Source organism: Geotrypetes seraphini, chromosome 4 (assembly GCF_902459505.1).
Source record: "Geotrypetes seraphini chromosome 4, aGeoSer1.1, whole genome shotgun sequence".
Lineage (NCBI taxonomy): Eukaryota > Metazoa > Chordata > Amphibia > Gymnophiona > Dermophiidae > Geotrypetes > Geotrypetes seraphini.
The window spans coordinates 9014756-9275215 of record NC_047087.1 but is presented as its reverse complement, the minus strand read 5'-3'; the positions used below and the strand labels follow the sequence as shown (position 1 = coordinate 9275215).

The 260460-nt window shown below is 45.4% G+C and overlaps 1 protein-coding gene across 6 annotated transcripts; it reads right to left on the bottom strand.

The window, feature by feature from the left end:
- Positions 1-20188: 20188 nt before the first annotated feature.
- Positions 20189-198208, bottom strand: CBFA2T3 (CBFA2/RUNX1 partner transcriptional co-repressor 3). Of its 6 annotated transcripts, none has more exons than XM_033940939.1 (12): positions 197869-198208; positions 113276-113428; positions 80719-80862; positions 64626-64867; positions 61263-61352; positions 56713-56894; positions 56248-56498; positions 49359-49444; positions 46624-46825; positions 44904-44972; positions 24331-24521; positions 22770-23015 (listed from the first exon to the last, which is right to left on the bottom strand). In XM_033940939.1, exons 3-12 carry the CDS (start codon positions 80837-80839, stop codon positions 22770-22772), a joined length of 1680 nt encoding a protein of 559 aa, XP_033796830.1. In that variant the 5' UTR covers positions 80840-80862; positions 113276-113428; positions 197869-198208. The 6 variants fall into 6 exon arrangements, with proteins under 6 accessions (XP_033796828.1, XP_033796832.1, XP_033796830.1 ...); XM_033940938.1 differs by lacking the exon at positions 197869-198208 and adding an exon at positions 161160-161546; XM_033940937.1 differs by lacking the exons at positions 113276-113428; positions 197869-198208 and adding an exon at positions 161160-161545 and having other exon boundaries at positions 20189-23015.
- Positions 198209-260460: the final 62252 nt, after the last annotated feature.

The window sequence follows — 260460 nt, the reverse complement described above, 5'->3', positions numbered from 1 at the left end:
CTGGAAAATCAGACTCAGTGAAATCTGGCCTAACATACTGATGCCTACCTCCAGGATGCCTAAGCATGCTTAGGCACCACTTGGCGAGATTCTATAAACGGTGCCTAGAGATTGATTGACAACTATACCAAGCAGTGCCTACAATGTAGGTGCCAAATCCGGCCCTTATACCTCATATACCTCATGAGTTCAATATGGCTTACACAAGTATCAAGATAAAAAGATAAAATGACTGTTTCGAACAATGACATTAACCTCCTCCTTTACTAACGCGTAGTGTGGGTTTGAGCAGCGGCAGTAACTGCTCCGACACTCCTACAATTCATATGAGCATCGGAGCAGTTTCTGCCACTGCCGGCGCTAAAACCCACGCTATGCGTTAGTAAAGGAGGGGGTAAGTTTAAATCATCAAACTCCATAGATGATAAAAATATTTTAAAAGGTTTTAGCATTTTACGGAAATTGAAAATTTCTTTGGACTCATCCCTACTGGCAAGGAATTCCACCAATAAAACCAGATGAATAAATGGACTTCTTACAGGACGGATAATATAACATTAAAGGTTCTCTAGCAGTAATGGAAATGTTCTGTGCCAAGAGATTAATCAAACCTAACCTACAGAGGTCTTTTTGGCAATTCTCCTGCAGCAAATGCATCGAGACTCATCGATAGAAACTGAATGAACCTCAGTGCGTTCACCATGTGCAAATTACTAACGCAGCTTTGTAAAAGGAGATCATAGATTGGAGAAATGCCATATACATAGTAACATAGTAGATGACGGCAGATAAAGACCCGAATGGTCCATCCAGTCTGCCCAACCTGATTCAATTTAAATTTTTTTTTTTTTTTTCTTCTTAGCTATTTCTGGGCAAGAATCCAAAGCTTTACCCGGTACTATGCTTGGGTTCCAACTGCCGAAATCTCTATTAAGACTTACTCCAGCCCATCTATACCCTCCCAGCCATTGAAGCCCTCCCCTGCCCATCCTCCACCAAACGGCCATATACAGACACAGACCGTGCAAGTCTGCCCAGTAACTGGCCTTAGTTCAATATTTAATATTATTTTCTGATTCTAAATCTTCTGTGTTCATCCCACGCTTCTTTGAATTCAGTCACAGTTTTACTCTCCACCACCTCTCTCGGGAGCGCATTCCAGGCATCCACCACCCTCTCTGTAAAATAGAATTTCCTAACATTGCCCCTGAATCTACCACCCCTCAACCTCAAATTATGTCCTCTGGTTTTACCATTTTCCTTTCTCTGGAAAAGATTTTGTTCTACGTTAATACCCTTTAAGTATTTGAACGTCTGAATCATATCTCCCCTGTCTCTCCTTTCCTCTAGGGTATACATATTCAGGGCTTCCAGTCTCTCCTCATACGTCTTCTGGCGCAAGCCTCCTATCATTTTCGTCGCCCTCCTCTGGACCGCCTCAAGTCTTCTTACGTCTTTCGACAGATATGGTCTCCAAAACTGAACACAATACTCCAAGTGGGGCCTCACCAATGACCTGTACAGGGGCATCAGCACCTTCTTCCTTCTACTGACTATGCCTCTCTTTATACAGCCCAGAATCCTTCTGGCAGCAGCCACTGCCTTGTCACACTGTTTTTTCGCCTTTAGATCTTCGGACACTATCACCCCAAGTTCCCTCTCCCCGTCCGTGCATATCAGCTTCTCTCCTCCCAGCATATACGGTTCCTTCCTATTATTAATCCCCAAATGCATTACTCTGCATTTCTTTGCATTGAATTTTAGTTGCCAGGCATTAGACCATTCCTCTAACTTTTGCAGATCCTTTTTCATATTCTCCACTCCCTCTTCGGTGTCTACTCTGTTACAAATCTTGGTATCATCTGCAAAAAGGCACACTTTTCCTTCTAACCCTTCAGCAATGTCACTTACATACATATTGAACAGGATTGGCCCCAGCACCGAACCCTGAGGGACTCCACTAGTCACCTTTCCTTCCTTCGAGCGACTTCCATTAATCACCACCCTCTGGCGTCTGTCCGACAGCCAGTTTCTGACCCAGTTCACCACTTTGGGTCCTAACTTCAGCCCTTCAAGTTTGTTCAACAGCCTCCTATGAGGAACTGTATCAAAGGCTTTGCTGAAATCCAAGTAAATTACATCTAGCATATGTCCTCGATCCAGCTCTCTGGTTACCCAATCAAAAAATTCAATCAGGTTCGTTTGGCACGATTTACCTTTTGTAAAGCCATGTTGCCTCGGATCCTGTAACCCATTAGATTCAAGGAAATACACTATCCTTTCTTTCAGCAACACTTCCATTATTTTTCCATACCTTGTTGGACAGGCTGAATGAACCATCAGGGTCTTTTGCTGCCATCACTTACTTTATTAGTATATGATACACTAAAACACACATTTTATAAACAGAATGAGCTGATAACCAATGTAGCTTTACCATAATTCACTCATATTTAGATGTACCAAAGATTAATTTAGCTACTGTATTTTGGGTCAATTGAGGTTTTGTAATGTCCAACATAGACAATATTATAATAGTCTATATAAGATAAAATCAATGTTGAGCAAGCAAATGAAAGATTTTAACAGAAAAATAAGCTCTAATAAGATGCTAAAGGTTCCATACAGAATTTTAAATTCAAGCAACAGTAATTTAAATATGATCCTTGCCCTTAATGGTAACCAATTGAATCAGTTGGGGGAGGGAGGGAGAAAACAACTAATTTGGCTGCCACATTTTATAAAACCTGAAGTCGGTGTATTTGTTTTTCTGAAACTACGAAGCGATGAGAGTAATGGTAAGAAAGAAACTTAGGAACAGCTCAAAGAAATCACAGACTGTAGAGCAAGCCTGGTCATTATTCAAGGACATGGTGAGGGAAGCACAAAATCTTTATATCCCCAGATTTAGAAAAGGATGCAAAAAGAACCGAACTAAAGACGTGGCGTGGATAACTAAAGAAGTGAGGAAAGCGATAGGAGACAAGAAATATTCATTCCGGAAATGGAAAAAGGACAAAACCGGGGAGAACTGGAAAGAGCGCAGGAAGCATCAAAAGGAATGTCACCTCATAGTCAGATGAGCAAAAAGAGAATATGAAGAGAAGCTAGCCAGGGAAGTGCGAAATTTCAAACCGTTCTTCAGATATGTTAAAGGGAAGCAGACGGCAAGGGAGGAAGTGGGACCGCTGGATGACGGAGATAGGAAAGGAGTGGTGAAGGAGGAGAAAGAAGTGGCGGATAGACTAAACATGTTCTTTTCGTCAGTATTTACAAAACGTGCCGGAACCTGAAAAAATCTTCACAGGAGATCAAGCAGAAAAATTAACATCAATGGAGGTAAGCCTCGAGGACATACATAAGCAGATAGATAGGATTAAAAGTGACAAATCTCCGGGCCCACACAGAATCCACCCTAGGGTTTTGAAGGAACTAAAGGAGGAAATAGCGGAACTACTACAGCAGGTTTGTAACCTATCCCTGAAAACAGGCGCGATCCCAGAGGACTGGAGGATAGCTAATGTTACGCCCATCTTTTAAAAAGGATCGAGAGGTGACCTGGGGAACTACAGACCGGTAAGTCTGACTTCGGTTCCGGGGAAGATGGTGGAAGCGCTGATAAAAGGCAGCATCGATGAGCATCTAGAAAGAAACAAACTGATGAAAACAAGCCAGCATGGCTTCTGCAAGGGAAGATCGTGCCAACCAAACTTATTGCACTTCTTCGAAGGAATTAACAAACAAATGGATAAAGGGGACCCCCAAAGACATCGTATACTTGGATTTCCAAAAAGTCTTTGACAAGATACCACATGTACACCTACTACGGAAACTGAAGAACCATGGGGTGGAAGGAGACGTACATAGATGGATCAAAAATTGGTTGGCGGGTAGGAAGCAAAGGGTAGGAGTGAAGGGCTACTACTCTGACTGGAGGAGGGTCACAAGCGGTGTTCCGCAGGGGTCGGTACTCAGGCCGCTGCTGTTCAATGTATTTATAAACAATCTAGAAACAGGGACGAAGTGCGAAGTAATAAAATCCACAGATGACACCAAACTATTTAGTGGAGTTGGGACTAAAGAGGACTGCAAGGAATTACAAAGGGACCTGAACAAACTAGAAAAGTGGGCGATGAGATGGCAGATGAAGTTTAATGTAGAGAAATGTAAAGTCTTGCATGTAGGGAACAGAAACCCGAAGTACAGCTATACGATGGGAGGGCTGGTAATGGGTGAAAGTACCCAAGAAAAGGACTTGGGGGTAATAGTGGACAACACAATGAAGCCGTCGGCACAGTGCACAGCGGCCTCTTAAAAGGCGAATAGAATGCTAGGTATTATCAAGAAAGGCATTACAACCAGATCGAAAGAGGTCATCCTGCCGTTGTATCAGACAATGGTGCGCCCACACCTGGAGTACTGTGTCCAATATTGGTCGCCGTACCTTAAGAAGGATATGACGATACTCGAGAGGGTTCAGAAAAGAGTGACGTGATTGATGAAAGGTATGGAAAACCTTTCATATGCTGAGAGAAACTGGGGCTCTTTTCCCTGGAAAAGCGGAGGCTTAGAGGGGATATGATAGAGACTTACAAGATCATGAAGGGCATAGAGAAAGTGGAGAGGGACAGATTCTTCAAACTTTCAGAAACTACAAGAACGAGAGGGCATACGGAAAAATTAAGAGGGGACAGATTCAGAACCAATGCTAGGAAGTTCTTCTTCACCCAAAGGGTGGTGGATGCCTGGAATGGGCTTCCAGAGGGTGTGATAGGACAGGGTACGGTGTCGGGGTTCAAGAAGGGATTAGATGAATTCCTGAAGAGAAAAGGGATAGAAGGGTATAGATAGAGGATCACTATACAGGTTCTGGACCTGATGGGCCGCCGCGTGAGCGGACTGCTGGGCAAGATGGACCTCTGGTCTGACCCAGCAGAGGCACTGCTTATGTTCTTATGATTGTACCACAGAAAAGCTGTATATCAAATCAATAGCCCTTAACCTCTATCTACAAATGTACGAGGGTGTGAAGAGTTTTGCAAGGCAGTGTACCTAGCAGGGTATCTTTATCCTTACTGAAACCATGAAAGTTGCAGGAGACCTCTTCTCTGTAAGCAACATAATCATTCATAGTACTGCCCAATAAGATAAACACATAGCACGAGGTATGATGTGATGCTATATATGCCTTCATGACCATGATTTATCTTTGCCATTTTCAGGGCACAGGCTGTACAAGTCTGCCTGGCACTGGTTTCATTTTCCAACTACTGAAGCTGCCATTGAAGCCCCACTCCAGCCCATCCAAATCTATGCAGCCATGATCAGGACACATACCCGAAGATGCAGGCAGCTAGTAAGCAAAGTGTTTCGTGGGACTTCGCTTTTCAGGCTTTGAATCTGCAAGGTTCCTGTAACCCTTAGGAGTCATCAGCTATCTTGTATTTCCTCCTCTTCCCCATCCCGGGCCTGCCATCAATGTGATTGGTTCTCACTCTGTCACTGTGCTAACCTCAGAGGCTCATGAAGCTTTTGGTGTGGTACTTAAGTTGTCGTCATTCCTCTCTCTTGGTTTGGCTCCCTGTTCCCCATGGGAAAGTCTGACATCTCTGAAAACTGCATTAAGAAATTTCCCCTTGGGAAGCTTACTGTCTACCACTTGAGAGCTCCTGGGTTTTATAATGATGATGATGACGTTAAACTGAAACCCAAGTGAGCTCATTTCTAAATGCCACAATGTTTGTTAAAACATTTCCAGACTTTCAGCAGTGGTGGATCAGCTGAACGTGCCTATGAAAGTGATAAAGCCAGAAGTGGGGCAAAGGTTTTTCTGCTTAGATTAGCCCTTCCCTTTTGAGATACCCAGAGGATTTATCACCCACAGTCACTGATTTGAGATTCCAGTGCTTTTCCTCCACCTGAAAAGCAGCATGTGTGAGTAAAGAAAACCCAGAGCAGAGTCGTTAGGAGGGGCCTTAAGAAGGGTCCAAAATCTCCAGCAATGGGAAGAAAGGGCTTAACCTGTGTAGCACAGGTACTTAAACCCACATTGTGACCTTCTCATTAGGGCCCTGTCTTAGCATCTCACATCTGATGGTCTTTACATTGAGGTTAAGGGTTTAGTTTGTAAAGGACAGGTATATCTGAATCCACCATCTGTACTTCTCTTGAGCCCCTGTCTCAGCATCCCACATCTGATGATCTTTACACTGAGATGAGGGACATCCAGAAACTCAGCATAGGTTTGACATTTAGGGAGTAAGGTTTGCCTTCCCATGCACTGAGTGTTCCTCAGGATCACCAATACCTGTGAAGGGCAGGGCTTCTAATATTTCCTCATTTCCATCTCAGACCCAGTCAGATTTAACACTGGACCTCATGTGTGCTTCTCCCCTTCAGGGTCCTAGAAGGAGTTCCAGCAAACTGGACTTGTAAACCAGAAGCTACTCCCTCTGCTTGTACCTCAAACCAGACAGTCCTGATCTGCTCCTACTTTCTCTGTAGCTATCACAAGGGGAAAGGCATCTGTAGGCAGAAAACAGCAAATAAATGACACCATGCTAGCTTGTAAAACCAGTGTACAGCACACACTTCAATTTCTTGGTACCACTGCGTGAATAACTCTTTTCAGAGAACTAGGATATTATAGAAATGCAATTCATAGTTCATCCAGCAGTCATGAAGCTTCAGAGCATGTTTTCCAACAAAATCCTTGAGCCTTGCCCATAAAGGGGGGGGGGGGAGGGGGGAAAGGGCCGTCTGCCTCCTCTATTCACTCTCATGGGATCTCTCCTGAGCAGAAGCAGATTAAAGACCCTCTCATCTATCTGGCATTTGTGTTGTGGGCTCTGGTCCATGAATTAAAGACCCAGGACTCCACAAACTAATTTCAGGCCAGTCACAGATCCTGTGGTCTGCTCTGTGTATGAAACCTCCTCTCATGTTCCTACAAAGCTGTCGCATTCCAAGCAATTATTACTGTGGGCTGCCTTATTGGCCCCCACCATGCCCGTCAGCTGCCCCCTGACATTTTGGGGGGGGCACAGCCATAATTGAGAGGTGGTGCCCCCAAGCGAGTTCAGAGCTTGGTAAAACTCTTCATGACCTTGTACATTTTTTCATATTTTGCTGTTTAAAATGTTAAATTCAAAACATTCATTTTGGAGCTGAAAGCATGGTCTCCACAATGTGCTGTATGCTTTCAGATAAATAAGGAAATCCGAAATTGCAGAAGTCCTCTTCCGACTTATCATTTCTTTAGCGCCTATGTCGCTCCTTGGTGTGACCTCATCTGGAGTATTGTGTTCAGTTCTGGTCTCCTTATCTCAAGAAAGATATAGCAGCTCTAGAAAAGGTTCAAAGAAGAGCGACCAAGATGATAAAGGGAATGGAATTCTCCTTGTATGAGGAAAGACAAAAAAAATTAGGACTGTTCAGCTTGCAAAAGAGATGGCTGAGAGGAGATATGATTGAAGTCTACAAAACCATGAGTGAAGTAGAATGGGTACAAGTGAATCGATTTTTCACTCCGTCAAAAATTACAAAGACTAGGGGACACTTGATGAAGTTACAGGGAAATACTTTTAAAATCAATAGGAGGAAATTTTTTTCCACTCATAGAAGCTCTGGAACTCATTGCCAGAGGTTGTGGTAAGAGCAGATAGCGTAGCTGGTTTTAAGAAAGGTTTGGACAATTTCCTGGAGGAAAAGTCCATAGTTTGTTATGGAGAGAGACATAGGAGAAGCCACCGCTTGCTCTGGATCGGTAGCATGGAATGTTGCTACTCCTTGAGTTTTGGCCAGGTACTAGTGACTTGGATTGGCCACTGTGAGAACAGGCTACTGGGCTTGATAGACCATTGGTCTGACCCTGTAAGGCTATTCTTAGGTTCCAATTTCCTAAGGTCTGCCTACAATTTTTCAGTCTGCATGCGCTTTAACAACTTTGAACAGCAATAGGCATGCACTGTCAGCACTATAGATGAGATGAAGAGTGTTCATATGCCCCTCCTCCATCTGCAGACTCAGGCATGTCTGTGTAGCTTGGTGGTGAGAGACACGCTAAAGTGTGTCTTAGTAGACTGCCAGGGATCAGGCGGGTCTTTGTTGTGACTGGAGGAGTACATGAATTGTGGATGTCTGAGAGTGGTATGGTCATAAGCCTGTGTTTTGGGTGAAAATGTAGGTATGTTCCTGTAGGGAGGTATCTGGTAGGGTGAGATATTGGGTTCTGTAGGGTGGGATATTTATTTAATTAAAGTATTTATATACCACTTATAGCCTAAGTGGTTTACATTCAGGTATTTTTTCCCTATCTGTCTTGGTGGGCTCACATTCTGCCTAATTGTACCTGGGGCAATGGGTGATTAATGACTTGACCAGGGTCACAGTGAGCAGTCTGGGTTTGAACCCACAACCTCAGGGTGCTGAGGCTGTAGCTTTAACCACTGCACCACTATAGAAATCATAATGTAGTAAAAGTGAGCCAAGTAAAGGACAATCAAGCCATTGTGACATCACTGATGAGGTTGGCTCTCAGGCAATGGTGGAATGAGGCATTATGATGTCACAATACCAGCTTTGGTTATCAGAGGCTGAAACTTTTCACACTATTTATTCATTCAGTTTTCTATACCATTCTCCCAGGGAAGCTCAGAACGGTTCACATGAATTTATTCAGGCACTCAAACATTTTTCTCTGTCAGTCCTGGGGGGGGGGGGGGAAGGGGGGTTCACAATCTAATGTACCTGGGGCAATATCCCTCTTTATCATGGCACTGACAGGCCAGTCTTTCTTGTGCTGTGGGATCTGGGCTCTCCTTTATCATATGTTTTGTCTTCTCCAAGATAAATCGGTGCTTTCTGTATTGTCAGGCTTAGGCTTCCCATGGTGTACCGCAGTCTGCTGCCTCACTCACATTAGCCCTCTCCTCAAGTCACTTTTCATTGGCTCCCTATCTGCTTCCGAATACAGTTCAGACTCCTCTTATTGACTTACAAGTGCATTGACTCTGCTTATCTCTCCCTACACTCCTCCCCAGGAACTTAGTAAATTTCCCTTATCTGTACCTTTCCACTGCCAACTGGTTCCTTTTATCTTGCTGCACATATGCCTGAAATAGACTTCCGAGTACTTCTCTGTCATTGGTCATATTCGAATCTAGGCTAAAAGCCCACATTTTGAGGCTGCTTTTAATGGCTAACTCTGTTTTAATGAGTCCCACCATAAGTAATTCCGTAATCCTTCACTTGTTCCGTTTGTAAGCTCTGTCGAGCAGGGACTGTCTCTTATGTGCTTTGTGTACAGTGTTGTGAATGTCTAATAGCGCTATAGAAATGCTAAGCAGTAGTAGTAGTGGTCCACGGCAAGCCTCCCTTTCTCAATGGAAACCCCACTCAGGTTGCCTGGAATGTGCTCCCAAGAGAGGTGGTGGAGAGGAAAACGGTGACTGAGTTCAAAGAAGCGTGGGATGAACACAGAGGATTTAGAATCAGAAAATAATATTAAATATTGAACTAAGGCCAGTACTGGGCAGACTTGCATGGTCTGTGTCTGTATATGGCCATTTGGTGGAGGATGGGCTGGGGAGGGCTTCAATGGCTGGGAGGGTGTAGATGGGCTGGAGTATGTCTGAACAGAGATTTCAGCAGTTGGAACCCAAGCACAGTACCGGGTAGAGCTCTGGATTCTTGCCCAGAAATAGCTAAGAAAAAAAAATTAAAAAATTTTAATTGAATCAGGTTGGGCAGACTGGATGGACCATTCAGGTCTTTATCTGCCGACATCTACTATATTACTATGGTCTGCTGGTACAGCTTAACCTCCCTGCCACCATCCTGCTTCCAGATGTGTCCTGCTGTATTTTTCGCATAGGTTTCTTTACACATGTGCAAACCTCATTGACAATTGTTTAGAAATAATACCTTATTAAAAATCCAGAGGCCTGTTCTTTTTAACATTTTTATAAATGGTATTGCTAAAGGGCTGTCAGGTAAGATATGCCTCTTTGCAGATGATGCCAAAATCTGCAAAAGAGCAGGCACCTTGGATAGGGTGAATAACATGAGAAAAGACCTAGTGAAGCTTGAAGAATGGTCTGAAATTTGGCAGCTAAAATGTAATTCTAAGAAATGCAAGGTCATGCATTTGGGCTGCAGAAACCCAAGGGAACAGTACAGTTTGGGGGGTGAAGAACTTAAGTGCATGACAGAAGAGCAGGACTTGGGTGTGATTCATTATGATAATCTTAAGGTGGCTAAACAGGTTGAAAGGGTGACAGCGAAAACTAGAAGGATGCTAGGTTGCATTGGAAAAGGTATGGCCAGTAAGAAAAAGGAGGTATTGATGCCCCTGTATAAGACTCTGGTGAGACCTAATTTAGAATATTGTGTACAATTCTGAAAACTACACCTTCAAAAAGATATAAAAAAGATGGAGTCAGTCCAGAGGAAGGCTACTAAAATGGTGCGTGGTCTTCATTATAAGGCATATGGGGACAGACTTAAAGATCTCAATATGTATATTTTGGAGGATATGATAGAGATGTTTAAATATCTATATGGCATAAATGCACATGAGTCGAGTCTCTTTCACTTGAAAAGAAGCTCTGGAATGAGAGGGCATAGGTTGAAGTGAAGAGGTGATAGGCTCAGGAGTAATCTAAGGAAATACATTTTTACAGAAAGGATGGTAAATGTGTGGAAGAGTCTCCCGGAAGAGGTGGTGGAGACAGAGACTGTGTCTGAATTCAAGAAAGCCTGCGATAGTCACGTGGGATCTCTTAGAGAGAGGAAGAGATAATGGTTACTGCGGATGGCCAGACTGGATGGGCCATTTGGCCTTTATCTGCCATCATGTTTCTAAATAGCCAGTGGCAGCATTTTTTTTTTTTTTTTGTTACTGCTGGCGTTATGCACAAATATTCAATGCCAGCTCATGTCAATGTCTGGGTTTGCACAGCCAGTTATCCCTTATCTGGTTAAGTGAAACCGGGAACTCCACTCATCAGGCAAGTCTCTCTTATCTGTACCCTTCTCCTCTACTGCCAATGCCAGGCTCCGTCTCTCCTATCTTGCTGCATCACCTGCCTGGAACAAACTGCTTGAGTTTGTACGTCAAGCTCCATCTCTGGCAGAGTTCAAATCCAAACTAAAAGACAACTTTTTCAAGTCTCTTTAGTCACTCCCTCTGTGGTTTCCTACCCCTAATGTCCTGTTTGTCTGTCTGATTAGATTGTAAGCTCAGCTGAGCAGGAATTGTCTCTTCATGGTTAATGTAATGTACAGTGCAGTGTTCGTCTGGCAGCGCTATAGAAATGATAAGTAGGAGTAGTAGTAACGCGCCCATGCCTGAGAAACTCCCGGACTCTCTACGTGTCCTGTTTAGTGAATTATCAAACTCAGTTCCCTAACCCCAAAGATGAAGAAACTGTTCAGTGCAGCAGACATCACAGTTTTAAGAAGAAGAGTCCATCCATGCCACATGGTCCCTAGATCTCTCTTTCTCTCTCTCAAATCGCTCTTTAGCTTAATGTGTTCTCTGGATCTGGCAATGTCAGAGCAGATCAAGGCACAAGACTGACCTCTCTCCTAAATTCATGCATTAGAGTTGGGTGGGAGGAGTAAAGGCAATCGCTTTGGAGATCCTGGTAAGGTTCATAAGAACATAAGAAATGCCTTCACCGGATCAGACCTTAGGTCCATCTTGTCCGGCGACCCGCACACACGGAGGCTAAGCTAGGTGTTCCCTAATGGACACCTTATTCACCCGTATCCCTCAATGTGATTTGCAAGAAGGTGTGCATCCAACTTGCCCTTGAATCCCAGAATGGTGGTCTCCGTCACAACCTCCTCCGGGAGAGCACTCCAAGCGTCCACCACTCGCTGTGTGAAGCAGAACTTCCTGACTTTAGTCCTGAGTCTGCCGCCCCTCAGTTTCAGTCCATGACCTCTTGTTCGAGTCACTTTTGACAATGTGAATAACGAAGTTTCTTGCTCTATTTTGTCAAAACCTTTTAGTATTTTAAAAGTCTCTATCATATCCCCTCGCAGCCTTCTCTTCTGGAGGGTGAACAATCCTGATGTTACTGTGGATCTGTTTCCGTATCATATAGTGTGAAACTATTAGCAGAGGGGTGGACCAACTGAAAGAAAGACTTGAAGCACTGGAAAACTCTGCAAGGCATCAAAATCTTTGCTTATTAATCTTTTCCAGAATAGGTTCTTGTAAACTGTTTAAGAGGGACCATGCAGCAGCCTGAGTCTGCTCTACCAGGGCTCCAAGCTGAATGTCACTCTTATATTAGAGGACTCTGTCTTGTCAGTGGCATAGTAAAAGGGGGGACGGGACCGTCTTGGTGAGGGCACTGGCACCTGTCCTCCTCTCTGCCCCCCTTCCCTTCCCACGTACCTCTTTAATGTTCCTGACATGATCCCCTAACCTGCTGCTCATGCCAGCGTCGGCTCTTCTTCTGACTTCACTTCCTGGACCCGCGCCTAGGAAGGGACGTTAGTTGAAGAGCCGACGCTGGTGCCAGCAGCAGGTTGGGTTTGCTGCTCGCACCGGAAACATTGAAGAGGTACGGGGAAGGGAAGGGGGCGTGAGCATGTGCAGGAGGGGATGGGGAAGGAGCAAATTGGGGTGGGGGGCGCCAGTGCCCCAGGCGCCTCTCACCCTTGCTACGCCACTGGTCTTGGTGGTGCCTGGGCCCCATTTCTTATTTAACTGGTGCTTCAGCAAGATCTGAAAATGATTTTGTGCCAGTATTTTCATCATAATCTTATTTTGTTTAGGTCTAGGTTAATTAACACAGGAAATATAAACCCCCAGATTCTATATTTGGTATCCAAAATTGAATGCATGCCCATTTTAATTGAGCAATGAGCTGATAACTACCTAGCAATAATAAATACAGTTGATTGGCTTTAATTAATTAGGATATGCACACTCATTTTGCTAAGTGCTATTCTATAAAGTGCAAATCTCTTAGTTCACGGCTGAAAAGTGGGTGTGGCCGTGGGAGGGGCATGGGTGGGTCAAGTGCATTCACTACAGATGTGCGCAGTAGTGTTCAATTTAGGGGTTCTGCATCTAACTTCTGCACCAGGATTTACAGCAGGTTTCAGTGGGTGTAAATCCTCATACCCAAAGCTGGGGGCAGATCTCGTCACTGGGCGCTGTTCTATCGATGGCACGTAGCTCGGGGCACTGGTTGTAGAATAACGATCCAAGCAAATTATTTTTTTGGTACCCACATTGTGGGAGTGTGTGGTGCAGTGGTTAGAGCTACAGCCTTGGCACCCTGAGGTTGTGGGTTCAAATCCTGCACTGCTCCTTGTGATCCTGAGCAAGTCACTTAATCCCCATTGCCCCAGGTACATTCGATAGAGTGGGAGCCCACTGGGACAGTTAGGGGAAAATGCTTGAGTACTTGAATAATTGGTAATCCACATAGAGTTGTAGGATATGCAGAATTTAAATAATAAAAAAAAAAATCTAGTCTGAAACATTCCTGGCCCAAGCACTGGAAGCTGGGGGGAGAGCTGCCTCATTCTCCCTCAGATATCTGTGGATTTCCTGGAGTTAGTCACATTTTCCTCTAGTCCAAGTTTGAATGTTACTAGGTAATAGGTAATAACAGATTTGTTTAGGATCACAGCCAAGCTTTCCCCCTTATTTCCAATAGTTCCCTATTTCTCTTTCTTTGTTCATTCCTTTCCCTCTCTTTTGGGGGTCTATTGAGGGGATTTGTGATGTAATATTTTACATTTTTCTTCTTTGTGATTTTTTTTGTTTTACCTGTATTATTTCTTGGTACTTGTGACTTATTTCTTTGTCTGATGTGGCAGCTTCATACCTGCTTATACCTCATCCTCCAGCAAAGAGTTCCATAGTAACAAAGTAAATGATGGCAGAAAAAGACCTGCCCAACAGTCACACTCATTATTGATTCATGATTAAACTGTCTTTGTTTGGCATTTCTGAAACATGAACTCAGTCTGCCCGGCACTGACACAGGGATGGGTACCCGTGGTGAACTGTGGGACAAGGATGGGAACAGAACCCGCGGGGTGGGGATGGGGACTGAGCCGACGGGGACAGAGCCTGTGGCCACAGGGACAGACTGTGTTCCCGTGTCATTCCCTAAAAGCTTGAGACTAGTCTTAAACAGACTGTTTCAACTAGATAGAACAGCATCTATAAAATACAACTTAATGCTTCTTAGACAACTTGCAACTGAATTCAATGACTGAAAAAACTGCAGAAACTGCTTTGGATTTCAATGAAACCCTGTTAAATGACCTCAATTGCATCTTGTTTGCCTTTGATGTGACAACAAGAGTCTTGTCTGCTGATCATCCTTCCTTCGTGTGCCCAGTTGCTCGAGCATCTTACTGTTACTGCAACAGATTGATCCATCGTTTCAACATTTAACAGACACTTTTTTTCTGCCCATCCACTACACAGTTTAGGTTCTCTTCTACACCCATGTCTGAAAGACAGTCCAGTTACCTTCCTTTGGGAAGGTTGTGCCAAAACCAGATCAAAATGGAAATGAGAGCTTTGATTCTTGCCCAAACTAGGGGTCAGAGTGTGAATGGTATTCAGCAAAGGTGATCAAGAGGGCAAGGCAAGGGGAAAGGCAGGTGGCAGGATTTTCTACTTCAGAACTTTGGCAACCCTAATCATTCATGTAGCTACAGGGATCCCCAATCCCTGCCAGCTGAAGACTCAGCAGCCTGCTGACCCCCTTCAGAAATGCACAAGGAATGAGTCTAGGCGGGGTGCTGGTATTAGTGGGTCAGAGCGCTGCCATTGATGGCTGCAGTTTTCTGAAAAGGGTCAACAGTTGACAGGGCTTGGGGATCTCTGCCAGCTAAGACATTTAGGGGGCTCCTGTTAAGATATTTTATTTTACCGTTAACCCCAGTTATTTGTAACTAGATCTCATTGTATGAAATAGGAGCAATGAGTGATAAAATAACACGTTAGCAGTATCCCACAGTTTCAGTCTCCCGTAACCAAAGCTGATCAGTGATGCCACAATGGCTTCATTGTCCTCTACTTGGCTCACTTTGCATTTAGGCACCCACACTTACATTGGAAACACAAGAGCCTTAAGTGAAGCAAGGAGCCATGGAAGCTTCTCCTGTACGTGGCAGCCCCGCCTTTGTCCCACCTATGCTCCGCCCCTGTGTAAGTTCCTCTTGCACTATGCAGACTAGTGCTTTGGTTCCCCAGCACTGATGCAGGTATCTGTGCCACACCCACTTGGGTGCTAATATCCTAAACACTGAGGCATGTAGATGAGGGTTATATGCTTGTAAAATTGAATAGATACTGCTGAGAGATACAGGATGAAAGGGGAGACGGGCATCGCTCTTCGTGATATTAAATTGCCTTTATTACACGAATACAATTAAGAACAGACAGAGAACCTGAATCATAATGTTTACAGCTTTCACAGATCAAACATACAGTACATAGAGAGGGAGAAAACAGCATGCCACGATCCTCCCAGCACAGCCCCATTGCTCACAAATGGCCACAGCGCACTCCCACCCATCTTTCTTAACTACCCCCCCTCCTCCCACCACATTCCCCACCAAAGAGGGTTTAGTTTGTAGTCTTCTCTATAATCAGGGACCTTTCCCCTCCATGTCCAAGTAGTGCACAGGTGTGAGTTAATGCATCGGCTTCCACTGCCTGCCTGGCTGTACTCCTCTTAATACAGAGGCCATAGTGTGGAGCAAGTGCCTCCCCCAGGGTGCAGGGTCCATAATCCTGATTGGCCATTACTCACTGCAAGAGTTAATTCATCCATTACAAGTAGGAAGCTTGAGAAATACGGTAAGTGCTCTCACATTCCAGGTAACGCCTGTGTGTGGTTGCAAGAGGGTCATCTTTCCTTTTCTGTATATTTTCTTTTAGCTTACATCCTAAAAGCTATTGATATTTCCTGTCCCATAACCAGCCCTGTCAGGAACACAAGAGGGGAGAGGACAGACCATCTCCACTATTTCCCCTCGGCAAAGATCAGTATCCTTGAATTTCTTTGAGCAAGGCCTTGCCAAGTTTCCATGGCCTTGGGCAGAAAATGCCCATACAGTATAAATAAATAAAATAAATAATGACACCACAGAAATACTGAGCAAGGAAGAGGAACAGATAGCGACATCAGGGGAGCTGCTTGTGATGCTGTTGGGATACAGAAATATCTCTTAAAGCTTCCCTGAAACACACTTAAGTTCTTTGAAGAACAAGCTAGAACACTTTTTGATTCTTTCAGCACAGAAATGTGGCAGACCCCATGCTCCAGAGACAAAGCATGGGAGAATAAGAAGTCAGTGACTTGTTTGGTGCATTGAATTTGGTTCAGTGCCATGAGGCTGGGATGGCCCACAAGATGAGAGGTTTGGTTTCATTGCAGAACCTTACACACATTCTGTTGCTGTATGTTTTTCAAGTCTGAGTGGAGGGAAATTTGAACCAGGTGCCGCTGTAAGAAGGGAAAGGGACTGAGACTTGTAGTTACACATTCAAAGCAGTTTACATATATACAGGTACTTATGACTTGCCCAGGGTCACAAGGAGCAGCACTGGGATTTGATCCCACAACCTCAGGGTGCTGAGGCAGCAGCACTACCACTAGGCCAGTCAGAGCCTGGTATGAGCTGGAAAGGCTTTACCAATTATTGCCGCCCACTGCTCTCCTCCCTCAATTCCCAACAGAAGCATTTTCACACTTTAAAACATCAGAGATGACAGGTGGGAACCTTACAGACCCTTTGGCAACCCAGAAACATTCCAAAGTAGCCTGGAATGGGAATATGGAATAGATCTTAAATGGAACTGGATGGCAGGGAAGAGAAATAGCAAGGGACTCTTTGGTATGAGTTTCTTTTCACACAAAAAATAATCAGTATAATCAAAGGAAGCCTCAGCGTTTTCTTTCACTGTTCTGAAGTTGTTTATCAAAGTGGAAGATATCACCCTCTAGACAAAGTCCTGCCTTAATGAGATGGCTGGAAGATGACATCATAAAATAGGAAAGGTAGAAAGAGGTGCCAGGAGAGATGTAAAGGGAAGGAAAGAGTTGGACATCTGGGTAAACAGAGAAGAGAAGTGGAATGAAATGGGCACAGTGGGGAGAATTTGGGAGCTGAAGTGGGGCAGGAGCAGTTGAGTCACGTCAAGACAGATGTTCTTCTGCAGATGTAGAATGTTGCTCCCCATCTTTCCTGACAATCACTGTGGGACAGTGTGGCTCTCCCTAAAATTTCACTAAGAGCCAGTCACTGCACTGTTGCAGCACAGCGAGCATTTTCCAGTCGCTACTGTGTAGCTTCCCGCTGAAGCCAAAACCAGATCTTAGGAGTGGCAGTCGGTGCATAGCATGTGTTCAGAATGGGGAGTTGCTTCCCATTCATTTCTGTCCAGGCCTTGCACTGAATCCCGAGTCCTTACAGAGATGCTATATTCTCTGATCTTTCAGGAGTATCAATGCAGAAAAATCTGCAAGTTGGGAAAAGAGGGTCATCATGTGGGAAAGATTGAAAGGGACTTCCGGAAAGCCACAAGAAGGCAGGGAGGCAGTGATCTCTTAAACCCAATCATTTCCTTAACAGCAGTATTCCCTCTATTAAACATTTCCTATTTTGATAATTCAGAGGTCTTATGCTAAAAGTTCCTGCTCTGCCTTCTATAGGGGCTGGTTTGGATGCACTGGCGGTGTTAACCCTACATGTACCCCATCAGTATTGAAACAGCTGGCTGTTTCTTTCTAATAGCTGGGGGATGGTGGGGTTGAGTCCCTCGCCTGAGGGGTCCTGTTGATGCTGTGTCACTTGGCTGGTTAGATTATACATGCTTATCACTTCCAACGATGGGGAAATCTTCAAGCAGTGGGGCAACAGCAGCTAGGTCAGTGGCCTAAATTTAAATTGGGGCCACTTTGGATCCAAATGAACTGAAGGAGAGCCACCAAATATCGTTCCATGTAAGGTCTCAAATTGCTGATCAGTCTGTGCCAACGAAATCCACCCACCAGCCTGCTTTCAAATTATCTCTAATTAGAAAATTAATGTTACAAATTGAAGAATTAGGGCTGGTACTGAGCAAACTTGCAAGGTTTGTGCCCCGTATATGGCAACTTGGTTTAGGAAGGGCTGGGAGGGCTTTGATGGGAACTCCAGTAATTTGGAACATGAAGATGGTACTGGGCAGACTTTTACAGTCTGTATCCAGTAAATGATGAGCTGGATTGGAAAGGCTGGAGTAACTCCAATAGTTGGAACCTTTGGACTTCTACGGTCTATGACCTAATAATATCAAAGATAAAAGACAATTCAATTTAATCATGAATTTATAATGAGTGTAACTATTGGACAGACTGGATGGACCATTCAACCCTTTATCTGCCATCATTTACTATGTGTATCCTCAAGGAGATGGGCATTTCCAAAGACATTATCTTCATCTGTTGAGAAATGCCCTGACCTTCAAGCATGCAGCTTTTTCTCCCATCCTCATTTCTGTTGCAACCTTGGGTAAAGAGGCAGAGAATAGCAGAAAAAAAGCCAGAACAATGATAAGGGCCACCCTAGAGGACTCCAGGGGCCACCACTGGCTCCCAGGCCTTGCATTGAAGAACACTGATCTAGGTAGTTGCCTTTACTGTGTTTTGGGAAATCCACCCCATAAAGAATCAGAACTTCTTTTCTGTTTTACAACATTGCAGTATCTTCTCTCTGTGGACTTGAATAAGGGGGAGAAGTGATGATACAAAAAAATGTTTAGGATAGTCCAGAGACAGCTGTATAGCAGAAGGTTGAACTGTTAATGCAAAAACCCAAAGAACAGATTAGACATCATGAGAGGAGGGAATATAATGACATCTCCTGCATACAAAGCCCTACCAGAGCCAAGAGACTATTCTCCACCCCCCCCCCACCCCCACCCCCTTATCTGCCTTTTTTCTATCCAACCCACGCTGTCCATGGGAGTTCTGCCATTTTGGAGAGTAAAAAAACAAAACAAAACCTATGAGATTTTCCACTAGGATTTTTGGCCTCTGAACATTATTCTTAAAGCTGTCTTTCAGGTTTGGAATTCTGCTAGAGGCTCCCATTCCCCTCCCTCCCCAGAGCTAGCCCCTGCGTTTTGGTTTGAGTATCCACATGGTCGGTGAGATAGTCTCTACTTTCTGCGCACCTCAGAGGTAGTGTGGCACTGATGGGCAGCCGTAGACGTGGCCTACCTTGGTACTTGCAAAGGAGAAATGCCTGACACAACGCAAGCCACAGAGAAAAGAACCTTCACCTTTTCAAAGAACAAGGGTAATTACATCAGAAACACTTTTATATATTACCTCTTTCCATAAAATATAAGAAAAATAGACAATGTACATATATCACAATGATAAATAAATGTAACAGTCCTTTCCAGCTCTACGGATTCATCGTGGATCTCTGCGTTCTGTCTCTCCTTTTACCCATTTTCTAAACAGAATGCAAGTGTTCAGTTGAATCAAGTGGTATGAAGAAGTTATAAGGAAAAATTGATCCCCAAGTCCTGCAGTTTAGTCCAGTTGTGAATTCTCTGGCTGGATTTATTTGGTAGCAAGAAACATCTGGAGCAGAAATTGAGGTGTTCCTTCTGTCTTTTCAGAAGCAATTTGGTCTGGGGTCCTCACATGCCCAAGCCCTTTATGACAACAGTATTCAGGGTTCCTCTGAACGGGTTGCTTTCTTTTGTGCTGTGCTATGTGAGGCTTTTACAGAACTAGGGGCCCTAGACCGGTTTTATTTCCAAGAGGCAGAATGCAGGGCAGGATTCCCAGTGGTGAGATGTTAGGGGTTGGGGCAGAGAATGAAGGTGAGTGCTTCCACAGGCACTGTCCCTCTAACCAGCAGGCCAGAGGGACTTCCCTGGGAAGTTCTATAGTTCCAGAGCTGGGCTGGTTCTAAGAACATGAAACCACATTGCTCTGCTTTCTGTTAACAGAGTCAAGAACATCTGAAAGGTCATCTGGGGGAACAGGGCACAGCATTCATCTTTTATGGACTCTCGTTTGGAGTTTAGCTTAAGGATTTCTTTCTCTGCTTGAGAGCTAAAGATCAGAAACCCAGTATTAGGTGAGAGGTGGAACTCCTTATGTGGTACAGAAACATTTTATTCATATTCATAGATGCTTTTTAATTCTTGAACATTAAAAATGGGGAACAAAGCATGTCATGGTATTGCCCTAATGGGACACTAGAGCCATCAGGACTTGGAACCTGGAAGGGTGTTAGTCCCAGGAGGAACCTTCACCCCCTTGTTCTCCCTCCTACCACTGGCTTTAGAGGAACGTTTGTTACCTGAATAGGGGAGCTGAAGCCTGGGGCAAGTGCAATCAATCACCCCACACTGTCCTGCCTTCCTATATTACACCACTTTTGATCACCCTCCTGTGTTCTTCTCTGGAAACATTTAGCAGGATCAATTTTGCAGGGACCAGCTCGACTGTGGGAAGAAAGGTTGGTAAGGAACATAACAGCCAGAGAAGTCCCAAACCAAAGTTTTGCAGCCTGAACCAGGAGCCTAGCGAAGTCTAGACTAGAATCCATGTGGAAGTGTTGGGAGTACGGTGGACTCACTGACACCCAGACCCTGCCCTTCTTCAGCCTTTCAGTACTGCGCCCATTCGAGCACTGGCTTGTGCTGCTTTTCACAGAATTATTTGGAAACAGAAGCAGCACAAACAAGAAAGAAAACCTGTAATACATCAATCAGGAAGTATTTTTCAGACAACTATTTGCAGTGACCAATGTCACTAGTCTTGTCCTCTTTAATTCCAAAATGCCTTTTTCCCCGGAGAGGGCTCTTGGGTCCAATTAAATTCATACCAGACTACACCTGAGCCCCACCCCCACCCCTCGACTGTAGGACTGTTAGATATATTACCAGTGCCCAGTAGCATGTCTGACCCTGCATCTGGCAATAACGAAAAGATGTCTACAATTCAATCCCATTGCAAGCTTTAGGAAGACATGGGCATGCCGTAGAGAGCATGAAGGGAGAGTACTGAACCCCACTTTCATACTGGTAAACCTGGTTTATGATCAAAGAAGGGGAAGAAGGCATTTTGGGGTCATATTTGCACCCACTCCTTTCCCCTCCATACACCACAAATCTAGAACCACAAAGATCCCAAGCCAAAGTGCCTGATGCTCCCTAGAAACTTCCTGAACTTCAACAGTTTATGGTTGGTTTTTTGGCAAATGTCTCTTCTTTGAATGGGTGCTATTTCCCTTGGCGTTCTGGAAATACTGCTTTGTTAACATCACATGAGCAGCTGTGACCATGTCCCTCTATTGCACTCATGTCCGCCACATGGTCTCTGCTTTTCGTGGGATTTGGATCTATGGTTTCATTTCATACAAGACATACAAAATATTCTACAATGTCTTTTTTTTTTCCTACTGTGTTTACTTTATCCTTTTAACCCCAGAAAAGGATACAAAATTCAGAGACCCCTGTCCAATTTTCCCCAAAACAAGCCCTATTCTCCCACCCCCAGAAAAGCTAGGCAAAAGGGGAAAACTCCCACTGATGCGTAACTGGACACAGAGAAAAGTCAGAACAATATCTACAAGTCATCTAAGTCCTTTTTTCCCCAAGAAGATATTTTGTAAAAATCTGCCTTTTTTCGGTGATTTGTCTCCCAGGAAACATTTGGAAGAAAGGATAGCAGAAATGAGGAAATTGAAAAGATTAAGTTATAAAAAAAAGCAGAAACCTTGAAAAGAGGTAGAGGAGGAGGAGACTCCAGAGCAGAGCAGTGTCTGTTACTCCTTCTGCAGGGAGAGAGTCCGGACCTTCCTTTCTCTGGTCTCTCTTCTGTATTCTTCTGCTGCTATTGCTGGAGGAGCATGAAACGAGTGGATCACAACCTGGGAGGGGGACCTGGAGTTCTCTATGCCTCTCCCCAACAGGCTTCCACCAGAGACTGAGTCGGAGGTCCTTCTATAGAGTAACGTGGCTCCTTGGGGAGCTGAGGAGGAAAGGGAGGGGGGTTCTTTTATCCTCTATCCAAGTCTACAAACCTTTCCCACCCTCCCCAGTGCCAATAAAGCAGCGTTTGGTTTTAAAAGAAAGTGAAGTGCTGTGTCCTGGGTTTCACACACACAAACAAAGAAACACAATTGAAACTTTGGCAGTGGAGAAAAGTTTGGATTTTTTTTTTTTAATTTTGGGTTGTTTTTGGATTCCCTTTGGAGCAGAGGTGTGTGTGGTAATGTTCTTGGCTAGCTAGCAAGGTAGTTAACAGGTAAGCTTTCCTTAGCTTGACTCTTATCTGTTTTTTTTTTTCTTTTCAATATTTTTGGAATTTCACTTAAAGCCAAAGAGTGTAAGCACTGTTCCCGAACCAGTTTTGGCAGTCTGAAGGTGGTATCCTCTGTGTAATTGCCTTCACTTTCAGGAATATATTTGTTTCATTCAGTGTAGCTCAGTTTCCTCTTTCTCCAGGTGAAAACTGGAACAAAAACTGGTCAACAGCTTTTTTTGTTTGACTGAGCTGCATTTCAAGTTTGCCAGGCAGCCCTCAAAGCAGTAGGAAGTACAGGGTGCCACTTCTCTTTGTCTGCTGAAGGTAAAGCAGAGATTCAAGAGGCAAGTTGAGGAGATCAGCCGATGGGCTAGAGGTCGGTTGGAGGTTATGGTCTCCGGACATCTGCAGGTAGACGAGGAAGTTGCATCGGATGCTCAGGGAGCGAGAATGACGTTAGCGGGAGGCAGTCTCTAGCGGGCCGGGAGTGGCTGGGGTGCCAGATCGGGAGCTGGGCTCGCTGGGGCTTCCGGGGTCTGGCTGAGCTGTGCTGGGAGTTCCCGCTGGGAGCCCCTGTAGGCCCTGGCCGCACACGTGGTGATGCTTTTCCCAGTCCTTGTGCTGGCAGAAGGAGCCGCAGTATCGCGCCGTGTTACAGCCGCTGCACGTCTCGCTCGCCTTCCGCCCGCAGTTCCAGCAGCTCTGTACAGACAGACAGAAAGACACAGGGTCAGGCGGGGGGGCTTAAGAGTCTGGGCTTTATTCATTCCCAGCAGCAGGGGCTGAAAGAGGATGATGGCACCTGAGCCCTCAGTCTCCGGGACGGATGGAAGTCTTGTCCTTTGCATTTTGCTTTAGTTTAGCGCTCAGTGAACATTGTTACCCAAAAGAACAGAGAGAGCCCAGCTGCATCTGCCCCAAGAGGAGGTGACAGACGGACTTTGGCAACACATGTAAAATTGTTAAGCCAATAAAGTTATCTGAGTCTGATATTGCTTCCCAGAGAACATGATGCAGCTTTTTAGATGAAGGGATTTTTGGATTTCTCAGTGGTATTTCCCTGCCTCTGGAGGGCTCACAATCTGAGTTTGTACCTGAGGCAGTGGAAGGCTAACTAACTTGCCCAAAATCACAAGGAGCCATGGGGGTGATTTGAAGCCTGGATTTCCTGGTTCTCAGCCTGCAGCTTTAACCATTAAGTTCCTCCTCCAGGAAATAGAGATAACATGAATGGGAAGGAGGAGACTCACAGTGTCTAAGAACAATAAAGGGTGAATTCTACCAATGTGCCTGTGGGCCAAAAGAGAACCCTGGCTGGGTGGGAGTGGGATGTCACAGGGAGTGGGGTTGGGGGTCTTAGTGTGGGGTATCATAGCCAGTGCTGGATGACACTGTGGAAGTGGGGGGGGGGGGGGGGGGGGTCTCAGTATGGCAGTTTCATAGAGAGTGTTGGGTGGCAGTGTGTATGTGTACGGGGGTGAGGGTAAGATTTTATTTTTCCCACAGGGGCATACACAAAACATTGTGGTTGTTTCCCCAGTGATGCTCTTTCCTGTGTTAGTTATGCATTTTGCTTGAAGTTCTCTCTTTTCCTGAAGCGCTGGTCACTTTTATGTTGACTTGACTGACAGCACCCAACAGAAAGTGGCTAAAATCTCAAACTCAGGACTAGGTTTTAATCGTAGGTTTTTACTATATTGATTTACCTGATCTTTCTGTCTCAGAGATTTTGCATTTTCACTTCTCAGGGCAGTGGGTTCCTGTTCTTTTGATGAAGCGTTACCCCTGCATCGTTAGCAGAACACAAGTCCATCCCTCCATTCCCCCAGTTTTGAGCAGGACCTGGTATGTCCCTAGAATCCCAGTGTCCTGCATCTGTGCACCAGGGTGGACTGTGAAGTGTTTTCCCTAACACCAGATCCCCCTTTTTCCCCTCTAGTCTGGGTTAGTGGTGGATGGCAGTTTTCTCGGCCCTCTTTCCTGAGGTATTACGTGGCAGAGAGAGAGAAAGGTTCACCTCACTGGATTCCTCCTGCTGGCTGATGACAGTCTGTGCATCCTCTGATGCCTGCCTCTTCGCTTCGGCCAGGGCCCGCTCCATCTTTGCCCGCTCTGAGGTGATGAGATCGTGAGCCTTGCGCTCTGCTTCAGATACGGCCTTCTGCAGCTCCAGCATGGCCTGTCGCTTCACTTCATTCACGGCTTCCTCTGCAAGAGTGAGCAGCAATGAGAATAAGGAAGATACTGTTAGAGAAAGTGCAGTCCTAGGCATATGGCAAGAAAACGCCCAAGCCAGAAAGTCAGGATTTAGAATAGAGAGTTGCACGGGGACAGAAATCCCATCCATCCCCGCCCTTCCCTGCCAGGATCCTCTCCGACCCCACCCATCCCCGCCAGGATCCTCTCCATCCCCACCAGGATCCTCTCCATCCCCACCAGGATCCTCTCCATCCCCACCCGTCACCGTCAGGATCCTCTCCGTCCCCACCCATCCCCGGAAGGAATTACCTCCATCCCCACCCGTCCCCATAAAAAGCAGCAATTACTTCTGACAGGATCATCAATTCCACAGTTTCTTTTGTGCTTGCGCTGCTGTTTTCCTTGTGGAATCTCTTTGGTGGAATCCTTTTTTTGTTTTCTGTTCAGGTAATTAACTTATAAACCCCCTCTTTTACTAAGGCCATTATATTATATGGACAAACCCTGCTTCCAAAGCCTTCCATCCCCATGGGAGCCCCGTTGGCTAGAAGGGGGTCTCCGTGGGAGTCCCGTGGGTTGGGGGGATTTCCGCGGGGACCCACGGGATTCCCGTGATCCCCGTTCCCGTGCAGACCTCTAATTTAGAGCAGTCAAATCTCAGACACATACAAATGCACATTCCACCACACCCTCTCCACACATGCACATACTTGGGGTTTTCTGAGTTCCGGATTTCCCCGGACATGGCTTTTTAAAACCTGTCACTTTGTCCAGATTTTAAAAAGCTTTCCATCAAAATTGTGTTGGGAAGGGGCATCCACTCCTGCACGGACGCAACGCGGTGACATAATTGTGTTGTGTCCGCGCATGCGTGGATGCCATGTGGGGATGGGGGAAGAAAGGGCGTGACACAGGCAGAACATGGCGGGCCTGAGGGGGCGTGGCCATGGGTCTGGATTTTCTTTTGGGGAAATCTGGTAACCCCCCACCCCCACCCTCTACTCTTCAGGATCCCAGATGGAGGAGAGCATGGCGCAGTGGTTAGAGCTACAACCTCAGTACCATGAGCTTGTGGGTTCAAACCCTGTGCTGCTCCTTGTGATCCTGGGCAAGTCATATATTAAATCGTCTGTGAGCTTAAGTGCCTGATTGTAAACCATTTAATACACCTTATCCAAGCAGTATATAAAATCCCAATGGAGTGTTGCTACTATTTGGGTTTCTGCTAGGCACTTGTGACCTGGATTGGTCCCCATGAATGTGGAATACTGGGCTAGATGGACCACTGGTCTGACCCAGTAAGACTATTCTTATGTTCACACAGACACACAAGCAAAACACATACAGTGGTGCCTCACACAACGAACTTAATTCGTTCCAGGAGCAAGTTTGTTATGCGAAAAGTTCGTTATGTGAAACGCGTTTTCCCATAACAATACATGTTAAAAAAAATAATTCGTTCTGCAGCATAAAATATGCTAAGATGACATAAAAAAAGATAAATTTGTCAAAATGGTGAAAATGGTGGTCTTGCTGAGGCCAAACTCTTTGACGAGGTCACACTCTTTTACCCCACATTCACTCCTTCTAATTATTTCCCGTTTCATTTCAACAGAAATCACCTTCCTGCTTTTTTTAGAAGCCATGATATATAAAAAATATTGAGTTTATCTTAAAAGGACGACTGTATACAGTGAGAGAGGGCAGAGTCTCAGCGGCAAAAACTGGGACTTAACTTTTCTTTTTTTTTTTTTTTTTCTAGCATCGGGGAAGCGGCGAGAGTAGCTCCGCCCCCCCCCCCCAACGCATCAGCAGTAGGTGCTGGGCCCCTCCATAAAAGGAGGCGAGCCGACGGTCCGCCACTGCACAGGGAGCCAGGTGAAGGGCTGTGAGAGAGGGCAGTTAAGCGCATTGACTAACGACTGCCTGCAGTGCCTGCGCGGAAGGATGCAATACATCGGCAGCTTGGGCGACTTCGTTGTGTGAAACGAAGTTCGTTGTGTGAAGTTCGTTGTGTGAAACGAAGTTCGTTGTGTGAATCAAGACATGAAGTTCGTTCGATGTGCGAGGCGTTCGTTATGCGAGGCACCACTGTATATGTACATTCACACACACACAGGCTAAAAGCACTGTAACCCCACCCCCTAATGTGTTTTTTTTCTGTCCTTTCAATCCAGATTCTAGAAGTGAATTATGCCTTTCTTATCTCTTTCAGGTCATGCCATCTAATGCCAGCTTAGGCTTTTCTTCACCTTAAGCTCCTGCCAGTGCTACAGTCTCCGAGGAGAAAGCAGCCTGTGAGATGTTGGAATTTGAGGAGCTGCCGAGAGCAACAATTTGGTTCTCATCAAATTTGTTAAAAGTACAACATTGTTGAAGTTGAAAATAGAGAATGACACAGTGGCTGTTACCCGTGGCTAGCTGCGGGTAACCCGCTGGAACAATGGGGGTGGGGGGAAGTGCTCACTGCGGGGCACGGGGACAAAGCCATCTACCGCCTCGTGGAGTGATGAATAGCCTTGTCCCTGCAGTTAAGGGAGGGAACGCACGCGGCCCCCTCCCTCCTTCCTAACTTCAGAATCTATCTCCCTCCCCCTTACCACATCTCCCAAGAAAATGGACGGCTCAGCTGCTCGAGAGCTAATACTCAGAATGTACTGCGTGGTGTGTGTGTGTGTGTGCACAGAATGAATCTGTGTGATTTGCAATGTGCATGTATTATGAAATGTGTAGGTTTTGTGCAATTTCTGTGATTATACAGTGTTATCTTATTGTAAATATCTTCCACTATCTTACTCACATTGTAATATCCTGTATCTTACTCTTATTGTAATTATCTTCCTGTAAGCAGTTTTGATCTCTTGTACCTTGGTCTGAACCCTTCGTTCTGTAACTTGACCCAAATCACCTCGCCTCATATTGCTAACTCCTGTATTCTAATCGCCTGTATATTCTTGCAAGCTACCCCATTCAGATTTACCCTGTTTCAATCCAATGTATCTTAGATATCCTGTTCCAAAGCTAATGTATCTCAGATTCCTGGTCCCAAAACTTGTATCTTATATCTTGTTCTAAACATATGTACCTTGTTGTAAACACCTGTCTTCTGCTGTAAACTCTGCACTCTCTCTCGGCACGACTCTCATTGTAAACCGCTTTGAACTTAGGGTATAGCGGTATATAAGAAATAAAATTATTATTATTATAATTATTATTATTATGGACAGCAGAGTGTATACTGCACATGTGGTATGCAATGTGTTTGACTTGCTGTGAGCCTGAGTTTTGTGCAGTGTGCAATGTGCATATCTGATGTGCTGACCTGGAAGCCTTCCCTCTGGTGTCAGCAGGAAGGCTTCTAGGTCAGTTGCAGGCCGTGGCTTTGTGAAGACAAGTGCAGTGGGAGGAGGGAGCCGGCCGGACGAGATAAACACCAACAGGAGGCACAGAGGGAGGGAACACAACACAGAGGGAGGGAAAGACGATGAAGGGCATGGAAGGGAGGCTCTCGTTGGGATAGGAAGGGAGAAGCAGGGTTATTTTGGGACACAGAAGGAAGGGAGGGAACACAAACTTCAGACAAAGGATGGAAAGAAGGGAGAAAGAAAGGAGGGAGCATGAACTTGGGACACAGAATGGAGGGAGGGAGGGGAGCGTGAACTTGAGATATACGTAGGACGGCAGAATGGAGGGAGTGAGGGAAAAAGATGCTGAGTTGGAGAAAGGAATAGAAAGGAAGAATTGTTGGGCAGGGTGTCTGAGAGGAAAAGAGAGATGGTGAACATGGAGAAATGAAGAAAGAGGAGAATTGTTGGGCATAGGTAGGGAGAGAGAAATATTGGACATGGTGTTAAGAGAGGTGTGAGGTACAGATGCATGGGGAAGAGAGAGATGAGACCAAGAAATGTTGGATGTGGTGGAGAGGGAACAGTGGGACGGATGAAGAGCAAAAGTAAGTGTAAGCTTCCTATCTTTTCTTTCTATTTAAACTACACTTCCCTCTCAATATTCGTGGGGGTTAGGGGCAGAGCTGGCCTGCAAATATTGAAAAAACGCAAATAACTTGTAGGGTCAAGAGGAGACCGGTCAACTACAGGCCAGTGAGTCTTACGTCTGTCCCTGGAAAGATGGTTGAAGCATTGATTAAAGATAGCATAGTTCGGCACTTGGATACACACGACCTGATGAGAGCCAGTCAACATGGCTTCAGGAAAGGGAAGTCATGTTTGACGAATTTACTGCAATTCTTTGAAACAGTAAACAAATCTATCGATAACGGGGAACCAGTGGACATAATATACCTGGACTTCCAGAAAGCGTTCAATAAAGTTCCACACGAAAGACTTCTCAGGAAATTACAAAGCCACGGAATAGAGGGAGACATACTAAGGTGGATAGGTAAATGGATGGAAAACAGAATGCAGAGGGTAGGCATAAATGGGAAGCTCTCAGACTGGGAGAAAGTGACTAGCGGCGTACCCCAGGGCTCGGTTCTTGGGCCCATCTTATTTAATATTTTCATCAACGATCTAGATGAAGGAACGTCCAGTGATATCAAGTTTGCAGACGATACAAAGCTATGTCGGACAATCAGATCACAATAGGACAGCGAGGAACTACAGAGAGACTTGAGCCAGTTAGAGAGATGGGCAGAGAAGTGGCAGATGAAGTTTAATGTGGAAAAGTGCAAAGTAATGCATTTGGGCAGAAAGAATAAGGAGCATGAGTACAGCATATCAGGTGCAACTCTGAGTAAGAGTGAACGAGAAAAAGACCTGGGGGTACTGATAGATAGGACCCTGAAGCCGTCAGCTCAATGTGCGGCGGCGGCAAAGAAAGCAAATAAAATGTTGGGCATGAAATAGAAGGGAATCACGAGTAGATCGGGGTGTGTCATAATGCTGCTTTATAGAGCTATGGTCAGACCACACTTGGAATACTGTGTCCAACATTGGTCTCCCTATCTAAAGAAGGATATAAAACTGCTCGAGAGGGTGCAGAGACAAGCAACGAAGCTGGTAAAAGGTATGGAGAACTTGAACTACGAAGAACGGCTTAGAAAACTGGGACTGTTCTCCCTTGAGAAGAGGAGACTGTGAGGGGATATGATTGAGACTTTTAAAATAATAAAAGGAATCGACAAGATAGAGCAGGACAAAAAGTTATTTGCGATGTTAAATGTGATTAGGACAAGAGGTCATGGACTGAAGCTGAGGGGGGACAAGCCCAGGACAAATGGCAGGAAGTTCTGCTTCACACAGCAAGTGGTGGACACCTGGAACGCTCTCCCGGTGGAGATTGCTGCAGAACCCACTGTTCTAGGATTTAAGGGCAAGTTAGATGCATATCTCCTCGGAAGGCGCATAGAGGGTTACAGGTGACTAAGTTTTTCGCCAGGTTGCATCTGGCTGGACCTCCGCGTGAGCGGATCACCGGTCTTGATGGACCCAAGGTCTGATCCGGTGATGGCAGTTCTTATGTTCTTATGACTGACTCTGACCCACACCCGCTACTCTCCTGCCTCCCAGACATCTCCACACCTTACCTGGTGGTCAAGCGGTGAAGCGGGGCAGGAGTGATCATCCTACACTCCTGCCCCATGCAGAGCCGTCCACAAAAATGGCTGCCGTGAGTTGCTGCTGTAGTCTCATGAGACCACGAGAACTCACAGCAGTCATTTTTGTGGACGGCTCTGCATAGGGCAGGAGCGTAGGACGATCGATCCTGTCCCTCTTCACCACCAGGCAAGGTGTGGAGAGATCCGGGAGGCGGGGGTGGTTCCGGGTTTAGAAACTCATGAATAAACGAAGTTGCGAGTCCTAAACCCATGAATCAAGAGGGAGAAGTGTACAGTACTTTATTTTGAGGACTGTTTCTTCAGTGTTTATTGTTTTTATAGACTGTGTACTATGCAGGATCCGAGTTACATACAAATTCATCTTACTATGCCACTGGACTCAGTCACTGGTTCCTGCTAATATCGCATTTGGAGCTGGTGCACCTTGGCCCATGGAGTGGGCACTAGAGTGTAGATTGGGGGCATATGGAATGGCACAGCAATCTCTAAGGGTGTCAAACTTGTCACCATGTGCAATATATGTGTTGATTAGCGCTGCACAATTCAGGAAATAATCTTTCGATTCGATTCGCTTTTCCCACCCATTTGGGTGTTTTTTTTTCAAATGTCCCCTCCTCCCTTTGCCCTCTCCAATCCCATGCCAGTGTGCTGTGATATAAACAGAATAAATAAACAAAAAAAAAAAAAGACTTTTCCTCTCTCTGTTAGGTCCCAGCTCACGCTCGCTGTCTACTACCAGCTCTGGCAGGAGACACATTTCAAATCTGACATATTGTAATCACAAAACAGAAAATCAAATTATTTTTGTCCACCTTTCACTACCAAATCCAACATTTGTCTACCATTTTCTCTCTCTCTCTCTCTCTCCCTGCCTTGCGCCCTGGGCCAAACCTCTCTATTCCCCTCCATGCAGCATCTTTATCTTCCTTTCTAGGAGTCAAAACTTGGAATGGCCTTACAGAAAGGACCAGAACGAAGAACACTGAAAATCCATCTGTTTGATACTTAATCTCCTTTATCCTCCCCTCTCTTCTCTCCCTTTCTCCTTCCTCCACTCTCCCCTTCCTCTCCCTCCTACCTATCCACCTCCCCTCTTTCCCTCCTATTTCTCTCCCCTCTTGCCTCTCTTTACAGTCGCCTTGAGCCTGTATAGGTATGAGCGACGCACAAATAGAAGATTAGATTAGATTATCATGTGCAACATTTCTTTCTCTCTCCCCATGCACCATCTCTCCCTGCCCTCCACCTTTTGTCCAACATTTCTCCCTCTTTCTTCTCCAGGCATGTCACCCTCCCCTCCACCAAATGCATAATTTCTCCCTCTCACCCCTTTCTACCTTTTTGTTTCATCTCTCCCTTCCTCTCCTTCACCCCAACAATTCTTCCTCTCTCCTTTCTCCCTCCATGTGCAGCAGCTGTCTTCTCCTCCCCCCCCATCCCACTGTACAGCAGCACCCCACCGACCCTCCCACCGTGAGACCTGACATACCTCTGGGCAGCAGTATGGCGGTGGCCAACCTTGAAGACGCAGCACTGAGAACAGGTTGATTGTGGGTTGCCCTGCCAGGGCTTCCCTCTGCTGCATCATCAGTGAAGCAGCAGAGGGAAAGCCCAGCTGGGACAGGCCAGGAGCAGCCCGTTCAGGGTGTAGCCTCTGCTGACTGGCCACTGCCGCTGCTGATTAGGAAGTCCAGAGGTATGTTGGGGGGGTTGCTGAATTGGTGAGTCCGCTTTTTTCAGACAATGAATCGATTCACCGAAGTAAATTGGTGAATTGATTCAAATTGGGCAGCACTAGTGTTTATCAGTATCAGTGTAATGTGCAGTCTGTGTGTATTGTACAGTGCAGTGAAACCAAAAAGCAGAAAATATGTAGGTTCAAAAAGGTCTTTTCATAAAACAGAACATCAGGTGGTCCCAGGTAGACATAAACAGACTTCCAAAAAGATTTCCAAAAATGCTCAACATATTTCGGCGCCTTAGCGCCTGTGTCAGGGGCATCAATTACAAATTAGGGGCTCCTTTTACTAAGGTGCGCTAGCGGTTTTCAGCGCGCACGCTAAACCACACGGTACACTTCTAGAATAACGCCAGCTCAATGCTGGCAATTTAGCCCTAACGCACCTTAGTAAAAGGAGCCCTATGTCTTGAGTCTGATAGCGAAACTGCAGACGAGGGTACAACATGCCGGCTATGTTTATTATATCCGTGATTAATCGCGGTTAACGTTATCACCTTTTTACGAACCAAGGGACCGAGATCCCCCGGTCAGCGATTACTTTCAAACTCACAGGCTTATGTTTATTTTTAGTTGCGGTTTAATTTGATCCCTTGTCCCTTGATGAAGGCGTGTTAACCACAACACGGACCGTGTCGGGCCTCTTGGTTTGTAAAACCATCTGAAAACCTTGAAATACTAACCTGCAAAATTACCAACGCACAGTTAGAAGAATCTCTAATTACAACTTTATTCTATATCCCACCCAAAAAATGGGCAAACGCTAAAGAGGAATTCGCCGAATTCCTTACCTTATCCACCCTAAAAGGATCATACAACCTGCTTCTGGGAGACATAAACACACATCTAGAACAACAGACAAAACCGGAAATATCCGAAATCGCCAACCTCCTAACATCACTAGACTTTCCAAACCCTGACACAGAAATAACCCACGAAAAAGGACACAAACTAGACTTAATCACCTTCTCCCACAAAGAAACAACAGATCCCAAAATACAATACTACCCAGGACCCTGGGAAAAATGCGTCTGGTCAGACCACTTCATTGGCAAGTTCAATCTACACTGGCTAAAACAGAACACACAACAAAAACGCAAAAACGTCAATACGAACACAATAACCAGCCGGGGTATTATTAACCCAACAGAATTCTGGACCCACTATGAATTACATCCCATAACTAATGATAATCAGGATTTCCCTACAAGATGGGAAACTTACAGCAAAGAACTCCTAGACCAAATAGCACCATATAAAACATACAAAAAGAAAAATAGACCACCAAACGAATGGTTTGACTGTGAACTATTAACCACCAAACAGGAACTAAGAAAATTGGAGAGAATCTGGCAAAAAACAAACAATGAGTTAGACAAGACAAACTGGAAACAAAAAATGAAAACATACAAAAATCTGATCAAAGAAAAACGCACTAAGCATTATGCAAAAAAAATTGGTACTTCAAAAATAAACAGCAAGGAATTGTTCAAACTAGTAAAAACAATAACCGATACAACACAAATACTGAAAAAGGACAATGAACCCACTCCATCGGCACAAACCCTAGCCAACTTCTTTCAAAATAAAACCGCTAACTTAAGAGCAACTCTACCCACTACCATAACAAATGCTCTTCAATACCTCGAACCTCACGACCAAGACACCAGAGTAGACATGATATGGGACCACCTCGAATATCCAAATTGGCATCAATTCCTAAATCTCTTCAACAAATACACCAAATCTAACTGTCTACTTGATGCATGTCCCCCTAAAATCATGACAGTTGCCCCTCTAGAATTTAAAAAGGAACTATTCGAATGGCTAACATCCGCCTTCACAAGCGGAACACTAAACAAAAAACTGGGACACATACTAATCACTCCAATCCCCAAAGATCAGAAAACCTCTTCTGCTCTGACATCCAATTTCAGACCCATAGCAAACATTCCCCTTTTCACAAAGTTACAAGAAGGATTGGTCAACCTTCAACTAGTAAACTACCTGGACAAATTTAACATCCTTAGTGAACACCAATCAGGATTCAGAAAAGGATACAACACAGAAACTGTCTTAGCCTCCCTACTAAACCACCTTTATGATCTCTTTAGCAAAGGCAAAAGCGCACTAATTCTACAATTAGACCTCAGCAGCGCGTTCGACCTGGTAGACCATGAAATCATGCTACTGTGCCTTGAAATAATGGGAATTTCTGGAAAGGCAAAGAAATGGTTCCAAGAATTTCTATCAAACAGATCCTACCGAGTAATCAGCAATGGAAATTATTCCAAACCATGGAAAAACCCATCAGGCGTGCCTCAAGGTTCCCCCCTATCGCCCACACTTTTCAACATCTATATCGCCTCCTTAGGCCACCTCCTACAAAAACTAAACTTAATACACTACATTTACCCAGACGACATATCCATCCTAATCCCCTTAAATGACATCACAAAAGAAATTGTAGACAATCTCTCAAACGTAATGACCGAAATCGATAAATGGACCACCAATTTCAAACTAAAATTAAACGCAGAAAAAACAAAAGTCTTTCTGGCTAGTCCTAATGACAAAATTACGAGAACATCGATAAAAATAAACAATCACGAATACCCAATTTCTAATAACATAAAAATACTTGGTATCACCCTAGACACACACCTAACTATGACTGACCACACAAACTCACTAGTGAAAAAATGTTTTTACACGCTATGGAAACTAAGGACCATAAAAAAATACTTTGACCCAACATCATTCAGGTTGCTGGTACAGGCATTGATCTTATCCATTCTTGACTACTGCAACATCATCTACTTGGGCATCCCACAAAAAACAATAAAAAAACTGAGATTAATACAAAACACCGCCGTTCGACTAATCTTCGGACTAAGAAAAAACGACCACATCAGCCCCTACTATAAAAAGCTGCACTGGCTTCCAATAGAAGCGCGAATACTATTCAAATTTGCTTGCACCTGTTTCAAGCAAGTCTGGGGACTAGCACCTGAACGGACACGTATCAGAACTTTAGTAAGTGTCCTTAGGCATATGTTGTTTAAAGATGCAAAGGTAGGCCCTGTTTATCTTTCCCTTCTTTGAAGATGGTATAAGGACATCTATGTTTGTCTTTCTTTCTTTGACATGAATGTTTAAACAGAGTTGTAGTGAAGTGAATTCAATTGTTTTGTTAAGCCGTATTTACAGACAGATTTAGTTAAGAAGCTCTGCTGGTCAAGGCTTTTTCTTACCTTTTGGACTTCAATCTCTAGATAGGAAAAATGCTGATGTGTTTAAAGTTTCATGTGACCTTACGTCACATGCCATCACATGCTGGCAAACCTGATTCGTATAAATATGTGAAACTCATAATAAAAGACGGACATATTTGAAAGATGGTTTCTGGTCTTTAAGATGTGTCCCCAGGTACCTGACTTACAAATGACAGAGACAGAGAAAGTATGGGGCAGGAATTGGGACCTGAATCCTTTTCAGTTGGGGGCTTGTCCGGGATGGGCAGATGATATCACCGGTATTTTGTGAGTATTTCTGAATTTTTTCTGTTCTTTAATACTCACTGGGTAGTGGTGACCTGTACCCAACCCCTTTATTTTAAGTTCAAGCTTTGGGTTCTATTATGGAGTTTTTTTGGGAAAAATCTCGGGGTACTTTCGGTAAGCGCCCCTCATGAATATATAAGCAGCTGCCATTCTTTCGGAAAGAATGAAATTATTTATAGAACCCCCCTGCCCACTCTGTCATTTGTAAGGTTAAAAACTTTTATAGAGTATAAGATTTTATTGTCTCTTATTACTGTACCTCGCTTATAAGGTAAGATAAGCGAATATTTTTGCATTGTTATATGGGTTTTGTAATGAGTCATAAAGGCACTTACTCCTAGACAAATGAGACTTGTACGGCTGTGTGTATGTATGACATTTTTCCTTCAGCTCCCATCTTTCTGTGTCACCAATGTTTACTACTGAGGTAGGACATGCTGTTATGTGGAATGAATTGAATGCGCTGTTTGAATCAGTCTAAGATCTTTCCCTTGTAGTTAAAAAAAAAGAAAAAAAGAAAAAGAAAAAATTCCGTTTTAAAGGTTTTCTTTCTTGTGCAGAGCAAAGCTAATCTGTTCTTTGCTTTCATTATCAGGGTCTGTGCATGAATGTTTTTGTCCCTTCCCCCAGACTTCTCTGTTTGGGCTTCCACTGACCCCCTATAGTGCTTCTTTGAAATTACTCATTCTTGGTTTTATAAAGCAGTAAGGTGAGATTCCACTGCTTGTCTCTTGACTTTTCTCCGGCATTATCAAAACCACCATCTCTTCTTATAATATGCCCATCGCTCTTGTTGCCAAAGCTGATGGCATTCCCTGTTTCGTCCTAGATTTAGGGCTGTTAATGTTTTGGTAATTCTCATTGCCCTTATGTTTCTTCCACCATTCCACCGGCAGCCAATGATTTTTTTTCTGTCATTATCCTAAAGTATGTTTTATTTTAGTCCCTTTGGTGAGGTTGCCTTCACCTTTAAGCAACAGTATACCTAGTGTGGAATGTCCTTCGGGCTATTCTACAAGTCATGCACTGCCCCTCATGGTCCTATTCTTATTTTGTACAACTTTTTGTGTTCCATAATTCAGGAGACCTATCCGATTGATAGTTTGTACCTTTTATAATGGTTGTCTGTGTGTGGTCACAAGGTGTCATGAAATAAACTGCACTGGTGTACATCTGAAGTGAAATACCTGGGTTTTGTCCTGTCTCATGGTCAGAGGAAAATCTGCACTTTCTGCATTGCTGCTATTCTGGGTCTGCCCCTCCCAGTTACCAAGAAAGACATGCTTACTTTTCTTGCTATGATTGGTCACTGCCGCCAATGGATCTCTGCTTGTTCCTTCTATGACCAGATTTTGAGACAGACCCTGGTTTCTGAAATGACTGCTCTTATCAGATGGACTTATGAAATGTTGGACATTTAAGATGTGCTTTGGTTTCTAGCTCAAGTTTGGGTTTTCCTGCTTATGCCCACATGTTTTATCTCTTTGTTTGGGACTATTGTAACACCATGAAGGGAGAACATGGCGGTAAATTACGCTCTGTTGCCTTTTTTTTATAGTCACTCCTGTTCAAGAAAGCCCTGGCTGCTTGTGCTATTGTGGTAGAGATGGTTACTTCTCTGATCCTAGGTCACCCCATTACCCTTCACACTCTTCACGATGTTCAAGCCCTTCTTTTAAATGGGCTTTCGGGTCTCACGGGTGAACAGGATTCTCTTCCTCTCTTTTTTCACAGCTTCCTCTGAATTTGATGCCTGGCGTTTGGCAGGTGCCCAAAGCCGCCCTTTTAGACGGACTTTGGTGCAAAGAGGGGAAACCCTGGATACCAGCTGCTAGCTCTCCCTTATTCATTGCCCAATATCATGGTATTGGTTATCGTAGTGCTCGCTCGACATTTTAACTTCTTGCTAGTGATATTTTCATTCTTGACCTTTTGCTCCTTGATACAGAGATATATATAGCTCAATAATTACAGCTGGCACGGTTGTGAATTGAAAATAAATTGGAAAATACAATTCCTTTCTAGTGTTTTAGCTGAAATTAGGATGTTGCTAATTTAAAATGGGTTTTTCCGGATTTATACATAGCCATCCCAGATCCGTTTTGGCACAGATATTTCTAATGTTTTCCACGGGTCCTCTTTATCACTGCAGAGATAGAGACGCTCCAAAGAGACATTAGCTTTATGCCTTTTTTCATATATGAGATGGTTATGATATACATTATTTGTTGTTTTGGTTTTTTTATATCAATGTGTTTATTTGCAGAGTTAAATTCAGCCCTGCACACTTGACAGATGAAGAAATAGCTCCACGCTTAAAACTTTATGTTTTGTCTGTGTCATGTCTACTTGTCTTAGTTTAGTGGGTACCCCAGGATACATAATATTGGCCATTTTTAGAGCTCTTTTTCCACTTCTTACTAGCCTAACTGCGCAATGTTCTTTTACTTTTAGCTTTTATATTCTGAATATAGTTTAGTTAGGGGTTATAAGAAAAAGTTTTACTTTATACAGCGTTTATTTCGTGGTGTTCCCTACATATGATCCATTCAATATACATTTCTGAATACATTCAGTACATCAGTATGGTCTCTCTGAAGTGCATAATAGTTATATGCAGCACGATAAAAACATATCCTTTTGGATTGTTCAATTAAGAACCTTAAGCAAGTGAGTATTGTCTCTCTTTTGCCATGGCTATGCTAAGTGAATGAATTGGTATTGTGCATGTTGCCACATTCAGTACAGGCAACATGGTTTCTCTTGTTTTCTATCTCTTATTTGGATCACATTGGAGTACAGCTGCTGAATGATATTTGGAATGCTTTTCAAGCATTTCTTTTCAAGTATCTCTTTCTGTATGCACAGACATCTGGCTGCTCTCCCTTTGAGATTCTCACGGGATGACCTTTCCCTGCCCCATGGGTAGATTTTCCCTTGATACAGGAGGAATACGTCTAAAAGCTAATTGAAATATTAGGGCTTGTTCAAAGAAACGTGTCTTGCACTTCTCCTTTCTCTCCACAGATTCCTACCCTTTTTTTCCAGCCTGGTGATTGTCCAGAAGCTTTCCAAGGATCGGAAGCAGACGGATTTCCCCTTTGGCCTTCCCACTACTGTGATCGCTGTGCCCAGGCCCGCTGCACTCACTGAGGAGTTTCCTGTTTGGATCCACGCAAGTCGCTTGAAGAGGGTTAACCTAAAACCCCAGAAGCAAGTCTTCCCTGCGCAGATTTCACCTCCTCCAGTAGAACAACATAATGATCTCATTGCAGCATTCTACCAACTTTATCATTCTCTTACTGGCACCGCTGCTGCTAGTTTTTCTCCCTGTATGGATCATTTCTAACTGGGTCTACAGGGATGATGTGTTCTGGGTCCACGACACTTTCTGCCCATACCCATCTGTAAATGACACTCCTGCTGTAAACAGCACCCCCGACACCTCTTTGCGAACACGACGTCAAGCTGGACTACTCCCTCGCAAAGGCTGTCCTTCAATTGGAATCCAGAAAAGACCGATAGTATGCTACCCTTTGGTATAATTCCAGCAGTGTGCAAGTTGCCACCTTCTCCTTTGAGTATTGTGACATTGTGGACTGTTCATCAATTGATATCCCAAGGCTGTGCCATTGGTCCTCAGAGATTCCTAAAACTAAGGACATATATGTATATGTTACTGACTCACGTTGAGGGGTTAAGTGTGCATTCTGGGGAGTGGTAGGGTGGAATATTAATACTGACTGGGCTTATAAACTAGAAAATACCCTGAAAAAGAGTGGACCAAAATGGTAAATCACTGCTTACTTGTATGACCCTTCATAAGGTTGGACACTGTTATAGGAAAAGTGTTCCTGCACAAATTATTAAGCTTTCTCTTACTATTGACAACCCTAGACCTACTGATGAAGGTATGTACATTATGGACATGTGGTTTAAGGGTGGGTCTAGCTATCCGACTAATCAGTTTTCTTACGGGATCTATCTACCTCCACTCATCCTCTCCCGCCATCTTGTGGGGGCCTCAAAAAATACTAACCCACTGGCCCCTACATTCAATAAACTTACTGACATGATGGCTATTGCCAATCCCACTTTTGAAGATATTGTGGCTGTTGAGGTAGGGTTTTCAGAACGTAACCTTTGGTTAGAATGGATGAAATTCACTGCTGATCAACATAATAAGAGTAATTGTTACATATGTGCTCAAGCTAGACCCCATCTAGGAACCGTACCTCTGGACCTCCCTCCTGGTATCCAACCATGCCTTTTTGGGTTATTTACCAGTATCTCCTCTAATTTTACCTATCCCCTTTGTGTACTGCAGTGTTCTAAATACCCTTTGTTGCCAGGACAGCAAAAGCTTGATATTGCCGTTACCATCTATAAGGGCAATTACACATGTCATGTTTCTAATCTGACACAGGATAGTTTTGTAGGTAATTTACCCCCAGGTTATTGTTCTGTCTTGGCTCATAGGTATGCCCCATTGTTGCTGCATTAGATTTGATATTTACTGGCTTTATGGAGACTTTTGGCTCCCTGTTAAGCTACCCAGCCAGTGGATAGGCCAGTGCACTTTAGTTAAGGTTACTATGCTTCTGCATATTCTTTCTGAAAGGCATCCTTCCTATTCACATGGTTTTTCCTTTTATTTGTCTTGATATAAATCTGATCACATGTATACATAGATGCTATAGGGGTCCCAAGAGGGGTCCCAGATGAATTTAAGGCCCGAGCTCAGGTTAAGGCTGGGTTTGAGTTCCTTATTCCCTTTATTACTATTAATAAGAATGTTGATCGGATTAGTTAAAATTATTATAATCAGCAACGCTTTGTGAACTATTCTAGGAACGCCTTGCAAGGTATTACTGATCAATTAGGCTCCACTTCTCAGATGGTTCTCAAAATCATATGGCCCTAGATATGATTCTAGCTGAGAATTCTGAAAAATTCTCCTCAGTATTTTATGCTGTTGTACTTTTCTTTCTGACAATATAGGTCCTCCTATGGACATTCAGAAATTAGCAGACCTCTTTGCTGAGTTCAAATGTAACTCTGATTTATCTAATTCTTGGGATCAGCACTTTAGTTGAATGCATAATCTCTTATTATTTGCACTCTTGTCTTGACTGCTCATGTACTGTGTTATTCGTACTACAGCTCCTAAAAAGACCCCTCCTTGAGAGACATACCTAGAGTATCACTCCCTTCCAGCTCATGCTGTGTATTTGTGACGTCATTTACATGACGTAAGAGGGGAATTGAACGGACACGTATCAGAACTTTAGTAAGTGTCCTTAGGCATATGTTGTTTAAAGATGCAAAGGTAGGCCCTGTTTATCTTTCCCTTCTTTGAAGATGGTATAAGGACATCTATGTTTGTCTTTCTTTCTTTGACATGAATGTTTAAACAGAGTTGTAGTGAAGTGAATTCAATTGTTTTGTTAAGCCGTATTTACAGACAGATTTAGTTAAGAAGCTCTGCTGGTCAAGGCTTTTTCTTACCTTTTGGACTTCAATCTCTAGATAGGAAAAATGCTGATGTGTTTAAAGTTTCATGTGACCTTACGTCACATGCCATCACATGCTGGCAAACCTGATTCGTATAAATATGTGAAACTCATAATAAAAGACGGACATATTTGAAAGATGGTTTCTGGTCTTTAAGATGTGTCCCCAGGTACCTGACTTACAAATGACAGAGACAGAGAAAGTATGGGGCAGGAATTGGGACCTGAATCCTTTTCAGCACCTTCATACCTACAAACTCACTTCATCCTACACAACCCCACACGAGCGACCAGAAACAAAAACATATTTGCATACCCAAAGATTACGGGCTGCAGATACAAATCATTCCTGGATAGAACCTTTAAGTTCCAAGCGAACAGACAGCAAGTTTGGCTGAAAAACTACATAAACGAACCCAACCTGTCTTACAGTGCATTCCGCAAATCGATCAAAACCGCCCTATTCGAAAAATTCACGGACTAAAATCGTCCCCTCCCGCACTAGGACTCCCCTCCCTTTAAACGCCTTTCTTTCTTTCTCAAGATGCCCCTCATGTACTCAGATATTCGCTATCCATAGTACTCCAATTCAAATGGAAGTTCTAAAGAAATACTCAGTTACTCATTACCCATTGAACCCCAATCTGTCACTTTCCCCTCTTCACTATTGTATTATATTTAGACTCATTGTACGATACTGTATTAGACTTATGTGTGGTGTTGTCTTTAGACTTATTGTATTGTATTATATTTAGACTCGTTGTATTATATTGTACTGTGTGGTATACACTCATTGTATTGTATTGTATTGTATTGTTTTGTCTTGTATTGTATGTTGACTTATTGTATTGTATTGTGACCTTGTTATTCGCTGAATGTCCAGCCTTCTTACAGTGTGAACCGCCTAGAAGTCACCTGACTATGGCGGTATAGAAAAATAAAGTTATTATTATTATTATTATTATAAAAAGGTGGTAACGTTAACCGCAGTTTGCAGTTTCTTTTTGTTCTTGGTTTGCGCTGTCTCTTTCTCACTGCAGATTGTGTTGGATCGTCTTTTTTGGTTTTAGTTTTAAGTCTGAAAGAAAACATATATACATCAACTGATGTGGGACCTGTTTCATGCCAAAATCTCTAATTTATTAGGATTTTATATACCGCCTATCAAGGTTATCTAAGCGGTTTTTACAATCAGGTACTCAAGCATTTTCCCTATCTGTCCCGGTGGGCTCACAATCTATCTAACGTACCTGGAGCTATGGAGGATTAAGTGACTTGCCCAGGGTCACAAGGAGCAGTGCGGGGTTTGAACCCACAACCCTAGGGTGCTGAAGCTGTAGATCCAACCACTGCGCCACACACTCCTCCTGCTTGAAAAGGTTCTGCTATTATATAAAGTGGTGAAATGTGAAAGCTGGATGTATATACGAGGGTTCTTCAAAAGTTTCCGCACTTTCATATTTTTGTGGGAAATGGTTGGGGCAGGAGAAGTGGGAAGAGGGCGTGTCTTAGAATGTCATGTGACTAGTCAGTCAGGCAAAACAGGGTGATGATGGGGAAAAGTGATGCAATTTGCTTTTGAGATATTTAATAAATAATGTTTACAAAAAAAGAAAAGTGCAGAAACTTTTTGAACATCCCTCGTAGGTTGTTGTCCATCAGACTCAAGACATAGTCTGTGATTGATGCCCTTGACGCAGACCCTAGGGCGTCTTTTGAAATCTTTTTTGAAGTCCTGGGACCACCTGGGGCAATAAATGCTCTGGCGCTGCTCCGACGCTCATAGAAACCTCCACCTACAATCGTAATCATTTATGCACGCTGGAGGTGTTCATCACCTATTAAGATAAGTGTTGCTAATCATTCACATGTGTTTATTAAGTATTCTTTTTGAGTTTTTAGGATTACAGCTTTCTCTTCAGGATGGAGACCTGAAATAACATCCGGGTTATAAGAGGTCTTATGATATGACTTTATCCAGCTTAATGATATGCACGCTTCCTAGTCTTATTTATCATTGATTTATTTTTTGATCTATATATTTACACACTGAGATATCTATAGATAAAGATGAGAAACTTGCATCGAAGGGTTGAATAAGCGAAAAGCGTATGACAGTTGTAGGGTATGAGCACTATCAGGTCCTGGACCTGAGGGGCCGACGCGTGAGCGGACGGCAAGGCACGATGGACCTCCGGTCTGACCCGACAGGGGCAATTCTTATGTTCTTAATTGTGGTGAATGTTTTCCATGCCTAATTTTGCAATTTTGTTGCTTTAATACATTTTTACTTTATTTAGTTTAATCCTGTGCTTGCCCATTTGTTCTATATTTTTGATTCTTTGTGATGGGTAGGATTTTTGGATATTGTTTCTCGCTTTATCCATGACATTGACTTATAGTTGAGTCTATAGGGAAGGGAAACAGGGAATAGGACATGTATACTACCTTTTTGCGCTTACACCTTCAAAGTGTTGGAATTTGATCCCACAACCTCAGGGTGCTGAGGCAGCATCTCTGTCACTAGGCCATTCCTCACCTTCTCTTTTTGCTTCATGTATTTCAAACTGTTTCTGAGCTGAAGTGGAGGAATGACCTTGTGGTTAGAACAAGGGTTACCATATGGCTCCAGAAAAAGGAAAACAGATTGAGACATCCACGGAAGTAAAACCCAGATGTCTCAATCCATCCTCCTTTTTCTGCAGTCCTATGGTAACACTAGTTAGAGCAGCTGTCTCAGCACCCTGAGGTTGTGAGTTCGATTCCCACTGCGGCTCCTTGTGACTCGGGACAAGCCACTTAACCCTTCATTGCTCTGCTACAAAATAAGTACCTGTCTAAAATATGTAAACCCCTTTGATTGTAAACCACACAGAAAAAGGGTTCATAGACAACGGCGCGAAAGACAAAGGCGCGCGCTGACAACTGAGCGCAAGACGGAGGCGTGCGCCAAAGAAAATTACAGTTTTTAGGGGCTCCGACGGGGGTTTTTGTTGGGGAACCCCCCCACTTTACTTAATAGACATCGTGCTAGCGTTATGGGGGGTTTGTGGGGTTGTAACCCTCGACATTTTACTGTAAACTTAACTTTTTCCATAAATACAGGGAAAAAGTGAAGTTTTCAGTAAAATGTGAGGGGTTACAACCCCCCACAATGCCCCCCACAACGCGGCGCGATGTCTATTAAGTAAAGTGGGGGGGTTCCCCCCCACACCTCCCCGTCAGATCCCTAAAAACAGTAATTTAGAGCGGCACGCGCCTCCGCGCTGTGCTCAATTGTCTGGGCGCGCCTTTGTCCCAGTGCGCTTTTGACCTGACACCCAGAAAAAGTGGTATATCAAGTCCCATCTCTTTACCCTTCTAAACCCTGATTGTTTATTCTGTCCCCACTGTATGTGAGCATTTACTCAGTTTCTTATATAAGAACAAGTTTAAGTGTATAGGTAAGATGTATAGTTAAGGTGTGCTCTGTGGACTTAAATCCCCAGAGGGTTTTTGTTCTCCCAGAGAGCTAGGCTGCAACCACAGAGCTTAAGCTCGTCCCCCCCTTCTTGTTCAGCCTGAGAGAGAACAGTTGCTATATTTTGTCAGACCACATGGCTGTTAGAACTTGAGTCTAACATTGTTCTCCCACCGAGTTTTTACCTTTTATTTCTAATCATCTAACACAGCTTGGATTCTCTATCTAAGTCTGAAGAACAGTGTTATTTCCACAAGATGTGGACACACTCCCAGCTTGAATAGGATGGGCTGGTAGAATGAGAAGATTCTATGAAAGTTGAACTGCCTTGAAGTTATCAATTGTGAGTGTTTATTCTTTATTTCGTATCATTAAAGAAAGTGGCTGGTAACACTAATATTACAGAATTAAGGGTTGGCCTCTTACAATTGCCAATAGCTCAGAGTGAGTTCAATAGTGCTTGGCCATTCAGAGGAGTCCTAGTTATTCCGTCTAAAACCAAAGTCGTGTGTTTATTGTGCAGTTCCTCTAATACTTACCAGCTTTCCTCCAGATTTCCTCTGGCATGTAACCAGACTGAGGTCGGTGCATAAACTCCCGATGAGACTCTGCCATGAAAAACAACCACATAGTAAAATGCCGAGGCGACAATTGCAGTTTTCAAAGAGCTCCATTTTCACTGCTCAGAACCAGGGTATTGAGGGAGGTGAGCCTGGCTTATTTTAATGTATGTTTTTATGATTTTGTTCACCACCTAGAAGTCTGATTAGGCGGTATAAGAAATTTTAAATAAACTTGAAACTAATTAGGGTTGCAGGATTTTAAGCACACAACACACACGTGGACTTTCCCCTACCGAACCCACTCACAGCTGGAGCATGCATAGATACGTTTGCCCTTGAATAATTGTTAAACAAATCTTCAAAGAGGAAACATCCAAGTGTTCGTCTCCAGCTGCTCATTCCAAGAAGCAGAGTAGAGAGAGAAGCAGCAGGTGAGAAGACTGTGATGACCACTAGAGGGAGCTGTGACCCTTCTCATTTTGGAGGCAAGAGCAGCCAGAAACCTGCCATCAGCCTGTGTTCTTGGAGACCGCCTCACATTACTTTTTTAGGCTTTAAGAGGGGGGAGATTTAGGCCCCCTTTTTTCAAGCAGCATTAGGGTTTTCTATCACTGGCTACTTTGGTAAAAGCTCTAATGCTCGTAAGAATTCTAAGAGTGTCGGAGCTTTTACCGCAGCGGCCGGTGATTTAAAAAAAAAACCCTAACACGGCTTGATAAAAGGGGGCCTTAGTGATGGTAAAAATAAAAGAGTGCATGCAAGGAGCATAATTACTAACAATGTACGACTCACCTACAGAACGCAGTACACCTCCCTTCTTCCCTCCCTGGCCCGCAAAACACTGGCAACTCTCCTCACTCCTGTGCTTCAGAACCCCCCCATTCTGCATTTGAATGGAGGTATAGCCTCATGGTTAATGCAGCAGCCTAAGAACCTGAGGAACTAGGTCTGATTCCCCACTGCAGCACCTTGTGGCTCTGGGCAAGTCACTTCACCCTCCAAGTAACCCTCTATTGCCCCAGGTGCAAAATAAGTACCTGTATATAATACATAAACTGCTTTGATTGTCCCCTCCCCTCCCCACAACTCTAACAAAGCCTGGCATTACCCCTCTCCTCCCTCCACAGCTCTTGCATTACCCTTTCCTCCCCCACCTTACAATGTTGATGTTTCTCACTCCTGCCCTGCCTTACCCCTCCTTCCTCCCCCCCCTACCCCCCACAGCTCTACCAACATTCCTCATTCCTAGGGTTACCATTTATCAGGCCGCAAAAATCTGGACACAAGGCCTTGCCCTGTTCCGCCTCCGTCTCCGTCCCCACCCAGTCCTGCCTTTGGCTCTGCTCCGTTCTGCCCCAGCCCCTCCCAATTCAGCCTCTAGCCCCACCCCCACAAACAAGCTCCGGCCACGTCTGGAGGGCCTGGAGTATGTGCGAATGTGTGTGTCGTCATCCATGCATGCTCAGATGCCCTCCAGATGTGGCTGGAGCTCGTCAGAGCTTTCCAAAACCAAGACAAACTGCCGGGTTTTGGAAAGTCCATCCGGGACCTCAAACAGTCCTCTAAAAAGAGGCCATGTCCGGGTTTCCCCTACTCATTCCTATCCTATTATAGGATACTCATGGTACTGAGTCCCACATGGTCATGCAGTTCTGGGCTACGTGAGCCGAGCAACCTTAAATCCCGCGGGACTCACCTATCTGGGGAGCCTCACAGTTGCTGGAGCTGTTGTGAGCTCTCTGCTGTGGTGGGGTGGTCACGCTCTTCTTCATATCATCGGCATCGCTGTAGCGCCGAACCCAGTGGTTGAGCTCCTCTCGATCTGTTTCCTGGCACCGACGCAGCACCGTGAGGGAACGCCGTGTCTTCTCCACCATATCCATGATACAGTTCAGGAGCTGCAGAAGGGCAGAAAACAGTATCTATTTATTTCTTAATTGCATTTTTGGATTAGAAGATTACGCTAATAATCAAAATCCATATAAACAGCTGATTTCCAAACACCATAACATTCAATTAAAACAACCTATCAATACAACAAAGAAAAGAAGACAAAAAGAATAAAAGAGCCAGTTCCTTTGCCCCAATATTAGAGGGTCATTTTGGAGCTGGCAAAGTCCTGGAAATACTCCAATAGAAGCAGGCTGAATTTTGTTTCAGATTTAGCACTAAGACTGGACTGAAATCCAAGTTTGGGATTCAGCTGAAAATGCCTTCCCAGTGATCACTCCCAAACTCATCCCACCTGGGAACCCATGGCCACGCCCACAGGCCCCTCCCTGTGATCACTCCCACACTAATCCCACCTGGGAACCCATGGCTCCGCCCCCAGGCCCCTCCCTGTGATCACTCCCAAACTCATCCCACCTGGGAACCCATGGCCATGCCCCCAGGCCCCTCCCTGTGATCACTCCCACACTCATCCCACCTGGGAACCCATGGCCACACCCACAGGCCCCTCCCTGTGATCACTCCCAAACTCATCCCACCTGGGAACCCATGGCCATGCCCCCAGGCCCTTCCCTGTGATCACTCCCACACTAATCCCACATGGGAACCCATGGCCACGCCCCCAGGCCCCTCCCTGTGATCACTCCCACACTCATCCCACCTGGGAACCCATGGCCACGCCCACAGGCCCCTCCCTGTGATCACTCCCAAACTCATCCCACCTGGGAACCCATGGCCATGCCCCCAGGCCCTCCCTGTGATCACTCCCAAACTCATCCCACCTGGGAACCCATGGCCACGCCCACAGGCCCCTCCCTGTGATCACTCCCACACTAATCCCACCTGGGAACCCATGGCTCCGCCCCCAGGCCCCTCCCTGTGATCACTCCCAAACTCATCCCACCTGGGAACCCATGGCCATGCCCCCAGGCCCCTCCCTGTGATCACTCCCACACTCATCCCACCTGGGAACCCATGGCCACACCCACAGGCCCCTCCCTGTGATCACTCCCAAACTCATCCCACCTGGGAACCCATGGCCACATCCCCAGGCCCCCCCTGTGATCACTCCCACACTCATCCCACCTGGGAACCCATGGCCACGCCTCCAGGCCTGTCCAGTTCTGCCCCGTTCCGCCTGTGTCACACCCTGTTCCTCCCTCCTCCCCCCAAGATGGCATCACCGCATTGCGTCTGCACATGTGCGGATGCCCCTTCCTGATGCGATTTTGACGGAAAGCTTTTCAAAGCCCGGACAAACTCCTGGGTTTTGAAAAACCGTTTGGACCCCCGGACATGTCCTTGAAAAGGAGGACATTTCCAGGGAAATCTTGACGTCTGGTAATCCTAATCCCAGTGTAGGTTCTCCCTAGGCCTACCTTAGGAAGATCAGGTGGCCTAGTGGCATCTTCAAGAGCTGAAATGAAAGCTGCTTGCTGGTTCCAATCGCAAAATGGATGCCAGGACCTCCCACTAGACCACCAGGCCTGGTGAGGGAAGTGATCATGGAGAAGGGGACGTGGAGAGAGAGGGGAGCCACTGGCAAGGTGGGGAGTCTGCTCAGGAGGGAGACTTTCAGTCGCAGATTCAGTTTGAGCAGCAACTGAAGATCCTGGCCTTGGTCGACCTCAATGCTGAGGCACCTGCACAGTCCTCTAAGAAGAGGATATGTCTGGGTTTCCCTGGACTCAGCCTCGGTGGCGAGCGCTGCCATCTCCAAATCCATAAAGGTGGAGGATTGAGGTCGACCAAACCCAGGCTCTTCAGTTGCTGCTCAAACTGAATCTGCGACTGAAAGTCCTGAACAGATTCCCCACCTTCTGTGACGTGATCATGTGCGTCATCGTTATATCGCATCTGCGCATGCTTGAGGGACTCCAGATGTGGCCCAGAGGCATAACTGAGGGCAGAATGGGGCAGGGCTAAGATGGGGGCAGAACAGGGCATGACTGGGGGTAGAATGAGGAGGGGTTAAAATGTTAAACCGAGAACTGCAATGACTGTATTTGGAAGATCCCCCCAGTATGGAGCAAACTCTTTCACTGTGTTGGGGGGAGGGAGGGGGCAGAGATATCTGCATTGTGGGCAGAGTCACATCCCCCATGGCTAGGATTACCAGATGTCCAGGGCGGGGATGGGTAGAACTGGGCAGGCCTGGGGGTGTGTCTAGGGGGGTCTGGATTTTACTAAAGCAAAATCTGGAAACCCTAAGATGACTGGGTGCTTGGACGGATTCCCCAAACCTGGCAGTTTGGGTTTGGAAAGCCCCGAGGTCGGGGCCGCATCTGGAGGGCCTCTGAGCATGCACACATGTGACACAATGATGTCACATTGTGGGGCTGGGGCCAGAACAGGGCGTGATTGGGGGGGGAGCACATGTCCTCTTGTTTTAATGAAGATATCGAGTAACCCCCCGTTGTTCTGACCGTAGCCCAGAGTATCAATGGCTGCAGCCAGGTGACTCCACAAGTACCTACGCACATTGTTGAGGTGCTTCCACTCTTCTGCCCACTCACGGTCAGTCAGCCTGTGGTCAATGACTTCCTCTGGCCGGGAACCATGCATGGCTGCAAAATAATCATAGCATCTGAGATCACCAACAAGGCCTCATGCAACTGAAGGGGAGTGCATCGAGAAATCATCAGTAAAGTGGTAGAATAAAAGAAAAAATAAGATGATACCTTTTCATTGGAGCTTTCGAAGGTAACCGATCTTCAGATCACAAATTTCTGAAAGTTCATCTCAAAATGCATTATGTTGGGCCAGTAAAAAAGGTATTCTCTTATTTTCTTTTCCTTGTCTTGTTTTATTTCTATTTATTATCTCTAGGGAATAACTCAAATGAAATCCAGCCATCAAAGCATCTGTTCTATGCCTCTTTTATCAAGGTGGGGTTTTTCCAGCTTTATGGAATATTGTTACACATGATTCAGTCAAGTTTTTCAGAAAAGTTTTTAAAAATTCTATAAAGTATAAAATTAACTTTTGCACCAATGAGTAATTGGAAAGTGTAAGGAGCTGTACATATGAACATAAGAATAGCCTTATTGGGTCAGACCAATGGCCCATCAAGCCCGTTCTCAAAGTGGCCAATCCAGGTCACTAGTACCTGGCTAAAACCCAAGCCACATTCCATGCTACTGATCCAGGGCAAGCAGTAGGCTTCCCCCTTGTCTTTCTCAATAACAGACTTCCGAGGGTCCTATATGAGAGTCTTTTATTAAGCAGACTTTATTAACTAAATTCACCATTAGCTTAGCAGGGTTTAAAAAAGACAAATAATTTCCTAAAAGAGAAGTCCTTAGGCCATTCTTGAGATGGCTTGGGGAAATCCACTGCTTATTCCTCGGTTAAGCAGCATAGGCATGTGCCTCGGGCCCAGAGAGTTCAGGGGGGCCCAGAATGCTGCCTGCTCTGCTTCTGTGTCCGGCTTCTGGCGTCCAAGTATTGCCTCCTCCTGCCTTCTTTAATATTCAGCGCAGGTGAACTTGCAGTCTTCAAAAGGCCACAGGCAGTGGTTCCTACACGCTGCCCGCAGCTGACCCGGAAGCCATTCCTCTGATGCTGGTATTTTGCATTAGAGGGAAGGCTTCTGGATCAGCTGTGGGCAGCATGTAGGAACCGCTGCAGTGAATAATGAAGAAGGAAGTAGAAGGTGCTACTTGGACTTCTGGAGCTGGGGGGACATAGGAGGGCAGAGACAGGGCCATGGAAGGGCAGGTGCAAGGGCCCAGTGTACTTGGGTGCCTAAGAGCCACTGAAGAATTAATCCTGTACAGCAATTCTTATGTTCTTATCGCACTGCAGTACTGTTGGTACTATAATGTTTTTTGAATGAAGTTTTCCATGTGCTAATTTTGGACAATTTTTTATAAAGGCAATATAGGCGACTATGTATCTTTTATAAAACAGGCTCCTATAATACAAATTTACTCCTGCTATGAAGAAGGTGCATCGTAGGGATGGATATTTTAGGAAATACAGGTGTTCCTGTCAGCTACACCCCCGAGAATGCCTACTTGTTGATTGCATACAGGTAGGAACAAGCACCTAATTTTTTACAAGCCAGTTTTTGCATTTAAGCGATATTGATGAAATTACTCTCATTGAGTTCTACCCTCCCCCTCAGTCGGAACGAATTCCCCCATTACAAGGTATTTTATGGCATTTGAATGCTGCATCGGGCAGCGTCCTTCCGCTTAGGGCCTCCTTTTCAGCTACAGTGCTCTTCCCCATGGCAGACAGACCCAGCTGCGCGGGAGTTCACTTGCAGACTCCAGGCGGTTGCAGTTCCCCTGAGTCCAAGCTGCAGCTGCTGGTTATACGATACAAATGACTGCGTTAATCTACCCAGGGCAGGTGCAATGCTGAGCTGGTGCAGGCAGCAGGATCTAGGTGTCTCTCCTGTCCCTTCTCCCTATCGGAAGAGTTTATGAAGAGGTCAGCTTCACAGGAGTTACGCTATCTGGCTTCTTATTCCTGCTCTGTCACTGCCTCTCTGACGCTGGACAGAAAATTGTGTTATTGTGCTCTGTGTTGCCAGACAGGGACCTGCTCTTACCCTTGAACTGGGAGGGATGGAGATGCCATATTCCTGGTTTTCATTAGGGAGTCATTTTATAAGCCATGTCAGTGTTTATACAATTCCCTGGAACACAGACAGCCTCCTTGTACATTATAGTTAGGGTTATCAGATGTCTGGGAAAACCTGGAGATGCCCTCTCTCTTTTTTAGGTGCCCGGATGCATTTTCAAAGCCTGAGCTCGGGGCCATGTCTGAAGGGCCTCCAAGGTGACGTCATCGCGTCACATCCGTGCATGCTCAGAGGCCCCTCAAGACACAGCCCCTGAGCTTGGGAAAGGGGATGGGAGGGGGGTGTCCAGATTTCCCTATTTTCGTGGAGAAGAAATCTGGTAACCCTAATTACAGTAGACTAAAATTCTATAATCTACATGTTAGTGTGTGCCCTGCCCATTCTGCCTAAACTCTACCCAGCTGAACGCTCACCTGAAAAGTGCATGCCATCGAATCATCAGCCTGAATACTGCCATTTACATGTGTTCTTGTTGCTAAAACTTATAGAATTATTCCCAATGGGGTATTTATAAAGGTTTTTCAGTTGTTCGTATGTATTTGCTTAGGCAGATGACATTCTCTAGACTCCAATAATAAGAAACTCGAACCGATTCAGCAATGGCTCGATGCTAACAGATTAGCTAAATTTTCCAATCACTATCAAGGGTTCCACTTTAAAGTCAATCAGTAGCATTAAGATTCTAGGGGTTATTTTTGATTATAAACGACCACACTCGTAGTATTGTTAAATCAACTTTTTTCAGACTAGGTCAAATTCGTTCAGTTTCAAAATTCTTATGTCCAAAGTCACTTAACACCTTAATTTGTTCTTTGGTAATTTGAAAAAATCGACTATTGTAATGCTCTATTGAAGGGAATAGCCCAAAATGAAATTAGATGTTTACAAATGATACAAAATGCCTCAATTAAACTTATAACGAAAGCTAAGACATTTGATCATGTGACACCTCTCCTTAAGAAAGCGCATTGGCTCCGCATAACAGATAAATTAAGTCTGTTAACTCTCAAATCTCTTTTTTACAAAAATCCCACTTTTATTTATAAATCATTGATCCCATACACCTCAACAAGACCCACATCCATGAACAGTTCCCTCACTCAAAATCATTAATACACGGTGGCAATTCATCTTCTCTGTCACAGCCCCTCCCTATTTATTTAAGGGAAGAACAAAATCTAGACAAATTTAAGAGCAAGTTAAATAGCTTTCTGTTTAAAGACGCTTTTGATAACTAGAAAGCCTGACTAGGAGCCTCAATTGAATCCTATTTCATAACTTTTTTGAAGCACATTGGTTTCTCCATTCCTGTTGTTTTTCCCCCCAAATTTTATTGATTTTGTACATCGCTTAGAATTTTTGAATAAGCGATTAATCAAATTTATAAGAAACTTGAAACTTGAAAAGTCCTTCTATAAAACTCTGCGGACACTCATGAGCACAGATGGTCTGTAGGTGTTCCGGGGAGCATCATTTGGGTAAATGTGGACTGGTCCTGGCTGCTATTTCATACAGTCATAAGTCAGCAAAATGCCTATTTTATACAGACACCCTTTTGCTTCTCATATAAGCTACAGAACGACAAGGGAAAAAATTTGTGTCCGCCCCGTTCCTGTGAGCTCCGCCCTGTCCCATCACCACGAGCTCCATCCCCGTCCCATCACCGCAAGCTCTCTCACTGCAAGCTTGGTCCCTGTCTCCACCCCGTCCCCGTGAGTTTGTCTCCGTCCTGTCACCACGAGCTCCATCCCCGTCCCATCACCGCGAGCTCGGTTCCCGTCCCCGCCCCCACTACAGTGTATAGCATCTGTTCCTCTCCATCCCCTTCACCCGGTCCAGCAGCCCCCTCTCTCCCGTCACGGTCCAGCAGCTCCCTCCTCCCCTTGGCTTTGCTGGCTTACTTTAATTTTCATCTTAACAAGCCACCAGAGCCTTGAAGTCGCTTGCGGCTGCCGGAACGTCCTCCTCTGATGTAACCAGAAACAGGAAGTTGCGTCAGAGGAGGACTTTCCATAATCGCGCAAACCTTTGGAGTCCCTCAGGGCTCAATTCTCTCCCCTCTTCTTTTTAATATTTTCCTGACTCCTTTGCTCACCCTAGTACAATCCATAGGCTTTACTGTGTTCTCATATGCCAACGATATCCAATTACTTCACCCGCTAAATTCTTCATCCTCTGAAGAAATAATTGAGATTAACTACAAACTTGACAAAATCAGTTCATGGCTACAACAACATAGACTCGCTTTCAACATCTCTAAAACTATAGGGGTCCTATTCTCGGCCTCTAAAGGTGAACATCTATGTGCTGCCATCAGTATTGATTCCTCCCCCATTCAAATGCATAGCAAAGTTAAACTTCTTGGTGTTATCCTCGACAGAGACGTTACGTTCCATCAACAAATTAGTGTTATAACACAGAAATGTTTCACAAACTAAGGCTTATCCGTTCTATCTCCTCCCTCCTTGATTCCCCTTCTATCAACATTCTGATTCATTCTCTTGTCATTTCGACATTTGACTACTGTAATGGTCTCAACCAAGCTATAACCCAGAGGGAAACCCGTCAAGTTCAACTATTACAAAACACTGCTGTTAAACTTCTTTACCATGCAAAAAAATACGACCATTTCACTCCCCTCCACCGCGAGGCACACTGGCTACCTATCACACACCGCCTCACTTATAAATATGACTTCTTGTCTTCAAAACTACAAACTCTCATCAACTAGCTATCATTGACAAACTCTTCATTAACATATGCATCCTGTAGGGCTCTCCGATCAAGTAACCAAAACCTGCTCACTATTCCCCCGATATGACACTACTTGCAAATCCATTTTTTCTGTTTCAGCTCCTACTTTATTGAATGCCCTCCCTGCCGATCTCCGATCAGAAAACACATTAGATAAATTTAAAATCAAACTCAAAATTTTTCTCTTTCATTTCTGGCCCCCCTGACAAATCATCCCTAATTTTTGCAGAACCCTTTTGGAAATCAAAACGCTTTTTTCGAAGCAAGCCCGCCCTCCCTAAATGTAATTCCCTTTACGTTTTATTTTTTTCTATTACAATGTATTTAATCAGGTCCCTCCCGTCTCATGTACGTCAGTGCGTCTATGCTTCCCTCCTTTGTAGCTTAGACATGATTTTAATTTTTAACTACATTTGATTGTTAACTGTTTAGCAACCTGTAAGATAAACGGTATCAAAAATAAAGAAACTTAAATCTGTAACCAGTGGCATAGTAAGTGGGGGCAGGGGGGTGATCTCGGTGAGGGCAGAGGCAGCCATTCTCCTCTCCGCCCCCACCTCCACTCCTTCCCCGCCCCTCCACTGCTGCGCCACTTCCCTTCCCCCGAACCTCTGTAACGTTCCTGGTGCGAGCAGCAATCCCCAACCTGTGTTGCACCAGCGTCAGCTCTTCATTTGACATCACTTCCTGGACCCGCGCTTAGGAGGTGACATCAGAGGAAGAGCCGAAGCTGGCGTGACAGCATCTTGGAGTTGCTGCTCATGCCAGGAACATTACAGAGGTACGGGGGAAGGGAAGCAGTGGGCACTTCTCACCCTCGCTACACCACTGTCTCTAATATATGCGCACATTAAGTGCTAGTATTCTATAATAATTTACATTTGCACCTGGTAGATAAATGTAGGCAACAAGGGTGGACTGCCTGGGCACCATCTCCGCAGAGCGCTCCGGCATCTTTCCTCCTCTCCACCCCCCGGTGTACCTCTATAAATGTTCACTGGTGCAAGCAGCATCTTCCACTTGCAGCTGGCGCTGACCTCGGCTCCCTTGTGACGTCACCTTCAAGTCGCGGGTCCAGGACATGATATCAGAAGGGAGCTGAGGCCGGCGCCAGCAGCAGGTGGCACCAACGAATATTTCAAGAGATATGTAGAGGCGCCCAAGTGGTGGGGAAGAGTGGGGGTGGCGTATGGTGTGGCAATACCATGTGCCACTGCCCCGGGCGCCAACCTCCCTTGCAACGGCACTGGCAACAAGGCCCCAATTCTATAAATGGTGCCTACGTACAGAGCATAGCACGAGTCGGGCATCTGTAGGCATCAAAACCTTAGGCACCCCCTGGTTATTCCAAGGCTTTCGTGGCCTAAATTCTGGCTCCTACATGCAAAACACGCCCATGATCTGCCCACAATCCTCTATTAACCATACCCACTTTCTGGTAGGTGCCTTGGACCAGGTGCCCAGCTGAAAGTGGTAGGCACCTATCAAGTTAGGCACCTAGAAAGCAATTCATTTTCATTTAAGCCAATTAAGATTGTTGTCGGTGCCGATTAAGGTTTTTAAATACTTAACCCCCCTTTTTACTATGGTAGAGGTTTCTAAGGAGCAGCACCACAGCATTTATCGTCCCGGGCTGTGGTAGAAACCTCTATTGCGACTTAGTAAAAGAGGGCCTAAGTTAGGTGCCAAGATCAGCTAGGCGCACCCAGCTAGGCGCCTATCCTTAGGCGTTTTTAACAGAATCTGGGCCCAAGTGTACAGAACGAGGGGGATAGTATACATGTTTGGCTGCCAGTCTTGTGTGGGGCGCCCTATCTGCATTTATGTGCTGTGACACATTCTGACGAAGGAGCCACAGGAGATCTTCTCTGTCTACCATCAGCTATGAGACGGCTTCCATGCTAGCGCAGAGGGACCAAGTTAAGCAGTGTGAGACCCCCATCTAGCAACTTCTACAAGGAAAAAAATATATACGGTAGATCCAGTAGCTCTGACGCTAGAGCTGACTGTACCGGTGCTCACCAGCCTGGCGATGTCGTTCCCGTAGCTCTCTGGGGTCAGGATGCCGGTAGGCGTCCCGGAAGTGGTGCGCGACTGCCATGTCTTCCAGGCGGTAATGCTGCGGTAGAGGGGGCGTAGGGTGAGGAAGCCCATTGGGCTGATGGTTCAGCCCGCCGCTGGGGCTGTAGCGCTGGGCCGGACTCAAGGTGCACGGCCGCTTGCTGAGGTGTTCAGGGTGTAGCGGGTCTCGATCCAACCCGTTCTCTTTGGTCCTGTTTTAAGACAGTCGAAAAGTGAGATTTTAGGATCATGCAATTACTGGCTCAGTGCCCTGTTCTGCCCCTGTCCCCTCACCTCCCTCCTTGCCCGTCCCCTTCTGCCACTTCCTGCTAACTCTTTCCAGCAATTCTCTCATGAAGGTCTCTGGCACAGGCGCCAAGTCCCTGCTGTGGGCTAGATCATTGCAAGAACAGCTTTCAGCTCTACCTGTCAGGCGTTCTCCGTTTGCCGTTCTCGTTGCCCTCCATCAGGAGCTCTGACGAGTCGATGGGGGAGGCGGCGTTGGCGTCCAGCAGCAGCTGCTCGTGCTGCGCCAGATACTGCGCAGGCGTCTGCTTCGCCAGGCGGGCACAGTGCAGGAGCTCCCGCTGGAGCAGGGGGAGATTAGCCTGAGAACAGGAACAGAGGAAAGAGTAGACAAACGAGGAAGCCTGCCCCCTCCTCCCTCACAGTTATTACCATTATCTGAGCCCACAGCAGCACCCTGTATAGGATGCCCTGGAGCCCCCAGCTGGGCTCTTTAGATGCTGACGGTTAGAAAAAGGAGTGAGGAAACCTTGTGAGCATCACTAGAGCAATCTGAGGGTAGACTAGATAGTAGGGGCAGATGTTCAGCTAATGGCAGTGGCTAGCGGTGGCTTTATCCCTGGATATTAAATGCTGGGTACAGGTTTTGAATATCCAGGCATATGCGACCAGTTAAAACGAATGCAGTTAAGCATAATATTTCGCACTTAACTGTATAAAGACAGAGCTGTGATTTAACATAGAAACATGATGGCAGATTAAGGCCAAATGGCCCATCCGCACTAACCATTATCTCTTTCACTCTCTGAGAGATCCCAGGCCCTCTTGAATTCACACACAATCTCTTGTTTACGTGGTTAACTTATCCAGACAAGTGTCGAATGCCAACTCCGCCCTCAGAATGCCCCAAAAATGGCCAGTTCCGATTTAGGCAGTAACCATCATTTTCAGCAGCCCTACTGAGTTACCTGTCAATGAATACGACTGGGTAGCCCCAGCAAGTGTTTTAAATTGCCAAGAGCTGTTTGTGGCCTTTTAAATTGCTTTGAAAACCAACCCGTAAAAGTCCCCAGGGTTAAACACTGAGGTGCTGATATTGTGAGGCACATTTCTAATGCACAATGACACAGATCTATGTATATATACATGTGTTGATATTTTTAACATCTTATGTACCGCCAGATCACATGCGGGTAAGAACCTCCCCCCTCCCCCAGTATCACTGAGGCAGAATAAATAACGGCACATAGCTGGCTCATCAATATATTGATTTACTATTTTCATAATTAGATTGTAAATTCTTTTCAGCAGGGACCATCTCTTGTGTGTTTAATATACAGCTTGTGTCTGGTAGCTCTATTGAAATAATAGTACTAGTAGTGATAGCTGGCTCATCCAATCTGCCTAGCAAGTCCTGAAGTGAGGAGGGGGCTTCCTGGGAATCCCCCTCTTAAATCCAAGGAAGAGCTGCTGAGGAGACAGCGAGAGAGGGGAAGCAAAGGCCAGCAAGTGGGGCTCAATTGCCAGAGCGAGAGATCCATCCTGCAGCTCAGACGCTGCAGGCAGCTTCACATTTCCGAAAATGAGCCCAAGCAGGCCTTCTTGCCTTCAGCCCTAATGGAAAACATCTGGACTGCTATGTGGAAACAGCTGGAATCAGGAGGCCAAGGCATAACAGAAATGGGAAAACTGCTGCTGGCCTTCTTTCAAAGAATCCGTGAGATGAGATACTGCACTTCAGTCGAGAGGGAAGGCAGCCCAAAGAGACACCAAAAGCTAGGCCCGCACAACACATAACCTTACCGCACACAGAACTGTACAGTGGAGACAAGCCCTGAAGCCGTCTCCTGCTGTCTTTGCAGGTCACTTATAGAACAGTCCAGGTTCTGGGCAGGAAATATAACTTCCACTTTCTTTTCCCAACTGAATACCTGCCAGAGGAGAGGGCACAAGTGGCATAAAGGGCTCCTGACAGGTAAGTCCAGAGCAGTCAGAGAGAATTTTCACCATCATAAGACTGATCTCAGGGTGGCAAAACAGGTTGAAAAGGTGACGGTCAAACCCAAGAAGATACTTGGGTGCATAAGGAGAGAAAAGGCCAGTAGGAAAAGGGAGGTGATAATGCCATTGCATAAATCTCTGGTGAGGCCCCATTTGGAATACTGTGTGCAATTTTGGAGACCCCACCTTCAAAAAGATATAAATAGGATGGAGTCGGTCCAGAGGGTTGCTACAAAATTGGTTAGTGGTCTTTGTCATACATCGTATGGGGACAGACTTAGAGAACTTAATATGTATACTCTGGAAGAAAGACGGGAGAGAGGGGATATGATAGAGATGTTTAAATATCTCTGTGGCGTTAATGTACAGGAGGTGAGTCTTTTGCAAATGAAAGAAAACTCTGGAATGAGAGGGCATAGGATGAAATTAAGAGGTGAAAGGCTCAGGAGTAATCTAAAGAAATCGTATCTAGCAAAGGACACAAAAAGGCTTGAAGCAGTCCAGAGGAGGGGGCGACAAAAATGATAGGTTTGCGTCAAAAGACGTATGAGGAGAGACTGGAAGCCCTGAATATGTATATCTTAGAGGAAAGGAGGGACAGAGGGGATATGATTCAGACGTTCAAATACTTGAAGGGTATTAACGTGGAACAAAATCTTTTCCAGAGAAAGGAAAATGGTAAAACCGGAGGACATAATTTGAGGTTGAGGAGTGGTAAATTCAAGAATAATGTAAGGAAATTCTTCTTTACAGAGAGGGTGGTGGATGCCTGGAATGCGCTCCCAAGAGAGGTGGTGGAGAGGAAAATGGTGACGGAGTTCAAAAATGCATGGGATGAACACAGAGGATCTAGAATCAGAAAATAATGGTAAATATTGAAGAACTAAGGCCAGTACTGGGCAGACTTGCACGGTATGTGTCTGTATATGGCTATTTGGTGGAGGATGGGCTGGGGAGAGCTTCAATGGCTGGGAGGGTGTAGATGGACTTGAGTGAGCTTTGACGGAGCCTTCAGTAGTTGGAACCCAAGAACAGTACCGGGGCAGAGCTTTGGATTCTTACCCAGAAATAGCTTGGTATGTAACCACTTGTAGCTCTGTTTAACTAATGTGAACCGCCTAGAACTCTTCTGGGTATGGCGGTATACAAAAATAAAGTTATTATTATTATTATTTACACTAAAAAGAGCTGGACAATCAGCGAAATACAATAATACAATAAAAACTACAAATATTTGTAAAATAGAATTTCAATAATCAAACTCACTAAGTAATAAACTTATCGAACAAAGTGGTCTTAATTAATTTCTGATAACATAGCTTGCTGAATACATTTACCTAACCATGATTGTTACCTACCAGCTTGAAATGCCAGGGTCCTATCTACACCCATTAATTTTTGGATAAGCAAATAAGTAGAAGTTTCTAGTTTCTCTTGATGGTCTTTGCAACACAAAATGAGGAAGGGTGCATGGGGGGAAGGGGGGAGAAGAGAGGTGCTGGTATCCCCACTTAGGTGGCACCTGGAGTGGTCCATCACCCTCACTATGCCAGTGGAGCTAATGCATGGTTACTGCCTCTTAAATAGGAGGCACTAAGAGGCTCCGTGCATCGGTTCTGTGCACTCATTGACATTTTACTGCGGGATATGCATAGGAAATGCTGCCCTCCCTTAAAAAGCGACTGCATTATATACGTGTTAATTCTTGCACTAAAGTGTGTTAATTGGAAAATGAGACCTGGATTTAGAGGTGGTCTTGTGGAAACCATGGGGGGAGCCACTGCTTGCCCTGGGATCAGTAGCATGGAATGTGGCGACTATTTGGGTTTTTGCCAGGCACTTGGGACCTGGGTTGGCCACTGCTGGAAAAAGGCTACTGGGCTTCATTGGCAGTTGGTCTGACCCAGTATGGCTGTTCTTATTGAGTCAATCAGTTGTAGCAATCTAACATTCACAAGCAGAATCCACGTGTATAAGATGGGATGGACCCAACACGGTCCATGTTTCGGCTAGACTGCCTACTTCAGAGGTGCAAAGAGTTAAACCAAGGTGGATAATCTCTAGCTCCAGAGCTCAGTCTCAACCCTGTGGGGTCCATCCCAGGCTTTGTGTTACATGCATCAGGAACATCCCTTCTACAGTTGCTTTGGTGTTTCTTGGTTCTACCCTTTTACTGTGGAACCCTTGGGTTTTTCCTTGTTTGCCTATTCTTATGTTCTTACCATCTTTAAAATGTTCTCAGGTATATTCTATTTTGGAAATAATTGGACACTTGTTATTATCCTTGAGTAGCTTATGTTACATATACATATGTTCTGTCCCCGTACAGAACCCCACAATAATTAGATATTACCGGAAAGGCATGGCAAGGGTTTCCCGATGCTGACTTAAAGCATTCGCTGTTCAACGGCTCCCCCTTCTGCTTCTATTCCTTTCTCTCCTCTCTTCTACCTTCCAAAGTATTTAGATCAATGCTGTCTTGTTAAAATGTTTATTTTATTTTTATTTTTCCTCTAACTCTACTTTTCACTTCTCTATTACCCTCCAGGTACTTTAGTTAGATTGTGAGCCTTCGGGACAGTAAGGGAATTTTTCAAGTACCTTTCTTATTTCTAATCTTAATGTATATTTTCTGTAAACCGCTTAGAACCTAACGGATGTAGCGGTATATAAGAAATAAATTACATTACATTACATTACACCAATCCAGATCCACAGAGGAGACCTACCTTGAGGAAAGGGATGACGAACGGCCGGAGAGGGAAGTTTGTGGCTTCTTGAAGCTTGGAGTGAAACTCTTCAATGGTCAATGTAGAATTCTGTAGGTTCAAAGTGTGATGGCGTGAGTCAAAAGGAGCAGAGATACGAAACCAGATAGAGAAGAGCATGAAGCAAACACTTCAACATCATTCAACATGTCTCTGCCCCTGCTCCTGCCTAGGGAACAGTGCTAAAAACCAGCTCTCCTGTAGAAGCACTGGACCTAGGGCCCAACATTTGGCCCCTTCTTTCATGATAATTCTCATTCCAGTATTTACCAGGGCTCAGAGTTCTCTTATCCCAAATAAGAATCAGAAGACTACAAGCCCCAGAATGCTTTCAGAGACAAGTAACCTGGGCCTGCATGTTGATGATAAGTTCTTCACCCCTAAACTGTACCATTCCCTCGTGTTTTTGCAGCCCAAATGCATGACCTTGCATTTCTTCGCATTAAATTTTAGCTGCCAAATTTCAGACCATTCTTCAATCTTCGCCAGGTCTTTCTTCATGTTATTCACACCATCCTGGGTGTCTACTCTATTGCAGATTTTGGAATCATCCGCAAAGAGGCAAATCTTACCCGACAACCCTTCTGCAATTTCGTTTATAAAAGGAGCAGGTCTGTAGACCAAAACGAAAGCCTCCAAGGAACAGTGCCCCCCTTTGGTGGCTGAAGGAGGGACAACAGGGCAGTACTTGACAATATATTTTACTTCCAAAGATTTCTGCATGAATGAGTGTTTATTTTGTAAAACAAAAAACTTTAGAAGCAAAATACCTCATCAGAATGGTTAGAAAAGCTCACCTTCCTTGAAATGTGATGTACTGCTCATACAGCATTCCTGCTTAGCAGGCTAGAATAGGTTTCAAAGGGGCCCTTTCGAATGAGCTGCATTAAATGCTAGTGCGGGCCTCACGCAGGACGTGCTAAAGTGTTCAGCATTAGTTCTGCCATCTATGTGTGCTAACTGCTCAGTAATTTTTTTTTTACAATTTGGGGGGTGAGGGGGCATGTCAGGGATGGAGAATGGACATGGATGCGCTAATCAGTTAACACATTGAAATCATCGCTGGGCTAACTGGTTAACATGTCTGTAACATGGGAGCCCTAAGCACCTCCTAAACAGGAGACAGTTAGGGATAAGAACATAAGAATAGCCTTATTGGGTCACACCAATTGTCCATCAAGCCCAGTAGCCCGTCCTCACGGTGGCCAATCCAGGTCACTAGTACCTGGCCAAAACTCAAGGAGTAGCAACATTCCATGCTACCGATCCAGAGCAAGCAGTGGCTTCCCTCTTGTCTTTCTCAATAAAATACTATGGCCTTTTTCTCCAGGAACTTGCCCAAACCTTTCTTAAAACCAGCTACACTATCTGCTCTTACCACAACCTCTGACAATGCGTTCCAGAGCTTTAACTATTCTCTGAGTGAAAAAAAATTTTCCTCCTATTAGTTTTAAAAGTATTTCCCTGTAACTTCATCGAGTGTCCCCTAGTCTTTGTCATTTTTGACGGAGTGAAAAATCGATCCACTTGTACCCGTTCTACTCCACTCAGGATTTTGTAGACTTCAATCCTATCTCCCCTCAGCCGTCTCTTTTCCAAGCTGTAGAACCCTAACCATTTTAGTCTTTCCTCATACGAGAGGAGCTCCATCCCCTTTACCATCTTGGTTGCTCTTCTTTGAACCTTTTCTAGCGCCACTATATCTTTCTTGAGATTAGGAGACCAGAATTGAACATAATACTTCAAATGAGGTTGCACCATGGAGCGATACAGGGGCATTATGACATTCTTAGTCTTGTTAACCATCCCTTTTTAAATAATTCCCAGCATCCTGTTTGCTTTTTTGGCTGCCGCTGCACATTGGGCAGAAGGTTTCATCGTATTGTCTATAATGATACCCAGTTCCTTTTCTTGGGCGCTAACCCCAAGTTGGATCCTAGCATCTGGTAACCCTGATTCAGGTTATTCTTCCCAATGTGCATCACTTTGCATTTGTCCACATTAAATTTCATCTGCCATTTGGACGCCCAGTCTTCCAATTTCCTAAGGTCCGCCAGCAATTTTTCACAATCCGCATGCATTTTAACAACTTTGAACAGTTTAGTGTCATCTGCAAATTTAATCACCTCACTCGTCGTTCCAATTTCCAGATCATTTCTAAATAAGTTAAATAGCACCAGTCCCAGTACAGACCCCTGCGGCACTCCACTATTTACTCTCCTCCATTGAGATAAATGACCATTTAACCCTACACTCTGTTTTCTATCTGATAACCAATTCCTAGTCCACAACTGAACTTTGCCACCTATCCCATGACAGTTTAATTTTCTCAGGAGCTTCTCGTGAGGAACTTTATCAAAAGTTTTCCGAAAATCTAGATACACTATATCAACCGGATCACCTTTATCCACATGTTTATTTATACCTTCAAAGAAGTCAAGCAAATTCTGTAACCAGCGCCGTTGTCGGGGACCGCCTTAAAAGCGTCCGCCGATCATGTATCAATCATGCAACGGCGCTGAATACAGAATCATGCCTCCAGCAAAGGTAGGCACCGGAAATGTACATTTCTGGTGCCTACCTATGATGTGAATTGCGCCTCCATTGGCGCTTTAGGCTGCCTAATGCCATTTCTGGCTTTAGCCACGCCTACAGTGGCATTAGATGGTTTAAATTGCCTACGGAGATGCGATTCTGGTGCCCGGAGGCACCTTGAAACTCAGTTAAAAACATCATTTCAATGGCATCTTTTAAATGAGTAGGAACGCTTACTAGTATCTAATAAGCTGCCGCTGTTTAGAGAATCCGGGCCTAAGTGCACCTTGGGAGTTTTTTATTAATAGCCGTTTGCTAATACTGACATTAGTGCATGGCCAATAATGAAAGAAATTGAAAAAAAAAAAGCCCTTTTTGATGGCCGTTCTAGAAATAGGCGTGGTCTATGGGAAAGACCTGTGTTCGAGTGCAAAGCTATTTCATGGCGCCGTTTAGTGACATAACCCCAAAGGAAGGAATGGCACATATAGCGTGATGTTAACAGACAAACCAGAGCAAGGATCCAGCCCCAGCGCTGCCACACCCGGTACTTACTCTAGCACCACTTATGCTAATGGCTTGATACTTGGGGTCACAGATGCGTAAGCAGGACGCGTTTATCTCAGTGCTATAGAAGGGGTGGAGGAGTCTCTATTCAAGCTGGGGGTGGCTCTGCACTCTCTGGACTACTCGGTGGGCGAAGCTGTGCTCTGGAATAATGGCGTGGGGGAGGGGGTGAGACAGTGTTAGACTTTGGTTCCCAGATGTAGATTCCATTTGAGGACTCACCACAAGGCCTAGCACCAGTGTGCGCACGCGCTCCCCGATCTCTGGTGAGATATCATTGCCGAACTGCTGCAGAGTGGTGAGGAAACGCTTCAGCTTGCTAAGCTGGCGGGCACCGCAGGCTGGCGGCAGCTGCTGGTTGCACAGTGAAGCCGTGGAGGAGGAGGCAGGGCCGTTGCTGAAGCCGTTGGGTGTAGAAGGAGCTCCATTGATGGCTGTTGGCGAGTGGCTACTTCCATTCATTACTGTAAGAAGGACACAAGGCAGAACTATAATATTCTACATAGCTTGGTTCAAATCCCCCCCCCCGCCCCCAACATGCATTTATTTTCAAAATGGCCAACTCCCTTAATCACTCCCCAAATGTAGCATTCATTCTATACAGTGGAAGCTCCGCTGTGCCTTCTCCTGTCCCACCCCCACCCTCAATCACTCCCCACACTTTTAACTCTAGTAAAGTTCCACAATCTCTACCTCCACACAAACTTTCATTCCATTCAGTCTAGTAAGTTAATTTAACCCCATGTAGCATGGTTTTTAGCACTGGCCTTCGCGGTAACAGCTCCAACGCTCATAGAATTCCACCAGCGCCAGCGCTAAAAGCTGTGCTACAGTTTTGTAAAAGGGGGTTATGTTTGGGGGAGGGGAAGGAGAAGCAAGGACATATATGGAGACCCCCAACCCATTCACATACAGACCTTTACTAGCATTTGATAAACAGAGGTTAAAGAGGGACCTGGACCATCTCAGACTGTGGGGATTACATGTGGAAAATTGAAGCGTCATATCACTGTGGAAAGGAAAGAAGCAACATAAACTGATACTGATGTTGTGAAAAGGTATTAAATGTGGCTGAGAGAAGGTGGAGATTTAGCTGCAGGGAAGAGAGACAGAGGAAGGGGAGGTGGTTTCATTCTAAAATCAAAGTGGAGGAGGTGCCTCTGCATTAGCACAGAAGTCAACCGGGAGCTTCCCAGTCACCAACTCTGGAACGCCCTGCGCAGGCTTGGTTCTTGGGCAAACTGAGCATGTGGGAGGGGTTCCAGCGTTGACGGCTGGAGGTCCCTTGCTAACAATGTGAAGAGGAGGGGAGTGGTATTTCTTTCGTTGGCAGGGCTCTGGCATCCCCACCAGCCATTTAACGGGTGCAGTGCAGGTTTTAGAGGGAACCTGAACCCATAATGAGAGTCCAGGCCTCCGAGCCCTCCCCCCCCCCCCCCCCCCCACACATCTTGGGCAAGTCGTTTAACCCTATACAAAATTAGATTGTGAGGCCTCAGGGCGCAGAAAAGTACCTCCCTGTACCGGAGTACTGAAAGGTGTGGGCTAAATCCCCAAAATAAATAATGATAATAATAATAACAGTTTATATACTGCAGGACCGTGAAGTTCTAAACTAAACTAAACTAAACTAAATCTTGGATTTATATACCGCATCATCTCCGCAGATGGAGCTCGACACGGTTTACAAGGTTAGGGAAGAACGGAACTCCAGTGGAATTATATAAGTAAGAGAGGAGAGAGGTTAGGTGTAAGAGTGCCAGGAACGGGACGGGGTTACGTTTTGGAGAAGAGCCAGGTCTTCAGATGCTTACGGAATGGTAGAAGTGGGCTCAAATTGCGGAGAGGGGAAGGGAGACTGTTCCAGAGCTGAGCGATTCTGAAAGGGAGGGAAGAGCCAAGTTTACCAACAAGGGAGATGCCTTTTAAGGAGGGGTAGGATAGTTTTAATTTTTGCGTGGATCTAGTGGAGGTTGGATTTGAGGAGTTCCAGGATAGAGGGATAAGAGGAGGGAGGATACCATGGAGGATCTTGAAGGTTAGACAGGCACATTTAAAGTGGACCCTGGAAATAACGGGAAGCCAGTGGAGTTTGGATAGGAGCGGTGAGACATGATCAAACTTACTTTTTGAGAAGATAAGTTTGGCCGCGGTGTTCTGTATTAGTTGGAGTCTGTGAAGGCTTTTCTTTGTTACGCTTAGGTAAATGGAATTGCAATAGTCCAATCTGGAAAGGATAATGGATTGTACGAAGACGGCAAAGTGTTTTTGGTGGAAGCAGTTCTATGCCGTTTACAATGATTAGAAAGATGCTACAAATTGAGTGGAACATACATAGTTGGAGATTAGTGGCTAAGAGTTTACGGGATCAGATTTAGGGGAGAGATTGTGATGGGAGCAATTGTACAGATTCGTTACCTAGGGAATTCAAGGACAGGTATGTTTTCAGGTGTTTCCTAAATACAGCCTGCTTGCTTACTTGATTTATATTCCGCATATCCTGCAGAAGAAGAACTTACAATCCAATTATGACAGACACATGCTCTGTCCTGCGTGCTGTGGGAGATCCCTGATTCCAGCCTGGTCCAAACCATGTGCAGGCAATAGATAGACAACAACTGATCCTTCACATCTCACCCATCTATGCTACATCCTAGCACATAGTCCTGAAAACCACCAGCCCCAACGCACCCAACATATATCCAAACAAAATGAGAGAACAGAACTGGCACTCCATGGGGGCGATTCTACTAGACCCCCAAGTAGTAAAACAGATTTTATGCTGCTTATCCTAGGAATAAGCAGTGGATTTCTCCAAGCCGTCTCAAGAATGGCCTATGGACTTCTCTTGTAGGAAATTATGAAGACACAGGGGGATTGCGAAGATCTGCAACGTGACATAATCAGGCTCGAGGAATGGGCATCGACATGGCAGATGAAGTTCAACATGGAAAAGTATAAAGTGATGCATGTCGGCAACAAACATCTCCTGCAAGAATACAGGATGTCCAGGGCGGTACTTGGAGAGACCTTCCAGGAAAGGGACTTGGGAGTTCTGATCGACAAGTCGATGAAGCTGTCCACGCAATGTGTGGCGGCGGTGAAAAGGGCGAACAGAATGCTAGGAATGATAAAGAAGGGGATCTCGAACAGATCAGAGAAGGTTATCATGCTGCTGTACCGGGCCATGGTGCGCTTTCACCTGGAGTACTGCGTCCAGTACTGGTCTCCGTACATGAAGAAGGACACGGTACTACTCGAGAGGGTCCAGAGAAGAGCAACTAAAATAGTTAAGGGATTGGAGGAGCTTCCGTACAGCGTAAGATTAGAGAAACTGGGCCTCTTCTCCCTCGCACAGAGGAGATTGAGAGGGGACATGATCAAAACATTCAAGGTACTGAAGGGGATAGTCTTAGTAGATAAGGACAGGTTGTTCAGCCTCTCCAAGGTAGGGAGAACGAGAGGACACTCTCTAAAGTTAAAAGGGGATAGATTCCGTACAAACGTAAGGAAGTTCTTCTTCACCCAGAGAGTGGTGGAAAACTGGAACGCTCTCCCGGAGGCTGTTATAGGGGAAAACACCCTCCAGGGATTCAAGACAAAGTTGGACAAGTTCCTGCTGAACCAGAACGTACGCAGGTAGGCTAGTCTCAGTTAGGGCGCTGGTCTTAGACCGGAGGGCCGCCGCGTGAGTGGACAGCTGGGCACGATGGACCACTGGTCTGACCCAGCAGCGGCAATTCTTAGGTTCTTATAAACCCTGCAAAGCTAACTGCTTTCACCACATTCTCCGGCAACAAATTCCAGAGTTTAATTACAAATTGTGTGAAGAAATATTTTCTCCAGTTTGTTTTAAATCTCCTACTTGGCAGTTTCATCACATACCCCCTAGTCCTAGTATTTTTGGAAAGAGTAAACAAGCGATTCAGCTCAGAACAGGTTACACGGTAACATTTACCCTTTCTATCTCTTTTCCAAGCCGCTTCAGCCTTTCCTCATAGAGAAGTTGTCCCATCCCTTTTATCGCCCTTCTCTGTACCTTTTCTAATTCTGCTTTATCTTTTTTGAGATATTCACCCAGTATTCGAGGTGTGGACCTCACATTCCTTTACTTGCAGTTAGACCAGCAAGGGAGGGCGTAATTGACAGTATCCCTAAGCTGTGCGTGTAAGTGACAGCCACACTCCTGCCCCCATGCTCTGCCCATGAGAGTGCTCCCTTGCATGCATGTATTACGCTACTCACACTCGCCTTATAGAACAGTGATTAGTCACTTTGCTGCTTCGACACATGTAAGTGGGGAAAAATCCGGTAATCTGAACATTTTTGCCCACAAGAGGTGTGAAAATGCAGTTCTCTCCCTCTTACTTGGCCAGCAGGGAGAGACCCCCGTACTCCGTACACTTTTCCCTTCCCCTGTTGTAGAGGGAAATAGAAAAAGCGGAAGAGGCTACTGACCGAAGGATAACAATTCACCCAGATCTCTGTCATCTGCTTCCCTTCCCAGCCCCCTCCAACCTATCTGCCACCATATGCAGAAGGAAGCTCCACCCTTGAACAATTCCTTTCTGCTCTAAGTTTGTAATTCCTCTTGCCCTGGATAGTTTCCGGACCTAGAAATCTAGTGGAAAAGACAGCATCCTTCCAATCCAGCAGATACCGTACTGCTGCGTAGAAAGACAGACAGACAGATTGACCCAGCTCGAGAGTTTCCTGAGGGTGGAGGCACGGTGTCCTCTACTGCCCTGAACAGCGTAACTACTAACCTTGCTCAGAGCGTTGTTCTACCTCAACGAGGATCGGCAACTCTGTCTCCTGTGTTTTCTCAGGATCTCTCTCGCTCTAAGATGGGATGATCACAGCAAGTGCTCCACAGAGAGGTCAAAAATAACTCCCAGCTACAACTGCTTTTATTCCAGTGACAGGTGCGTTACTAAGTTAAACTCCATACATGCCCAGGCTGAAAAGGCCGCACACACTCCACATCGTCCCCTGCTCCCTGCCCTCCAGCCCCTTCGTTCCCTATCCTGCAGTGAGAAACAAAAATGAAATCAACACTGATTTAATGACATTAAAGTTATACGTGTGCCATAGACCCCTTTCAAGCTCCAGGCATTGTGGATAATACATTGAAATATTCAGCCCAGTCTGCAGTGGCTGCTAAAGAGGACTGTAAAGACTTACAAAGGGACCTGAACAAACTAGAAGAGTGGGCAACGAGATGGCAGATGAAGTTTAATGTAGAGAAATGCATGTAGGAAACAGAAACCCGAAGTTCAGTTATACGATGGGAGGGCTGGTCATGGGTGAAAGTACCCTAGAAAAGGACTTGGGGGTAATAGTGGACAACACAATGAAGCCATCGGCACAGTGCGCTGCAGCCTCAAAGAAAGCGAACAGGATGCTAGGTATTATCAAGAAAGGTATTACAACCAGAACGAAAGAAGCTATCCTGCCGTTGTATCGGGCGATGGTGCGCCCGCACCTGGAGTACTGCGTCCAATATTGGTTGCCGTACCTTAAGAAGGATATGGCGATACTCGAGAAGGTTCAGAAAAGACACGACACAATTGATAAAAGGTATGAATAACCTTTCATATGCTGAAAGGTTAGAGAAACTGGGGCTCTTTTCCCTGGAAAAGTGGAGACTTAGAGGGGACACGATTGAGACTTACAAGATCATGAAGGGCATAGAGAAAGTGGAGAGGGACAGATTCTTCAAACTTTCAAAAACTACAAGAACGAGAGGGCATTCGGAAAAATTAAGAGGGGATAGATTTAGAACCAATGCTAGGAAGTTCTTCTTCACTCAACGGGTGGTGGACCCCTGGAATGCGCTTCCAGAGGGCGTGATAGGACAGAGTACGGTATCGGGGTTCAAGAAGGGATTGGACAATTTCCTGAAGGAAAAGGGGATAGAAGGGTATAGATAGAAGATTAATATATAGGTCCTGGACCTGATGGGCCGCTATGTGAGCTATGTGACCTCTGGTCTGACCCAGCGGAGGCACTGCTTATGTTCTTATGTTCTTAACCCAAAGAGAATGTTAGGAAATCGGTGAAAAGGGATGTCATTAGGCCCTGAGGTGTCCCTATCTTGAGTAACATAGTAAATGATGGCAGATAAAGACCCACTGGGCCATCCAGTCTACCCAACAATCACATTCATTATCAAGGCAATATTGTGTGTGTGCAGTTCTGGTCACCCCATATCCAGAAGTATATCGAGAACTAGAGAAGGTTTCAAAAGGCTGACCAGGTTAGGGTTCTGAGAGAACTGAGGGCTCGATGCACTAAAGTCTCCGATCATCTAACAATCGCCGCTAAACTGGTTTGACTGGTTTAGCAACCGATGCTCTAAACAGCTCACTGCATGGTTTTTCCATGCGGTCTTACATTCTCTGATTCTGGTATGCAAGTGAGATAATTATTATTAAAACCAGGCATCCAATCGATGACCTAATCTCGCATGCCAGAATCAGGTCGGTAGGACCAACCCGGAAAAGCCACTTGTGTTTTTTTTCTTTTTTCTATGGCACAGATGTATCTGGCTCATAAAAAAAATGTCATGATAGCCCCCCCCCCCCCCGATGGACCTCCCTAATGATCCCCCCCCGAACCAGAATGGAGCCAAGAGGAATACCTACTCCCTTCTGCTGCTACGAAGCCACCCCTGCACTCACCCCTACACAAGGACCCCCTGAACCGACCCCTCCCCTTCCCTGCACCCCTTCCTAAAAAACAAAAAAACGGCAGGAGAGGTGCCTACTCCCTCCTGCCACTGAATGTCCCCTGGCCCCCCTGAATCTCCCCCATACCTGGAAATTAGGTGACAGCAGGAGGGATGCCCAGTACCTCCTGTTCCTCAGGCCTGTCACTCCAAAATGGTGGACTTTTCCCTTCCTGGTGCATCCTGGGATGCACAGAGAGGAGCTTTAGGGTACGGGGGAGGTTTGGGGGGGGCTCAGGGGGGACCGGGGAGCATCCGGTGGCAGGAGGGGTCTGTTCGGGGGTTCTTGTGGGGAGGTTAATGGGGGGAGGGTTGTGGCAGCAGAAGGGAGTGAGCCTCCCTCCTGCTGATTTTGGCTGGCAAGGAGGGGGTTTCCCTCCTGCCACCATGACCCCCTCCCAGTTCCAGACAAAATTAGCAGGATGGACGCCCACTCCTTCCTGCCATTGCGAACCCCCCCCTCCATGCCAGCATCTTTCCTGAATCCATTCTGGTTCCAAGGTGGATCATCAAAGAGGGCTGTCATCAGCGGGGGGGGGGGGGGAGGAGCGGGGGAAGTTGGGCGGCATGGCATTTTTAAAAATGGGGCTGATATTATGTGTGTGTAACATATGCACATCTGTGCCATTAAAACAAAAAAAGAAAAAAGCCCCAACAGCTGAGTGACAGGAGGCTGCTTTGGGGCTTCCCCAAAGCCATGTTCCTCGAATCTTGTAATCTGTTGGTTGACAGGAAACTCACTTTGCTTTCCTTAGGAGCTTTCAAAAAATCTCTCTCTTTGGTCTATCCCAGTGTGGCAACTCTTATGTTCTTATGACTGGATGACCAGAGAATTAGATAGTGGACATACACTGGTTGTCCAAGAAAATATTCACAACATTGAAAAAACTGAGACGAATTTGGCATTGTTTCAACACAGCTGGTTCTATCTCAACTAGATTATCGCAATGTCCTTTATGTAGGATGCAAAGAAAATATACAAATAAAACTAAAACCATTCAAAATGTAGCAGCCAGACTTCTTTTCTTAACAACTAAATATAATGAACTACACTGGCTCCCCTTCCAAGCAAGGTGTATTTTTAAACTATGTACATTGGCAAAACCCCAACCTACATGTTGAATTTAATAGAAATACCAGCCAATGACAAATACAACCTGGTCAGCAACCGTATGAGAATAAGATTCCCAAATCCTAGAGGAATCAGATACAAACTTTCCAAACCAGGCAGCAAAATGGTGGAATCCTTTACCAGCACAATTAAGGAACACCTCCTTCCAAAACTTTCCTAAAGGTAAAGAACTTTGGTCCCACATTATACGTTTCAAGTTTTATTCAAATTTGTTATCAAATTTCTAAGCAGCGTACAATAGTAAAATTATAAAATTTGGGGATATACAGACTATATATAATCAATACTAAATATACAATTACATTAATAGACAGTTCAAAACAGAAGGTTAGGGGGGAGAAATACAATAATACATAGGATAGGAGAAGATGGAAGGCAAGGGATGGAAGGCAAGGGATGGAGGGCAAGGGATGGAGGGCAAGGGATGGAAGACAAGGGATGGAAGGCAAGGGATGGAAGGGAAGGGATGGAAGGAAAGGGATGGAAGACAAGGGATGGAAGACAAGGGATGGAAGGCAAGGGATGGAAGGGAAGGGATGGAAGGAAAGGGATGGAAGACAAGGGATGGAAGACAAGGGATGGAAGGCAAGGGATGGAAGACAAGGGATGGAAGGCAAGGGATGGAAGGCAAGGGATGGAAGACAAGGAATGGAAGACAAGGAATGGAAGGCAAGGGATGGAAAGGAAGGGATGGAAGACAAGGGATGGAAGGCAAGGGATGGAAGACAAGGGATGGAGGGCAAGGGATGGAAGGCAAGGGATGGAAGACAAGGGATGGAAGGCAAGGGATGGAAGGCAAGGGATGGAAGGCAAGGGATGGAAGACAAGGGATGGAGGGCAAGGGATGGAAGGCAAGGGATGGAAGACAAGGGATGGAAGGCAAGGGATGGAAGGCAAGGGATGGAAGGCAAGGGATGGAAGACAAGGGATGGAGGGCAAGGGATGGAAGGCAAGAGATGGAAGACAAGGGATGGAAGACAAGGGATGGAAGACAAGGGATGGAAGACAAGGGATGGAAGGCAAGGGATGGAAGGCAAGGGATGGAAGACAAGGAATGGAAGGCAAGGGATGGAAGGCAAGGGATGGAAGACAAGGGATGGAAGACAAGGAATGGAAGGCAAGGGATGGAAGGCAAGGGATGGAAGGCAAGGGATGGAAGGCAAGGGATGGAAGACAAGGGATGGAAGGCAAGGGATGGAAGGCAAGGGATGGAAGACAAGGGATGGAAGACAAGGAATGGAAGGCAAGGGATGGAAGGCAAGGGATGGAAGACAAGGGATGGAAGACAAGGGATGGAAGGCAAGGGATGGAAGGCAAGGGATGGAAGACAAGGGATGGAAGACAAGGGATGGAAGGCAAGGGATGGAAGGCAAGGGATGGAAGACAAGGGATGGAAGACAAGGGATGGAAGGCAAGGGATGGAAGGCAAGGGATGGAAGGCAAGGGATGGAAGGCAAGGGATGGAAGGCAAGGGATCGAAGGCAAGGGATGGAAGGCAAGGGATGGAAGACAAGGGATGGAGGGCAAGGGATGGAAGGCAAGGGATGGAAGACAAGGGATGGAAGACAAGGGATGGAAGGCAAGGGATGGAAGGCAAGGGATGGAAGGCAAGGGATGGAAGACAAGGGATGGAGGGCAAGGGATGGAAGGCAAGGGATGGAAGACAAGGGATGGAAGACAAGGGATGGAAGGCAAGGGATGGAAGACAAGGGATGGAAGACAAGGGATGGAAGGCAAGGGATGGAAGGCAAGGGATGGAAGACAAGGGATGGAAGACAAGGGATGGAAGACAAGGGATGGAAGGCAAGGGATGGAAGACAAGGGATGGAAGGCAAGGGATGGAAGACAAGGGATGGAAGACAAGGGATGGAAGACAAGGGATGGAAGACAAGGGATGGAAGACAAGGGATGGAAGGCAAAGGATGGAATACAAGGGATGGAAGGCAAGGGATGGAAGACAAGGGATGGAGGGCAAGGGATGGAAGGCAAGGGATTGGTTACATCTGTGAAGAGGTTATAGATCAAACATGTCTTTGAACAAAAATGTCTTTCGGTTAGATTTGAATCGATCAAGAGCTAACTCTTCCCGAAGATGAGTCCATTGAGTTCCATAATTGGGGGGGAATGACTGAGAAGATTGGTTGGTTTGGGGATCGAAGTGTTCTGGTAGGAGTCTATTTATGAATTCTTTCATGTGAGAAGTTTTAGGATTCTTTTTATCAAGCCACGCTAGCGGTTTAACATGCGTAATAGCGTGCGTTAAACCGCCGGCCGCGCTAGCCACTAACGCCTGCCTTGAGCAGGCGGTAGTTTTTTGGTCAGTGCGGGGGTTAGTGCATGATTAAAAGTCACGCGCGCTAACCCCGCTAGCGTGGCTTGATAAAAGGAGCCCTTAGTCTTAAAAGTTAGTTGTAATATTTGGTAAGTTATTCTGTAAGAGATTGGTGGGGTTTGTACCCCAAGATATTTTATTGAAAAAAATATGAATAAACAAACAAAAAAAATACAATAACATATTTGAACATTATTAAAAACAGTACGATAAAATATTACGATAAATAATACAAAATATGGAAGCACAGTGCATATGAAGATTGGTGTATCCCACGAGAACTACAAAATTAACTCTGTTATGATGGAGAAAGGTCCCAAAATGTAGATAAAAGGGACCAATATTTGTGAACTGTTCACCTTTTTCTGCTATTGTTATTTCACATCTCTGGTGAAAAAGAATTGAATTCCACCATAGACTAGTATTAAGAAGATGGAAATAATTAACTTCTGAGCTATTGTAATTAAGATATCAAATAATGTCCTGCTCTTGGCAGAAACACTAACGTCTGGAGAATGTGATTTGAAAATAACGATCGATAAAGATATCTGGGACGAAGTATCAAATATCTTTTGTACAATTGTCCAAATTTCTTTCCAAAAGGAATTGATAAGAGAACAGTCATACATCATGTGCATAAGTGAACCAGGACATTTTATGCGGTTCCAACATACATTAGACGACATCTGAGAGTTTATGCAGAGTCCATACTAGCTCATGATATAGAAAAAACAAGGATTGAATAGAATTAGCTGACGTAAGAGGCCTCATTGTTCTAGTCCCAAAAAGGAGCCAACTGGACTCATCAAGAGATTGGTAACAAGTGTGCCTACAGCAGCAGGGGTGTAACACGATCAAATTTTGTGTCTTTCTTAGGAGTTTGATTGCTATATTTTGAATTATTTGTAATCTTCTTAGTTCTTTTTGTGTAATTCTTTTGTAAAGGGGTGTGTATCAAGATATTCAGGGATTACATTACATTAGATTAGCGATTTCTATTCCGCCATTACCTTGCAGTTCAAGTAACAAAAGAGTTAAAGAAGGTGGGTTACAAAGGAGGATCTCTGGTCATTTCTAGAGAAGGTAAAGAGTAGATCAGGTAGTATCGGGGAGATGGGAAGAGGAAGGTATTTGTGGTGTTAAGACTTTTTCAGGGATTTCTTGAAGAGATGATGATTCTAGGAGGTTCGCCAGACAGCGAATCATTCGTAATCTTTGGAAGCAACTTTGTACGACTGAACTGACCTGGTGATGATAGATTAATTCACCACCCAGGAAAAGGATCTAGGCTTCATTGATGATGAAATGTTGAAACCCTCTTCTCAGTGTACAGCGGTAACTAAGAAAGCAAATTCAATTAGTATCCTAGGAATTATTAGGAAAAAAATGAAGAACAAAAATTTGCTCCATGGTGTGACCATACCTCGAATACTGTGGCTAGGGCTCTTCAGCTTGGAGAAGAGATGACTGTGGAGAGATATGATAGAGGTCTATCAAATACTGAGTGGAGTGGAATGGGAAGGCATGAATTGCTTATTTACTCTTTCCAAAAATACTAGAACTAAGGGGCATGCAATGAAGCTACTAAGTTGTAAATTTAAAACAAACCGGAGAACGTGTAATTAAACTCTTGAATTCGTTGTCAGAGAATGTGGTGAAAGCAGTTAGCTTAGCAGGGTTTAAAAAGGGGTTGGATAATTTCATAAAAGTTCATATGGACTTGGGAAGATTCATTCCCTGCTCTTTACTCCCAGAAGAGGTAACATCACCCAAGACTACTTGGCTAATGGTTTTTAATTGACCTGTCCCTAGAGCCTTGTCTAAACCGTCTTATTACCCATCTATGTCGAACGATGTTCCATCCATCTGGGCAGCGCTGGAGTGGAGGGAGAATCATGTTTGCTGTGAAAATGGCAACAACATTGAATTTATACTGCGCAGAAGAAAGACCCGGCAATCTACTTCTGTATTCAGCCGCGAAGATGATTTTCATCAAGTCACTAGGGCTCGAATACGAGTCGATAGCACCTAACATACATCTTCCAGCCACAAATTCTACAGCTGAATTATGCTTTGGCAGAAAAAGTGCTTTCTTAAATTTGTTTGAAATCAGCTCCTGTTTAGTTTCAGGGCAATGCCTGTTTGGTACAGGCTTCAGAATGGCATCTGGGGCACATCACCTGCACCTTTATTTCCTGTAAAAGCTTTGGCTAGGCCTCAGCTCGTCAGTTTACAGTGTCAGACCAAATTACCTAAACCGCACATCTGAAGAACAGAGAAAAAAGGACCAATGGTTAATTATAGAGCTCTAGACTGCCGTGTGTCCTGTGAAAGGCGGCATGCTGCTGCCCGCTGCCAGGTCCTGGCCGCGTAGGCACCACAGCAGACGCTGCCTGTTAAACCTCTCGGCTGGAAAATAAATAGACAGAGCAGCTGAAGGGATGGCACCATGCCAGGAGAGCAGCAGCTGGTCTGATGATATTTACTGGGATGCAGCTTGAAAGGAAGAGCCTCGGTCCGTTCAGATCTGAGAGCAGGAGAAGGGAAACACACACAGACACAAAGCAAGGCACACACATGTCCTTCAGTGTATACACTGCCACGTACATAACATACACTGACACACACGCATGCACACATACACACAGCCAGGCACAAATGCATATACTATCATTTGCATACACAATACCCACACATGTGCATCACTGTGTGAAAAACAATACACACACAGATAAAGAGAAACGCACAGACATAAACACACACGCATACAGAGACAGCCAAGCACACACACCATGCATCAGTGTGTACACTGCCTTGTTCACCCAAAACACACACACAGAATCATGGTTGTCCTCAAGATCAGTTTTAATAACATGAAACCCATCAGCTTAGAGGTGACCACAATCCCATTCCAATTAGGGAACATCTGGAAACAGTTGGCACAGCTGGGAGCCCAGCACACAGGAATGATGGAACCAGTCTGTGCCCTGAGAAAGAGGAGCTGTCTGTCTGCCTGTTTACTCCCTCAAAGAAATGTAGCAAGTTCGTCAAACATGATCTGCCTTTGCTAAAACCGTGCTGACAGGTCCTCATCAGCCCGTGTCCGTCAAGGTGATCAATGATGCGGTCCTTTATCAGCGACTCCACCATCTTTCCCGGTACCGAGGTCAGACTCACCGGTCTGTAGTTTCCCGGATCACCCCTCAAACCTTTCTTGAAGATCAGCGTAACATTCACCACCTTCCAGTCTTCCGGAATCTTTGATTGACAGATTGGCTGTTAGTTGAAGCAGTTTAGCTATGGTCCCTTTCAGTTCCTTGATGACCCTCGGATGGATGCCATCCGGTCCCGGGGATTTATCGCTCTTATGCCTATCAATCTGCCTACACACCTCCTCTAGACTGACCGTCAATCCTGTCAGCTTTCCATCTTCGTTTCCAGCATATAGCCTGATGGGTTCCAGTATGCTGTGTACATCTTCTTCGGTAAACACAGATGGAAAAAATGTGTTCAGTTTGTCAGCGATTGCTTTGTCCTCCTTTAGCGCTCCCTTTATTCCATGGTCATCCAACAGTCCCACCGCTTCCTTCGTGGGTCATTTCCCCTTAATATATCGAAAGAACGGCTTGAAGTTCTTCACCTCTTTGGCTATTTTTTCCTCGTAGTCTCTTTTGGCCCCTTTTACCACCTTATGGCATCTGCGTTGATATTGTTTGTGCTTGTTCCAGTTTTCATCCGTTTTTGACCTTTTCCATTCCTTAAACGAAGTTTTCTTGTCTCTGATCGCTTCCTTCACCTCTACAGTGAGCCATGCCGGTTCTTTGTGTTTTTTTCCTCTTTGATCCCTTGTTGATACGCGGTATGTATAGATTTTGTGCCTCGGTGACTGTGGCCTTAAAAAGGGACCAAGCTTGCTCTAGCGTTTTTATAGTGCTTATCCTCTTCTTAATCTTTATCCCTACCATGAGTCTCATCCCTTCGTAATTCCTTTTTCAGAAGTTCAGTGCTGTGGCTGTCATTTTGGACCGATGTTTCTCCCCTGCCTCCAGATCGAAGTGGATCATGTTGTGATTGCTGTTTCCCAGCATCCCTTCTACTTCTACAGCTTGTGCCGGTCCTCGCGGGCCATTTAGAATTAAATCCAGAATTGCATTTCCTCTCGTATTTTCCTTGACAAGTTGTTCCAGGAAGCAATCACCTACAGCATCCAGGAACTAGGTCTCCCTAGCGCAGCTGGAGGTGCCTAGATTCCAGTCTATCCCCGGATAGTTGAAGTCACCCATGATAACTGCGTTGCCTCCCTTGCAATTGCGTTTAATCTCGTCTGTCATTTCTCCATCAATTTCTTTGGACTGCCCTGAGGGTCGGTAGTAGATGCCAATCTTCGTTTCCAGAAGGAGGGGGTGCTGGGGTGCCACCGCCCTGGGTGCCTCCCACACTCATTCGCAAACACATGTGACAGACCCACACACATGACAGGATATGTACTGCCCCATACACATATCCATAAATACCGTGCGACAAGTTTACACAAAGTTCCTCACATCTATTCACAAGTCAAAGGGCACACATGATAGTACATGAATTTCCTTACACATGTAACAAGTGTATATAAGCACATGTGACAGGTACTCATGCAGGGAACAGGTTCTTCTGCTCACAGATCAGTTCTCACCAGTTACTGCAATGTCTTATGTGATATGAGCAGATACAGACATTTGGACTCGACGCTGTTATCTGCCCGTGGTCTGTGTTGTAACTGTTTCTCTTGTACTACTCGAGTATGTATTTACTTGTAGAAAGACGTCACCCAGTCTTGCTTTCACATGAAACAATAGGTCTACGTAGCTCATATGGGTTACGATATGTCTGGGAAAAACTCAGCCATGTCCTCTTTTTACAGGACTGCCCGGTTGTCCAGATTTTTTTTTATGGGGTAGTCTGCCAGGGTTTAGCTAGCCCGCATGCCCACCCAATTTGGCAGGGCCAACTTACACCCTACCAAACTGAGTGGGGAGTCAATTGGCTCTCCTGATGCCCCCTCCTACCTCCTCAGGGTGCCAACTGAATCTCCGGGCAACCGGCAGTGGCAGCAAGGTGAGCCTTCTGCTGTTGGCCTGCCCCAGAAGCCTTCTCTCTGCAGCGTCCTGTCTACGTGAGAACAGGAAGTTGCTGCAGAGAGGTGGCTTTGGGACAGGCTGACGGCAGAAGGCTCACCTCGTTGCCACTGCCGGCTGCCCGAAAACTGAATTTCAGCAGCTGGGGAGGAGATAGGTGGGGGAGTCAGGAGAGCCATACCTGATTCCGGGGTGGGAGCTAGAAAGAGATGTTGTGCTACCGGATCCTGCTGCAGAAGGGGTTGGCTGGAGAGAGAGAGAGAGACAGAGAAGCACCTGTAGAGGAGTTGGAAGGAGAGACAGACAGACAGAGAAACACTTGCAGGAGGGGGGTGGGGTTGGAAGGAGAGAGAGAGAGAGAGAAGTACCCATGGCTAGGGGGTAGAGAGAGATGCTACCAAGGGGGAAGATTTTGGGGATTAGAGGGTGAAGAGGGAGAGAGAGGCAGATGCTGGAATAGGGAGAGATTGAGAAAGATGGTGGATCCAAGGAGGGGGAGAGAGAAGCAGTACCATGGGGAGGGGACAGGGGGGAAAAGAGAGAGATATTGGTCCTGGGGTAGGGATACAAGAGAAAGGGGGGAAATGGCAGAGAAGCTGAATGGGGTGGAATATGGGGGCAGGGATAGAAGAATGGCCTTGGAGGCAAGGGAAGGATGGAGAGATAGGGATGAAGCTGGAACTGTTAGCGATGAGGTGCAGTGGAGGGTAGATGAGGGCTAAAAGGATGGGAAGTGTGACTAAGGGAATGGGTGAAAGGTAGAGGCGGTGGGCCAGGGCAGAGGCAGGGCATGGTGGGAGGCGTGGTGTGGTATGGGTGAGGCAGGGAGCGGGGTCCTCTTTTTTGTCTTCACAAATATAGTAACCCTATCCCTGCTTCTCCCAGTCTTGCAAAGATCTGTTTCCCCAGGTTTGTTCTGATGTATTGGAGGACATTTCTCATTCTCTGTGCCCTTGCTCCATGAGCCCCTGTGCAGTTTCAGGAAGTGTTTTGAAGTCACTCACCTGTGTTTGGTGTGAAGGAAGGGTTGCGGCTCGCTCCTTGGATGACGGCAGGTGGTGGAGGTGGCATGTTGGGTGGTGTCAATCGGGTTTGAGTTTTCACATCAGCTGGTGAGTCGGGCATTGTTGCTGTTTTCTCTTTCGTATCTGTAGGAGGTGAGAGGAGAAACATAAGGCTCGGGATTCATCAAGACAGTCGGGTAGGGCTAGTAGCTTGGTGCTTCAGCTAATTGGACTAGATAGGAAACAGTCCTGAGATAGTGAAACAGCACCCCCCACTGGCAGGACTGTAGATGGCAGACTCCTGCTCAGCTTTGAGTGAACAGTGGCACCCAGGCTGGCCATATTGACTGTGGCATAAGGACCCTGGTTGTCTTTTTGTACAATGACCTATGTATGAGTTCATGGCAGGCCACAGAAACAGAATCTGATATAAGACAAGAAACCATTACATCCAACCAGTCTGTCCAAATTCATTCCTGGTGCAATGCTGTAGTCTTGGCTAGTTTCGGTCCTTCCTCTGTCTTCTGTGCAACCAAGAATGCTCTAGGCCTACCTCATCCCTTTGTGACTTTTCTTGCCAGTTTTCCTCCATCACATTCACTAGAACAGTGATTCCCAACCCTGTCCTGGAGGAACACCAGGCCAATCGGGTTTTCAGGCTAGCCCTAATGAATATGCATGAGAGAGATTTGCATATGATGGAAGTGATAGGCTTGCAAATTTGCTTCATGCATATTCATTAGGGCTAGCCTGAAAACCCAATTGGCCTGGTGTTCCTCCAGGACAGGGTTAGGAACCACTGCACTAGAAGATCCCTGTTTATGTATGTAACTTTAGGAGTCACCTTATCTCCCTGTACCTCAGTCATGGACTCTCTGTGTAACCCTAGGGGGATATCATTGAATCTTCCTAATTAGGTTGTAGCTTTATTCTCCCTAATTTCTGTAATTTAGGACAGTGGTTCCCAACCCTGTCCTGGAGGACCACCAGGCCAATCAGGTTTTCAGGCTAGCCCTAATGAAGCTGCAGGAGAGAGATTTGCATATAATGGAAGTGACATGCATGCAAATCTGCTCCATGCATATTCATTAGGGCTATCCCGAAAACCCGATTGGCCTGGTGGTCCTCCAGGACAGGGTTGGGAACCACTGATTTAGGATTCTGGGTCACCGGTCGATGGGCATGTGTACATGATTCTCAGGATGTCAACATCCATTTGTAAGGACAGGTGTTTTGAAAAAAGGACTCAGAAGCAGTCATGCTTTTTACATGCATTATAATTATAAAACATATGGAAATGCATTTCACACCGTTTGTATTCACTATAACATTTTGTGGACTGACTCCAAGCTCAGGCGGTTCTTCTTGGCAGGTGACGCCCCGGCTGTGAGATGGAGTTTTCACTTGTCTCAATCGCTCACCCTCTAGAGCCTTAATAAAATTGCACCGCTGTAAACATAAATCTGCAATTTCTCAAAGCAGCCAATATCAAAATTAAGTTACAGATTTAAATTTGTTGAACTCCTACATCCCTGAGAGAAATTAGGAACAATTCCCTGCATGTACTGAGACTGTATCCTCCTGCCCAGCGATGAAGCCAACAGCAAACCCAGGTCTCACCTTATCAGACAAACTCTGCATGCTTGGTCTGACCCTCTCTTAACTACAAATCTAGAGGTGCAGTGGACTAGAATCAGAGCAGGCTTCATATCAGAGAAGGAAGGAGGAAGCCCAAGGGAGATAGAAACATAGAAATAGACGGCAGATAAGGGCCACAGCCCATCTAGTCTGCCCACCCCAATGACCCTCTCCTACCTTTCTCTGTGAATAGATCCCACGTGTCTATCCCATTTGGCCTTACAATCAGGCACGCTGCTGGCCTCAATAACCTGAAGTGGAAGACTATTCCAGCGATCAACCACCCTTTCAGTGAAAAAGAATTTCCTGGTGTCCCCGTGCAGTTTCCCACCCCTGATTTTCCACAGATGCCCCCTTGTTGCTGCGGGACCCTTGAAAAAGAAGATATCTTCTTCCACCTCGATGCGGCCCGTGAGATACTTGAATGTCTCGATCATGTCACCCCTCTCTCTGCGTTCCTCGAGTGAGTACAGCTGCAACTTATCCAGCCGTTCCTCGTACGGGAGATCCTTGAGTCCCGAGACCATCCGGGTGGCCATTCTCTGGACCGACTCCAGTCTCAGCACATCCTTACGGTAATGCGGCCTCTAGAATTGCACACAGTATTCCAGTTGGGGCCTCACCATGGATCTATACAATGGCATAATGACTTCAGGCTTACGGATGACGAAACTCCTGCGTATGCAACCTATGATTTGCCTTGCCTTGGATGAAGCTTGCTCCACTTGATTGGCAGTCTTCATGTTCTCACTGACGATCACCCTTAAGTCTCGTTCTGCTTCAGTTCTTGTTAGGATCTCGCCATTAAGGGTGTAAGTCTTGCATGGATTTTGGCTGCCCAGGTGCATGACTTTGCATTTTTTGGCATTGAAGCTGAGTTGTCAGGACCTAGACCAGCGCTCCAGTAGGAGTAGGTCGTGCATCATGTTGTCGGACATTGAATTTATGTCTGTTGTGCTTTTGCCCACTACATTGCTTAGTTTGGCGTCATCGGCGAATAATGTTATTTTACCTCGCAGCCCTTCTGCCAAGTCTCTTATAAAGATGTTGAATAGGATCGGGCCCAGGACCGAGCCCTACGGCACTCCACTGATTACCTCCGTCATTTCGGAGGGGGTGCCGTTCACCACTACCCTCTGAAGCCTACCTCCAAGCCAGCAAGAAGCCAGGAGGAGAATCAGTAGGATCAATAGGCAACTGAGTTATAAAAGGGGCTCTCATAAGAACATAAGAATAGCCTTACTGGGTCAGACCAATGGTCCATCAAGCCCAGTAGCCTGTTCTCACAGTGGTCAATCCAAGTCATTAATACCTGGCCATAACCCAAGGAGTAGCTTACCCTATGTCTTTCTCAATAACAGACTATGGAATTTTCCTCCAGGAACTTGTCCAAACCTTTCTTAAAACCCAGCTACTCTCAGTGAAGACAAGGCCATAGCGGAGAGATTAAATGAATTCTTTGCTTCATCAAGGAAGATGTGGGGGAGTTACCAGTGCCAGAAATGGTATTCAATTCTGATGAATCAGAGAAACTCAAACAAATCTCTGTAACACTGGAAGGTGTAATAGGTGAGTTTGACAAATTGAGCAGTAGTAAATCACCTGGATCAGATGGTATATATTCTAGAGTGCTGGTAGAATTGAAAAATGAACTTGCAGAGCTATTGTTGGTAATTTGTAATTTTTCTCTAAAAATCCAGCATAGTACTGAAAGACTGGAGGGTGGTCGATGCTACACCAATTTTTTAAAAGGATTCCAGAGGTGATCTGGGAAACTATAGACTGGTGAGTCTGTCTTTGGTGCTGGACAAAATGGTAGAGACTATTATAAAAACAAAATGACAGAATATATACATAAGTATGGCTTAATGAGAGAAAGCCAACGTGGATTTAGTCAAGGGAAATCTTGCCTCACCAATCTCCTGCATTTCTTTGAAGGGCTGAGTTAACATGTGGATAAAGGTTGATAATGTACATTTGGATTTTCAAAAGGCATTTGACAAAATACCTCATAAAAGACATCTGAGGAAATCAGAAAGTCATGGGTTAGGAGGTAATGTGCTTATATGGACTGAGAACTGGTTGAAAGACAGAAAACAGAGGGTGGGTTTAAATGGCCAATATTCTCAATGGAGAAGGGTAAGCAGTGGGGTTCCCCAGGGGTCTGTGCTGGGACCGCTGCTTTTTAACATATTTATCAATGATCTAGAGATAGGAACAACTAGTGAGATAATTAAATTTACTGATGATACAAAGTTGTTCAAAGTTGTTAAATCATAAGAGAATTATGTAAAGTTCCAAGAGGACCTTGTGAGACTGGAAGACGGTGTCAAAATGGCAGATGACGTTTAATGTGAGGAAGTGCATGCCTGTGGGAAAGAGAAACCCGAACTATAGCTACGTGATGCTGGGTTCTGTGTTAGGAGTCACTGCCCAGGAAATGGATCTAGGTGTCATTGTTGAGAATACGTTGAAACCCTCAGCTCAATGTGTGGCGGCAGCTAAGAAAGCAAATAGGATGTTAGGAATGATCAGGAAAGGAATGGAAAACAAAGATGAAAATGTTAGAATGCCCTTGGATCCCTCTGTGGTACGGCTGTACCTCGAATACTGTGTGCAGTTCTGGTTGCCGTATCTCAAAAAAGATATAGCAGAATTAGAAAAGGTATAGAGAAAGGCGACAAAAATGATAAAAGGTTTGGGATGACTTGCCTATGAGGAAAGGCTAAAGTGGCTGGGGCTCTTCAGCTTGGAGTCTACGGCTCAGGGGTGATATGACAGAGGTCTATAAAATACTGAGTGGAGTGGAAAGGGTAGATGTTCACTCTTTCTAAAAATATTAGGACTAGGGGAGCATGCAATGAAGCTACCAAGTAGTAGATTTAAAACAAATCGGAGAAAATATATCTTCACTAAACTAAACTAAACCTTAGGTTTGTATACCGTGCCATCTCCACAAGCGTAGAGCTCGGCACGGTTTACAGGGTTAGGTTGAAAAGGAGCTACAATGAAGGGTTATAGGAAAGGAGCTAGTAAGATAAAGAGGGACAGGGAACCAAAAAGCGGGAAGTGTTGCAATGTGTAATTAAACTCTGGAATTTGTTGCCGGAGAATGTGGTGAAATCAGTTAGCTTAGCGGGGTTTAAAAAAAGGTTTGGCTAATTTCCTAAAAGGGAAGTCCATAGGCCATTCTTGAGATGGTTTGGAGAAATCCACTGCTTCTTCCTAGGATAAGCAGCATAAAATCTGTTTTGCACTTGGGATCTAGCTGGGTACTTGGGACCTGGGTTGGCCACTGGGCTTGATGGACTTTTGGTCTGTCCCAGTATGGCAATTCTTATGAGATATCCAGGCACTGATGATATTCAGTCAAATTGTACCTGCCCAGAGAGATACCCAGGTACCAGTGGTAAATATCAGCTGGATCCATCTAGCTTCCAGAAGTTCAGCACTGAATATCCAGCCCTAATTCTGTCCATTGTGGTCAGTGTTTCCACCGATGGCTGAATATCACCTGGAAAGCTATTAGACTTGATTTTTTTTCTCACAAACATTTTGATCTTCGCTTATGTCATCAATGAGACGTTGATAACGGGTTGAATGGTAGAGAAGTTCACACCAAACTTACAGTTAACATCACAAATTTTCTTAACCTACTTTAGAATCTATACAGAGCTAAACTTTTTTCTTTATAGCTTACCATGCAAAATAAAAATATATTTAAATTTTGGTAGCAACAAATAAGATCTCACTGACATACTTTGTGAAATCACAGAAAACCTGCAACTAAGCTAAGAGGGTGGTTTGAAAAGTTTGCCAAAAAAGCAAGTCTCCAACAAGTTTCCAGGTTTTTTTCATCCCGTCGGAAAAATAGGTTTTGTCAAACTCTGTAAAATACTCATTGACGGTGTCAATGACTTAATGGACTGTGGCACCATCTCATGGAAATTTACCCAACTTTTCAAATCAGCCTAGTACTCAGAGCCTACAGAGGAAGCCATTCTCTCTCCCAGTAAAACTCTTAAAGATCCCACATGCCAGCAGAATCTCTCTCCTCCGTCACACAGAGAGCCGAAATCAGCCCTCGGCAATTGCAGAATAAAGGACCACAAATTAGAAGTGGAAATGCCGAGAAACCACAGTCTCTGAGCAGTCTAAGAGAGGAGAGAGAAAAATACAACACACATTTCCTCCTGTACCAAGCAAAAGGCTGATATTTTAATCATTAAAAACGGAAGAACTGTAGAATCCTTTTGGTTTTACCACGATTGTGTAGGCAATTGATTTTTCTGATTGGGGTGGTCCTTTACAAACCCCCCCCCCCCTCTTCCCTTTTATTAAACTGTGGTTTCTACCGTGGTCCGGAGCACTAAATGCTCCAATGCTCAGAGAACTGCTATAAGCGTTGGAGCGTTTTGCGCCCCAGGCCAAGGTAGAAAACTCTACCACACCTTAGTTAAAGAGGGCCAAAGTCGTTTTCCTCTTTCTCCTTTCTTTCCCTACATTTTCTTTGAAATCAGTCGTTTCTGTTTCTTCCTTTCTTGCCTCTCTCCTCCTTTCATTCATTCTGTCTATTCTCTAGTCTTCAATCTCCCCCTTTTCACTTCTTCCTTATCTACTAACTTTTCATCTTCCACTTTCACTCCTCCCCAGCCGACCCAGTCCCTCCTCGGTCAATCATTTCTTCTGTTCTCGTCTCTGTCTTTCACACAAATTCTGGAACTCTATTTTCATCTCTCTGTACTCAGCCACCACCCCAACTCTCATGTCAAGTCTCGGAAAATAAATAAATACTCCTTCCTTTGCCTCTTGTCTCTTCTCCAGCCCAGCTCCATCTATCACTCATCCATCCAGCATCTCTGCTTCCTCCTTCTATCATCCCTTCCCAGATCCATCCCTTTCCTCTTACCCCTTCCCCAGTGCCTCCACATCCTTCACAGTTCACCCCACCCCAGCATTCCCCCTGCCACCTTTCTATGGCTTGTCTCAAATACTTCAGTAGATCTAAGGCATCCTTTCACATCCCCCCACCTAGGTGTCTTACTCTTTCTGTCATACAATTCCTGAATCCCTAATCAATCTCTCAGTCCCTGCCCCACCATTCCCAAGTTCCCATTTGGACATAAGATCCTTACCCTCCCATCCAGTCCTCTAAGCCCCTGTTTTCCTCCATTACCACATCCATACTTAATCTCAAACCCGAGAGACATTTTTTTCAGGAGGGGATAACATGTCACCTCTAAGGATTGTCCCCTGGCTCCTACCTTCTTTCTCATACACCCAGACTTATCCCCTATTTCTCAATCCCTCATGCTCCATAACCCAATGCCTGTCTTCTCTCCCTTTGCCCTTGCAACACAACTCACCCCACTACCCCTTCTAAAATCCATTCTTTCCACCCAGTGATCAAAGTTAGTAGGAGACGAAATAGGTAGAGGGGATACTTAGCCCTGCATGAACCCTTAAGCAAAATAAGCAGGTACTTAAGGACACCAGTGGAAGCTTTTTTCCCCTATTATGCTCTTAGCTCGTTCACTGCAGTCTGCCACACCCATTATCCAACATGAATTTCAGTGACATAGTAACATAGTAGATGACGGCAGATAAAGACCCGAATGGTCCGTCCAGTCTGCCCAACATGATTCAATTTAAATTATTATTATTTTTTTTTTTTCTTCTTAGCTATTTCTGGGCGAGAATCCAAAGCTTTACCCGGTACTGTGCTTGGGTTCCAACTGCCGAAATCTCTGTTAAGACTTACTCCAGCCCATCTACACCCTCCCAGCCATTGAAGCCCTCCCCTGCCCATCCTCCTCCAAACGGCCATACACAGACGCAGACCGTACAAGTCTGCCCAGTAACTGGCCTAGTTCAATCTTTAATATTATTTTCTGATTCTAAATCTTCTGTGTTCATCCCACGCTTCTTTGAACTCAGTCACAGTTTTACTCTCCACCACCTCTCTCGGGAGCGCATTCCAGGCATCCACCACCCTCTCCGTAAAGTAGAATTTCCTAACATTGCCCCTGAATCTACCACCCCTCAACCTCAAATTATGTCCTCTGGTTTTACCATTTTCCTTTCTCTGGAAAAGATTTTGTTCTAAACATTATAAACATATATGATGTTTTGTTTCATACAATAATGATATATCTCAGCACTTATTGAGGATTAATGTATTTTCAGTAAAGCTAAGGGGCATCAGTTGGTTTTAATCTGGCTATGAGGTTCCTCATAAGAACATAAGAATGTTAGACCAATGGTCCATCTAGCCAGTATCCTGTCAAAAAATTCAAATGGTAGCAACATTCCATGCTACCGATCCCAGGGCCAGCAGTGGCTTTCCCAATGTCGGTCTCAATAGCAGACTATGGACATTTCCTCCAGGAATTTGTCCAAACCTTTTTTAAAACCACCTACATTAACACTCTTACCACATCCTCTGGCAACGCATTTCCTCCTATTGGTTTTAAAAGTATTCCCCTGTAACTTCATCGAGTGTCCCCTAGTCTTTGTCATTTTTGACGGAGTGAAAAATGGATCCATTTGTACCCATTCTACTCCACTCCGGATTTTGTAGACTTCAATCCTATCACTCCTCAGCCGTCTCTTTTCCGAGCTGAAGAGCCCTAACTTCTTTAGTCTTTCCTCATACAAGAGAAGTTATGTTCCCTTTATTATCTTGGTGGCTCTTCTTTGAACCTTTTCTAATTCTGCTATACCTTTTTTGAGATAGGGAAACCAGAACTGAATGCAGAGATAAAGAGGCATTATAACATTCTTAGTCTAATAATGCCTAGCATCTTGTTTGCTTCTTTGGCTACTGCCATACATTGGGCAGAAGTTTTAAGCATATTGTCTATGATGACACCTGGATCTTTCTCTTGGGCGCTGACCCCTAAGGTGGACCCTAGTATCTGGGAACTATGATTTGCACTATTCTTCCCAATGTGCATCACTTGTCACTTTGCATTTGTCCTCATTAAATTTCATCTGCAAATTTCAGAGGAAAGTGTGGTGCAGTGGTTAGAGTTCAAACCCCACACTGGGTTGTGGGTTCAAATCCTAGTGACCCTGGGCAAGTCACTTAATCCCCCAGTGTCCCAGGTACCTTAGATGGGACAGATACCTGAATCATTTGTAATCCACATAGAATTATAGGATATGCAGAATATAAAAAATTAAATTTTTAAGATGAAAAGGTGATGTGAAAGAGGCCAGTAGAGCCCAAAGTACATTATAAGCATAGCTTGGTACTTGATACTATGTACGAAAGCCTCTGTCTGGTGAGGATGGAATCCCAACACTTCATTTATTACACTGTTGAGATACTGAGAATGAAGATATTTGGAAGATAAAGAATTGCTGGATATTTTCCTGACCTATGAAACATAAAGTGTAGTTACTTACCTGTAACGTAGGTTCTCCGTGGACAGCAGGATAGTCAGCCACATATGGGTGTTGTCCCAACAGCTCCCAATTTACGGATAAGCTCTCCAATAGCTCAGAGAGATTTTTTTTTTTCTCTCTCTGAGCACGTGCAGTGCCCGGGCACCACTGGGCATGCCCGAGCCCTACCCATTTCCCCCCTGCTTCCCCTTAATCCCCAGGATGTTCCTAGCTGTGGCCGGGTCGGCCATATGGGGAGGCGGGTGGGTTGTGTGGCTGACTATCCTGCTGTCCACGGAGAACCTACGTTACAGGTAAGTAACTACACTTTCTCCTAGGACAAGCAGGATGAGTCAGCCACATATGGGTGACTCCCTAGCCGAGGGATGTACCGAATGGACCTGCGATTTAGCGCTCTGTGCATCCCTCGCCTGGCTGTGGAGGCCGAGCCGGGCAGGGTAATCAGGCAAAGCAGGCTCAGTTGTGCAAACAGGTTTCTTTAATAAAGTGCTGTGTTAACTGGGCAATAATACTCGCCGAACAGTGCAACTGGTCAATAACCGTCAAGGAACAGTGAGAAAAAGTAACTGGTCAACAGTAACAATTCGTAATAGCATGTAAACGGTAACAATTCGTAATTGCGTGTAACAATTAGTACTTGCATATTGAACCTCTAGTCTAGACATGTAGTACTGGCTGGCACTTAATCAGTATCTGTGCCCCCCTACTTGATCAGTGCTTGTCAAGGCAGTGGTAGTGGTTGGTGTCCCTCCCGGGAGGGGAGGGCCACTTGCAAGACTGTTTGGCCGAATGCATTCGGGGTGTGGAATGCTATGTCGAGGCAGTAGTGCTTGGTAAAGGTGTGCAAGGAGGACCAAGTGGCTGCATTGCAGATGTCCTGGTGTAGATGATCCAGAGTGGTGGCTACGGCTCTGAGCTGGTGGGCGTGGGCTCCCACTGGCGGTTCACGCTGCGCTCTTCTGTAGGTGAAAGAGATGCACTGGGATATCCAGCGCGAGAGAGTGCGTTTGGTGACCGGCCGTCCTGGCCTGTTATGGTCGTAGGAGACGAACAGTTGTGAGGCTTGTCTGGTCTGTTGTGTCCTGTTAATGTAGGTGGTTAGGGTCCGTACACAGTCCAAGGGGTGTCGCTGTAGTGGCTGCGAGCCCCCCTGTGGGTGAATGTAGAGTGCGGGGAGGATGATAGACTGGTTGATGTGGAACGCTGACGCCACCTTCGGCAAGAATCGGGGGTGGGTTCTGAGCACCACCCTATCCTCATGGAGCAGTGTGTAGGGGGGTGATGGACCAGGGCCTGGATCTCGCTGATACGTCTGGCCAATGCAATGGCGATCAGGAAGAGGGTTTTCCAAGCCAGGAATCTGGGGTCTGCCTCCCCCAAGGGTTCGAAGGGATCGAGGGTGAGCAGATGCAGCACCAAGTTCAGGTCCCATCCGGGCGGTGGTGGTCTGACCGGTGGGTGCAGATTGGACAGTCCCTTCATGAATCTTGCGAATACCGGGTGTCCCAACACCGGTGAGTTGTCCAAGCCAGCGTGGTACGCCGCGATCGCGCTTAGGTGGACCTTGATGGAAGTAGGTTTTAGGCCCATCTGAGATAGGCTCAGTAGGTACTGCAGGATGTCCAGTATGGGGCAGTTGTAAGGGTCTCGCTGTGTGTTCGTGCACCAGTGGCAGAACCTTCTCCATTTCAATCCGTAGCATTTTCGGGTTGAAGGTCTTCTGGCTGCCATGAGAATGTGCTCCACGTCTTGTGGTAGGTTCATCCTCTCAACATCCATGCGGTCAGGGCTAGGGAGCGCAGGTTGTGATGGAGGGTGGCGCTCCCGTGTTGTGTTATGAGATCTGCGCTGATCGGGAGGCGGAGAGGTGGGTGAACCGCTATCCGTTGCAGGAACGGGAACCATGGTTGCCGGGGCCAGAACGGGGGAATCATGATCACCGTTGCTCTGTCCTGGAGGATCTTCTGCAGGACTTTGGGTATGAGAGGTGTTGGTGGATAGGCGTATAAGAGTCCGTGGTTCCAACTCAGGGACAGGCCGTCGGGACTGAGACGGCGCTGGGTCTCTTTGAGCAAAAGATCGTGCATTTTGTGTTCAGTTCTGTCGCAAACAGGTCGATGCTCGGTGTGCCCCAGGTGCTGAAGATCTTCTTCGTCACCGCTGGGTTGAGAGACCACTCGTAGGGGCCCAGCTGGCGGCTGAGACTGTCGGCCAGGTCGTTCTGCTCCCCCGGGAGGTAGGTTGCCTGGATGGGGCACTGAATGGCGATGGCGAACTCCCAAATGCGGCAGGCTTCCTTGCAGAGCGAAGCTGACCCTGTGTCCCCCTGCTTGTTGATGTAGTACATGGCCACCTGGTTGTCTGTTTGGATGAGGACTGTCCTGCCTGTCACCCATTGATTGAAGGTTTTGAGGGCATTCCCTATGGCCCTGAGCTCCAGTAGGTTGATATGGAGTGAGGACACCTGGGCAGACCATGTGTCTCCTGTGCGAAGATGGAGAAGGTGTGCCCCCCATCCATGTTTGGAGGCATCCGTGGTGACCACCCGCTGGTGGGGTGGTGGTCTGAATGGTTTCCCCTTCGCTAAATTTTCTCGGGACATCCACCACTGCAGCGTCTTGTGCATGGGTCGGCGAATGGGAATCTTGGTGGTCAGTGGTTGGGTATGCTGGTTCCAGTGACGTCTGAGGTGCCATTGCAGGGGTCTCATGTGTAGTTTGGTGTGTTGGACAACAAAGACTGCGGCCGCCATGTGGCCCAGGAGACGCAGAAAGGAGCATGCTGATGATGAGCTGCTGGCAGAGATGCGCTGGGCCAGGGATGTCAAGGTGTCGATCCGGCCGTCCTGTAGAAAGGCCTTGGTCTGTATGGTATCGATGACTGCCCCGATGAATGATATCCTCTGGGTGGGTATCAGGTGGGATTTTTTGTAGTTGATGAGGAACCCCAGTTCTTGGAGGAGGGTTATGGTGGTTGTCAGGGCTGCATGGACCTCCCCTGGTGAGCGGGCCACTATCAGCCAGTCGTCGAGATAGGGAAGGACGCATATTCCCTGCAGGCGAAGGACCCAATATGCAAACAGTTCTCTTGGAGCCACACAGACTCGGTCAGGAATAGCCTTACAGGGACTCAGCAAACACAAAGTGTGGAGGGCCATGTATGTTAATGCACACAGTTTAGGCAATAAAATTCTAGAACTAGAAACTGAAATAAGGGATGCCAACCTGGACGTGGTGGCAATATCCGAGACTTGGTTCACTGACGCACATGGGTGGGATATGGCTATACCGGGGTACAATCTACTTCGTCAGGACAGAGAGGGCAGGTTAGGTGGAGGGGTAGCACTATACATTAAGGAAGACATCAAAACTACCAGGATCACTGATGTCAAGTATACCGGGGAGTCCCTCTGGGTTAACCTGGCACGAGGTAGTAAAAAATGCCTGTATCTTGGTGTGGTATACAGACCTCCAAGACAACCGGAAAACATGGACGCAGAATTAATTGAAGACATAGAGAATATAACTCTACGGGGTGACACTGTGCTGCTAGGGGACTTCAATATGCCTGACGCAGACTGGAACACATTTTCAGCAGCAACCAGCAGCAGCAGGAGGCTTCTGAACTCCATAAAAGGAGTACATCTCAGACAGATGGTAACGGAGCCCACTAGGGCCCAGACGATCCTAGACCTGGTACTCACAAACGGGGAAAGCATCTCAGAGGTCTCGGTAGGAGATACGCTAGCCTCCAGCGACCATAACATGGTATGGTTCAACATTGGGAAAGGATCCCCTAAATCAATCACAAAAACAAAGGTGCTCAACTTTCGGGGCGCCAACTTCGCACGTATGGGAGATCACGTTCATCAGACGCTACAGGACCAAGCAGAGACCGGCAATGTGGAAACTATGTGGTCGTATCTGAAATCATCCATACACGAAGCAACTAATCGCTACATAAAATCAGTAGATAAACGGCAAAGAAACAACAAACCCCAATGGTTCACTGAAGAGATCTCACTCCTCATTAAGGAGAAGAAAAAAAGCATTTCTTTCCTACAAACGCACCCAGAGAAGAGAAACTAAAGTAGAATATAAGACCAGATCGGCAGCGGTCAAAACAGCAGTTAGGGAGGCCAAACGTCGAGTGGAGGAAGCTCTGGCAAAAAACATTAAAAAAGGGGACAAAGCCTTCTTTAGGTATATCAGCGATAGGAAAAGGAACACAGACGGTATAGTACGCCTTAGACAACCGGACGGAAACTACGCGGTGGCGGATTCAGAAAAAGCAGAACTACTAAATGAATATTTCTGCTCAGTCTTCACCTGCGAAGCACCGGGACACGGACCACAGTTGATGATAATACAAGACGTGGATGACCCGTTTCAGAACGTTGAGTTCACTCCTGGGGACGTCTACAACAAACTGGCAAGGCTAAAGGTAAACAAGGCCATGGGACCGGACAATTTACACCCAAGAGTGCTCAGAGAATTGAGAGATGTCCTGGCAGAACCATTGGCGGTGCTCTTCAATCTCTCACTAAGTACGGGGAAAGTTCCGTTGGACTGGAAAACAGCCAATGTCGTTCCTCTACATAAAAAGGGTTGCAAGGCTGAGGCTGCGAACTATAGACCGGTAAGCCTCACCTCAATAGTGTGCAAACTCATGGAAACACTAATTAAGTATAAATTAGATACGATCCTGAACGAGGGAAATCTCCGGGATCCCAGCCAACATGGATTCACCAAGGGTAGGTCATGCCAGTCCAATCTAATAAGCTTCTTTGACTGGGTAACAAGAAGACTAGACTCAGGAGAGTCCTTGGACGTCGTGTACCTGGACTTCAGCAAAGCGTTTGACAGCGTCCCACACCGCAGGCTGCTGAACAAGATGAATTCTATGGGATTAGGAGAGACTCTAACTGCGTGGGTTAAAGATTGGCTTAGTGGCAGACTTCAGAGGGTGGTGGTCAACGGTACCCTTTCTAAAATGTCAGAGGTGACCAGCGGAGTACCACAGGGTTCGGTCCTGGGCCCTCTCCTCTTCAACATATTCATTAGGGATCTGACTCAAGGGCTCCAAGGCAAGGTAACCTTATTCGCTGATGACGCCAAACTATGCAATGTAGTAAACGGCTATAATCTTCAGGATGCTATGGAGCAAGACCTGCGTACTTTAGAAAGTTGGTCCTTGATCTGGCAGCTGGGCTTCAACGCCAAGAAATGTAAGGTCATGCATCTCGGCAACGGAAATCCTTGCAGAACTTACACCCTGAATGAAGAAACTTTAACTAGGACTACGGCAAAACGAGACTTAGGAGTAATCATCAGTGCTGACATGAAAGCAGCCACTCAAGTGGAGAAGGCTTCATCTAAAGCACGGCAAATGATAGGCTGTATCAAGAGAAGCTTCGTCAACAGGAAACCTGAAGTCATGATGCCACTGTACAGAGCCATGGTGAGACCGCATCTGGAATACTGTGTTCAATTCTGGAGGCCACATTACCGTAAGGATGTGCTCAGAGTTGAATCGGTTCAGCGGATGGCCACCAGGATGGTCTCGGGGCTAAAGGGTCTCCCGTACGAAGAAAGACTGAGCAAATTGCAGCTCTACACTCTCGAGGAGCGTAGGGAGAGGGGAGACATGATTGAGACATTTAAGTACATCACGGGACGGGTAGAGGTGGAAGATGATATCTTTCTTCTCAGGGGACCCTCGACCACAAGAGGACATCCGCTCAAGCTCAGGGGAGGGAAGTTTCGTGGAGACACCAGGAAATACTTCTTCACGGAGAGAGTGATTGAGCATTGGAACGAGCTTCCAGTGCAGGTGGTCGAGGCACGCAGCATCTCAGACTTCAAGAACAAATGGGATACCTATGTGGGATCCCTACGAGGTCATGCCAAGGGTTAGGGTCACTAGGACTGAATGAGCGAGTCAGTAGAGTGACAGTATAATTACAATTATTCTTTAGGGGGTCAGTAGATTTAAGAGGGTGGGTAAATAGTGTGGGCAGACTTGATGGGCTATGGCCCTTATCTGCCGTCATCTTTCTATGTTTCTATGTTTCTATGAAGATGTGCCGCTGCCACGGCCACGCACTTTGTGAACACTCTTGGGGCTGTCGAGAGTCCAAAGGGTAGGGCTTTGTACTGGAAGTGTCTCTCTTTGATCTTGAAGCGAAGATACTTCCTGTGAGCTGGATGGATAGGCACATGAGTGTAGGCGTCGTGTAGGTCCAGCAAGGCTAGCCAGTCGTTGGGCTGTATCAGGGGCAGGACTGTGCCCAGGGAGTGCATCCGGAAGCGTTCTTTGTGTATGCACTTGTTGAGATGACGGAGGTCCAGGATTGGGCGTTTGCCCTTGTCCTTCTTTGGCACGGGAAAATACCTGGAGTAAAACCCCATGTTGATCTCCTCTGGTGGCACCGCCTCTATTGCATCTGCCCGAAGCAGGCCCTCTGCTAGTCGCAGGAGAACAGGCTCGTCTGAAGTTGGGTGCCCCGCCCGCTGCGGTGGTTTTTCTGGAGGGCGGGAGTCGAACCGTATGCGGTATCCCCGTTTGATGATGTCGGTGATGGTCGGTGGTGATTCTGGACCAGGCACTCACAATCTAATCCTGCCCCCCACTGGCCCCTGCTGGTTCGGGGGGTAGTCAAAGATTCTGCTTTTGCTTTGGGGGGGGCAGCCTGCCTTTGATTGCCCCTGTCCCTTGGGCGACGCTTGTCCACGTAGGAGTTTCTATATGGCTGGGAGCGTAGGTTCCCAGACTGCTGCCAGCATGGTGCTGCGGAGTGGCGTCTGTTGGCAGTGAAGGGCTTGTGATTCCTTTGCTGTCTTCGTGGAGGGGCCCAATGTTCTAGGCCGTCAGAAGCGAGGGTTTGAAGGGTGGTGCAGTCGTTTTTAATGCTGTCGACTGTCTCTTTGACCTTGTCGCCAAACAGGTGTTCTCCTGTGCATGGGGCATCCGCCAGGGGCTCGTGGAGGTCCTCGCGGAGCGCCGATGCACGGATCCAGGCCAAGCGCCATGCTAGGATAACCGTTCCCCCGATGCGGCTGGATGTCTCGAAGACGTCAAAAACCGCCTTGAAGAGGTGCTTGTTGCATTCCCCTTGGTCATGGAGGAGGGATGAGAGAGAGTCCTGTACCGGCTGGGAGGCGAGCTGTAGAGCCTGTTTTATCTTTTTTTGTATGGCCTCCTGGTACAGCATCATCTGGAACTGGTGTGCGGCGATTCGTGTGTTAAGCATCGCGCCCTCGAAGGTCTTTCTCCCCATGGAATCTAGGGTTTTCAGGTCCTTCACAGGCGGACCGTTAGAGGCCGATCGCGCCGTCTTGTGTCTCTTGAGCGCTGAGGCTACCACAATGGAGTTGTGTGGCAGCTGCGGTTTGTCAAATCCTGGGACCGGGAGGACCTGGTACTTCGCGCTCAGTTTCTTAGATGTGGGAGGCCCTGAGGAGGGGGTCCGCCAAATCTTGTCTCTGCAGTCAAGGAGGTTCGTATGAACTGGGATCGCTACTGGCTGTTTGGGATAGTCCAGTGATTGCAGGAGGCCGTCATCCTCTGGCGTGGGTTCTGGTGGTCCCCCCACATGGATCCCAAGGAGGGCAGCGAGTTTCTGGATAAACTTGGGATAGGCTAGGTCCTCCGGTGCTTGTGCCAGGGGCTTTGCTGTCGTCTGTGTTTGCGATGGCGCAGGGGATCGGTCCGAGTTATAGGCGCTCAAGAAGCTGTCATCGGATTCGTCCCCCGTGTCGATGTCAGTGGCTCTGTTAACTTGTAGAGCTTGGGCGCTGCTCATCTGGGTGCTGGGCTGCTGCGGTGTCTGGGGGGTCCCCTGCTGAGCGAGAAGCTGGGTCAGAAGCTGGACCAGTTGTTGATGGTCAACCCCCTGGCCGGTCGTCTGACGTTCAACCCCCTGGCCGGTCGTCTGACGCTCCAGGTGGGGCAATCCCTCCGTGCAGTCCTTGCGTCGCTTGGTCGGTGGTGAGGATGCAGAAGGGCTGGAGGGAGATGGTGTGCTGTATGGTCGCCTGCTGCCTCTCCCTCTGGATCTGTGTCCTGCAGAGGAGTGGTGATTGTGCCTTCTGTCACCCCTGCTGCGGCTGCGCTGGTGGTGGTGGCGGCGATAGGACTCCCCCCAGGGAGATCGGGAAGCATCCCGATGCCGAGTGTGCTGGTGGGGGGAGTGCCGATTCCTCTCCCTGCAGCGTGCCTCATTGTGCCCCGTTCTCAGGCTGCTTGTAGCTGAGCCGGCATCCTGAGTTGATCGGGGAGGCGTGCCCCTGCAATCTCCATGCCTGCTGATGTCAGGAGGGGTTCCCCGACGAGTTCTCTCTTCGGGGAGGCGGGTCTGGTTGGCTGATTGGCTGGTTGTGCAGGAGGGGCGGACCTGGGCGGCAATCTTCTGCTGCTAGGAGGCATGGCTGATCGGGGATTGGCTCCTCCCTTGCTAGGGGGCGTGTTAGGCCGGTAGCTGGCTGCAACTCCATTGGTGGGAGGCGTGGCTGCCTGCAGGCTGGTGTCTCCCCGGGCTCCCTTTCCATTTGCTGCTCCCTCGTTGCTGGGGGGCGTGGCTTCACGCTGGATCGGGCTGTGGAGGAGCAGGGAGATGGCTTCTCTTACGGTCCACACGTGGGGGCAAGTGCGAGACCGGGAGGCGCCCCCAGCGATGTGCCCGCTTGGGCAGAGGCCGATGGTGCTCCCGATGACTTTGGGAGGGGGGGCCGGAGGGCGAACCCCGATCGGCTTCCTGCAGGGGCTGGCGGCTAGCGACAGCATGCAGGACCTCCGGGAGAGATTTCTCGACCGGGCAAGTTGCAGTCGGGGGGGTTGACTGAGCCAGGACGTCCTGGAGGCTCCTCACCGGATTCCTATGTGGATCCCCCGCTGCTACGCTCTGATGAGGATGGCTGCTGGAGGAAGATTCTCGGGCCTCACTTCTCTTCAAGAAGTCTCTCTGTGCCCTCTTCCTTAGCTTGCGTGCCCGTGGAGACAGACGGACGCAGTGCATGCAACACTGTTCCTCGTGCGCTGTGCCCAAGCAGCGAACGCACAGGTTGTGAGGGTCCAGTGTGCTCATCCTTTTCCTGCAGCCCAGACATTTCTTTGATGTTTCTGGCATCTTCAAGATGGTAAATATTACAAGTTTTGATTGTAGAAAAATGGAGAGCTGTGGAAAAATCCGACCGATGGGAACAGGCGGAAACTAAAGACTGGGGATTAAGGGGAAGCAGGGGGGAAATGGGTAGGGCTCGGGCATGCCCAGTGGTGCCTGGGCACTGCACGTGCTCAGAGAAAAAAAAAAAAAAAATCTCTCTGAGCTATTGGAGAGCTTATCCGTAAATTGGGAGCTGTTGGGACAACACCCATATGTGGCTGACTCATCCTGCTTGTCCTAGGAGAACTGAGGTCTTTTTCTCCATCATATTTAAGGGTGTGTTATATTTCTAAACTACTGCGATTGAGTTAGAACTCTGGCTTCCTATTTACTGTAGTAATTGAAATCACCCATTATTATACTGATGCCCGTTTTGCCAGCCTTCCTAATCTCCGTAAACGTTTCTTCATCTGTCTGCTCCTCTGTGGTCAGTAAGGGCAGTGATTGTGGCCAGGCATGCAACAGCAAGCATGGACAGGAGAGGGGGCAGGTTACAGTATTTCCAATGATGGCTGGATGACAGCACAGAGAGGCAGGGATTTCGATTATCGAGGGGGGGAAGAGGGAGGAAGCAGACCTGCCACATTGCCAGTAGCTTTTGCTGGTGGAAGTAGTGATGGTTGGGGTATGGGATACAATCTATAATTGGCTAACTCTCTTAATCCCTCGGGGAGAATGTTTGAACTTGGAAAAATGCAAAATTATTCCAGAAATTCTTTAAATAATGGACATCAGTATGAGCCCTTGGCATACAAACGAGGGATTATGGGCTCGGGCAGTAACTCATAGGTGACCAGCACCAGACATAAGTCTAAATGAGAACTGCCCCATACATCATTTAGTCCTATTTAGTGTAATCAATCTAATCAAAATCCCATCTAAATCAAGATCAAACAACATTGCTCTAAGGGTTTCATTTTTTGTGGGGTATGGGATGGCAGAATAAGGGAGCAGCTGTAGCAATTCCAAGTACCTGGCTCTCTACTTTGTCCTCTCCCTAGATTGCAGCAGACACAAGGGATTGCTGAGGAAAGCATGGATTTGCTGTTTATAGCAAACTTTGGGTGACATCTCTCCTGCTCTTGGTGGCACTCTCATTGAGAAACATTCTTCTAGGGTCATCCTAAAAAAGCTGGTTTTGTCCTAATGGAGTTATAAGTCTGATTTTCTTAATGAAAACCACGACTGGCTTGGCCCAGTCTAACATGAAGTGAGCAATCTCTCTTACTTTTTACCACCCCTTCCCACTCCTCTTTCTGTTTCTCCTCTCTCTCCCTTCTCCTTCCTTGCTCTTTTCCCTACTACCGGTTGACAGATGGGCACAAGTGTTCTGCCAGCTGCAGTATCTGGTCCAGTATTTCTCCTCTCTAGCAGCGCTGTGACCAGAACCAAACAAGGCTTCTCAGGCCTGGTTCACTACGAGTGTGTCGCAGGTGTCAAGTCACTGCCTCACAGGATCACAAGTGCTGATAAATCTTATCTGAGGCACATTTTAATCTGCTACAGCTGCTCTGAGATGAACTCAAGCCCTGCCAGAACCTCTGTCAGCTCTAAATAAAGCATTTGTATCCCAGAAGATATTATCTAGAGTTCACAGTAGCTAAAGCTATATTTGGGAGAGGGTGTCTGAAAGGTCCCTGGGTTATTTCACAGTCAGTAGTAGAGACCATCTCTAAAATTCCTGGACTAGCTCATGTTCCATAGGAGAGGATGTCCGTAATATTCCTAGGCTATCCCAAAAGTCTGTAGGAGATAGTTTCCACTGTAGAGGTGTGACCTAGTGGCTAGAGCAGTCAGGGAAACCAGCTCTCCACTGACATTTCTTAAACAAAGCACTTCCCTGCTTCCAGTAGAATGTAAGCTCTCTGGGGAAGGAACCTATCGGCCATACCTGAAATGTGAGAGCCTTAGCATGTATTTGGAAAATGAGCAGTCCACTGTTGTAGACCTGTCCCATTGCACATGGAGGTATTTGTACATGCAGATCAATTCTAATGTCTACTCTGAAAAACAAGCCGAAAAGCAGGGATAGCAAATACTACATAAAAACAAGAATAGCTGCTGCTGGGCCGGCCAGTGGTCCATCGTGCCCAGTAGTCCGCTCCCGTGGCGGCCCTTAGGTCAAAGACCAGTGCCCTAACTGAGACTTGCCTTACCTGCATACGTTCTGGTTCAGCAGGAACTTGTCTAACTTAGTCTTGAATCCCTGGAGGGTGTTTTCCCCTATAACAGACTCCGGAAGAGCGTTCCAGTTTTCTACCACTCTCTGGGTGAAGAAGAACTTCCTTACGTTTGTACGGAATCTATCCCCTTTCAACTTTAGAGAGTGACCTCTCGTTCTCCCTACCTTGGAGAGGGTGAACAACCTGTCTTTATCTGCTAAGTCTGTTCCCTTCATTATCTTGAATGTTTCGATCTTGTCCTCTCTCAGTCTCCTCTTTTCAAGGGAGAAGAGGCCCAGTTTCTCTAATCTCTCACTGTACGGCAACTCCTCCAGCCCCTTAACCATTTTAGTCGCTCTTCTCTGGACCCTTTCAAGTAGTACCATGTCCTTCTTCATGTACGGCGACCAGTGCTGGACGCAGTATTCCAGGTAAGGGCGTACCATGGCCCAGTACAGCCATGATAACCTTCTCTGATCTGTTCGTGATCCCCTTCTTAATCATTCCTAGCATTCTGTTCGCCCTTTTCTCCGCCTCCGCACATTGCACGGATGGCTTCATTGACTTGTCGACCAGAACTCCCATGTCTCTTTCCTGGGGGGGGGGTCTCTCCAAGTACTGCACCAGACATCCTGTATTCGTGTATAAGATTTTTGTTACCGACATGCATCACCTTACACTTATCCACATTAAACCTCATTTGCCATGACGCAGCCCATTTCTCGAGCATGTTTATGTCACGTTACAGGTCTTTGCAATCCTCCTGTGTCTTCACTACTCTGAATAACTTTGTATCAGCTGCAAATTTAATCACCTCACTCGTCGTATCAATTTCCAGGTCGTTTATAAATATGTTGAAGAACACGGGTCCAAGTACCGAGCCCTGTGGCACCCCACTGATGATGCCCTTCCAGTCCGAGTATTGTCCATTTACCCCCACTCTATGTTTCCTATCCGCCAACCAGTTTTTAATCCACGTGAGTACTTCACACTCGATTCCGTGACTCGCAATTTTTCAAAGTAGTTGTTCATGCGGAACCTTGTCGAACACCTTCTGAAAATCCAGATAAACAATGTCGACCGGGTCACCTTTGTCTATCTGCCTGTTTAGTCCCTCAAAGAAGTTCAGGAAGTTCATCAAGCAAGATCTTCCTTTGCTGAATCCGTGCTGGCTGGTCCTCATCAAATCGTGTCCATCAGGTGATCAATGATGTGATCCTTTATCAGCGCCTCTACCATCTTTCCTGATACCAAGGTAAGACTCACCAGTCTGTAGTTTCCCAGATCTCTCCTCGAACCTTTCCTGAAGATCGGCGTAACATTCGCCACTTTCCAGTCTTCCGGAATCCTTCCCGATTTGATCGACAGATTGGCTATTAGTTGAAGCAGTTCAGCTATAGCCCCTTTGCAACTAAATTGTTCAGAATTGCGTTTGACCTGGTAGACTACGACATACTACTAAACTATCTAGATGCCATAGGCATCTCTGGCCACGTGTTAAATTGGTTCAAAGGCTTCCTAAAAAATCGATCCTACCAAGTCATCAATGAACAAGTCTACTCCCAATCTTGGACCAATTCCTGTGGTGTTCCACTATAACCAACCCTGTTCAATCTATACATGTCTTCACTAGGCCATGAACTATCCATACTAAATCTCCAAACATACATATATGCTGATGACATAACAATTATCATCCCCTTCTCTACACTATCGACTGAAACCAAACACTTCATTTCATCTGTCATTGATCACGTAGAACAATGGACAAAAAACTTCAAATGAAAACTTAACCCCGAAATACCAAAATATTCATGGCCACCCCAACAAACAAATACAAATCAATCAGCTTACAAAGGAGAACCTATTAACCCCATCGTAAAAATCCTAGGAGTGACCTTAGACCAACAACTGACATTCGACGCCCACACCGACATTTTAGTAAAAAAAAACAAAAAACTTCTGCCTTTTATAGAAACTACGTACAATAAAACCATATTTCAATTTTGCATCGTTCAAACTGCTAGTACAATCACTAATCCTAAGCTCACTGGACTACTGCAACATCATTTACCTAGGATCCTACAAAAAATACCAACAGATTGAGAACAATCCAAAACACAGCCATACGACTGATTTTTGGACCTGATAAAATTTGACCACATCACTCCATATTTCCAAAAACTGCACTGGCTACCAGTCAAGGCCAGAATAATTTTCTAATCCGGTTGTCTATGTTTCAAAACACTATTTGGTACTGCACCCACCTACCTTCTGAAACACTTTGTTCTTCAAAACAAACTCCGCCTCTCATGCAGAACACTATTATTCACCTTTCCAAATCCCAAAGGATGTCAGTTCAAAAGATTCCTCGACAAGACACTTTCCTTCCAAGCAGGAAGGAGGAACAATACTCTAAGTGACTTACTCCTTAACTCATCGTCATACCAATCATTCAGAAGATCACTGATAACCCATTTATTTGATAAATTCATTGAAACTTCCTCAAACAATTTCCTCTACGTCTACTTCTATGTATACTCTAGAGGAAAGGAGAGACAGGAGAGATATGATTCAGACGTTCAAATACTTGAAAGGTATTAACACTGAAACAAAATCTATTCCAGAGAAAGGAAAATGGTAAAACCAGAGGACATAATTTGAGGTTGAGGGGTGGGAGATTCAGGGGCAATGTTAGGAAATTCTACTTTATGGAGAGGGTGGTGGATGCCTGGAATGCGCTCCCGAGAGAGGTGGTGGACAGGAAAACGGTGACAGAGTTCAAAGAAGCGTGGGATGAACACAGAGGATCTAGAACAGGAGTCTCAAAGTCCCTCCTTGAGGGCTGCAATCCAGTCGGGTTTTCAGGATTTCCCCAATGAATATGCATGAGATCTATTTGCATGCACTGCTTTCAATGCATATTCATTGGGGAAATCCTGAAAACCCGACTGGATTGCGGCCCTCAAGGAGGGACTTTGAGATCCCTGATCTAGAATCAGAAAATAGTAAATATTGAAGAACTAAGGCCAGTACTGGGCAGACTTGCACGGTCTGTGTCTGTATATGGCCTTTTGGTTGAGGATGGGCTGGGGAGGGCTTCAATGGCTGGGAGGGTGTAGATGGACTGGAGTGAGCTTTGACGGAGACTTCAGCAGTTGGAACCCAAGCACAGTACCGGGTAGAGCTTTGGATTCTTGCCCAGAAATAGATAAGAAGAAAAAAAGTTAAATTGAATCAGGTTAGGCAGACTGGATGGACCATTCGGGTCTTTAGATTCAAACAATTTTTATTGATGCAAACAATATCAAAAACAACAATAGAGCATCACATTATGCATAATAAAACAACAATGCATCAAATAATATAAAATAAGAAGCATAAATACCCCCCACCTCCCCACCCATAACCCCCCTCCCCCAATGGTATTCTCTAATTCACCTCACTATGACACATCAATACACTCTAGGACACCCATCTTAAGACCGCACTATGGCTCTTAGGATGCAAGGTTTGTAAGTAAGGCTCCCATATATTCATAAACATCAACTTTCGCTTCTCAGGCCTTCCAGCATCTCTCGCCTCCCAGATGGCCAACTGATGTAACTGGTTTCCCCAATGCCAAAACTTTGTGGGGTCAGGGACCGTCCAATATTGTAAAATACATTTTTTGGCCAATAAACTCATCTTCCTACACAGCACCCGATGACCCCTAGGCAAATGTCTGAAAGCCTCTGGCAACTCTAAAACAAAATGGGTCGGAAAAGTACGTAAAGATCTCCCAATTATTTTTGACATATAGGCTATTATTCTTTTCCAAAAATTTTGAATAATGGGACAAGTCCAAAATGTATGTCCCAAAGTTTGACTCCCAATCCCACATTTATGACACAATGGTATAGGGAGACCTCCACTATAATATAACTGTGTACGAGTATAATAAGCACGTAATGTAACCCTATAATATGTTTCTCTTAACCATGCACACGGGGTCAACCCCGGTGTCGACCTCAGAGTTCGAGCTATATCCCAATGTCCAAAATTAAGCTCTAGTTCTCTTTCCCATTTACCTCTAATGTACCTGTAGTTCTTCTCAGGTAGCAACTTTTGCAATCTAGTATATATACAAGATACCGAAAGAGACACCCCCCTCCTCCCGAGTAAACAACTCTCGTAATTTAGCCCCCATATGCAATCTCAATTGTGCTCTGTCAAGGGATCTCACATAGTGCTCCACTTGAAAACACGCAAACTGTGCCCCCCCAGCATTTCCTACCTTAGCTAACAATTCTTCACGAGTCAATAGCTCTCCTTCATCTCCCAACATATGTTCTAAATATAAAACTCCTCTAGCTCCCCATAATCAGTACTCTCTAGATTCCCTTCCAGAAGGAAAGGCCAGATTACCCTGCAAAGGCAAAAAATCAGAGACCAATGGATCACCTCCCAAAGCATGCACAAGCCAACGCCAAGCCGCTTGTAAGGTATTAAATAATAAACTTGAACAAAACAGAGAGGGCAATGCCCTACGGGAACTATGAAGTAACGCAAATATATTGAAAGGAGCAAAAATCTCCTGTTCCATATGAAGTGGGGTGTAAATGTTGGTCATATTTATCTAATCTCCCAAATGGCGAAGCAGACATGAATAATTATAGATTCGCAAATCAGGTAATCCCAATCCTCCCCTATTCCAAGATCCCAACAATTGTGTCAACTGTAATTTAGGTTTCTTGGCCATTCAACAGAAACGAGAAACTTTTTTTTATAAAAAAATGTGTAAATCCTTCTTTAGCAAGCATACAACCATTTGGGAAAGATAAACCAAGCAGATGCATCCCATCAAGGAAAGGGGTAAAGCCTTCCAGGTGTTCAGCAAGAGATCCATCTTTTGTTGAAGTTTATCCACATTAAGGCGATATAGTCATCACAGTCCCCAAATACACAAACTACCTTTGCGCCCAAATCAAAGGAAACTCTGTCCCCCATAAGGCCTGAACTTCCACAGAGGATGCCAACACCTCCTATTTATCCAAATTTAATCAGAAACCAGAATAATCACCATATTCTTTAATCAATTCCAATAAAGCCTGTAAGGAATGGAAAGGATCCGTAAGATGCACTAAAACAGTGGTTCCCAACCCTGTCCTGGAGGAACACCAGGCCAATCGGGTTTTCAGGCTAGCCCTAATGAATATGCATGAAGCAAATTTGCATGCCTATCACTTCCATCATATGCAAATCTCTCTCATGCATATTCATTAGGGCTAGCCTGAAAACCCGATTAGCCTGGTGTTCCTCCAGGACAGGGTTGGGAATCACTGCACTAAAATATCGTCTGCAAAAGCTGATAACTTAAAAGTAGCATTTCCTATATCAATCCCTCTTATAGATGGCATTGCATATATGTCCCTAATAAGAGGGTCTAAAGTAAGCACAAATAATAATGGCGATAAGGGACATCCTTGTCTCATCTCCCTATAAATCAAGAACTTTTCCGTTTCAAAATCCTTCAACACCAATTTTGCTTGTGGAAAAGAATATAAAGCTCGCACCGCAGAAACAAAAAACCCGTCAAAACCATAATATGTTACTTGCATTCTCCTGCCTTCTGATATATATAATTATGTTACACGCCTAATTGTTTCCTCCTACTTCATGCTCTTGATGTAACTTCGCTGCATTCCTGCAGCCTCTCTTGTTGTAAACCAGGGGTGTCAAAGTCTCTCCTTGAGGGCCGCAATCCAGTCGGGTTTTCAGGATTTCCCCAATGAATATGCATGAGATCTATTAGCATAGAATGAAAGCAGTGCATGCAAATAGATCTCATGCATATTCATTGGAGAAATCCTGAAAACCCGACTTTGACACCCCTGTTGTAAACCGCGTGTCTACTCTATTGGATATTTTCGTATCATCCGCAAAGAGGAAAATCTTACCCGACAACCCTTCAGCAATATCGTATATACAAATGTTCAAAAGAACAGAACCTTGAGGCACACCACAGGTAACATCCCTTTCTTCCGAGTAATCTCCATTGATCATTACCTTCTGCTGCCTTCCACTCAACCATTACATTCTGAAAATTCAGCTTTACTGAAAAGGTACAAATGTGTGCATGTGTTGTGTGCGTGTACTAGAGGTCTGTACGGGAACGGGGATCATGGGAATCCTGCGGGTCCCACAGGAATCTCCTCCTAACCCACGGGACTCCCACGGGGACCCCCCTCTGGCCCACGGGGATGGAAGGCTTTGGAAGCAGGGTTCGTCCATATAATCTAATGGACACGTCAGCCTTAGTAAAAGAGGGGGTTTATAAGTTAATTACCTGAACAGAAAACAAAAAAAGGGTTCACCAAAGAGATTCCACAAGGAAAACAGCAGCGCAAACACAAAAGAATTGATGATCCTGTCAGAAGTAATTGCTGCTTTTTATGGGGATGGGCGGGGATGGAGGTAATTCCTTGCGGGGATGGGTGGGGACGGAGAGGATCCTGGTGGGGACAGAGAGGATCCTGACGGGGACAGGTGGGGACGGAGAGGATCCTGGCGGGGACGGGTGGGGACGGAGAGGATCCTGGTGGGGACAGAGAGGATCCTGACGGGGACAGGTGGGGACGGAGAGGATCCTTGCGGGGATGGGTGGGGACGGAGAGGATCCTGGCGGGGACGGGTGGGGACGGAGAGGATCCTGGTGGGGACGGAGAGGATCCTGGTGGGGACAGAGAGGATCCTGACGGGGACAGGTGGGGACGGAGAGGATCCTTGCGGGGATGGGTGGGGACGGAGAGGATCCTGGTGGGGACGGAGAGGATCCTGGTGGGGACAGAGAGGATCCTGATGGGGACAGGTGGGGACGGAGAGGATCCTGGCGGGGACGGGTGGGGACGGAGAGGATCCTGACGGGGATGGGTGGGGACGGAGAGGATCCTGGTGGGGACGGAGAGGATCCTGGTGGGGACAGAGAGGATCCTGAAGGGGACAGGTGGGGACGGAGAGGAGCCTTGCGGGGATGGGTGGGGACGGAGAGGATCCTGGTGGGGACGGGTGGGGACGGAGAGGATCCTGGTGGGGACAGAAAGGATCCTGACGGGGACAGGTGGGGACGGAGAGGATCCTGGCGGGGACGGAGAGGATCCTGACGGGGACGGGTGGGGACGGAGAGGATCCTGGCGGGGACAGGTGGGGACGGAGAGGATCCTGGGGAGGACAGAGAGGATCCTGATGGGGACAGGTGGGGACGGAGAGGATCCTGGGGAGGACAGAGAGGATCCTGATGGGGATGGGTGGGGACGGAGAGGATCCTGGTGGGGACGGAGAGGATCCTGGTGGGGACAGAGAGGATCCTGATGGGGACAGGTGGGGACGGAGAGGATCCTGGCGGGGACAGGTGGGGACGGAGAGGATCCTTGCGGGGATGGGTGGGGACGGAGAGGATCCTGGTGGGGACGGAGAGGATCCTGGTGGGGACAGAGAGGATCCTGATGGGGACAGGTGGGGACGGAGAGGATCCTGGCGGGGACGGGTGGGGACGGAGAGGATCCTGGCGGGGATGGGTGGGGACGGAGAGGATCCTGGTGGGGACGGAGAGGATCCTGGTGGGGACAGAGAGGATCCTGAAGGGGACAGGTGGGGACGGAGAGGAGCCTTGCGGGGATGGGTGGGGACGGAGAGGATCCTGGTGGGGACGGGTGGGGACGGAGAGGATCCTGGTGGGGACAGAAAGGATCCTGACGGGGACAGGTGGGGACGGAGAGGATCCTGGCGGGGACGGAGAGGATCCTGACGGGGACGGGTGGGGACGGAGAGGATCCTGGCGGGGACAGGTGGGGACGGAGAGGATCCTGGGGAGGACAGAGAGGATCCTGATGGGGACAGGTGGGGACGGAGAGGATCCTGGGGAGGACAGAGAGGATCCTGATGGGGATGGGTGGGGACGGAGAGGATCCTGGTGGGGACGGAGAGGATCCTGGTGGGGACAGAGAGGATCCTGATGGGGACAGGTGGGGACGGAGAGGATCCTGGCGGGGACGGGTGGGGACGGAGAGGATCCTGACGGGGATGGGTGGGGACGGAGAGGATCCTGGTGGGGACGGAGAGGATCCTGGTGGGGACAGAGAGGATCCTGAAGGGGACAGGTGGGGACGGAGAGGATCCTTGCGGGGATGGGTGGGGACGGAGAGGATCCTGGTGGGGACGGGTGGGGACGGAGAGGATCCTGGTGGGGACAGAGAGGATCCTGACGGGGACAGGTGGGGACGGAGAGGATCCTGGCGGGGACGGGTGGGGACGGAGAGGATCCTGACAGGGACGGGTGGAGACGGAGAGGATCCTGGCGGGGACAGGTGGGGACGGAGAGGATCCTGGGGAGGACGGACAGGGATGGGTGGGATTTCTGTCCCCGCGCAACTCTCTAGCGTGTACCCAGCTCCACCCAAACTGCACCTCAGAGAACACCTCTATGCAGAGGAGGCACATTCTTTTTATTCAGACAGGAGCTCTGTAATCTTATAAACCCCCTCTTCTGTATGGAAAGCAAGCTTCACAGAGAGAAAACACCAAGATTTTTAACAAAGTGGACACCTCGGAGGGAGTGAAAAACACAAAGAAAGATCTGCAAAAGCCATTCTTCTAACTTTTGCAGATCCTTTTCCATGATTCTTAGCAGCGAGGACACCCCAGAGGGAGTGGAAAACACAAAAAAGGATCGGTAAAAGATAGAAGAATGGTCTAAGGCTTGGCAACTAAAATTCAAGCAAAGAAGTGCACAGTGATGTACTTGGGGAGTAGAAATCTGAGGGAACCATATGTGCCAGGAGGTGAGAGGCTGATACACACAGACAAGTATCTGAGGATCCAAAGGCAACGGCTGTAGCAGGAAGGATGCTAGGTAGAGAATCACATGGGGTCAAAGTTTGTTCCCATCCCTGCCCTGTCCCCACGAGCTCCGTCCCTGTCCCTGTGAACTTAGTCTGATCCCATATGCACAAGCCCTCATAGCTATCATTTTATTAAAATATAAAAAACCCAATATTCTGTACATCACAATTACAGAACAAGAATCAACAAAACCCGTCTTTCCTCCCAAATATCCCCTCCTGTGAGGCTTCTTACTTATTTCTCAAATTTCTACACTGCCTTTTTCCAAAGACTATAAGGCTGTTTACCATGAATCAATGCTTTCTTTCAGATTAGAAACAAGAGTTTATTTCAAATCACAGAAGCAACAGAAAAAAAAGGTACATTAGTTCTTCCACATGGGGATTGCAAAGTTAAATCCACAGCCCCCATCACGAAGTGTGAGAAGAGCCTGGAGAGGAGAGACGGAGGGGAGAGCTACAGACCTTTAAACAACTGAAAGAAATGACTGAACAAATGAGCCTTTTGCAAATGACCAGAAGCTCTAGAACTAGAGAACATGATATGAATCTTCAGGGAGTTGAATCAAATCGCAGGAAATATATTTTTTTCACAGAAATGAGTGGATGCCAGGCTGCTCTAGAAAAGGTAGTGGCATCAGTGGCATAGCAAAGGGGGTGCCGGTGGGGGGGTTGTCTGCCCTAAGGGGGTGCACAGCTGGCCCACCAGGTCCGGAACCACCTTCCTTACTCTGCTGCTGCTGCTTTCCTGAACCAGCAGCAGTAAACTTTAAACTGAGTCATCGCGGGACCTTTCTGCATCTCCCCGTGGCTGCTGGTCCACCCCCTCTGACGTCACTTCCTTGTTCCGGAGCAGAACTGGCAGCCACGGGGAGGTATAGCAAGGTCCCACGATCACACAGTCTGAGGTTTTAGCCGTCCCCCCTCCGTGGGATTCATCGCTGCAGTTCTTTCATCCTTCGAGCAGCCGGCAGCGTGAGTGAACCCACGTTGCCTTTGGTGGCCCAGAAGCTTTCTCTCTGTTACTGCTTCCTGTCGCCTGTTCCCTCATAGACAGGAAGCAGTAGCAGAGGGAAAGCTTAGGGCTACCGGCTGCCTGAAGGATGAAAGAGAGGCTGCCTTAACAGATCACTTGGAGGGGAGGAATGCAGGGGGGTTGGGTCGCTGGGGGATCGGGGGGGGGGGGGAGGGGCATTAAAGAAATGCTGGACCAAGGGGATGGAGCGGGAAAAAAGAAAGATGCTAGACCTCTGGGGCAGGGAAGGTGAGGACAGAAATGCCAAACCATGGTAGGCAATAGGAGGAGGAGGATATACCAGACCCCAAAAAGGGAGAAAAGGAAGGAGAGAGATGGACAACAAAGGTAGGAAAATGATTTTATTTTCAACTTTGGTTTTGAGAATTTACATCTTGTCCATGCATTTGTTTCTATTTCTCTGGTGTTGTATGACATGCATGCAGAGTCTGGCATGTGCGTGTATATTAGGACTTTTAATTTGTGTTCCTGTATTTGCCTAGGGTTGATCAAGGCCAGATGTTCCAGTAGGAATGAATGACCAGAAACGTTATTGGAGTCATGGCCCAAAGTAGGAACATATTTGTCAGCTCTCCTCCACCCCTTTTGGACTCAAAACGGCCCTTACTTTATGGAAGCGGGGAGGAGAGAGGGGACAGGGGCAAGCTTGCGGCGATATTAGGCTCGACACTCATAGGCATTCTATGAGCTTCAAAGCCATTACGTTGTGGCCAGTGCTAAAAACCGCACTACGATTTTGTAGAAAGGGGGTGAGGAGGGTCAGTTTGTGAAGGTGTTTTCTGCGTTCTGTGTGTACGAAAGACATGGTTCTCTGTTAGCATTGATTGTACAGGATCGATCTGCAGTATGTAAGATGTTGCCTTTTCTTTGGTACACTCTTGTGCGAAGTGTGGACTGTTACTGAAAATCATGTTTTTCATAGAGATGAGGGGGTGTCAAAAAATGATGGGCCCCGGGTGTCACACATGCTAGATATGAGAAAACAAACCAAAACTGCAGACTTGTACACGGTGCAGGCAAATTTTATTTTGACAAATAAATCTTAACTAAAAACCTTTTACCAGACAGGGGACCCAACACGGTCCGTGTTTCGGACAACCTTCATCAGGGGTCCATGGTAATAAAGGTAAAAAGAAATATATCACAAAAAGAAGCCTGGAAAAATAGCGTTTGGTAGCACACAGTGTGTGACGAACTTGTAGTGCATTTCAGAGATTCACTGGTGTGCTACCAAACGCTATTTTTCCAGGCTTCTTTTTGTGATATATTTCTTTTTACCTTTATTACCATGGACCCCTGATGAAGGTTGTCCGAAACACGGACCGTGTTGGGTCCCCTGTCTGGTAAAAGGTTTTTAGTTAAGATTTATTTGTCAAAATAAAATTTGCCTGCACCGTGTACAAGTCTGCAGTTTTGGTTTGTTTTCTCTGGTCTGTTTTTTCACTGCAGACGAAGTTGGACCTTTGGTTCTTTTGTTGTTTTGTACACATGCTAGATATGCCACAAGGTGGCATTCTGGGACCCTAAAAGGTGAAAGGATGTAATCAGGCACTGAGTACTTCAGCTAAGTAATGATTTTTGCACTACGAAATCACGGGGGAAAGTAACCTGCAGTGCGTGGCAGGTACAACCCAACCACCTTCTTGGGCACCGAGTTGGTTTCTCTCTGGCATCGTTTGTTATGTGCCTCCCCACCAAAGATAGGGAGCAGTTCCTCAGATGACATACACAAGGGAGCCAAAAATGAAGTACAGTCTACTCTATCTCAAAGAGGAAATGAGTTTTTGTAGCTGTACAATTATAAATAAGGGCGTGAGTGACAGCCCGGAGACAAACAACAGCTGAAGGCCGCTGAGATTAAAGAGAGACCTAGCAAGTGCAGGACGGCCACTGCCATATGGCTCCAGCTGGCATGCTACAGAACGCACAAATTCTCTCGGCAGCAGAGGGGTACACCGAACAAACTCCTTCAGTGGTCAGTTGAACACCCCCAGTCGTTTTGAAAGGTTGGCTTCTGATGACCTGTGTGTGATACAGAGTCTGTAGACTGTTCCTTGATCACGGGCTGAAGGGATGGAATTTGGGAGAACTACTGCCTTCTGGGTCAGGGGTCAGTAACCCAACATCCCATGCCCAGCCCACATAAAATCATCCCAGGATACATTGCTCTCTCCAACATCATTTCACACTAGCAATGCAAGAAGCAACTGGAACCAGAGATGCCCCATCCCTCCTTTGTTGCTTGCACTTGGTACCGGGGCAAACTGACCTTTGGAAGAATAGGACAATGTCCAAGGGTCACAGCAGGAAGTGACTTGGGGGGCCCAGATCACTGTCAAAGACTTTGTCCCCGTCTCATCAATGTTATCTCAATCTATTAGATTTGCTGATCTCCGACCTAGAGTCATTTTTGCTGTATACCCTAGAGGAAAGGAGAGACAGGGGAGATATGATTCAGATGTTCAAATACTTGAAAGGTATTAACGTAGAACAAAATCTTTTCCAGAGAAAGGAAAATGGTAAAACCAGAGGACATGATTTGAGGTTGAGGGGTGGTAGATTCAGGGGCAATGTTAGGAAATTCTACTTTACGGAGAGGGTGGTGGATGCCTGGAATGCGCTCCCGAGAGAGGTGGTGGAGAGGAAAACGGTGACTGAGTTCAAAGAAGCGTGGGATGAATACAGAGGATCTAGAATCAGAAAATAATATTAAAAATTGAACTAAGGCCAGCACTGGGCAGACTTGCATGGTCTTTGTCTGTATATGGCCGTTTGGTGAAGGATGGGCTGGGGAGGGCTTCAATGGCTGGGAGGGTGTAGATGGGCTGGATTAAGTCGTAACAGAGATTTCGGCAGTTGGAACCGAAGCACAGTACAGAAATAGCTAAGAAGAAAAAATTAAAAAATTTAAATTGAATCAGGTTGGGCAGACTGGATTCAGGTCTTTATCTGCCGTCATCTACTATGTTACTATGTAAGCCGCATTGATTCTGTGTAGAAAATTACGGGATCCAAGAATTGTATTGTACAGGTTCCGAGTTCTCATCCATAATGCTTGAAACTAGGACAGGTTCTGGACTCCCAGCCTTCCCTTCCTGTCACAGTAATGCCTGTCCCTAGAGCAGGATCCAGGTTTCCAGTGACGCCTTCCTGTCACGGTAATGCCTGCACCTTAGTGCTGGGTCTGTACATGTTTATTTCCTTCCGACAACAGCAGGAAGAAATGGGGCAGCTGTTCCTCGACATGACTTAAACTCAGCAGGAATTTTTGGCTTTGGATTTGTTTTGATAATTGTTCCCAGCCACTGGAGACTGTGTGTTTCTTTCCCAGCATCTGCTTTTCATTACCACAGCCCGGAATGAACATGAACACAGACTGAGGGTTTGTTGCTCCCAATTCAGCCCCATATCTTCTCTCCTACACACCACCATAATCTCCCAGTCACTCATCTCAACTCACCTGCAATGCCTTCACGCCATCTGAACCCAATTTCAACTTCTTCCCTCCCTTTCATCTGAAAATTCCAACACCATCACCCTCCATCTCTTCATTCCAGCTGACATCGAACAGCTTCACCCCATTCATAAGAACAGTCAGACAATGGTCCATCCAGCCCAGTCTCCAGTTTCTACAGTGGTCCATCCAGGTCACAAGTACCTGGCAGAAACCCAAATAGTAGCAGCATTCCATGCAACCGATCCCAGGACAAGTACAAGTAATGGCTTTCCCCCACGTCTGTCTCAATAGCAGACTACGGACTTTTCCTCCAGAAACTTGTCCAAACCTTTTTTAATCTGCATTAACTGCTGTCACCACATCCACAGCTTAAATATTCTTTGAGTGAAAAAATATTTCCACATAACTCCCACTATTCATCGTCATTTTTAACAGAGTGAAAAATTGATTCATCTCCAGCACCTTCACTCCTTCATCCCAACTCACCTCCAATACTTTCACACCCCCCCCTCACATTCAGCCTTCATCCTAACACACCTCCAACACTTCCTTCTTTGCATTTCCAACATTTTCACCTTCAGCACCTTTATTCTTTCATCCCACCTCACTTCCAGCATCCTAATTCATACTGGGAATGTCTTAATCATGGTATTGTAAGGGTCGTGTTCTTTTAGCTTGCTTAAACACTATCCTGGAGGCTCCTTGCCGCTGTAGCTTGTGGATCCCCCGCTGCTGCAATCCGATGAGGATGGCTGCTGGAGGAAGATTCTCGGGCCTCACTTCTCTTCATGAAGTCTTTCAGTGCCCTCTTCCTTAGCTTGCGTGCACGTGGTGACATGTGCGCAAAATGCAAGCAACACGGAAACCTCGAGCGCCGGATCCAATCAGTGGGCGCACAATTCATAAGGATCCAGTGTGTTCATCCTTCTCCTGCATCCCAGTCATTTCTTTAGATGGTTCAGACATCTTCAAGGTGATGAGTAGAAAAGTTGTAATGGAGAGCTGTAGAAAATCCGCCCGATGGGATCGGGCGGAAACTAAAGACTGGGGATTAGGGGGAAGCAGGGGGAAATGGGTAGGGCTCGGGCATGCCCAGTGGGGCCCGAGCACTGCACGTGCTCAGAGAAAAAAAAAAAAATCTCTCTGAGCTATTGGAGAGCTTATCTGCAAATTGGGAGCTGTTGGGACAACACCCATATGTGGCTGACTCATCCTGCTTGTCCTAGGAGAAAGTGTAGTTACTTACCTGTAACATAGGTTCTCCATGGACAGCAGAATAGTCAGCCACACAACCCACCCGCCTCCCCATACGGCCGACCCGGCCACAGCTAGGAACATCCTGGGGATTAGGGGGAAGCAGGGGGAAATGGGTAGGGCTCGGGCATGCCCAGTGGTGCCCGGGCACTGCACGTGCTCAGAGAAAAAAAAAAAATTTCTCTGAGCTATTGGAGAGCTTATCCGCAAATTGGGAGCTGTTGGGACAACACCCATATAGAAACATAGAAATAGACGGCAGATAAGGGCCACGGCCCATCAAGTCTGCCCACTCCAGTGATCCTCCCTATCTATCTTTGCGGATAGATCCCACATGTCTATCCCATCTGGCCTTAAAATCCGCCACACTGGTGGCCCCAATAACCTGAAGTGGAAGACTATTCCAGCGATCAACCACCCTTTCAGTGAAGAAGAACTTCCTAGTGTCACTGTGCAGTTTCCCGCCCCTGATTTTCAACGAATGCCCCCTTGTTGCCGCGGGACCCTTGGAGAAGAAGATGTCTTCTTCCACCTTGATGCGGCCCGTGAGATATTTGAATGTCTCGATCATATCTCCCCTCTCTCGACGCTCCTCGAGTGAGTAGAGCTGCAAATTCCCCAACCGCTCCTCGTACGGGAGCTCCTTGAGTCCCGAGACCATCCTGGTGGCCATTCTCTGGACCGATTCCAGTCTCAGCACATATGTGGCTGACTATCCTGCTGTCCACGGAGAACCTACGTTACAGGTAAGTAACTACACTTTTTTGAAGTTGTTTTTAGAGCTGGACAGTGAGGTCTTCAGTCTGGTCCCGATTCATGTTTCTGCTGTCCGGTGTATCATCTGGTTTCGATTCCTGGTGTAACATGTCTCAGTGCAGATGTATGTAGACACTGGGGCTTTTTTTCTTTTTCTCAAGGATTCATGTGATCTAAATTTAAGTTTGGCCACTTCTCATTTCCTGCCACTGTGCTAGAGATATATATTGCCACACTGCTTTGGGATAAGGGGCAGATGAGGGAATCCTTTGTGTTAAACCTGTTTTTGGTTTAGGAGATAAAGTGGGTGGTGGGAGGAGCCAGATTTTAGTCTGGACAACAGAAAGAAAAAAAACCCATCCTACAACTAAAATTTAAACTAGAAAAGGCTACCAAAAAGTTCAAGAAAGGAATAAAGACGATATTTTACTCTTCACATAACACTTTAGCAAATAAAGAAATAGGCTACCCCCCCACCCCAACTTGGAACCTGAAAGGGTGAATTCACAAATAATAGAAAGAAAGATGAATATATGACAGATGTATATAGATGCTATAAACAGGTAAGATTCATAGCTCATGTATTGTAACACCTTTACTGAAGCTCATGCAAACTGCTCAGAATTGACTGCCCAGTCATTAGCAGCAGTCTAGAAGCTTCCAATGTACAATAAACTTTGTATAATTTAAGATTCCAGCCAGGGCAGCCTCCAAAATTCATTGACAGAACATAAGAGGGAGGAGATGGGAGGGATTGATGCTCAGCACAATAGCATACAAATTATATGCCCTGGTAAAAGGGGGAGGAACTGTGCCTGGTGCCTGCTCAGAAGAGCAATTGCTAACTACAGCTCCTTCCTACAGACGCAGTTCTCTCCCTCTGCCCAGCTGATGGCGGCTCTAGCCGTGATCGGCCGACAGAGGGGAGAGTGGCAGCTGCAGCTGATTGGGGCTTTCCTTGCCGGCTCCTGCTTCGGAACCAGCAAGGGGATCCCTGAACAGCTGTTTTGTTTTGGTTTTTTAATGGGCGAAGTTGTGCGTGTGATGTGAGAGTGCACAAAACATGCACATGAGCTCTGCCTATTGTGAAAAAGCCCCAAGTTCAAGGGGGTGAGTCAGGAATTACTGTGTTGGAGTAATGTGTGAAAATAGTCCAAGTCCTTTCCCAGTTGGAAATGGCCACAGAAGGGTTAAGAGCACTGGGATAACATCATCACTCCTGCTCTCCAGTTGAATACAAATGAAATCCAGATGTTGAGGCGACAGTCTCTCAAACCCAGGCTGCTCCTAAATAAAGGAAAGTATTTGGGAAATTCAGCTGCCCGAACTGACGCCAAGAACAAGTCGGAGATTAGATGCTGTGGAGCAGAGCTCCATCTGGACTGTGTTATGGAAACACTCAAGGCTGATGAAAGAGCAGGGGGCAAGCACATGGAAAGCAAAGAAAAAGCCAGAGCACAGAGAGCTCTTATCCCTTAACAGGGCTGCATAGTCATTTTGTCTAGGCAGCTGCCTACCTTTCACATCCTTTTTGGTGCAGTTCCCATCACGCACACTTTTCAATTCAGGGTCATGGCTCTTTTTTGACTCCTCTCCCTCCTGCCCTCCCATGGTACTCCCTCCCCCATGGCTCTTTCTCTCCCTCCTTCCCTCCCATGGTACCCCCTCCCCCATGGCTCTTTCTCTCCCTCCTGCTCTCCCATGGTACTCCCTCCCCATGGCTCTTTCTCTCCCTCCTGCCCTCCCATGGTACTCCCTCCCCCATGGTACCCCCTCCCCATGGCTCTTTCTCTCCCTCCTGCCCTCCCATGGTACCCCCTCCCCCATGGCTCTTTCTCTCCCTCCTGCCCTCCCATGGTACCCCCTCCCCCATGGCTCTTTCTCTCCCTCCTGCCCTCCCATGGTACCCCCTCCCCCATGGCTCTCTCCCTCCTGCCCTCCCATGGTACCCCCTCCCCATGGCTCTTTCTCTCCCTCCTGCCCTCCCATGGTACCCCCTCCCCATGGCTCTTTCTCTCCCTCCCCCTTCTCCTTCATAAGTCCTCTTTCCCTGTGGCTGTTTTCAGAATCCCCTTTCTACTGCCCCACTCCTTGGTGCCCCTCCTTATGTCCTCTTCCTAGGTTCTCTGGATCCTGTCCCATCCCCAGGTCCCCCCCCTTTCCTTCTATTGCCAACTCTGAATTAACTGAATGGCAAGTATAAAAGCCCATTTCTTAACTGTTTAATGCAACTCCTGGGACATAACGATAAGGCAACAATGACTTACTTGTATTTGTAACTATGACCAAACTGTATTAATAATAACTTACGAATCTACCTTTGCTAGCAACTCCATTGAATGTCCGTGTCAATCTGTCCATTGTAACTTCCTGGGTAACTGACCCAACCACTTGTATATAACATAACATAAAAATTAATTTATATACCGCAATTACCTCTCAGTTCAGTACGGTTAACCAAAGAGTAAAAACTTTACATTCATAGTGAATTATAATCTCGTTTAAAAAAAATGTGTCAAATAAGTCTTTAAGAAGCTTGATAAGAACTGGAGTTTGTTATCAAATTGCAAAAATTCTTATCCCTTGTACTGACCTGATTGGATAAGATTCTGTGGCAAAATTGTTTATACATACAGCCTTTTACTGAATAGGTAAAGGCGGAATATAAAACCTGATTAATTTAACATAAAGGCTGAATGGCCCATCCACAGCACTCACTCTCTCTTCCTATCCCCAAGAGATCCCTCGTGTTTGTCCCATGCTTTCTTGAATTTGGAGACAAAGACTGTGTCTGAATCCAAGAAAGTGTGGGACAGGCACGTGAGATCTCTTAGGGAGATCCACCTGTCACCTCTTAACGTCATCCTATGCCCTCTCATTGCAGAGCTTCCTTTCGAATAAAAGAGACTCGACTCATGCGCATTTACACCACATAGATATTGAAACGTCTCTATCATATCTTCCCTCTCCCGCCTTATCATGAAGACCATTGACCATTTTAGTTGCCTTCCTCTGGACCGACTCCATAACACTCAGTGCTGCCTTTTCACGGATTTTGTGGCTGGCTACAGGGGGTCTAGCTAATGGGCTGGGCCCTTCACTGATCACCTCGCTCCTGGTATTTGCTAGATAAAATGAACTGGTGCTGCTGAAAATCCACACCCAGTGGCACTGTGTGAATATCGAGTCCTTTAAGAATCGTGTCGTGGGTGTAAACCATAGAAAAAGACAACTGACCCTCTGATCCCTAGAATAGAACCCTTCAAAGTAGGGTTCAAACATAAATGAGTTGGTGCTGAAAGGTTCTCAGTCCAACCAACCAACTTCCATAATTCTGAGCATTATTTTGCCACTGGAGCTGAAAAGAGTGTGATCTTATTTCGTTAAGTGCCAATTTGCAGAAATGAAATTCTCTGGGGTTTTTTTTTTTTAGTTCAGATAGTTTATTGAATTTTATAGTAATAAACAATACCAAGATTGATGGTGCTTCCAAAAGGAGGCATAAAAAAGATAACAAGTATAAACACAAGTCTAGTACAATTGATTGCAAGGAACAGTATGAGATACATATGCATAATAAATGAAGGAGATATCGAGAGTCCATATGAATGGTATATAGAGTCCGTTTTGACATTGTTTCAGATCATGGATTGAACCATATCCAGGTCACTCTCTTCTTGGCTGGGCTGCCCCCTCCCGTATGTGTGTGTGAGCTGTGTTATATTTGTTCTTTCAGTCTAGGAAAGATGTTTTGTTTTCTCTCCGGAGCTGAGGATCTGGTACCTGTCACAGGCATTGATTTCACAAAGTTGGAAAGCAAAGTGTCAACATCTCTCTGTGAAACTGAAAACTCTGGGAGAAAGAGAAATGAGAACCACAACCAACTGGGAAGTGCGCAAAGAGCTTGTCATTCCCCTCACTTTCCCCTAACGAGCCAGAGAAATATTGCACGAACAGCTGCGGATTTGCAGTGGCAGAAGGTGAGGCCCTTCAAGAACTCATTTGCTTCCTGGAACTAGAAAGACGTCCAGTTCTGCTTTCATTCACACAGACTGGGAACGTTGCTTTGGAGCCTGCACTTGCGTTTCAAATGTTCCGAAATGTTGCATTCTGCCCAGGAGCAGGAAAAAGTATCAGAAAAATTTATGAAAACTGTCTGCAATTGATCTTCGCATAATAAGTCAGCCATACATGGCTTCTGTCCAAGATATGTCCCTCAACACTCGCCCTCTAATTCTATTAATGCACAGTTACAGAACAGTTACCACTTATGCATGCAATTTAATTACTTAATTGGCCCTTGATAGGTGTTTAATTGGTGATAATTGTGAATAATTGGCCTTAACTAGTACTAATTGTTTCTAATTTGCAGTTCCATGTGTGAATTATGACCCTATTCTATAAAATGCACGTGTAAATTGTCTTGTGTGTATTTGCACGAGGGGCATTCGTGTGGGACGGGCAAGTGTGGGTCATGGGTGTTCCAACTATAGCAGTGTGAAGTTTATCGAATACGATCAGTTCGGCATGCAAAGTGCTGCCTATGGCGCGCATCTACACCTGCCAGAGACAATCATAAGTGATTACGCCTAAATGATGCTGCGTCACTAGTACAGTAGACGCTCAATCAAGTGGAACCCATGGGGATTGGTAGATGCCAGATAAACGTAGTTCCTGGTTGCTCGAGAGTTGCTATGAAAAATAGACTTAACTGCCGTTTATGCTCAAATAGAAACCGAGATTTTTGACTCAAAAATGGGCCAAAAATGGGGGTCTCGGTTTATGTTTGAGCCCCCCCTGAAGACCAGCATCGCTGCTGCCCTCCCGCTCCTGAGGCCACCGCTGCCACTACCCTCCACTCCAGCCCCCTGAGGTCCACCGGTGCTGCTCTCCTCCCTTTGCGCCCAAGATGAACAGCGCTCCTACCCGCCTCCTCCCCCCCCCCCATATCTGCGCATGCTCAAGGCCTTCCAGCTCCTGCCCGCTCCGAGAATTTCATGAGAACTTCAGAGAGGGCGGGAGCCGCAAGGCCTTGAGCAGGCCCCACCGCGGCCCACCGTAGAACACTGGCGTCAGGCTCGTTCAGCACCATCACACGTACGGAAAGCGCAGTGTCGGTCAGTGTGTGGGGGTGGATAGCAACGCCAATCCTCTTGGGCGCGAAGGAAGGAGAGCAGTACCGGTGGCCTGGGGGGAGGACGGACGGTTTGCAGTGGAGGAGAGCAGTCAAGGTGGTCTCGGGGAGAGGATTTTGTTTGAGAGCACTGATTGTATGAGTTCCTGTTAATGGAGAGTCTACATACTTAATTATAGAATTAATGCTAAGAGCATGAAATTCAGGTGCCTAACTTTGATTTATTAATGTGACATACCAGCTTCTGCAGCGATTTCCCATCACCACACAAGATTTCCCAGAACACACATGGGGGCCCGATACTCAGATTGTGGTAGGCAGGCCGCATAACTCTTGTGATCGGCACTGACCCTGGGCTGTTTAGTTACTGAAAAAATAGTTAAGCTCAAGAGCTCATTGCTAGAGGATGTGGTAACAGCCATTAATGTAGCTGGGTTTAAAAAAAGTTTTGGACAAGTTCCTGGAGGAAAAGCCCATAGTCTGCTATTGAGACAGTCTTAGGGGAATGTGGCTATTCTTTGGGATTCTGCAGGGAGTGCTGCTACAACTTGAGGTTCTGCCAGGTACTTGTGACCTGGATTAACCACTGCTGGGCCAGGTGGACCATTGCTCTGGCCCACTAAGGCTATTCTCATGTTCTTATGCTCCAGTGACTGGCATTGAATATCCACTTCTTTTTATGGTCAGTGTTAATTGAACCGGCTGGATGGTTATGTTAATAGTGAGCAAAGATAGGCCTTGTTATTTGGCCACTAAACTTGGCCAGTCATTGCTCAATAATGCCAACTCCTGCATGATACAGTCGATCAACTTTTAGCTGCTAAGTACAAATATTCAGTGGAGATAAGCAGTTCTCTTGTGCTGAATAATTGCGGTTAGCCGGTTAAACGTTATTTAACAGGTCAGCAACCATTTCTGGCCACTTAACTAGCTTTAAATATCGGGCACATAGTGACCAGCTGGTCACTGGCAGGAGCAGATTGCAGCAGAATCAAATATCGCTCCTTATCCGGGTCAGGTTTTCTAGTTTCCACATTTTGGGCAGATGCATTTTGGCTAGAAGCAGTTACGCCTGTACGTAAGAGTGAAATTAGCTGCTAACTGGAGTTAACAATCACTAGTCAGCTCTACTTGATGTTAATTGGCTCCAATTAGCCGTTAAGTGTGTAACTGCTCTTAGTTGATACTTCACAAGTGTTCAAAGTCCACAGTGGGCAGCTGCAAGGGGTTGTGGACCTGGGAGGGGCTTGGACAGGTCGGGATGAGCCTAGCACTTAGGCGCATAGGTTTTAGAACGCTATCTGACAGCAGTTAGGCGTGAGCCAGCAGAAGCGCTTGCCCCCAAACTGAGGCATGCAACTGTGGACCATGAATTGATGTGTCCTGCACAGCATCCTGGCACTTAACTTTAGCCGACCCCCCCCCGTATGTGTCGCCTCAGGACTTTTCTCCTGCAGGAGAGCTCCAGCTGCTGGCCTCTGATCTCAGCCCATTAGTGGCTTCACGTCATTGGTGGAACCTCTCTCCCTTCGTTCAGATCGCTTTGCTAGCCTGAATCTGTTTTCAGCGGTTCTACCCCAAGCCAGACCACTGGCTCAGCAGCAGCACTGGGGTTGGTCCGATGGCTTGGTGATGCTGTTCTCAGGACCATTTGAAGGAGTCTCATTTGATTCCTTGTCCAGCCAGGCTTGGGGAAATTTCTGGATTCAGGTGCCAAGATTACAGGGTTCTGGAAGGATCTGTGGTGTATGGCTCCCGATGAGGTCCAACACAGTAATGACTAGTCCTAGACTACATAAAGGGGGAGGGAGGGAAGGAATTCCTGGATAATTGCACCCAGAAGCTCAGGGCAGAAGACCGTTGTCTAGAGAATGACCTGGGGACAAATTTGTTGCCGTCCCTGCAGGATCTATCTCCATCCCTGTCCCGTCGCCGCGAGTTCTGTCCCGTGTCCTTGCCCCATCTCTGCAAGCCTCGGATGTTCAAGGCTTCTGCAGATGAGGACAGAGTTGCAGGGATGGGGACAAATTTGTGGAAGGAAAAGTGTAGTTACTTACCTGTAACGTAGGTTCTCCGTGGACAGCAGGATAGTCAGCCACATATGGGTTTGGGTTTTTTTTTTTTGTTTTTTTTTTTTCAGCATGTCCTAGTCAGCTCACAATAAAACAGGCTGTAAAGTGCACAAAACTCGCCTCAGCCTTAGTGCCTAAATGAATGCATCGCTAAGATTGCACAGGATCAGCATTTATACCCACGCCCATTGAGTGCACGACTCAGCCCTTAACCACATAAGGTAATGGGTCCTATCTTTATGCAGGTTGTCTTAAGTGGATATTCAATTCCAGTTATTGGAACATAAGAACATAAGAATTGAGTTACATCGATGGTCCACTTAGCCCAGTTTCCTGTTTCCAACAGTGGCTAATCCAGGTCAACAGTACCTGGCAGAACTCCAAATTGCAACACTCCATGCAGAATCCCAAAGAGTAACAAGATTCTAGAATCCCAAATTGTAAAAACACTCCATGTGGAATCCCAAAGAATAGCCACGTTCTGGAATTCCAAAGAGTAGCAAGATTCTAGAATCCCAAAGAATAGCAATATTTTGGTCCTCTTAAAGGCTTAGTATTACACTTCACCGCATAAGTTTTAGTTGCAAATATATAACCATATATTCAGTTTCAATGCCAGCACATGGCCTGGTATTGAATATCCATGAATCCAGTCAGTGATGGACATTAAAACATGGATCCCATAGCTTATAGAATGTTAAGTGCTATATTATAACATTTTCACCTGCCCTTTTGTGCGGAGCGAGTGTCTGTGCCTATATAAAGGCATGACGAATTCAAACTTTACACTCCTGCTCTGAGGCAGGAGTGAGTGGATCTTCTGGGCACCTCTAGCATGATGGAGGGTGAGAGGAGTGCCCAGGAGGAGGGGGAGACATGGAAAGCCAAGCTCACAGAGGCGGGGCAAGGCAGTTTATAAAAATTGTGGTCCATGGGATCTTCGGTTGCCCAGCCCTCTCCGTTGAGACCTGTAGCACCAAGAGGGAATTCCGAGGTAAAGATCATTTCGATACATCGGCATTCAGAACCCTAGTCCAATCCCTCGTACTAAGTCTACTTGACTACTGTAACATCGCCTATTTAGCAATTTCCCAAAAGAACATGCAGCGTTTACAATTGATGCAAAATGCAGCGGTCAAACTGATCTTTGGGCTGAGGAAGTTTGACCACGTGACACCCTACTACCGGCAGCTGCATTGGCTGCCAATGGAGGCGCGCGTAAAGTTTAAATTTGCCTGCTTCTGCTTCAAAGCACTACACGGACTTGCCCCTAAATATATAACTGACCTTTTCGTCTTCTCAGCCAACAGACACAAGAGAAGCTCACATTCCAACTTCGTTTCCCCCCCAGTGAGAGGTTGTAAACTGAAAAAACACCATGAACATCTTCTCTCGCACCAAGCAGCATCATGGGGTAAAGACCTAGAACAATTGCTTTCGCCCACTACTTATGAGGAAACGTCTGAAAACACACCTGTTCCTAAAGTATCCAGACAACTGATCCTCTCTTCTCTCTCCCCTCTATAGCGATTAACTTGTTCTATTGATCACTCTCTCCTCAAAAATGGATTTCCTGTCCTATTAACCCTCTTTCTTCCTCCCCTCTTAAAGTCAATCGATTTGTACCTTTGCTTAATCTTTGTAAACCGCATAGAACTTCACGGTATTGCGGTATATAAGCTGTTATTATTATTATTATTATTCCCTACTCGGGAAATGGCCTTTAGATGGAATGCCTGGCAGGAAAGGACACCCTAGGTGGGAGTGGAGTGGGAGTGGCCCAGCAGGGCAGGAACTTGATGGGAGGATGGGATGGGAGGGCTTGAGCTTGGTCATCATTTGAAATGACTTGACTTGTTATGGACAATTAACAGATGTGACTTGTTTTCCTCCTATACTTCAGCTGTGCTTGTTATTAATAATAAAAGACCAGTTTAGAAGTTCACCTGTGTCTGTTGGAAAGGGGTGGGGGTTGCCCTTCTGCCTACCAGAGTTTCTCCGGGCTGGTTAGGGTACCTGACCCATACAGATGAGCCAGGACGTAGACACTCTATCGTATAATAAAATCTCTATGGAATTTACACCCCTTTCCTGTGACCAAATAGCACATTTCTCCTTCCTCATGCTCGACTGTTCAGTAACATGGTAAAGGGGGCATCATTAGGGTGGCAGGGGATTCAGAATTCAAATTGACAATTCACAGCAAGAAGATCTGCCAGACGCAGATGAATTACATATCGGATTACATTAATTGCATGGCTGAAGTTCTTAAACAGATTTGTCAAAACAAATACATTCCGAATTATGTTATTTGTATGGCACTGAGATTTCTTAACTGAATTTATCATACAGTTAAGATTTCACAGATTTCCTATACATTTGGTAAGATAGTGAGTTCACAAATAGACCACTTAAGGCAGGGGTGTCCAACCTTTTGGCTTCCCTGGGGCCGCATTGGCCAAAAAAAAAAAGGTTTCTGGGGCCGCAAAAATGCGTAAACGCTGCAGCAAGACAGAGGAGGGAGCCGGCAAGACGGTAAACACCAGGGGGCAGCAGAGGAAAACACTGCATCGCCCTCGACTGAGGCTGCACAAAATACTTCTTGGGGCCACATGCGGCCCTCGGACCACAGGTTGGACACCCCTGACTTAAGGTATTGCTCCACTTACTGGCCTGGTAAGATAAGAGTTTTGTCTAGAAACCTTTTTACAATACTCCTTTTTAGCGCAGGGAAAGAGAACAGAGATTTCCCGCCTGGGTCTTCGTAGAGAGTATGAGCAAGACCTGTAACATAAACATGCTAATTTGAATATAATTCCAGCCTCCACTGGCAGCCAATGCGGTTTCTTGTAGTATGGGGTCATGTGATCCGATTTTTTCAACCCATATATCAAACGTACTGCCGCATTTTGAATGATTCTTAATCTCCTGATTTGTTTTTTGGTATGATCCTAAATAAATGATGTTACAGTAGTCCAATGTGCTCAAAACTGAAGATTGAACCAACAGTCTGAAGGATGAAAAGTCAAAGTATGGTTTTAATCTATTCTAAAGTAAACTAAACCAGTGGTTCCCAACTCTGTCCTGGAGGACCACCAGGTCAGTCGGGTTTTCAGGATAGCCCTAATGAATATGTATGTGGGTTCAAACTCACTTAATCCCTCCATTGCCCCTGGCACATTAGATAGATTGTGAGCCCACCGGGACAGACAGAGAAAAATGCTTGAGTACCTGCTGGGTCAGGCCTGAGGTCCATCTTGCCCAGCAGTCCGCTCACGCGGCGGCCCAACAGGTCCAGGACCTGAGCAGTAATCCTCTATTTATATCCTTCTATTCCCTTTTCCAGCAAGAAATTGTCCAATCCTTTCTTAAATCCCAGTACCGTACTCTGCCTTATAACGTCCTCTGGAAGTTGAATAAATAGTGTGAAAAGTTTCAGCCTATGGTAACCAGAGCTGGTATTGTGACATCACAATGCCTCATTTCACCAATAAGAGCCAACCTCAACAGTGATGTCACAATGGCCTGATTATCCTTTACTTGGCTCACTTTTACTACGTTTTGATTTCTAGAGTGCTGCAGTGGTTAAAGCTACAGCCTCAGCACCCTGAGGTTGTGGGTTCAATCCCACGCTGCTCCTTGTGACCCTGGGCAAGTCACTTAATCCCCCCATTGCCCCTGGCACATTAGATAGATTGTGAGCCCACCAGGACAGATAGGGAAAAATGCTTGAGTACCTGAATAAATTCATATAAACCGTTCTGAGCTCTCGTGGGAGAACTGTATAGAAAATTAAATAAATAATGGAGGTGACAGGTATGCAAATCTGCTCCACGCATATTCATTAGGGCTATCCTGAAAACCCGACTGGCCTGGTGGTCCTCCAGGATAGGCTTGGGAACCGCTGAACATAACCTTAGGCTTATATACTACATCTTCTCTATAACAGTAGAGCTCGGCACGGTTTACAAAAATTAGAAAAGAGAACAAGTACAATGTGGATCTGGAATAGTCTGGAGAGGAGCGGAATTTACAACTTTGAAAATAGCCAAGTTTTCAGATGTTTTCAAAATAGTTGGAAAGAGCCCAGATTGCGCAGTTGAGCAGGAAAATTGTTCCACAACTCAGTAATTTTGAAAAGTAGAGACTTCCCTAATTTGCCAATGTAGATAACACCTTTTGATGTAGATCTGGTAATGTCAGATCTTGCAGAATTCCAAGACAGGGGAATTAAAGGAAGAAGGATGCCATGGTAATTTCCAGAGTCGGTATGAGCTTCAAAGATTAAAGCTTGATCTAATGTAATGCTTAGAATTTTTATTGGGACATTGATCAAATAGTTCATTCCATTTATCGGAAGGGAGGCTTCCTGATTTTATTAGATGGACATGAAATACATTTGTTTTTCTGAGTTCAATATTTTTGGTCCATTTTTCGATGAGATTGAATATAGATGTTATGTAAGCCTTTGTCTCCAGCGATAATATGATGGAAGGAACAGCTATTGTGATATCGTCCGAGTAGATACATGTATGAGGTCTGTGACCTTGTCTGTTCTTTAAGTCTTTGAGTGTGTTTCACGTGTGCATATTTGAACATGTGTGTATATGTCTGTGTGACTTTGTGTACAGACAGACAAATGAATGGAGCCTCTCCAGTAGGTGCTATGACAGGAAAAATGCGACTATAAAAGGAAAGGAAAATACTAATTGTGGCAATATGGATTCTGAAAATCTTCGCAAACCATGAATTCATGAATAATGAAACACTGTGTCTATGGGAAAATCGATAATAGGTTCCAGCCATACAGTGGCGTAATAAGGGGGGGGGAGTGTCCACCCCGGGTGCCATGTTGGTGGGGGCGCCTGCACCCCTCCCCCTCCCACCACATGCACAACCCCTTCCGTTCCGCCATATCTCTAGTTTTTCACCGCCACGAGCAACAACTTCAAAGTGCTCCTCGCGATCATGTCGTCTCTCCCACTGATGCACTTCCGGGTGCCGCGCATAGGGGTCGTGAGGAGCATGTTGAAGGGAAAGGAGGCGCATGCGCGGGCAGCAAGGGGGATGGGGGAAGGAGCAGGGGGTGGAGACAAGGGCAGGGGCGGGGTGCCTTTCACCCTCCCTACGCCACTGCAGCCATACATGTTGTTCTTTAAAACCACAGGAAATGAATAATGGATCCTATAGGAAATACAGGCTTATGTTCCTGTTTGGGACCAAACTGTTGCAGCTCACTCCCTAGCTGCTTGATGGCCATTTTCAGAAGTGAAAGCAAAAGTGAAAGTGAAGAAGGTCGATTTTTAAATGTACATGTCCACGAAGGGCAAATAGCGGTCACAATTTGCGCACTTCCAGATACACAAAATTGTGAATATTGGCTGCGCGAATAGCGAGGACACACTGTGCAGGCAATTTTCCAAAGCTGATGTAGCTGATGAGGAAGAGGTCATCTCCGGGGAATCCTCACATTGGTCCATAGAAACAAAGAAAATGACGTGGACCCTCCAGTCTGCCCAGCGACATCATCTGCTACTTCTTCCTCCCCCTATGTGTCAAAATACATTAGTGGGATATGAAAATGCCTCTTTTATTACGAGCTGGCCTGGGGCAGGGTCATGCTTCTTCCATTACCTGAGGGGAATCTCGTCTGCCCTCAAGTGAGAAGCGTCTTGTCCTTGACTTAACCCTGAGCCTGATCCAATCTAGTTCAGAAGCTCCGCCTCTCTCCCTGGGGCAATCATGTGATGAAGGCACAGACCAATCAGATTCCTCACTGTATAACCTGGGCTCCATAAAAGGGCCTTGCGTGGCTTTCCTTCCCCATTCCTGCCCTCCTTGCTTCATGAAGGCTTTCCCAGGACAAACACCTTCTTTTTCATTTCAGCTTAAAACCCCCTTGTTTTACCAGCTTTCCTGTGCAATTGTTGATGTAAACAGGTGAATTGTTGCCTGCCTCAATTAAAAACATCTGCCATGTAAATGAGGAGCAATTAATTCATCCTGTTTTTAATTACTCTGTTAATTACAGCCAGGCAGCAGAAAGGATAGCTTGGGAATAGGAAGAGTGTGTCTACAGTCCTCTCCCCTCCCCCCATGGCTTCCTGCCAGCTCCCTACTGAGGCTGCAGACTCTGCTGGGGACCAGGAACCAGGCTCCAAGCCACCTCTTGGGAAACGCTTTCTGTGCCCACAAGTCACAGGGGGTCCAACTCAGCTGCTGTACGAGAGCACCAGTGTACTCGGAGAGATCTTTCAAGTTTAGGCCAAAAATTAATCTCAAGGAAGGCTGCACAGCTCTCTAGGATCATCCCACATCTATCCCTGAGCGCTGCGCAGACACCGCAGGCTGCAAGAACTCAAAGGATGCTCCTTTTTGCTTTCTATTAAAAGCTTGGTTCGGTGAACCCACTTAGATATGAAGGTCTGTAGCAGTAGAGGGAAGGGGTAAAACGAGGACCTGACGGACCTCACGGATCTAAACCCGCATGTCCTTAAAAATCTGAGGTCCGTGCCTCTTGTAGTTAGTTTCTGGCTCTGACAGACCTCGGTGACATTTTAGCGCTGACGGATCCTAATACTTTTCCCTCCCTATGCTGAGACGGATCCGTCAGCGCTAAATTGTCACCGAGGTCTGTCAGAGCCAGAAACTAACTACAAACGGCCCCGACCTCAGATTTTTAAGGACGTGCGGGTTTAGATCCGCGAGGTTCGTGAGGTCCGCGTTTTACCCCTTCCCAGCAGTAGATAAAATGAATTTAACCGCCACACTCACATTTCCCCCTCTCCTCAAGTCACTTCATTGGCTCCCCATCCAAGTCCAAATACAGTCCAAACTCCTCTTACTGACTTACAAGTGCATTCACTCTGCAGCCCCCCAATATCTCTGCTCACTTATCTCCCCCTATGCTCTCCCCACCGTAAACTCCGTTCATCGGGTAATTCCCTCTAATCTGTACTCTTCTCCTCCACCGCCAACTCTAGACTCCATCCCTTCTTTCTTGCTAAACCGTATGCCTGGAACAGGCTGCCTGAATCAATACGTCATTCTCCGTCTCTAGCCGTATTCAAATCCAAGCTAAAAGCCCCCTGTTTTGAAGCTGCTTCCGACTCTTAACTCCCACTCACCATCAGATACCTATACCCATCGTATCATTCCTTATGCTAGACCCTGAGATATGCTGTCTCTCCAAATTACATTGTAAGCTCTTCAGAGCAGGGACTGTCTACTGAATGTACAGCGCTGCATATGCCTTTTAGCACTATACTCGTAGAAATGAAGAAGCAGTTTACAGATTAGAAAGTGAGCCAAAAGCTGCTACTTACAGGACAGAGAAAGATTCTCATGACCCCTCTCCCCCCCCCCCAAGTCACAGGTGACAGCAACCATTTATGAAGAGACAGATACCTATCTGGAGCGGATCCACCCGACTTAGATCTGCACATCACGGCAAATAGGAATCTGAGCTGAGTTGAAACCAGAGGTGACATTGGTGAGCTGGGAAATCAGGCTCACAGCATTGATACCTGGAAAAGCACACAGCACGGACAGGTGGCCTGAAACTACAGGATGTGAGATTGATAGCTGCAGCCCAGGATCGTGGGTTATAGAAAGGATAGCTCACAGCGTATATAGATGTGTAGATTCTGTAAGGACTAGTGGAAAATAACCCATATGGAGGCATTAACTCTTAAGGCACCTGTAGACACACACAACACTCAATGCTAGAGAACGACATATAGAAAAAAGTAAGACAAGAAAAGCTCTGATAACTCAAGAGTCAGTTCCTAGCACCTGTTGGAAGGGAACAAAGGAAGGCAGCTCCAGTCCTCCAGTGCAGGGCTGCCCAGGGGGGCCAACCAACTCAGTGGGAGATTTGGGGTCTGCCCCAGCCTAGCCCAACCCCACCTATTTGCTCCACCCCAGACACAGCTGATTGGCAGCCAGAGGCAGAGGAAACGGTCTTCCCATGCTGTAGCAGCAGGAAACGCTTGCATAAAATGTAGGATTAGCAGGCAGCAGGAAGTGATGTCGCTGCCAAGGGACAATTGCAGTTGCCCGGTGGGAGTGCGAGAGAAGACCTGCAACAGCGGGAGCCTCCTGCTGAAAATGAGAGATGGGGTAGGTCTGCCAGTGCCACCAGTCAGCGAGAGTTTCAGGAATATGCATGATATGTACCTGCTTATAACGGGAAGAGGGCTGGCAAATGCATCTGATGAACATTCGACAGGGATCTCTTAAAACTTAACTGGCTTGTGAGACTTGAGGCCCAGACTGGGACCAAACAGCTCATTTAGTCTGCCCTGTTACTCCTGTTAAAGACAAATCCCAGCAGCCTTAGTGGGAATGCTGGCAGGACATCGCCGCATTATGCTACAGACGAGGATGCAGTAGGTCTGGTGTTGGCTGCTGGTTTTAACATAGTTAACATAGTAACATAGTAGATGACGGCAGATAAAGACCCGAATGGTCCATCCAGTCTGCCCAACCTGATTCAATTTAAATTTTTTTTTTTTTTAATTTTTCTTCTTAGCTATTTCTGGGCAAGAATCCAAAGCTTTACCCTGTACTGTGCTTAGGTTCCTACTGCCGAAATCTCCATTAAAACTTATTCCAGCCCATCTACACCCTCCCAGCCATTGAAGCCCTCCCCTGCCCATCCTCCACCAAACGGCCATATACAGACATAGACCATGCAAGTCTGCCCAGTAATTGGCCTAGTTCAATATTTAATATTATTTTCTGATTCTAAATCCTCTATGTTCATCCCATGCTTCTTTGAACTCAGTCACAGTTTTACTCTCCACCACCTCTCTCGGGAGCACATTCCAGGCATCCACTACCCTCTCCGTAAAGTAGAATTTCCTAACATTGCCCCTGAATCTACCACTCCTCAACCTCAAATCATGTCCTCTGGTTTTACCATTTTCCTTTCTCTGGAAAAGATTTTGTTCTACGTTAATACCCTTCAAGTATTTGAACGTCTGAATCATATCTCCTCTGTCTCTCCTTTCCTCTAGGGTATACATATTCAGGGCTTCCAGTCTCTCCTCATACGTCTTCTGGCGCAAGCCTCCTATCATTTTCTTCTATGGAACATTCTTAATCTTCTTGATTTGAATTTCGTAAACTGCGCTGACTTTCTTTTTAGACAGAGCGGTATAGTAAACCTTATAAGAAACAAGAAACCATATTATATTGCTCATTATTAGGTTAATGTGGGGCTGCAGTATAACTTTGGTTTTAAGCAGCGTTTTCTATGAGTCTCCACATATCAGCTTTTCCCCGTATCTACTACCATAGGACTTTTAGGGACCCCTGAAGAAGACTATCTTGTCGAAACATGGACTGTGTTGGGTCCTACGGTCATTATTTGTACTTTTGGAACTTTGACATTCTTAATAAAGTCCATTTCAGGAGCATCGTCACTCCACAGTGGGTTTTTTTTTTAAATTTCTCTTGGATTTTTTCTCTGTGGATTATCTCGGGTTCAATTTTCTTTGGTTTCGTCTTTACAGAAGGTTATGAGCACCACGAACAGGAAACTCCAATGTCTACCACTATGAGAACATTTAAAAGTCTCTCTCTGATGTTCAAGAAAAAGGGCCAGTGCTGGAAGAAGAGAAGCTCTCTCTACACACTCCCAAGGTCACTGTCCCGAACCACACCCTCTTCGAAAGAAACCACTCGGGAGTACTTAGCCCCCCCCTGGAATGCCTAACACAAGACTATCTCCAGTGGCATAGCAAGAGGGGGGTTTCCCTCCTCCTCTCTTCCTCCCTGCGCGTGCCCCTTGCCTTCCCCGTAACTTTTTTACTTTCCCAGTGTGATCATTGGTGTCGGCATTGGCGCTCTCTCTGATGTCTCTTCCGGGACCCACGCCTAGGAAGTGACGTCAAAGGGCGAGCCAACACCGACGTGGGCATGTTGCACACACGGAGATATAAAAAAGGGAAGCGGGCATTCTAGTGTTCTTCTCTCAAGCCTTTAATTAATTAATTAAATTATACTTATCGTCCGCATATCAGTCATCTATGTAGATAACAACAATACGTACATAATTAAAACAAAACATGACATACATGAACAAACAGAACATGGCGGATCATTATAAAATAACAGCATACAGAAAACAACCTGAAGCCTAGACCTTAAAATAATTAAAACCAAGCAATTGCAAAAATGGCCTCATTTGAAAAGGCAAGTCGAAAGAAATGCCAGGAAATCAGAAATCAAACGGACGGAATCTGGAAGCGAGTCCAGCGACTTGGAACACTTCAGTGACAGAACGAATCGTGGAAGAAGCAACTAACTTGAAGACTAACACCTCCTGTAATGCAGTGGTCTCAAACTCGCGGCCCGCCAGGTCCTCTTTTGAGGCCCTCGGTATGTTTATCACAATTGCAAAAGTAAAATAAAACAGTTTCTCTTTAGCTATAAATTACACCATTGTTACTAAGACTTAGCGAAAAGGAAAGATTTATAAACTATAAAGAGTTTTACCTCATTTCTTTAATAAGACATTAACTATTTTTTTCTGAGGCCCTCCAAGTACCGACAAATCCAAAAGGTGGCCCTACAAAGGGTTTGAGTTGGAGACCATGGCTGTAACGGGACTTGCTTATCCCCTCCTACCCTAGCTGAAATCACTTTCATGCACCCTTCTGACCCCACACCCCGCTTCCCTTAATCCTGTTCCTTTCTCTTATCTGTCTATATCAGGGTGGGCAACCTCAATACACAGAAGGCAGCATGAATGCCACTATTAAGCCTAGTGGGCCACAACATTACATAATGTTGGAACTGGAACTGTCCAGAGCTTTACAGACTTTCTGTGAGAACTAAATCAAACTGAAAATGATAAGGAATAAACTGCTAGAGTAGCCACTCTGAAACAGTTTGCAAAAAGCAGTATTTCAAATCAGCCAAACCCTGGTGAATGGCCACTCAGCTCACCGGTCTATATGATCCACCTATGCCAGGGGTGTCCAATGTCGGTCCTCGAGGGCCGCAATCCAGTCGGGTTTTCAGGATTTCCCCAATGAATATGCATGAGATCTGTGTGCATGCACTGCTTTCAATGCAAATTCATTGGGGAAATCCTGAAAACCCGACTGGATTGCGGCCCTCGAGGACCGACATTGGACACCCCTGACCTATGCGGTCTCTTAAGATGTTTTGTGTATTGGAAGTAACACACTGCACTATAATTAGTAAAAACCCAGACATGTCCTCTTTTTAGCATTTTTGGCATTTGTCCAGGTTTTGGAAAGCCCTGATGAGCTCCGGCCGCATTCGGAGGTCCTCCGAGCATCCTCTGATGATGCCACACACATCGGCGCATACTCCAGGCCCTCTAGACACGGCTGGAGCTCGTCCGGGAGAAGAGAGGAGTCTTTGTGGGGGCAGATCTGGGGTGGAACGGAGTGAAGCTGGAGGCAGAATAGGGTGGGGTCCACATGTTTGAGGTTTCCTGGACAAAAAATGGTTACCATAATATGCTTTGTTTGAGCATTTAACTGCTAGGATTGTCTATTATCTATGTCCATGTTATATTTGCTGTTCACCGCCTAGGGTGAATTTAAGAACAGAAGAACATGAGAATAGCCTTACTGGGTCAAACCAATGGTCCATCAAGCCCAGTAGCCCATCCTCACGGTGGCCAATTCAGGTCTAGTCCCTGGCCAAAACCCAATGAGTAGCAACATTCCATCTAGAATCCCAAAGAGTAACAAGATCCTGGAATCCCAGAGAGTAACAAGATTCTAGAATCCCAAAGAGTAGCAACATTCCATCGAGAATCCCAAAGAATAGCAAGATTCCGGAATCCCAGAGAGTAACAAGATTCTAGAATCCCAAAGAGTAGCAACATTCCATGCTACCGATCCAGGGCAAGCAGTGGCTTCCCCCAGGTCTTTCTCAATAACAGACTCTGGACTTTTCCTCCAGGAAATTGTCCAAACCCTTCTTAAAACCAGTTATGCTATCCGCTGTTACCACAACTTCTGGCAATGCGTTCCAGAGCTTAACTATTCTCTGAGTGAAAAAATATTTCTTCCTATTGGTTTTAAAAGTATTTCCCTGTAGCTTCATCGAGTGTCCCTCTAGTAGTCTAGTCTGTAATTTTTGACAGAGTGAAAAATCGATCCACTTCTACTCCACTCCGGATTTTGTAGACTTCAATCCTATCTCCCCTCAGCCATTTCTTTTCCAAGCTGAAAAGCCCTAACTGTTTTAGTCTTTCCTCATACAAGAGGAGTTCCATCCCCTTTACCATCTTGGTCGCTCTTCTTTGAACCTTTTCTAGCACTATATTCCAAAAGGCAATGAATAAACCCTAAAAAATAACCAAGGGACCCATTAGTGCCCATGAAATGTTAGGAAAATGGCCCATCCTCTATAATAAAACTCTTACCCACACATGCGCAGGTGACACGGCATGATCCCTGCCGCCGTGATTTCTGCTTCCATGCCGTGTTCCATTTGCGGCTTGCTGCGTGTGTGACGTGCGGCGGCTTGCAGCGGTGAAAGCAAAGGCAGGAGGATGTCCTTCAAGGTGCTGCGAGGCGTCTGGCTGCTACTGCTGCACAGGGAGGTGGAGGGGGAGAGGGGAAAAGGGGCTGCTTTGGGGGGAGGGGTGTGCTGGGGGACAGGCAACAATGTTGGTTTGCTCGGAGGGGCCACAGAGAGATAGGCAGGGGGCCAGGGAGAGAGACAGAGAGACAGACAGAAAGAAAGACAGACAGACAAGGGACCAGAGAGACAGACAGCCAGCGGCCAAGGAGCGAGAAAGAAAGACAGACAGACAGCGGCTAAGGAGACAGAGAGACAGAAAGAAAGACAGACAGACACATCTTTTCTAGCACACAATAAATAAATAAATAGATAAGTCTAGGACATGATTAGCCATAAGATTTTTGAACATATTTAATCATTTGTATACACTGCCCTAAACATAGAAACATAGAGTATGACGGCAGAAACGGGCCGATGGCCCATCAAGTCTGCCCACTCAAGAACCCTCCCTCCTCCAGAATCCGTCTTTTAAGCATTCCTCTGGAGCAACCCCACCTGACGGTCCCATCGTCCCTTGAAGTCAAGCGTTGTACTATCCTCAACTACCTGGCGTGGAAGACCATTCCATCGATCAATTACCCTTTCAGTGAAGAAGTATTTCCTGGTGTCCCCATGAAATCTTCCCCCCCTGAGCTTTAGCAGGTGCCCTCTTGTCGCCATGGGACCCGTAAGATAAAAGATTTCTTCTTCCACTTCAATGCGGCCCGTGATGTATTTGAATGTTTCTATCATGTCTCCCCTTTCTCTGCGCTCTTCGAGAGAATATAAGCGTAGCCTGTTCAGACGTTCTTCTTATGGGAGATCTTTGAGTCCTGAGACCATCCTAGTGGCCATTCGCTGAATTGACTCCATTCTCTTCACATCCTTTTGATAATGTGGCCTCCAAAACTGAACACAGTACTACAGGTGAGGTCTCACCATGGATCTGTATAATGGTAGTATAACTTCAGGCTTACGACTGATAAAGCTCCTTCTGATGCAGCCCAGCATTTGTCTAGCCTTTGCTGAAGCTTTCTCCACCTGATTGGCAACTTTCATATCTTCCCGGATGATGCACTTACAATGCATTCCGAAAATCGATCAAAACCGCCCTATTCACCAAATTCACTAGGACTTCCCCCCTGTAAACGCCTTTTCTTTCTCTCAAGAAGCTCCTTTCATGTATTCAGGTATTCTCTACCCATAGAACTCCAATTAACATGTAAGTACTAAAGTATTCAGGTATTCATTACCCATAGAACTCCAAGTAGTACGTAAGTTTCCCTTTTAGACTATTGTATTGTATTTAGACTCATTGTATGGTATTGTATTTAGACTTATTGTATTGTATTGTATTTAGACTCATTGTATTGTATTGTATCTAGACTTATTGTATTGTATTTAGACTTTTTGTTATTCGCTGAATGTCCAGCCTTCTTACAATGTAAACCGCCTAGAAGTCGCCTGACTATGGCGGTATAGAAAAATAAAGTTATTATTATTATTATTATTATTATTATTACTCCCAAGTCCCGTTCTGCTGCAGTTCTTGTTAGGTTTTCACCATTCAGGGTGTACATTCTGCATGGATTTCTGCTATCAAGGTGCATTACCTTACGTTTTTTGGCATACTTCTCACACCTAGATTAGCGCAAAGAATATGGGCTTCCAGTCTATGCAAAGTATCTCATGCATATGCATTGTGGTAATCTAGTCCTGAAACCTGACTGGGTGGGTGTGCCTCTAGGAAAGGGGTGTAGAGGAATTGCATTAAATCACAGCCAAATCACTTACCCTCATTAATTAGATTAATTGAGCATTTGAGTCGCCAAAAGCCTCTCAAGAAATTATTTTAAAATAAACCAATCCCCCCACCATAATTATATGATCCATATGTAAAAATGGAGTCATTCATGCTTAACCCCCCCCTTTCAAACACGTCCAGACCCCCAAACTTCATGAATTCCAAACAGCTGAAATTCCGACAATCCTGAAGAGTCAGGAACAATCATGCTTTCTAAACACTGCAAAAGTAATCTCGTAACAGGTTTGCAGGTCACATGGCACTGATTTGGGGTTTATTTGACAAAGTCACATTAGTGCTTGTGGGTCTGGATAAAATACCCTGGAAGAATTGCAGAAATTGCAGCTAGAATGAAAGCACAGATATTTACGCCTGCTTGGACGCATGCCAGGTTATTCACATGCAAAGTATGAGTGGACACAGGGATTTTACAAGGAATGCAGAGAATTCACGAGTCTGCTCGCTCTGGAATGGCCAGCAGTGCATGTTAGAAGCATGCAACCTCTTATAAGCAACATTTCTCCCTCATCCTACAGCAGGGGTGTCAAAGTTCCTCCTCGAGGGCCGCAATCCAGTCGGGATTTCAGGATTTCCGCAATGAATATGCATGAGATCTATTAGCATACAATGAAAGCAGTGCATGCAAATAGATCTCACGCATATTCATTGGGGAAATCTTGAAAACCTGACTGGATTGCAGCCCTCAAGGGACCTTGACACCCCTGTCCTACAGTCTTGCACGCATTTTACACTTACAGGGGAATTCTATACAGTATATGGAGCTACCTCCACATTGATTTTTCAGCATGAAAGAACATTCTAATGCAGTGTATCGCAAACTGAGTGCCCCGGCAAGGAGGAGAGGGACCGGCTGACTGCTTACCAGATGTGCAACTCACGGCGAGTGGCATGTCCTGTAGTCAGTCAGCTGGCGCCTGCGACTCTGTTCCTTCGCCTCACCTCACACACACACACACACTGGCAGTAATAGAAAGAGATTCTGGGCTGCGACTAGAGGACTTCCGCGCATGTGACATCATCGCCAGGGCAGGATTAATTCGTTGAGGGCCTCTAGGCACACAAGTACACTGGGCCCCCTGCCCCGCCCCACCCCACCATGCGCCCAGGTGGAAACAGGAAGCTGCGTCAGAGGGAAGCTTTGGGCAAGCAGCACCGCTTGCACAATTATAGTTCCCGTTGCCTTTCTTACCCGCGTTGCTTGCTTGTCTTACTTTCCGTCGATTGGGGGGGGGCCCGCGTTGCTGATCGGGGGGGGAGGGGCCCGCGTTGCCGATCAATGCTGGAGGGGCCCATCGCTGTTTGGAAAAAAACAATGTTGATGCCTTCCTTCATCGGGCCCCCCTGACCATTTCGGGCCCTAGGTACGTGCCTACTTGGTCTATTGGTTAATTCTGCCCTGATCATCGTGTCAACGTCCGTGCATTTCCAGGTGCCCTCCAGCTGCAGCCCCGAGATTAGTGTGTCAGTAGCTTACAAAGTTTGCGACACGCCGTTCTAACGAGATACAAGGTGCCGAAATGGGGCTGAAACATACTGACAGCCTGCCAGACAGATCCAGCTGCTGGTTTATTCTGCTATCCCAGTTCAATCTAAAGAGCTACCTGTACTGGTGTGATCATCCAGTATCCTGTGTGGCCAGCCATGTGAGCTGCTAAGGCTTCTGTTTGGTCCCCCACTTTTCACATTAGATGCTCTGCCCTTCATTCAAACAGTTATTAGATTAAGTACAACTCTTTAAGTAAGTGCTTTAAATCAGGGATTCGCAATTAGAGCATGACATGAGGATAATAGGGGTGTTCAGTAATCCACAGTAACAGTAATGTTTTAACAGAGTGGGGATGGGGACAAACTGGTTATTTCTGTTTTGGAAAACTAAGCAAAAGTGCTGCCAAAACAAGCAAATCTTCCATGAGAGATCTGAGAGGGCATTTCCCATTGCGGGAAAGAATATGGAAGAAAAAAGAACCAGACGGAATCCTGGGATTGTTAATGACATATTATTTGTCTATGGATTAAAATCAGAACAGCATAATCTATAAGCTTAGAGCGGCATCATTTTTTAAAAAAAAACCCATCTAAGTCCGTCTTGGGCCTAAGGCGCGAGTTGACCAAAGTCAGCAGCGTCTAAAGTCCATTCTCGAAAAATACGTCCAAAATATATATATATTTTTTTACAAGAATCGTGTACTTCTACGTCCAGCCGTTTGATCGTCCAAGCCACTAAGACATCTATCTTTATATGCCATTCTCGTCCAAAAAGTCATCCAAGTCCAAAACGCCTAGAACAAGACCTTTTGGATGTGGGAGGGGTCAGCAAAGTGATGGACTGGCCACCCAGGCATGGCAACAGAGTAGTGGGGCACCTTACAGGGCACTGCTGTGAACTTCACAAAAAGGGTGCCGCAAACACCTCACCACAACTCCCTTATAGGTCATGGTGAGCCCCCCCCAAGCCTACTATACCCATCTGTCAACCACTCCAATAGCCCTATAAGGCAGTACAGTAGGCTTTTGAGGGGGGGGGGGGGTTGGCGGGAGCACAGTTTTCACCATGAATGCAGTGGTTAGAGTGACTTATGGGCCTGGGTCCTCCTCTCTATGGTTCACCAGCCCACCCCCCAGACTACTTAAGCCACCTCTGTGCAGCTCTACTAGGCTTTCCTATGCCAGGTGCTGATGTTCTGGAGGCAGGTGGGGGAGTGTGTGTGGGTCTGTTCTTTGGATACCTTCTGGGCACTTAAACCTGTTTTTAAATCGCTTAAGTCACAACGTATAAGTTCCATCTAGGCAGTGTCGTTAAACTTTCGATTATCGCTGCAGTACAACTAAGCCTAGGTCAGCCCACATCCTGCCTACCTTCCGCCCTAATCACTCCTTCAAAAAAGCCCCAGCAGCGGCAGTTCTTATGTTCTTATATGTTTAAACCCGTTTCGATTATCAGCACTTGGAGAACCTGTCTTTTTGACTGTCCAAGTGCCAATTTAGGCGGGTTTTCAGATGTATTTTCGTTTTGATTATGAACCCCTTAATGTTTTTCTTTACCTACATTGGTTATAGACCTACAAAAGCCCTTACATAATATATAAAACTGCAAATCATATGGGATGGGGTAAGAGCTTGTGGGGAAAGGTTGGGGATAGGATCAGCTCACAGGGTACCATAACCAATAACCATCCTAATATTGCTGAAAAAATCTCAAACAATATAGATAAAATTCAAACCTGGGCAACGAACAACAAGCTGAAACTGAATGCCACTAAGACCAAAGCCATTGGTTTCCACACCGCACAACAGAATGTCATACCTAACCTCACTCTTCCATCAGGCATCACTCTCTTCATGGAAAAATCCACCAAGGTACTAGGCTGCATCTTAGACGACACTCTCACAATGGAACCACAAATATCTAACCTTCGGAAAAAGACCATCTACACTATGCATCAACTGTGACTCACACCACTTTGCTCTGATCGTTCAGATGATGGTCCTACCTCAACTGGACTATTGCAACTCCGCCTACCTTGGCATCAACACTTCTCTCATCCACAAACTACAACTCATCCAGAACACAGCAGTTAGACTAATCTACAAATTAAAGAAATTTGACTCAATCACAACCTTCATCAGGCAACTACATTGGCTCCCAATATCATCCCAAATAATTTACAAATCATCTTGTATCCTACACCAGATCATATACGGAAGCAGTATCCAATTATTCTCTAATGTTTGGTCGACATCAAAAAGAACCCTTAACAGAATCCAACTAAATCTACCATCCACAAAAAACCTCCACTACAAGCAAATTTTCCACTCTATGCTAACTTAGCTGGGTGTAAAAACCTGGAATGACCTACCAGAAGTCATCAGGACAGAGACAAACTACACCGCATTCAGAAAAAAACCTGAAGACAATTAACAGTCTTAGTTTCTGTATAACTCCCCCTACTTCTGTGTCCCCTATATCTTCTCCATACCCCCTCCCCTACTACTTACCCCCTTCCTCCTTGATCTGTTGCCTTGAACCTGTATAGGTATGTGCGAGGCACAAATGGATGATTAGATTAGAATGGAGTTTGAGAGGGATGGTGTGAGGATAGGGACAAACTTTGTCCATGTGTCATTCTCTATTTTCAACCCAGTCCTTGGGACACACCAGTATAGTCTGGTTTTCACGATATCCACAATGAATATATATGAGATCAATTTGCATGCGATGCCTCCATTGTGTGCAAATTCATCTCATGCATATTCATTGCGGGTATCCTGGAAACCTGACTGGCTAGCTGTGTCCCAAGGCCTGGGTTAAGAAGCCCTGCTTTAAATTACGTTTCTGCTTCATCATTTTGCTACTCTGGATCTTCTGCGCTTAGTTATACCAGACCTTACTGAAGTCTGTCCCAGTTCTATCCTTCACAGCCCCCTCCGGAAGGACCTCCTTCTCCTGCTCCGAGTCTATCTCTCGCATCAGTACCTCGTATCATGACCTCTTGTTCAAGGACGTCTGTTCCTTTACAAAGCTTCTTGCCATGCTTTCCTCGGGGGGGTCTATAAAAATATGGCCTATAGCAACACAGTTCTATTTATTCATTTTATAAGTTACATTTCTAATCCACTCACTCATAATTAAATGCCCTACCATCAGAAACAAGATGGAGTCAGGGGAATCCACGAGGGGCAATTCGGAGAGGCAGGTAAGTCCATGTATGAATGTGTAAAAGCAGTCACAGTCACACAGCGTCGATGGAAGTCGGGGATTTTTCTTCTATGTAAGACGCCAGCAGATCCGGGTCGGTGAAGTCGCGGGTCTGATTGTGGTAGATGCTCCTTGTTGGAGCACGCATTTTGTTGGCTTTATATTTCATCTTTTATAAAATCAATAAAACTTTTTGAACTAAAAAAAAAAAAAAATGCCCTAAATTGCAACTAAAACACAAGAATACAAGAAGTCTAAACTAATTAAAATGGCCATTGTCCTGTACAGCCCACAAGCCAGTGGTCTCTGCCTCCCCCAGCCTGACGGAACACAGTTTCCAGGCGCATCTGGATGTGTTGCCTGTACAAGGGGATTCTGTGTTCACCGCGAGTCGGAGTGGCTGTTTTAGTCAGAAGGATGATCTGCTGTTTTGGATTCTGGTTCTGGTTCTGGGCTGGGTCTCTTTGTAATGGGCAGTTAATCCCCAAACACTACATTACCACCTATTCCACAGATGGAGAGATTTGATCCCATCCAAAATCTGGAATCACTGCATTCCCTTGCAACTGACTTCTGTCTGCTTTCTCAGAAGTCACAAAGGTCCTTCCTTATGCATTGTGTGCGAAAGTCACAGCTGCTTCAGCCCACAAGGGATCCCCCAAGCAAGTGACTTCCTGCTCTCTTCTCCTCACCTGTCTAATGAGAGTGGTGGAGATCCCTGGGGGGGAGGGGTGAAACTTAGGCCCTCGGCCACTGTGCCAGTGTTTCCCATGGGGTCCATCACAAGTTCTGCCAACCCAGCATCAGTTACCTGGAAACGTGATGGAGATGAGAGATACTTCCTGCAGGAACAGGTGCAGAAGTCCCATGTAATGATCTAGTAATGCACCAAGACACTCACAAAAGTCAACAAATAGCAATCGAGACATTGACTCACACAAAGCTTTCTGCTGCCTTTAAATGTCCCTGTTCTTACTGTTCTTTCTCTATCTTCTTGCTTATGTTTCTCATATCGTTACTGTTTTGTACATTTTTTGGGTGATTTTTGTGAAAATTGTCATCCACTAAAGTTATCCAAATCTGAAAAGGATGAAAACTTTCTTCTAGGACATGCATGTGAATGTTATAGATAGGAGTTGTGGTCATCAGAGCTCTCCCTCATCAGCACAGCTCTCCCCCTCCAGGACTTGGGAGCTGTGGTCAGCAGAGCTCTCTCCTCCAGGACTTGGGAGCTGTGGTCAGCAGAGCTCTCTCCTCCAAGACTTGGGAGCTGTGGTCAGCAGAGTTCTCCCCTCCAGGACTTGGGAGCTGTGGTCAGCAGAGCTCTCTCCTCCAAGACTTGGGAGCTGTGGTCAGCAGAGCTCTCTCCTCCAGGATTGGGAGCTATGGTCAGCAGAGCTCTCCCCTCCAGGATTGGGAGCTATGGTCAGCAGAGCTCTCTCCTCCAGGACTTGGGAGCTGTGGTCAGCAGAGCTCTCTCCTCCAGGACTTGGGAGCTGTGGTCAGCAGAGCTCTCTCCTCCAGGACTTGGGAGCTGTGGTCAGCAGAGTTCTCCCCTCCAGGACTTGGGAGCTGTGGTCAGCAGAGCTCTCTCCTCCAAGACTTGGGAACTGTGGTCAGCAGAGTTCTCCCCTCCAGGACTTGGGAGTTGTGGTCAGCAGAGCTCTCTCCTCCAAAGACTTGGGAGCTGTGGTCAGCAGAGTTCTCCCCTCCAGGACTTGGGAGCTGTGGTCAGCAGAGCTCTCTCCTCCAAGACTTGGGAGCTGTGGTCAGCAGAGCTCTCCCCTCCAGGATTGGGAGCTATGGCCAGCAGAGCTTTCTCCTCCAGGATTGGGAGCTATGGTCAGCAGAACTCTCCCCCTCCAGGACTTGGGAGCTGTGGTCAGCAGAGCTCTCCCCTCCAGGATTGGGAGCTATGTTCAGCAGAGCTCTCCCCCTCCAGGACTTGGGAGTTGTGGTCAGCAGAGCTCTCCTCCTCCAGGACTTGGGAGCTAAGGTCAGCAGAGCTCTCCCCCTCCAGGACTTGGGAGTTGTGGTCAGCAGAGCTCTTCCCTCCAGGATTGGGAGTTATGGTCAGCACAGCTCTCCCCCTCCAGGACTTGGGAGCTATGGTCAGCAGAGCTCTCCCCCTCCAGGACTTGGGAGTTGTGGTCAGCAGAGCTCTCCCCTCCAGGATTGGGAGCTATGGTCAGCAGAGCTCTCTCCTCCAGGACTTAGGAAATGTAGCCAGCCGAACCCTCCTTCTGGCTACAGTGGATGCCCTCCCATACCTCCCTTGTACTGTAATACAGTGTGGGCTTAAAGTCCTGTATGGCCCTCTTGCAAGGACAGAGAGACCCTGAAGAGAGTAGTCCTCTGGTTTTTACTAAGAAAGCTGAAAGGTGACAGAATTTAGTGCTCTAGGACAGAGTTTCCATATACCCTCTTTACACCCCCCTGCTTCTCATTGGCTCCCTTTGTTTCTCCCAGGTAACGTCTCCAAATGTGTTAGTTTTGCCCCTGCTGTAAGAGGAATGAACCTCACTCCTAAATGTAGGCAGAATCTCAAGTGCACAGCTAGTGCTTCTCCCAGCGCCAAGGAGAACCTCCTGCATGAGCTGTAAGTGCATCAGGCCCAAGCCCAGGCTTTAATCAGTCCTGTTGGGCTTGTGATGAAGTCTGAAGTTTAGGGATTTGCAACTATGTGGGAAATGTTGACAACATAACCCTAATCATTGCAGCCATTTAGGGTTTTCCTTAGGTCAATATCAGCACTTGCTATTTTCAAGAAAAGGTGCCTTCATAATCCCGTTGCTCCCATAACAACAAAATGGCCAAGAAAAGCGGCTGTTTCTGTAACAAAATATGAATGCATTTGTATAAAACGCTTAGGTATTAAGCAAAAATAAATAAACCAACCTGAATTTTAAAAAAAAATTCCCAGAAACAACACCAAATGAACATTTTCCAGCTGGCAATCTCGCCACCACGTCTTTGTGAGGGCCTCCCAAGCCCAGATTCACACGCAATCCAGTCATCAAGCCCCTTTGCAGAATACTGGTTTGTCGCGAACCTTTCTGGTTACTAAACTCCCCCTCCCCCCCCCCTCAATCCTCACCTGCAATACCAGAGGGACTTTGAAGTATAGTTTTGATATAATTAAAAGTAGTTCTCAACCCAATCCGTGGACAAGTTTCAAGATATTTAAAAAGAACATGTATGAGCAAAATTTGCGCTGTATGCAAATCTCTCTCCCCCTGAATATCCTGAGAAACCTGCTGGGCTGACAGCCCCCCCCCCCCCTTCTCTGAAATCTATAGAAATGAGAGGCAAACTCTTAGCTGAGTGTAACAAGCATCTGTGTCCGTCTGGCCCCTGTTAAAGAGTGTTTCTAAGTCTTGCATTCAGGGCATATGTTTGCTTTAATGAATGCATTTCTCCTCCTCCAGTCCCTATGTACATAGCTTGACATATGGCAGGTCCCTGTCACACTGTTCATACAAGAACAGCCCTTTGGATCTTTAAATACAATCAGTCACTCTCCCACCCAAGAACCCTTGCCAGATCTCAGTCTGTTTTACATAGTAAAGTGAAAGGCGCTGGGTACCACCTGGAAGCTGTCTGTGATCCTGGCAGAGAGCAGAAGACCCCACTGCCAGCTGACCTGGGGCTCTCCGCTAAACAAGCAAACATCCTTTAGCTCTCACTTCTCCTTTGCTGGTTTGGTCTCTCTCGCTCCACAGGGCCCTGGGGCCACTTCCAGGCTTCAGCAGGAAGCAGCTGGCAACCCAGGACCACATTTCAAGATCATGACAGCCTGGAGCGAAGCCTTTTGGCCCATACGTTCCTTTCAGCTCCGCCCCACATTTCAAATAGAACTAGAGGTAATGTTATAGGGACAGGATTAGAGGTAAATTACAAAATTAGTCAGAGACCACTGTTCAGGCCGCCGCGGGAGCGGACCGCTGGGCAGGATGGACCTCTGGTCTGCCCCAGCGGAGGCAACTTCTTATGTTCTTAACTCCCTGGAAAGGCGTTTGGATCCTAGAGCCAGATCCCCTGTGAATAAGTAGGTTCCAGATTCAGTTCCAGGTGGATCCTACCAGGAGCCACTAAGAATCTCGGCTCTGGAACACGACGGAAATTTGAAAGGAGAGCAAAGGAGGTCAGGACACAGATTGTACGTTTTTATTCCCAAATACATTATTTCTCGTTTGCTTGATATTCCTTATTATTTCCAGTATTGTGATCTGTAATCTGAAATTGCATTTAAAAAAACAAACAAACCAAAACTTTCTTGCAAAGAGAGAGCCAGGCCTAGCCTTTCAGTCCTCAAGCTCAAGCCGGTGGCAGAAGGGGCTGGCACACTGAATGAACAGACAGCCACATTGTGCCCACAGCCCAGCTGCAGCCAGCCAGAAGGCAGACGGGTCCAGGAGAGAGCGCGAAGGCAAAGGAGCTTTTTCCCACTCTGTGCACGTGAGGGGCCCAAGCCATGACCGCTTCTGCCTCTCCTCCTTCCAGTCTCCCTGTCGCATTACCCTTACCATGTCAGGTCATGCTGGGGACAGAAAGTCTCCCAATCAAGGAAGAACAGAGAGAACACTGCCCAAGCTTCAGAAGCCGAGTACCGAGCAAAGCGAAAAAAGGGCACAGACAGGAAGCTTAAAACAATCTTCGCTCCTGTGGGCATAGATCGTTGAATTTCCCATCTGCTTCATGGGCTAATGTGCCAACATGGCTTCACTCTCCTGGCTCCCAGACTCTGTCTTCATGAGGCCCTTCCTGTGGACCTCAGATGCTCAGAATCTTTGGCCTGTAGAGAACAATGAACAAAGTCTTGGTAGCCAGCTAGCCACCCTGTCCCTGGTAATCGGGATTAACTCTGGATAGCTGCAAGACGTTCTGCCTGCTCCATTTCAATCAGCTGCCTCTCCCAGTACCACACCAGCACAAGAGCCATTCAACGTGCACACATCTGAACCATGGACAGTCTGTGTGCATTTGTGTGTTACAAGGGGAAGAAATGGAGTTTTCAGGTGGTTGTTGTCCACATCATAGAAAGGAAAAGCGGTTTAAAGACTTCACGTCCACCCTTCCCGCCTCAGCTGTTTCTGGTGGGTCCTTGAGGGAGATTCTTCCAAGGCTCAGTAGGGGGCACTTCCCCTCCCATCCCCCATAGCTGCTATTACATATGCAGAACCTTGTGAAGGGGCAACACAGAACCAAAGTCCCAGAACAAGCTGCAGGCCTGGCCTTATTCGATTCTATTCCTCACATTTCTAAACATAAGGACTTCACGTGCTTAAGCTGAACTTGACATTATTACTAGAGAATGACACGGGGACAAATTTTTCCTTGTCCCAGCGGGAACTCATTTTCCCATCCCCATGAGTTCTTTTCCTGCCCCTGCCCCATCCCTGCAAGCTCCGTCCTCATCCGCACAAGCCTCAAACGCTTTCAAATCCTAAGTAGCAACATTCTAGAACTCAGATTATGATGTCATAATGCCTCATTCCACCAATGCCTAAGCTCCGTCCTCATCCGCACAAGCCTCAAACACTTTAAAATCCTAAGTAGCAACATTCTAGAACTCAGATTATGATGTCATAATGCCTCATTCCACCAATGCCTAAGCTCCGTCCTCATCCGCACAAGCCTCAAACACTTTAAAATCCTAAGTAGCAACATTCTAGAGCTCAGATTGTGATGTCATAATGCCTCATTCCACCAATGCCTAAGCTCCGTCCTCATCCGCACAAGCCTCAAACACTTTAAAATCCTAAGTAGCAACATTCTAGAACTCAGATTATGATGTCATAATGCCTCATTCCACCAATGCCTAAGCTCCGTCCTCATCCGCACAAGCCTCAAACACTTTAAAATCCTAAGTAGCAACATTCTAGAACTCAGATTATGATGTCATAATGCCTCATTCCACCAATGCCTAAGCTCCGTCCTCATCCGCACAAGCCTCAAACACTTTAAAATCCTAAGTAGCAACATTCTAGAACTCAGATTATGATGTCATAATGCCTCATTCCACCAATGCCTAAGCTCCGTCCTCATCCGCACAAGCCTCAAACACTTTAAAATCCTAAGTAGCAACATTCTAGAACTCATATTATGATGTCATAATGCCTCATTCCACCAATGCCTAAGCTCCGTCCTCATCCGCACAAGCCTCAAACACTTTAAAATCCTAAGTAGCAACATTCTAGAGCTCAGATTGTGATGTCATAATGCCTCATTCCACCAATGCCTAAGCTCCGTCCTCATCCGCACAAGCCTCAAACACTTTAAAATCCTAAGTAGCAACATTCTAGAACTCAGATTATGATGTCATAATGCCTCATTCCACCAATGCCTAAGCTCCGTCCTCATCCGCACAAGCCTCAAACACTTTAAAATCCTAAGTAGCAACATTCTAGAGCTCAGATTGTGATGTCATCATGCCTCATTCCACCAATGCCTAAGCTCCGTCCTCATCCGCACAAGCCTCAAACACTTTAAAATCCTAAGTAGCAACATTCTAGAACTCAGATTATGATGTCATAATGCCTCATTCCACCAATGCCTAAGCTCCGTCCTCATCCGCACAAGCCTCAAACACTTTAAAATCCTAAGTAGCAACATTCTAGAACTCAGATTATGATGTCATAATGCCTCATTCCACCAATGCCTAAGCTCCGTCCTCATCCGCACAAGCCTCAAACACTTTAAAATCCTAAGTAGCAACATTCTAGAGCTCAGATTGTGATGTCATAATGCCTCATTCCACCAATGCCTAAGCTCCGTCCTCATCCGCACAAGCCTCAAACACTTTAAAATCCTAAGTAGCAACATTCTAGAACTCAGATTATGATGTCATAATGCCTCATTCCACCAATGCCTAAGCTCCGTCCTCATCCACACAAGCCTCAAACACTTTAAAATCCTAAGTAGCAACATTCTAGAACTCAGATTATGATGTCATAATGCCTCATTCCACCAATGCCTAAGCTCCGTCCTCATCTGCACAAGCCTCAAACACTTTAAAATCCTAAGTAGCAACATTCTAGAGCTCAGATTGTGATGTCATAATGCCTCATTCCACCAATGCCTAAGCTCCGTCCTCATCCGCACAAGCCTCAAACACTTTAAAATCCTAAGTAGCAACATTCTAGAACTCAGATTATGATGTCATAATGCCTCATTCCACCAATGCCTAAGCTCCGTCCTCATCCGCACAAGCCTCAAACACTTTAAAATCCTAAGTAGCAACATTCTAGAACTCAGATTATGATGTCATAATGCCTCATTCCACCAATGCCTAAGCTCCGTCCTCATCCGCACAAGCCTCAAACACTTTAAAATCCTAAGTAGCAACATTCTAGAGCTCAGATTGTGATGTCATAATGCCTCATTCCACCAATGCCTAAGCTCCGTCCTCATCCGCACAAGCCTCAAACACTTTAAAATCCTAAGTAGCAACATTCTAGAACTCAGATTATGATGTCATAATGCCTCATTCCACCAATGCCTAAGCTCCGTCCTCATCCGCACAAGCCTCAAACACTTTAAAATCCTAAGTAGCAACATTCTAGAGCTCAGATTGTGATGTCATAATGCCTCATTCCACCAATGCCTAAGCTCCGTCCTCATCCGCACAAGCCTCAAACACTTTAAAATCCTAAGTAGCAACATTCTAGAACTCAGATTATGATGTCATAATGCCTCATTCCACCAATGCCTAAGCTCCGTCCTCATCCGCACAAGCCTCAAACACTTTAAAATCCTAAGTAGCAACATTCTAGAGCTCAGATTGTGATGTCATCATGCCTCATTCCACCAATGCCTAAGCTCCGTCCTCATCCGCACAAGCCTCAAACACTTTAAAATCCTAAGTAGCAACATTCTAGAACTCAGATTATGATGTCATAATGCCTCATTCCACCAATGCCTAAGCTCCGTCCTCATCCGCACAAGCCTCAAACACTTTAAAATCCTAAGTAGCAACATTCTAGAACTCAGATTATGATGTCATAATGCCTCATTCCACCAATGCCTAAGCTCCGTCCTCATCCGCACAAGCCTCAAACACTTTAAAATCCTAAGTAGCAACATTCTAGAGCTCAGATTGTGATGTCATAATGCCTCATTCCACCAATGCCTAAGCTCCGTCCTCATCCGCACAAGCCTCAAACACTTTAAAATCCTAAGTAGCAACATTCTAGAGCTCAGATTGTGATGTCATAATGCCTCATTCCACCAATGCCTAAGCTCCGTCCTCATCCGCACAAGCCTCAAACACTTTAAAATCCTAAGTAGCAACATTCTAGAACTCAGATTATGATGTCATAATGCCTCATTCCACCAATGCCTAAGCTCCGTCCTCATCCGCACAAGCCTCAAACACTTTAAAATCCTAAGTAGCAACATTCTAGAACTCAGATTATGATGTCATAATGCCTCATTCCACCAATGCCTAAGCTCCGTCCTCATCCGCACAAGCCTCAAACACTTTAAAATCCTAAGTAGCAACATTCTAGAGCTCAGATTGTGATGTCATAATGCCTCATTCCACCAATGCCTAAGCTCCGTCCTCATCCGCACAAGCCTCAAACACTTTAAAATCCTAAGTAGCAACATTCTAGAACTCAGATTATGATGTCATAATGCCTCATTCCACCAATGCCTAAGCTCCGTCCTCATCCGCACAAGCCTCAAACACTTTAAAATCCTAAGTAGCAACATTCTAGAACTCAGATTATGATGTCATAATGCCTCATTCCACCAATGCCTAAGCTCCGTCCTCATCCGCACAAGCCTCAAACACTTTAAAATCCTAAGTAGCAACATTCTAGAGCTCAGATTGTGATGTCATAATGCCTCATTCCACCAATGCCTAAGCTCCGTCCTCATCCGCACAAGCCTCAAACACTTTAAAATCCTAAGTAGCAACATTCTAGAACTCAGATTATGATGTCATAATGCCTCATTCCACCAATGCCTAAGCTCCGTCCTCATCCGCACAAGCCTCAAACACTTTAAAATCCTAAGTAGCAACATTCTAGAGCTCAGATTGTGATGTCATCATGCCTCATTCCACCAATGCCTAAGCTCCGTCCTCATCCGCACAAGCCTCAAACACTTTAAAATCCTAAGTAGCAACATTCTAGAGCTCAGATTATGATGTCATAATGCCTCATTCCACCAATGCCTAAGCTCCGTCCTCATCCGCACAAGCCTCAAACACTTTAAAATCCTAAGTAGCAACATTCTAGAACTCAGATTATGATGTCATAATGCCTCATTCCACCAATGCCTAAGCTCCGTCCTCATCCGCACAAGCCTCAAACACTTTAAAATCCTAAGTAGCAACATTCTAGAGCTCAGATTGTGATGTCATAATGCCTCATTCCACCAATGCCTAAGCTCCGTCCTCATCCGCACAAGCCTCAAACACTTTAAAATCCTAAGTAGCAACATTCTAGAACTCAGATTATGATGTCATAATGCCTCATTCCACCAATGCCTAAGCTCCGTCCTCATCCGCACAAGCCTCAAACACTTTAAAATCCTAAGTAGCAACATTCTAGAACTCAGATTATGATGTCATAATGCCTCATTCCACCAATGCCTAAGCTCCGTCCTCATCCGCACAAGCCTCAAACACTTTAAAATCCTAAGTAGCAACATTCTAGAGCTCAGATTGTGATGTCATAATGCCTCATTCCACCAATGCCTAAGCTCCGTCCTCATCCGCACAAGCCTCAAACACTTTAAAATCCTAAGTAGCAACATTCTAGAACTCAGATTATGATGTCATAATGCCTCATTCCACCAATGCCTAAGCTCCGTCCTCATCCGCACAAGCCTCAAACACTTTAAAATCCTAAGTAGCAACATTCTAGAGCTCAGATTGTGATGTCATCATGCCTCATTCCACCAATGCCTAAGCTCCGTCCTCATCCGCACAAGCCTCAAACACTTTAAAATCCTAAGTAGCAACATTCTAGAACTCAGATTATGATGTCATAATGCCTCATTCCACCAATGCCTAAGCTCCGTCCTCATCCGCACAAGCCTCAAACACTTTAAAATCCTAAGTAGCAACATTCTAGAACTCAGATTATGATGTCATAATGCCTCATTCCACCAATGCCTAAGCTCCGTCCTCATCCGCACAAGCCTCAAACACTTTAAAATCCTAAGTAGCAACATTCTAGAGCTCAGATTGTGATGTCATAATGCCTCATTCCACCAATGCCTAAGCTCCGTCCTCATCCGCACAAGCCTCAAACACTTTAAAATCCTAAGTAGCAACATTCTAGAACTCAGATTATGATGTCATAATGCCTCATTCCACCAATGCCTAAGCTCCGTCCTCATCCGCACAAGCCTCAAACACTTTAAAATCCTAAGTAGCAACATTCTAGAGCTCAGATTGTGATGTCATCATGCCTCATTCCACCAATGCCTAAGCTCCGTCCTCATCCGCACAAGCCTCAAACACTTTAAAATCCTAAGTAGCAACATTCTAGAACTCAGATTATGATGTCATAATGCCTCATTCCACCAATGCCTAAGCTCCGTCCTCATCCGCACAAGCCTCAAACACTTTAAAATCCTAAGTAGCAACATTCTAGAACTCAGATTATGATGTCATAATGCCTCATTCCACCAATGCCTAAGCTCCGTCCTCATCCGCACAAGCCTCAAACACTTTAAAATCCTAAGTAGCAACATTCTAGAACTCAGATTATGATGTCATAATGCCTCATTCCACCAATGCCTAAGCTCCGTCCTCATCTGCACAAGCCTCAAACACTTTAAAATCCTAAGTAGCAACATTCTAGAGCTCAGATTGTGATGTCATAATGCCTCATTCCACCAATGCCTAAGCTCCGTCCTCATCCGCACAAGCCTCAAACACTTTAAAATCCTAAGTAGCAACATTCTAGAACTCAGATTATGATGTCATAATGCCTCATTCCACCAATGCCTAAGCTCCGTCCTCATCCGCACAAGCCTCAAACACTTTAAAATCCTAAGTAGCAACATTCTAGAACTCAGATTATGATGTCATAATGCCTCATTCCACCAATGCCTAAGCTCCGTCCTCATCCGCACAAGCCTCAAACACTTTAAAATCCTAAGTAGCAACATTCTAGAGCTCAGATTGTGATGTCATAATGCCTCATTCCACCAATGCCTAAGCTCCGTCCTCATCCGCACAAGCCTCAAACACTTTAAAATCCTAAGTAGCAACATTCTAGAACTCAGATTATGATGTCATAATGCCTCATTCCACCAATGCCTAAGCTCCGTCCTCATCCGCACAAGCCTCAAACACTTTAAAATCCTAAGTAGCAACATTCTAGAGCTCAGATTGTGATGTCATAATGCCTCATTCCACCAATGCCTAAGCTCCGTCCTCATCCGCACAAGCCTCAAACACTTTAAAATCCTAAGTAGCAACATTCTAGAACTCAGATTATGATGTCATAATGCCTCATTCCACCAATGCCTAAGCTCCGTCCTCATCCGCACAAGCCTCAAACACTTTAAAATCCTAAGTAGCAACATTCTAGAGCTCAGATTGTGATGTCATCATGCCTCATTCCACCAATGCCTAAGCTCCGTCCTCATCCGCACAAGCCTCAAACACTTTAAAATCCTAAGTAGCAACATTCTAGAACTCAGATTATGATGTCATAATGCCTCATTCCACCAATGCCTAAGCTCCGTCCTCATCCGCACAAGCCTCAAACACTTTAAAATCCTAAGTAGCAACATTCTAGAACTCAGATTATGATGTCATAATGCCTCATTCCACCAATGCCTAAGCTCCGTCCTCATCCGCACAAGCCTCAAACACTTTAAAATCCTAAGTAGCAACATTCTAGAGCTCAGATTGTGATGTCATAATGCCTCATTCCACCAATGCCTAAGCTCCGTCCTCATCCGCACAAGCCTCAAACACTTTAAAATCCTAAGTAGCAACATTCTAGAGCTCAGATTGTGATGTCATAATGCCTCATTCCACCAATGCCTAAGCTCCGTCCTCATCCGCACAAGCCTCAAACACTTTAAAATCCTAAGTAGCAACATTCTAGAACTCAGATTATGATGTCATAATGCCTCATTCCACCAATGCCTAAGCTCCGTCCTCATCCGCACAAGCCTCAAACACTTTAAAATCCTAAGTAGCAACATTCTAGAACTCAGATTATGATGTCATAATGCCTCATTCCACCAATGCCTAAGCTCCGTCCTCATCCGCACAAGCCTCAAACACTTTAAAATCCTAAGTAGCAACATTCTAGAGCTCAGATTGTGATGTCATAATGCCTCATTCCACCAATGCCTAAGCTCCGTCCTCATCCGCACAAGCCTCAAACACTTTAAAATCCTAAGTAGCAACATTCTAGAACTCAGATTATGATGTCATAATGCCTCATTCCACCAATGCCTAAGCTCCGTCCTCATCCGCACAAGCCTCAAACACTTTAAAATCCTAAGTAGCAACATTCTAGAACTCAGATTATGATGTCATAATGCCTCATTCCACCAATGCCTAAGCTCCGTCCTCATCCGCACAAGCCTCAAACACTTTAAAATCCTAAGTAGCAACATTCTAGAGCTCAGATTGTGATGTCATAATGCCTCATTCCACCAATGCCTAAGCTCCGTCCTCATCCGCACAAGCCTCAAACACTTTAAAATCCTAAGTAGCAACATTCTAGAACTCAGATTATGATGTCATAATGCCTCATTCCACCAATGCCTAAGCTCCGTCCTCATCCGCACAAGCCTCAAACACTTTAAAATCCTAAGTAGCAACATTCTAGAGCTCAGATTGTGATGTCATCATGCCTCATTCCACCAATGCCTAAGCTCCGTCCTCATCCGCACAAGCCTCAAACACTTTAAAATCCTAAGTAGCAACATTCTAGAACTCAGATTATGATGTCATAATGCCTCATTCCACCAATGCCTAAGCTCCGTCCTCATCCGCACAAGCCTCAAACACTTTAAAATCCTAAGTAGCAACATTCTAGAACTCAGATTATGATGTCATAATGCCTCATTCCACCAATGCCTAAGCTCCGTCCTCATCCGCACAAGCCTCAAACACTTTAAAATCCTAAGTAGCAACATTCTAGAGCTCAGATTGTGATGTCATAATGCCTCATTCCACCAATGCCTAAGCTCCGTCCTCATCCGCACAAGCCTCAAACACTTTAAAATCCTAAGTAGCAACATTCTAGAACTCAGATTGTGATGTCATAATGCCTCATTCCACCAATGCCTAAGCTCCGTCCTCATCCGCACAAGCCTCAAACACTTTAAAATCCTAAGTAGCAACATTCTAGAACTCATATTATGATGTCATAATGCCTCATTCCACCAATGCCTAAGCTCCGTCCTCATCCGCACAAGCCTCAAACACTTTAAAATCCTAAGTAGCAACATTCTAGAGCTCAGATTATGATGTCATAATGCCTCATTCCACCAATGCCTAAGCTCCGTCCTCATCCGCACAAGCCTCAAACACTTTAAAATCCTAAGTAGCAACATTCTAGAACTCAGATTATGATGTCATAATGCCTCATTCCACCAATGCCTAAGCTCCGTCCTCATCCGCACAAGCCTCAAACACTTTAAAATCCTAAGTAGCAACATTCTAGAGCTCAGATTGTGATGTCATAATGCCTCATTCCACCAATGCCTAAGCTCCGTCCTCATCCGCACAAGCCTCAAACACTTTAAAATCCTAAGTAGCAACATTCTAGAACTCAGATTATGATGTCATAATGCCTCATTCCACCAATGCCTAAGCTCCGTCCTCATCCGCACAAGCCTCAAACACTTTAAAATCCTAAGTAGCAACATTCTAGAGCTCAGATTGTGATGTCATCATGCCTCATTCCACCAATGCCTAAGCTCCGTCCTCATCCGCACAAGCCTCAAACACTTTAAAATCCTAAGTAGCAACATTCTAGAACTCAGATTATGATGTCATAATGCCTCATTCCACCAATGCCTAAGCTCCGTCCTCATCCGCACAAGCCTCAAACACTTTAAAATCCTAAGTAGCAACATTCTAGAACTCAGATTATGATGTCATAATGCCTCATTCCACCAATGCCTAAGCTCCGTCCTCATCCGCACAAGCCTCAAACACTTTAAAATCCTAAGTAGCAACATTCTAGAGCTCAGATTGTGATGTCATAATGCCTCATTCCACCAATGCCTAAGCTCCGTCCTCATCCGCACAAGCCTCAAACACTTTAAAATCCTAAGTAGCAACATTCTAGAACTCAGATTATGATGTCATAATGCCTCATTCCACCAATGCCTAAGCTCCGTCCTCATCCGCACAAGCCTCAAACACTTTAAAATCCTAAGTAGCAACATTCTAGAACTCAGATTATGATGTCATAATGCCTCATTCCACCAATGCCTAAGCTCCGTCCTCATCCGCACAAGCCTCAAACACTTTAAAATCCTAAGTAGCAACATTCTAGAGCTCAGATTGTGATGTCATAATGCCTCATTCCACCAATGCCTAAGCTCCGTCCTCATCCGCACAAGCCTCAAACACTTTAAAATCCTAAGTAGCAACATTCTAGAACTCAGATTATGATGTCATAATGCCTCATTCCACCAATGCCTAAGCTCCGTCCTCATCCGCACAAGCCTCAAACACTTTAAAATCCTAAGTAGCAACATTCTAGAGCTCAGATTGTGATGTCATCATGCCTCATTCCACCAATGCCTAAGCTCCGTCCTCATCCGCACAAGCCTCAAACACTTTAAAATCCTAAGTAGCAACATTCTAGAACTCAGATTATGATGTCATAATGCCTCATTCCACCAATGCCTAAGCTCCGTCCTCATCCGCACAAGCCTCAAACACTTTAAAATCCTAAGTAGCAACATTCTAGAACTCAGATTATGATGTCATAATGCCTCATTCCACCAATGCCTAAGCTCCGTCCTCATCCGCACAAGCCTCAAACACTTTAAAATCCTAAGTAGCAACATTCTAGAGCTCAGATTGTGATGTCATAATGCCTCATTCCACCAATGCCTAAGCTCCGTCCTCATCCGCACAAGCCTCAAACACTTTAAAATCCTAAGTAGCAACATTCTAGAGCGCAGATTATGATGTCATAATGCCTCATTCCACCAATGCCTAAGCTCCGTCCTCATCCGCACAAGCCTCAAACACTTTAAAATCCTAAGTAGCAACATTCTAGAGCTCAGATTGTGATGTCATCATGCCTCATTCCACCAATGCCTAAGCTCCGTCCTCATCCGCACAAGCCTCAAACACTTTAAAATCCTAAGTAGCAACATTCTAGAACTCAGATTATGATGTCATAATGCCTCATTCCACCAATGCCTAAGCTCCGTCCTCATCCGCACAAGCCTCAAACACTTTAAAATCCTAAGTAGCAACATTCTAGAACTCAGATTATGATGTCATAATGCCTCATTCCACCAATGCCTAAGCTCCGTCCTCATCCGCACAAGCCTCAAACACTTTAAAATCCTAAGTAGCAACATTCTAGAGCTCAGATTGTGATGTCATAATGCCTCATTCCACCAATGCCTAAGCTCCGTCCTCATCCGCACAAGCCTCAAACACTTTAAAATCCTAAGTAGCAACATTCTAGAACTCAGATTATGATGTCATAATGCCTCATTCCACCAATGCCTAAGCTCCGTCCTCATCCGCACAAGCCTCAAACACTTTAAAATCCTACGTAGCAACATTCTAGAACTCAGATTATGATGTCATAATGCCTCATTCCACCAATGCCTAAGCTCCGTCCTCATCCGCACAAGCCTCAAACGCTTTCAAATCCTAAGTGTTTGAGGCTTGTGCAGTTAAGGCAGAGCTTACAGGAATGGGTCAGGGACAGCGACAAAATTCACAGGGACGGGACACTGAAATTGAGTTCCTGTGGGAACGGGGAAAAACCTGTCCCCATGTCATTCTTTAATTAATACAAGAATGACAATGGTAAATCCTAGCATGATGGAGAAGAGGCTACAGAGTCAGAACAGTCTGATACCTGCTGCCCAAGAAAAATATTAATTACAAGGAGGAGACACCTGGAATCCGCTAAATGTCCTTACTAAATTCCAGTCCTTTGAAATGAATACATCTTAGCTGGGCATGTAGGAATCTCTGGTTCTCATCCTTTCTGCATCCGTTCCCCACCCCCATACTGAAGCAACCAGACAAACTGGTCCCTGAGGTGCAGAAGGGAAAAAAGCAGGAGCTAAAATGAAAAAAAAAAAAAAATTGTGATGGGGAGTAAGGAAACCCTGCTGATTCTCTGAGCACAGAACCTCTGCGCTGTCAGTCTGTTGTGTGCTGGGAAGTCCTAAATCCTAGCTCACTGAATTCAAGGGGTGAGCTTGGGGAGGGGGCAATGCTGAATTGATCCCTCTCTTCCCACTGCTATGATTTTTTTTTAACCCTTTGCCCCACAAAATAAGCAGAGATACTACTTATGCAGAAAGCTTGAGATTCCTGGAACTAAAATCGGTGAATTATGGGGGGGGAGGGGGGTTTCCATATTTTCTATTTACTTTGAGGGCGGTGACTTCAATTTCAAGGTATTATTTCTAGTCCGCTAAGTCTCTCTCTAGGATCAGTGATGGGCACTTGGGCTCTTCAGTGCCCGAAGGCAGGATCTGCAGACTGAGGTGTCTAGTGTATAAGGAAAGCCACTGACCCAGGGGACCGTCCTTCTGTCTGGCGGAGCAGCTGACACCACCCGACCCTGCAGGTGTGTGCGATGTGCACGCCTGCCTGATTTCAGCTGGGGCTCGATGAATCGCTGAAAGTTAGTTCCTGCTTCAGCCTGGGCACGCTGTGTTTAATCACAGAGCTGAGAGGGAAAGCCAGAGCCCTGGCATGGTTCAGGGGGAGCAGGAAGCCGTCAGGCACTGGAGTGCGGTGTTCCTGCCATTCAAGGCTAAATGCTTTATACTTAGCTTTGTTAATTGCTTATGAATTCATTTGTGTTTCAGCTTTAAGCTAAGCTCCGTTTTCTCATAAAATCTTTCTGGCTTGTGTCCTCTGCTACGCTCAGGCTTTACAGCGGCTGGTACAGCACATGCCTTTAGCCCTTCCTGCAGGTACCCCTAAAGTCCCGACAACATGGAAGGCATTTCCTTCAGTTTCACTTTGGAGCTGTGCAACCTTAGGTAAGAAATAGTGGCACAGACTCCCCGCAAAAGAGGAATGGGACTTGGTTGTGATAAATAAGGTGGCCAAAAAGGTTGAAAAGACAACAGCAAAAGCTAGAAGGAATGGTCAACAGGAAAAAGGAGATATTGAGGCCACAGTATAAGACTGGTGAGACCTCATTTAGAATATTGTGTACAATTCTAGATTAGATTAGATGCAAACAGATGGTCAGTGGTCTTTGTCATAGGCGTATGGGGACAGACTTAAAGATCTCAATCTCTATACTTTGGAGGAAAGGCGGGAGAAGAGAGATAATAATAATAATAATAACAGTTTATATACCGCAATACCGTTAAGTTGTAAGAGATATGATAGAGATGTTTAAATGCACATGAGGTGAGTGTCTCTCATTTGGAATGAGAGGGCACAGGATGACGTTAAGAGCTGATAGGCTCAGGAGTAATCTAAGGACATACTCCCCCCCCCCCCCAGATATGGTGGTAGATGCATTGACTAGGCTCCCGCTAGAGGTGGTGGAGAGAAAGACTGTGCATGTGGGATCTCTTAGGGAGAGGCTGGGTGTGCATGGGCAGTCTGGACGGCCCGTTTGGCCTTTAGCTGCCATCCTGTTTCTGTGACTTTTCTAGGTGCTGGCATCCCAGGAAGTTGCTGGGGACCAGGTTTTAACTGAAGCAGAAGGGAACAGATCCAGGCATAGAAGCCAGCCTGCGCAATTTTTGGGACTGTCCAGGGAAGAGTCATTTCCAATGAATTTAGCTCTCCCAATCATTTTGAAAAAGTTGTCTGGTGTGAGGGGTGGGGAAGCCTTACTAAAGCAGTACCTGGAAAGTCCCCCTGGCCAACCCTGGGGCTAGACACATTTTCACTTCAAATTCCTAGCTCCTATGAATTCAGGACAGGCTCAGCTCATCAGTCCTTTCGGAGTCTAGGCTGCTCCTACACCAGATCCTAAGACAAAGCAGGAAAGAGAGGGACACTTTCTACCCTAATTACTGAACAAAATAAGCCCCGGGATGTCCCTGCTGAAGTCCCCTCCTGCTATCTCAGATTCAAACAGCAGATAATAATGAGCCCCCCCCCCCCCCCCCGATCCACCGGGAAAGTTTTAAGACATAGGAGGGGGAAGCGGAGAAAAGTGCGAGCCCAGCAGACAGAAGGAAAAGGCAAAGCTGCTCCCTGGCATCCACCGGGAGGCGACACTTACTGTCCTGAGGCTGAGCTGAAGGTCCCGACCGGAGGCGGCTCTAGGCTGGGGCCATGGCCGGGCTCTTTGTAAATCCAGCGATCTTTGGTTTCTGCCTCCTGCTCCTCTTCCCACTTTGCCCTTGTCTGCCTTTTCTTTTCCTCTTCACTTGGCTTTTACTTCTTTCTCTTTTCCATTCAATCTCTCTCGTCCCTGCCGGTGGCCGCTTGCGCCGCTCCCCGGGGCCGCTGGCCGGCAGGGCGCCGCTCAGCTGGCGGGGTCCCTGCAGCTCATCCCCGGCCGCAGCCCCGCAGCTCCCGCTCCCGGCTCAGGCTCCGGCTCTCTGCGCTGCCGAGCGCCCGTCAGAGCGGGCAGAGGGAGGGCTGCAGCCCGGGCTCCTCCTCCGCCTCCTCCTCTTCCCCCCGCCTGCGCTCCCCGCTGTGGGTCAGCTCAGACAAGATGCCTCCATACGCCCCCCCTCTGCACCCCCCACTCAGCTGACACCCCCACATGCTCCTCTATGCACCCACCCACTCCCCCCTCACCCACTCATAGAGCTGACACCCCCCACATGTTTCTCTGTGTACACCCCCACCCACCCTCACTCTCTGCACACTCATCCACCCAGTCACCCCCACACCCACTCACAGAGCTGACACTCCACACATGCTCCTCTCTGCACCCACCCCCACCCCCACTCTCTGCATTCACTCAGCACACTCACCCAACCACTCACCCTCACACCCACTCACAGAGCTGACACTCCACACATGCTCCTTTATGGACATTCCCAACCACCCCCACTCTCTGCACACTCACCCACCCACTCACCCTCACACCCACTCATAGAGCTGACACCCCACACATGTTTTTCTCTGCAGCCACCCACCCACCCCCACTCTCTGCATCCACTCAGCACACTCACCAACCCAGTCATCCCCACATCCACTCACAGAGCTGACACTCCACACATGCTCCTCTATGGACATCCACAACCACCCCCACTCTCTGCATACTCACCCACCCACTCACCCTCACACCCATTCATAGAGCTGACACCCCACACATGCTTCTCTCTGCACCGACCCACCCCCACTCTCTGCATCCACTCAGCACACTCACCCACCCAGTCACCCCCACACCCACTCACAGAGCTGACACTCCACACATGCTCCTCTCTGCACCCACCCACCCCCACTCTCTGCATCCATTCAGCACACTCACCCACCCACTCACCCTCACACCCACTCATAGAGCTGACACCCCACACATGCTCCTCTCTGCACCCACCCACCCCCACTCTCTGCATCCACTCAGCACACTCACCCACCCACTCCCCCCCACACCCACTCACAGAGCTGACACCCCCCACATGTTTCTCTGTGTACACCCCCACCCACCCCCACTCTCTGTACACTCACCCCCCACTCCCCCCTCACCCACTCATACAGCTGACACTCCACACATGTTCCTCTCTGCACCCACCCACCCACACTCTCTGCATCCACTCAGCACACTCACCCCCACACCCACTCATAGAGCTGACACCCCCCGCATGCTCCTCTATGCACCCACCCACTCCCACTCTCTGCACATTCACCCACCCACTCACCCCCACACACACTCACAGAGCTGACACCCCACACATGTTTCTCTGTGTACACACCCACCCACCCCCACTCTCTGCACCCACTCTCTGCACACTCACCCACCCACTCACCCCCACACCTACTCATACAGCTGACACTCCACACATGCTCCTCTCTACACCCACCCACCCACCCCCACTCTCTGCATCCACTCAGCACACTCACCCACCCACTCACCACCACATCCACTCATAGAGCTGACACCCACATGCTCCTCTATGCACCCACCCACTCCCACTCTCTGCACACTCACCCACCCACTCACCCCCACACCCACTCAAAGAGCTGACACCCCCCTCATGCTCCTCTATGGACACCCCCACCCACCCTCACCCTCTGCATCCACTCAGCACACTCACCCACCCACTCACCCCCACACACACTCATTGAGCTGACAACCCCCACATGTTTCTCTCTGCACCCCCACTCTCTGCACACTCACCCACACACTCACCCTCACACCCACTCAAAGAGCTGACACCCCCCACATGCTCCTCTATGAACTCACCCACTCCCACTCTCTGTACACTCACCCATCCACTCACCCCCACACCCACTCATACAGTTGACACTCCACACATGCTCCTCTCTACACCAAACCCACCCACCCCCACTCTCGGCATGCACTCTGCACACTCACCCAACCACTAACTCCCACACCCACTCATACAGCTGACACACCTCATATGCTCCTCTATGCACCCACCCACCTACACTCTCTGCACCCACTCGCTACACACTCACCCACCCACTCACCCCACACCCACTCATAGAGCTGACACCCCACACATGTTTCTCTGAGTACACAACCACCCACCCACACTCTCTGCACTCATTCTCTGCACACTCACCCACCCACTCACCCCCCCACACACTCATACAGCTGACACCCCACACATGTTTCTCTCTGCTCCCACCCCCCCCAACCCCACTCTTTGCATCCACTCTCTGCACATTCACCCACCCACTCACCTCCACACCCACTCATAGAGCTGACACCCCACACATGTTTCTCTCTGCACCCACACTCCCACCCCCACTCTCTGCACACTCACCCACCCACACACCCCCACACCCACTCACAGAGCTAACACTCCACACATGCTCCTCTCTGCACCCACCCACCCACCCCCACTCTCTGCATCCACTCAGCACACTCACCCACCCACTCATCCCCACACCCACTATTGAGCTGACACCCCACACATGTTTCTCTGTGTACACCCCCACCCATCCCCACTCTCTGCACCAACTCTCTGCACACTCACCCACCCACTCACCCCCACACCCACTCATAGAGGTGACACCCCACACATGTTTCTCTCTACACTCACCCCACCCTCACTCTCTGCACCCACTCTCTGTACTCACCCACCCACTCACACCCACACCCACTCACAGAGCTGACACTCCACACATGCTCCTCTATGCACCCACCAACCCATCCCCACTCTCTGCACCCACTCTCTGCACACTCACCCTCACATCCACTCATAGAGCTGACACCTCCCACATGCTCCTCTATGCATCCACCCACCCCCACTTTCTGCACCCTCACCCACCCACTCCCCCCCACATCCACTCATAGAGCTGACACCCCACACATGTTTCTCTGTGTACACTCCCACTCCCTCACCCCCACACTTACTCATAGAGCTGACATCCCCCACATGCTCCGCTATGCACCCACGCACCCCCACTCTGCACACTCACCCACCCACTCACCCCCACACCCACTCACAGAGCTGACAACCCACACATGCTCCTCTATGCACCCACCCACCCCCACTCTCTGCACATTCACCCACCCACTCCCCCACATCCACTCATAGAGCTGACACCCCACACATGTTTCTCTGTGTACACTCCCACTCACTCACCCCCACACTCACTCATAGAGCTGACAACCCCCACATGCTCCGCTATGCACCCACTCACCCACACTCTGCATACTCACCCACCCACTCTCCCCACATCCACTCTTATAGCTCACACCCCCATATGCTCCCCTATGCACCCACCCACCACCACTCTCTGCACACTCACCCACCCACTTCCCCCCACACCCACTCATAGAGCTGACACCCCCCACATGCTCCTCTATCCACACCCCCACCCACCCGCACTCTCTGCACACTCACCCACCCACCCACTCACCCCCACACCCACTCAAAGAGCAGACATTCCCACATGCTCCTCTATGCACCCACCCCCCACACTCTGCATCCACTCTCTGCACACTCCCCCCCACACTCCCCCTCATAGAGCAGACACCCCACACATGTTTCTCTGTGTACACACCCACCCACCTCACTCTCTGCACCCACTCTCTGCACACTCACCCACCCACTCACCCCCACACCTACTCACAGAGCTGACACCCCCACATGCTCCTCTATCCACCCCCACTCGCTGTGCACACTCCACCCCCACACCAACTCATAGAGCTGACACCCTCACATGCTTCTCTATGCACCCACCCACCCACACACACTCTGCACACTCACCCACCCACTCCCCCCCACACCCACTCATAGAGCTGATACCCCCACATGCTCCTCTATGCACCCACCCACACCCACTCTCTGCACCCACTCTCTGCACACTCACCCACCCACTCACCCCCACACCCACTCATACAGCTGACACCCCTCATATGCTCCTCTATGCACCCACCCACCCACAGTCCCTGCACCCACTCTCTGCACACTCACCCACCTACTCCCCCCACACCCACTCATAGAGCTGACACCTCACACATGTTTCTCTGAGTACACACCCACCCACCCCCACTCTCTGCACCCACTCTCTGCACACTCACCCACTCACTCACCCCCACACCCACTCATAGAGCTGACAACCCCCACATGCTCCTCTATGCATCCACCCACTCATACATCTGACACCTCACACAAGCTCCTCTATGCATCCAACCACTCACAGAGCTGACACCACACACGTACTCCTCTATGCACCCAACCACCCACTGACAGAGCTGACACCTCACACATGTTTCTGTGCACACACCCACCCACTCACCCCCACGCCCACTCATAGAGCTGACACCCCACACATGTTTCTCTGTGTACACACCCACCCACTAAACTCCACACCCAATCATACAGCTGACACCCCACACATGCTCCTCTATGCACACACCCTCTCTCTACACACCCACCCACCTCACACTCACTCATACAGCTGACACCCCAAACATGCTCCACTATGCACACACCCACTCTGTGCACATGAACCCACACCCTCACCCTCACACCCATTTGTATAGCTGACATGCTATTCTATGCACACACCCACCCACTCACCCCCACACTCACTCGTACAGCTGACATCTCACACATGCTCTTCTATGTGTACCCCCACTCTTTGCACACCCACACACCCACTCACCCCCACACCTACTCATACAGCTGACACCCCACACATGCTCCTCTATGCACACACCCACTCCCCTGCACACCCACCCCACCCCCTCTCATACAGCTGACACTCCACACATGCTCTCTATGCACACACCCACTGACCTCCACATCCACTCATACAGCTGACAACCCACATATAATTGTCTATACACTCACCCATACCCACTCCTATATATACCTAACCACACCTGTACACAATGACACCCCACACTCCTCTATACATCCACCTACTCTCCCACTCCACACCCATTCCTCTATACACCCAACCACCCCACCACACACTAACTCCTATATACACCTAGCCACACCTGTACACAATGACACCCTCCACAATCGTTTGTACATCCACTCACTCTCCCACTCCACACCCACTTCTACCCACACATCCACTCAATGCCCTCACAACCCCACATTCTCCCCACACTGTAAACTGTATATATCCCCCAACATATACACCCATGCCCATACACTCCTACATACATCCACTCACACTCCCTATATATAACCATGCCCACACATACCCCTATATACACACCTTCCATCACACAAATTTAACCCTTTATTGCCTGAGATACAATTTTAGATTGTGAGACTTCAAGGGTCAGGGAAATACCTAGTATCTCTGAATATATATCTTGACTATTACTGAAAAGGTTTGGCTATAAATAAAAGCTACAGATAGAGATACTCACAGACCCCACATCAAGCTCATACAGACATATCAACTTACACCTACACATTGATAGATACCCCACAGACACAAAACCACACACACAAATAATCCCTACCACACACTAACACATACATGTACATAACATCCACATCTAATCAGAAAGCAACACATTAATACCCCCACAGATACCAACACCAGACACTCTACAGACATCCTGACACCAGCCCAGGCAGAAATATAGAGTGACACATCTATATGTTATTAGTGAATGAAAATCCAAAAGTCACATGACAGCACCTCTGTAATGTGTGATATAGGTTGTGTCTCCGTCACCAGAGGAACCCAGTGGATGGGCTCAGAAGCTCCAGCAGCAGCAAACTTCCCAAGTCAGTGCAGAGTGGTAGGTAAGGAGCTGCTGCCTTTACCTCTTCCTCTCTGCAGAGGGCGCTCCACCACTATAGCAGTCTCCACGCGTGCCAGGCTCACTCCTCAGCTGCTCACTTGGCGGCACAAGAAGGAGGAAACTCTACATCCCTGAAGCCTGTCTCAAAGCTACATGCAGTAGATTTTTAAAGAGGTTTTCTTCTTTGCAGTCATTGTGCTATGTCTCTAGTAGACTGAGGACTGGTGCACATTGGCACTGGGTACAAGTCCCTTTCCCTTCCACATCTTTACCCTCTCAGGGCAACGTCTCCAAACGGGTTCTTTTTGCACATACCATGACGAGTGATGAAGAGTGGTGATAACAGAGAGAAAAGGGGTAATTTAAGCCATATCTGCAAGGCACACATGCAGGAGGTAACGCTGTTAGGGGGCTTCAGGGCTAGGCAGCAAGGACACACATGCGTGCAGAAATAAAAACCCTAAAACATGCACATATCAACTTTACAGGTGGACATTCACTTAGGCACATAACTTCTAGACTGCTATAAGTTACATGTGTATCTCCTAAACATGCCTAAACACAGATGTGTCTATACCAAGTTATGCTGTCACTCTGTCAAAGAAAGTAGGCACCTATAGCCCATCCCCTCAAGCTCCGTCCTCATCTGCAGAAGCCTCAAACATTTTAAACTGCACAAGCCTCAAACACTTTAAAATCCTAAGTAGCAACATTCTAGAGCTCAGATTGTGATGTCATAATGCCTCATTCCACCAATGCCTAAGCTCCGTCCTCATCTGCACAAGCCTCAAACGCTTTAAAATCCTAAGTAGCAACATTCTAGAGCTCAGATTGTGATGTCATAATGCCTCATTCCACCAATGCCTGAGCTCCGTCCTCCTCTGCACAAGCCTCAAACCCTTTAAAATCCTAAGTAGCAACATTCTAGAGCTCAGATTGTGATGTCATAATGCCTCATTCCACCAATGCCTGAGCTCCGTCCTCATCTGCACAAGCCTCAAACACTTTAAAATCCTAAGTAGCAACATTCTAGAGCTCAGATTGTGATGTCATAATGCCTCATTCCACCAATGCCTAAGCTCCGTCCTCATCTGCACAAGCCTCAAACGCTTTAAAATCCTAAGTAGCAACATTCTAGAGCTCAGATTGTGATGTCATAATGCCTCATTCCACCAATGCCTGAGCTCCGTCCTCCTCTGCACAAGCCTCAAACCCTTTAAAATCCTAAGTAGCAACATTCTAGAGCTCAGATTGTGATGTCATAATGCCTCATTCCACCAATGCCTAAGCTCCGTCCTCATCTGCACAAGCCTCAAACACTTTAAAATCCTAAGTAGCAACATTCTAGAGCTCAGATTGTGATGTCATAATGCCTCATTCCACCAATGCCTAAGCTCCGTCCTCATCTGCACAAGCCTCAAACCCTTTAAAATCCTAAGTAGCAACATTCTAGAGCTCAGATTGTGATGTCATAATGCCTCATTCCACCAATGCCTAAGCTCCGTCCTCATCTGCACAAGCCTCAAACACTTTAAAATCCTAAGTAGCAACATTCTAGAGCTCAGATTGTGATGTCATAATGCCTCATTCCACCAATGCCTAAGCTCCGTCCTCATCTGCACAAGCCTCAAACACTTTAAAATCCTAAGTAGCAACATTCTAGAGCTCAGATTGTGATATCATAATGCCTCATTCCACCAATGCCTAAGCTCCGTCCTCATCTGCACAAGCCTCAAACACTTTAAAGCCTAAGTAGCAACATTCTAGAGCTCAGATTGTGATGTCATAATGCCTCATTCCACCAATGCCTAAGCTCTGTCCTCATCTGCACAAGCCTCAAACACTTTAAAGCCTAAGTAGCAACATTCTAGAACTCAGATTGTGATGTCATAATGCCTCATTCCACCAATGCCTGAGCTCTGTCCTCCTCTGCACAAGCCTCAAACCCTTTAAAATCCTAAGTAGCAACATTCTAGAGCTCAGATTGTGATGTCATAATGCCTCATTCCACCAATGCCTGAGCTCCGTCCTCCTCTGCACAAGCCTCAAACCCTTTAAAATCCTAAGTAGCAACATTCTAGAGCTCAGATTGTGATGTCATAATGCCTCATTCCACCAATGCCTGAGCTCCGTCCTCCTCTGCACAAGCCTCAAACCCTTTAAAATCCTAAGTAGCAACATTCTAGAGCTCAGTTTGTGATGTCATAATGCCTCATTCCACCAATGCCTAAGCTCCGTCCTCATCTGCACAAGCCTCAAACCCTTTAAAATCCTAAGTAGCAACATTCTAGAGCTCAGATTGTGATGTCATAATGCCTCATTCCACCAATGCCTAAGCTCCGTCCTCATCTGCACAAGCCTCAAACACTTTAAAATCCTAAGTAGCAACATTCTAGAGCTCAGATTGTGATGTCATAATGCCTCATTCCACCAATGCCTAAGCTCCGTCCTCATCTGCACAAGCCTCAAACACTTTAAAATCCTAAGTAGCAACATTCTAGAGCTCAGATTGTGATATCATAATGCCTCATTCCACCAATGCCTAAGCTCCGTCCTCATCTGCACAAGCCTCAAACACTTTAAAGCCTAAGTAGCAACATTCTAGAGCTCAGATTGTGATGTCATAATGCCTCATTCCACCAATGCCTAAGCTCTGTCCTCATCTGCACAAGCCTCAAACACTTTAAAGCCTAAGTAGCAACATTCTAGAACTCAGATTGTGATGTCATAATGCCTCATTCCACCAATGCCTGAGCTCTGTCCTCCTCTGCACAAGCCTCAAACCCTTTAAAATCCTAAGTAGCAACATTCTAGAGCTCAGATTGTGATGTCATAATGCCTCATTCCACCAATGCCTGAGCTCCGTCCTCCTCTGCACAAGCCTCAAACCCTTTAAAATCCTAAGTAGCAACATTCTAGAGCTCAGATTGTGATGTCATAATGCCTCATTCCACCAATGCCTAAGCTCCGTCCTCATCCGCACAAGCCTCAAACACTTTAAAATCCTAAGTAGCAACATTCTAGAGCTCAGTTTGTGATGTCATAATGCCTCAGTCCTCCAATGCCTAAGCTCCGTCCTCATCCGCACCCCTACCCTGAGATAATGATAAGTAAACTCAGCAGCCATGATGTTCCCAACACCAGCCCTCCCAGTAAAATTTCAGAACTGGACATTATGGAGGTATTTCAGTATACAGCTCAGGGGGAGATAGGATTGAAGTCTACAGAATCCAGAATGGAGTGGAACGGGTACAAGTGGATCGATTTTTCACTCCGTCAAAAATGACAAAGACTAGGAGACACTCGATGAAGTTACAGGGAAATACTTTTAAAACCAATAGGAGGAAATTCTTTTTCTCTCAGAGAATAGTTAAGCTCTGGAACGTGTTGCCAGAGGTTGTGGTAAAAGCGGATAGCGTAGCTGGTTTTAAGAAAGGTTTGGCCAGGTTCCTGGAGGAAAAGTCCATAGTCTGTTATTGAGACAGACGTGGGGGAAGCTGCTGCTTGCCCTGGATCAGTCAAAAACAAAAAAACAATCCAACTGGTCGGCAGTAAAAAGCAATCAGAACAAAGAAAGAAAAACTGTAGCCAAAAGTCCAAGATGCAGGCTAAGTTTATGAAGACAAAGCTATGTTGCAGTTAGTGTCACCACCTTTTAACAAACCAGGGGACCCGATACGGTCCGTGTTTCAGTTAACACGCCTTCATTTGAAAGGTATCGAGTAAAACCGCAACTAAAAGAAACTTAGGCCTGTGCAGAAAAGCTAAATTAGTCGCCGTAGCAATAACGCCGTACAGGGTGTTGCCGCAACCAGGAAGTGACTTCAGAGGGAGAGCCGAGGCTGGTACGAGCAGCAGGGTGGAGTTAAAGAGGGATGGGGGTGGAGAGGAAGAGAAGTGCCCCCACCCCCACCCCACCCTTTACTACACAACTGCGTCTATAGAATCTGGGGATAACTCGGCATTTGCACCCATAACTTTAGGCGCGATCCCTTATGTCAGGGCTGTCAAAGTCCCTCCTGGAGGGCCGCAATCCAGTCGGGTTTTCAGGATTTCCCCAATGAATATGCATGAGATCTATTAGCATACAATGATAGCGGTGCATGCAAATCGATCTCATGCATATTCATTGGGGAAAGCCTGACTGGATTGCGGCCCTTATGTCGTGTCAAAGGCAGGTGGAGATTCTCGCGCGTAACTGACCCTATTCTAAAAGGCTAGTGCGTGAGTGCTTGCCCCGCCCATCTCACAGTCACCCAAGGTCAAACTTAGGAGCCAACATTAGAGAATAGGGCCTATGCGCAGTTAGTCGTAATTAGCACCAATCCGCACTTTAGTAACCGATATAATTCAACCCTAATTGCCATTATTCTAGAATCGACACACAAAAAGTGCAAAAATGTCCTGTTTGATAACGACCCCCCTCCTTGGTTCTTTGGCTGTCAGGAGCCATTGTTTTCCTGTCACCACTGCTGCCCGCTCTTGCTTCATGGTTAAGCCAACCCTGTCCCTTGACTTAATCATTTCCCCAGTTCACTGTTTGACAGAGGCCCCGGTTGATCTTAAAGGAAGTTTCTTTCTAGTCATGTCTCAGAACCAAACCCTCCTTTGAGGATTGCACACAAAGTTGAGTTTCCATTTTCTCGCCCTTGTGGTAAATACATCCCACCTGCTTCTTTGGGCACTGGTTTGAACTGTGTGAATAATGAGTTCACCCAGATTGGTCTCCATAGCTTTTGACTCAAAATGTTCATCGGATGTCACTTCTTCTAGACTGACCTCTCCCTGCTGCTTGTCTCTGAAATCACCGGGACCAGGATGCTGTCAGGTCTGAGGTTCAGCCCAAGGAAGCCCCAGTGGGAATCCAATATTTTCTTGCTTTTAGGGAATCTGCTGCTATTCTAAGCATAGAGGCATAGAGGGATATGGGTGACTAAAATTATGCCAGGTATACACCGGGCAAGGCCTCCGTATGGGCGGATCACCGGACTTGATGGACCGAAGGTCTGATCCGGAGATGGCGCTTCTTATGTTCTTATCTGATTATTTATCAATTTTTTGTATCACCTTTCCTCATAAAGGCTCAAGAGAAGAACCCAAAGCAGATCAAGGGATAGTGGCAGCCTGAGCCAATTTGCTTCCCCAACAGCATCGCTTCCAGGGCCCCCCCTCTCTCCCCCTCCCCATAGGTCTGGCACTGCTTCCTATTTCCCAGGGGCTGGGCAAAGGCAGCCTGTCATGCTTCTGTCACTGCCAGGACCACAGGGGAGTGAGAGATGTGAGGGAGCGGTGCTGGACCAGTGGGCAGGGGGAGAAAAAGCTTACCTGTAGACCAGATGAGGTCAGAGGCGGTGGCTGGTGCCCTAGGCTAGATCCTCACTGGGTCCAATGGTTAAGCTTGGCCTGGAAGAACCAGATTCTCTCCCTCCCCACCCACAACCCACTCTCCTGCAACCCTCCAGCTGCAGCCCAGAATTTCTATCTTGTAATGACATCCAGTGAGCAAATAAATCCATCCGTTCATTCTCTTGCTTGTTAATGGCAAGAGTTTAATGCACAAATGATCCAAAATCTTTTTATGTGTTAGTTTTCGGGTAGCGCTATAGAAATAATGGTTGTTCTAGCTATTCTTTCAAACACTCTATTCTCAGGTTCTCTGTTTCCCTTTTAAACCCTCTTCCTGGAGTAAAAAGCAGCAGGAACACGGACACACTTTTCCCAAAACAGACAGAGACAGGAGAAGGGAAAATTGGTGCCCCCCAGAAACCAGCAATTCGCCACCAGTTAGGGAACTGGCACAGCATTCAACCAGTCCAGTCAGGAGATGGCTTATTCGTGAAATCTTTTACGACACCACACGTAAGTCTATATTCTGCGTTATGGCTCCGACATTGTGGAACGCAGACAAGAATCATCCTTAACTCAAAGCCTTCTTATTTCTAGACGCATTTCTCCCCCCCTTCCTTTTTTTCTTCTTCTTTATTTGATTGTAACTTTCTTTCCCTTCCCTGCTCTTCCTATATGCTTCCGTTTGTCACATCTGTCTGTTCCCCTCAAATATTCTGGGTTAAAAAAAAATAATACTGTATTTAACTATTATAAACCGTCTAGATCGGGGATGTCAAAGTCCCTCCTCGAGGGCCGCAATCCAGTCGGGTTTTCAGGATTTCCCCAATGAATGTGCATGAGATCTATTAGCATACAATGAAAGCAGTGCCTGCAAATAGATCTCATGCATATGCATCGGGGAAATCCTGAAAACCCGACTGGATTGCGGCCCTCGAGGAGGGACTTTGACACCCCTGGTCTAGATACTTGTGATGGACGGTATAACAAGAAATGATTAAACTTGGAAACTTATCCAGGCTGAATTAAAGTATACCACGGATTAAATTTGTTTGGTATCTCCTTTCAAGTTTCAAGTTTTATTTATATTTGATTAATCGCTTAATTAAAATTGTTTCTAAGCAAATTACAATATATAAAAGTGACATATAATTAAACATGATACTAAAATAAGAAATAACATATAAGATACTGTAAAACTAGCAATTTATACAATGAATACAATATTTAAAAAATATATTAAAAAAAAAAGGGAAGATTTACATAGCAAATATAATAATAAATTTATACAATGATAATGACAATCTCTGCTTTAATCTCAATTCATTCTTAGTTACTGGAGTCTTTAAAACGGTCACTTCACTCAGTGAAAAGTCTTCTGAGCTTTAGGGCTTCTGATTCCTTTGATACAGACACTATGGGCTCCTTTTACGAAGGTACGCTAAGCGTTTTAACGCACGCACCGGATTAGCGCGTGCTAGCCGAAATCTACCGCCTGCTCAAAAGGAGCGGCAATTTAGCTCGCGTTAAGGACCTAACACGCCTTCGTAAACGGAGCCCTATGAATGACTGAAGCAAACCACTTTATCCCCCTGGGATTCACTTCTAATCTCCGCTCCATCACGGTTGCTATCAAGCATAAGAACACAAGAGGATCCATAATGGGTCAGACCAATGACCCATTCAGTCCAGGATCCTGTTTCCAACAGCGACTAAATCCAGGCAGAAACCCAAAGAGTGGCAACATTCCATGCCACCGATCCAGGTCTGGCTCAATAGCAGACTGTGGACTTTTCCTCCAGGAACTTGTTTAAACCCGGATACTCTAAGTGCTGTTTCTGCATCCTCTGGCAATAAGTTCCACAGCTTAACTATTTGTGGAGTGAAAAGTATTTCCTTCTACTTGTTTTAAAAGTAATTCCATGTAACTTCACGCTTTTTGAAAAAGTAAAAAAAAAATGATCCACTTTTACCTGCTCTACGGCAGTTAGAATTTGGTAGACTCACTCATATCCCCCTTCAGCCGTCTTTTTTCCAAGCTGAAGAGCCCTAACCGCTTTCGTCTTTCCTCATCCGAGAGGAGTTCTTGTCCCTTTATCATCTTGGTCGCTCTTCTTTGAACCTTTTCTAATTCTGCTATATCTTTTTGGACATTTGGTGACCAGAATCAAACACGTTGAGTGATACAGAGGCATTTTAATCTTCTTGGTGTTATTTACCATCCTTTTCCTAATAATTCCTAGCATCCTGTATGCTTTTTTTGGCTACCACCACACACTGAACAGTATCAGGTAACTATGATTTGGATTATTTTTCCCAATGTGCATCATTTTGCATTTCTCCGCTTTAAATTTCAGCTGCTCAGTCTTCCTGCAATTTGAATCACCTCATTCCAGATCATATATACATAGGTTAAATAGCACCCGTCACAGTACGAGGGGCCGCTGATAAGTTCTCAGCCCAACCAAGAAGAGAATGATGTGGAGCCATGAAACCTACAAGTTATTTCATACTTTTCTTGACACTTTGAAACAATTTCTCAGGAAATATACAATTCTCAACTAACTAATTCTCAACAAGCTATTCAGCAAAATGTAAGTATTTTGATAAGGTGATTGAGACAATTCCCTCTGCTTTCAAAGAATTGTTTGTGACAGTGTCTGTCTTGTTCAAGAACCCTGACCAGGTAACGGATTCAGAGCTTACTAGTCATGAATTTGCCGATGGCTTTCCAAACAAGGTGGTCAAAATCGTCAGTCAATTTGAAGACTGTGGATTACCGGTGGAAATGGTGTGCCCAATATCCTTGACCGATCAATGGTCTGCTTTTCAGAATGTTTCAGTACAACTAGAAAGAGACTTGGGAGTTCTGGTCGACAAAACAATGAAGCCGTCTGTGCAATGGGTGGCGGCAGCAAAAAGGACGAACAGAATGCTGGGAATGATTAACAAGGGGATCACGAATAGATCGGAGAAGGTTATCATGCCGCTGTACCGGGCCATGGTGTGCCCTCACCTGGAGTACTGTGTCCACCACTGGTCGCCATACATGAAGAAGGACACGGTACTACTCAAAAGGGTCCAGAGAAGAGCGACTAAGATGGTTAAGGGGCTGGAGGAGTTGACGTACAGTGAAAGATTAGAGAAACTGGGCCTCTTCTCCCTCAAACAGAGGAGATTGAAAGGGGACATGATCGAAACATTCAAGATATTGAAGGGGATAGACTTAGTAGATAAGGACAGGTTGTTCACCCTCTCCAAGGTAGGGAGAACGAAAGGGCACTCTCTAAAGTTGAAAGGGGAACGCAAGGAAGTTCTTCTTCACCCAGAGAGTGGTGGAAAACTGGAATGTTCTTCCGGAAGCTGTTAGAGGGGAAAACACCCTCCAGGGATTCAAGACAAGTTCCTGCTGAACCAGAGCGTAAGCAGGTAAGGCTAGACTCAGTTAGGGCGCTGGTCTTTGACCAGAGGGCCGCCGCGTGAGCGGACTGCTGGTCACGATGGACCAGCAGCGGCAAGTCTTATGTTCTTAAATTGGATGTTTGTAAATCCACAGTAGTAAAAGCTTTGAAAGATCTGTCAGTTCCTTTATTTTGAAAACTATTGCTAAATATTTCGATACAGGAATAATGCCAGTAGTGAAAGAACTGATAAAGAACCAGACATTGGACAACTATAGGTCCATCTCCTCCCTAGCAAAAGTTCTGGGAAAGATAGTTTTATGATCAGTTAACAGATTTTTAAAGAAAAATATGAAGTGTTAGATCCTAATCAGTTTAGTTTTCAGACAAATCATGACATCGAATCTCTATTCCTCTTCCTCTTTGACATCATCAGAATAGGTTTTGACAAAGATCAATGTTTTATCCTGGTCACATTAGATATTTCTGCATTCTTTGATCCAATTGATCACTCAGTCTTGATCATTTAATTAAAATGGGAAGGTTTTGACTCGGGTTTTCAATGTTGCATGATCAAAGACTATGACAGATACCAATCCCACCCCCCACACACTTTCTACCCCGAGCAGCCTCCTGCTCCTGTTCACTCCCCCCTTACACTGCATCCCTCACTGTACACCCCAGACCCTGAGCACTCCAGTTTAGGGAGGGGAAGGGGGGTGAAAACTCTGATGAAGTTTCCCCTGGCTGCCAGAATCATCATGGCAAGGAAGGGCTGGGTGCCAGTTCTCAGGGTGGCAGAGGGCTGCAATCTCTCCAGCGTAGGGGCTACTTCTGATTCTGCAATCTCATATCAAATTCTTTCTCTTGGTTTTTGAAAAGTTCTTCCACCATATCTCAGCACATACTGAGCATACACACAGTCCTATAAACACCCAACCACTCACAAACTCACATATACACACACACACACTCCTATAAACACCCAACCACTCACAAACTCACATATACACACACACACACTCCTATAAACACCCAACCACTCACAAACTCACATATACACACACACACACACACTCCTATAAACACCCAACCACTCACAAACTCACAGATACATACACACACACTCCTATAAACACCCAACCACTCACAAACACATTTTATATACACAGTTTATAGGTTAAGAGGGGGTGCTGAAAAGTTCTCAGCCCAACCAAGAAGAGAATGACCTGGTTTCAGCTTCAGTGACAAAATAACTCTCAGAGTTTAGGAAGTTGGTCCGTTGGGCTGAGAACTTTTCAGCACCCCTGGTATGTACTAATAGTGAGCCAAGTATATAGGTCAATGAAGCCATTGTGACATCACTGAGGAGGTTGGCTCTTATTGGTGGAATGAGTCATTATGACATCACACTCTCAGCTCTGGAATGTTCCTATTTGATGGTGCTGAAAAGTTCTCAGCCCAACCAATAAGAGAATGACATGGATATGGTTCAATGATTGATCTGAAACAAGGTCAAAACACAGAATTTTGTTTCTGCAAATTGGCACTTCATGAAATAAGAGAAGAAATAACGCTCAGAATATGGTTGGGCTGCGAACTTTGCAGCACCGCTTTGTACATACACAAACTGTAATGCCCACGTATAGGATACACTGTATATGCACAAATTATAATGCTTGTGTCCATATACGCTTTGTAAACCTACACGCTGCTTTCGCTGCCTTCCCCTCAGCTGATCTCGGCTCTGGGCTCTGCTTGTGGTGAGTGCTGGCAGAAGATAAGGGGGCTTGCGGAGAGCTGGCAGAGGTGGAGGAAGGAGGCTCAGCTGGGCTTAAGTTATCGTTTCACACAGCTGTGCCCCAGCAGCCGACATCTGCCTGATGGGAAGTCCACACTGTCATCCACCAGAGACAAGTTACAAAGTCATCCGTTCTACGGGGAACCTGTGAATCTGTAAATCAGTGCATAGTTCTCAGGGCTTTAGAAATGACCCGAAACCTACCGTTAGAGCGATTGCAGAAAAAAAAAAGTATCGTGAAACCACTTCATCACTCAACACCACCAGCCTCGGGTCAAACAATACCTCAGGTTATCTGATATTAGGACTGTTAGAAAGTCTAGCACAGAGAACAAAGCAAAGGGTCCCCTAATACAATATCTTCTCTTGGGCAACTTTTATGGACCTCAGCAAGAATGAGAGCATCACATTTAACCCCTCCACCCCCCACATGAAGCTGCGTTAGGGGTTTTTTATCACCGGCAGTAGCGGTAAAAGCTCCGATGCTCATAGAAGTCCTTTGAGCGTCGGAATGTTCACTTCCGCAGCCGGCGATAAAAAAACGCTAATGTGGCTTCATAAAAGGAGGCCTTATTTATTATCTGACATGGCTTTGTATTTCATCTTATATATAAAATCAATAAAACTTCTTGAACTAAAAAAAAAAAAATAAATAAATCAAATCAATCTCTGAATATTTGTTAAACATTGACTCCATTAAATTTGATTTTGGGATTTTATAGATAAGCCTAATTACTATTCAGAGCCTGTGTAAGGATCGTATAGGTCAGTGGTCTCCAACCTTTTCCATATCAAGAGCCGCAGTGTGAGAACAAGAAAGCTCCGAGGGCCACCAAAAGATTTCGACCGCCTTGACCCGCTTGCTCAGCCTGGACACTAAACAGTCACGATGAATCCTAATGTTGATTTCCCAACACTTCAAGGAAAAGTCAACGGCAGCAAATTCCATAAATGAGACGCACTTACGAGATTGTCAGCAGTGGGCAACGCATTGCTTCAATCAGAGCAACTGAGGCACCTGTGTAAGGGCCGCAATGGAGGGGCTCAGGGGCCGTCCATTGGAGACCACTGCCAGGGCTGAATCTTCAGTCTTGCCCCCTCCCTCTGATTCGCAACCTTTCTTTTCTTCTGACATACCTGACAGATGATCTTCATGTGTGTTTCATGCTAAACATTAGGAGCTCCTTTTACTAAACTAAACCTTAAGTTTATATACCGCATCATCTCCATGGATGTTGTGGAGCTCGGCATTAACGCACAGGATAGCGCACGCTAGACGCTAACACCAGCATCGAGCTGGCGTTAGTTCTAGCCGTATAGCGTGGGGTTAGCGTGTGCTAAAAACGCTAGCACACCTTAGTGCGGAACACCGTGGTTCGCTTAATCTTCGGACTGAGAAAAAAAAGACCACATTAGCCCCTGCACTGGCTACCAATAGAAGCGCGAATACTATTCAAATTTGCATGTATCTGCTTCAAACCAGTCTGGGGTCTAGCACCTTCCTACCTGCAAACTCACTTCACCCTACACAACCCCACACGAACAACCAGAAACAAAAACATCTTCGCATACCCAAAGATCACTACTGAAAAGGCTGCAAACACAAATCCTTCCTGGACAGAACCTTCATTTTTCCAAGCAAACAGACGGCAATCCTACAACGCATTCTGAAAATCAATCAAAACCGCTTTATTTGACAAATTCATTGCCTAAACAGACGACCTTCTCTCTCTATGTTATTTCCCCGCTGAAAACCCGTATGTAACCTCTCAGGAAACTCCAATCTCTTATGTAACTTTCCTCTTCATGCGTTCTGTAATTCGCTGACTGTCCAGCCTTCTTTCGATGTGAACCGCCTAGAAGTCGTTTCACTATGGCGGTATAGAAAAATAAAGTTGGTATTATTAGTAGTAAAAGGAGCCCTAAAATTCACAGATGAACACAAATAAACCCCTAAATATTTCATTATTAAAAATGATGGAAGAGAAATAAACTGCTACAGGGTCACAGACAGGTTGTATGCTAACTGGGACTGTCTCTACACGTTTTGATGTGAAGGTCAATGGTAGAGAAATTCATAGGAACTCGCTGTCTACCTATTCTAGAGTCTAGAGCTGGGATGTGTCCCTTACAGCTTGCCATACAAAACCAATATGGATTGAAATTCTGGTGTCACCTCAGTAACAGCAACACAGAATTCCTCCATTGTCAGATACTGAAAATATGCTACCAAGAGCCAATGTGGCATAGTTAAAGTCACTGGGGGTGGTGGGGAAGTAGAAATTTGACTCGCTGGGTCTCTGCTCTCCCCAGCTTGCAGGCACAGGTAGTTTTTAGGAAAAGGCGCAAGCTCGTTCTCTAAGTCAAATGCTTAGTAATACACCTGCCACTTCCTGGGGACACACAAGTTGAGAATCACAGCTCTGATTGCAACCTACCTACCTTCAAGGGTAACCTCCAACATAGACACGATACAAATTCTCGTGACCTCAGTAATAATAACACAAACTCTCCACTACCAGGCACTTTTGAAATAACACAAAACCCAATAAAAATCTATTCCAAGCCTATAGCAAAGAGCACTAACTGCCTGGAACCAAAACCCCCTGTACATCGGATCCCAGAATACCGATACAGCTCATACTGGGAAACAGAACAGGTCAGGCTGCTAAGCTCCAGTAAAATACCCAGGTTTTCTGGTCCTGGTTTTACCCAGTTGCATGGTAGCTTGGATTTCCCATTGAATTTCCTAAGAAAGGCGAGATTCCCATAGAAGTCCGCTTGTGTAAGAGAGTGTACCTTAAGGCTCCGTCCTGGGCCCTCTCCTCTTCTCCATATATACCCGCTCTCTCGGTACACTGATTTCCTCCCATGGTTTTCAATATCACCTCTCTGCTGATGACTCCCAGACCTACCTCTCTAAAGGAATTCAGGCCCAAATCTCAGCCTGCCTGTCTGACATTGCTGCTTGGATGTCTCACCGCCATCTAAAACCAAACTCCAAGTTTGGACATTTTGCGGAACATGCACCAAAATCCAGCAGCGAACATGACCATTTTCAAAACAATGGCCATTTCTCAGCTGTGCTTCTTCTCAGCGCATCTATCTTTTTGAGCAAGCCATTGGGATGTAGGAGGGGGGTCAGCGTTTCTAGTAGACTAGCCATACAGACACCCCAGCAGAGCAGTGGGAGACCTCAGGGGGGCAGTGCAGTGAACCTCACATAGAAGGTCCCAGGTACACACCTCACCATAACCCCCTTATATTGTGCTTCAAAACTCAATAAATACCTACACCAGGGCTGCCTAAGTCCGGTCCTCGAGATCTACTGGCAGGCCAGGTTTTCAGGATATCCACAATGAATATGCATGAGAGAGATTGGCCTGCTGCCTTCTTGGTATGCAAATCTCTCTCAGGAATGTTCATTGTGGATATCCTGAAAACCTGGCCTGCCAGTAGTTCTCGAGGACTTGACCTTGACCTATACCATGCCAATAGCCCTTATGCCTGCAGGTCTCACCTATATGATGGCACAGTAGGCTTTTGGTGGGCTCACATCTTCCACCACAAGTCTAATAGTTAAGTGGGATATAGGGTTCTGGTTGACCACACTACCCACTAAGCTGCTCCAGGAACCTGCTTGCTATGGCACTGTGCATGTCTAGTGGATTTTGATGTTATATTGAATATGAACTTGGTTTTCAAAAGAATTATATTTTGCTCAAGAACTTTCAGTCATTTTATAAAGGAAGAACGTTATTTGTAAAGATAGGAACAGAGAAAGTGACGGCACGTTCTGTCCTGTCTGCCTATCCGTAACATCATTATCAATTCATGATTAAACCAACAATTCAACAATATTGCTAAAATTTTACTCACTAAATTCAACTTTAAGATGTCTTCCCCCCCCTCCAAGATGCACAGCTTATGAAAAGAGCGTGATATCAACTACGCAGACTTGAGCCTGATGTCAGAAGGCCGCTTCATGCTGGACTTTGCAGGAAAGCCCCACTCCAGCCCATCCTGATCTGAATTTGCAATTTTCCAAGTTTAATCAGCTTGTGCTACACCGCATTGGGGAAACATCTATGTGGTTTGCCTTCCTGTTCGACCAATCAAATTCAGAGCAGTGTCCTCAGGGTCTTTTGGTGGTGAGGTGAATCCCCTGACCACATGCCATTGCTACTTAGGTTTAGGATATCTACCACAAATATGCATGAGATCAATTTGCATAAAATAGAAGGGATGTGGCCTGAGTGCCCAGCCTCGACAGACACTTGTCCTGAGAGTTCCACAAACCTGAGATAAATCGAAAACATTGTTCCCTGGTAAAAGCTTTTCAAAGTATAGAATGGAGGCAGTGTATGCAAAATGATCTCATGTATATTCATTGCGGGTATCCTGAACCTTGACTGGCTAGTTGAGACCCCCTGTAGTAAGTCATAAGGGTGTGGAGACCTGAGAAGCACAGTCAGCAGTTACCTGAGTGTCAGGGTAATCAGAAGGGGTAAAACAGGAATGAGACGAAAAGAGAGATTCACATCTCAGGAGATGGGGATCTGATGAAATTACAGCCTTGCACCACCATTTCTGTATGGAAAGGGGAGAGATGTTTATTGTCACCAGAGCCATGGACTCTGTACAAGATCAGAACCTGGATCCCTTCCTCCCTTTCCAAAGCCCAGAACAAACTCTTCCCAGCCTAAATGTTCTGCATGACTGGCAGGAACTGTACAGGACTACTAAAATAACAGGGATTTAATTAGCTTGTACTGTAGAATCAGTGCAGAGCGTAAAGAGTAATCAATACAGCTTAAGAGATGCCAATAGAGTGGAATTAGCATGGGTTCTATTACAGGACCAGTCTACGGATGTCTCTATCAGCCAGCCTCCCACTCTCATCTGTATTTCCTCTGTCTCTCTCCTTTCTTTCTTCTCTTCTGTCCCTCCCTGTCCTTCCTCTCTATATTTTCCTGGATTTGAAGGATGCATTTCATAATCGAGAGAGAGGTTAGAGGAGTAGGCCTAATGATTAGAGCTGTGGACCCAGATCTGAATCCCACTTCAGCTCTTTTGGAGCCTGATGGGAAACATCTCCGGGTACTCAAGGAACTGAGAGAAGTTCTGGTGGCTCCACTTCCTGATGTTTCTTTAGAGTCTGGAGTTGTCCCAGAGGACTAGAGAAGGGCAGATGTGGTTCCATAAAAGATGTGGAGAAAGGCAGATGTGGTTCCATAAAAGCGGAACCAAGGAGGAGGTTGGGAATTACAGGCCTGTTAGTCTGTTCTCTGTGATGAGTAAATTAACAGAAATGCTTCTAAAGTAAAGGATTGTGAGGTTTCCAGAATCTAATGGACTGCAGGATCCAAGGCAGCATAATTTTACTAGAGACAGGCTTGTCAGACAAGTCTGATTGATTCTTTTACTGAGTGACCAAATAGTTGGATTTAGGAAGAGCGCTAGATGTGGTGCAAAGCCTTTGACGCAGTTCCACCTAGGTGACTGATACATATACTGAGTGAGTTAGGAACTGGTTAACTGGAAGGCAACAGAAGGTACTGCTAAATGGAAGGGTAATGGGCTCTGATATCAGTGGTATGCCACAAGGATCAGTCCTTGGGTCAGCTCTTGTTACCATCTTTGTGAGTGATATTGAGGACAGGCCGCTTGGTAAAGTTTGCCTCACTGTAGATAATACCAAACTCTGTAATAGGGTAGATACCCCCGAGGTACTGGATAGTATGAGGAGGGTTCTAGTGAAGCTTGAAGAATGATCCAGAAATTGGCAACTAAGATTCAGTGCTAAAAAAAATGTGGGGTCATGTAGTTGGGCTGCAAGAATCTAAGGGATTGGTGCAGTATAAGGTATGAAGTACCTTCTGTGTGGACAGAAGATCAGGATTTGGGGGTGATTGTCTCTGAAATAGATAGAGAAGGCAATGACGAAAGCTAGTAGAATGTTTGGGTGCATAATGAGAGGAATGGCCAGCAGGTAACTGCCGTACAGTGAAAGATTAGAGAAACTGGGCCTCTTCTCCCTCGAACAGAGGAGATTGAGAGGGGACATGATCGAAACGTTCAAGGTACTGACTTGGTAGATAAGGACAGGTTGTTCAGCCTCTCCAAGGTAGGGAGAACGAGAGGCCACTCTCTAAAGTTGAAAGGGGATAGATTCCGTACGAACATAAGGAAGTTCTTCTTCACCCAGAGAGTGGTAGAAAGCTGGAACGCTCTTCCGGAGTCTGTCATAGGGGAAAACACCCTCCAGGGATTCAAGACAAAGTGAGACAAGTTCCTGCTGAACCGGAACGTGCTCAGGTAGGGCTAGTCTCTTTGACCAAGGGCCGCAGCGTGAGCGGACTTCTGGGCACAATGGTCTGGTCTGACCCAGCAGCGGCAATTCTTATGTTCTTATTAATATAACTAGTTACTTTTTGATAGGATCGACAAAAATGAAGTAACTAGTATTTTATTTTAGTAACTACTAACAAAATTTACATGTTATGTTTGCGTTACTGTCTACATAGTATGCAAAACAATTGATGACGAATTTCCATTGGCGCTATTTTACTCATGAAGCCTCCAATTCAACTCGTTCAGCCGTAGAGCCTTGGCAAAATCCAGTGGCCTCTGGAACAAGCGTAGCAAAAGTCCACTGGAACCTCGGAAACCACACCTGGATGGAATTCGTTTTATTATGCTTACAAACCAAGGTTTGACTGTATTAAGTCACTGTGAAAGTAATATATTACTTTTAAATTCTTAGATATAAAGAGTTGTTTGGACATTACATAAAATTAATTCTAGCAATTGGAAATTCATCCATTTTCAAAGAAAACATCTCAACAGAAAATGCTCACATCCTGAAATATAGGGATCCAATAAAATGAGAGAGATATTTAACCCTTTGCTCAGAAGCAACGTGTGTCTTCTATGGCTCTTACGGAAGATCTGTATCTCCAAATGCCTTTGACTTGGCACCGTTGCTCTCGCTCAACATCAAGTCATGTAAAGCAGCCGTTTCACCATCTGCTAATTAAGGGGTTAAATCAAAGTAGGGGAAAGCGTGATAATAGCAGTGTAGATATCAAACATTCTTCAGTTTGGCAGCACCAGACAGAGCCGCCTTCTGGTGTCAATGCCAGCAAAGAAACAAAAACTTGTTTAATCAGAATGGCTGGTCATAGGCGGTGGTGCCCCTCCCCCATCCTGTTCTCCTTCCCAACCCCCCTGCCATGCGCCCTTCCCTTCCCTGTACCTCTTTCCTATTCCCAGCACGAGCAGCATCACGAACTTGCTGCCCACCTCGGTGTCGGCTTTCCTTCTAACGTCACTTCCTAGGTGTGGGACTCAGAATTGATGTCAGAGAGAGCTGACACTGGCGCGATCAGCAGGTTGGAATTGGTACTCGTGCCAGTGAAAAGGAGGAGGGTGGAGGGGGAAGTGAAGGCATGCACATGGTGGGTAGAGGAGTGGGGGTAGGAGAGGAGGATGGTGCTGGCGCCCCCACCAAGATGGTGACCGGGGAAGCCCCCCCCCGCACCCCTCTTACTAAGCCACTGATCATAGGGTTCCAGGTTTGAAGTGTAAGTTAGAAATAGATCCAATGATAGTTTCCTCATATCAATGCACTGTTTTTGAAGTATAACACCTGCTAATGCTTTAATTTCACAGTTTCCATTACAATGAAGTAACAATTGCATTTCAACATGCTTGCCTGTCATTCCTCATCTTTTTGGAATCATAATTTGTCCACCCATGCCGGAAAGCGCTTGAAAGCAAATCTGTTGTATTTCAAAAATCAGTGCCCTGATATAAGAAAACTGTAATACATTGATTATTTCACAAGATTTTTCATTTAGAAATAGGCCCAATTCAGCAGCAACATCACTTCTGTCATTGCCATCAACATTCCAAAAACAGAAGAAGTCATCTTCATCACCACAATTACTACTGGACAAAGCTGACGACAGCTTCACTGACTTCATTGCTTTGAAAAGAAAAGTTCTTTGTTTTTCATCTTCAACCCAAAGAAGACAAAACTGTGGCACCATAAAAGCAGCCAGAATCAAATCTTTGCAGTCAAGGAAATGGCCAAAATGCACAAGCTAGAGGTCTGTACCAACTTTAAAACAAAAGGAATTGACCCTGAAATATCCACAGAGAAGAAAATTCAGAGAAAACCAAAAAAGCTCTGTGGAGTGACGATGTTCCAAAATGGACTTTATTTGAAAGTGTCAAAGTTCCAAAGGTACACCGAAATCATCCACATAAAATAAATTCATCCACATAAAAGCCTTAAAGGACTTAGTCCGCTAGGGATACAGGATCCACCACGGTCCGCGTTTCGACAAAAAGTCTTCTTCAGGGGTCCCTGGGGGTCCTATAAAGGTGAATACGTGGGAAACAATTGTGTGGTGAGCCGGAAGTGAGACACTGCTTGCATTTGCCCTTTCTATTGTATTCACCTTTATAGGACCTCCAGGGACCCCTGAAGAAGACTTCTTGTCGAAACGCGGACCGTGTTGGGTCCTGTATCCCTAGCGGACTAGGTCCTTTAAGGTTTTTATGTGGATTAATTTATTTTTATGTGGATGATTTCAGTGTACCTTTGGAACTTTGACACTTTCAAATAAAGTCCATTTTGGAACATCTGTACCAAGTTTAGTCAGCTTCGTTTTCAACATGACCAAAGTGGGCAATAAAAGCCCAGCTTCAGTTTGTAAATGTCCAGAGCGGCTGCTAGAGGATTCATGACATAGCAGTCCTCACCCAGAAAAATGACTTCATGCTGTCTGATTAAAATCAACAGATGACTGAACACAATTTGATGCCACCTCATCAGTCTCAGGTTTGTGGTTTACCAGACACAACTTGCACCTTGTTCTCTTTTTCCTTTACTAAATAATTTGACATACGCGGTGTGTTTAAATGTCGAAGACTCAGCCGTCTTTATCACCTCATGCAATTTCACTTATAAGGAATTTTGCCAGAAACTGGAAACAGCCCAACAATGGGCCCCAGTGACACAAACAAAATTAAAAAAACACAAACCCCCCCCCCCTTTTATGAGGCCGTGTTAGGCTTTTTTTTAATTGCCAAATGCAGCGGTATTAGCTCTGATGCTCATAGGAATTCTATAAGCATCGGCCATGGCTGGCAATAAAAAAGCCTAATGTGGCTTCATAAAAAGGGGGGGAGGGTTTTTTTTTTTTTTTTATTGTGCTTGTGTCACTAGGGCCCATTGTTGGGATGTTTCCAGTTTCCGGCAAACTTCTTTATAAGTGAAATTGCTGTAAACCGCCTCGAACCATTGTGGTGTGACAGTATATAAGAATAAAGTTATTATTATTATTATTATTAATAATAAAAAGTAACTATTTAAGGTAACGAGACATTATGGGGCTCATAATCGAAAGAGAAAAACATCCAAAAACCGGCCTAAGTCGGCACTTGGACGATCATAAACGAAAGACATCCAAGTGCTGAGAATTGAAACGGGTTTTGGACGTGTTTACAAACCACCTAGGCCTTCCCAGTGCCGCTGAACGACCAGAGCTAAACGGGGCGTTTCAGGAGGAGTGTCGAGGACGGGATTTGGGCAGGACATGGTCCGTTGTACAGGGCCATGGTGAGACCTCATCTGGAGTACTGTGTGCAATTCTGGAGGCCACATTACAGTAAAGATGTGCGCAGAATTGAATCAGTTCAACGGAAGGCCACCAGGATGATCTCGGGGCTCAAGGGTCTCTCGTACGAAGAGAGACTGAACAAATTGCAGCTCTACACTCTTGAGGAACGTAGGAAGAGGGGAGACATGATCGAAACATTTAAGTACCTCACGGGACGTGTCGAAGTGAAAGATGATATTTTCTTTCTCAAGGGACCCTCGGCCACAAGAGGGCACCTGCTCAAACTCAGGGGCGGAAAATTTCATGGCGACACCAGAAAGTATTTCTTCACAGAGAGAGTGGTTGATCATTGGAACAAGCTTCCAGTGCAGGTGATCGAGGCAGACAGCGTGCCAGACTTTAAGAATAAATGGGATACCCATGTGGAATCAAGATAAGGAAATTGGGTCATTAGGGCATAGACAGGGGGTGGGTAAGCAGAGTGGGCAGATTTGATGGGCTGTAGCCCTTTTCTGCCGTCATCTTCTATGTTTCTATGTTTCTTCTATGACTTAGTCGTACTGAATGTATAACCGAAAGTTTAATTTACTGATCTGACTTTTTGCTTAATGCAGAAAAAAATAAAAAATAAAAAAAATAAAAATAAAAATAACCGAAAGTTTTACAACACAGCCTAGACGGAACTTGGACGTTGTGACTTAGGCCATTTAAAACATGGTCTAAGTCACAAAAAGCTATATAAAGTGACCAGATAAGTACTGCAAACACATAGTACAGACCACACACTACCCCAGTGATCACCGACCCACCCCACCCCCATAAAAATCGTAATCACAACTTTAAATATTTGCCTCCAGAACATCAGCACCAGGCAGCCTGTCATAGGAAAGCCTAGTAGAGCTGCACAGAGGTGGCTTAAGTGGTCTTGGGGGTGGGTTAGGGACCCATGGTGAGGAGGACCCAGGCCCATAAGCCACTCTAATCACTGCATTCATGGTGAAACATGTGCATTCCCCCAAAAACCCCCAAACCCTTTTGTACTGCCATATAAGTGGCTCCTGCAGCCATAAGGGCTATCGGGGTTGTAGACAGGTGGGTATCTCACCAAGGCCTATAAGGGAGCTGTAGTGAGATGTTTATGGGATACCCTTTTTGTGAGGTTCACAGCAGTGCCCTGTAAGGTACCCCGCTATTCAGGTGCCATGTCTGGGTGGCCAGTCCATCACTTTGATGACCCCTCCCACGTCCAATAGGGCTTATTCTAGGTGTTTTGACTTGGACAAATATTTGGACGAAAATGTGGTATAAAGATGGACGATTTAGCAGCTTGGACGATCAGATGGCTGGATATATAGTTAGACGATTTTCGAAAAAAAAAAAAAAAAAAAAATTGGGGGCATATTTTTCAAAAATAAGCTGTGTCTGACTTTGGACGTCTTGCGACTTAGGCGAAAACGTACCTAGTCGTTTTTTTTCGATTATGCCCCTCCATATTACTCATTACTGAAAAACGTAATATATTAGTTACTCCTTACTTTTAAAAGCAATATATTAGAATATATTACTGCCCAACTCTGACTGTGAATGAGGGAGGAGACTCCTGCAGGATATAGAGCAGAGGTCTGAGAATGCGGGAAGAGATTCTTGGCGGATGTAGCGCAGAGGGGACGAGAATGAGGGAGGAGACTCCTGGAAGATGTTAATGAGGTCATTTCCTTTTCCCTCCCCAATACTGAGAGAACAGTGCACTGCCAACTCGGAGCTGACATTGAGCTCTTTGAAGAGAGGATTTCTCAGGATTTGCTTCTTAAAATCTGCTGGTCTTGATTGAATTTGGAAGCAGAAGGAAGCCCCGCGAAGGCTCTAGTTGTTGGGAGTGAGAAACCCATGTGTGCGAGCCTGAACAAAGCTGAAAATGAAAGCACACAGCATCTATTTTCGGTGCTTAAATATAAGTCTTCAGTGAAACAAAAATTTGAAAGGCTTGTATTTAAAGGGCAGATGAAAGGCGCCAATGTAGGGTTACCAAATGGCTCCAGAAAAAGCAGGTTTCACTTCCATTGCTTTCAGGTGAAGTAAAACCCAGATGTCTCGATCCATCCTCCTTTTTCTGGAGCCATATGGTAACCCCACGCCAATATGTACCTCATGCCTGATTCTTTCTGTTATCAGGCAGTCCAGTTTTGGCTCTCCTTGCCTCTTTATTTATGAGTTTCTTACTACTCTTTATGTAAAAACTTGAAAAAGTTTATTTAGAAAATTTCTTGTTAAGTTTTCTCTGCGGAATTGTGCAATCCTCTATTTTAAGCCTGCTCGACTATTGCAACATTATTTGTCTGGGGTCTCTCAAAAAAACCATTCAAAGACTCCGAATAGAATGCTAGGAATAATCAAGAACGGTATTACAAGCAGAACAAAAGAAGTTATCCCGCTGTTGTATCTGGTGATGGTGCGCCCGCATCTGGAGTACTGTATTCAATATTGGTCGCCGTACCTAAAGAAGGATATGGCGATACTCAAGAGGGTTCAGAAGAGAGCGACGCATTTGATAAAAGGTATGGAAAACCTTTCATACGCTGAAAGATTAGAGAGACTGGGGCTTTTTTCGCTGGAGAAGCGGAGACTTAGAGGGGATATGATAGAGACTTACAAGATCATGAAGGGCATAGAGAAAGTGGAGAGGGACAGATTCTTCAAACTTTCGACAACTACAAGAACAAATTAAAAGGGGACAGATTCAGAACCAATGCTAGAAAGTTGTTCTTCACCCAACGGGTGGTGGACACCTGGAACGCGCTTCCAGAGGGCGTGATAGGGCAGAGTACGGTATTGGAGTTCAAGAAGGAATTGGACAATTTTCTGAAGGAAAAGGGGATAGAAGGGATAGATAGAGGATCACTAAACAGGTCCTAGACCTGATGGGCCGCCGCGTGAGCGGACTGCTGGGCATGATGGACCTCTGGTCTAACCCAGCAGAGGCATGGCTTATGTTCTTATGTTCATACAAAATTCGGCAGTGCGACTGATTTTCAGTATAAAAAAATGGGATCACATAACCCTCTACTACCAAAAACTTCATTGGCTGCCACTAGAAGCAAGAGTGTTGTTCAAATTTGCCTGCCTTTGTTTCAGATCCATTCTTGGTTTGGGCCCCCTATACCTGGTCTCTCATTTTAAATTGGATTGTTCCACCAGGCCTATATGCAGAATACATATGTTCAGCCACCCTATAATAAAAACCTGCCGATACAAAAGATTCCTTGACAGAACTCTAGCCTTCCAAGCAAGTCAACAGAACAGCTGGCTAGGCATCATCATCAAGCACTCCTCATCCTATCTCAACTTCAGAAAACCTGTTTAACCGATTTGTAACCAAGAACTCTTAAAGCCTTATCCCTGTATACTACTTACATGTACTCGATGTCCCTACATTGTGACTTCTACTTTGTCTCTCTCCCTCCCTACAAACATTTATGTATTCAAAGACTTCATTGTTAATTTTTTTCGCTGACTGTCCAGCTCTTCTTATTGTAAACCGCCACAAACTACTATGGCTTTGGCGGTGTATAAAAATAAAATAATTATTATTTTTTCCCTTCATCATTTTATTTCAACTCCTGTTTGGTGGGAGTTAGTGGGACACGAGAATCATATCATTCTCATCATGATGCACACAGAGCCGTGTTTACCGCAAAACAATGGTGTGCGTGCGCCAGGGATGCTCCTCCCCCTTACTATCGATCTCAAAGCAGGCATATTATTTGTATACAATTAGTGTTGAGGATTGGGGAGCTACTCTGCCGCATTATTCTCGGGCGCTCCTCGCTATAGTGCCAGAGTTCTGAGCATCAAACCATGAGAATGAGGGAGGAGATTTTGGATACAGAAAGCAGAAGGGCCAAGGATGTCAGAATATATGAGGTACAGCATGGATAGGACATGGGTTGGGGGAGGGTTCCAAGTTCCACGTGTGCTTTCGCCTACGTCAAGCGCACAGTTGGTGTAAGTAGGGCTGCGTAAATGTTAGGTGTGCCGATACCAGATTGTACTGGTATTTGATAATGGATCCTAAGTGCCTCAGGTGCCATGACAGAATAGTTTTCTACTGTGTGGCCTTGGGGTGCCTCAGGATAAGCACTCCAAGAATTCCCTGCATACTCCCAGAACAGCGAGGAGGTTGGAGGTACTCTGACAGCGCAGACTACCCACAGGGTCAGACATATTTCTAATCTACTGTCCTGCTTTCTGTCTAAATGAATGTTTAAATAGTAGTGTGACAGGAAAATCACACAGAGGATCCTAACAAGGATCTCAAAGTCCCTCCTTGAGGGCCGCAATCCAGTCGGGTTTTCAGGATTTCCCCAATTAATATGCATTGAAAGCAGTGCATGCAAATAGATCTCATGCATATTCATTGGGGAAATCCTGAAAACCCGACTGGATTCCGGCCCTCGAGGACCGGAGTTGCCCATCCCTGACATAGACACTCTAATCTAGGGGTCTCAAAGTCCCTCCTTGAGGGCCGCAATCCAGTGGGGTTTTCAGGATTTCCCCAATGAATATGCATTGAAAGCAGTGCATGCAAATAGATCTCATGCATATTCATTGGGGAAATCCTGAAAACCCGACTGGATTCCGGCCCTCGAGGACCGGAGTTGCCCATCCCTGACATAGACACTCTAATCTAGGGGTCTCAAAGTCCCTCCTTGAGGGCCGCAATCCAGTGGGGTTTTCAGGATTTCCCCAATGAATATGCATTGATAGCAGTGCATCCACATAGATCTCATGCATATTCATTGGGGAAATCCGACTGGATTGCGGCCCTCGAGGAGGGACTTTGAGACCCCTGCTAGTAACCCCATCCAAAGTATCGATGGACAGGCACGGTCAGGAATCAGCACAGCACACGGCACCAGCCACCAGTTCAGCCGTCTCGCTTACAGCTGAGTAATCCAGGGATGCAAATGCACTGGTGTCTCCCAGCCTGCGGTATCAGTCAGCCGTCTTTAACAAACAGCCCCTCAGTCACTTAAATGGTACTTGGTGAAAAGCAGCGTGCAGAGCTGTCATCTTTCACACGTGGTGTGTCTCATCGGTGCTAGTGGGGCCTGTGCCAACACTTCACTCCCAGTCTGACCTCTTTTGCAGGTGTGGGTATGTGCTGTCAGTCAGCCAGCTGCTGTCTCCTCTGTCGCCAGCGCCGTGGCACCGTCTGGCTGTGTGCAGGGACGAGATCTTTGGAGTCAGAAAAATCCATAGCCTAATCTTGCCCTCGAGGGTTTTCAGGACTTCCCCAGATCTATTTGCCTGCACTGCTTCCATTGTATGCGTATTGATCTCATGCATTTTCATTAGGGAAATCCTGAAAACCTGACCTGGCGAGGGCCGAAGTTGGGCACCCCTGCCCTATAGCGTGTCCTGCTATTTCAATATGAAGCCCAGGCACAGCTCTGCCAATGTACCTCGGTCCCAAAATCCAGTACTCAGATTTCTTTCCCCCCCCCCCTCCTGGCATGTGCCATCTTCTGCTCCGCCAGCGCACCTCAGTCCTGCCCTGCGACACCTCCTTACTTTTCAGAGTTATGCTCATGAATTGGCCTCTGTGAAAATTTATTAGGGCTGAGTGCTACATTTTTACTCAAAATTTCGCTAAACTCTTCAATTTGGGTTGAGAAGAAATTAGCTTTATTGAAGATCTATTTTTCCGAGAAAAATGCCCCTTTCTATCGTCAAACAAGAATGTTGTTCCCCGATGTGACTTGCGCACCACAGTTCTGACAGAAACCTCGTGTCTTGGATGTGGGAAGCACTTGACGTTGGCCCTGATTTGGTGCCTATTACAGAATCACGCTACCATTTCAGCGCTCAAGCTGTTTCCTGCGACCCTGGGCAAGTCACTTAATCCTCCATGGCCCCAAGTTCATTAGATAGGTTGTGAACCCACCGGGAAAAATGCTTGAAGGACCTGAATGGAAACCGCTTTGAGTGCGGTTGTAAAACTTACAAAAAAGGTTGAGCTCAGCATCCTAATATTTAGGCTTTCCCAATTTATGCCAGGGGTTTCTATGTCTAAAATTAGGCATCGATATCCGAGCCTAATAGCACCTGATTCACAAAGAGACGCCTAACTCAAACCACGCCCCCTAACCACGCCCACTTTTAGTATCAGCACCGACTTTTGACAGAATTGAGATTTTGGAGTTAGACATCTCTCAATTATGTATACCCTAGAGGAAAGGAGAGGCAGGGGAGATATGATTCAGACGTTCAAATACTTGAAGGGTATTAACGTAGAACAAAATCTTTTCTAGAGAAAGGAAAATGGTAAAGCCAGAGGACATAATTTGAGGTTGAGGGGTGGTAGATTCAGGGGCAATGTTAGGAAATTCTACTTTACGGAGAGGGTGGTGGATGCCTGGAATGTGCTCCCGAGAGAGGTGGTGGAGAGTAAAACTGTGACTGAGTTCAAAGAAGCGTGGGATGAACACAGAGGATTTAGAATCAGAAAATAATATTAAATATTGAACTAAGGCCAGTTACTGGGCAGACTTGCATGGTCTGTGTCTGTGTATGGCCTTTTGGTGGAGGATGGGCAGGGGAGGGCTTCAATGGCTGGGAGGGTGTAGATGGGCTGGAGTAAGTCTTAACAGAGATTTCGGCACTTGGAACCCAAGCACAGTACCGGGTAGAGCTTTGGATTCTTGCCCAGAAATAGCTAAGAAGAAAAAAAATTTAAATTGAATCAGGTTGGGCAGACTGGATGGACCATTCGGGTCTTTATCTGCCATCATCTACTATGTTACTATTATACTATGTTACTATGTTAAGTCCAATTAAGACCAATTATTAGGTACTGAGTTCCAATATCAGCACTAATTAAGCCGATTGCTCCGTGCCTAACTTAAGGCAGCATTTCTTTCAAAAGCCTCCCTGCAAATGTCTAGTCACAAATGAAGATCACGACACATCTTGAGAATTTTTTGATTAATAGGTCCGTTAAGACAGTGCAGGTTAATTAGGGATGAAAGTATTATTGTCAGTGTCTCAAATGAATTGTTTTGGTTTTCTTTTCTGTAATCCTGCTCTTCTCCCCTTGATGAGGGCTTGACATATCATCTGTGAGATTTCTTTTTTTCTTATACTGTGCTTGATTGTCGCATATTGAAATGAAACACGCCTCAAAACGCCCCCGGTCATGCCCTTCGCCTGCAAACCGCCAAGAGACGTTCCTTCTCCCACTGGAATCAACTGCCCCCACAGATCAGATCCCTTGAAGGACTCCTGAACTTTAGGAAAGCAATAAAAACAGACCTCTTCACCTGATGGATTACAAAGAAACGTATATTGGTACAAGATCCTCGGTATAAACTTGGACTGAAAAACTATGGGAAATTGTAACCAGTTAACTGTTTGTTTAACCTGTAACCCATTCTGAGCTCTTTGGGGAGACGACACAGAAAACAAATGAAATAAATACATTTAGAAGTATAAAAAGTGGGTGACAATAGAGGAAGATTTAGGGTAGGGAGAAGACGTGAGGAGTTTCAGCCCTAGGCTCATAAATTATGCTTATAAATCTAGACAAAGGAATGGCCTGGTTGATATTGAAAACCATCTCCGGAAGAAGTCCCCCTTCACCAGGAGACAATTAAGACTCATCAGACCAAACGTTCTTCGGCACCATTTTGCCCTGATTGTGCAGATGATTCTACCACAACTGGATTACTGTAACTCCGCCTACAAGGAAATCAACAATACTCTAGTCCATGAAATGCAGCTTATTGAAAACACAGCTGTAAGACTCATTTTCCACCTGAAAAAATACGATTCAGTCTCAGCCTTCATCAAGCAACTGCATTGGCTACTCATCCCATTGCGAATAAAATTCAAAATTTCATGCATCATTTATCACATACTCCATGGAAATTCAGCAGCTCAACTTATCCAGCTCTTCTCAATGGCATGGTCTGCCTCTTCCAGAACCCTCAACAGGATACAACTAAATCTCCAGTGCACGCTAACCTTCCTGGGAGTGAAAACTTGGAACGACCTCGCAGAAACAACCAAAATGGAGCCTAGATACACCTTAGAATATAAGAACCTAAGAATAGCCTGACTGGGTCAGACCAATGGTCCATCAAGCCCAGTAGCCCGTTTTCACGGCGGCCAATCCAGGTCACTAGTAGTACCTGTCCAAAATCAAAAGAGTAGCAACATTCCATGCTACTGATCCAGGGCAAGCAGTGGATTCCTCCAAGTCTCTCTCAATAACAGACTATGGACTTTTCCTCCAGGAACTTGTCCAAATCTTTCTTAAAACCAGCTACGCTAGTCGCTCTTACCACGACCTTTGGCAATGCGTTCCAGAGCTTAACTATTCTCTGAGTGAAAAAAAAATGTCCTCCTATTGATTTTAAAAGTATTTCTCTGTAACTTCATCGAGTGTCCCCTAGTCTTTGTAATCTTTGACGGAGAGAAAAATTGATCCATTTGTACCCATTTTACTCCACTCAGGATTTTGTAGGCTTCAATCCTATCTCCCCTCAGCCGTCTCTTTTCCAAGTTGAAGAGTCTTTTACTCATACGAGAGGAGTTCCATCCCCTTTACCTTTACCTTATTCCAGAAGAAACTGAAAACCCTTCTCTTTGATACCTAAACTTGACTTGAATCTCTCTGTCCTCCCTTCCTGCTAGTCAGTCTCATTCCCTTAATTCCCCTCATTTTCTCCTACCTCATTGACTGTTTTGCTCTTTTTTCCTACCTTCTCTCTGTAAGTCGCCTTGAGCCTGCATAGGAATGCGCGATGCACAAATAAAAGATTAGATTAGATTTACCTGGCCAGAAATGGCCGTTCACCAGTTAAACCGCCTTTTCACGGCTATCCGGTCATTTTCAGCGGCACATAACCGGTTATTTTTGCAGAAAATGACCAGTTAGCAGGTGAACACCGGATAAGTTGGGGCTGTGCCAGGGATGGAGTCAGCATTTGGCCACTTAAGTTCCAATATTCAGAACTTGTCAGGTTTCCTGTAGAAATGTGACCGCAGAAATCATAGTCCGATCTCTATGCAGCAGACTATGGCTGGTTAAGTTCTGAAGGTTGACTTAGACAAAAAAAGGAAACTGAATATCCGAGAATAATAACAGCAAAACATTCACCCCCGCCAGTTAAATATTGAGCCCACAAGCCTAAGTTTATAGTCATAACACTTAAGCTCCTAAACGAAGACAAATTTTCAGCTGAAAAGTTAGGCTCCTAAGTTTGGCTGAAAATAGGGCACACTGTGGGCCTCTTTTACAAAGCTGCATTTGTGATTCCCCTATGGCAAATGCAACGCAGTCCATTCAATTCCTATGGGTTGCGTCGCATTTGCCGTGCTGGGACAAAAGGGCCCCTGTAGGAGTTTTAGGGTGATTTCTGACTGCTGCCGGCATTATCGAGGGAAAATCAAGGCCGGTATTGAATTTCTGGGTCCAGGGGTGGTGAAGTTCAGCACTTAACCAGCTATGGTGACTTTAAAAACATAGCACTGACTCGCATGGGGTCACCTTGCCCTGTCAAGTACTGAATATCGGAACTTAACCTGCTGATTTCAACTTGGGCGCTAGCCGTGAATTTCCAAGCAGCACCAGCTGGTTCAGTGCCACAGAAAGTGCCTGGTTAGCCCTGGACAGATGATTTAAATGACCAGGATCCTCTCCTGACTGTTTAAATCATTTTAAAAGTTGGGGCCTGAACCTTTTCTGAATATCAATACACACCTGATCTCTGTGTTTCAGTCCCCCTTTGCCACCTCATGCCACAGAGACCTGGCTCCCCTTCTGATGTAAATGTTTCAAGGGCTTACCTGCAGGACTCCTGTGGGAGCTTCTGCCACAGATGGCATGAAACATGGGCAGTATGGAACCTGCTTTGCTTCACTAGTGCATGGGTCACTTCAAACATAAAAACATCTTGTCTGGTTGGATGCCACTTTGGTACTCTTTCCAAAAATACTAGGACTAATAGATTTAAAACAAACCAGAAAATACATTTCTTCACTCAACAGGTAATTAAACTCTCAAATTCGTTGCCAGAGACTATGGTGGAAGCAGTTAGTTTAGCAGGGTTTAAAAAAGATTTGGCTAATTTCCTCAAAGAGAAGTCCATAAGTCATTATTAAGATGGCTTGGGAAAACCCACTGCTTATTCCTAGGATAAACAGCATAAAATCTGCTTTACTATTTGGGGATCTTTGCCAGGTACTGTGACCTGGGTTGGCCACTGATGGAAACAGGACACCGGGTTTGATGGACCTTTGGTCTGTCCCAGTATAGCAGCTCTTATGTTCTTACCTGCCTACTGAGTCCAGGCACAATTCCAAAGAGGTAGCCAGGTACCTACCTACAGAGTCCAAAGAGTCCCACAGAGCTTCAGTCTTCCTGGCCAGAAGTGGTATCTCTGAACGATCCACACTGTCCTGCTGAGAAATGGAAGCCTGGAAAGATGGAATGGAGGACAGCTGTACCACTTCTGCACACGCAGATTATGAAACTCAGTGCAGAAGCCAAATGAGGAAACAGATGCCAGTCTCCCAGCTGTTTGTAGACTCCTCAGCCTGTAGGAAGGCAGTGGCGTGGCGTGCCTATCCTGAGGTTCAGAAGGCACATTGGTGGTACAGCGGGCACGTGGGTCTCCATGCACTTGTGCTAATGCTCTCTCCACATGCTCCACTGCTGCAGACTGATGGCTTGGAGGTGGATGTATGTGTGTATGGGGCAGTGTGCTCATGTGATGATGGGCAGATGTGGAAGGAGACCTCTCCCACCACAAAAGGGGAAGGTAAACAGTGCTGTGTGGCAGTGATACTGCAGCAGGAACCAGCTGTGAGGAGCCCAGCCCAAAGCTCTGCTATCAGCCATTCCGCTCTGACTGGCCAATAACTTCCTCTTGGCACAGCGACAGTGTTGTGAGCTGGGAGGAGAGTGTGTGAGGCTGTAACAGGCTGCCAGGGCATCCTTCCTTTCTCACAGGGGTTCTTTGGGTTATTTTTGTGTGAACACTTCCTTTGATGTTGCTTCAAAATATTCAACTTCTGACCTGTGCCTCATGTCGTGGGCAAGAAAGACACAGTTATGCAGAGGCGTCTGATTGGGTCAAGAATGAGGTGCACTGGCAGAGCTGTGTGGGGGGCTCAGTATGCACAGAGCAGGAGATGGCACATGCCAGGATTCGGGATTGGGGGAGAAGCGAAGGGAATTGTAGGGAGTTAGGCTGTGTTAGTGGAGCTGCAGTTTCTATAGATTTTTCCAACTTCATAGATCTTGGGCTTTATAAAAAGTCATTGAAGAGACATTTATTTTGTAATATAAAATATGGGCGTTAAGGCATATGCACTTGTGTAAGCGCTGGTCGCATATGTTGGTTTGGGAAAGGCGGGTTATTAATCAAATAAAGCAAACCAACCTCCTTAGATCTTGTCCTTTATCCATTGGGCTGTGGACTTGGTGGGGAGGGGAGTTCCGGGACCTGATAGCAGAGCTCCTTCTGGCCAGCTTCCTGCTGTAGTTAGGGCTGCAGCCGATGCCTGGTCTGTGGCATCTGAAAAGTCACACCTGGCACAGTTGTTCTGGGTTGTCTTACCCTCCTGCAGAAATAGATCAGCTCTCACACTCAAGCAAGGGGTGCACAGAAATGGGACAAGGGCAGGCTTACGGTGGATCAGGGGTGAGATTATCCACCATGTACACAGGGAGAGGGAGTTAGTGAGTAAGAGAGGAGGATATTTGTTTCTCCATGCATATGTGTGCGATAGAGATGAGAAATCGGTGGAAGTAGGGAAGTGTGAGCAGATGGTGGTCTTGGCTTGTGCTATTGATGCCAGATGTCTGTCCATCATGTGTAGTATTTCCAAGAATAGTTAAGAAAAAGAATCATTTTCTTATGATCTAGATGGAATTTTATGTTCCAGTAGCTGGTTTGTGCTATAATGATGTCAGCTTTATCCTGATCTTGGATTCCTTTTCCTTCGCCCCAGAGAGATCTCACATCATGTCTGTCTTAGTCCACCTCTCTCTCTCTGTACCCCCCCCCAGCCACTCACAGTCCCTTCAGCTTGCTATTGCCCTGTGACCCACTTTGGGGAAGCCTCCATGCCATCCTTATCTCTACCAAGCCACTTTTCTTCTGCGTAGACCCCTAAAAACATTCCAGAGCTGAGACTGTGATGTCATAATGCCTCATTCCACCAATGCCTAAGAGCCAACCTCAGCAGTGATGTCACAATGGCTTCAGCTCACATAAGAATAGCCGTACTGGGACAGACTGAAGGTCCATCAAGCCCAGTCTCCTGTTTCCCACAGTGGCCAACCCAGGTTCCAAGTACTTGTCAGAAACCCAAAGAGTAGCAACATTCCAGAGCTGAGACTGTGATGTCATAACGCCTCATTCCACCAATGCCTAAGAGCCAACCTCAGCAGTGATGTCACAATGGCTTCAGCTCACATAAGAATAGCCGTACTGGGACAGACCGAAGGTCCATCAATCCCAGTATCCTGTTTCCCACAGTGGCCAACCCAGGTCCCAAGTACTTGTCAGAAACCCAAAGAGTAGCAACATTCCAGAGCTGAGACTGTGATGTCATAACGCCTCATTCCACCAATGCCTAAGAGCCAACCTCAGCAGTGATGTCACAATGGCTTCAGCTCACATAAGAACATAAGAATAGCCGTACTGGGACAGACCGAAGGTCCATCAAGCCCAGTCTCCTGTTTCCCACAGTGGCCAACCCAGGTCCCAAGTACCTGTCAGAAACCCAAAGAGTAGCAACATTCCAGAGCTGAGACTGTGATGTCATAACGCCTCATTCCACCAATGCCTAAGAGCCAACCTCAGCAGTGATGTCACAATGGCTTCAGCTCACATAAGAACATAAGAATAGCCGTACTGGGACAGACCGAAGGTCCATCAAGCCCAGTATCCTGTTTCCCACAGTGGCCAACCCAGGTCCCAAGTACTTGTCAGAAACCCAAAGAGTAGCAACATTCCAAAGCTGAGACTGTGATGTCATAATACCTCATTCCACCAATGCCTAAGAGCCAACCTCAGCAGTGATGTCACAATGGCTTCAGCTCACATAAGAACATAAGAATAGCCGTACTGGGACAGACCGAAGGTCCATCAAGCCCAGTATCCTGTTTCCCACAGTGGCCAACCCAGGTCCCAAGTACTTGTCAGAAACCCAAAGAGTAGCAACATTCCAGAGCTGAGACTGTGATGTCATAATACCTCATTCCACCAATGCCTAAGAGCCAACCTCAGCAGTGATGTCACAATGGCTTGATTGCCCTATACTTGGCTCGCATAAGAATGACCATACTGGGTCAAACTAACGGTGCATCAAGCCCAGGATCCTGTTTCCAACAGTGGCCAACCCAGATCCCAAATACCTAGCTAGATACCAACTAATAAATATTTTATGCTGCTTATCCTAGGATTAAGCAGTGCATTTCCCCAAGCCATCTCAATAATGTCTTATAGATTTCTCTTTTATGAAATTATCCAAGCCTTTTTTAAACCCCGCTAAGCTAATTGATTTCACCACATTCTCTGACAACAGATTCCAGAGTTTAATTACAAGCTGTGTGAAGAAATATTTTCTCTAGTTTTTTTTTAATCTACCACATAGTAGCTTCATGTGTTAGCATGCAGCAGCTGGGCACAGCCAGCACAGGCTATGACCACCTGCCCCACACCCCCAAATTTATAGGAACATAGTAAATGAAGACCCATATGACCCATCCAATCTGCCCAGAAAGGCAGTCATGCCTGGTGCTGTCTCTGTTTTTCTTTAAAGTGTGAAAGTTATTCTAAGTTTTACTATGAATGGAAATTCTAGATACTTTTATTCCATTCTCTCGGGGAACCTCCGTGTTTATCCCACACTTTATTGAATTCCACCACTTCCCATGGAAGAGCATTCCAAGCATTCACTGCCCCTACTGTGAAAAGACCGCATATTTAAGGTGCAAAGTAATGATAAACTATTTAATATCATGCCAATGAACAGAGATGTAGAACATAAGAACAGCCGCTGCTGGGTTAGACCAGTGGTCCATCGTGCCCAGCAGTCCGCTCACGCGGCGGCCCTTAGGTCAAAGACCAGCGCCCTAACTGAGACTAGCCCTACCTGCGTACGTTCTGGTTCAGCAGGAACTTGTCTAACTTTGTCTTGAGTCCCTATAAGGTGTTTTCCCCTATTTGAATCCCTGGAGGGTGTTTCCCCTTTTGACAGACTCCGGAAGAGCGTTCCAGTTTTCTACCACTTTCTGGGTGAAGAAGAACTTCCTTACGTTTGTACAGAATCTATCCCCAAGGTTTGGCACTTAGTGCGTTGCTCTTTAATCTGTATCTGTCATCAGTAGATGGGAGGCTCCGGAATATAGTAGTGGCATATCATCTTTATGCTGACGATATCCAACTTTTCTTCCCAATGCAAGATTGGAAAAGTGCATCGAATGAAAGATTGACTGGATGTGTGAAAAATGTAAACACGTGGATGATGAAACATAAATTGGTTTTGGAATCTTGTAAAATCGGAACTTATGTTGGCTGGGAGAAAAGATGATCCACCATGGCCTAGAGAGATTAAGGTTTGCAACAAGATCTTACCGATACAAGAAGAAGTGAAAACCTTCGGAGTCTGGCTGGACTCTGCCCTCAGCCTGAAGGATCATTAAGGCTGCTTTTTTCCAGTTGCGATTATTAAGATTTTTAAAATCAATGATGCCGACATTTGACTACCGCATAATGGTACAAACGATAGTCTTATCAAAACTGGACTATTGCAATGCCTTTTATTTGGGAATTGCAATTCAGTGTAAAGCCCTGCAAATGTTACAAAATGCTGTTGCAAGGTTAATTTGTGGTGTTAGAAAGTTTGAACGCATAACACCTTGGTTGAGGAAAGTCCACTGTACACTCACTTGTGTTCAAAGTCATCTATCGTGCGATTCCCTGGTATCTGTCGCAGGTTATGGCAATCGACCGACCTGAGGGTGATGGACTTCTCAAACATGCCCTATGAGAATACGAGGGCTTCTGCTTTCTCCGACATAGGAGTAACTCTTAACTGGACCTCAAAGAGTTTAAGACCACACTCTTTGCAGAAGCATTGTAAAGAATTATGATTCTGGTTTTGATTGATATATAACAGAGCAGTGTGGATAAATTGTTCTTATTGAAGGACTTGAAATGTTTACGGACTGTTTAAATTTTGCTCTTTTAGTTATTTGATGAATTTTGAGAAATAATAAATAACAGTATTTCCTGATGTTGCTATTAATTTTCCCTCTTTGCAACCTCAGCCCTTGCACTGCCACTCTGGATCCTTCTAGTACCCTGAGTCTTCTGTTAATATCTAGCAATCAGGAAGGAAGGTGGGCATTTAGCAGACTGTGAGCAGCTGTTCCAGAAAACGTGTTTTCCTGTCTTTGGCTAAGGAATCCTCTACAACCCCATATTTGCAGAGCCTGGTTATAGCAGTGTCCAAGCAGGTGCCCAAAGGCTTCATGGCTTAAGGGCATAACCCAGGGGTCCCCAAAGTCCCTCCTTGAGGGTCGAATCCAGTTGGGTTTAAATGTGCCTGTCTAACTTTCAAAATCCTTCATGGCATCCTCCCTACTTCATCCCACTTTCCTGGAACTCCTCAAATCCTAATACCACCAGACCCACTCACAAACTAAAACTATCCTTTCCTTCATGAAAAGGCATTTCCCGTGCAGGAAAACTAGGGACCTCCCTCCCCTTCAGATTCACTGAGCTCTGGAACAACCTTACCTCCCCCCCTTCGGATCCTGAGCTCTCTCCAAATCTTCCGCAAACATCTGAAAACCTGGCTGTTTTCAAAAATGTAATACTTACTCCATCTCTGGCATCCTAAGCCCTCCAAATACTCTTCTCACTATATCCTTTAACCTTCATTTGAGTTCCTTTCTCTCCCACTCTTGTAAACTCTACAATTGTGGAGAGAATGCGGTATACAAACCTAAGGTTTAGTTTAGTTTAGGATTTCCCCAATGAATCTGCATGAGATCTATGTGCATGCACTGCTTTCAATGCATATTCATTGTGGAAATCCTGAAAACCCGACTGGATTCGGCCCTCGAGGAGGGACTTTGGGGACCCCTGGCATAACCAGATGACTCACAATCACCGTGCCTCAATGTCTAACTCTCTTTCTCCCTGTGCCCAAGAAACACGTGTGCCTTAGTCACTGACTCTTTACATGACCCTGGTAGCAGTGGAGTAGTTATGGGTGGGCCTGGTGGGTACAGGCCCATGCATTTTTGGCTCACATCCACCCAGGAGTGGCATCAAACTTTTCTCTCTTTTTGCCCACTATCTGCCCCTGTCTCTTAACCCCCCCTCCCCAGTGTACTCAGAAGAGGCCACAGTGATTTCCGCTGGCCTGGCAGGCTTTCCTTTGCTGCATTCTGCCAGTAAGGAAACAGAAAGTGATGATGGCAGGAGTGGGATGTGGCATCGCTGTAGCTGTCTCTGAGGTACATTGGAGAGGGGGGCTCTAAGATGGAGGAAGTTTCCGGTCAATTTGCAGGGGATTAGGGAGAGATGCTTGATGGAGGGAGAGGGGGAAAGGTAAAAAAAAAAATCAAACACATACAATTTTATATATCTATGGGTGTGTGCGATTTTAAGAGCCCATCAAAGTTAAGTCAGAATAGCAGAAACCAGAGGCTGGGGGATAGAGAGGCGGACTATAAGACAGACATAATGTGAGATCTTTCTGGGGTTGAAGATCAGGATGAAGCTGACATCATAATAACTCAAACCAGCTATGCCACTGCCTGGGAGTCCCTTGATATCTCTGCTTCTCAGTCGCTGAATTTGTGGGACCCTGGTAGCTGCTCTTGGGCATGCTCGGTGGTCTCTAGGTTTACGGAGTCATGTGCAATTTGGAGCAATGTCTCTGGGCCACAACAGGAGCTCCCTGCTCCCAAATCTTTGGGGCTCGTGTGTCAGGGAGAGAAGTGAAATGACACAGATGGAAGTGCTGAGAGAACGAGGTGCATGGATTCTGGAGGTACGACACAAACCGGGTCGGTTAGACTTTACATACCACCATTTCTCATGCAAAATATTCTGAGTAACTTATTTAAAATTCAGGGGCTCAGGGGAGATGGACTTTGCTGTCCTCGTGATTTGTGTCTCCAACACGAAACCCCCCAGAACAGATGCAGGCTGCCTGGAATAAAGGGCAGACACAGGCTTTTAAATCCCTTCTCTCTTATTTTTATGATGCAGCGGTGAATTATGTTCTTCCTGCATTTGTAATTAGAGGGTAGAACAGATGGTGGTAGAGGCTTAATTTAAAGTGGTACATGAATCATAATAACCTGCACCGTCCCAGTGCTCTGTCACTGGAGCATGACCCAGAGATGCTCCATCCCAGCTCACCGTCAATGGAGCACAACAACCAGAGCTGCATTGTCCCAAAAGTCTGTCAATGAAACATCCCAGCAGTCTGTCACCGGAGCACAACAACCAGAGTTACACCGTCCCAGGGCCCCAGCATGCCATCACTGAAACACGACGTCCAGAGCTGCAACTCTACCAGCAGGCCCACTTAAACATGACGGCACCATCTTAGCCCTGCACTGCACTGCTGAAACAACCCTCGCTGACGTTCCACTGGAACACTCCGACCTCCTTATTCCCAGCCATGCCATCAGAGGAAGAGCAGAGCCACCCCTCCCTAAAGTTCCATCCATCGCTGTCCTTCGGTCCTGGGCTCAATTGTAGTTCTTCTTCCTATTCCCCCCAATTTTATTTCTAAAACTTTTATATTGTAATTATGTACACCGCTTAGACAGCGAAACACTCCATCACTCAGACGTGACACCGTCCCAGCCTTCTGTCATGGAAAGAGAACCCCCAGAGCTGCTTTGTCCACCTGCTCCTTCACTGCACCACAGAGAACATCATATAAGGCTGTGGGGGTGGTAGGCTTAGGAGTAATGCCTCAGACAGGAGGGTGGATACCTGGAATGCCTTCCCAGTAGAGGTGGTGGAGGCCAAATCAGTGACTGAGTTCAAAAAATGCAAACGGATAGAATAATCTATTAACAAAACAGAAACCAGTGGAACTCTATAAAATCATCCACAACAAAATTCTACGACACAAACCCCACAGACAACTAGGGGCTCATAATCGAAACAGAAAAACGTCTAAAAACCGGCCTAACAAAAAACATCCAAGTGCCGATAATCGAACGGGGTTTTAGACATATTTAAAAATGACTTAGGCCTTCACAGTGCTGCTGAACGACCAGAGCTAAAAGGGGCGTTTTAGGAGGAGTGGTGAGGGGGGATTTGGGCGGGACATGGACCATCCTAGATTTAGTCGTACTGCATGTATAACCGAAGGTTTTACAAAACTGCCTAGACGGAACTTGGACGTTGTGACTTAGGCCATCTAAAACCAGGTCTAAGTCCACAAAATGTATCCAAAGTGACCAGATAAGCACTGCAGACACAAAGTACAGACCCCCACACACAGCCCCAGTGATCACTGACCTCCCCCCACACCCATAAAAAAGTAGTACCAACTTTACATATCTGCCTCCAGAACAGCACCTGGCAGCCTGGCATAGGAAAGCCTAGTAGAGCTGCACAGAGGTGGCTTAAGTGGTCTTGGGGGTGGGCTAGTGAACCATGGAGTAAGGCTATTCTTATATTCTTGAGCATGAGCTGGAGCTGCAAAGACCCAGCACATCTGAAGACTACAGTATGCCATTGTATAGATCCATGGTGAGGCCCCACCTGGAATACTGTGTGCAATTCTGGAGACCACATTATCGCAAAGATGTGCTGAGACTGGAGTCGGTTCAGAGAATGGCCACCCGGATGGTCTCGGGACTCAAAGATCTCCCGTACGAAGAACGGTTAGACAAACTGCAGCTATACTCGCTCGAGGAGCGCAGAGAGAGGGGGGACATGATCGAGACGTTCAAGTTTCTCACGGGCCGCATCGAAGCGGAAGAAGATATCTTCTTTTTCAAGGGACCCACGGCAACAAGAGGGCATCCGTGGAAAATCAGAGGCGGGAAACTACGAGGCGACACCAGGAAATTCTTTTTCACTGAAAGGGTGGTTGATCGTTGGAATAGTCTTCCACTACAGGTGATTGAGGCCAGCAGCGTGCCTGATTTTAAGGCCAAATGGGATCGACACGTGGGTTCTATTCACTAGGCAAAGGTAGGGGAGGGTCATTAGGGTGGGCAGACTAGATGGGCCGTGGCCCTTATCTGCCGTCTATTTCTATGTTCTATGTTTCTATCCCAGCCTTCTGTCATTGGGACATGGCACACAGAGCTACACCATCCCAGACCTGTGTCACAGAAATACAACACCTGACATCTAGACTGGTCCAGTTCCAGAAGCCTGTCTCTAGGACACTCAGTTGTTCCCTCTCAAATTACTTAACTGGAACTGCAACATCCCAATCCTCTGTTACTTCAGCATGTCTGAGAACTATAGCTTTTTGGATCTCTGTCACTGGTAAAAGACACCAAGAGAAGCACTGTCCCCGTCCTCTGTAACTGAAGCCTGATACCCAGAGCTGCTACTGCTACTAGGAATTATTTCTATAGTGCTAGCAAACGTACGTAGTGCTGTAGAGTCACAAAGAAGACAGTCCCTGCCCGAAAGAGCTTACAATCTAAACAGACAACAGGATGTCATGGATACAGGTAAGGAGAACGGTTAATCTACTGGCTGGGTTGGTGGGCAGAGGAGTAGGGTTATGGATTGAAGGCTGTATAAAAAAAAGGTGGGTTTTCAGTCTGCTTTTAAACAAGGGACTTGGCAGACAAACTCGGGTAATTTATTCCAGGCACAGGGGGCGAAGTTTGGAATTGGCAGTAGAGGAGAAGGGTACAGCTAAGAGCAGTTTATCTGAGGATATTGAGGGGCAAGAGAATGAACACACTTGTAGGTCAGCAATAGGAGCCTGAACTGTATGCGAAGGCGGATAGGGAGCCAGTGAAGTGATTTAAAGAGAGGGGTGACGTGAGCGTAGCAAGGTTGGTAGAAGATGAGTCGTGCAGCAGAGTTTTGCATAGATTGCAGGGAGGAGAGGTGGCACTGCGGGCAGGGCCAGATTTAGATGAAAAGAGGCCCTAGGCTATTCCACTTATGAGGCCCTTTCACCTCCCATTTTTAAGTTTGTAAATTACATGAGAGATAATAAAATACATCATTACTGTGATATATATCAATATGTTAAATGAAACATGTTGTTATTGGTACTAACCTTTATAAAAAATGTGACATGGATAACAAATAAAAAAAGTCGAGAACACTTATTTGGACATTTATTCTCAGCACCATATATAGTACTTGTAACAATAACTAATCAAACATAACACACAACATTGCCCCTTCCTATGTCCATAGTGCCCCCAGTGCGTCCTTCCTCACCTCACCCCCCCTCCGATGCCCACCTCCCATCCCCCTTCCACTGAAATCCCCCACCCCACTCCCCGATGCCAGTCTGGGCCGCCCTGTCCTGACGGATCCACGTTTTGCCTCTCTCCCCACGGGGCTGGGCTTTGCCCAGCTGTTTCCGGACTGACGTCTTTCCCTCCCCGATCCTCCTCCCAGGGCGAGAAAAAGAAAGGGAGAAGCCGAGTCGGCGCCCCGTTGCGGCCGGAGCCGGTTCCGATCCCGAAGCGTACAATTTCTCCTTATTTTCGGTTCAGTGTTTTAGTGTTCACTGTTTTTAGAATAGTGTAATTTTAATTTTGCTAACAATTTGAATGTGGGCCCCTCTTGATCTTGAGGCCCTAGGCTGAAGCCTAGTTAGCCTACAGGAAAATCCGGCCCTGACTGCGGGAGAACAGTTGCAGTAATCTTGTTCTGGAACTCTATGCCTGTGGAATGTTCTCTTTGTGGACTCTGCTGATCTTTCATGAGTAGTTGTGCTGTGCTGTAAACCAGGTCGAAAGTGTAGTGAGATTAAGAAAAAGAAGCAACAACTAAGAACAATGCTTAGTACTTCTCTTTGTGAGGTTAGAAGAGTGTGGACAAGGGTCCGGGTAGTGTGCTCACAGAGGGAAGGATGAATTCTGGAGATGTTGTAGAGATAGAAGAGACAAACCCTAGCAGTTTGTTGGATGTGCGTAGAAAACGAGAGGTCGGAATCAAAGATGACTCCAAGGTTGCAAGCAGAGGAGGCTGGGACGATGACAGTATTATTTCTCGAGATGGAGAACGGAGGAGGAGGAACAGAGGGTTTTAGGAGGAAAGAGGAGCAGTTCAGACTTGGAGATGGTTAATTTCCGATGACCTAAAACTAATCACCCAGCAGTATATAAATATATAATGAAAAACAGAACTAAATACTGCAAATACCTAGCAGTGCACGGTAGTATTAATAGTCCAGAAAGTTGAAAGGACTATGGCCTCAGAATCGGAGCCCACGCATAACAGTCACAGACTGGAAGTGATAACTTCCAGATCACTTCCAGTCTGTGACTGTTATGCGTGGGCTCCGATTCTGAGGCCATAGTCCTTTCAACTTTCTGGACTATTAATACTACCGTGCACTGCTAGGTATTTGCAGTATTTAGTTCTGTTTTTCATTATTAATTTCCGATGACACCTGGAGATACACTGTCCCAGCACTCCATCATCAAAAGTTGACACCTAGAGCTGCATCATCTCTGTACTTCATCACTGAAACATGCCATCTACAACTGTACAGCCTCAGTATTCTAGCATTGGAGCTGCTTGTGAGAGACACTGGTGAAAAAGTGCAATCTCTGTGAGAAGAGGAACTTTTGTACATGGGCCTCTCATCTGAATCTGCATTCAAAAAAGCATGGGATAAGTACAGAGAATCTCTCAGCTTAGTAGACTGTGTGGATAGGCGGACTGGATATGCTATTAATTCATTTTCTGTTTCTTTATATCTGATTAAATGTAATTGTATAGTCTCATGTTCCTTGACTTAACCATATCTTCTGCAGAGCATCTCAGTGAAGACCTTCAGCTATGAGTTAACTCACTGAAGTGTACAAAAAAGCATTTTCCTGTTCTCTTCCTTATACCCACTTGAAAATGTATGGATTAAAGTCACTTCAGAAGAGCAGTGCAGATTCATAAAGAATAAAACCAAACAAAAAAGGATGGATGGGACCATAGGAACCAGCTTTCCAGAATTATTGGGGGCTGCTGAACCCAACAGAAATGACTTCTTCCTGGACACTGTTTAATATTGGGGGTTGCTCAAGCACCCCCAGAGCTGGCTCCTATGGATGGGACAAAGCAGGACGGAACAGGAGGATAGCAGAAAATGTTACAAATAGGGATGACTAGTGTGGTATAGATGGGGAGATATTATGTTTTATTCTGTGACTTTTCTCGTTAATATTGCACTCCTGTTGATCACAGTTATGTCTTCTAAATATATTATTTCTTAAAACTTATAAGATAATATGAATATATATCATAAGGTGATGTGCTCAGACCTTTTACTGCTTATCTTTGTTAGATTTATAAAAGATCTAAGCTATAGCTATTAATACTGTTGTTTCAATTAAAGACTATTCAAAGTAGTATATTACCTGAAAACGGCAAACAGAGGTCAAACTGCTTCAAAATCTGGGAACCGAGTACCTCCTGTTACCCAGAATCTGTATTTATGTAGAACGTTAAGCGGAAAAGGTTGGGCTATAGACTTTCCCGGATGTTAACTCTGCCTGGGAAGTATCGTATTTCATTATATAGCTAACCAGTCTATATCTACATTTAAGCCCTGTGGGTGCAAGGTCTGCCAATTATATATGAAACGTTGTTCTTTTTGAACAAACATAAAGAACAAAATTTAGTTTGCGTTATGCCCTATACAAATCACAGTAACGCAATCAAGCATATTATAAAAAAACACTGGCCAATATTACAATATCATCCCACACTAACCAATCTTCCTAAATTTGCGTTCTCAAGAGCTAAAAACCTTGGGGAACAGTTAAGACACAAAGCTAATGGGAGCAGTCCTAACAACAAATCACCCCATAGACCCTGTGGGAAATGTTCGACCTGCCGCTATGTATCAAACGTTACCCATTTGAGTATACCCGGGTACGGACGACACTTTATACTAAATACAGGAACAGATTGTCAGTCTAAGGGGGTTGTTTATTGTATTCAATGCCCCTGCGGACAACTATATATAGGACAAACGATACGCATGATAAAAACACGAATAATAGAACATCTTAGTAACATCAGAAAAAATCGTGTCTCCGCCCCCCTGGTATCTCATTGGATGGAAAACTCTCACACATTGGAAGATCTTAAATATACGGTGTTAGTACAAGTACGTGACACTGGAGGAAATACATCAAAACTATTAATTCAAAAAGAACAACGTTTCATATATAATTGGCAGACCTTGCACCCACAGGGCTTAAATGTAGATATAGACTGGTTAGCTATATAATGAAATACGATACTTCCCAGGCAGAGTTAACATCCGGGAAAGTCTATAGCCCAACCTTTTCCGCTTAACGTTCTACATAAATACAGATTCTGGGTAACAGGAGGTACTCGGTTCCCAGATTTTGAAGCAGTTTGACCTCTGTTTGCCGTTTTCAGGTAATATACTACTTTGAATAGTCTTTAATTGAAACAACAGTATTAATAGCTATAGCTTAGATCTTTTATAAATCTAACAAAGATAAGCAGTAAAAGGTCTGAGCACATCACCTTATGATATATATTCATATTATCTTATAAGTTTTAAGAAATAATATATTTAGAAGACATAACTGTGATCAACAGGAGTACAAATAGGGATGAGACAGAGCAGAATGGGATGAAATGAGAGAAAATGGTGAGATGGGAGAGGAGTGGACCAGTGCCAGGCTTGGGCTCTGAAGAGATGAGTCCCATTCAATACCAGTAGCAGCTTTTTAATAAGGTTTTATCTAGAGCTCAGAGCACATGTTGTTCTTCTTTCACATAGGGTTTCCTCAGCATCTCAGTCCGATGAGCTGACCTGAAGAAAAGCTTTCCCAGTTCTTTCTTGGGAGATTTGTACTTCACCATCTTTCAGCATTGTTCTGAGTTGTTCACTCAGGGTTCCCACAGCTGGCCTGGTTGCAGGTTTCCAGGTCTCACTGCGTCTTGTCAGCATGATGGCTGAAACATTGGTTTTTACCTGACAAGATGCAGCGAGACCCGGCATGATGGCTGAAACATTGTTTTCTACCTGACAAGACACAGCGAGACCCAGAAACCTGCTGTGGAAACCTTGAGAGCACATATAACCCAGCTTCAAGGGGAGAACATCTTTAAACTCACCAGAGACTTTTCCATTCTGTGGGGAGGGGGGGGGGGAAGAGACCAACTGACTTTCCCATCAAAATTCAAATTTGTGACCAACTGACTTTCCCACCTTAATTCAAATTTGTGACCAACTGACTTTCCTGCCTCATTCACCTCAAACTCCAACCAATCATGTTTGAGGACCTACTATATAAAGACAAACCACAGACCTCACAGCATACCCAGAAGAAAGCCACAGCTTGATAGCTGAAACATTGGTTCTACCTGACAAGACGCAGCAAGACCCGGAAATCTGCACCAAGCATTGTTCTTAGTTGTTGCTTCTTTTTCTTAAAATAGAACCATTTAAATCTGTTTCTTCTCATTTTGTGCAATTGGACTTGGGCAGAAACATCCAGAAGTTCCATCTCCACTCTGTGAGTCTTTATTCTGTCGTCATCTATTGGCTGTTGATTATTGTTGATTTTGTGGGTTGGGCTTTCAATAAACTGCAGGACTCAACAGGCACACAGTGCCTCCTATCTCGTAGAGAGTTCAATTACTTGTTGAGGGAGACTGCAAGAGAGAAAGGGAAAGAATGAGTGAGAACACCCTGAAAGACCTCCAACACCTTCACATTCCACCACACACCCCTTAACAGACCGACATCTTTATTTATTTAAAAAATTTATAGCCCACATAACCTGCAATTCTAGGCGGGTAACAATACAACATACATGATCTCTACATCTCTATACAGTACATAAGAACATATGAATTGCCATCTCCGAATCCGACCTTAGGTCCATCAAGTCCGGCGATCCGCATACGCGGAGGCCCCACCAGGTGTACCTGGCATAGTTTTAGTCCCCATATCACGCTACGCTTCTCATAAGGAGATGCGAATCTAGTTTACACTTACCCGTATCACTCTATGCCACTCATAAGAAGTCTGCATATACCAAATTCACCCACTGCCACACATCTACTGCCCACTCTCCATCAGAGGCAAGTCCGCCAATGCTCCCCACACAGCCACAGCCACAGAAATACACAATTTATATTTATTAGCAATCACAACATAGAGATCCCATATGCACTGCCACCTCCTCATACACACTTTTACCATTCCCTCCACACTAGCATGCCTGGAAGAAAGGAAAATGCACCATTGTGTCAATGTAAATGTACGGGTGAACATAAGAATAGCCAATATCCTGTTTCCACAGCGGCAAATCCAGTTCACTAGTACCTGGCCAAATACCCGAACCGTAGCAACATTCCTTGCTACCAATCCAGGGCAAGCAGTGGTTTCACCATGTCTGCCTCAATAGCAGACTATGGACTTTTCCTCCAGGAACTTGTCCAAACCTTGTTTAAACCCAGATACTCTAACCGCTGTTACCATATCCTCTAGCAGTGAGTTCCACAGCTTAACTATTTGTTGAGTGAAAAATATTTCCTCCTATTTGTTTTAAAGGTATTTCCAAGTAACTTCGATGAGTATCCACGTAACTTTTGAAGGAGTAAAACCAATTGATCCACTTGTTCTACACCACTCAGGATTTTGTAGACCTCACTCATATCTCCCTTCAGCCATCTCTTTTCCAAGCTGAAAAGCCTTGACCTCTTTAGCCTTTCCTCATATGAGAGGAGATCCACAGGATCACAGGACACCAGGAAGTATTTCTTTACAGAAAGGGTGGTGGATCACTGGAACAAACTACCGGTGCAGGTGATCAAGGCCACTAGCGTGCTCGACTTTAAGAATAAATGGGACATCCACGTGGGATCTCTATGTGGGTCGAGCAGCACTCTGACTTAATGGGGTGGGACAGTGGAGTGGGCAGACTTGATGGGCTATAGCCCTTTTCTGCCGTCATCTTTCTATGTTTCTATGAGATCCATCCCGTTTATTATTTTGGTCGCTCTTTTTTCAACCTTTTCTAATTCCGCTATATCTTTTTTGAAATATGGCGACCAGAATGGAATGCAGTACTCAAGGTGAGGTTGCACCATGGAGTGATACAGAAGCACTCTAATATTCTTGGTCTTATTTACCATCTCTTTCCTAATAATTCCTAGTATCCTGTTTGCTTTTTTGGCCATCGATGCACATTGGGTGGATGGTTTCAGCATATTCTCTACAATGACACCTAGATCTTTTTCTTGGGCACTGATCCCCAAGGTGGACCCTAGCATCTGGTAACTATGATTTGGGTTATTCTTCTCAATGTGGATCACTTTGCATTTGTCCACATTAAATTTCATCTGCCATTTGTGGTTCAGATTGTGTAGAACAGTGTTCTTCAACCACCAGTTCATGGACCAGTGCCGGTCCACAGAAATTTACTGCCGGTCCACAGGGCCAGCAAGTGCATTAGGCCCAAAACAGTGTTCTTCAACCGCTGGTCCACGGTGCGATCGATGCGGTGTTATCTTCGAGCCAGCTCCCTCTTCCTCACTGATTCAGTGCACAAAGCCACGGGCAGTGGCTCCTATGGGCGTCGTGCGCCTAAACCAGAAGCCTTCTCTCTGACGTTGCAACGTCAGAGGGAAGATTTCCAGATGAGACACGGGACGTGCAAGGTGCAATTAGTACTATTATAGGGGCGGGTCTGGGGTGGAGATTGGGTAGAGATGGGCGGGGTCTGGCCCACGACTTAGCCCAGTGTTCTTCAACCGCCGGTCCACAGAATAATTCTTTTATTTCTGCCGGTCCATAGGAGTAAAAAGGTTGAAAAACACTGGTGTAGAACACCAGGAATAAGGGCAATGAATGATCTCTGCTTCCCCTCAATCTGACTTGGAATCTCTGCCATCCCTTCTACAACTGAAATCAAAATATTGGAGCCGAGTCCAGCTGTCACCCATGCAGGCGGACAGCTGTGCCATGATTTCAGAGGCTGGCTGGCAGCAATTCAGAAACCATCAAAGCTGGCACCTGCCGACGCTTGTCCAACGTCTGCGCTCTGGAGAGAGGTAGATGCATGACAGCGTTCAGCGGAGTTCACTTTCAAAGATTTTGTTCAGGGCCATATAAGTCCTTGTATAAAAAGATGAATATGCAGGTACCTGTGATTGAGTAAAATTTGCACAGCTTAACGCAGGTGGGCGACAAAAGCTGCGTAGTCCTCTCAGAACCCCCTTCACAGGGTGCTATAATCATTCACACAAATAACTTCTCTCGTTTCTGGCTTCCTCTCTGGCAGATACGAATAAAAGTCAGATTTGTTCATGTTCTTGACCTCTTGGGATCACTGCTGTGTGGAGAGATGAGGAGGGCATAATGTCACATATCAGGTTTCTCCAGTGTGGGATCAACATCTTTTCAAGTCTTTTAGCAAAAACTTATTGTTAGATTATTATTATTATTTTTTTAAATAATTTATATTCTGCATATCCTACAATTCTATGCAGATTACAAATTATTCAGGGCCTTAGGCTCCTCCTTCTGTATCCTGGGATGCAAGGGGGGAGGGATTCAAAGGCCCTGATTGGCTCAGAATGCTAAGGCCCCTCCCCTTGGGAGGTATCTGAACAAATCAGGGCCTTAGGGACCTCCCCATGCATAACATGATGCAGCGGGGAGGGAAAGGCCCACCATTTTGGATAGGCGGGCCTCGGAAGAGTGACTGAGCATCTCTCCTGCTCCTAATATCCATGAAAGGTATGGGTGGGTGGGAGGGTTTGGAGACCTCCAGTGGCAGGAGGGAATGGGCATCCCTCCTGCCTTTTTTTGTGGGGGAAGGGAGGAGGGGAGGGGATGTTTGGGGGAGTGCCTGGCCTTTGATGCCAGGAGGGAGTAGGATTCCTGGTGCTGCGGTCATTGGGGGTCATTGGGGGGGAGAGGAACTTTTTTCATTTTTTTTAATGGGACAGATATTTTGCATGTGTTTCACACACAAAATATCTGTGCCATTAAATAAAAAATGAAAGAAAAAAAAAAAAAAAATCCAGGCAGACCTGTTGGTAACACAGTTACTAGACCTGCCAGTTTTTTCGGATCGCTAAAACCCTTGCTTTTTTTTGGTGCATAGCCAAGCGATGTTAGTGCATCAGTCATTTAGTTAGTTTGCATGGGGTTTTACCTAATTTGCATGGCTGGGTCAGAAACTGGGCGATCGAGGGGAAAAACATGCGGTGAGCCGTTTAGTGACTGAAACGAACGCAGGTAGGGCTAGTCTCAGGGCGCTGGTCTTTGACCAGAGGGCCGCCGCGTGAGTGGACTGCTGGACACGATGGACCATTGGTCTGACCCAGCAGCGTCAATTCTTATGTTCTTAGTGCATCTGGTCAGCAAATCCCATTTTCACTAAAGCTGTCAAAAAACAGGTTTAGTGATAATCGCTGGCATTGGTGCATCTGGGCCAGAGGCTGATGCATTTGTTTTTCCTTGGACTGGGAAATTCCTCTACGTTTCCCCCCACCCTTTCCACTGATTGCAAAAACTCTTCAGAAATTGCAGGAGGAAAAGGCAGAGGTGATTTTGATAGTGCCATGTTGGCCATGACAACTTTTGTTCCTGTTGTTACTAAGTACGGAATTGGGGCATCCATGGCTTCTTCTGAAGTAGAGATCTCTTTTATTTATTTTAGGTAGGTCGACTCTCACTCAAACCTGGAAACCCTAGTGCTGGCAACATGGAGACTGAGGGCAATTTGATGTGTCATTTTGATCTCTCTGATAGAGTCAAGGAAATCATCTATTTTAAAGGGAGGAAGATTTCAAGCATGGTGTTTACAGAGGAAGAAAGGCCTGACATTGCAATACCCTGCTCCACTTGTCTGATGCTGGATTAAGTCCTTCTGTGAGGGTTCGTCTTAGTGGATGTGTTCAAAACTCCTATCTCTAAGCATCAGCAAATAACAAAACCTCCTTTGAGGCCTCCAGTTCCTGCTTCGGTTCTGTCTCAAGCAGCAGATGCTAAGCTATTAGCTTGAAAAACTTTATTCCTTATTACTATATAGCTTCAGATCATAGGATAAACGAAATTCAAGCTTTAGTGCATTATACTCCTTTTATACAAATTCTGCATGATTTTATTTATTTATTCATTCAATTTTCTATACTGTTCTCCCAGAGGAGCTCAGAATGGTTTACATGAACTTATTCAGGTACTCCAGCATTTTCCCTGTCTGTCCTGATGGGCTCACAATCTATCTAATATTGCTAGCGCAATGGGTGACCAAGTGACTTGGCCAGGGTCACAAGGAGCTCTAAACCCTGCGCCACACTTTTAGACATAGTATGGTGGATAAAGTAATTCTTCACAGACATCCCAAGTTTCTTCCTAAGATTGTCTCAGGGTTTCATATAAATGAAGCTATATTTCTTCCAGCTTTTTACCGTGCATTGTGGAAGAGTATTGAGAGGTTGGATAGGCTGGGGCTCTTCTCTCTGGAAAAAAGGAGGCTCAGGGGTGATATGATAGAGACCTTCAAAATCATGAGGGGCATAGAGAGGGTGGATAGGGACAGATTCTTCAGGCCGAAGGGGACAACAGGTACGAGGGGGCATTCGGAGAAACTGAAGGGAGATAGGTTCAAAACGAATGCAAGGAAGTTTTTTTTCACCCAGAGGGTCGTTGACACTTGGAATGCGCTACCGGAGGAAGTGATCAGGCAGAGTACGGTACAGGGATTCAAACAGAGACTGGATGGATTCCTGAGGGATAAAGGGATCGTGGGATATTGAGAAAGCTAACCAGAAAATAAATGTAGAAACCCAACCAGGTCGTGCAGGTGCAAGACCGGAGGGCTAGGACTTTGATAGGAAGATAGGACTCAATTAGGAAACCAAGGAGGCATGGGGGCCCCTTCTGGTGATTTAGACAGGTCATGAACTGTTTGGGCCGCCACGGGAGCGGACTGCTGGGCAGGATGGACCTATGGTCTGACCCGGCGGAGGCACTGCTTATGTTCTTATGTTCTTATTTACAAAGAACTGTTCACAAGGATAGACTGTCACAGTTATTGATTTCATTTGACCCTTATTGGAAATACACTCCAGATTTTTTTATCTATTTGGATTTACAAATGCATTAAGTATTGTTATCAGATGGGCTCATTTAACCTTGGATGCGAAAATTACACCGCATGATTTAAGCATAACTGCAACAACCACAGCTCAGCTTAAACATGCTTCACTTGGTCTTCACGTCATACATTTGCAAAGCATCAGTCTTTATAGATACTCCCAATTCTTTTTTTTTTTTTTTTAAATCTTTATTGAATTTCCAAACTACAATTGTGCAAACAAATAACATCTATGAATAATATTACAAGAAAAGCACAATGAGAATAATATACAATTATTTTCCCTCACCCTCCCACCTAACAATGAAGTAAAATAAAACTTACAAGAAACAATCCATAAATTCCCTTAATTCAATTCTAATGTAAATCCCTCCCCCCTCCCTCCCACCCTGGATGTGTATGTTTAAAGGTCCATAAATAAAATCAGATATTATTCCTTACAAAATTTAGTCAACGGTTCCCAAACATCCAAAAATTTCTTATATCGCCCATGTTGTATGGCCATCAGATGTTCCATTTTAAAACTATGACAAAGAGATTCCCACCAAAAGTTCTTCCAATTCCTCAGTATCAGTTACTCCCAATTCTTGTATCTCAAACTTTAGTTCATTAGTTTTTAAAAATTCTGTTCCTGTGAGCAATGTTTAGTTTATTCCTTTGCACAATTTTGTCATTTGGAAATTCTATGAATAAATGTATTGCTTAAATTCTTTGAGTTTTACTTTTCATCGTTGGATGTTGATATATTCATTTTGTGGAGTAATGAGCCCTCCTAATCTGCAACCCTAATCTAGGGAGTCACCAGAAGTGTTGCTGAGGCTCCTTGCTATCTGTGGAGAAACCCAAGTTGCTTACCTGGACAGGCAGGCACAATGCAAGCAACACTGGTCCTCATGCGCCGGATCCAATCAGCGGACGCACAACTCATGAGGATCCAGTGCATTCATCCTTCTGCATCCCATGAATGCCTACTTAGAAAACTAAAGAACCATGAGGTGGAAGGGGATGTACATAGATGGATCAAAAATTGGTTGGCGGGTAGGAAGCAAAGGGTAGGAGTAATGGGGCCATTACTCGGACTGGAGAAGGGTCACGAGTGGTGTTCCACAGGGGTTGGTACTCGGATCAATGTATTCGTAAATGACCTAGAAACAGGGCTGAAGTGTGAAGTTATAAAATTCGCTACCGACACAAAACTTTTTAGTGGGGTTAGGAATAAAGAGGACTGTGAAGATTTACAAAGGGACCTGAACAAACTGGGAGAGTGGGCAAATAAATGGCAGATGAAGTTTAATTTAGAGAAATGTAAAGTCTTGCATGTAGGAAAAAGAAACCCGATGTACAGCTATACGATGGGAGGGCTGGTAATGGGAGAAAGTAGCCTAGAGAAGGATTTAGGGGTACTGGTGGACAAAACAATGAAGCCGTCGGCACAGTGCGCAGTGGCCTCTAAGAAGGTGAACAGAAATCTAGGTATTATCAAGAAAGGTATTACAACCAGAACGAAAGAAGTTATCCTGCCGTTGTATCGGGCGATGGTGCGCCCGCATCTGGAGTACTGTGTCCAGTATTGGTTGCTGTACCTTAAGAAGGATATGGCGAAACTCGAGAGGGTTCAGAGGAGAGCGACGCGACTGATAAAGGGTATGGAAAACCTTTCATATGCGGAAAGATTAGAGAAACTGGGGCTCTTTTTCCTGGAGAAGTGGAGGCTTAGAGGGGACATGATAGAGACTTATAAGATCATAAAGGGCAAAGAGAAAGTAGAGAGGGACAGATTTTTCAAACTTTCGAAAACTACAAGAACGAGAGGGCATTCGGAAAAATTAAGAGGGGCAGATTTAGAATCAATGCTAGGAAGTTCTTCTTCACCCAAAGGGTGGTGGACACCTGGAATGCGCTTCCAGAAGGTGTGATACGACAGAATACACTATTGGGTTTCAAGAAGGGATTGGATGATTTCCTGAAGGAAAAGGGGATTGAAGGGTACAGATAGAGGATTACTATACAGGTCCTGGACCTGAAGGGCCGCCGCGTGAGCGGCAGCTGGGTGTGATGGACCTCTGGTCTGACCCAACAGAGGCACTGCTTATGTTCTTATGTTCGTATGATGATTCAGGCATCTTCAAGGTGATGAGTAGAAAAGTTGTAATGGAGAGCTGTAGAAAATCCGACCGATGGGAACGGGCGAAGACTAAAGACTGGGGATTAGGGGGAAGCAGGAGGAAATGGATAGTGCTCAGGCATGCCCAGTGGGGCCCCGGGCATTGCACGTGCTCAGAGAGAGAGAAAAAAATCTCTCTGAGCTATTGGAGAGCTTATCCACAAATGGGAGCTGATGGGACATCACCCATATGTGGTTGACTCATCCTGCTTGGCCTAGGAGAACTGATATTCTTCCTGGACAGCAGGATCCTACAGCCAACCTGACCCTCCGTCTCTTCCCAGGTTGAAGTGTGCTGGACTGTCAGATACAACGGTTCTTGTAAAGAAGGGAGCTCAAGAGGGTAACATATTCTTTGTGCTTTGGTATTTAATTCTAACTTTCTAGTACCATGTAGTGACGTCACCCCAGAAGTGTGGCTGATCCTGCTGTCCATGGAGAACATCTGTTACAGGTAAGCAACTTGTTTTTCTTCTTGGATATCTCACCCACAGCAGACATTCCCACATACTCCTGTTATCCCAGAAGTATTTTCTTGCCTTACAGACAAAACTTACAAACCCATACAAATTCCTAACCCCAATATCCACTCCCATACACCATTGCACAAACACCTCAGTTTCCAGACCCCTTCTACCTGCAATCTGACTAGGACCTGCTCCTGGCCCCCAACACCTTAGGAAACATGGAATTATAGGATCCATCTTAATTTTTCAGTCCAGGGCTTATACAGTCCTAGCTTCACCACGGACAGAAATCTACATGTCTTATAAAATAGGCTAAAAAGCAGTTACCATCTAACCCTCTAAACCTAGGCATCCCAGGGGAGTCAAGATGGAGCTATTTCTGTGACCTGATTTTGGATCTAGAAGTTCCCCGGCTCCTGCCATCTCCAGCAGTGTGCATAAGAACCTAAGAACAGCCTTACTGGGTCAGACCAATGGTCCATCAAGCCTAATAGCCCGTTCTCACGGTGACCAATCCAGGTCACTAGTATCTGGCCAAAACCCAAGCAGTAGCAACAATTCCATACAGAATCTCAAAGAATAGCAAGATTCCGGAATCCCAGAGAGTAACAAGATTCTAGAATCCCAAAGAGTAGCAACATTGCATTCTACCGATCCAGGGCAAGCATTGACTTCCCCCATGTCTTTCTCAATAACAGACTATGGACTTTTCCTCCAGGAACTTGTCCAAACCTTTCTTACAATCAGCTACGCTATCCGCTCTTACCACAACCTCTGGCAATACGTTCCAGAGCTTAACTATTCTTTGAGTGAAAAACATTTCCTCCAATTGTTTTTTAAAAATATTTCCCTGTAACTTCATTGAGTGTCCCCTAGTCTTTGTAATTTTTGACGGAGTGAAAAATCGATCCACTTGTACCCGTTCTACTCCACTCAAGATTTTGTAGACTTCAATCCTATCTCCCCCAACAGTCTCTTATCCAAGCTGAAGAGCCCTAACCGTTTTAGTCTTTCCTTATACGAGAGGAGTTCCATCCCCTTTACCATCTTGGTTGCTCTTTTTGGAACCTTTTCTAGCGCCACTAGATCTTTCTTGAGATAAGGAGACCAGAATTGAACGCAATACTCCAAATGAGGTCGCACCATGAAGCGATACAGGGGAACTATGACGTTCTTAATCTTGTTAACCATCCCTTTTTTAATAATTCCTAGCATCCTATTTAGTTTTTAGCTGCCGCCGCACATTAGGCGGAAGATTTCATCATATTGTCTACAATGACACCCAGATCCTTTTCTTGGGCGCTAACCCCCAAGGTGGACCCTAGCATCCGCTAACTGTGATTCAGGTTATTCTTCCCAATATGCATCACTTTGCATTTATCCACATTAAATTTCATCTGCCACTTGGACGCCCAGTCTTCCAATTTCCTAAAGTCTACCTGCAATTTTTCACAATCCGCATACGTTTTAACAGCTTTGAACAGTTTAATCACCTCACTCGTCATTCCAATTTCCAGATCATTTATAAATCAGTTAAATAGCACCGGTCCCAGTACAGACCCCTGTGGCACTCCACTGTTTACTCTCCTCCATTGAGATAAATGACCATTTAACTTTACCCTCTGTTTTCTATCTGATAACCAATTCCTAGTCCACAACTGAACTTTGCAAACCTATCCCATGACAGTTTAATTTTCTCAGGAGTCTCTCGTGAGGCTGTCGTACCTCTGAGAAGTTAACATGCTTGAGCATTATGCATTTCCCTGCATTTCTCAGTGGCATACATTACATACACATCTAAGAACACAGCAAATCAAACAATCAACCCCCCCAAAAATCATCCTATCATCATATCAAGCAACATCTTTAAAAGCGCACTGAACATAAGAATCACTGGATCTGGGGCTTCCGGTGTGTTGGCAAGGATCGGATGATACCTGGTGAAATTTGGCGGCCTAGCAGTGAAGTCATCTCAATCTGGACTTTAATCCGACTGTTCTGATTTATATTTTCACTTTTTTTTCTAGTTTATGTTTTATTGTTAATTTCATTCATTGTTTTGTTTTATTTTTAACATTTAAATTTCTCCAAAATTCTATTGCTCAACGGTTCCTCCTTTCTGCAGCTATTCCTATCTCTCTTCTTTTCTACCTTTCAAAGTCCTTAGATCAATGTAGTCTTGTTAGAATGTTTATTTTCTTATTTTTTCTTCTATTTCTATTTCTTACTTTTGTTACTCAACTAATTGTTATTTTTCCAGGTACTTCAGTTAGATTGTGAGCCTTCGGGACAGTAAGGGAATTTCTAAGTACCTATTCTTTATTTATTTATCTTATTTTTATTGTATCCTTTAATGTATATTTCTCTGTAAACCTATATTACTTATAATTTTAATGCACACTATTGTCTATTTTCTGTAAACCGCTTAGAATCCTAACAGAGTTTAGCGGTATATAAGAAATAAATTCCATTCCATTCCATTTCATAAGAATAGCCTTACTGGGTCAGACCAATGGTCCATCTAGCCCAGTATCCCATCTTCACGGAAGCCAATTCAAGTCACAAGTACCTGGCAAAACCCCAAATAGTAGCAGCATTCCAGGGCAAGCAGTGGCTTCCCCCTTGTCTGTCTCAACAGCAAACTATGGATTTTTACTTGTCCAAAACTTTTTGTAATAACAGCTACATTAACCACTCTCACCACATCCTCTAGAAACACGTTCCAGAGTTTAACTATTCTCTGAGTGAAAAAACATTTCCTCCTATTGGTTTTAAAAGTATTACTCTGTAACTTCATCGAGTGTCCCCTAGTCTTTGTCATTTTTGACGGAGTGAAAATTCGATCCACTTGTACTCGTTCTACTCCACTCAGGATTTTGTAGACTTCAATCCTATCTTCCCCTCAGGCGTCTCTTTTCCAAGCTGAAGAGCCCTAACCGTTTTAGTCTTTCCTTATACGAGAGGAGTTCCATCCCCTTTACCATCTTGGTCGCTCTTCTTTGAACCTTTTCTAATGCCGCTATATCTTTCTTGAGATAAGGAGACAATAATTGAACACAGTACTCCAGATGAGGTTGCACCAGGGGCATTATAACATTCTTAGTCTTGTTAACCATCCCTTTTTTAATAATTCCTAGCATCTTGTTTGCTTTCTTGGCTGCCACTGCACATTGGGCAAAAAGTTTCAGCGTATTGTCCACAATGATACCCAGATCTTTTTCTTGAGCGCTGACCCCCAAAGTGGACTTTAGCATCCAATAACTATGATTTGCATTATTCTTCCCAATGTGCATCACTTTGCATTTGTCCACATTAAATTTCATCGGCCATTTGGATGCCCAGTCTTCCAATTTCCTAAGGTCTTCCTGCAGTTTTTCACAGTCCACATGCGTTTTAACAACTTTACATCTGCAAATTTAATCACCTCCCTCATCGTTCCAATTTCCAGATGATTTATAAATAAGTTAAATAATACCGGTCCCAGTACAGATCCCTGTGGCACCACTATTTACCCTCCTCCATTGAGAAAAATGGCCATTTAACACTACCCTTTGTTTTCTGTCTGATAACCAATTCTTAATCCACAGTTCAACATTGCCTCCTATCCCATGACTCTAATTTTCTCAGGAGCCTCTCATGAGGAACTTTGTCAAAAGCTTTCAGGAAATCTAGATACACTATATCAACCGGCTCACCTTTATCTACATGTTTATTCACACCTTCAAAGAAGTCAAGCAAATTGGTGAGGCAAGACCTCCCTCGGCTGAACCCATGCTAACTCTGTCTCATTAAATCATGTTTGTCTACATGTTCCACAATTTTCTTTTTTATAATTGTTTCCACTATTATGCTCGGCACCGAGGTCAGGCTTAACGGGTCTGTAATTCCCCAGATCTTCCCTGGAACCCATTTAAAAAATCGGCATAAATTGGCCACCCTCCAATCTTCAGGTACTACAGATGATTTTAGCGACAGATTACAGATTACTAACAAGACTTACTTGAACTTATGGCTAAAGTACAAGTTCATATATCCATAGAGAACTACAACCGATCTCAAGTGCTCACAGGCTAAAAGTCCGATATATATTTCGGACTAATAACCCAATCGTGAGCTATCATTGATCTTATTTGTTCTCTTTTTCTGAGTTCTTTCCTCAAGTTTTTTTGTGTTTAGATTTTTAAATATATTAAATTCTTATCAGTCAATTTTAACTTTTTATTTCTTATAAACCAGTTTCAAGCGCTGGTCTTCGGTCTTCCTTTAAGTAATATACCAATGTATCCCTTTCAAGACTAAACTTTATGAAGAACATTAACTTCATGAAAATAGGGTACTTAGCTTCATAGCATAGCTTCACATACTAGACGGAAGATCTCCGTTTCGCTCTTATATAGTTCTCTAAGAGCTTCGTCAGGAAGCCACCAGCCTTCATACTCTAGGTGCTGATGGAATCATGAAGACACACACACCAGGAGCAACCTGGACCTCTGAATGCGAAATGCAAAAAGATTTGCATTTGCATTTGCATTTCGCATTCAGAGGTCCAGGTTGCTCCTGGTGTGTGTGTCTTCATGATTCCATCAGCACCTAGAGTATGAAGGCTGGTGGTTTCCTGACGAAGTTCTTAGAGAATTATATAAGAGCGAAACGGAGATCTTCCGTCTAGTATGTGAAGCTATGCTATGAAGCTAAGTACCCTATTTTCATGAAGTTAATGTTCTTCATAAAGTTTAGTCTTGAAAGGGATACATTGGTATATTACTTAAAGGAAGACCGAAGACCAGCGCTTGAAACTGGTTTATAAGAAATAAGAAATAAAAAGTTAAAATTGACTGATAAGAATTTAATATATTTAAAAAATCTAAAACACAAAAAAACTTGAGGAAAGAACTCAGAAAAAGAGAACAAATAAGATCAATGATAGCTCACGATTGGGTTATTAGTCCGAAATATATATCGGACTTTTAGCCTGTGAGCACTTGAGATCGGTTGTAGTTCTCTATGGATATATGAACTTGTACTTTAGCCATAAGTTCAAGTAAGTCTTGTGTGTGTCACAGAATTTTTTGGGTGTATACAGATTACTAACAACAGATCTGCAATTTCATGTTTGAGTTCTTTCACCTGGGATGTATAACATACGGTCCAGGTGACTTATCACTCTTTAACTTGTCGATTTGGCTTAATATGTCTTCCAGGTTCACTGAGATTTCATTTAATTTCTCTGCCTCATCACCCTTGAAAACCATTTCCGGTTCAGGAAGGTTTCTTACATCTTCATCCGTACAGACTGAAGCAAAGCATTCATTCAGTCTTTCGGCTTTATCCTCCCTGAGCGCTCCTTTTGCTCCTTGATCATCCAACAGCCCTACAGATTCCCTCACAGGCTTTCTGCTTTTGATGTACTTAAAAAAATTGTTTCTATGAGTTTTTGCCTCTTTGGCAAGTTGTTCTTCATATTCTTGTTTAGTTTTCCTTATCAAATATTTTGCACTCATAACTTGCCAGTGCTTATGTCTCTTCTTATTTTCTTCATTGGGATCCTTTTCACATTCTTTAAAGGATGTTTTCTAGGCTGTAATAGCCTCTTTTACTTTGCCTTTTAACCATGCCGGTTCTCGTTTTCTCTTCTTTCCATCTGGAAATGTATTCCAGATGGAATACATCTGGTCTGGGCTTCCACGATGGTATTTTTAAACAATATCCACGCCTGGTTTACACTTCTGACCTTTGCCACAGACCCTTTTAGCTTCTTTTTAACCATTTTCCTTATTTTATTGTAGTTGCCCTTGCAAAAGTTGAATGCCGCTACAGTAGATTTCTTTAGTGATGTTACTCCAGTTATCAGCTCAAATTTGATCATGTTTCCCAGCAGACAAATAGGAAACTAGCACGTATCTTGTACAAACATTCTCCTCTCTGGTATCTGTTATAATCTTGGCAGTGAATTGCTCCCCAACGCTGCTGTAAAGCGCTGGAAGGGTGAATATATTTCCCACCATGGTCCTGTTTCACATTATCACTGTATCAGGGGAAACTATTGAAAAAACGAGCTCCCACTTCAAAGATTTTCTGAAGAAAAACTATTGAAACTGAAGAAAATCTTTGAAGCGGTAGCTCGTTTTTTCAATAGTTTCCCCTGATGCAGCGATAACGCGAAACAGGGCCTCGTTGGGAAATCTATTTACTTTACAGCAGCAGCAGCGTCGGGAGTTGAGCGATTCACTGCTGAGATTATAACCGATACGAGAGAGGAGAGCGTTTTTACAAGATAAGTGCTAGTTTCCTATTCATATAAGAAAATATACATGAATTTACATTTTAAAGAATTGACATAAGATATGGAGTTTTTCTAGACCGGGAATATATTTTCCTATGGCAGCTTTGTAGTTGTCAGTTGTAGGTGACAACTATCTCTGGAAATACTGAGGTCATTTCTCCATTATCATTTTTCTATTGATGAATCTCTGGTTTGGACTAATGTTGAATATGTTTTTGGTGGCTATATATATATCTATGTTTCTATAACCATAAAGCTCTATGACCTCACAATGCAGGTGTAAAGAGCCTTAACCTATAGGAAGAGGAGATGCAAATGTTAAGAGCCTTAGCCAATAGGGAGAGGAGGAGAGAGTGAATGCTGCGGATGGGCCATTTGGCCTTTATCTGCCATCATGTTTCTATAACCATAAAGCTCTATGACCTCACAATGCAGGTGTAAAGAGCCTTAGCTAATAGGAAGAGGAGATGCAAATGTTAAGAGCCTTAGCCAATAGGGAGAGGAGGAGAGAGTGGATGCTGCGGATGGGCCATTTGGCCTTTATCTGCCATCATGTTTCTATAACCATAAAGCTCTATGACCTCACAATGCAGGTGTAAAGAGCCTTAGCTAATAGGAAGAGGAGATGCAAATGTTAAGAGCCTTAGCCAATAGGGAGAGGAGGAGAGAGTGGATGCTGCGGATGGGCCATTTGGCCTTTATCTGCCATCATATTTCTCTGTTTCCACATTATGTGGGGTGATTCCACAAAAGCCTTCTACTAATTATTATTTCTACCAGATGCATGCAGCGCTGTACTTTAAATATGCAAGAGACGGTCCCTGCTCAAAAGAGCTTATAATCTAATTATGATAGACACACGATAAAAATGGTGAGCCCTGGTATATGGGCAATGTCACAGTTCCACGCTACATGGGATGATTCCACATGAGCAATGTCACAGTGTCACCCTGCAGGCCTGAAGCGACAGCCCTGTGGTACAAGGTGTTACGTCAAGGAGTTGCCACTTAGAAGCTCAGTCCTTGCCTGGGTGCTGCAGCTCTTCTTTGCTTCCACCTATCTTTCCCTTTCCAGAGCTGGAGAGAGAGAGAGACTGCGCTAATCTGGAACCTCAGAATGATTATGTGCTGATGAAAATAAAATATGCACTGAAAGGCATTAAAAAGAAGTAAATAAAAGAGATAAAAATGGAAATAGCCAACATGTAATGTCTCCTCTGCTGGAGCAAGAACCAGAAGGGACTGATTGTTCGGAGAGCAGTGGAGCTGCCAAAGGCTGATAAGGACTGCTACTGCCTGCTCTGAAGAGATAACAGCCAGTTCTGGCACTCATTGGGCCTGCGTCCTGGTCTCCCATCAATATTAAAACAGCCTGACAAACTGGCATTTAAGATAGAATAAACAGGGGAGAGCACACAGCTCCCCGGACTTGATTCATCTGCTCACCAGCCAGCCTGTCAGTAGCTTCCCAATTCATCATGTCGCTCGCTCTCTGGGGAATCGTTACTTCTTCTGACTTTAAGGGAACTTTTCTATACACCAAAGAGCTACAAGGACAGAGAAAGAGAAGGCAAGACAAAAGTCAGAAAAACGGAGAGAAAGAGAGAACATAAGAATGGCCGCTGCTGGGTCAGACCTGCCCAGCAGTCCGCTCACGCGGCGGGCCTTAGGTCAAGACCAGTGCTCCAAATGAGAGAGTGCAAGAGTGATAAAACCAAAGAGAGACAGAATTGCAGAGAATTTATTAGAGACAGTAATAGAAGGGAGAGAGAGAATGAGAGTCATAAATGGAGAAGTCACTAGGAGAGAAAAAGAGTAATTGAGGGAAGAAACTGATAATCACAAAGAAACAAGTAACCCGAGAATCTGATGGACAGAATGATGGAGGGAGAGAGAGTCACACATGCAGGTGAGATTGGGATGGAAGGAAAGAATGATTGTGACAGTGATGGAGGAGAGAATCACAGCGGAATGAGTGTCTAGACCAGGGGTGTCCAACCTGCGGCCCCGGTCGAGGCCCTCTGCTGCCCCCTGGTGTTTACTGTCTTGCCGGCTCCCTCCTCTGTCTTGCTGCAGCGTTTGTGCGGCCCCAGAAACATTTTTTTGGGGGGCCAATGCGGCCCAGGGAAGCCAAAAGGTTGGACACCCCTGGTCTAGACAGTGCGATGGAGGCAAAGGTTGGGAGAGAAAAAGGACAGAAGGAGAGAGAGATTTACAAAGGGAGATGGGACTAAATTGGATTTTGCAATCCAAAATGGTCACGCCTGGAGTGAGCGCTTCTCTAAAGAGTCCAGACCTGAGCAAAAACACACTCCCTTAGCCCTTTCCCCTTTCTTTTCGTTTCATGCAATATATCCTCCCCACTTCCGTATTGTTTATGGAAGTATGCTAGTTACCATTTTTATATTTCTGTATAATTGTAAACTGCTTTGCACTTAAAAGCAGTCTATCAAAACCAAATAAACGTGAAACTCTGTTGGGGAGAATTATCAAAGTCCACCAAACACCTGTAGACACCTCTGTTAAACTCCTGGGACTCAAAGAAAGCCTCCAGATGCTTAAACTCAGAAAAGCATGTGGTCCTGATTGAAAATAAAATGAAAAGCTTCAATACAGCAATTTACAAATCCAGACGACAGTGACAAAACTATTTAATCTTTTATTCTCTGGTCACAGAAGTCTTCTACTGCGATTTATTATTCCTAAAGCACTATCCGATGCACGCAAGAGACAGTCCACAATCTAAATATGACGGACACATTGGACATTCGAAAGTACCAAACCACTGACATTTTCACCAAAACTGATCAACAAAACCTCCCAGGGAGAATATTTGTGTATTTTAGTGACTAAAAAATCTTTGATTTCAACCTTAAACTACAGTATTGCAAAACGGAACTGGCAGAATACATATGACATAATGAAAATGATGAGAGGGCATAGGATGAAGTTAAGAGGTGATAGGCTCAGGAATAACCCGAGGACATACTTTTTTACAGAAAGGGTGGTAGATGCGTGGAATAGTCTCCCGGAAGAAGTGGAGGAGATAGAGACTGGGATCTCTTAGAGAGAGGAAGAAACAATGGTTACTACGGATGGGCAGACTGGATGGGCCTTTTGGCCTTTATCTGCCATCATGTTTCTATAATCATAAAGTTCTGTGACCTCACATTGCAGGTGTAAAGAGTCTTAGCCTATAGGAAGAGGAGATGCAAATGTTAAGAGCCTTAGCCAATAGGGAGAGGAGGAGATAGTGGATGCTCTGGATGAGCCATTTGGCCTTTATCTGCCATCATGTTTCTATAACCATAAAGCTCTATGACCTCACAATGCAGGTGTAAAGAGCCTTAGCCTATAGGAAGAGGAGATGCAAATGTTAAGAGCCTTAGCCAATAGGGAGAGGAGGATGTAGTGGATGCTCTGGATGGGCCATTTGGCCTTTATCTGCCATCATGTTTTATGTATGGTTAACAAAGAAACATGACGACAGATTAAGGCCGAATGGCCCTTCCACATCATCCACTATCTCCTCTTCTCCCTAAGAGATCCCACATGCCTGTCCCAAGCTATCTTGACACTCTAGCTTCCAGAGAAACCAGGCAGGGCCCAAATAGTAACATAGTAACATAGTAGATGACGGCAGATAAAGACCCGAATGGTCCATCCAGTCTGCCCAACCTGATTCAATTTTCATTTTTTCTTCTTAGCTATTTCTGGGCAAGAATCCAAAGCTTTACCCGGTACTGTGCTTGGGTTCCAACTGCCGAAATCTCTGTTAAGACTTACTCCAGCCCATCTACACCCTCCCAGCCATTGAAGCCCTCCCCAGCCCTTCCTCCACCAAATGGCCATATACAGACACAGACCATGCAAGTCTGCCCAGTAACTGGCCTAGTTCAATATTTAATATTATTTTCTGATTCTAAATCTTCTGTGTTCATCCCACACTTCTTTGAACTCAGTCACAGTTTTACTCTCCACCACCTCTCTCGGGAGCGCATTCCAGGCATCCACTACCCTCTCCGTAAAGTAGAATTTCCTAACATTGCCCCTGAATCTACCACCCCTCAACCTCAAATTATGTCCTCTGGTTTTACCATTTTCCTTTCTCTGGAAAAGATTTTGTTCTACATTAATACCCTTCAAGTATTTGAACGTCTGAATCATATCTCCCCTGGCCCTCCTTTCCTCTAGGGCAGGGGTAGGCAATTCCAGTCCTCGAGAGCCAGAGCCAGAGCCAGGTCAGGTATTCAGGATATCCACAATAAATATGCATGAGATAGATTTGCATCTCAAGGAGGCAGTGCATGCAAATCCATCTCATACATATTCATTGTGGATATCCTAAAAATCTGACCTGGCTCCGGCTCTTAAGGACCGGAATTGCCTACCCCTGCTCTAGGGCAGTGATTCCCAACCCTGTCCTGGAGGAACACCAGGCCAATCGGGTTTTCAGGCTAGCCCTAATGAATATGCATGAGAGAGATTTGCATATGATGGAAGTGATAGGCATGCAAATTTGCTTCATGCATATTCATTAGGGCTAGCCTGAAAACCCAATTGGCCTGGTGTTCCTCCAGGACAGGGTTGGGAACCACTGCTCTAGGGTATACATATTCAGGGCTTCCAGTCTCTCCTCATACATCTTCTGGCACAAGCCTCCTATCATTTTTTGTCGCCCTCCTTTGGACCGCTTCAAGTTTTCATACGTCCTTCGCCAGATACGGTCTCCAAAACTGAACACAATACTCCAAGTGGGGCCTCACCAATGACCTGTACAGGGATATCAACACCTTCTTCCTTCTACTGGCTACGCCTGTCTTTATACAGCCCAGCATCCTTCTGGCAGCAGCCACGGCTTATATCTGTTCAACATTTCTTGGCTGTTCTCTCAGGGTCTCCTCTCTCTCTTGCTCTCTATCGTAGTCTGTTTCTTTATTTTTTCCAGTTGGTTTGTTCCTCTCCAAATGACTATCTGAGTCTTTTCCCCTCATTCCTTTTTTGTGATACTGTTTGAGAATCTTCTTTCCTGGATCTATCTTCTGTTTTGTGACTGAAAATGCAATGCAGGGAACTGAAACAAATCTACTAGAGTGAAAAAGAACAAGCGCAAAGCAGAGAAGAGACCAAGTAAAAGAGGAAGAAAGGGAGAGGGAGAAGACCCAAGAGAATGGAGGAAAGAGAAGCGAAATAAACGGCAGCGGGATGGAGGAGAGGAACATGATGGGTCGACTTCACATTCAACGACTGTCAGTGGCCATCTGGGTCCCGGGAAGCTGTCAGACAGAGAAAGAAGAATCTCCTGTGCTGTCTCCCAGTTTAGGGCATCTCCACTACACCTACTAACACTATCCAAGCTCTCTGTCACCGAGTCACCATCCTCTGAAGCAGTCTCTTGCCAGTGTTCCAGTCTCCCCGGGTTTCTGATTTCTAGCTGTTCCCATTAGATGCAATAGGGAGTAGCCCAGTGTCTGAAATGGCAGGCCGAGAACCAGGGAAGTCCAGAGTTCAAATTAGAGAATGACACGGTGACAAAATTCATCACCGTTCCCGTCTCCGCGGATAACTGCGGGAAACCATCTTCATGTCATTCTTTAAGGAGAGAGGGAAGAATCAGAGTATAATTGGGCACAACCACTGACCCAAAAGCTTTGCTTTGAAGAATGCTGGTGTAGAAGGACTGAGGTTGAAACAGACACTACAGAATGACAGTCTCTGGTATCCAGAGCAGAGAATGTGATGTCATAATGCCTCATTCCACCAGTGCCTAAGAGCCAATCACATCAGTGATGTCACAATGGCTTCATTATCCTTGGCTCCCATAAGAATCAGAGTATGAATGGCCACAACCACTGACCCAAAAGCTTTGCTTTGAAGAATGCTGGTGTAGAAGGACTGAGGTTGAAACAGACACTACAGAATGACAGTCTCTGGTATCCAGAGCAGATATTGTGATGTCATAATGCCTCATTCCACCAGTGCCTAAGAGCTAATCACATCAGTGATGTCACAATGGCTTCATTATCCTTGGCTCACATAAGAATCAGAGTATGAATGGCCACAACCACTGACCCGCAAGCTTTGCTTTGAAGAATGCTGGTGTAGAAGGACTGAGGTTGAAATAGACACTAGAAAATGACATGGGATTATTTCCCGCGGTTATCCGCGGGACGGGAACGGTGATGAATTTTGTCACCGTATCATTCTCTAGTTCAAATCTCACTGCTGCTTTTTGTGACCTCGAGCAAATCAATTAACCCTCTATGCTTCAGGTACAAACTGACAGGCTGAGATGGAAATGTGCACACCCAGTTACTGCAGTGCTTATCAACCTTTCTGCAGCCAGGATCTCATGACCCCTGGACAGTGCGAGCCAGTGATGTCTTATGGAAGGCATTCCCAGGCTGCAACCCCAAACATGATTTTTGTGACCCCCATTTGTGTGGGATTTTCAAAAGCACCTAGGCCCTGGTTTTATAAATGGTGCCTAAATCATGGCGCTTAGGCGTGATTCTATAGAAGCCAGGCGCACTTTATAGAATTGCATTTAGTTGCCCCCAAAGTGGGCTTAGACATCGATAGGCATCCTAATCGAGCCCATCTAAGTTTGGAGCCTACCAGCACCCGTCCAAAACAGGCGCCTTCATGAAAAACATGCCAGCGATCTGCCCGCTAACCACGCCTACTTTCTGATAGGTGCCTTGGAGTAGGTAGGTGTTTACCATCCAATTAAGTACAATTTAAGTCAATTCTAAGGTGATAATTGTTCATTCTTGGCGCCGATTAAACCGTTTAATTAAGGCACCTAGATTTGCTAAGCATGCCAATCTAGGTGTCTAATTTAAGACGTCATTATAGAACCTGGACCTAACTGCACAGTGCCACTGAATTGACCCCAACCATGGCACTCTTAGAGTTTTACGTTGTTCATAAACACTTTCTTCAGTGAATGGTGTAGTCAGGATCCTACAAATTGAGTGTGCAAAATCCAGGGGGTGGGCCTGGAGTGGGCCTGGCACTTATTTGCATCTATTCTAGAACACTTTGACTGGCAGCGGACACAAGCATTCACACCAACCACTGGGCTAGGGGACAGGCTTGTGTCACAATGGAGGAGTGGCCTAGTGGTTAGAGCAGCTGCCTCAGCCCCCTCAGGTTGTGAGTTCAGCTCCTTGTGACTCTGGGCCAGTCACTTAACACGTCATTGCCCAGGCACAAAATAAATTGCTGTCTAAAACATGTAAACCACACAGAAAAAGCGGTACGGTACTCCCCCGATATTCACGGGGGTTCCGTTCCAGGAACCCCCGCGAATGTTGAAAAACTGCAAATACGTTTTTTAGGCAGGGGAGACAGGAGAGGGCAGCCGGAGCGCCAGCGAGTGAAGGAAATCACTCGCGATATGCTCCGACCGCCTCTTCCTGCTTGTCAAAGCAGCTCCTGATTGGTGAGGCCCGACTTTAGTGCAGGAAGAGGAGGTTGGAGCATACCATGAGTGATTTCCTTCACTTGCCGGCGCTCCGGCTGCCCTCCCCTGCCTGGTCATTCGCAGTCAGAAAATACCGCGAACGACCAGGACAACGAATCGCCGAATGCGAATTCGCGGGGGAGCACTGTATACAAGTCCCATCCTCTTTACTCTTTCTATAATGGCAACATCACACATGAATGCCAATCTAAAGTCTGTACTTAGTGTGCAACATCCCAGCACCAAACACTGGGTGACCTGTAGAGAGAATTACCCCTTTATATGAATGCTAGAACCAGTGTGCATGTGTGTAACGAGTGTCAGGGTGAGAGCTACTGTGAACACCTGTTGATGTTTGCAACAGAGCGTGCGTGAATATGACAGACATCAGATTGTGGCCTTTCCGTGCCCACCCCCACACTGGTTGCGTGCTTATCAGGCTTCACTGTGGATCCCAATTGCTGGTTTGCTATGGATACACAGTGTACACCAGTGGCAAGCGGTCAGGAGATTCACCCCCACCTCCTAAAGGCCCTGAAGGCACTGCTCTGAATTTGATTGGTCAAGCAGGCAGGTGCTGCTCAGATCAGATCAGTACCGTCAAGGCTTTCAGAGGGTTCGGAGAATCCTAAGCCCTGCTTTTTTGGGGGGAGTTTGACTGGTTGTGCAGGGCTGTAGAGCTGGGGAGTCGCTGAATCCCCCGAAAGCTGCTGTAGACCGTGTGTTACAGACAGTAGTGGGTGCAGAGCAAACATATGGATGACGGAAATCAAGGTAAAGACCACAGTAGTTGTCTGGAGACTATTGCAACACTCTGGCGTGCCTGGAACTTGGAAAGCGTACACCAGGGATAGCTCATTCCTTGAATTTCTTAATGTTCTTACTTCGCCTTGGGTAAAGACAGGTTATAAATAATGAAGCTGTTAAAACACATGCAGACTGCGAAAAATTGCAGGCGGGCCTTAGAAAATCGGAGGAGTGGGAGATGAAATTTAATGTGGACAAATGCAGAGTGATGCGTATTGGCATGAAGAATCCATATCACAGCTCCTAGATGCTAGGGTCCACCTTAGGGGGTCAGTGCCCAAGAAAACGATCCAGTGGTCATCATAGACAATCCATGTCATGGCCACCTTAAAAGCGGCTGCCGATCGCATGTCAATCATGCGACAGAATCGCACCTAAACAACTAAGATAGGCGGCTGAAATGTAGGCGTGAATTGCCATGCCTACTTTGGCGTTCTTCAGCCTACAGCAGTTACCTAGTCGTGATTCCAGAGCTTTTTACGTAGAGAGGGAGGAGGAAAGTTAAGAGGGAAACTGCCTCCTGGGTCACACAGTTCGGTGGTCTGCAGATATTACATCCAAGGGTTTTCTATTGGAAAGATAGTAACATACATAACATAGTAGATGACGGCAGATAAAGACCCGAATGGTCCATCCAGTCTGCCCAACCTGATTCAATTTAAATTTTTTCTTCTTAGCTATTTCTGGGCAAGAATCCAAAGCTTTACCCGGTACTGTGTTTGGGTTCCAACTGCCGAAATCTCTGTTAAGACTTACTCCAGCCCATCTACACCCTCCCAGCCATTGAAGCCCTCTCCAGCCCATCCTCCACCAAACGGCCATATACAGACATAGACCGTGCAAGTCTGCCCAGTAACTGGCCTAGTTCAATATTTAATATTATTTTCTGATTTTAAATCCTGTGTTCATCCCACCTTCTTTGAACTCAGTCACAGTTTTACTCTCCACCTGAGTGACCTTTCCGTTTCTGCACCTCATGTTTCTGACTTTAGGAATGACCTATTCAATAATGACTTGAAAGACATGCTAGAAAACCTTTTTTGGGGGCCACAAATGACTACAGCTAGTTGGGTGGTGACAGGTGAAAGAGGGTGGTTTGAAATGCCTGGTAAAAGAGCAAGTTAAACAGCGTAGTCTCCGTCAAGGGCTCTACACTTAGTCCAGTGGGTTTCCAAGTTTTCATAAGAACATAAGAAGTTGCCCCCGCTGAGTCAGACCAGAGGTCCATCTTGCTCAGCGGTCCGCTCCTGCGGCGGCCCATCAGGCCTAGTGCCTGAACAGTGGTCCCTGATTAATTTTGTAACTTACCTCTAATCCCATCCCTATAATCTACGTCTACTCTTATCTGTACCCCTCAATCCCTTTGTCTTCCAAGTACCTATAGCTTCCTTAGTAGTCTTCGTGTGGCAATCTTGTCGAAGGCTTTTTTGTCAAATTCTGCAAAATACTCATGGATGGCTGTGATAAGAACATTAGAATTGCCGCTGCTGGGTCCATCGTGTCCAGCAGTCCCCTCCCGCGGCGACCCCTAGGTCAAAGTACCAGTGCCCCAACCGAGACCCAGCCCTACCTGCGTACGCTCGTCTAACTTTGTCTTGAATCCCTGGAGGGTGTTTCCCCCTACGACAGCCTCCGGAAGAGCGTTCCAGTTTTCCACCACTCTCTGGGTGAAGAAGAACTTCCTTATGCTTGTAAGGAATCTGTCCCCTTTTAACTTAATGGACTACGGCACCATCTCATGGAAATTGACCAAACTTCTCAAACCACCCTCGTAGCACTAATTTGTTATGTTGAAACAGATGCACCTGAGCTGAGCACCCTTTGCTGTGTGGCGAGGTGGGAACTCGGTGATTTAGGGCTCTAAAGATGGGTCCGTTTTGCTTCAATGACTTTGGAGGCTGAGGTTGGCTCAAAAACCCTGAAGATTTTGAATGTTTTGCTTTAATAATCGGTTACATAATAAAGCTGCAGCCAAGTTGTTACCTTTCAAATCCGGGGGTCTGTGTGGTTCTTTTAATATAACATGGACTACACAGGAGGCCCAGTATTCGGCTGGTGGCGGGCGGTGTTTTGACTCTCCACTGTTGGTGTTCAACCTGGATATTTAAGGCTGAGCTGTTTCCAGTGATTGGCATTGAATATTTGATTTTGGGGGGGCTGCTCTGGACTTACTCAGTTAAGCTGATATTCAGTGGCTGACTGGTTAAGTTATAGTGGTTAAAGATAGGACTATATATGCGATTTGATTTAACCGCTACTCATACACAGGCTGGCGTTGAATATTTGCAGCCAACCATATAAGTTGTACAATATAGCCATTTATTGATAGATGTTAACCGCGTATATTCACGAAGAAATCGCCAGTTATCTCCCAATGAATATTCACACATAGCTGCAAAAGCACTATTTAAGCCGTCAGCAGCTGTTTCTGACCAGTTCAACAGCGATGAATATTGAGAGAGAGGCTGGGTCACGAGGTCACAGCTGCTTATGTTAAGAAATGAGAAATAATATTTGTAGAATGACTTTTACGAGACAAACCCAGAAATGTGTGTTTTGAAGCGTGAGTGAAAGTGAGAACAGGCTTCTCCCAACTGGACGTACAGGATGAGTGGAGTAGGTTGTCAAAGCCTCGCCTGAGTATAAACTTCAAGCTCCCAATCTAACACGAGAGCCTGAGCCACACCAGATGAATCTCACTCGTCTGCCAACCCTCAGCAGCACTCACCGGGGAGTCGAGTTTTCACCACACGTTGCCAAAGGCTCTCATGCGTCGTAGCCGCAATCAGAAGAAACAGCTGGCTGGCCTTAATTAAAACACAGAGTGTGTCGTTCCACCTGGCAAGAAATTAGCAACAATAACAAAACAGAAAACATTCTCCAAGCGGGGCTGGATATAGGGTGAAGCACAGGTCGCTCTATGGCCTGCTACTTTATAGATGAACCCTAGGGGCTTTGAACTGATGCAACGAAGCCCCCCTCTGCAGGAAACAGGGTCTCATTACAGCATCAAAGTCCCCCCAAAAGCAAGAGAGACAAAGAGCCAAGGGTTCCTCATGCTGGTCATTTTGGTCTCAGAAGCTTCGGACCTTTGCTGAGGGATTGAGGCCTTGAGATGTGTGACAGAAACTCTGCCAAGCCTCGATGTACCTGAATTTTGTTGGTCTCTGCAGTTCTCTGGAATCCTCATTATTTTTATCTGAAATTCATGTAATATATCTAAATCTTTGGTAAAATCAAACTAACCTCTGAAAGAAGGTCACAGGAGATGGTTTTATTTTCAGTCCAAGATGGATGGAGTGAGCACTCTGCAGGACACAAGGGATGGCTTAGACAATGAAATGCATTTTATTGGTTAAAAACAACAAGGCTCCAAGCGGGAACCAGGGCTGGCCTTGCCATTTGCAGGGCCCTAGGAGGACCAGTTTGTTTCCCTCAGGACTTATGATTTTAAATGAGGCATCAGGGATTTATTTATTTAAACAGATTACTGAGGGGGAGAAAAAAGAAGGAAATATAGAAGGAGATGGTACCAGTGGCGTACCAAGGTGGGGGGGGAAGGGGGGTGGTGGGCGGGAGGGGAGGTTCACCCCAGGTGCAGCCTTAGAGGGGTTGCACAGCCGGCCCGGTCCTTATCGTTCCCACCCTCCCATCGAGAGCAGCAAACCTCCCTCCAGTAGCGTCAGCTGCTTCGCGGCTTTCTCCTCCCTCTGCCTCCTTCACCGCAGAGAAAGCCGCGAAGCAGCCGATGCTACTGGAGGGAGGTTTGCTGCTCTCCCTGGGAGGGTCAGAAAGGTTCACTTGTGGGGGAGAGATAGGAGGGTCAGCAGGGGTTCGGCTGGGAGGGGGAAGAAGCGGTCTGCCTCGGTGCTCCAAGGCCTGGTGCCATTACCTTCTTCGGGCAGCAGCAGCTTTTACAATTCGCTGCTGTTGCTGGCTTCAGGCCTTCCTCTCTGCCGGGTCCTGCCTACTTCCTGTTTTCATGAAGACAGGACCTGATAGAGAGGAAGGCCTGAAGGAGGACACCAGGCCTTGGGTGACAGAAGAAGGAAAGAGAGCAGAGGGGGAGAGAATTGGGGAGAGTGTTTCTGTAACCAACTGGAGGGAATGAAAGGAGATGCCAAGGCTTGGAGGGAAGAAGAGACGCCAGGGCATGGAGGGAAGGAGGAAGGTATGCCAGATCAAGGGAAAAGGAAGGGGGAAAGGAAGGAGGAGATGTCAGAGCATGGAACGGTAGGGAGAGATGGAAGCGGTAGGGAGAGATGGAAGAAAAGGAAAGGAGAGAGATGTCGGGAATCAGGGAAGAGATGATGCCAGACCGTGAGGTGGGAAGGAAAGAAAGGAGAAGAGAGAGATGCCAGAGCATAGGGGAGGGGGTGGTGACAGAGAGAGAAAAACGGAGAGATGACAGAGTTGAAATTAATCATGTACAAAGGAGAGAAGGAGCACGGGATAGATATTTTATGGAAGGAGCATAGAAAGAGGGAAGATGCCATATGGAAGTGAGAGAGAAGGTGCACACTGGATAGAAAGAGCACAGAGGGCAGTGAATGGAAGGGGCGAAATAGAGGGTGAACAGTAGATGGAAGGGGTAGAGAGAGGGAAACAGACACTGAATGGAAGTGTGGGGGAGAGGAAGGACAGCTGCTGAATGGAAGTGTGGGGGAAAGAGGGAGCAGATGCTGGAAGGAAGTGGGGAGGAGAAAGAAAATAAGGGCACATGCAGGATTGAGGGAAGAGGATAGAGTTAGTTACTGGAAGGGGTGAGGGAAAGAGGTGGCAAGCTATAGGTAGACACAGTGAAAGAGGGAAATTGAGGACTGAATAGTAAAAAAGAATTTAGACAGAGGCAGAAAATAAATTGAGAAGAAAGACCAGGGAAGAACAGGAGGAAGGGAGTGGAGAGAGAGATGCCAGAGCAGGGGGGAAGGAGAAGAGACAGATACCAGACCAATGGGAGTGAAAGGAGAGATGGAAGGGGAAGGCATACAGTTTCTGGAAGGGGCATAGAAGGAGAGAAGATGCCATATAGGGGCAGAGAGATGGCAGACAGTGGATGGAAGGAAGAGACTAACAAGATGAGGAAAGCAGAAACCAGAGAAGACAAAGGTAGAACAAAAATTTTCTATTTATTTATTGCTTTAGGAGACATGTGTCACTGTTTCTGTGGTATTGCATTGTATGCAGAGTCCAGCTTCTTGCTGGTTCAATTTAACCTTTGACTATGTATTTCTATTTTATCCCCCCTTTTACAAAACTGTGGAGCGTTTTTTAGCGCCAGCCGTGGTGGTAGCAGCTCTGATGCTCAGAATTCTTTGAGCGTCAGAGCTGTTACCACCGTGGCTAAAATCCACACTACAGTTTTGTAAAAAGGGGAGGGGTAAGTTTGTGATGACATTCCATACTAGGCGAAGGTGTTTTCTGTGTTCTGTGTGTTCGAAAGACATGGTTTTCTGTTAGGATTGACGGAGTAGGATTGATCTGTACTAGTCTGGCTTGTTTAGTTTTACAATGGGTGTATTGCTGTTGTACTTCTCACTGCAGTATGTAGGATGCTGCCTTTTCCTAGGTACTCATGTGTGACGTGTGGCTTGTTACTAAAAATCATGTTTTTCATACAGATGGGGGTGGGGGGTGCCAAAAAATGATGGGCCCCGGGTGTCACACATGCTAGGTATGCCACTGGATGGTACTTTAACTTTGCAAAGCTGACTCAGTTAAGCATAGGGTCCTATGGGACTGACCCTGTTGCTCCTTCTTAAGGCTAGCTCTGGCAGGAATTATCAGTACTTAGGATTTAAAAGTGAGGCTGGATAATCGTACAGCAAAGTGGAGCAAGCATGAGTCAGAAGCTGGCAATGAAGGAGAAGCAGGTCCAGTTTTCCATCAAGTGACTAGGCCATTGCCTAGAGCACCAAAATGTGAAACTGTTAAATCACAAGAGGATTGTGAAAAATTGCAAGCAGACTTTGTGAGACTGGAAGACTGGGCATCACAATGGCAGATGTGAGCAAGTGCAAAGTGATCCATGTGGAAAAGAGGAACCCAAACTATATTTATGTGATGCAGGGTTTTATGTTAGAGTCACTCCCCAGTGAAAGGATCTAGGTATTATTGTTGAGGATATGTTGAAAGCCTCAGCTCAATGTGCGGCTGAGGCTAAGAAAGCAAATAGAATGTTAGGAATTATCTGGAAAACAAAGATGAAAATGTTATAATGCCCTTGTATCGCTCTATGGTACGGCTATACCACGAATACTGTGTGTAGTTCTGGTTGCAGTATCTCAAAAAAGATATAGAAAAGGTATAGAGAAGGGCGACGAAAATGATAAAAGGTTTGGGACGACTTGCCTATGAGGAAAGGCTAAAGCGGATAGGGCTCTTCAGCTTGGAGAAGAGACTAGTCAGGGGTGATATGATCGAGGTTTATAAAATACTCAGTGGGGTGGAAAGAGTAGATGTGAATCGCTTGTACACTCTTTCCAAAAATACTAGGACTAGGGGGCATGCGATGAAGGTACTAAGTTGTAGATTTAAAACAAACCGGAGAAAATATTTCTTCACACAACGTGTAATTAAACTCTGGAATTCGTTGCCGGAGAATGTGGTGAAATCAGTTAGCTTAGCAGGGTTTAAAAAAGGTTTGGATAATTTCTTAACAGAGAAGTCCATAGGCCATTATTGAGATGGCTTGGGAAAATCCACTGCTTATTCCTAGGATAAACAGCATAAAATCTGTTTTGCTACATGGGATCTAGCTAGGTATTTAGGACCTGGGTTGGCCACTGTTGGAAACAGGATCCTGGGTTTGATGGAGCTTCGGTCTGTCCCAGTACTGCTGTTCTTACGTGAGTTGAGTACAGGGCAATGAAGCTATTGTGACATCACTGGTGAGGTTGGCTCTTAGGCATTGGTAGAATGAGGCATTATGACATCACAATCTTAGCTCTGGAATGCTGCTACTCTTTGGGTTTCTGCCAGGAACTTGGGACCTGGGTTGGCCACTCCACTGTTGGAAACAGGATCCTGGGCTTGATGGAGCTTCGGTGTGTCCCAGTACGGCTATTCTTATGGCAAAGTGCTACACTAGACACTTGCCAGTAGCCCTGAATTTGAAATAATGCTACCACTCAGTTTCCTAGCCACATGAGACCCTCAACACCCCCTGCACTGAACTATGTGTCACCTCTCTTTGGTTCCGCATCTCGGTGCCTTTCCATCCCACCTCTTTGCCTGGATGCCTAATGCCCTGACATAGTCAGTGACAGTTCTTTCCTTCCCTGGAAGCTCTTCCAGGGATTTTCTTAACACTATCGGAGTTTCCAAGTTTATTAGTTTTTAATATCCCGATCATAAAACAAATATCTGACCGGTTAACAATAAAATTTAAAATAGGTTAGAAGGAAATAGTAGTTTGGTGTATTTGAATGATTAGAATAAACATATATAACATATACTGACAGACCTGAAAGTGAGGATAAATGGGGAGGAAGGGAGAAGTTACATATTATTAGAGGAAATGAGATAGAGGGAGGGGATAGAACATGAGGAATGGGGATACATGGTAAAAGTGATACGCGCTGAAGAAAAGTTAATTTTGAGAGGTACAGGTAAACTGCACTTAAAAAGAAATTAAAAAAAATAAGAGATTAAGATTTATCAAAGGCATCTTGAAATAGGAAGGTTTTAAGATTAGTCTTGAATTTTGGTAAATGAAGTTCATCGCGGAGAAATTGAGGGAGAGAATTCCATAATGTGGGGGCAGTTATAGCGAAATTAGTTTTCCTAGTATAGTAGGGTTCTTTTAAGGATGGAATGAAAAGGAGTTTTTGGTCAGTAGATCTTAAGGAACGGGGAGAACTTTGGGGTATCAAGAATTTATCAAGAATTGAAAGAGAGCAGTATAATTTTATAGATTATACGGTGGGTGACAGGGAGCCAATGAGCCTCTTTAAGAAGTGGGGAGTCTCTACTATTGTATAAAATAGACCATTCTAAAAGGCAAAAACACTCATATTTGCCCCCAAATAAAAGAGGGAGCCCTTTGCAGCCCCACTCCCAGGATACCCATTGCACATCGAATAACACTGAAAAGTTTAGTTCTCATGTTTAAACCAGGACTAGAACATTCTTCAGCTTCCATATAACACGCCTAGAGCATTATGCTCCAATCATCCGACTCTCCTTTTTATCCCCTCGTTACGTCATATCGTTTATGACAACACTCATAAATCCATTTTCTCTGTTACAGCTCTCTCCGTATGGAACTCCATGCCTTTCCATCTTAGACAGGAAAACTCTATAGCCAAGGTTAAATCAAACTTTAATACAATGTATGAGAAAAACAGATCAAGGACAGATTAATATAAAGATTTCCCCCCCCCCTCTATCTCTACTTTTTTATATTGTATTTCTTTTCCCTCATTCCCCCTTTTTTGTATCGGTTGGTTGACTATTACATTGGTTTTGTTTTTTTAATTATTTGATTTTACTGTAAACTGTTCAGACTTCTTGCTGAGTGGTATATTAAGAATTAATTAAACTTGAAACATGGCTGAAGTTTGGCCTAGGTCTCTTAATACCCTTACATCGGTGTAGCAGCCCTTAGAAGAGCAAAAAAAGAACAAACTTCTTCTCACAAGGAACAGTGGGGGGGGGGGGGGGGGGGGAGAGAGAGTAAGAGGAGAAGGGATATAGGAGATATGATGGAACATAGAGGAAATAACCAGCTCCCCTTAATAGCACTCCCTCACAGAGCCGCATCCAATCCTGCAGTACAGAGAAGAAAGGCTTAGTATGGCTTATATGGTTGAAGCAACCAGATAAAAACATAGAAACATAGAACATGACGGCAGAAAAGGGCCACGGCCCATCCAGTCTGCCCACCCTAATGGCCCACCTCCTAACTACCTCCATGAAGAGATCCCACATGCCAAATAGAAACATAGAACATGACGGCAGAAAAGGGCCACGGCCCATCCAGTCTGCCCACACTAATGGCCCACCTCCTAACTACCTCCATGAAGAGATCCCACATGCCAATCCCATCTTTTCTTAAAATCTGGCACGCTGCTGGCCTCAATTACCTGTTGTGGAAGATTATTCCAGCGGTCAACCACCCTTTCGGTGAAGAAATATTTTCTGGTGTCACCATGAAATTTTCCACCCCTGATTTTCAACAGATGCCCTCTTGTTGCCGTGGGTCCTTTAAGGAAAAAGAGATCCTCTTCCACCTCGATACGGCCTGTGACATATTTGAACACAGAGAGGTCCAGGGGAGACAAGAGGAGCCGTTAAACAAACACCTTCACCACATACGTGTAAATAGCAGGAACTTAATGCAGGTAGGCCAAGTTTCACTTGTAACCTTGTGGAAATTCTAATCCTGGAGGCTAGGCCTGGTTTTGGTTAACCATGAAGACAAGGAGTAGCATAGAGTGAGACTGTGGGGCTTGTCAGGGCCAGGGCTGCAGGAAAACTATAACTCAATTCTAAGAGACTTTTATTATTAAGTTTACCAAGTCTGGGAAAGGAACAGGATTTCATATTCTTTTAAACAGAAAAAAAAGTGCTTTGTTTACTTTCATCTCTCTTCTGTTGAGGTTCTGTCCCACACCCTCACTCATGAGGTGGTAAAGGAGGTTAGAGGTGATATAGGGGGTTGGAGGAGAGAGGTAACACCTTGTCAAGCCGCAGTTTCTTATCACAACTTTCAACAACATTAAAATAAGAGAAGTTGTGCAGCTGAATTTTGAATAGATTATAATGGAGGAAGATGGTTCACTGGGAGGCTTGTGAGGAGCAGGTTGTAATAATCTGGTCGGGAGGTGACTGAAAACAGGAGGAAAGAAGCAGAGAAAGGGGTCTTGTGGGGTGGGAGGGAAAAAGGTAGAAATATTGTGAACAGAGCTGCTGGCGTACAAGTGAAAGGATGAGATATTTGGCAGTGGGACCAGAGATGGTGTGACTATTTGAAAAACAACAACCCGCTCTGACAGATTTGCAATGATATTGGGCGAGTTCTGAAAATTCTACAGCGAAATGTGATAGAAGTGACAGGACATCGATGTGCTGGAGGTTCCCCAGGGGAAAAGAGCTGAGTGCTGAAAGACAGAAAGTTCTGTACAGACTCTCACAGCAGGGAACAGATGGAAGAGTGCCTGGCATGGAAAACGGATGATTTGCAAACTGGGGCTGGAAGAAGCCTGGAAGATGCAAGCATTTGGACACCTTTCTCTTTCAGTCGTTCCATCTGCCCGAAGAAACCATTCAATCTGATCCATTAAGTTTCCAATTGCTTTCTTAGAGCTGATGTACATAACAGAGTGGACAGTTTCTTTCGGATCAGATGGGTCAGAGTGTTCTGTTTCTTCGATTGAAAGCAAGAAAACCCAGGGCTAATATCTGGTCCACTTGACCTGAAGATAGGAATTCAGGCTAGAATCACCGTTACTGAGGAACGATTGACTTCAGTCATGCTACCTATCTTGCACAGCCCTGTGTACACATAGGAAGCAGGATTTTTTAAAAAACATATTGCATCTTAGGTGTCTAATGTCTACAGACTTGAAATATCATTCATGGGGCATTACAAAAGCTTGCTCTCTATCTGTCTCCGTCTCTCAATACACTAGAAATTAGAAAGGCTAACAAATAATAACGGGGGAAATTTCAACTATGATCAGAAAATTCAGCAAAGAAGGCAGCAAATTGTAATCTCATATAATTTATTTATTTAAAACATTTTTAATCCGCCTTTATCCAAGGCGGTTTACAAATTTCCATACATAATAAAATAACAACACCCCCCCCCAAAAAAAAAAATAAAGCATACATCAAATAGAGGAAAATACAAAGTTACCATACTCTATCTACATAGCCAAAGCCATTCAAACTATTCTTCAATTTAATAAACCATTTACCTGTAAAAACATAAGTTTGCCAAGCACCTCGCACACTTGGTGTAGTCTCACAGTACCAAGTATTTGGCAAACTTGATTATTTTTATGTGAGATTTTAACAACCCCAACATCGATTCTGCAAATGTCTCATTGGAATTGCTATACTAGGCCAAACTAAGGGCCTGTTTTACAAAACAGCGTGACAACAGCCCCGAAGCCCTTTAAATCTCTAAGGGCTTCGGGGCCGTTACCGTGCTGCAGCCGCTAGTGTGGCTTTGTAAAACAGGCCCTAAATAATATCCATCTAATGCAGTATCCTGTTTCCAGTAGTGGTGAGTTCAGGTTAGAAGTACCTGGCAGAGTCCCAAGGTCATGCAAGAGAAATAACTTCTCTAGATGCCATAAATTACTGCTTCATGGAGTAGGTGGTCCAAGATCTAGCCAGAAGGCTGCCATTTTGGAACTGATGAAGGACTGAGCAGGAGTGACTGAGGAGCCCTCAGGATCCGAGAGGACTACCTGGGCCCCTGGAAGACCCCTACCCTGAACCAACAATGAACTTGGTATGGCAAGGGTGGGAGGAGAAGCTTCAAACTCTGGGGGGAGGGGGCTTGAGTCAGGGGGTCCCTCATCTAGTGGCCTGAAAGCATCAGGCTGTGGCTTTGTGACCCAATGCTTCCTGATGGTAAAATAACTCCAGCATAAAGCTGGAGTTATTTTACCATAGTTTTTGTGCCCTAATGTGAATTGCATTAGAAGATTTGCATAGTAATGAGATGCAAAACATGCATTTGCTTATTTTACATTTCATTACTTAATAACACGTGGTGACTTAAATATTGCTGCACTATATTTGGAAAAGCAGCATGGGGTTATTTAAGTCATGGTAAAGGCCAATTACCATGGCGTAAAGCCCTAAATCTGCCTGATGAATTACCCTCTGAGTAATATTATCTAGTGTCTTATGTTTTTTGAAGATACAGATAGCTTTATTCTTCTTGGAAGGACATTATTTTAAAAGGCCATTATGGAAGCCCAGATAAAATAGTTCCAAAAAAGGTCAAAAGATGGCCAAATAATGGTCAGCATGGTTTAATGGTGAGATGAGAGAGATGGGGAAACCCAAAAGAGCATCTTCCAGAAAATTGAAAGCAGATATAATGAAGAAAACAGAGATGAGCACAAATACTAATACGTTAAATGCAAAAAAAAGTAATAAGACTGGGCAAATTTTGCTATAGAGGCAAAAACAAGTACAACAAAAACTTTGAAACTGAGAAAAATGAAGGCAGATAAAGAACATATGGACCATCCCTTCCTCTCCCTTAGGGATCTTATGTACTTGTCCCAAGGTTTCCTGAATTCAGATACAATTTTCATCTCCAGGAGGAGGTCATTCCACCCATTCACTACCCTTTCCATGAAGAAGCATTTTTTCAGGTTACTTCTGATTTTGTCCCCTTTCACATTCATCCTATGCCTCCTCATTCCAGAGTTTCCTTTCAATTGCAAGAGGCTCACTTCCTGTGCATTTATTCCACAGAGATATTTAAACATCTCTATCATATATCCCCTCTTTCATCCAAAGTATACATATTGAGATCCTTAAGTCTATCCTCATACGGTTTATGATGAAAACTACGGACCATTTTAGTGGCTATCATCCTGTTTATATCTTGAAGGTGCGGTCTCCAGAATTATATACAATATTCTATATGAGGTTTCTCCAGACTCTTATAAAGAAGCATCAATACCTCCTTTTTCCTACTGGTCATTCATCTCCTTATACATACAAGCGTCCTTTTAGCTTTCCCTATCACCTTTTCTTGGCTAGCTTAAGATCATCACATACAATCACACCCAAGCCCTGCTCCTCTTTTGTGTACAAAGGTTCCAGACCATTCTTCAATCTTTCTTAGGTACTTTCTCATGTTATCCATACCATTGGGGGGGAGGGGGGTTTGCACAGTGGTTAGAGTTGCAAAGAACTTGGAAGGGTATTGGTTGAACTACTGGACAACCATAGGGTAAAACAAATGCCAGAGAGGAGAAACAATTTCTTGCCTCAGTCTTTATGGAGGAAGATGTTGGGATCATTTCTATATCAGAAACCTTTGATGGTGATGCTTTGGAGCAACTAAAACACATTGCTATAAGTTTAGAGGATGTAATAGTTCAGACTGATTTACTGAAGAGGAACCTCAGGCCCAGAAAGAACATAACAATATCCTTACTGGGTCAGACCAATGGTCCATCAAGCCCAGTAGCCCGTTCTCACAGTGGCCAATCCAGGTCCCTAGTACCTGGATAAAACCCAAAGAATAGCAACATTCCATGCTACCGATTCAGAGCATTCAATGGCTACCCCATGTCTGAGTCCTGAGAGCTCAAACATGAAGTTGCTAACTTGTTACTAGTTATCTATAAAATACCATTCAAAATGGCTGAAATACTTAAAGATATGAGGGTGGCTAATTTAATGCTAATTTTTTAAAAGGACTCCTTTGAGTCTGCTATTCATGACATCGATCTTGCAAACATGAACAGTAAGATGTAAGCTGTTGTGCTTGCTTTGCTCTACTGGATACATATCATTGTTTTCGATAGAAAACAATTCCAACTAGTGGTTCAATCACTAATCCTAGGCCTAATAGACTACTACAACATACTATATCTCCCCTGCCCAGCAACTATGATAAAACAACTTCAAACAATACAAAACACAGCCCTAAGACTTATCTATTCATTGAAAAAATACGACCACATCACAGAAGCATACCACGACTCACACTGGCCCCCAATACAAGCCAGAGTACACTTCAAATTCCACTGCCTACTATTCAAAGCTATAAATGGAGACAGCCCTTCCTACTGGAATAATCAACTTACTCAATCCACCTCAACCAGACAAAGGAGAACCCACACAATATTCACATATCTGCCAACCAAAAATGTCAAACGAAGAAAAATGTATGATAACCTACTGGTCACCAGAGCAGCGAAACAGGACCGACAACTCATCAATCTGCTGACTTCGACCACAGACTAAAAAAAATCAAAAAAGAAACAAAAACCCTACTCTTCAAAAAATTCATAAAACCAAAATAACACAACCAAACATGTTCCGAACACCTCTGGCAATTGCCAACTACTCCTTAGCAAATGAGAAAATGTTCTAACTATTCCTTATGTACTTACTATCATAACAATTAGATTCAATTAGAAGCTAGGATCCTGATCCCTATGGAACTGTCTTCATTGGAAGCTGTGATCACCCATGATTCTCCCTAGAGCAGAATCTAGTCAACGTTAATGCCACCATTCTCTATTAGGAGCCATTGATGTCACAACTTTTTCATGAATCCAGTTTTACTGAATAACTGGCACAACCTAAAGTCCTTCAAGGAACAGACTTCCTTAAACATAATTGTGCTCAAAGTTTCTTCCCTTTCCATTGCAAATGCAAGCAGTGTCTCACTTCCGGTTCACCACACAATTGTTTCCCACGTACTCACCTTTATAGGACCCCCAGGGACCCCTGAAGAAAACTTTTTGTCGAAACGCGGACCGTGTTGGGTCCCGTATCCCTAGCGGACAAGGTCCTTTAAGGCTCTTATGTGGATTGTGGATGAAATTATTTTATGTAGATGATTTCTTTGTACCTTTGGAACTTTGACACTTTCAAATAAAGTCCATTTAGGAACAGCGTCACTCCATAGAGTTTTGTTTTATTTTTGGGGTTTTTTGTTTTCTCTGGATTTTCTTCTTTGTGAATATTTTGCGGTCAATTCCTTTTGTTTTTTTGCAAAGTTTCTTCCACCAGTCTTTTATTTTAAAAAAAGCTAGTGTCATCAAAGCCTCTCCCTGTTAGAAGTTAGGTATGTAAAATCTTGGGTAGAAGTGCCAGTAGACATCTTCTAAAGAGCAACATTACGGTAATTCTTAATGGATAAAGTCCGTGAAAGATGCCACCACTAGAAGTTGCATTGCAAAGATCCTCCACATAAGCAAAGCAAAGAGCAGTCATGGAACAGATGTACCAAAATAAATCCATGGAGCTGTAGCCATCACATAAATGAAGAAGCTGAGAACAGCTGGACAGCTGGTGCCACCACAAATCATCAGAAAATGGTCCTGAGTGGGCAGTTATGACCACAAAAGATCATTATGTTTCTAATAAGTCCCTTCTTGGGCACCGCACTCAACAACAACCCATAGAAAACAATGTTATAACCAAAGCTTTTCTGTACTATCCAGACTATTTTGGTGCAATAAATCTATATTTTGCTGTATCTTATGTTCATTCATTCTTCCTTTTGCTGCTTAACTCTTTCTTTCTCATACATTCCTCCTTTATTCCTTTTTCCTCTTTCTTGCCTGATTCTCTTGTCTTTTCATCCTCCTCCTTTCTGTTTATCTCGTTGGCTCTCTCCTGTTTTCTTTCTGTTTCACTTATGCTCTGGTGTTTGTCTCATTTCCTTCTTTTTTCTGCTTTCCTCATTTATTGTCTGATTTTCTTCTCTTTTCCCTTCTTGCTGTCTCTGTTTATCTTTTTTTTCTGTTTTCTGTTTCACTCATACTTTTATGTTCTTACCGATCTATTTTCCTTCTTTTTTTCATCATTTCTGATTTTTATGCCTGATTTCAATGTCCTATTATTCATCTTTTTCTCTGTTCATTCTCTTTCACTTGCACTTTTTTGTGTTTATATCAATCTTTTCCTTTTTTTTTTCCTCTTTTTTCATTTTCATGTTTTTCCGTTTCTTTTGGGCTCTCTTGTTTTCTGTTTATGTTCTTGTGTTTGTACCTGTCTCTTTTCCTTTTCTCATGTATTGCCTGATTTTTGTGTCTTTTTTTCTCTCATTGTCTCTTCCTTGTTTATCTTTTTGGCTCTCTTCTGTTTACTTTCTGTTTCATTCATGCTTTTGTGTTATACTTGTCTATTCTTCTTTTCCTTGTTTCTCATTTATTGTATTGATTTCCATGTCTTTTCTCTATTTTTCTCTCTGTTTATCTTTTTGGCTCTCTCTTCTCTTCTCTTTCTGTTTCACTTACTCTCCTCTCGTGTCTCTTGTCCTTTTTTCCCCCCTCTTTTCTCATTTATTGCCTGATTTTCTTGTCTTTTCATTTACCTTCCTCTCTCTCTCACTGTTTTTCCTTGATTATTTTTTGACTGTCTGTCTCCTGTTATCTTTCCGTTTCATTCACTCTCTTGTTTTCATACCTATCTCTTGTCCTCTACTGTCTGCTCTCAGAGCAGATTTGGCATTTTTGCCACCTCCTGACAAACCCTATATCCCAGAATCAACTGCAATAAACGTCAATCAGCCCTACTCCCTCTGAGCCCCAAACTGTTTATTAATTTCAATTCTTTAAAGCTTCACAAGCTCAGGTTCATCTTCTCTGGGTGATAATTATTGAAAAGTTCAGAGCAGAGAGGAGGAGGGAGAAGGAAGAATAGTTATTAAAATTCATGTGCACAGCTTGGCTCTGCAGCAGATGTTGGCATAATTAGAGAGGGAAAAATTATGAAATTAATTTCTGGTTCAGTGTAAATTTCAGTGCTGGGGAAGCTCAGTTCTGTTTGCCTCATGCACACAGAGAGACAAGCATGTATGCACACACACACACACACTTGCACACACACTCACACACCAGCTGCCAGGGAAGCAGTAATTGTCAGAAGGTGTCCAGGGGGAGACAGAGAAAGACTGGCAAGAAATGGAATGTATAATTCATAGTCTTAAAGGCACAAACGCTCGATTTTAGCATGCTGGGGAAATGGAGAGCACTGCGAGGGCCTAGGAGCACAGGACCTGCCAAGAAGGAGCAGCAGAGCCTGAAACCTACAGATGTTCCATAGATTTCACTGAAGTTCTCTCTCTTTTTTTGGGGGGGGGGGGGGGAGGGAGGGGGGCTACTAGTTTCCTCCAGCTCACTCAGATACAGGACCAGGAAACCTTGGTTTTCAGCTACCCAGGGATTTCCTCCCTGTTTCACACCCCCTTCCATTCCAGCTTCCTTTCATTCAACCCTCTCCATTCTGTCTGAATGCATCTCATTTGCATCGCTGTCATTTTATCTGGTCTATATTAGTCTGTACTCTCTTGATCCTTCTCCCGCTCTCTGCTGGGGATATCAATCTCAATCCTGATCCCACCCTACTCATGCAGGTCACACTATGATGTCTCCAATCTTATTTCTGTTCCTCTACTTTTCCCTTCTTCTCTACATTTCTCACCTGCCCTGTGGAATGTCTGCTTTGTCTTCAACAAGCTGCTTACATCCACAACCTCTTTATCTATCGTACTCTTCATCTGTTTGCCCTGAAAACTCTGCTTCAGTTGCTGCCCTGTATAAGAACAAGAACTGCCACTGCTAGGTCAGACCAGTGGTCCATCGTGCCCAGCAGTCCGCTCACGCGGCGGCCCCCAGGTCAAAGACCAGTGCTCTGAGTCCAGCCTCACCTACGTACGTCCCAGTTTAGCAGGAACTTGTCCAGCTTAGTCTTGAAACCCTGGAGGGCGTTTTCCCCTACAACAGACTCCGGAAGAGCGTTCCAGCTCTCCACCACTCTCTGGGTGAAGAAGAACTTCCTTAAGTTTGTTTCAACTTTAGAGAGTGCCCTCTCGTTCTCCCTACCTTGGAGAGTGTGAACAGTCTGTCTTTGTCTACTAAGTCTATTCCCTAAGTCTATCATGGAGGCAACCGTTTCTCCCATACATCTCGCCTCGTTGGTGAGGTTTTCCACCTGAGACTCACTACTTTTCTTCCTTTGAAGTCCACTCCATCCATCTATTCACTCCTCTTCCTCTCCTTTGTAGCAATCATTTATCAACCCTTTGATAAATCCTTTTCTTTTCTCATTGATTTTGACTCCTGGCTTTCCTTTTTCCGTCAATGAAGCTGTCTAGATACTCTCCCTAGTCCCATTCCCTGTTATATAAGGCGTACCAAGCCCCAGCCCTGACTGACCTCTAGAATCTGCTACCCACATTCCTCTGCCCATGCTGATTTCATACATTTAAAATTCTTGCTGACCTCCTTTCAGTCTGCTCTTTCACCTGCTACACAAGACTACTATATCCATTTAAGAAACTGTCTTGGCTCCAACTCTTGCTGTCTCTTTGCCACATTGAATTCTCTCTTTAAAATGCCTTCCCCTCCATTTTCTCCCTCCACAACAAGGTTCACAAACCTAACCTTGAGTTCTCAACCAGGTCACTTCCACCTCTCCATTCTGTCAACCTTCCTTCAACCTCTGCTACCTTTTCTGAAATCACTGAAGAGGAAACCACCCATTTTCTTTCCTCCTCCAAAGTCACTGCCTGTTCCTCTGATCCTATTCCCACCCATCTACTCAGCACTTCTACAGTATTTTTCATATCTTCACTCTTTCACTTTCCACTGAAGCTGTTCCTGATGTCTTCTAATAGGCTGTAGTTACACCCTTCCTGCCTTCTCCCTTTCTTATCCAAGCTGTTTGAACATGCTGTTCACAACTGTTGTCTTGTTTTTTTTTTTTATCTCAAGCTATTTTTGACCCACTTCAATCAAGTTTTCACTCTCTACATTCAACTGAAATAGCCCTTGCTAAAGTCTCCAATGATCTGTTTTGCGCTAGATCCAAAGGTCTCTGTTCTATCCTCATCCTTCTCGATCTATCTGCTGCTGTTGACATTTGTTGATCACCACCTACTTGATACAATGTCCTCACTTGGATTTCATGGCTCTGTTCTTTCTTGGTTTTCGTCATTCTGGTGGATCCTCTTCCAATGCTATCCCACTATCAGTTGGTGTACTTCACAGCTCTGTCTTGGGTCCTCTTATTTTCTCCGTCTATATTTATTCCCTTGGTGCTCTGATCTTCTCCCATGTTTTCAGTGTCTTTATGCTGATGACGTCCAGATCTACCTCTCTATACCAGAAATTCCAGCAGGAGTCCAGATCCAAATCTCAGCCTGCTTGCCTGCCATTACTGTCTGAATGTTTCACCACCATTTAAAACTGAACATGGCCAAGACTGAGCTTCTTAGCTTTCATCCTAAACCCACTCCTCCTCTTTCCCTGTTCTCTAATTCTGTGGCTAACACTCATTAGCTCACAACCTTGGGATCATCTTTGATTCCTCTTTTTCTTTCTCTGCAGGTAGTATATTGGACCAACAATTCATTTTTGCTTTCTTCACATCAGAAATAAGTAAATGTTGTCATTTGCAAATGTGGGGTTTTTTTGTCAACATTTGCTTATTTGCTTATTTCTGATCTGCTTATTTCTGATCTGAAAAAGAAGGGTAATCTTCGAAAATTCCTGAGCACACTATTAAAATCCTTATTCACACTCATTTCAGCTCACACATAGATTATTGCAACTTGCTTCTCATAGGACTTCCACTAAGCCATCTCTCTCCCTTTCAATCCATTCAAAATTCTGCTGCATGACTTATATCCCGCCAGTATCACTATGCTCGCATCACCCCTCTCTTCAAGTCACTTCATTGGCTTCCCATTCATTTCCGCATACAGTTCAAACTGTTCTTATTGACTCACAAGTGTATTCACTCTGCAGCTCCTCGGTATCTCTCCCTACACTCCTCCCCAGGAACTTACCCTGGGTAAGTCTCTCTTATCTGTACCCTTCTCTACCACCAACACCCTTCTCTGCTCCTTCCATCTTGCTACACCATATGCCTGGAATTTGAAGGTAGTTTGAAAAGTTTGGTAAATTTCCAAAAGATAGTGCCACTGTCCTTTATGTCATCAATGCCTTCAAAGAGTACTTTCCAGAGTTTGACAAAACTTATTTTTCAGACTGGATGAAAAAACTGGAAACTGGCATGACTAAGTGTATAGCCTTTGATGGAGACTATTGTTTAACTTGTTTTTTTTTTACCAAACTTTTCAAACCACCCTCGTAGACTTTCTGAGTCAGTACATCAAGCTCCCTCTCTGGTTGTATTCATATCTAGGCTAAAAAGTTTAACTCCAAACTCCTATTCGCTTGTAGAGTACCCATGTCTTTTTTTAATCATTCCCACCATAAACATAGAAACATGATAGCAGATAAAGGTCAAATGGCCCATCTAGTCTGCCCATCTGCTGTAACCAATATCTCTTTCTCTCTATAAGAGATCCCGTGTGCCTATGCTACACCTTCTTGAATTCAGACACAGTCTCCATCTCCACCACTTCTTCCGGGAGACTGTTTATGCATTACCACCCTTTCTGTAAAAAAGTATTTCCTTAGATTACTCTGTAGCCTTTCACCTCTTAACTTCATCCTATGCCATCTCCTTCCAGAGCTTCCTTTCAATTGAGACTCGACTCATGCGCATTTATGCCACGTAGGTATTTAAGCATCTCTATCATATCTCCCATCTCTTGCCTTTCCTCTAAAGCAGGGGTCCCCAAAGTCCCTCCTTGAGGGCCGAATCCAGTCGGGTTTTCAGGATTTCCCCAATGAATATGCATTGAAAGCAGTGCATGCACATAGATCTCATGCATATTCATTGGGGAAATCCTGAAAACCCGACTGGATTTGGCCCTCAAGGAGGGACTTTGGGGACCCCTGCTCTAAAGTAATAATAATAATAATAATAACTTTATTCTTATATACCGCCAGTAATCTTGCGACTTCTAGGCGGTTTACAATAAAAGAAACTGTAAATACAATCAAGAGAAGTTTTACATACAGCGAATTAGAGAGTATAGCAGTGTATATCTCGTACAACGACTAAAAGAGTATAGCAGTGTACATCTGATAACATTAGTATTGTTAACGTTAGTTTGTGTGTTGCAAGGCCAGGAAGTGCCAAGTTGTTTACACAGAAGTAGAAATATTCCGTAAGTTCATAGAGTATTCATATTTAGTGATTGAGGGGTTGGGGTTAACAGTTTGCAAGTTCAGGTATGTGGTGATGTTACGAGGGGGGTTGATGTTCCGGTTCGTTACCTAGGTATTTCAAGAATAGGTAAGTTTTTAGGTGTTTCCTGAATTCTTCATAGTTGTTTGTGTGCGCAATTAGTTTTTCTAGGTCTTTACCCCATATGGCTGCTTGATATGATAGCAGTTGTTGATGGTGTCTCTTATATTTGCACCCTCTAGCCGGTGGGGAGACAAATTTCATGTGTGTTTTTCTTTCATGTCTGTTGGTTGGGAATGAGAAGAGGTCTGTAATGTATTTTGGGGCTAGACCATTTAATACCTTGAAGCATAGACATCCTAGCTTGAATTTCGTGCGCGCCTCCATCGGCAGCCAGTGTAGGAGTCGGTAGGAGGGGGTTATGTGATCGGACTTCTTCAGCCCGAAGATCATCCTGACTGCTGCATTTTGTATCAGTTGTAGTCTTTGCATTTGCTTCTGGGGGATTGTCAGATGGGTGATGTTGCAATAGTCCAGGAGGTTTAGTATTAGGGATTGTACTAGAATTCTGAAAGCTGAAGTGTGGAAGTACGCCTTAATGGCCTTAAGTTTCCAGAGAGTGAAAAACCCTCTTTTGATTAAGGAGTCTATGTGGTCTTTCATGGTTAGTCCTTGGTCTAGTATTACTCCTAGAATCTTCATCGTTGGTTGAATGGGGTAGTTTAGATTGTTAATGTGTAATGATATTGTCGTATTCTGTGCGTGTGGCGAGGCTATGAAGAATTTAGTTTTTTATGAATTGAGCTTCAGTTTGAAATCTGTGGTCCATTGCTCCATCGTGTTTAGCGCTTCAGTTGCTGTTGGTGTGATTTCGGAGGGGGATGCTGTAAATGGGATTATGATTGTGAAGTCGTCTGCATAGCTGAATACTTTTATGCCTCGCTGGGTTAGTTTCGTACCTAGTGAAGCTATATAGACGTTGAAGAGTAGTGGGGATAGTGGGGACCCCTGTGGAACGCCTGATGGGTTTCTCCATGTTTTAGAGAGATTGTAATTGAAGCGAACTTGATAGGTGCGGGTCGTAAGGAAACCTCTGAACCAGTCCAGCACCTTGCCTCCGATGCCGATTGAATCTAAGCATTGTAGTAGTTTTTTGTGATCTACCAAGTCGAAGGCTGCGCTCATGTCGAATTGCATCACTAAGGCTTTGTGGCCCTTACTAAATAAGTTACGTAGGTATTCTAAGATTGCTGCTATCACCGTCTCAGTGCTGAACAGAGGTCTGAAGCCTGATTGGGTTTCATGTAGCAGTGAGAACCGATCTAGGTAGTCCATCAGTTGGGTTTGTACCAAGCCTTCCATTATTTTTACAAAAAATGGGATAGATGCTACTGGTCTATAGTTGGTTGCTGAAGTTAGGGGTAGTTTATGATTTTTTGGGATTGGGGTGATTATAATGTGACCGTTTTTTGATAGGAATTTTCCGTTTTTGAAATTGTTGGACATGTGAGTCCATAGTGTTATCTTAAAGTCTAAAGGGGCTGCTTTCATTATGTTGGGTGGACAGGGATCTAGGATGCAGTTTGATTTGGTATATTTATTGTAGAGTTTTATGAAGTTATTCCATTCTAGGTCCTGAAAGGAGTTCCAATACATGTCCACTGGTGTTTCGTTTTCGTGTGTGTTGGCTATTTGCTGTTCATCTGTGTTGTTTGTTGGGCAGTTGTTCCTTAGGTTCACAATTTTTGAGTTAAAGTGTTGTGCTAGATCGTCTGCTGATGGAAGTTTCATGCCGTGCGTTGATTGACTGTGGCGTGTGGTGTCAAATAAATTATACATATTGAAATCTTTAAGTCTGTCCCCATACACCTTATTACGAAGACCACAATATGTATAAAGTATACATATTGAAATCTTTAAGTCTGTCCCCATACACCTTATTACGAAGACCACATACCATTTTAGTAGCCTTCCTCTGGACCGACTCCATACTTTGTATATTTTTTTTTTAAGATACAATCTCCAGAATTGTACACAATATTCTAAATTGGTTCTCACCAAAGTCTTATACAGGGGCATCAATACCTCCTTTTTCCTACTAGCCATACCTCTTCTTATGCACCCTAGCATCCTTCTAGCTTTCGCCGTCACCTTTTCAACCTGTTTGTATGTGATGATTTTTAGGTGGCTAATCACACCCAAGTCCCACTCTTCTGTTGTGTATATAAGTTTTTCACCCCCTAAACTGTACCGTTCCTTCAGGTTTTTGCAGTCCAAATGCATGACCTTGCATTTCTTAGCATTAGATTTTAGCTGCTAAATTTCAGACCATTCTTCAAGCTTCACTAGGTCCTTTCTCATGTTATTCACACCATCCTGGGTGTCTACTCTATTGCAGATTTTATTATCATCTGCAAAGAGGCAAACCACTTTGCACTTACTCGTATTAAATGTCATCTGCCATTTTGATGCTCTGTCTTCCAGTCTTCCAAGGTCCTCTTGGAACTTTACATAATCCTCTTGCGATTTAACAACTTTAAACAACTTTGTGTCATCAGCAAATTTAATTATCTAACTAATTATTTCCATCTCTAGATCATTGATTAATATGTTAAAAAGCAGCGGTCCCAGCACAGACCCCTGAGGAACCCCACTATTTACCTTTCTCCACTGAGAATATTGACCATTTAAACCCACTCTCTGTTTTCTGTTTTTCAACCAGTTCTTAATCCATAAAAGGACATTACCTCCTATACCATAACTTTATAATTTCCTCAGAAGTCTTTCATGAGGTACTTTGTCAAATGTCTTTTGAAAATCCCACGCTCATTCACTCCTTCAAAGAAATGCAGTAGATTGGTGAGGCAAGATTTCCCTTGACTAAAACCATGTTGGCTTTCTCTCATTAATCCATGCTTATGTATGTATTCTGTCATTTTGTTCTTTATAATAGTCTCTGCCGTTTTGCCTGGCACCGACGTCAGACTCGCCGGTCTGTAATTTCCTGGATCACCTCTGGAACCCTTTCTAAAAATTGGTGCCACGTTGGTTACCCTCCAGTCTTCTGGTACTATGCTAGTTTTTAAAGAAAAATTACAAATTACTAACAATAGCTCTGCAAGTTCATTTTTCAATTCTATCAGCACTCTGGGATGTATACCATCTGGTCCAGGTGATTTGCTTCTGTTCAATTTGTCAAATTGATCCATTACATCATCCAGTATTACAGAGCTTTGTATGAGTTTCTCTGATTCATCAGAATTGAATACAATATCTGGGACTGGTAACTCCCCCACATCTTCCTCGGTGAAGACCAAGGCATAGAATTTATTTACCCCCCCCCTTTTTAAAAAAAATAAAATCATAGCCCAGTTTTTAGTGCCAGCTGTAGCGGTAATGGCTCCAATGCTCATAGGAATTCTACGAGTGTCGGAGCTGTTACCACTATGGTCAGTGCTAAAAACTGTGCTACAGTTTTTTATAAGGGAGGGGTTAATATTTCTGCTATGGCCTTGTCTTCCATGAGAGCCCCTTTTATCCCTTTGTTGTCCAGTGGTCCAACTGATTCTCTTCTCGGCTTCTTGCTTTTAATTTATCTAAAGCTTTTACTGTGTGTTTTTGCTTCCAGCGCAATCTTCTTTTCAAGATCTCTCTATGCATTTGACTTGACATTCCTTATGTTGTTTACAATTATTTTCAGTCAGATCTTTCTTCCACTTTCTGAAGGATTCTCTTTTAGCTCTAATAGCTTCCTTCACCGCGCTCATTAACCATGCTGACTGTCATTTGGTCTTCCTACCTCCTTTTTTAATACATGGAATATATCTAGTCTGGGCTTCCAGGATGGTATTTTTAAATAACATCAACGCCCGATGTATATTTGTGACCATTGCAGATGCACCTTTAAGTTATCATAGTCGCCTTTTTAAAAGTTCAGTGCTCTTGTATTTCCTCCCTCACCAATTCATGTGCTCCACTAAAATCTAGATCTAGAATTGCTTCCCCTCTTGTCGGTTCCTGAACCAGCTGCTCCATAAAACAGTCCTTGATTTCATCAAGAAATTTCATCTCCCTAGCATGCCCTGATGATGCATTTACCTAGTCAATATCAGGGTAGTTGAGATCACCCATTATTACTGTGCTACCCAGTTTGTTATCCTCCCTAATTTCTGATAAAATTTCAGCATTTGTCTGTTCATCCTGGTCAGGCAGACGGTAGTACACTCGAATCACCATCTTTTTCCTCCTTACACCCAGAATTTCTACCCATAGGGATTCCAAGGTGTATTTCTGCTCCTATAGAATTTTTAGTCCGTTCGATTCAAGGCCTTCCTTAACATATAATGCTATGCCTCCATCGATTTGATCCAGCCTATCACTATGATATAACTTGTATCCCGGTATGACAGTGTCCCATTGGTTATCTTACTTCCACCAGGTTTCAGAGATGCCTATTATATCTTTCTTTTCATTTAATGCAATATATTCTAACTCTCCCATCTTGTTTCTTAGGCTTCTGGCATTTGCATACAGACATTTCAAACAGAGTTTGTCATATCTATTTACAATTTGCTCAGCGGTTGGCATAGATAATTTGCAATTTTTAAAATCAGCCTGCTCTGAATATAAGGAAACCTGGTCTACTGTGGCCAGTAT

What these genes read in the sequence shown, in the direction of transcription:
- CBFA2T3 (XM_033940939.1), bottom strand. Translation starts at nt 80,839, where the DNA reads ATGCCCGACTCACCAGCTGATGTGAAAACTCAAACCCGATTGACACCA. An exon ending in TCGTCATCCCTTTCCTCAAG is followed by an intron (nt 56,895 to 61,262) that starts GTAGGTCTCCTC and finishes TCCTGTTCTCAG; the next exon opens with GCTAATCTCCCCCTGCTCCA. An exon ending in AGCAGGAGGAATCCAGTGAG is followed by an intron (nt 23,016 to 24,330) that starts GTGAACCTTTCT and finishes CTGTCTGTACAG; the next exon opens with AGCTGCTGGAACTGCGGGCG.